Consider the following 288358-nt stretch of genomic DNA (forward strand, 5'->3'; position numbering starts at 1 on the left):
TTTTATTCCGATGCTTGCGTTTTTTAGTTTTTCTCTTTTTAGCCACTTTGCATGTCTGCTGTTTAAAACCTGAAGTGGCAACAGACACATTGAACTGATTGTCATACTGAAAAGTTTTGCATGGAAGGGAAAGATCAGCTGACTTATCAGCAGCTACACACTCAATCAGAGCAGGTGGCAAGCCAGGCAGTTTAAACCAGTGAGAGAATATCACTGCAAGCAACTGATACAGATTACCATTCCAGGAATTGATTTTTAACAAATCATATGCCCAGGTGAACAAATCGTCTTTTAAGAGCACATAGGCAAAAAGAAGAGCCGACGTGGACGGATCAGAAATCTGAAAGGTGGGATTCAGACAAAACCTCACACATTCAGAAAGAAATTCCGCCTTGGTTTCTGAATTTAGCCTTTTAAAGCTCTTAAAGACACAGGACCCAAACTCGACAAAATCGTACAAATCAGAAATTCCGTCTACACTGGGGTTTTGGGTTGGGCTGGTCATTCTGTAACGATTGTGGAACTTTCTCCGTGATCAGCGCACAACGCGTGCGCTGACGCGGCGGAAATCCTCCACAAACGTGTAATTGCAGGCACCCAGCAAAAGGTGCTACGCACCTGTAGAGGGAAATTCCTGTCGGCAGATGGCGCTAAGGAGTGCAGAGGAACCAATCCTCTGTACCTCCACAAATGCCAGACAGGAGTTGTACGAAGCGCAGAACGCAATCGCAAGAGAGGCGATTGCGAATGAGATTGAGCAAAGGGACAGGTTGTATGTGTGTGCGCCAATCCAGTCGCCACCCCGCGACCGCGCACACACAACAGCAGATATGAAATAGGAATAGCGTAGCAGACAAGACAGACACACGAAAACAGGGACAAGCGAGAGATAGGATCCACAGCACTAGCGAAAAGTGGCTAGCGCGATCCAGGTACAGAGTAGCAGAACAGAAGGATCCCTAGCGCTAGCGAAAAGTAGCTAGCGCGATTCCAGAAGACAGAACAGAAGGATCCCCAGCGCTAGCGAAAAGTAGCTAGCACGATCCCAGAAAACAGAACAGAAGGATCCCCAGCGCTAGCGAAAAGTAGCTAGCGCGATCCCAGGAGACAGAACAGAAGAGATAGCTGGTAGCAACCACTGCACCAGCTATACTCCAAGAACAGAGATCAGAACCATTTCCTGTCCACCACCGTTGGGACAGGACAATGGCAACAGGCAAGACAAGACAGAACAGGCAATACAGATAATACAACCTGACTGGGCTAGAAGGGGAGCCTAAAGCAACCCCCAGGAATTAACTATACTAGATAGCAATTGCTGACACTCCAGCAGTGTCCATCAGGAACAGACCATGGAAGGGAAATGACCAGCCAAGCATTGTGGTAAAGACATAGTACTTATAGTACACGCCTCCAATGAATGTGGCCAGGCAATTTGCATGACAACGTATGCAAATTCCTCTGCAAGCACAAGCTGCAAAACTGACAGAAGCTCTTCTTTCCAGAGTCCTGCAGCATGCAAACCTACACAATGGTCAAAGGGCTGCCTGCCTGCACAGGCAGCTGAGCAAATCATCACAGGTACACTTTAAAAGCAAAATACGACTATGGGATTTTTGGAAAGTCCTATAGAAGATTAGATTTATAGATATGAATATTTATTTTGTCAGTTTATTCTCACATCACCCAGAAAACAATGGCACACAACAGTAAGTGAGATGGATGACAGGATCTATTCCCTTGGGTACATCACTGGACCGAGGCTGTCCAAATGCGTAGTTCGCCTGCAGGCTAACAATGCATTCTTTTGTAATGCGGGGGGGGGGGGGAGGGGGCAACGGAGCAGGGCAAATGTGACATCATGTGGTGGCTGGGGTGAGCGGGAAGAATGAAACCATGTGCCGTAGTTCGGGCACATTGATCCACTTGGTAGATCTCTGACCGGTCAGGGGCTGCTGTATGCACGCTGGATGGTTATTGGTCACCTCAGCCAACTTTAATGTACCTTCAGGCAGGGAACACACTTGTCAAAGCAGAATACTTTGTCATTATGAAGTTGTGAGTGAGAAAACAAAAATCTGTCAGTTTTTTGTTTGTTTGATCATTTGATCGCACTGCAATCAAAACGCTGGTTGCTAGTGTGAAAACGGGCTCAAGTTTCACGTTTGCAATTTCGGCAAATTGCAATCACTCTGTGGGCTCAGCTGCATTGACTTTAATTAGCCTAGCGCTTTTGGAATCACCTGCATTCCAAGCACCTGCAATTCTAAAGCGCACTTAAAAGCGCAGTAGTGGGCCATAGCCCTTACTGCAAATGGCTAAAGATTGCATTTATTTTTCATGTATCATCTGCCGCCGTACTTATATTTCTGCACAGTCTTCAGCAGGGTATGACAATGGACCACAGTTTGCTCAGCTTAGTCCAGTTTCAGAGAGAGAGAGAGAGAGAGAGAGAAATATTTTGCATAAGAAATCATTAGTGGATCACCCACAGGCATTTGGAAATCCTCAGAGATACCTCAAAGAAGCATTACAGGCTGAAAATCCTACTGGAAAATCAAGAAAAGCCTTTACTACAGTGTACTGAGTTCTTACAAGGCTACAGAGCAACTGCAAGATGGTGAAAAATGTGCACTAAATGGCATGTTACAGAATATTATTTAGTATTCCTATTGCACAGACATCTTCCACAGCACTGTACAGAGTGTATATTGTCTTGCCACTGTGTTGATATACATCTTCAAAAAAATATCAGGACCCCTGAAATAATCGCTTGTAAAGGTGGCCACTAATGGTCCAATTTCTAGCAAAAAATAATTTAATTGATCGATCGGATTGGTTGTAAATAATCTCTGTTGATGGACACGATCGATTACAAACTACAGTATTACAAAAACAATCATCCGATTGGATTTTTGTTGAACCAAAATTTGGATTTTCCTATCGGTTGTAATAGATAGGAAGCAAATATTAGTTTGTTGATGGTGTGGCTAACGATTTCACTTCTGATCAGAATTATCTGATCGCTCGAACGAATTGGATTGTTAGTGGCTACCTTTAAGCTTGTCAAATGTCATCAAGGCGAAAGAAAGGTGTAAGCTGATCAAAAAAATGGTTAGCTCTCTCGCTTTGCAGCACTGGGTCCCCGGTTCGAATCCCAGCCAGGGCACTATCTGCAAGGAGTTTGTATGTTCTCCCCCTGTCTGCATGGGTTTCCTCCTGGTACTCTGGTTTCCTCCCACTTTCCAAAAACACACAGATAAGTTAAATGGCTTCCCCTAAATTGGCCGTACACTACACGATACACACATAGACATAAAACTATGGTAGGGATTAGATTGTGAGCTCTTCTGAGGGACAGTTAGTCACAAGACAGTATACTCTGTACAGCACTGCGTAAGATGTCGGCGCTATTTAAATACTAAATAGTAATGTCAGTTTAAATTTCTGATGATCATTTGGCGATAATAGAAGGCGTAAAAGTGCAGTAGCAGACTTTTGATTAAACAAGGAAGAACATAATACATTATTCAGGATACCCAATTTTACCTTTATTATCCTGGTTTAGGTATGAGAAGCATTTCTTATATCTACATATTGCTGTATATTAGTATGTAAACCCCCCATCCCCCAAGTCATGTTTAGCTGAGGCTACGATGCCATGCAGCCTTCTCCCTCAGAGCACTCTGGGTGATCATGTGATGATGTGTTCCTGTTCACTTCACAGAGCAAAAGTTGTCAGTTGCTTGTTAGCTACAGACAATATTAAACCCTGAATGGCTAGCTTAAATCGGGTTGTCATGACAATGCAGAAAGGATAATACATAAGATAAAAAATGAGCCAAAGTACATGCTCAATTAACCTTACACATATAAGGGTAAATGAATACGCTTAATATAACAACTTTTTTTTTACATCTTAACTGGAGTTCCTCTTAAAGTTTTTACTTCAAAACAACCCTTTAGAAACAAACCACAAAACAAAACAAATCCTTGCCCTCAGTATCATGAAGCTTTGTGTCGGCAACAGCACGTGTTACTCTGAAGAGGAAATAAATAAAGGAAAGAGTAAAATTGTCCATGGGGGAGGATACTGCCCTTTTAAAGAAAGCTAAAACTGGGACAACACTTCCTCTTTCAGCACAACAATGACCAGAAGCACATCGCCAAAAGTGTACAAAAAGGTGGCTTTCTATGTCATGTCTGACCTAAATCCAACTGACACTTTGTGGCATGACAAAAAGAAAAAACCCATAAAATGAGCAATTCAGATGGGAGAATGATCATGTAATAATAAATGTAGGTCTAAAATATTAACAGGCTCAGTTGTAAAACAACATCAGTAGAAAACTGTACCAAGTTTATTTCCGCCTGCAAGATAAGGCTGTAAGGTAAGTAATGACTGGTCACCTCAGAATATCATGAGAAAATAAATAGCCCTCAATATACACTTAGTGGGCCTGCTGGGGGCAAAGGAGGTCCCTCTAATATTGGACTGGGGCCTTTAGGCCCATAATGTACATTGTACAGCGCCACGGAATATGTTGGCGCTTTATAAATAAACAATAATAATAATAATAATAATAATCTGCTCAGTGTGGCAGTACACAGTTTAAATTAGACATACAAGACCAGGCTTTCTCAATCAGGGTTCCCTGGAACTCGAGGGTTCCTTGAGTGCTCTGCAGGGTTCCTTGGCATTTTACCCCATCGTGGGGGTTGGGGGAAGTATGAGATAGCGAGCATACTATAATAGGGGGTACTGTAAAAAGAAGAACTAAATTGGGGATCAGAATAATAATGAGCACATTAATAAAAAGCATTAGAATTTAAAAAAAAGGACACTGTAATAGGAGGTAGTGGCATAAACAGCCACATCAGCTTTTAACCACTTCACAGCTTCAGTACAGTATATCTACTCCCCTGCAGACTTCATTTAAATGCCCAGGGTAGTAAATATACGTACCCCCGCTGCCACCACTGCTGTACGCGCTCCCGCTTATTTGTGCGCTCGTTCACGTTGCCATCTTCCCACCAGGAGATCAATGAATGGGAAAGCAATTCCTAATCATTGATCTAAGTCCCTGTAGCAATGATCGGCGCCTTCCATGAGAAGCTGCACGATCATTCTAATAAATAAAAGTTTCCCCTCTTCAGTACACTTCCTGTAAGCATACATAGTTCGCTTACAGGACGCATAAAAAAAGGACTGAGGCCATCTTGTGGCCAAATAGTAAAATTACATCTAATAGCATTTTTTTTTAATTCAAAGACCTGTTTTTACATTGTAAATTGACCCCTTACCTCCCACACTCCTCAATAGTTACCAACATTTATTTTTTTTGTAAAAAAAATAAAATACATTTACAATTATAAAAAATACATAAATAGTTTTCTTAGGGACTGAACTTTTTTAATATGTATGTCAAGAGGGTATAATACTGTTACTTTATAAATTATGGGCTTTTTATTAGTGATGGACGCAAAACTGAAAAAAATGCATCTTTATTTCCTAATAAAATATTGGCGTCAGACATTGTGATAGGGACATCATTTAAATGGTGTAATAACCGGTACAAATGGGCAAATAAATTAAGTGGATTTTAATTACGGTAGCATGCATTATTTAAAAATTATAATGGCCGAAAACTGAAAAAAAAAGGATTTTTCTCCAATTTTTTTCTTATTTTCCCATTAAAAATATTTAGAATAAAATAGTTCTTGGCATAATGTACCACCCAAAGAAAGCCTAATTGGTGATCAAAAAAACAAGATATAGTTCATTTCATTGATAAGTAGAGAGAAAGTTATTGGCAAATTAATGGAAGGAGAGCTGAAAGGTGAAAATTGCTTGGATGCTGAAGGGGTAAAACACCTCAGTTGTGAAGTAGACCATGCCAGGGGTTCCTTGACATCCAAAAAATACATGCAGGGGTTCCTTGAGATCCAAAAATATTTGCAGGGTTCTTCCAGGGTAAAAAGGTTGAGAAAGGCTGTACAAGACCCAACAATGTTTCAAACTGCTTGTTTATGAAGCCTGCTGCATTGCATGGAGAGATGTCCTGTTCTTTCAGTTAAAGTCTGCTGATTTTTATGCTAAGATTACCTGCCTCATAACCAGTGGCATAGCTATAGGGCTGTTAGCTCTAGTGTGATATTTACTCTAATCCTGTGTTTGGACTTCGGTAAAAATCACAACCCACACAACTGCTCAGTGGAAAACAGGCACTGTGAATACAGTGTGGAAAGGCACGTGCGATCCAATTTTTAGATCAGAATGTGCCTACTCGAAAAGGGCTCTAAAGGAGGACAAGTGATCAAAAAACAAACAAAAAAAAAAACACTTTTTCAGTGTGATTGCCACTTTTACAGTATTACAACTTTACTGTTATTCAGTGCCTTCTTTATATCAAGACTCCCTAACACTGCTACTGCCTATAGAGTGCGCCCCTAGTGGCTGCAGCTCTCAGCTCTGGTGCTTTGAGTCCGCCAGGAGAAAAGCACAATATAAATGTTCTGTGTCTTGTCTTGTCTAATATCATCTGCCACATTTATACAGTGACAGTTCACAAGGACCTATACAGATTACCACTTTGACAATGCCAATTGCCATAGGAAAACATAGTAAACAGTGGTGCCTTTTTTTTGCAAACAAGCTTCCACAAGCCCCTCTTTTAGAAAGCATTAGTATGTGACTCTGTAATGCAAATCAGTGGATATCGCCTCTGATACTAGAAGAAACAGAAGTGGCAACATGCTATTCTACTCAAGTGCAATGGGGCTTGTCGTAGCCACACAGGGTGATTACAGTATGGGAATGTGATATTTTTGAAAGTCTGCTTACCAGAGACAAAAACAGGCTCCCATTTTGACATTATAAAAGTGGTGATGAAGAACATATTTTCCTGTTGTCTTTTTCATAAACAGGCCTCGATGGGGTCTTTCGGCTCCTCTAGTGATGTGTATTTAGACACAGACATTTTCATTCTTTATATTATTTGCATTTGTCAGCTAGAGGAAGAGTGACCCGGCTTGAGGATCAGCACAGAGGTTGCTGATTCTGTGCCCCAGATAAGGGGAGGGCCTTAAAGGCAATATAAAAACCATGAAACTGGATGCTGACTCTGAGTCTTATTGTGAAAGTGGAAATTAGGAGGCAACAGGAACATTTTTGTGGAGCAGAAACGTTCAGTTTCATTTATCCATCCCTAGACAGAACAAAATATACTTTCACCGTGTCTGTATATCTATAAAAAAAAATTCAAAGAGGCACCTTAGTGACATAAAGTACATTTTGGTAATGTTTTCAGGAAATCCACTTTTACTTTAATCACCCTGGTTTCAGCATCAAAAACACCCCCTATAGCTATGTATTACTGTATATTGGTATGTAGCCCCACCCTTCCAGTGATGTTTAGCCGGGCTCGGCACGCGTAGCCTAATCTGCTGGCACGCCACCGCTGCTTATGAACTGGCCGCAGCGTCTACTAGACGCCGCCGCGCCAGTTCATAGCCCGCAGCCCCGCAGTCTTCCGGGAGGCAGACCAGGGCTACGGCAAGATGGCTGCCGTCCTGAAGCCCTGTACTGGAGACTATTTGTGTCTCCAGTACAGGGCTTCGGCGGCAGCCATCTTCCCATAGCCCTGCACTCTGCCTGGCAGCGCGGGAGACTCAGCTGCAGAAGGTCCGGGGAAGATGCACGCCAGAGCCCAGCCGAGAGGGAAGACTTCTGTCAGGTGAGTACATTACTTTTTTTTTGCAGGTGAAATGTGGCCCACTGTGTTGTTTTCTGCTAAAATGTTTCCCACATTGTGTTTATTTACTATGAAATGCTGCCCACTGCGTATGTTTTCTGGTGAATTGTGGCCCACTGCGTATGTTTTCTGGTGAATTGTGGCCCACTGTGTATGTTTTCTGGTGAATTGTGGCCCACTGCGTTTATTTTCTGGTGAATTGTGGCCCACTGCGTTTATTTACAGTGAAATGCTGCCCACTGTGTATGTTTTCTGGTGAATTGTGGCCCACTGCGTATGTTTTCTGGTGAATTGTGGCCCACTGTGTATGTTTTCTGGTAAATTGTGGCCCACTGCGTTTATTTTCTGGTGAATTGTGGCCCACTGCGTTTATTTACAGTGAAATGCTGCCCACTGCGTATGTTTTCTGGTGAAATGCTGCCCGCTGCATTTGTTTTCTGGTGAAATGTGGCCTGCTGCGTTTGTTTTCTGGTGAAATGCTGCCCGCTGTGTTTGTTTTCTGGTGAAATGCTGCCCGCTGCGTTTGTTTTCTGGTGAAATGCTGCCCGCTGCGTTTGTTTTCTGGTGAAATGCTGCCCGCTGCGTTTGTTTTCTGGTGAAATGCTGCCCGCTGCGTTTGTTTTCTGGTGAAATGCTGCCCGCTGCGTTTGTTTTCTAGTGAAATGTGGCCCCCTGCGTTTGTTTTCTGGTGAAATGTGGCCCACTGCATTTATTTTCTCTTGAAATGTGGCCCACTGCGTCTATTTTCTGGTGAAATTTGGCCCACTGCATCTATTTTCAGGTGAAATGTGGCCCACTGCGTTTGTTTTCTGGTGAAATGTGGCCCACATTGCATGATTTTCTGCTGAAATGTTGCACACATTGCGTTTATTTTCTGGTGTCTGGGGTAACTGTTGCTGCATTTATTATTAAGGGCTCATTCACACTACAGAACGTATGCACGAATGCAATTTCATGCATGCGCTGCCAACGCACAGTGATCGCACGGAATGCACGTTGTGGTGCGCTAAACGTGGACTTCGGCAGCTGTACCCATCGGGGAAACATATGCGTTGTGCGTTAAAATGTTCCCAGATGCGTTACAATGTAACGCATGGGAACGCACACCTGTAGTGTGAATGGTAACATGGAAGTCTATTGACTTTCATGTTACCATATGAATCTTACATTATGTGCGTTGCGTCAAAACTGACAGCGCAGCACATAGTGTGAATGAGCCCTTAATGGTCATAGTTGGCTATATTTGCTGCTTTGGGGTTACGGATGGCAGGTATACTAATAAATAGCATCACACAGTTTCTGCACACCTATGATGCGAATCCTCGTTTCACCACATCATGGCGGAAACACTGCTTTCTTTTGCCTCGCTGTTACATCATTACGTTAGCTCCGCCCATACAATATCATGGCCACGCCCATTTTTCGGTGCGGCACGACCCCCCCCCTACATTGGCACTCGGAGATAGATAAGTCGATGTTAGGTCGCAGTTTGGGCACTCGGCCTCTGAAAGGTTAGCCATCACTGGCCTAGGCTGTTTAGATATGTGGAATTCTCCTCTAAGAGCATTCTGAGAAACCAGGGCCCATATGCAATTCACTCTTCACCTGAGTTTACTCCTTGGTGATCATTTTTCATCTTCTATTTAAAATAATTTTCCAACAGTTTTCAACTAAAAAAGTACCAAAAAGTAAATGAAAAAGTACTATCAAAACTATTTTGAGTATTTTCCTGCTTTCTGGTGGCTTAAAAGGCATTTTGTTGACAAATTTAAAAATATCACCTAGGAGAAAACTCAGGAGAAGAAGTTAATGCATATGGGCTGCAGTTTGCGATCCGCTTGAAAGGGTAATGTATTTCAATGGGCTGGTGCACACCAGAGCGGGAGGCGTTTTGCAGAAACGCATACTCCCGGGCTGCTGCAGATTTTGGATTGCGGATGCGTTTCTGCCTCAATGTTAAGTATAGGAAAAACGCAAACCGCTCTGAAAAACGGCACTTCAGAGCGGTTTGCCAGGCGTTTTTTGTTACAGTAGCTGTTCAGTAACAGCTTTACTGTAACAATACATGAAATCTACTATACCAAAACCGCTACACAAAACCGCAAAACGCTAGCTGAAACGCTGCAGAAAAATAAGAAAAAGCGTTTCAAAATCTGCTAGCATTTTGCGGATCTGCTAGCGGTTTTTGGTGTGCACTAGGCCTAAGGGCTGGTGCACACCGAGCGGCTTTTTCAGCGTTTCTGCAGCCGCTTGCGGCTGCGGATCCGCTTGGTCAATGTATCTCAATGGGGTGGTGCCCACCAGAGCAGGAGGCGTTTTGCAGAAACGAAAAATGCCTGGGTGAGGCATTTTTTGGATTTCGGATGCATTTCTGCCTCAATGTTAAGTATAGGAAAAACGCAAACCGCTCTGAAAAACGCCTGTTCAGAGCGGTTTTGCCGGCGTTTTTGTTACAGAAGCTGTTCAGTAACAGCTTTACTGTAACAATATATGAAATCTACTATACTGAAAACCGCAGCAGCAATCCGCAAAACGCTAGCAAAACGCCATAGAAAAATTTAAAAAAGCGTTTCAAAATCTGCTAGCATTTTGCGGATCTGCTAGCGGTTTTTGGTGTGCACCGGGCCTAAACAAACATTCCACAGTGATGCATCTACTAGCTGATACATTTCAGAATGTAAATCAGGAAAAATGGAGATTTTTTTTATTTGCCCTAAATGATGCTTTAAAATGAAGATGGCAGGCGTTGGATAGTAAGTTAATGTGTGGTCTGTTCTAAATCTAATACAGCATTACACCCAAGCAGCATGTCTGATGATTTAGAACTATTGAGCCATTTTCAACATTTATTGTTATTTGTGGCAGTGAAGTAGATTAAAATATGGAAAGATAATAAGTTCTGTTTTGTGCATGTTTAGTTTTAGGAGAAAGCATAAAGACTGTAATACAAGATAGAAGAATAGTGAGAGCTGAAGGTTTGTATACCAGCTGCACAGAAGTGATACTGAAATCCAAATCAGCTCACTACCTGTAACACAACACAGTTTAAGCTGGCCATACACTATGCAATTTGTTTGTAAATAAAATGTCTAAATGGACAAATTTTGTGATTTCCATTGGCACCCCGATCAATATTTCCATCGGCATCACGAGAACTGCTTGGAAAGTGGCCACTTATTAACAATAAGGTTTAATCCCCCTCCAGCTGCTAGCGGGGGTGCCGGAGGGAATGAGCTGCGCATGCCAGTCTTGACAGACTTCGGCTTGTACACCACCACTGGGGATGCTGCACCCATGGGTGTAACAATCACCCCTGCGACTCCTGCCATCACAGGGGGGTCTAGAGACTTTGGGGGTCCCTCCTCCTTCCTCTCCCCAACTGCAAGTGCAGCAAATTAGCATAAAATGCCTCCCTGTTCGCTCACGAAAACCATCTGCAGGAGCATGTGTAATTTTTTCCTGCTTCCAGATGCTGCTTCACAGCAGAACCCTCTCTGTTGCCATTCGCCGGCTCCCAATCACGTGACCCACATGGGGTTCGGGGATCATGGGGGCCCCATGCAATTATTTTTGCAGGGCGGACCTATAAAGTCTTGTTACGCCCCTGCACTGACCTAAGGAGGAAGCCAGCTGTTCAGGCTGGATGCTGGAAAAGTCTGATCAATTGTTAGAACAACAGATAGGAGAGTGTGTTACACACCAAAATGTTTGATGCACAGTTCATCTCCTAGGTGGTGGCACAGACAGCAATACAACTCTTACTGTACTGTTAATGCGGCAGTTATGCTATCAGTGCACTGCATTACAATGCGGCTGTTACGACCCACCGCACGTCTTCACTGTGAACCCAACATTTAAAGGGGCACTACAACGGAAAACTGTAAAATATGTGCAAACATATATAAATAAGAAGTTAATTTTTTCAGAGTAAAATGAGCCATAGATCACTTTTCTCCTATGTTGCTGTCACTTACAGTAGGTAGTAGAAATCTGACACAAGTGACAGGTTTTGGACTAGCCCATCTTTTGGACAGGTTTTTATTCTTTATATAGATATTCCATAAAAAGTAGTGATGTGCGAAAATGCAAAAATTCTTTTAGCCGAATTTTCGCCTAATTTCGTTTCGACAGGCGAATTTTTGATCGAATATTTTCATGTTAATTTTCGCCTAATGCCTATTATTTTCACGTTAAATTTGTAGTTCATCGCGTACGTATTTCCGCGTAGTCGTCGTACCGTATGCGTGCGGTAACTGCGTTTATACGCATGTATTAGCGGATTATTGCTGACATTTTTCAGCATAAGGGCATAAGCGTCTGCATACAGCGACGTTTCTTGCGGATTATTGTGGACATTATTCCGCGTAAGGGCATAAGCGTCCGCATACAGTGACGTTTCTTGCGGATTATTGCAAAAAAATTTCCGCATAAGGGCATAAGCGTTCGCATACAGCGAAGTTTCTTCGGATTATTGCGGACATTTTTCCGCATAAGGGCATAAGCGTCCGCATAAAGCGAAGTTTCTTGCGGATTATTGCGGATATTTTTCCGCATAAGGGCATAAGCGTCCACATACAGTGAAGTTTTTTCAATTTTCAATGCTGTTCGAAAACGCAAATATTTCTGAAGATTTCGAAAACTGGATTTTCGATGCGAAAATGACTTGGGCGAAAATTCGCAAGCAACACTACTAAAAAGGATTTAAACAATGATGCTGGCCAGCTTCCCTGCTCGCTGCACAGTTTTTTGGCAGTTGGACAGAGCAACTGCCATTCACTAAGTGCTTTTGAAAATAAATATATCCCTGAGAATCCCCTATAAAGAGATGGACTAGTCCAAAACCTGTCACTTCTGTCAGATTTCTACTACCTACTGTAAGTGACAGCAACATAGGAGAAAAGTAATGTATGGCTCATTTTACTCTGGAAAAAATGTACTTCTTATTTGTATATGTTTGCACATATTTTACATTTTAACAGTTTTTCGCTGTAGTGCCGCTTTAACTTTCCCTATGCTATCAAAAACAAAACAATGGAATTTGACTGGCTATACACTTTAACTTCACAGTATTTTAATGCACATATCCTATTTCCTCCCTGTGCTAAAATATGGACAATGGCATTGACAAGTTAAAAAAAAAATGTCACTTGCCTGGCTGTCATGCTGCTTTTTCAGCTTCAGTCACTGACCTACAACTGGTGTTCAGCAAGACCTGACCTACATACTTGATCTGGGTCACAAGGTAGCATTATTCCTAAAAGAGTCAGCAATGGCAGCCTCCATTTTTCCCAGTACAAGTTTTCTATATGTGTAATGGAGTGTAATTACGTGGCATGACCAATTGATACTCACAGTTAGGAAGTACAATAGTTTCCAGACTATATTGCCCAGCTTATGAGTCCTCTACACAGGAATACACACTTGTAGCTCAGGGAAGGCAGTATTAAGCCATTGTAAAATGGCCCATACACTGGCAGATGGGGCATCAGATTCTATCATTAGATAAATCACTCTCTAATGGAATCTGCAAATCTGCACACAGATTTGCAATAGATTTCAGAAGTAAATCTATTGGGAATCTGTGCAATCGCCTCCAACTGCCAGACCCCCCAGGTCTCTCCATCTATGTGTACCCTCCGAACCTATGGTGAGTGTTGTAGGCCTCCTTGTCTGCTGGTGCACCTCCTCCTCAGGTCGCAGGTCTTTCTCCATTTGCCAATGACGGTGCCTGTACCCCGTGACCACTGCAGGTTAGGTTAATGCGGTAATGCCAGGCATCGGAGAGGTTAGTGATAGGCATCAGAGTGGGGAGGTTAGTGTTGCACATCTGAGAGGGGAGCTTAGTGTCAGGCATCTGAAAAGTTAGTGATAGACTTCGGAGTGGGAAGGTTAGCGTTAAGCATCAGAGGTTAGTGTCAGGCATCGGAGAGGTTAGTGATGGGCATTGGAGTGGGGAGGTTAGTGCCAGGCATCGGAGAGGTTAGTGATGGGCATTGGAGTGGGGAGGTTAGTGTTAGGCATTAGAGAGGGGAGGTTAGTGTCAGGCATCGGAAAGGTTAGTGTTATGCATCGGCGTGGGGAGGTTTGTGTTGCGCATGAGAGGGGAGATTAGTGTCAGTCATCAGAGAGGTTAGTGATAGGCATTGGAGTAGGGAGGTTAATATTAGGCGTCAGAGAGGGGAGCTTAGTGTCAGGCATCGGAAAGGTTAGTGATAGACATCGGAGTGGGGAGGTTAGTGTTAAGCATCAGAGAGGAGAGGTTAGTGCCAGGCATCGGAGAGGTTACTGATAGGCATCGGAGTGGGGAGGTTAGTGTTAGGCATCAGAGAGGAGAGGTTAATGCCAGGCATCGGAGAGGTTAGTGATAGGCATCAGAGTGGGGAGGTTAGTGTTGCACATCTGAGAGGGGAGCTTAGTGTCAGGCATAGGAAAGGTTAGTAATAGACATCGGAGTGGGGAGGTTAGTGTTGCGAATCAGAGAGGGGAGGTTAGTGATAGGCATTGGAGTGGGGAGGTTAGTGTTAAGGTGGTCATACACTCGTTAGTTTAGCAGCAGATAGATCATCAGATCTCTTATCTATCTGATGTGTTTAGGAACATTTTTTACTAGGAACAGACTTCCAATAGATTTCAGTATGAAATCTATGGAAAATCGATCTGATGGAATTTTTTTGCCATCAGATTTCCATTAGGTCCAATGCAAAATGATAAGCAATCTCAACAGATCTTCCTAAATTTTCCAACATGTCAGATTGATTGAAATCAATCGAAATCGGCCGCAAATCGATCGATTGGTCAATTGATCGGCCGATAATCGGCTGAGTGTATGGGCCCCTTAAGGCATCAGAGAGTGGAGGTTAGTGTCAGGCATCGGAGAGGTTAGTGATAGGCATCGGAGTGGGGAGGTTAGTGTCAGGCATCGGAGAGGTTAGTGATAGGCATCGGAGTGGGGAGGTTAGTGTTCGGCATCTGAGACGGAAGGTTAGAGTTAGATATTGGAGAGGGGAGGTAAGAAGAGGAGAGGCTAGTGCTGTTCCAAGTAAGTTCTCTTCCTGTCACCGATAGCAGCCGCCGTCAATTCAGTTGTTAGCCAACTATCAACTGTTAGATTGACAGGCTAATATAAGTACTGAAAAGTAGTTACACATCAAATTTTAATCCATACATTGATCAAAACATAAGCAGGAAAACCTAATATTTCAATGCATTTTCCTTTGATTCAAAATGATCATATTAAATGTGTAATCCATTAAAAATGTTAACTGGTGTACGGCAAAGTCAAAATCTGATTTAAAAAAATTGAATGCAACTAGGAACAGATGGCTTTTTGCAGACTATACCCCTCAGTTCACATCGTAAAGAGCAGGCATGGGCAAACTTGGCCCTCCAGCTGTTAAGGAACTACAAATCCCACAATGCATTTACCTTTATGAGTCATTACTGTGGCTGTCAGACTCCTGCAATGCATTGTGGAACTTGTAGTTCCTCAACAGCTGGAGGGACAAGTTTGCCCATGCCTGGTATAGAGGCTAGAGCTGCTTACAAGGAGAGCAAACATAAGAGGGAAAACAGGGATACTTCACAGCGGGAGATTAGTACACGTTCTTCTTCAATGACCAGATAGCTGTATCACTATAAGGAACAGACAGGGTTGGAGCCAGTTGCCCCAGACGACCACTAAAAATACTAATACAACACTAGATGGCACTGGTAAGTTAAACTGCACTGTGAATAAGGCTTTGTTTAACCCTATGTATGCTGAAATCCATAGGAAAATAATCACTGTGTGCTAAAAATAATTATTTTGTATTCAACTTTCCACCCTGTGCATATATATATATATATATATATATATATACAGTGGTGTGAAAAACTATTTGCCCCCTTCCTGATTTCTTATTCTGTTGCATGTTTGTCACACTTAAATGTTTCTGCTCATCAAAAACCGTTAACTATTAGTCAAAGATAACATAATTGAACACAAAATGCAGTTTTAAATGATGGTTTTTATTATTTAGTGAGAAAAAAAAACTCAAAACCTACATGGCCCTGTGTGAAAAAGAAATTGCCCCCTGAACCTAATAACTGGTTGGGCCACCCTTAGCAGCAATAACTGCAATCAAGCGTTTGCGATAACTTGCAACGAGTCTTTTACAGCACTCTGGAGGAATTTTGGCCCACTCATCTTTGCAGAATTGTTGTAATTCAGCTTTATTTGAGGGTTTTCTAGCATGAACCGCCTTTTTAAGGTCATGCCACAACATCTCAATAGGATTCAGGTCAGGACTTTGACTAGGCCACTCCAAAGTCATTTTGTTTTTCTTCAGCCATTCAGAGGTGGATTTGCTGGTGTTTTTTGGGTCATTGTCCTGCTGCAGCACCCAAGATCGCTTCAGCTTGAGTTGACGAACAGATGGCCGGACATTCTCCTTCAGAATTTTTTGGTAGACAGTAAAATTCATGGTTCCATCTATCACAGCAAGCCTTCCAGGTCTTGAAGCAGCAAAACAACCCCAGACCATCACACTACCACCACCATATTTTACTGTTGGTATGATGTTCTTTTGCTGAAATGCTGTGTTACTTCTACGCCAGATGTAACGGGACACGCACCTTCCAAAAAGTTCAACTTTTGTCTCGTCGGTCCACAAGGTATTTTACCAAAAGTCTTGGCAATCATTGAGATTTTTTTTAGCAAAATTGAGACGAGCCTTAATGTTCTTTTTGCTTAAAAGTGGTTTGCGCCTTGGATATCTGCCATGCAGGGCATTTTTGCCCAGTCTCTTTCTTATGGTGGAGTCGTGAACACTGACCTTAATTGAGGCAAGTGAGGCCTGCAGTTCTTTAGATGTTGTCCTGGGGTCTTTTGTGGCCTCTCGGATGAGTTTTCGCTGCGCTCTTGGGGTAATTTTGGTCGGCCGGCCACTCCTGGGAAGGTTCATTATTGTTCCATGTTTTTGCAATTTGTGGATAATGGCTCTCACTGTGGTTTGCTGGAGTCCCAAAGCTTTAGAAATGGCTTTATAACCTCTACCAGACTGATAGATCTCAATTACAGTACTTTTGTTCTAATTTGTTCCTGAATTTCTTTGGATCTTGGCATGATGTCTAGCTTTTGAGGTGCTTTTGGTCTACTTCTCTGTGTCAGATAGTGATTTCTTGATTGAAACAGGTGTGGCAGTAATCAGGCCTGAGGGTGACTACAGAAATTGAACTTAGGTGTGATAAACCACAGTTAAGTTATTTTTTAACAAGGGGGCAATCACTTTTTCACACAGGGCCATGTAGATTTGGAGGTTTTTTTCTCACTAAATAATAAAAACCATCATTTAAAACTGCATTTTGTATTCAATTATGTTATCTTTGACTAATAGTTAACGGTTTTTGATGAGCAGAAACATTTAAGTGTGACAAACATGCAAAATAATAAGAAATCAGGAAGGGGGCAAATAGTTTTTCACACCACTGTATATATATATATATATATATATATATATATATATATATGTACAGTGCTGTACATACTGTAATTATTCATACCCCTGGCAAATTTTGACTTAAAGTTACTTTTATTCAACCAGCAAGTAATTTTTTTTATAGGAAATGACATACAGGATCTTCTAAAAAAATTAGCATATTGTGATAAAGTTCATTATTTTCTGTAATGTCCATATAAACGTTAGACTTTCATATATTTTAGATTCGTTACACACAACTGAGGTAGTTCAAGCATTTTATTTATTGTTTTAATATTGATGATTTTGCCATACTCTCATGAAAACCCAAAATTCCTATCTGAAAAAATTAGCATATTTCATCCAACCAATAAAAGAAAGTGTTTTTGAAACAAAAAAAGTCAACCTTCAAATCATTATGTTCAGTTATGCACTCAATACCTGGTCGGGAATTCTTTTGCAGAAATGACTGCTTCAATGCGGCGTGACATGGAGGCAATCAGCCTGTGGCACTGCTCAGGTGTTAAGGAGGCCCAGGATGCTTCGATAGCGGCCTTAAGCTCATCCAGAGTGTTGGGTCTTGCATCTCTCAACTTTTTCTTCACAATATCCCACAAATTCTCTATGGGGTTCAGGTCAGGAGAGTTGGCAGACCAATTGAGCACAGTAATACCATGGTCAGTAAACCATTTACCAGTGGTTTTGGCACTGTGAGCAGGTGCCAGGTCGTGCTGAAAAATGAAATCTTCATCTCCATAAAGCGGAGGGATAGTCAGGAATGCAATAGGTCATAACAGATATCAAACAATGCCTAGTCTTGGGTGTGAGGTCCGTGTTCTCAACACCCTGGAACTAGTCTTGAGTATAACACAATGGTAACACAGTATCCCTGGTCTTGGGTGTGAGACCCCTGGTCTCAACACCCTGGAACTAGTCTGAAGTATAATATGATGGTACACAGTATCCCTAGTCTTGGGTGTGAGGTCCGTGGTCTCAACACCCTGGAACTAGTCTGAAGTATAACACAATGACAACACAGTAGTAATCTGGCTCAGTGTGAATTCCCAGGTCCTCCTGGTTCTAACACACTGTGGGATCTGACTATGGTCTGAGTGCTTTCACGTAAGTGTTCGCAACGGCAGACAACCTGAGACTGACTAGCAATAACTATATATAGAGCGGCACTCCCCGGCGCCACCCACCGCTGATCAGCCAATGGCCACTTGCTCTGCGATCAGCTGACCAACCTGGTCAGCTGATCCCTCCTCGTTTGCCATAAAGGTTCTGCCTCTCAGCGCGCGCGCGCGCGTATTCCTCAATCTGTGTGCACTAACAGGCCCAGCCACATCAGACGCACACTGCTGCGTGCATGTTGTTATCTGCTAACCATTTCCTTCACCACTTTTGCTGTGTGTTTTGGGTCATTGTCATGCTGAAATGTCCACTGGTGCCCAAGGCCAAGTTTCTCTGTAGACTGCCTGATTTTGTCGTCGAGAATCCTCATGTATTGCTCTTTTTTCATGGTGCCGTTTACTGTGATTAGGTTCCCTGGTCCATTGGCTGAGAGATGCAAGACCCAACACTCTGGATGAGCTTAAGGCTGCTATTGAAGCATCCTGGGCCTCCACAACACCTGAGCTGTGCCACAGGCTGATTGCCTCCATGCCACGCCGCATTGAAGCAGTCATTTCTGCAAAAGGATTCCCGACCAAGTATTGAGTGCATAACTGAACATAATTATTTGAAGGTTGACTTTTTTGTTTTAAAAACACTTTTCTTTTATTGGTTGGATGAAATATGCTAATTTTTTTGAGAGAGCTGTATGCCAAAATCATCATTATTAAAACAATAAAAGGCTTGAACTACTTCAGTTGTCTGTAATCAATCCATTGGCTGAACCTCCCCAAAGCATTAGGTTCCCACCACCATATTTGACAGTGGGGATGGTGTTTTTTGGGTTGGAGGCTTCTCCTTTTTTACATCAAATGAAAGAAACATCATTGTGACCAAACAATTAAATTTTTGTTTCATCTGACCATAACATAGAAGACAAGACAAGACAAAGACAAATAACATTTATATTGCGCTTTTCTCCTTGCGGACTCAAAGCTCCAGAGCAGAGCAGCAGCCACTAGGGCGCGCTCTATTGGCAGTAGCAGTGTAAGGGAGACTTGCCAAAGGTCTCCTACTGAATTAGTGCTGGCTTACTGAACAGGCAGAGCCGAGATTCGAACCCTGGTCTCCCGTGTCAGAGGCAGAACCCTTAACCATTACACCATCAGCCAACAGAAGACCAGAAGACTTCTTCTTTGTCCAGATGAGCTTATGCAAAGGCTAAGCGAGATTTTGTGTGCTTTATCTAGAGAAGTGGCGTCCTCCTTGGTCTGCATAAGTGGAACCCAGCAGTGTGCAGTGTCTGTTGGATTGTCTGCCTTGAGACATTGGCTATCATTCATAAAGCATTTCCGCATGCGGAAATGCATAAAACAGCTGACTTTACCGAACACTCGGCAAAGTCAGCATTCATAAAGGCTCTTTCCGCATGAAAAAATTACACTACCGAGCAGAGTGATAAGTCACCGCCTTGTGCGGTGATTATCGGAACAAATGTAGCAAAATGTTAATTCATAAAGATCACCGCAAGCGGTGTGAGGTCGGAAAGTACCGCTCCCTCTGATGTGGTGATACCAATGTAAGTGAATGGAGACACACAGACCTCCCAGGCAGCTGCAGCAGAGCGGAACACGGAGAAATGTATCAACTCGGCAGCTTCCGTGTCTCCGCAACCCTTCCGCCTGCCTACCGCCTGCCTAGTTCGGGGAATCTCCGCACTGCTACCGCACATGGATACATTTTTATGAACGCCCACCCAGAAGTCTAAAATACCGTCAGCGGTGTTTTCCTGCATCGATTCCCCTTACCAACAGCTCCTTTATGAATGATAGCCATTGCCACCAGCAGAGTCCAAGGACATACATATTTTTTATTTACTTAACCTCCTTAGCGGTAACCCCGTGCTGGACACGGGGTAAGCTGCCGGAGGGTGCCGCTCAGGCCCTGCTGGGCCGATTTGCATAATTTTTTTTTTCAAACACGCAGCTAGCACTTTGCTAGCTGCGTGTTTGGTCCGATCGCCGCCGCCCGCCGCAGCTGCGCCGCTACCCGCCGCTAAACAGGGCCCCCCCCCCCCGCATACCTCTTGCGCAGCCTGGCCAATCGCCGCCAGGCTGCACTATGGGGTGGATCGGGACTCCGTGTGACGTCGATGACGTCGGTGACGTCACTCCGGTCGTCGCCATGGCGACGGGGAAATCCCTCAAGGAAATCCCGTTCAGAACGGGATTTCCTTATGGGCAAGCGGCGCCGGCGGCGATCGGAGGTGACGGGGGGACGCCGCAGGGAGGGGGGAAGCATGTAGCTAGCGCTAGGCTAGCTACATGCTTAAAAAAAAAGAGAAGGTTAAAAAAAAACCCTGGCGGCCGCGCAGCCGCAGCAATCATACCGCCAGGGGGGTTAAAGTAAACCTGAGTCAAAAGGACAGAAAACTTTTATACATACCTGGGGCTTCCTCCAGGCCCCTCTATGCAGATCCATCCCTTGCCACTGTCCTCTGCCTCCTGGATGGCACGCCCGGGGGGACTGGAGGCAGAGGATGGCGGTGAGGGAGCAATCTGCGTGGAGGGGGCTGGAGGAAGCCCCAGATATGTATAAAACTTTCTGTCCTTTCGTCTCTGGAATACTTTAAAGAGAACCGAGATTTATTTTTTCAATCTCCATAGGACACAAAGGCATGTTCTGTGCACAATGACATGCCTCTGTGTCCTTCTATTTTCACCTCCAGTACCCCTGGGCTCTGCTGTCCCCCTTTAAAAAATAGTGCCAGAAAATGCACGCAATAGCTCAGACCAACTCTTACCTATGTTTTAGAGGTTGTGGCATGCCCGGAACTATTGATCACATTTGGTGGTTCTGCCCCAAAGTTAAAAAATATTGGTCTCAAGTCACCTCCTTTCTCAGCACAGCACTTGAAAAACCTCTTTATCCAGACCCCTTGCTCCTACTCCTAGGAGATAGGCCCTCTGGCTGGAATTATCCTCAGCACAGACTCTCCCAACACATAGCCAAGGCAGCCAGACTCCATATTGCGAGACAGTGGAGACAACCAACACTGTCAATGGATCTTACCGATCACATTATCATTGACATCCTAATCTCTGAATGAACGCTAGCCATTATCAACGACACCACTGATGCCTTCACTAGAACCTGGCAGCCCTGGCTTTCATGCTCACACACGATAGGTCTCCGATCCTGTGCCCTTTCCTTCTGAAATAAAATCAACTAATGCTCTTGATGGCCAAATACATTAACCCGGACCTCAAATTATCATATATGACTGGTATAGCTAACCTAAAATATGTATATTTTACACTGCTGATTTTGCTGTAAGTGGACTGTATTCTCTCACCTTGTACTGTTATACTTATACTATGCCCTATGTTAAGGGCTTATGGAAAGCAAATCTGTATTCATTTGATTCTTTTCAATAAAATACTTTTGAAACTAAAAAATAGTGCCAGGCTAGCGACAATCTGCTTGTCGCTAGCTTTCTGTTTACCTGCCCGCATGTCAATCAGCATCGCTCCCCTGCCTCCTCTATTGCAGCACTCCCCTGCCTATGTCCCCTCGCTCCCCGCCTCCGTAAGCTTCCTCCAATCGTAAGCTAAGTCGCGACCCAGGAAGTGCTTCCTGGGTCGCGGCAATAGAAGGACACAGAGGCATGTCATTGTGCACAGAACATGCCTCTGTGTCCTATTAAGATTTCAAAACTACACCTCGGGTTCTCTTTAATTTTTACAGGAGTTATCAAGGGAAGATCAACCATTATCAATCGGGAGCAGTTTTGGCGTCTGCACCGTCTGGTCTATTACCAGGACCGATAGAGGAAGATCCAGGTTGCAGAGGAGGACAGTGAGGGACCAATTAGCCAGAAGGGCTCTGGAGTAAGCCCTAGGTATGAATTTTTATTATTGATATCTAAAGCGCCAATATATACATTGCTCTGTACAAAGTAAGAAATGAACATGGGGTACATAATAAAACAGACAATGGTGTACACCAATACATATAATTCAGGACAGCTCCATCTCTGGACGTGTTTAAATCCAGACTGAAAACGCACCTGTTCAGTTTGGCATTTGCAGAAATATAATCTTGCTCTGTTAACACTTCATCCTACTACCAACTACTGGATCTAAGAGAGCCTAAGCGCTTTGAGTCCTATGGGAGAAAAACTCTATAGAAAAGTTATTGTTATAATTCTTGAGGAGGACAACAGAAGGTCATGTAAAGAGATCTGAGATTGCGATTGGGATGGTATCTGGAAAATAGGTCTGTTTTTGCATAGGTTTTCACTACCCCTCCATGTATCCAGGGTCCGTGAAAATCCTGCAAATCCGGACCGTCTGTTCAGGTTTTCAGCCCGGATGCCTGGATTGCACACGGATCCGTTTAACGGATCCGTTAAAGAGACACCGAAGCAAAAAAAAAAAAATTATGATATAATGATTTGCATGTGTAGTACAGCTCAGAAATAAAACATTCGGAGCAGGGACATAAGTCTAATGTTGTTTCCAGTACAGGAAGAGTTAAGAAACTCCAGTTGTTATCTATGCAGAAAAGCCATTGAGCTCTACGACTTTCAAAGTCGCAGAGAGCTCTGAGTTCTGGTTGTTATCTGAGCTGTCAGGCTAGGATTTTCTTTTTCTCTGCCAGAGGACAGGTCAATAGTTCACAGACTGCTCTGTAAAAATCATTTAGAATGCTGAGTAGTGTGCAAACTGCACATATTAGAGAATGATGCAATGTTATAAAAAAGACTATATAACTGAAAATAAAAATATGAGAATATTTTCTTTGCTACTAATCTTCTAGTAATTATCCGTACTACACAACTAATTCATTATATCATAATTTTTTTTTCGCTTCAGTGTCTCTTTAAATTTAGTGAAGAGGGCTGCTATTTTTAACATTGGTATCCATGGCTCCGTTTTTGATCCAGGCCAAAGAACGGAGCCAAGGATACGTTTTTAAAACAAGTGTGAACCTACTCTGAGTTTGAATTGGATCCTCTGGTTAGTTGGTAGCCAATGAAGAGCTTAACAGAGAGGGGCAGCAGAGGAAGATCGAGAGGAAAGATGAATCAGACGAGCAGCTAAGTTCAGTACCAACTGGAGCGGTGCCAGTATGTTAGTAGGTAGTCCACAAAGCAGTATGTTACAATAGTCCTGACGGGATATTATAAGAGCATGTATTAACATTTTAGTTGTGTCTTGAGTGAGAAAAGGTCAGATATAAGATATGTTTAGCCGGTTAGGGAGTGAACTTGAGGAATAAAAGAGAGATAGGAGTCAAGTATTATCCCTAAGCACCGTGCTTTGGTAACTGAAGTTATGGGAGTGTTATTAACATTTATTGTTATTTCAGGCAGAGTGGACAGAGACGGTGGAAAAATTATTAGTCCTGTTTTACTCAGGACTAAGTTTTAAGAAGCAAGAGGATATGAAGGAGGATATAGCAGACAAGCAGTCAGGAACACGTGTGAGGAGGGAATTAAGGTCTGGTGCTGAGAGGTACAGTTGTGTATCATTAATGATTGATTGATTGATTGATTGAAATTGCCAACACCGTGCATGTAGATGGAAAAGAGGAGGGGTGAGAAGACATGTGATCTGAGTAAGAGACTATGAAGGACCTTCCAGAGAGGTAGGAAGATAACCAGGAGAAAGCGAGGCCCTTTTTTTCCTACAGATGAAAGTATCTGTAGGAGTAAGGTGTCGTCAACAGTATTAAATGCTGATGACAGGTCAATGTATAATTTTTTCTTTATCTTAGTTTCACTTTAAAGTGAATGTTAAGCTGTAAAAAAAACAAACAACATATACTCACCTATGGAGAGGGAAGGCTCTGGGTCCTATAGAGCTTTCCAGCTCCTCTCCTGGTCCCTGCATTCCAGCGCTGTCACCCCATAAGCAGTATCCGACTGATTGGTTGAATACTGCTCTCTGCCATGGAAGTCGTCGGGAGCCCTAGTACTCTTGAACACTGGCGGCTCCATACTGTGAATCTGCGCTCTCTCGCGATCAAGCATGCGCAGTACAGAGCCCCTGTCTTCAGGAGCTCCTGAAGACTTCTGAAGCCTCCCACAGCAGGGTATTCAAACTGCGGTAACATTGCTGGAACGCAGGTACCGAGAGAGGAGGGAAAGCTCTACAGGACCCAGAGTCTTCCTTCTACATAGAAGAGTGTCTGTTTTTGGTTTTTTATTTCAGCTTAAAGCGTTCCTGAACTCAGAACTTCCTCTCTGCTCTAAAACACATGTAAAAACGCCTGGGCGTGGAGAGAGTGGAGGCGTGGCCAGGCACCGGAAGTCGGGTGATGTGGGGTCTTCAAGACGGCTTGGTGGGACAAGGCTTCAAAGGTAACTATACCTTTCTTTTATAGGGAGGCTGCAAGATTTTTCATTTAGTTTGAAGATCTGCTTAACCATCCTGTGTTTACCAATTAGCTCTCTGCCATGCCAGTCAGCTGTTACAGCTGAGGGATCAAATTACAACTTGTGATCAGTCACAGATGAGGGGAAATTAGACAAGCTAAACTCTAAATACATAAAGGGTGCATTTCTCTACGTTTTCCTTCTGTCCTGTGAAAGAGTTCAGGTCCACTTTAACATTAGCTTTAAGTGACAAGACAATATATACCCTGCACAGCACTGCATAAAGGTGCGTACTCACGCTGGATTCCCGCAAATGACGGTCGCCACACCCGCCCGCAGGGCAGCTGTTCAACCCAGCCTTATCAGTCTGCCGACAGACTGTACACACAGGCAAACTGTCGGCAGAACGGCGGCCCCGGGGGCGGGTCTAATGACCCGTCGTTTGCGGGAATCCGGCGTGTGTACGCGCCTTAAGATGTCGGCACTATATAAATACTAAATAATAATAATAATCTGTACCTAGCATAATGCTGGGCATACATGGTTCCTTTTATATTATCAATTGAGCCGCTGATGGCTCGATTGATAATATTCAACCTGTCCGATCACCACGGCGGGTCGATACCGCGGTCGATCCCCGCGGGCGGACAATGGTAGAAACGAAAGGCAGATAAAGAAGTGCCCGCGGGGACGAGCGGGGATCGATCCGCGCTGGCATCGAGCCGCTGGCTCGATATCGGCGCATAATCTAACCATGTATGCCCAGCATTAGGCAGGCTTGATTATGTGGACGACATACATATTTTTATTTACTTCATCTTTACAGGAGCAGACATCAACATGTTCTAGCTTTTTAGTATATAGTTTGGTAGGGCTCTTTCATGTAATTAGTGAAGCGACGCGGCGCGTCTTCACACCCACGTGGCCGGGGGTCAGTCTAGCAGAGAAGAGAACTGCTACAGTACAGACAAGTGATAAGGGTTTGAGACGTCGAGCCCCGCCTCCTACCCCGCCCTCGCGACAGCCAAGCCAGTCCTGTGTGCGGTGGATGGCGCGTGCTCCCCGGCTTCTCCAGATAAGAGCGCTGTCACGGCGCGAGCGTGTCATTATGGAGAGCGGAGCGGTGTGTGGCTGACTGTATGTGTGGAATGTGATCTCCTTCTCACACACACACACTGCCGCCCCTGCCCGCTCTCCTCTATGTCACGAAAGTACTTCCCAATGTGTGACTGTGGAAAAGATTACAAGCTAACGAACAGCAGAAGCCATAGCATGGACTTAGGGGATATACAGCACTGGATACTGAAGCAGCCCAGCACGTAGCTTGACCATTATAAGATATATGGAAATGTGTATATTAATATGAAGATGGCTGGTTAGTAATTGTACCCCGGTACAGCTATCAGTGAACCAGTGTGGAACGTCGTGCTTGGAACGTTCTCTGCTATCACCCATGAATGATGTAGGTGTCTATATAGATTAATGTGTTTCTCTTTAGATTAATGTATTTAAGCACGGAGAAACTGATGCTTTACACTCGTGGCTGTTCATTGATGGATTTACATGTATTTAGCGTTGCTTGCAACCAGTACTTTCTCTAATAGTATAGGAGAAGCCCTGAATATTGATAGCACGTTTATGTCATCTGGCCAAACGTGAAATGTGGATTTTCTGTCATTTTCTCACCCACTAATATTCTATAAGGCACAATTCTCTGGCTTGTACAAATCCCAGTCAGTCAGTCTCTCATGTGAAAGCAGCAGGAGGAGGAGGAGACAGGAGAGGAGGGGCAAAGGCTTCATCTTATTTATTTATTTCTCTCTGTCTCGTTCCCTCTCTAAATGCTTAAGGTGAAGAGTGCAGAGCTAGCCGATCTCAACACATGGCGTAATCCTGCTCTGTCCCAGGAGGAGGAAGACCCTGAGAGCAAGACAGAGACTCCCAAGGAGGGAGAAGAGAGGACTCCTCTTTGCCAGCTCTGCCAAACAGGTGTGAACCCCCCTCCTTCTCATATCCAGACTGCTAGTCTCCCTCCTCACTCACTGAGTGATCCCCTGCACATCCCTGTGCTTTGCCAGTGGAAGCCACCTCAGGATCTGGGGAATCAGCTGAACCATATTATTTCCTCACTGACTTTACCTACAATGAGTCTTTCTGTAGCTTTTTCCAAACCCGCAGCATCCCTCCACGTGTGGCTCCAGCTTGTAGTAGGGGGGAACGCCTGAGGATTTGGAAGAAGGGGGCTGTGCATTAACTGACTAGGGCAACCAAGACCCAGTATTACTGAGATATCATCTGGAACCACCCTGGCTTCAAGAACTGTGGCGAAGAACTGAGAAGAGCAATGCTTTTCTTATTAAAGGCTGACTTGTAAATTGAAGTGGGGGACTTCTTACTCCCCTTCAAGCTCCACCCAGCAAATTTTGGGGTCGGAAGAACTGTTCCCCTTTGAATTTTAATAGGATTTTCTTATTTTGTTTCCCCCTTCATCTTTAGAACATCTGTTGCTGCAAAAGACTGAGAATAGACACCTCTTTGGACTGAATTCAAACACACCTCCCTTTCTTTTAAATGAACAGAGATCTCATTATAGATCGTATCTGGAATTTACATTTTTGGCAAAAAATGTGGCTTTAGATTTAACCCTGGGACAGCCAATGAAACATTATGCCTATCATAAATAGCATTGCTTTTGCTCAATAGCAGCTCATTATTGCAACCTGCTGATATCATTCTTCTCATTATATAGCCTATACAGATTTATCACTGCATCCAAATTGCAATCTTTGAACAGTTTATGTGAAGTATATCATCTTTATCTTGATGTCTGCTCACCCTGTCTGTCCTTTTCATTGACAGTTCCCTGTGATTCCTCAGAATTAGCTAACCTCTTGGCAGACTATACAGGTTTTGACTTTCAAGTTCTTTTCTGATACTTGAGCATTTATTGTCAGTTCTGGGGAGAATCTCTTTGCAATCATCCTTTGGCTGATCTGTTTTATGTTTTAAAATACCAGAAGATCGTTTTTATGCTCACAAAAGCAGCCATCTATATCATTCCAATTTCATCTCTGTTTGGGAATATTCCCAAAACGGTTAACATTGTCTTCTGACCAGTTGCATTTGCCGATTTGAAGACCATCTCGAAATAATATTCATGCTAATATCTGTCATTATTCAGGTATTCCGACAAAACTGTTCTAGTGGAAATTCATTCTAGCGGTTTTGTTTCTGATGTTGCTTCTTTGTACTTGACTCATTTTTACCCCTATTTCAAGCATCATTTTCTTCATTTTCCTTACCGGAATCCTGTTTGCAAATGTGGATGTAAGTCCATTTTTTTGTTTATCTAAGAAAAAAGAAAGGGAGCATTTTGTGAAGCAGTGATGGAGAAGTTGGAAGCTGAGTCAGATGTGGAGCCTCAGGGACGCCCCCGTTCCTGCACCTGGCCCCCACTCCCTGAGCCCTCTACGGATATGACTTTGCCTCCTCCTGGCCTGGATCCAGGACAGATGCGGAAAGCTAAGAGTTCACGCAGGAATGCCTGGGGTAACTTGTCCTATGCTGACCTCATCACCAAGGCTATAGAGAGTTCTCCCGAGCGACGGCTGACCTTATCCCAGATTTATGATTGGATGGTCCGATTTGTACCTTACTTCAAAGACAAGGGCGATAGTAACAGTTCTGCGGGGTGGAAGGTGAGAACCCTCTATTGGCATTATAAGTTGGTCAGTGACACCAGAAGATTGCTGTAACATGTAGCTCTGTAGTTCTGAACCAGTGTTCTAATGCTAAAGACGTCTTGGAGTAGATGAAAGGTTAATTGAATGATGTGACTCTCAGACAGGCAATGAAGGATGACTGACACATGCTTGCAAATAGTGCAAGCCTTTCTTTCAGCATGTGTGATAAGGGGAATCACTGGCACAGAGTAGGTGTGCGTGGTAAATCAATTTGCAGTTGGAGAGTAGATCGAGAATACACATTTTTATTCTTAATTCCATGAAAGAGCTTTATTTTTAAACTTAGTGTTTTGGGGTTGTAAGTGGAATGTAAAATGCTCCAAAATTAGCATTCCTTCTCAACAATTTCCCAGGCAGACAAAGTATTCGGCAGAGACAGGTAGATGTGAATTTGTGGATGCTTATTTTTGGGAAACGTACTATAGCCACAGTCTGGTGTTACTGAATGTAAAGATAAATGGTGTAAGCTTTTGCCTTGCACTCTTATTTGGAAAGTAAATGGGAAGTACAGTATTTGTGTTAATTGTCTACTGAGAGATGCATGCAACCTCCTCTGTATCAGGAGATGTGTCAAATAGCAAGTATTAAAAATGTGGTGTTCCCATCAGCGCATAATAGTTACTTTGGGGACTCTAACCAATTACACTGTACTGTGTACCTGTACATCCTTAGTAAGATTACCATTATTAAAAATTATTATTTATACCATTGCAATATATCATGCATTTTTGGAGAAAAGTGCAAAACGAGTGTCACAGTTGCCAAGAGAAACTAGTCAAGTCTCCTCTGAAAAGTCAGGCAAAGCTTATGACTGGTTGCTCTAGGCAACTGCTCCACTTTTGTCTCTGACTGTATGTTTCAATGTATTGCTTCTATTGAACTTTTCAATACTTTGCTCATGTATTAGAGAACCCATAGACATAAGATGGCTGCCATATGATAGATCCAACGTCGAATCAAGCAGATCACATTTTTAGTAACATAGTATTTGCAACAGACCAGCATCACCAAGAAAATGATTGGCTAAGTAGGTTTGTTTTGACCATTTTCAAACAAAATCTTTTTGTGTTGCAGTAAGTGACCAATCACGTGCCATACACATGAATATTTCTACTAAATTGAATCATAGTTTTGATATTCTTTGACACTGTTGCCTGTGTGTTGGGAGACAGACATCAGTGTTTTTGGGATAATAATCTTTTTGTATAAAATAGTTGTAGAATTGATAGTGTGACTGAGAAGTGGCTAGGAATGTAATGAGCGTAGTCTTGTGCCTGTGGGCAGAGTCTATAAACCATCCTTTTATTTTAGCTTTTCTCAAAACATTACTTTGGATTAGCCAGTTAAAGCAAGTTTAACTGGTATTGACATTTTATTCATTAGAAATTTGGAGCAGCGACACATTCAGTGTACCCAGTTGAAGTTTCTGTATTTGATACTTAAGGGTAAGGCACCTGTGGTCTACAGTGACTCCCAAACTAGTAAACCACAGACATGAGTCTGCCAGTTCCACTGAGAGTAATGTAGGGAGGGATATTGCACTTATCTACCATACAACCTTTATTCCTCCTGCAGGGAAATAGACTCACAAGAGAAAGCCCAATAATATCAGCAATACTTGGTTGAGGTACACAAATCTAGATACAGGCTTGACTCCTGTTCTGTACTATTTATACTTCCTACTGAGAATTCTCTCCACTGAGTCCACCAATACATTGGATACCATACAGACATGAATTAACAGGTTTGTGGACACTGAAGCTTATATTTCAAACAACAGGGTTTGAAAAGTGGGTCTGTTTCCATAGAAACCATTCATATGTGTCTGGCTCTCCTAATGTGAATTTGAAAATGACAGCCAGCATCTGATTGGATTGTGTTGGGACCTACCCTCCCCCCCCCCCCCCCCGACCCCCCACCCTTCCTCACTATTTAAATGATTGTCTTAGTAAAGTATCCTCTATAGATATAAATCATTTCTCATTCTATTCTGATAGAAGCTATAGATAAGTTATTTGCATCTTATTAAATTTGCCCCAATGCCATACATTATTCATAATTGGAGAAGTAATTCTTATATATTAATGGACAAAAGTTGACTTGAATTTCTGTTGCCTGCATTATTATAACTACATTTCAGTGCTGTTACAACATAGTACCCTACATTCCCCTACATTTCCAGTACCTAGCTGAGTGACAAGTTCAGAGAACTGATTGGGGCAGCTATACTCATAATTAAAGGTGGTCTCACCCATAGCAGTGATGTAAAACAGGTTCAGTGAGTTTGATAATTAACTTACAATTGATTTCATGGAATCAAACTGAAAAAAAAGGATAAGGCATAGCACAAAATGTAAGTTGTGCATTGCTTTATACAGTGTGCTAAATGGATAGCAACTGGACTCAGTAAAATATAATCTTTATTGCAAGCTCAGTTATAACAGTGAGTTAGGTTGCTACTCTTTGATCATTATTTGAACCAGAGTATTGTTCATTTTTCCTAAATTGCATGGTCACCTTAATGGCACCCATACAAGGTACAATAAAAACGTTCGATTTTCCCATTTTTTCAACCAAAACAAACGAATTGAATGAAGGTTGAAAATAATCTTTTTTTTTCAATCAAGAAAAACGAACGATTATCCCGTTTTTTTCTACAAAAATCCGATCAGACATGTTGGAAAAATCTTTATATTCGACCTAACGGAATAATCAAACTAAATTATCTAATCAAAAAAATGAAAAATTGTACCATGTATGGGCACCTTTAAGGTTACATCTAGGCTCCCAAAAAAAACAAAATCCACTTACCTGGGGTTTCTTCCAGCCTCTGGCAGCCACCCTGTGCCCTCGTCGCAGCACCGGTGGCTCCCGGTCTTCTCTGCTACAGAACCCGACCTCTGCAAGGTCGTGTTCCGGGTCGGCTTCTTGTACACTCCGCGGCGCGGGTCACGTGGTCCAGCCGAGGTCATCAGGATTGTACTGCGCAGGCGCAGTGGTTCTGCGCCTGTGCAGTACAATCCTGATGATGTCAGCCGGATCACGTGACCCGTGCCGTGGAGCGCAGAAGAAGCCGACCCGGATCCCGACCTGGAGAAGTTGACTTCTGCAGCGGAGAAGACCGGGAGCCACCGGAGCTGCGGTGTGGGCACAGGATGGCTGCCAGGGGCTGAAGCCCCAGGTAAGTGGATTTTGTTTTGTTTGGGAGCTTGGACCTTCCCTTTAAGACTAGTCATGGACAAAGCATGGATACCTATGCCTTCAGCTGTGCTTGAGTAGACTAGGTTACAATCTCAGTGCATGGCCACTGTACACAATTCTCTGCTGACCATTTATGGTAAAATGCATTTGATGGAAGAACCCTTCATCTAAACTAGTGTGCTTTCTCACATTGTGATATGGGGTGCCAGGAGCTGTCTACCCACTCCTCCGCTCTTATTTCTGTCTCTGAGTCATGCCTAGTATACATTCGATGGACAGGCCTTTTTTTCTTGGGAAAACACGGTCTTGCTACACTGTTTCTAGTTCAAATCACATTTCTGGTCATAGGTACAGTACCATGTACAGTACAAGACTAACCTGTTGCAGTTCCACACTGCCCTTGCTCATGCGAAGCAGGAATACTTTACCAAGCTCATCGGAGCACAAGCTTCCAACCCCCGGCGTCTTTTTGCCACTTTCAACTCTCTGCTTAAACACCCCCCCCCCCCCCCCCCACCCTTCATTTCCTCCCTCTCTGCCACAGATTTAGCCACCCACTTCACTAACAAAATTGTCTCCATCCATCAGGAAATATCCAATCTCCAATCTTCACCTCCCATCCCCTCCCAACCAGCTCCTCCTCCACCCTATCCTCCCCTCACATCCTTTACTCCTACTACCACCGAGGAAGTCAACCACCTACTGCAGACTTCCCCCCTTGACCCCATCCCGTCTGATTTACTCCAGCCTCACTTCACGGAATTGGCCCCAGTCCTCACTACCCTGTTCAACCTCTCCCTATCCACAGGCACCTTCCCCTCAGACTTTAAGCAGGCCATTGTACTACCCCTGCTCAAGAAACCCTCCCTTGACCCCTCGCTACCCTCCAACTACCGCCCTATCTCCCTCCTCCCCTTTGCCTCAAAACTCCTTGAGTGTCTGGTTCACAAACGCCTGACCCAGTACCTCAATGCCAACTCACTGCTAGACCCACTGCAATCTGGATTTCAACCTGCCCACTCAACCGAAACTGCTCTCAACAAAGGGGTCAATGATCTTGCCGTAGCTAAAGCTGAAGGTAAATACTCCATTCTCCTCCTCCTTGACCTTTCAGCAGCTTTTGACACAGTAGATCATCCCCTACTCCTCCAGTCCATGGGCATTCACGATCTCGCCCTGACCTGGCTTTCATCCTACCCCTCCAATCGCTCCTTCACAACCGCCTTCAATGAGTCCTTGTCCACCTCCAACCACCTCTCGGTGGGAGTCTCCCAAGGCTCAGTCCTTGGCCCCCTACAGTTCACCCTATACACATCCTCCATTGGCAAGGTTATCTCCTCCATGGGTTTTAACTATCATCTGTATGCAGATGACACCCAGATCTACCTCCACACCCCTGACATATCCACCACTACCATGGACAAGGTCTCCTCTTGTCTATCAGCCATCTCCTCCTGGATGTCTGCTAGGTTACTGAAACTAAATCTAGACAAAACGGAATTTATGATCTTCCCACCCCGTCCATCCATGAACCTCCCAGATGTGCATGTCACTGTTAACCACACTACCATTCGCCCTACCTCTCAAGCCCGTTGTCTGGGTGTCACCCTGGACTCCGCACTCTCCTTCACTCCCCACATCCAAAACCTCACAAAGTCCTGCAACTTCCACCTTCGTAACATCTGTAAGATTCGCCCTTTCCTGACCTCTGCCACCACCAAACTCCTCATCCATGCCCTCATAATTTCCCGCCTTGACTACTGCATTGCCCTTCTGTCTGGTCTCCCTATGACCCGAACAGCCCTACTGCAGTCCATCATGAATGCGGCAGCCAGAATTATCCACTGCTCCCATCGCTCCACCACTGCGAATCCCCTCCTTGAATCCCTCCACTGGCTTTCTATCCAGTCCAGAATCAGATTCAAGATACTGTGTCTGACCTACAAATCTGTCCACAAAACCTGTCCAACCTACATTTCCGATCTTACTCAGAGGTACACACCTAGCCGCTCACTCTGCTCTTCCAATGAACTTCGCCTAACCACCCCCCGCATCACCCAGTCCCATGCACGCCTCCAGGACTTCTCAAGAGCTGCTCCAACACTATGGAACTCCCTACCTCCACCCATTAGGGCAGCCCCCTCCTTTAACATCTTCAAGAAGGCCCTCAAAACTCACCTTTTCACTCTGGCCTACTACCCCTCACAAGTGCTCTAAACCCAAAGCTTAACTCTGGTCCCCTACCTTTCGTGTCCTTACCTCTCCCTCTAGATTGTAAGCCTTTGGGCAGGGTCCTCCTCCTTTTGCGTCCTACCTGATCATGCACCTCCATTACTGTGAACCCATGCTATGCATTTGAGTGAACCTAACTTGCCTTATCTCCATGCTCCCCTCCAGTGACTAAGCATTACCTTGTACTAATACTGTGCTGCGTGATCTGGTCTTTCTTGTATTCAGGTATTTTCATTTTGCTGTATGTCACCCCTAAAGATTGTCTGTAACCTAAACTAATGTCCAGCGCTGCGTAATATGTTGGCGCTTTATAAATACAATAAATAAATAAATAGGTATAACCATAGAATTAGTATAAAAACATATACATACAAACTCTAGATGTTTGATGGCCAAAATGATAGTGTTCATTGGGTGAAAAACTAGTGGATGTACAGTTGTCCCCTAATGTCACTGTTGATGACTGCTAAATGTTATTATTCTAGTAACTCATATTGAATACCCACACCTTCTTTTTCCTCCCTCCCTCCCCTCTCTAAAGAATGGAACAGGCTGATTAGCCAATTGCTGAGAACTGAAGCATGCACAGTGATCATTCCTATACTGTCATCCAAAATAGTCAAAAATTATTGTTTTCAGCAGAATACGTTTTTAGGCTGGGTTCTCTCTGGCAAAAAAAAACCCAAAAAACCTTCCACTTATCGGAATGGATCCACAGAAATGCGAATCCTATGCAAAGCAGTGGGATCCATTCACATCAGTCAGTTCCTAATGGATCTGCTCATTCTGTCCCAGTGAGTGGAATGCAAGATTATGCGGTTAGCAATATTTGCGGATAAGGATGGTGAAAAAAGTAGATGGCGACAGAATTAATGGTAGCTTTTGTGAATGAACAGTGTTCTCACTAGACTGGTCACCACATACATTTCACCTGTTTACTCACCTGTTTTCTGCCACGTTCAGTTCCACCGGCCCTGCTGACACTGCTGCTTGGGTCCACTGCATGGGCGAAGCAAAAATATACATATCGGAGCCCTGGCAGAAGCATTATGGGGCTCCCCATTGGATTGCAACAGATCAATGGAAATCCTCTCCCCAGGGAGGATTTTTATTATTTCACTGAGTGGTGGATCAGTGAGAATCTACCCTGGTGCAGGAAGAATTCCCATTGGTCTGTTGCAATCCAATGGCAAGCCCCATAAATCTTCTGCCAGTGATCCTCTCTGTATGCTGAGCAGTGGTAGTGGAACCAAATGTGACAGTGGCAGGTGAACTGGATGAATGGTAAGGTGAGTGGACCGAATGCACAATGGTACATATGTGAACAAGGCAGGATACCGCAGCCTATCCTGAGCAATACACTGCAGCACACCATTGTGCATCTGGTGCAATGTGAACTCAGCCTTAGACAATGGCCAAAGCTCATGCAACTCGCACACGTCATTTCAGAAATGTATGCAAAGGCACATGTAGGTTTAGGCATGGTCATTTAATGTGATAATATATACAAATGATAAAAGAAATTCTCCACCACAGCTCTAATTTATGGATATAAATGTTGAGACAGTGCTACATATCCCTGCATCAAGTGAATAATGCAAACATATCCAAAATGGGAATGGAAAAGGGGGAATAAAAAATAAACTATTGGTATATCTATTTATTGTATCTTACACACAATAATATATTACAATGACATACTGTATATCTGCATTCTCTATCTCTGAATGCTCCTTTTGATATTAATGGATGCGGTGATACACATCTATTTCTAGTGCTTATCGAAGCCAGTGACAGTCCCTCTTTATCTATTAGTGTTACCGTTGGCAGGCCAGTTGCTGGTTTGCCTTATAGGACCGCACAAGAATTTGGCTCTTGTTAGAGGCTCTGAGGGAAGAGTACAGTATTTAATGTGCTTGGAACTCCAGACATAGATTGTTGGCAGGGATGTGGGATCCAGGCGTATATATTCCTGTGCCTCTAGTCCAGACTGTATTGGTCAAAACACTGTTATCAAGGAAAACGGGTGCAGAGGAAATGCTTCAGCTTCTCTTCTTTTCTTTGTGCAAATAAATACAATAAAGAGGAGAAACAAGGAATCTGGTCACAAAAGGCTACAGCTTCAGCTCTTTCCTCTTCATCTTCTGTGAGCCTGCGATTATGTCCAGTTCTATTCATGAGCATTGCCATACCCCCCATTGCATTTTCAGGGAATGTTTTCTGATTCTGTTGCATACAATATGTAACAAATTATAGAGAAAGTAGTAGAGATATACTTCCATGCAGCTGCACCTATTGCAACAAATTATCTTAGTTTCCCATTCATGTAACTGTAGGCATGTTTCCGGAATCTCATCTGCTACTATTAGCCAAAGGATTGTGTGTTACATTGTAGCACGTGTAGCATACGGGGACGTTGGTGGCTGGAAAGGATACTCGTGGTAGATAGTAGTGCACTTAAGCTCTTCAGCATCACAGTGGCCATTTCGAGTGGATGGAATAGCATGGTTTGAAAATGAAAGCAACAAACTGCACAACTAAATAACAATTCATAAAATAAATAAGTAGAATAAATTGCTACATTTTTCATACTTTGAGAGAAGCTTTTTAAATGGCCTACTGGTAGTTTAGGTGTACTTGCTATGATACCCTGTTTATAAAGTGAGCCACTTTTGTTTCCTTTTTTTTGCAAAGCCAATTTCAATGTGTACCACTGTGAAACAATGACTTAGTGATGATAGTATATTAGCCAGCGGAGCTGTCACATGTTGGAAGATTCTCTCTGGCTTCATTTAAACGGAACCTAAAGCGAAAGGGAATATGTAGGCTGCCATGTTTATTTCCTTTTAAACAATACCAGCTACCTGGCAGCCCTACTGATCTCTTTGGCTGCAGTAGTGTCCGAATCACATCAGGAACAAGCACGCAGCTAATCTTGTCAGATTTTTATCAAAAACGTCTGATCTGCTGCATGCATGTTCAGGGTCTATGGCTAAAAGTATTACAGGCAGAGGATCAGCAGTGCAGTCAGGAAATTTGTATTGTTTAATATTGAAAAAGAAATGTCAGTCTCCATATCCCTCTCACTTCAGGTTCCCTTTAAACAGGTCTATTTTGTGCACATATGCAGTATCCTATGATGGACAAGTGCTTAGTGTGTCACATGATGCGTCCTAATATGCACATAGGGTGTCCATAGATTGTACATAGAGCTAAAAAAACCTACACTGCACAATGCTGAAGAAGCTATCAGCAGGTAAAATGTAAATTATTTTTATATATTACCCTTTAAATATGGTCAGATGTATACATGTTCAGATATTCAGCATTAACCAGTTCTCTTTAAAGAGTAAATTAACAAAATTATTTTGCCCCAAAGGACTAGTGCTGAAAGGTAAATGGCAGTCCCTGGGTAGGAACTGCTGTTTCCATTATTCACAGAGGGCTACCTCCTGATGCCATCTGTCTGGCCAGTGTGGTTGACTGTAAACAGAATATGTATACACAGTATTATTATTATTATTATTATTATTATAGCACTGACATCTTTTGAAGCACTTTATAGAAATTATAGTTATGCCACTGACTGTCCTCAGAGGAGCCCACAATGTAATGTCCACTATTGTCATAGTCTAATGTCTGTGCTCTAGTCTATAAGTGCAATTTGGGGGGAACTCATGAGTGTGTTTCAGGATGTGATAGAACAGTGGAGTGCATGGTGGAATTCCTACAAACTTGGAGAGAACATCTAAACTCTATGCAAATAACGTTCTCGCTTAGGTTTCTTTCCTGCACCACCACTCCTGCAAAAGAGTGTACAAGGAGACAAGACTTGTGCTGGCACAACATAGGCCTGGCATATAGTCCAGCAATAACATTAGGTTCTGAGGCCCAGCCACTGCAGCAATGATAGAGGAAGAACTTGGGCTGTGGGTATGCACATAACAGCACTCACCCAGTGTGTGCACAACAGCAGCCATACAAGCACTGAGTGTGTGCACACAACAGTAGCCACACAACCACTAGGTGTGTGCACACATCTGCAGTCACACAGCCACCAGATGTGTGCACAACAGCAGCCACACAAGCACAAGGTGTAGTGCACAACAACAGCAGCCACACAACCATCAGGTGTGTGGGCACAACAGCAACCACATAACCATTGAATGTGAGCACACAGCAATCACACAACCACCGAGGATGGGCAAACAACAGCAGCTGCACAAACGCCAGATGTGTGTGTACAACAGCAACCACCTTGTGTGAGCACACAACATCCACAAAAGCACAGGGTGTGTGCATAACACCAGCCGCACAAGCACCAGATGTGCATGCACAGCAGTAGCCACACAACACACAGGTGTGCGTACACAAAAGCAGCCACACAAGCACCAGGTGTGCGTGCACCACAGCAGCCACACAACACACAGTTGAGTGTTCGCAACAGCAGCTACACAAGCACCAGGTGTGTGCGCACAACAGCAGACACATATGTGTGTGCACACTACAGCATCCACACAAGCATTGGGGGTCTGCACACAACATCAGCTACACAATCACCAGGTGTGTGCACACAAGCAGCTCTTGCTATGGTATAGTGCAGAGCAGATCAATGTTGCAAACTCTTGCCACCTAAATTTAATAAATTCAGGCCAGTTTTGCATAGCTACTTGTGCCCATTATTGATTGCAACACAGCAATGGTAAAAATGGGCCTTACAATTGCAAGGTGTATGTATGGTAGTGAAGCTGGCTTCACTACCATACATAATTGGCACCATAGGATGTTGGCTTTGTCTGGTAGCCACCCTCCCCTCTTCAAATAAGACACTCCAGCTTCCAGCTATCCTTTCAAAACCTTGAAACTTTAAGTTTTTGAGCAGTACAAATGGCCCCTGACCATATGACTAGATCCAAACTCAATAATTAGACACAGGCACAGTAGGGATCACAGCAAAGCATATGGTTACGTGTGAAGGTTTAGATGTTACATTAACCAGCTATAAGGAGAGAGAAGGGCAAGTATCTGACACAGAAGTAATAGGTGTGTCAGTTGTGTACTGAGAGAGGAAGGTCTGTATTGCTTTAAATCTGTCAATCCTGTAGTGTAGTAATTTACCTTTTGACCAAAGGCTACTATTATTATTTGTTATTATTTAGTATTTATATATCACCAATATCTTCTGCAGCGCTCTACAGTATATTGTCTTGTCCTCTAACTGTCCATCAGAGGGGCTCACAATCTAATCCTACCATAGTCATATGTCTATCTATATATTGTAGTCTAAGGCCCATTTAGGGGGAAGCCAATTAAATTATCTGTTTGTTTTTGGGATGTGGGAGGAAACCAGAGTGTTCAAAGGAAACCCATGCAGACACGGGGTGAACGTACAAACTCCATGCAGATAGAGATTTGGCTGGGATTTAAATCGGGTCCCAGCACTGCACGGAGATAAAGCTAACCACTATGACACCTTGCTGCCCAGTTTGGTATCATCATATCACAAAGCAATTTTGTGTATTTTTGGCATACCTTGCTTCCAGGTGCACATGGTCCTACTAAATTGGAAATTTATAGGAAAAAGCAGGTGTGCAAACTATACTACCAACTTTTTGGCAACCACAGTGTTTGGGCTTTGGCAAAATGTATTGGCACTTTACTATCAAGGGCATTTCTAAGTAGCTACAGGGAATGTTGCTTGTACGCTAAGGGCCCGTTTCCACTAGTCCCAAATTGTGGCAGTTTTCTGACGAGATTTCTGATGCAGAAAAGCACTGCTTTTCCAAAAAATAGTATGCATGCAGGACAATGGCATGGCTATAGGATTTCGGATGCAAACTTCCATCACCACGGGTGCCGCGTCTGATTTGGAAACAGGTGCACGCCACTGGAAACCCGCCCTTAGCAGAATATGGCTGAGCCTGCAGTGGAAACATGTGCTGTAATGCAAATTACTATCAGTTGGACTGCAAAAGCGCAAACATTGTGGTTGCCAAGAAGTTAGTAGTTTGGTTTGCACTCCTGCATTTTTCTATAAATTTCCAGTTTTGTAGGACCATGTGCATCTGGAAGCTGGTGTTTTGGGGCTTTTATTATTCCAGCACATTTCTGAGTTATAATTTAAGAATGTTACTATGTACTTATTTACAGACGTTTATTTCATTCTTTCTTACAATGGATACATATGCAGTTGGCCATACTTTGACAGATATTGTTCAACACAGTAAATTATGCTATATTTAGACCATATGTGGTACGGGAGAAATCAGTTATGGAAACAGGTTTTCTCCAAACTTGCATTCATCATTGCTGAAAAAATAGACCTGTGTAGAAATAATCCAGCGCTTCCTATTACCGTGTGTTACGTAGACACATGGAGATCACATGGCATGTACTGAACACTGACATCAGTGCTGGGAGAAAAACAGGGGCACTGTAGTTTCAGAAGATCTGATGCCTCCATGTATGGCCATTGGTCAGCAGCAGGGCTTGTGTTCACAGGAAGTTAATTTTTTTTATCTGATCTACATTTCTGAAGCACTTTAGACAAATCTTAAATACAGAGTGCCTGGTAAGAAAGATACTAGGAAAACAGAAGAAAAATGAAACAGTTCTTTAGAGCAACCAGTCAGAATCCTTGTTTGTATAACAAACTAAAAATGAATGAGGATTGGCTCTTGGGTGCATGGAAAAGACAGACAATGCTTTATTGATAACAATCTCATATATTAGAAAAAATTGTACAAAAACAGAAGCTCATAAGACCCTAAAATCCCCCACTAAAAACCATAGTAACTCTCCCCACAAAATTTCCAACACCAAAAGGGGCTGCAGTCCCCAACATGTCAAAATCAAGGAATCCTGTATTCTGAGCAAAAAGGATGATTTGTAGGTGATATCACTGTTGAATGTATATATCTGTTATTATGGTGGCACACATATAGTGAAGTTCATAGCAGCCAGCAGAGAGCAATGAATGGCATATGGTGGCAGGTGATGTTATTGTAAAGGTGATCAGATGATGGAGTTCATAGCAGCCATGCAAGATTCCAATGAATAGCACGTGAGTGCAGGTGAATAAAGCTGATGGCTCTTCTAAGCATGAGAGCAGCAAGGATAGCAACATCCATAAGCATATGGTCAGGCAGGCTGGTAGCAAAACAAAGCAAACTGATGGTATGCACTACACATACATGGAAAGTCCCCCAATCGCAGGGCATAAGCTGTTTGTAGATAGATCACACATAAATAGGAGGGTCCATGAAGCAGGTGAAACAAGAAGTCCCCCAATCGCAGGGTATATGTACAATCTTAGTATAATGGACGTGGGTGCCATATAGTTACCAATCCTTTCATCAAGAGATCCAAACGACAATGCAGCTGCAGACTCCAAGATGTATGAGCCACGAGTGCCATATGTTACCGAACATGCATCATCCAATGTGGTCTGTACAGGTCTCCAAATGGTGTGGAAAAGGAGGAGCGCTGTCAGGAGAAGCCTGACATGTTTCGCCGCAACTAGCGGCTTTTTCAAAGGCGGACAGCGGTAGTGTGTATATGGATGCCATAATGGCGTCCATAAATACTGAGCGCGGCTGCGCAGCTCCGCCCGCCCGCCCCCCAGCCCCGTCATCACCGCACGCCCACCAAGCACCATGTGGGCGTTCGGGCGGCGAACATCCGGAGCGCATATGCGCTTCACCAACGGCCAGACCGGAAGCGCCCAGCGACGCCAACCAGAGGGCGTCAGAGGAGTGGCCGCCCATTGGGGAGGGAGGTACAAGGCAAGCCAGACCAGCGCAGCCGCATCCAGCATGGAGGCATGTGTGAAAAAACACACACAAAATACGTTAAACAATGAAAAGTAAAAACGAAAAATAATAATGACAAATATCCATAACCTTCCCTACATAGACGTAGACGGCAGAAAATAGGGAAGGACATTAAATCAAAAAATTATATAATCATAAATAGTGGACACATAGGTCCACAAATACGGAAATCCGCATCAATAGACAACGACATCCCAAAAGTTATAAGGTATGTCGTATCCGCGGACGCGGATATCCGTACTTCTCAGTAGACCAATCTGCATACACATAGGAGGTGGAGAGTGACCGGCTCATATGACACTATAGCAACTGTAGGGGTATAATAAAAAAAAACCCTCAGTATATAAATTGGCCAACACCAAAAAAGCTACAGCCAAAAGAGGACAAGAACAGAGAAAGTAAAACAGGAGAGGATCAGGGGGCCAGAGGTACAAAGGACCCCCGCAGATAGTAATTTAAAGTGTACAAGGGGATGAAGGGGGAGGAACAAACAAGAAAGGAGAGAGGGGGAAAAGGGAAGGAAGAAAGGAAGGAATCCTTGTTTGTAGGTGTTTGCTACCTAAGGTAAGCATAGAGGTATGTTCATGCTGGACACTCAGTATGCTGCCTATTCCACTTCTCTTTCCCCTGGTCTCTGTAATAACTATTTGAAAAATTTCCCTTTTGGCTGTAGTCAAATTTTCAGACCGGAAGAGGCAGGCTTTTCTCCTCTATTACCCTCCCATTCCTTCCTCTTCCCCACCCCATTCACTCCCCCTCTTCTGTTTGAAAATTTGACTTTAGCCAAAAGTCACATTTTGTAAGTAAAGATTACTGGTATTAGAGGGAATGAGAAGAGGAATGGATAATACACAGAGGTATGTGGATCCAGCATGAACATACCTCTGCGCTTACCCTAGGTAGCCTTGTTCGGGTCAGTTGTTTTTAAACTGCTGACATTGGATAATATATTTTGGACTATTGCTCCAGCTTTCTTTGCACCAGTCTTGATAAAACAGTCCCAAATTCTGAATATAGAAAGGACTCATATAGAGCAACCTAAACCCGTGTTGTAGTGCGTACGAGAGATATCGGCACAGGAAGACTTGGGCGCAGGATCCAGCCGGTATATGGCTGATCCTGCTGCTGCACAAGTCCCGGCCGTGTTAAATACTATTCCCCTCTCCAGGCCACCATGGATGGTGGGGAATGAAATAATTCAGCTTCCAGCAATTGCTGGAAGCCGAACTATTGTGTTTTTAAAGTAACTTCAGCTCCATCTTCTGATGGAGCTGAAGTTACTCCCTGTGTGCTGCTATAGCCGTAATTCCTATTACGGCCTATGGTGGCACCGGCTGTGCCCAACTCTCCTGCGCTGGATTCAGCGTGTTTTGTTGTAGTTGCATTTGACATACTTAGCTCGTGTTCAATTCTCCTAAACCCTGCATATTCTCCATTTGTTTGAAGTGCTTTTATGACTGCTCTCTAAACTGAATTCAGTTGCTGTGACCCAAATGCTATCGAAAGGCTATCTCAGCATCAAATATAATGCCTATTGCCTATGCCTAGTGCAGCTGAAAGGCTATTTAAACACCAATGACGATTTAAACACCAATGGCGATATGCACAATTCCTTTGTGTGTAGTATGAGCAGTGCTAGATGATTTTTGAGGGTGTATACATGTTAGCTACAGTCTAATAACCATGCAGATGGCCCTATATTGCGAGTTACAGGGATGAGTAAGTGAATGCAAATCCGGTCAATCAACTTATGAGGCACAGGAATCATGTGACCCCACCAAAAAAAAAAAAAGCATTTCGGTATCTATTGTAATTCTTTAGGTGCATTGAGTAATTGACCTTGTTCTAGAGAATGTATTTCATTAGCTGTGCAATATTATCATTACTTATCTATATAGCACTGACGTCGTCCACAGCAAAATACAGAGTATACAGTCTTGTCATTAACTGTCCCTACAAAAGGGTCACATTCAAATAACTAACAGAGGCACAGTATGAAGTCCCTGTCACAGTCTAAGGCTAATTTTGGGGGAAATTAGTTCACTTTTCAGTGTTGGGGGGGGGGGGGGGGGTTAAGAGGAAACTTGGCTGCATGGAGAAAACCCACATATGGTGTGCAAAACGGTTCCAGTGATGTGGCAGGTTGAATGTTGTTAGAGTTTTTTTTGTCTCGTTTAGCCACACTTGCTAGCAGTGCTGTTGTGCGAGCAGCTAGATGACTAGTTAGACCAAGGAATCATATGGGGCAAACTAAACCCCTGTTGTAGTTGCATTTGACCTACTTAACTTGTGTTCACTTTTCCTAAACCCTGCCTATTCTCCATATGTTTGAAGTGCTTTTATGACTGCTTTCTGAACTGAATTCAGTTAGTTGCTATGATCAAATGCTATCTAAAGGCTATATCAACAGCAAATGAAATGCCATTTGTCTATGCCTAGTGCATTTGAAAGGCTATATAAATACCAATGGCCGTATACATAGTTCCTTTGTGTGTAGTATGAGCAGTGCCAGATGATTTTTGTGGGTGTAACCATGTCAGGCACAGTCTAATAATCATGCAGATGGCCCTATATTGCAAGTTACAGGGATGAGTAAGTGAATGCAAAAACCAGTCAATCAACTTATGAAGCACTTATAAGATGACAGGAATCATGTGACCCCACCAAAAAAAAAAAAAAAAGAATTTCGGTATCTATTTTAATTCTTTAGGTGAATTGACTAATTGACCATTCATCTAGAGAATGTACAGTATTTAATGAGATGGGCAATATTATTATTATTTATTTATATAGCACTGACATCTTCCTCAGCAGTATATAGTCTTGTCACTAACTGTCTCTACGAGAGGCTCACAATCTAATAGCTACCATAGGCACAGTATAATGTTCCTGTCCTAGTCTTAAAGGGATACTTAAGTCAAATAAAAAAAAATGAGTTTTACTCACCTGGGGCTTCCCTCAGCCCCCTGCAGCTGTCCGGTGCCCTCGCAGCATCGCTCCTGTCCCCGCTAGCGGCTCCTTCCGGTTTCGGTGACAGCCGCCGACAGGCTGGGAACGCGAGTAATTTTTCACGTTCCCAGCCACAATAGCACCCTCTATACTGTAATTGCGGCCTTCTTGCCGCAATAACAGCATAGAGGGTGCTATTGTGGCTGGGAACGTGAAGAATTACTCGCGTTCCCAGCCTGTCAGCGACTGTCGCCGAAACCGGAAGCAGCTGCCGGCGGGGACGGGAGGATCGGAGCGATGCTGCGAGGGCACCAGACAGCTGCAGGGGGCTGAGGGAAGCCCCAGGTGAGTAAAACTCTTTTTTTTATTTGACTTAAGTATCCCGTTAAGCAGGCTAATTTGGGTGGAAATTAGTTATAGTTAACTTTTCTGTGTTGGGGGAGGGGGTATAGTGGAAACTGGATTGCCTGAAGAAAACCCACGTATGAAGAGCAAAACGGTCCCAGCGATGTGGCAAGCTGAGTGTTGTTAAGTTTTCTGTCTAGTTTAGTCACACTTGCTATCAGTGCTGGTGTGTGAGCAGCTAGATTACTAGTTTGACCAAGCGTTCTATCACTGGCTTCATAAGAGTGATGCAATTTCATTGTCTAGGTAGCACCAGCTGTTAGGGTATGTCATCCTGATATACTGTATGATTAATTCAATCAAAATGATTGGATTGTCTGTTGTACAAAAATGAATTTTCTTGCAGACCAATCGGAAAGGACCGATAAACAAACTTGTAAAGTCTGCAGATGTTGCAAAATCTATATGTGAAAGTCAAACGACTAATTAATGTAAGCTGGAATGTACGTGAACATAACTTTGAACAAAACAATGGTTAGAAGAGTTATTGTACATGTATGTATATGTGCTTCAGAACAATCAACCACCGACTGTGAAATTGATTGGCATGACCGATCAGTGTCATGTGATGTGACTGCTGCATATATCCTAAGTGTTCTTATACCAGATCAGTCTAGTGTTTTCTGAATGTGTTCTGTTGGGAATGTTAGTATTTGATTTTGTAGTAACTGCTTACGCAATCAGCATTGTTTGTAATTATCTTGCAGATCAATCCATAGTTTGTGAGGTTTATTTAGACCAATGGCTTAGTAATTCAGATGTCACATTTTGTGCAAGGGTTTTTCTTTCTTCCTGTTCCCTCGGTAGGGTGACTAAGTGCACCGGAGTTTGACACTCATAAGTAGATCAGTCTTGCAGGGATTTAATGCTGCTTAATATTTCTTAACCAGCTTTTCAGAGGCAGATCCTAGCCAGAGAGAATTAGTGACAGTAGCGCCTTTAAATGACAGATGGGTGTATAGAAATACCCATCATAATACGTAAAAAGCTGCAGTATTATTGGTATAGGAGAGGTAATACACGGTGTACAATATCCTAAAGAAGTCTTCTCTGTATATGTGATTAGACTTACCTGCCCAACGTGCAGACTGCTTTCTACACTATTGCACTGACACCGTATACCAGTGTTTAATGAAAAAACTGTTCTATGTAGGCTGGTAAATGACTTTACAAAAATGGTAAAAAACTTGCCTGCTTTGAGAAAAAAGTCTCATAACTGACTTAATTTCCCATCACAAAACAACATAAAATTCTTACAGCCGAATGCCCACAAGCACCCACTAGCAGCAAACTGTAAATTGCCTTCTATTTATTTATTGGCACTTAGACCTAGTCATGTTACCTTCACTATACTCTGACAACACATAACATAAGCTTGGCTGTGTGGCTGACTGACAGTAGAAATCCATTTGAAACAATTTCATTCCATTCTATGTTATTTAAAAAGAAAAGCTGTCAGCTTCCCCCGAAATTAATTTGGTTCATAATGATATAATAATTGGTGTCAGGGCCTGGCAAGAGAGGTGGCATGTGCCATTTAGAAAAGGCCAGCTGCGTAATTGAAATAAAATGGTGCACCCATGGAGAGATCCCAGAATCCTCTACAGCAAAAGGTTATTCATTGGAGGTTTAAAAAAATCAGAAGGAAGACCTTGACGTAGAGCAGAATACAAAAGTGCAGAAAGATCGTACATTTTCCCATTATTTTCTTATCACCTTTTAGATTTACTGTTTTAGTAATAGCCTTGATTCAAATCCAAATCTCGGCATGACAAAGAAAATGTTGGTTTATTTAAAGGAAACCTTAAGTCAGTGCAATATTAAAGGGCACCATTGCTGACGTCCTTTTGAAAAGTACTACCTACTTGGTTATTTGCCTTTCTATAGTAACTCATAAAGGTGAGTACACCTCTCACATTTTTGTAAATATTTTATTATATATAATTTTATGGGACAACACTGAAGATATGACACTTTGATACAATGTAAAGTAGTCATTGTACAACTTGTATAACAGTGTAGATTTTCTGTCCCATCAAAACAACTCAACACACAGCCATTAACCCCCCTGGCGGTAAGCCCGACCTGTGTTCGGGCTCCGCTTTGTGTGCTGAAAGCGGTGAGCCCGAACACAGGTCGGGCTGGCTAAATACATGCTGCGCAGTGTCTCTCTGGGTCCCGCGCGCTGATCGCACTGCACAGCGGGACCCAGGCTTCTCCCTCCCGGCCGCCGGAGTCCCCATTACCTGGCTGATCTTCCGGGGACCCGGCGGCCTATCAGTGGCATGGAGCGGCGTACATGTAGCGGCGGCGTGACGTTGTGCGGCGGCGTGGGATCATGGGGGAAGGAGGGAGGGAGTCAGGGAAAAAAAAAAAACAATAAATGACTGTGATTGGACACAGGGGGTAGGGAGGGAGAAGTAACACAGTCAAATATAATAAACAATGTGATTGGCCACAGGGGAGGGAGAGGAAAAAAAATAAAAATGACACAAATGATCTGATTGGCCACATGGGTAGGGAGGCAGAAATGAAAACAAAAAAAAAATGACAAGTGATCTGATTGGCCACAAGTAGCATTGAATTGAATACAAGTTAGTTTGTATTCAATTCAATGTTGCCATTTGCTCTCTGGAGACCGTGGCTGCTGGCTGTTTGATCTGTGAGTTGCTGATTGATTGATTACTGATTATTGGATACCCGTTACTGATTTTTGCCTGGATTTTTGACTATTCTCTTTGCCTTCTCCCTGCACTGATTTTGCCTGGACTTTGATTGATTTACTGTGTACCGATTTTTGCCTGGATTTTGACAACTCTCTGCCTGCCGTTTTCTGCCTGTAGTTTGCTATGGCGTCCGCTTCAAGAAGGCAGCTCGCTGCGGAATCGCTGGTGGAGTTGGAGGACAGCGATTTGCAGTCACTGGCGGACTCAAGCGACAGTGACGCACCTGGGGACCTCTCATCCGACCCAGGTAGCGACAGCGAGAGTGATTCCATCACCACGGATGTTAGCGATGTCCGGGTCTGGTGCCCCGTTGACCTTTCTCAGCCACCGCCCCCCCCGTTTTCCTTTTACTGGGGAGCCTGGCCTGAAGAAAGTGTGTGAGCACAACCCCCTGGCCTACCTGCAGCTCTTCTTTGATGAGGCCGTTATTGAGAAGATTGTGGAGGAGACTAATCGTTATGCCACCCAACAACTGGCTGCTCCACGACGCCCCTTCTCAAGAAGCAGGACCTGGGAGCCGGTCACCAAAGAAGATATTTGGCTATTTTTGGGACTTATCATTCTGCAGGGGGTGGTGGGGAAGCCCCTGCAGAAGTGGTATTGGACCACCAACAAAATGATAGCGACCCCGTTCTTTGGTACGGTGATGAGCGAGTACCGGTTTTCGCTCATCATGAAATTTCTCCATTTCGCCAATAACGACACCTTTGAGTAGTCCACTCACCCTGCTCCCAAACTGAAAAAAATCTGGGAAGTGTACGAGATGGTGGTGGAGAACTTCAGGACCACGTATGTTCCAGAGCGGGATATATCCGTGGATGAGAGCTTGATGGCTTACAAGGGGAGGCTGAGCTGGCTGCAATTTATAGCTTCTAAGCGGGCCCGCTTTGGAATCAAATCTTATATGTTGTGTGAGTCTTCAACCGGGTACATCTGGAATACAGTTTTGTACACCGGAAAGGGAACAAAGTTCAATCCCCGGTTCAGCGACTACGAAGTGCCGACAAGTTCCGTTTTATCACTTGCTGAGCCATTACTGGACAAGGGATATTGTGTCACCACTGACAATTTTTATTCTTCCCTGGAACTCTTTGAGATCCTCATAAAGCGTCGCACTGATGCCTACGGCACAGTTAGGCCGAACAGGCGGGAGATGCCTACATCTTTTGGGAAGCAGAAATTGAAACCAGGGGACATAGCTGCTTGGCAGAAAGGAAAGATGCTGGCTCTCCGCTGGCGGGATAAAAAAGACGTTTGTCTCCTTTCCACGGTCCACGACACCTCCACTGTTCCCACCAAAACGAGAGGAGGAAAGGAAATACAGAAGCCGCAGGTTGTGGTGGACTACAACCAAACAATGGGTGGAGTGGACAGAGCGGACCAAGCAGTGACATTTTATCCCGCAGTCCGCAAGCAGCAGAAGAAATACTATAAAAAGATATTCCGATATTCCTCTACAAGCAGCGCAGTGAAAGGCCAATTACTCACGCGGACTACATATGGAGGATGTGCGAGTGTATCTGTTTGCGGTACCAGACTGCCACAGATGCCAGAACTGGGCGACGTGCCTCCTATGTCGTTAACCCGGAGCGACTCACTGGCCGGCACTTGCCGGAGCACATACCTCCCACCGCCAAAAAAAACACACCAACCAGGACATGTGTGGTCTGCTGCTCGAAGACCGATGAGAGGGGCAAAAAAGTCAGGAAGGAGTCGCGCATCTACTGCCCTGACTGCAATGTTGGACTCTGTGCTGCTTCCTGCTTTAAAACTTATCATACACGGGAGGTGTACTAAGTATACATGTACATAATGTGTATAATTATCTTCTTGCTGCCTTATTTGTACAGTTTTCCTATTTTTTCAGTTTATTGATAAATTTTATTATTTCAGCAAATTTGTGTTCCAGTCTTTTATTTATATGCAGAATGTCTACCAGGCCTCTATTCTGATATATTTTGGTGAGTTAAGAATTAAGAATTGGAGGTCTAAAATTCTTGAAAAAAAAATGTACCGCTTTTGACTCCTAATTCCAGACAGAAATGAACCGCCAGGGAGGTTAATGTCTGAACTGCAGGCATCAAAAAGTGAGTACACCCATAAGTGAAGAAAGTCAAAATTCTGCCTAATTAGACATTTCTCCCTTCCTGGGGTCATGTTACTCATTAGTGTTACTGTTAGTGTTACTAGGTCTCAGGTGTAAATGGATAGCAGGTGTGTTACATTTGGTGGAATCGCTCTCACACTCTCTCATACTGGTCACTAGACGTTCAATATGGCACCTCAAGGAAGAGAACTCTCTGCGGATCTTAAAAAAAACAATTGCTGCTCTACATGAAGATGGTCTAGGCTAGAAAGAGATTGCTAACACCTTGAACTGAGCTGCAGCATGGTGGCCAAGATCATACAGCAGTTTAAATGGATAGGTTCCACTCAGGACAGACCATGGTCGACCAAAATAAAGTTGAGTGTATGTGCTCAGCATCATATCCAAAGGTTGTGCTTTGCAAATACAGTAGATGTATGAGTGCTGGCAGCATTGCTGCAGAGGTTGAAGGGATGGGGTGGGGGGTCGTGCTGCCAGTGCTCAAAATGTGTGCAACACACTGCATCAAATTGGTCTGCATTGCTGCTGTTCCAGAATGAAGTATCTTCCAAAGATGATACGCAGATAAGCCTGCAAATAGTTTTCTGAAGACAAGCAGTCTAAGGACATGAATTGCTGTAACCTAGTCCTGTGGTCTGATGAGTCCAAAATAAACTTTTTTGGTTCATATGGTGTCAAGCATGTATGGTGGCAACCAGATGAGAAGTACAGAGACAAGTGTCTTGCCTATAGTCAAGCATGATGGTGGGATTGTCATGGTTTCGGGCTGCATGAGTGCTGCCGGAACTGGGGAGTCTGCAGTTCATTGAAGGAACCATGAATGCCAACATACACTATGACATACTGAAGCAGAGCATGACTACCTTCTTTTGGGAAACAGGGCCCCAGGGGAGTATCCCAACATGTTAACGACCACCAACACACCTCCTAGACGGCCAATGCCTTGCTAAAGAAACTAAGGGTAATGGTGCTGTACTGGCCAAACATTTCTTCAGACCTAAAACCTATTGAGCTGTGGAGCCTCCTCAAATGGAAGGTGGAGGAGCACAAGGTCTCTAACATCCACCAGCTTCATCATGGAGGAGTGGAAGAGGATTCCAGTGGCAACCTGTAAAGCTCTAGTGAACTCCATGCCCAAGAGTGTTAAGGCAGTGCTTGAAAATTATTGTGGCCACGCAAAATATTGACACTTTGGTCATAATTTTGACATACTTTACTTAGGGATGTACTAAGTTTTGTTGCCAGTGGTTTGGTGGTGTGTTGAGTTATTTTAAAGAGACACTGTAGCGAGACTAAATCTCGCTTCAGCTCTCATATATAGCAGGGGCACGTGTACCCCTGCTAAAACGCCGCTATCCCGCGGCTAAACAGGGGTCCCTTCACCCCCAACCCACCCCCCGCAAAAGTTGGTCGCTAGGTTGGTCGTAGAATTTCCCTTCCTGGAGGCAGGGCTAACGGCTGCAGCCCTGCCTCCAGTCGCGTCTATCAGACGCGCATCGCCGCCTCTCCCCCGCCCCTCTCAGTGAAGGAAGACTGAGAGGGGCGGGGGAGAGGCGGAGATACGCGTCTGACAGACGCGCGTGGGGCAGGGCTGAGGCGGCTAGCCCTGCCCCAATGTGGAAGCGCTCCCCCGCATTACGGAGGGGATTTGGGGGGACAGGGACCCCCGTTAAGCCGCTGGATAGCGGCGGTTTAGCAGGGGCACAAGTGCCCCTGCTATATATGAGGTCTGAAGCGAGATCTATTCTCGCTTCAGACTCTCTTTAATAGGACAGAAAATGTACTGTTATTCAAGCTGTTCACTGACTACTTTACATTGGCCTCAATTCTGGTACACTTACCGACCGTTTTACCACATCAGTGGTATTTTAGAGCATGAAATAAAAGCAGTTTGCTATTCTGGTAGATTTTAGTCAATATTTACCTCATGTGGTAAATTAGGTCATAAAATGTGCAGTATTTTACCAAAATTTGGAATTCTCATGGAAATTAGGGGGCATGTTAGCACATAATTTACTGATTAGTTTAAGACCTGCCTGTACCTGGCGGTAAAGTCAATTTGTATGCATTTTGCAGTTTTTAGTGGAGATTCTATTCATTTCCTGTTCCTGTTTTAGTGGAGTTCCTATTAAGGCTGTGTAATAGAGAAGAATAGTAGAAAGAAAACTCCAAATATTTACTGGATTTTTTTTAAATAGGGGATGCCTATAAATAGGTGGGCAGGCTGCATTGCCTCCTGCTGTGCTTGCCTGTGGGCAGGGTACACTGCCTCCTGCTGTACTTGCTTGTGGGCAGGGTGCACTGCCTCCTGCTGTACTTGCCTGTGGGCAGGGTGCATTGCCTCCTGCTGTGCTTGCCTGTGGGCAGGGTACCCTGCCTCCTGCTGTACTTGCCTGTGGGCAGTGTGCATTGCCTCCTGCTGTGCTTGCCTGTGGGCAGGGTGCATTGCCTCCTGCTGTATTTGCCTGTGGGCAGGGTGCATTGCCTCCTGCTGTACTTGCCTGTGGGCAAGGTACATTGCCTCCTGCTGTACTTGCCAGTGGGCATGATGCATTGCCTCCTGCTGTGCTTGCCTGTGGGCAGGGTGCATTGCCTCCTGCTGTGCTCGCCTGTGGGCAGGGTACACTGCCTCCTGCTGTACTTGCCTGTGGACAGGGTGCACTCCCTCCTGCTGTACTTGCTTGTGGGCATGATGCATTGCCTCCTGCTGTGCTTGCCTGTGGGCAGGGTGCATTGCCTTCTGCTGTGCTTGCCTGTGGGCAGGGTGCAATGCCTCCTGCTATGCTTGCCTGTGGGCAGGGTGCATTGCCTCCTGCTGTGCTTGCCAGTGGGCAGGATGCACTGCCTCCTTCTAAACTTGCCTGTGGGCATGATGCATTGCCTCCTTCTGTACTTGGTTGTGGGCTGGATGTACTGTCTCCTGTTGCAGTGTGGCAGGTGCATTAAGACGATGTATTGCAAAACTCTCTCTCTTCAAATTGTTTTGCTTGTTTTTTATAAATAATATATAATGTAAATGTTATTGAAACGCTTTGCAGCTCCTGAGTCCTGACCGATATCAGTCTGATCACCAGAATTGGTTGTCACTGAAGTAAATGCTGTAGTAACTTTAAAGCTAATGTGATCTTTGTTAAAGAAAAAGAAACCAGATACTTACCTAAGGAGAGGGAAGACTCTGGATCCTATAGCGCCCTCCCTCTCCTCTCCTGGTGCTCTCGTTCAGGTGGCAGCTTCTCCATTTAAATCCCCTGCTGCGGACGATTTCGGAAGTCTTCAGGAGCCTAATCCTCCCGAAGACAGGCGGCTCCATACTGCAGTACGGAGTGGCCCGTCTTCGGGAGCACTCTGGCCTCTGAAGAGTTCCAAAGACTCCCTTCGGCATGGAGACAGCAGCATTTGACCAAATTGGTCGAAGGCTGCTACCAGGGAGCCGGTGCTACAACGCGGACTGGGAGAGGAGAGGTAAGGCTCTATAGGCCCCAGAGCCTTCCCTCTCCTTAGGTAAGTATCTGGCTTTTTTTTAAACGTCGGTTCCCTCTCACTTTACACAGCTTATATGTGCAGTGAACATCCACTTTTTATTCTCAGCACCTGATTGGATATTTGAAAGCAACACGGTGAAGCTTCATTGCACATGTTCTTCAGTAAAGCACCTGTACAGCTGCTTCATTCAGTTTATCTAATTAAACTCTGCCAGGTCAATATGCCAGCGTGTGGCCAGTATAACAATATTTCCGTTTTTGAATCATCACTTATACAGTAAAAACGTGCGGCTTGGGATATTGTGTCCTTAAGTTTCTCATCCATCTCATCAGTAATGCTTGATATGAAAATACTTCTCTGTCACTTCACAGCCAGTTTTCTGAAGCCCAGATTGACTGGCTGCAGCCAAGTGACCTCAAAATTACAGAGTGAAATTGCTCCACTCTAGAACTCAGCACACTGGTCAAGTCTTCTGAAAATTACTCTTATTGAGATGCACTATGTAACTAGAGACTGTGCTTTGCTGCAGTTTTCAAACCTTGGAGGGAAGGTTTTTTTTCATATTATAAATACAAATTCTGTCAAAACAGCAATTGCTATAGGATAATTCTTAAATGTGGTTCCTTGTTTAAGCTTGCCACACTGCTTACAATTTGATGGTGCAGTCTTTGTGCAATATTACTGGCGATCAATTCACCCTACATAGATGTAGTAATTTATTCTGCATAACGACTATCCTTATTTCTGGATGCTTACTACTGTATATATTTTGCTGTACATTGGTATGTGGCCCGCCCCCAGTGATGCTTAGCCTAGGCTGTTTAGCTATGCAGAATCAGATATTATTTCTACTGGCAATGGAGCATAGAGAACACGCCACAGTGATGCACCTTCCAGCAGTAAAGATGTCACCACCTGTGATAAATTTCAGTATGTAAATCAGAGTGAGGAAAGATTTAACAATGGGCTAACACTAACTAAATCATTTATTAAGTACTATTGTAAAAATTAAGCAATTTTATTCATGACATTATTTTCAGTACAGTTCCTCTTTAATAGTGATGGCCCGAACAGTTCGCCAGTGGACAGTTCCCGGTGAACTTGAGATGTTCAGCGTTCACATGTAATGTGAGTTTTTATTGTCAAAAATGTAAGTCAATGGCCACCGACTTTAGCAGTTAATAGCCCCCGTATGTGCTAGAAACACCAAATTTGCAGGGTAAGAAGAACAGTGGGAACAAGATGGAAATAATCGTTTTCAAAAAGACCTTGTAGTTTTGGAAAAAATCGATTTGATTTTAAGGTTATGATAGGAAAAAAGTCTATAAATGTGTATAAATGACAGATAATGTATCAACCTAACAATAAAATCAAAACAAAAAAAAATGTAAATTTTCATATATCAAAAGAAAGAGCAGAATTTCATGATGGTGGCAACCCTTTGGCCAGGAACCAGCCACAATATGGCTGTATAAGGCTCCCTGGCAACTTTACCTATTTTTTGGACCACTAAACAATTTTGGTTCTGAGTGTGGGAAATGCCCCCCAAAAATTATGTGCCCCCCCTCCCCCCACTTTAACCCTTTGTCCCCATGCAGGCCTGCTCACCCATAGTTCTAAACTCTCTGAACCTCGCCACAAAATTAAATGTCGTCCAGAAACCGAAAGTACCCGTAAAGCTGCTGTCGGTACCGATGGTTCTGTATGAACATTTTCTTCTCAAGGTCAGCTGCGAATAAATTTGCAAATGATGGGGCCACAGGGGACCCCATACTCGTCCCTTGCATTTGCACATAGTATTTGTACCCAAATTTGAAATAGTTCTGCTTAAAGGGAAGGTCCAAACAAAATAAAAAAGTGAGTTTCACTTACCTGGGGCTTTTACCAGCCCCATGCAGCCATCCTGTGCCCTCGTAGTCACTCACTGCTGCTCCAGTCCCCCGCTGGCAGTTTGCCGACCTCGGAGGTCGGCGGACCGCATTGCGTACATCTTTACGCATTTCCGCTAGTGCAGGAACATTAACACATACATTTTTACGCATTACTGGTTCAATGCGTAAAAATGTACGCATTGGACCAGTAATGCGTAAAAATGTATGTGTAACAAGTATAATTCAGGTACTTGAGGGATAGCCATAATCCAACAATGTAGAAAAAGGCACTCCACAGGCTTTACACTTGCGTTTGTAGTTTATTGAACTTGAGGTACTTGAGGCATGGCCAAAATCCAACAATGTAGAACAAGGCACTCCACAGGCTTTACACTTGCGTTTGTAGTTTATTGAACTTGAGGTACTTGAGGCATGGCCAAAATCCAACAATGTAGAAAAAGGCACTCCACAGGCTTCAAACTTGCGTTTGTAGTTTATTGAGCTTGACACACTACATGTTACGAGTCACCTGACCCTTCCTCAAGTGTACCACCCACCACAACTACATCCCATATATAGGACCACCTACAGGAAGTCCCACCCAAGTGCATTTACATACAGGAAATAAACATACATTTTCAACAGTATGGGATAGCCAGAACGCAGAGTCCTGGCCGTGTAGGGCTTCGCAACCTGAGCTATACCAGCCCACATGGTTCATGGTACGGGGGGCTCAGGATGAGAGGGGTGGCCAAGTTTCCTCCTCTCCCCCAGAGCCCCTGTTCAATCCATGGGCAAGGGGATCTTCCCCACCTTTCGTTGCCCCAAGGGGAGGTGGGGGCTGACGATACCCTCGGGGAGGGGGGTAATGATGGCATCTGGGAGTCCCCTTTAAGAAGGTTACCCCCAGAAGTACCCTTTACCCATTTCTATAAAGAGTTCCTGAGATATAAACACAACCATGAAAAAAAGTCCTTTAATGTTCTTAATTAACAATAAATACTTACCTTTAAAAAAAAGTTCCCACGCCAATATCCTCGGAAATGTCCCACGTCAATATCCTCTAGTTACCTCAATTGAACATCCTCCTGATCCCAATTGGTCTATTAATGAACCAATGGGGAGCCCTGGAGGGAAATTTAAAGATGCTTTGCCCTTAGCTATACTCATTTCTTCTAGGGACGAGGCTTGCATCTGGGGGTGCCCTTCTTAATGGGGATTCCCAGATGCCACCATGAACCGCCCAGGGCACAGCCCGACCTCCGATGCCCCAGGAGGAGGTGGGGGCTGGTGATGCCCTGAGGGGTTCATGGCTCCTCTGGGAGAGAGGGGGAGTCTTGGCCGCCCCTCTCCTCCAGAGCACCCCTATATTATAGCTCAGGGTGCGAAGACCCACATGGCCAGGGCTCCACATAATGGCTATCACAGCCTTTATGGGGGACAAGGGGGGTTAAAGAGGCTCGGGGGACCTCTCATCATTTTTTTTATTTCCTACACTCTGAACATATAAAAAATAGAAAAACATTTATATACATGTAAATGCATTATCTGTCATTTTACCGCATTTAAAGATAGGTATCAATTTTCTAAAAAAATACAAGGTCTTTTGGAAAAAAAAATCCTCGTTCCCACTGTCCTCCCTAACACACCCTGCAAATTTGGTGTTTCTAGCATGCATGGGGGCTTCGCTATTAACCGCAAAGTTAGCACCATTAAATCTTAAAAATAATCTACAAAAAGCGCTTGTGCAAAATACGTATTAATTGGTAACTATTTCGCAGTTGATCCTCCTCAGCATTGCCACTGTCTGGATTTTGGTACATTTTTTTTACACCTTTTTTAAAGAAATTGTGGCTGCAGAGATGCCCTGAGAGTTTTGAAGTTCGCCTGCCCATTTAACATTTGCGGTAAATTCATGTTCACAAATGCAAAATTTGATGTTCGGTCCATCACTACTCTTTAAATGTGTAACCAGCCAAACTACTTTGCTTATGTCAGGATATCATTTCTTACAGTTGTCAGTTTTCTATCTGAATTGTATCAGGTGTGCATTAAGCTGCCATTAATAGAGCTATACATTTTCAGGAGTATAAATGAGAATAGAGCATACCATTAACTTACTGATACACGCTACAACATTTCTGCAAAGGTAAAAGTTTTAGCATAGCCTAGCTGGCTCTGAGCCCTTACTGTTCGATGCACTGTAGCTTACTATCATTACCTATTTCATACCTTGGGATTAGAGCTGACATTGATCATAAAAAGTATGTGTGACAGTATCTATACATCACTGTTTAGCTGCAGCGCAGGTTACAGCATTTTATCAAAACTACAGACAAAAATTGTTTATCTTTTAAACGTTTAATGATTAAAATAGCAATCTTGCCCCCAAGTTTTCCAATGGTTTCCCTAATCAAATACAGTGTAGTGCTCAAACTCCTTATCACTGTTTTCCTATTAAGTGGGACACTTTTTATTTTATTTTTGTACAGCAGTTATGCCTCAAAATGATTCTCAGGGCCTGTGGTTTTTTTTCTTCCTTTTTTCTTTTAAACAGCGTCTCCAGTGATCTCAGTGTATCCCAGTGGGGATAAGTGAACCAGCAAACTTGTTCTGGGTTAATTAACAATTGTCTAGAGTTGCTATCCTATTTTGAACCGTATGAGATCATAGTGAGGGTTTGCGTGAATTAGGGCTTACAAGTGTATGCAGGCATCTACAGGAAGAGATGTTTTTTTTTGTTTGTTACATACACACAAGCCCCACGTGGTTTCCTTGTAAGGGTACGCGTACGACGTCACACACGCACCCCTTTACTAGGAAACCATTAGGTAACATTGACCCATAAACTGGATTTGGATGTAGAGATTTGAGTTGTCTGTCTTTATGGCATTGGGCTCTATTCACAAAACTTCTCTTAAATGACTTATTTATCACCTAATTAATAAAAATAACCTTTCAGCACATTTACAAGCAAAATAATCACTCAAAGTAAGTTGTTCCTTAATTTCAATATTACGTTTCTTACCTTAATTATATTATATTTTTGCTCTTTGGGAGCTCAAAAATATAACGTAGTTAAAGCGGAATATAACCCTGCATTTCAACTTTGCTCTAAAACATTATTTACAGCATATTATATGCAACCAGCATTTTTTTTTACTAGACCAGCATTGTAAGGGTTACACACAGAGCTTTAAAGTTCCGTGGAGAGAACTGCTTCCCGCAGCCGAAGTTTAGATAGATACATTTAAGTAAACAGAATGTAACAAGTGAGGAATGTTACACACTCTTTGGCTGTCCTCCAGCTCCTGCACAGTCAGAGAGAGTTAGTCACATTCCACACTTGTTACATTTTGTTTACTTAAATGTATCTATCTAAACTTCGGCTGCGGGGAGCAGTTCTCTCCACGGAACTTTAAAGCTTTTTGTGTAACCCTTCCAATGCTGGTCTAGTAAAAAAAAAAAATGCTGGGTGCATATAATATGCTGTAAATAATGTTTTAGAGCAAAGTTGAAATGCAGGGTTATATTCCGCTTTAAGGTGAAAACAGTGGAGCTTTGTGAATTACGCCCAAAGTGTGTGAAGCAGACTGATAGGTGAAATCATTTTTGCAGGCTGACCTAATATTTCTTATTCCCCAGTCTGTTTAAAGAGGAGTCGCGAAAATTTTAAAATTTAAAACACAAAAAAATAAGATGTACGTTTCTTGCTGAGTAAAATGAGCCATAAATTACTTCTCTCCTATGTTGTTGCCACTTACAGTAGGTAGTAGGATTCTGACATTACCGACAGGTTATGTGCTAGCCCAGTGATGGCTAACCTTGGCACTCCAGCTGTGGTGGAACTACAAGTTCCATGAGGCATTGCAATACTCTGACAGCTCTAAGCATAACTCAGGAAGGCAGAGGCATGATGGGATTTGTAGTTTTGTCACAGCTGGAGTGCCAAGGTTAGCCATCACTGTGCTAGCCCATCTCTCCAGAGGGGATTCTCAGCATGGCCTTTATTCTTTATAAAGAAACTCCCTGAAAAAGATTTCTACAAAGATGCTGGCCAGCTTCCCTGCTCACCATACACTTTTGTGGCAGTTGGACGGAGCAACTACCATTCACTAAGTGCATTTTAAAAATAAAGAAATCACTGTGAACCCCCCTCCTCCCATAAGGAGATGGGCTAGTCCAAAACCTGTTGGTACTGTCGGATTTCTACTACTTACTGTGAATGCCAGCAACATAGGAGAGAAGTAATTTATGGCTCATCTTACTCAGGAAGAAACATACTTCTTATCTGTATGTGTTTTAAATTTTAAGATTTTTGCGACAGTTCCTCTTTAATTATGAGGTTTATCTCTACTTTTATTGCAGAGAACCCAGCGAAGTAAGGAACACCCAGACACTTTCCCCGTATCCTTCTTCCCCACCCCCCTTGGGATAATATACAGGGCCTAAAGTATAGTGACCAGTGGCGCTGAAGGAGGTTAACATAAAGCGACCAGTGCAATTGATGCTGTAGCCAGCAAAACATGCGGGAAATGTGGCAGTAAATCATCAAGGCAATGCATTTTGCAGTTAAATAATGCAAGATGGTACGAAGGGGTCAGGACACAAGTAGATGCAGTAAAGAATTGATTAATAGAATATGTCTGATGCTATTACAGCAGTAGCCACCAATTAATATCAAGTGAATAAAACCGTTATTAGGGTAATAAATTAATATACAGTTAGGTTGGGGAAGCCTATTACAAGATACCAAGAAGGGAGACTGACTGGCCGATGACTGTGTCTTCTCCCTTCCTGCCAGTGCCGCCCACGTGTGTTGAGGCTGGGAAGTCTCGCTGGGGACTTGAATGGGCAGGACAGACTTTCTCTCCTCCCTGGAGAGGATATGGGGACGAGCAGGGCTAAGCTACCTCTATCTCATTGGCTGGAGAAAGGCATCAGCAGATAAGAGGGGTGCTGTCTGGAGCGTGGGACGGAGGAGGAAGCTTTTCTCGACAGTAACCGGGACATTAAGGACAAGCCTGGATATTTTTCCTGGGACAAGGGACCCTAATTCCGGGAATGTCTATTTTTTTCTTTTAAAATTAAGATATTTGGAAATATTCCGTTGCATGTAAGCAAGAAAGTACTCCTACAAAGTGTCATTTCAGCTTCGTGAGTGAATATGCAAATCACCTGCTTTTATTGCAACCTCGCTGGGACATGATCATTGCCACTCGTTGTTATGGCCTGCGGGCTTAAATGTACATAAGGGCAATGACTGTCAGGATGAGCATTTTGCCACAGCAGAATCAGTGATGCTCGGTACAAGTCATGGTTGTTAATTTTGTAGTAAGATCTAGTGACTGTGTAGTATCAGAACCATTGTTGGCTCCTTGTCTGTCTTCCCTCTTTCACATCTTACCAACTTTTTTCCTTCAGTCGGAGGAATCCTGATCCAATGCCTAGATCTAGTGGTGAAAGAACAGTACTGTACTCCTTCCTCAGTTTCAGGCAGTGTAATAAATCAGGTTATCACACTGCCAGCGACCACAGAAGGCATTCTGGTAGCTCTGTTCAGCTTCTGCATCTAAGGTAGAGGATTGGCAGTCAGGATTTGTACAAAGTGGCACTGATCCTGCTGCGGCAGGCTGTTCATTCTGTCAGTGGTTCGCCTTATGTAAAAATAAATCCAATGGGCACAGTAATAAGCAACAGTGAGGACGATGTTTTAAGATTACAACAAAACAAGTAAAAGAAGGATTCATTAAAAGGGAAACCAGTAGGGGAGAGAGCAGTATCATATTAGGCTTCAGAAATGATTTCCACTGTCGGCCTGCATCACACAGAATTCTGTGCAGACGGTCATCTCTTTGTAAATAATATATCTAAGAAACCTTCAGCCCATGCTAATTTGCTGATCAATTAAGAAACAAGAAAATTTAACTTGTGGCAAGTTTTTAAAAAGAGATACATATTCTGCTACTTCTATTAATTGTAGGACCTTTAATAAATGATGTCCCATGTTTGCAAAATCATTGCTACTCCCTACAAGTGATATGTCTCCAGTGATATGATGCAAATGTAGAGCTTGATCTATAGCACACTATGCACCAGTTAATGTATGGTGGAGGAGGATAATAGATGGGGTAGAATAGATGGGGTTCCTTCTCTCCTGTTGTACGTTAGTGTTGCTGTGTATTTGCTGACTGTGCCATCTACACACTAGTACTAAGGGTGTTTTACTACTTTGCCCTAGTTTGTCCATGGTCTCTATAACATATTTATTTGAACCACGGAAAATGGTGATGCTGAATACCATGGTAATAATTCAACTCATCATCCAAATGAAGGTACAAAGAGATAAATGATGGGCCATACACAGACACTGAACAGATACTACTGGGAGCTACCCTCCCAGTGCATGAGGCACAAACTAGAAAGGTCTCAGCCAGAGGAAGCAAAGTGTGTATGGGGAAATGTAGGCATGGATTCACATCACAAGAGCCTATAAGCACAGATGTCCTGACACCCTAGACTTCAACCCCCATGAACCTACAAACCCCCACCAAACCGACTGCACGCAAGTGTGCTGGCTGGCCCAGCTGTCACTTCTCCATTACTTCCCTTGCCCGTCATAGGTAGCTACAGGTGTGGTGTCCCTTAGTATTAGGTAGCCAGAGGTACCCTCAGTATTAAGTAGCTAGAGATGCCCCCAGCTGAAGGGAGAGCTCGTCAGTGGAATGCTGAGAGCGGGGTGAGTAACCTCTCATTTACACTCTCATAAGGACTCATAGGGATGGAGGGAGGGAGGCACTAGGGGAGGAGAGTGAGCTGCCTTGCCCTCATCAGGTGCCTGTAGGCGCGTGCCTACAGTGCCTTATAATAAATCTGGCCGTGGGGAAGTACCTAAGGTTGCTGCCCTGCCCCAATATTGTGTTATCTCACTAGGTGCTTATGAAGGAGCTTCCAAGCCCTGAACAGAAAAATAAAATTAGTTTTTTTCTGTGCCTACCTGTGCCAACCCTTCTGTGCCCACCATTATGGTTTCAAACTATAACTTATTACTGGAGACATACCAGTTAGAAGCTGGTATGTTAGCAATCATTTTGGTCCCATTTTTGTTAGGCTTCCTACTCAACAGTCTGCACAGTTCAGTACTGTGGACATTAGTGTTTGTACCTGAAAGCTAATCTCGCTGCTGAATGTGGCCTAATGTGAAGTCTTGTCTTGTGTGTCTTACCACCTAATACAACATCTTGTTCTATTGGGTGCTTCCGACCAACCATTGGTATGTTGTATATAGTGTTTGATCTACAGATAGGACTACAGATACACATTATTAAGTACTTAGTGTGGCAATGAGGGTGTGCTACCCTTTACTATTATTAGTTAGCATCAAGGCTCCAGTCTTACTTAGTACTTATGGCATAACTTTGTTCTGCTCCATATGAAAACTTGCCCTACTGCCTGAAGAGTTTGTCTGGAGCACACAGCTGACACTCTATCAGGTATGCACAGTGCCACCATGTTCTGGCAGCTGTTTATCTGCTTGGATGCCTGGAACTGCCATGTGTCATCCAGCTCCATCATTATTACTGTCAGCCTGACTGAAGGCACATATCGTTTGGATGGTATCTATTACATTATAGCTCCTGCTTCTACATCCAGAGATTCTATCCACTAATGGATGTAGGAAAACCATGTAGTTGGTTTTAGCCAAATAATATAAAACATACATTTATGGGCTTGTTTGTAAACTCTGGTTGGCTTTGAAAATTGCAAAATTATGCAATTAGTGTGCTTGATTTATACCATTAAGAGCTATTTTTTAAGTTAGTTAAAGAGGAGCTGTTAGGTATAAGGTCTCAGAGAAAATAAACACATATATCAGTAGCTAAAGATTGGCTGTACTTACATTACATATGCATTTCACTGTCCACGTTTGGATTTCACAGAATTCTTATATAGTATATGCAGAGAATGATGCTCCTGACAGCCCATGGCAGGTTCCATGTTTGTGAAGCCAAATGTGTCGTCATGTCCTGCCTGCTTCCCTATTCACAGAGGAGCTCGTACAGAATAACACAGTGTGCAGTGAATATTAATGAGCCATGTGGCTAGGAACAATAGCTGACTCCTGCAGTGTACTCTGCCCGGAGATTTATCTGTGCTGTGGCTGGACTGAGTTAGAAGCTGCTGAAACTTGATCCCGTCTTCTCCTTAGCAGCCGAGGGGAGGGCCCCAGAATGCTTTGCAGTATGGAATGCGGCTTGCGTCCTCCTTAGGAGCTTAGCTGTGCTGATAAGCACACATTAAATGTAAGAGAGATTTTTATCTTTAGTAATGTCTTTTTGGCTTCTGTCTAAACTGTTTAACACAGGAGAATAGAGGTTTAAATTAGCTTCTGCAGCCTGACAGTTACTCTTTAAGTGTCTTTTAACCAGTGACGTAGCAATAGGGGTTGCAGAGGTTGCGACCGCATCGGGGCCATTGGGCCAGAGGGGCCCGAGAGAATATATGTCAACCGCAGTATTAAGTTTCTATTGGTCCTGTGCTGGTAATACTCACTTCTATAGATGCTTTAAATAGAAGTAATCATTTACAAGCTGTTCCCCATTCTCTTCTTGCACTCCTGACACTGTGGTTGTCCTTGGCAGGTTTTGGTGCACCGTATCAATTGTTATGTATAGAGTGCTAGTGGGCCCCAATGTAAAACTTGCACTGTGGCCCATAGCCCCCTAGCTACACCACTGCTTTTAACAATGCTAAAATGTAAGTTATATTAGAGGAGATGAACTTACAATCTGTCATTTTGGCATTTACAGTATAATTAGTGTAATATTAAAGCAATAAGCACAAAAAGTAAAACATTTCTAAGTTGTTAGGCCCCGTTTACACTTAAAGAAAACCTGAACTAAAAATTAAAAGTCAAAATAAACATGCACAAGTCATACTTACCTGCCGTGTACTCTACTTATCAGTCTCTTTCTCCTCTCCTGCGTCCTGTTTGTCCACTGTGATCAATGAAATTCTCTGTCCTCCATTTTGAAAATGGCTATTACCCCATAACAGCTTCCTGGTCAGCACACAGTTAAACTGTAACATCACCCACCTGAGCCATAGGGAAACATGGACACATCAGTTCTTCTCTCAGCTATAACTGACAGCAACTGATATATTTCAGTTCTGACAAAATCTTGTCAGAACTGGAAGGGATCATTGTCAGAAGAAAATGGTGAGCTTCTGAGAGGAACTGATGGCAAGGTAACTATGTAATGTTCATTTGAAGTTACCTCATGTGTTTATTTTAAATAATTTTACTCAGTACAGGTTCCCTTTAATCAGTTGCTCTCAGTTATAACTGAAAGAAAACTGATTTGCAAAGTAATGCCCATGTTTTCCTATGACACCTTTCACACTTAAATGAAATATTTTTCACAATGCACTGCTATGGAAAAAAACGTGTACCAACGCACACTAACGCACACCAACTGATTAAGTGTAAACGGGGCCTAAAATGATAAAGGGAATGTGAAAGGTTTTACATTATGTGTTACCGAGTCGCTCTACAGAGTGCAGAAGCACATACAGTCTGAGTATAAGCAAAAGAAACTAAGGGCAAAGAACTTATCTATTACTGTATCATCTAGGCAGTAACACAGAAGGTAGAAACACATACACTCTGTTACAGTAGATGGATTGATACTGATATGGACACTGGAAGCTTTTTGAGATATAAGCCTGCCATACTGAAATTTGAAAGCACTTAAAAGTGCATCTATAGTATTCAAACTCAGGGTCCTTTTGCACTTAATCAGTTGGTATGCGTTAGTGTGCATTAGTATGCGTTGGTATGCAGTGCATTGTGAAAAAAGATTTCAGTTAAAACGCGTGTAGTGGAAACTCTGGCATTGGACAACATGGGCATTACTTTGAAAATCAGTTTTTTTTTTCAGTTATAACTGAGAGCAACTGATAGTGTAAAAGGGGCCTTGGTGGATCCGCTTAATCTCCCTTCACCACCACTACCACCAGGACTGCCCAACGCTCCTATAATGACATTACACTGGGGCTTCTGTTTGGGTCCTTGTCAGCTTCCTGCAGAGTCATCTGCTGTTGCACCTTAGTTTGAAGAATAGCTGTTACTGAACTCCTTGAACACTGACATAATTTAGCTGGGGAAATGTGGGGAAGAGCACAGTGAATACTGCTACTCCAGATGACTAGTAAAAACTAAACTCCAGTGAAAAGTCCTAGCAATGTTAGCAATGTCATGACTGAAGTATTATATGAAGCTATAAGATTTCAGGTCAACCTCTCTCACTGTGGAATAGTCCTGTTACTTAGCAAAGAAATGCAACTTTGAAAATTTTGCAATAAAGAGAAAAAAAAAGAAAATGCTTTGATAAGAGCATATGAATTATTACATAATACCATAACACTCCCACAGACACTATGGATTCTGCATTTGGTTGCTACTCCATCTAGATAAACCAATAATGCATCTTCTGTAGATATTCCCTTAATGTTCCCTTCATGTACATTATGCATGAAAAGAAACAGTAATATTTATTTAGAAAATCACTTGATGTATACTGTATATATCATATATTGTTGTTTATTACTGTAGATCTTTTTGTTGTATTCATAATACTATCCTTGTGCGAACAACACCAGTTTGTTGGGCTGCTGTGTTTGAGTTCATTATAAAAGAATATAATAAAGCCTGGGAAACAATCTATCCAGTAACATAATAAATATCCCATTACTATATAGTTGCTGTAATACAACAGCATGTACTAATGCACCTCTATGGCACTGGCTGATACTTTGCAACAGAAGGGCTATTCGTACCTCATGGGCTGCATGTTTGTCCTGGCTCAGTCACTTGCTTTATATTGAAGTAAAATCAGGATGAAAACCATGGAGTTTACACCTGTGAATACCAATCCACCATAACATTTCCCAAATGTATACTATTACAGGTTAAAATAAGGACTTCTTATGAGAGTGAAGCTTTTTTGGAATTCTTGTGTAGACTATTCAGTAGCGGGAGTTAAGGAGCTTGGTGAATTGAATTGTAATGAATACATAGCATGCCCATTTCTATTGGCATTTCCAAAAGGCCTCCAGTTAATGCATTGTTGCTCACTGCATGCCAATGTGTACACGAGCACAAAAGAATGTTGTGCATCTTTAAATCACAGCTAAAGTTCTTCCTACTCGTTCCCTTATGTCTCATCATGTTTAGTTTGGAGTATTAATTACTGATATTAGTCTTTTTATACCTTCCTTTCTGCTTTTACTCTGGGCCTGGTGTACCTGGCACATAGACAACACATGCTGCTATGTGACTGTCGCTTTGAAGGTCTCTGAAAATGGGAGCGTAATTTACCGGTGTAGTCTGGGGAGGTGAAGTCACATGCAGCACAGTTCATAGCTTTCAGCCACTTCTCCCTGGAGATGGCATGAATGAAAATGTCACATATACCTACAGCTAGCAAGGTTTTCGGAGCCCTCCCTCCCCCGTGCCAGGGCTAAACATCTGCAGTGTTTTTACTGAATATGCAGTGCTCTACATAACGATAATCAGTGCAAATTTTGCTGCAAATGGAATGTGTTTGGAATTAGGAAAATCAAATGTAGTTGCTGCCGCTGTAGATTGGCCCAATTCCAAACTGCATGCTGTTTGCAACAAAATTGCATCATTTCAGAAAACTGGCATCTCATTGATTATCACTACTTGAAAAAGTCATTTAAAAGATAATTGACCTATTTTAGGCTGTATATTATGTTTTTGTATTACGTTCCAGAGAAGCAGAGAATGTTATCATGAAGAAATGAAGCTACTTCTCCAGTACTATACATTACCTTGCTCCAGCTAAAATTCCAGCTTTGCCAAGACAGACTTGCTCCTCCCACCCATATCATGGCACTCCTCCAGTCTATATCATGCCTTCTCCTGCCCCTGACACACCTCCTTTCACACCTTCCACATCTTTTCAATATAGTACACACTACACAATGTTCCACTGCATGGTCAGTACATATATAGGGCTTGATTTGCAAAATTGTGCTAACTGATAGCACAGCCGCTTTTGTGCCAATATTTGCGTTTCGCGTGATCGCAAATTGCCACGCGAAACGATAATGTTCTCGTGCGCAAATGGGAATTTCCGCGCGAAACCGATAACGTTTGCGCGCAAAAACATTATCGTTTCACGCGAAAATTCACAATCGCGCGAAATGCCAAAATTCACGCGAAAACGGCCGTGCTATCAGTTAGCCCTCTTTTGTGAATCAAGCCCATAGTGTTAGTGTATTAAGCGGCACTGTATATAGGCTTATGTGTACAGTATTAGTGTATATAGAGCAAAAAAAGTAGTATTATAATTTGTGTTCTCTGTAATGCCAAAAGGTATGCGGTTCCTGGTTCCCACAGTGCACCCTACAAACAAACTAGAGACATGTATGGGGTATTCTGAGGAAGTAACCAATTTTGTGGTGAATTTTCATAATACTCCATGCCCTGTCTGAAAAACAACTGAAAGTGGACATATCTGACAACAAATGCTATTTTTATCATACAGTCTATCAAATTCCACAAAAAATCCATTCAGTGAAAACCCATGGTTGAATACCTTTTAATTTTCTGTCATTTTGGTGGGATTTTTTTTACTGTTATAGACTATTTTGGGGGAACCTATAGTGTACAGATAAAGATATTTACATATTTTTGGAAAAACATTTCAGAAAATACAGAATTTTTTTTTAGCATACTTTCTCTTAAAAATAAGAAATTCCAGCCTCAGTATAATTCAATTATACTAAAAAAGCCTTTTGTGTAGACTACAATTGACTGAGATATTTAATCTCAAACAAAGACATTGCAGAATTGTAAAAACTGGTCTGGTAGAAAGGGGTATGTTGGCACTGAAGTGGTTGATAATAAATTAAAAAAAATAGTGCAGATGCCTTTTGATAATGTTAAGACTAAAAGCCATTTGAACAAACGTGACAAGAATCCTCATACAATAGGAGCAGTTAATAAAAACGCAGCCAAAAATGGACGCAATTGTTATTTATCGTAATTTTGAAAGCAGTTACGCTATTTAATGGGCGGCTGCGATTAAATTGTTATTTATCATATTATTGTTAGCTGTTATGCTATTTAGTGGTCGGCTGCGATTAAATTGTTATTTATCGTATAATTGTTAGCGGGGATAGTGGGGTCTTAAAGTGCAACAGAGACGAGAATATTTACAAGTTTCATACATATCTGGGGCTTCCTCCAGCCCCAACCGCACTGATCACTCCCACGCTGCCGTCCTCAGGCTTCTCCCTCTTTGGTACCGGGTCCCGTACGTTCGACCAGTCGCGGCCAGTTGACGCATGTGCGCTCCTCCAGCTTGCTCCCGTGGCTGGGAGCCTTCAACATCTGCGTCCAATTAGGCATTAGGTTAACAAAAGCTTTGCATTTGTCTGCTTTCCAACCCCATTTCAACACTGGCATTTGACAAAACAAGATGTCTGCATAGTAGTTGTTTGACATTGTTTTATTGTATTATTGTATTATTAATTTTATTGATTTATTTTATTGTATTATTAATTTTATTGATTTTTTTTTAAATAATGCTATTTCCCTCCCCCCACCGAGATCCAATCACAATGATTGCCTCTCATAGGCATCAGCCTATGAGAGGGATCTGTTTCTGTGCCGCTCCAGGGGACAGTCAAGTGACAGGGTTGTCCCCGGTACAGCACTGCGCTAGATTGCGCATGCGCTCATGTGTTACCTGCTAATCTCTGCCCCCAGGACTTGATGCCAATCGGTCTCGGGGGAGCCACTCTGCGACCCCCAATTGACATGAGGCTGTTGCAGAGCAATTAAAGGACAATTGTAATGAGAAGAATGTGGATGCTGCCATATTTATTTGCTCTCAAATAATACCAGTTGCCTGGCATCCTGCTGGTATATTTAGCTGCAGTAGTGTCTGAATCACACCAGAAACAAGCATGCAGCTTATCCACTCAAATCTGATAATAATGTCAGAAACACCTGATCTGCATATGCTGGTTCAGGGTCTATGGCTAAAAGTATTAGAGGCAGAGGATCAGTAGTATAGCCAGGCAACTGGAATTGCTTCTAAGGAAATAAATATGGCAGCCTCCATATCCCTCTCATTTCAGTTGTCCTTTAAGTATTACGTTTTGTGTGACATAAACACATTCCTCCAGATTTATTTTAGCTGGGTCTTCCTTCACATGACTCTGACTAATTTCATTCTTCCTGTTTTTGGTATCTGTGAAACTTTCCCTGTTAAGAAGACAAACTGGCTCCTTTCCCATTCTCCTGTGATTACTTCACTCTTTTCTTTTATATTACTATGCCAGTGCTGTCATAGTAAGAGTAGAAAATGGGCTTAGTTTCACTGGCGCTGAATTTATTTAAAACAGATCCGGATTCTCTGGTTTCACCTGCTAAGTGAGATAGATATATGATATTATATAAGGTGGCATGGAATAGCCATCTAATGCACACCGTCTGAATTTGTTAAACCGTATACCCCTTTAAACAAAGGCCAGTGTTTGGCAAGCCTTCCCACAAAAATGTATTTCTTCAGACTTATCTAATCTCATCAACGTATTCCTCTTCTTCCAATCAACAACCAAGTACAATAGATAGATAGTCTATAGAAGTACAATAGACCCGGATATCTGGGAGTCCCAACCATCCATGTGGGTATGCATGGAGGCGTGCCACTCCAAGTTTGCAGAGCAGTGCACAGCAGGAAACTGCTACCAAAAGCTTCGGGCTCTGGTACTCTTCAATCCTGCAGCTGTCGGTTGCTCTGCTGCATCCTCGTACAGATCCTGATGTGTCACCTGACCCACATCGGGTCATGTGATGCAGTGGGAACTGTACAGAGCAGATGCAACAAAGCAACCGCCAGCTGAAAGGAAGTGAAGAGGACCAGCATCTGGAGCTTTTGTTAGTAGTTTCCTGCTGTGCAGTGCTCTGCATTTGATCTGTGGGGCATATTAGTGTTAAATTTATACCCAGGTTGCTTGACTTCTCAAGCAACTGGAAACAACACATATTGCATAAGGCAAGCCCCACGATAAATGAGACTCTACTGTATTTCTTTGCAGAAGACTGTTACTTCATAAGAATAAGATTTTTGTACCTGACTGCTTGCAAAATGACCATCCCTTTGCCAGTAATTTTGCAGGACACAAAACTTTAGATCTGGTAAAGGATTTTTCTGGTGACCCTAGCCTGAAACCCACTATGCCTGAAACAAAAGTCTGTAGGTTGCTTATACCCTTGCCCATTTCACAAAGACCCTGGAGCAAAATTGCTATGGATTTTCACAGTAGAATTGCCTGCATCTGATGTGTTTTCCTGTTCCTATTGTCATTGGACAGTCCAGTATAGCACATTTACTACTCATTATTTGCTGAATATAGGTTTCACTCTTCATTTCTGCCTGAAAGAATTTTTGTTTTCCTTGTACTGTAGATGTCTTGGTGGGCAAAAGTAAAATGCTGGATGAATCAATGGCCTAAGCTCAGGAAAATTATAAAGAAAAATTTCACCTGTGCAAGAGGGAATTAGAAAATAAAGCTTGGGGATGTGGTCTACTTGGCAACCACTATTCTTAAACTGCCATGACCTTCTAGGATACCTTGGCCAAGTTTTGTGGGGCCTTTTCTTGTAAGTGGGGTATGCATTCTCTAGCCTTGGAACTACCGGTATCTTCTTCCATGCTCCTAAAAAAAATGTATCCGGGTTCCATGCCTCTTTCTGTAAACCTGCAGTCTCCTATTTCTAGGATCTAGCCCAGCTCCTCCTTTTGTCATTAGTAGGGAGGAGAAGTTTGAAGTTGAGGAAATTCTGGACTGAAGAATTGAGTATTTAGTTGAATAGAAAGGTAGTGGTCCAGATGAGAACCCATGTTATCCTGCAGCAAAATTCATGCTCAGAGATTGATGAGATATTTTTATAACATGCACCTGGAAACCTGCTGAGATGGGCATGCGGAGGTATCTCTTTGGGGGGTTATGTTCAGAGAAGATGGTAAATGTAGCTGTTGGCACACTTAGATGTGCCTTCATAGGATTACATGCCTGGTCCACGATCTGTGTATGTGAATACTTTCTTACTCTCTTATACTGTAGTTTGGGAGCTGAGTCCATATTCTCAAAACCTGATTAAGGAAATACTCCTTAAAGCTAATCCTTTAAGACACTACTGCAATTTAATATTCGCATCCACAAAGGCTTACATGTCTCCACCTGCAAATCTATTTACAGACTGGTAATGTGAAAAATGTTCTTCACTCACAATCGTTAGTACTTCCTGCAACCATTATTTGAAAAGTGGCCATGATTTCTGGTCTCAGTGATTTTCATGGCAGTGGCATATGGCTAGTTCACCCCCATGCACATATATTTAATAAAGTGCAAATAGATGGCAGAAGTAGTGAACAGGGTGTCTGAAATAAGCATATTGCTTCCCTGCTTTTTCTATTTATCATATCATTGTATCAAGTGCCTATATCAGCTGCTACAGCAGTTTCCTACATTTCTGTGGAACGGGAAAGCAATAACAAACAGCTATGGACAATATGAGAATAAAAAGTAATGGTGAAAGGGTAAAATTACTACTCATGATGCTGAACTGGCATTGTTGTAATTGGTCCCTGAGTGTGATTGCTGACTACATGACAGACCTGCAAACTCAACTTGCTTGTGTCCAGAAAGTACATTAAACTTTGATTGTCTTGACCTTTATACCTTTTAAAGGTGGGAAATGCTTCTGAATGTAGTTTGTAATGAGATCCGTAGGCTGAGTAATACATTCTAGGTCCTTATATGCAGCATGTCATATACAGAAGTACATTCACAATCCATAGTATACTGTATGTACACCCTGAAGTGGTCTGTACAGATTTTCACATGCACTTGGGAAAATGTATGGAACAGTTCAAGGTGGTCTTGGAAAGGTTCCCCGAATGTTATTTTCGTTACTTCAATAAGCAATTAAAGTGAACCAAAGGTGAGAATAAACTGATGAGATATTCTATTGCTTTAGTTTATGTTTAAACGTTTAATCAATATTAATATTGTATTGCCTTTGCTCAATGGCAGTCTGTTAAAGGGATACTTAAGCCTAACAAAAAAAAACAAAACAGTTTTAATCACCTGGGCCCCCTGCAGCCGTCCCGTACCCTCGCAGTCACTCGCGAACGCTCCAGTCCCACGTTGCCAGCTAATTCCGTTTTCGTCCGACAGGCTTACTGTGCCTGCGCAGGCCTGGCTATGGGTCTCCTTCCTCGTGTTTCCGTCTGCAATAGCGTCCTGCGCAGAGGTGCAGGATGCTATTGCGTACGGGAATGCAAAGAAGACTATGCGTCACCAGTCCTGTCGGCGAAACAAAACTAGCTGGCGGCGTGGGACGGGAGGATCCGCGAGTGACTGCTAGGGCACGGGACGACTGCAGGGGGCTGGTAGAAGCTCCAGATGATTAAAACTGTTTTTTTTTGTTAGGGTTAAGTATCCCTTTAAGTGTCTCAGAGCTAAAATACATGAACCATTGGCATTTTTTATTTACCCCCTGCAGTCAGAAGCTCTTCTCTGCCAGGAAAGAGTTCTTGGTTGTAATTATCAGTGAGGGTTACACTATAATCTGACAAGTGTCCGACAAGAAAGAAACTGTCACTTGAATGCCTTAAGGTTAACTCTTTCAGACAGAAAATAGAAAAAAGAAGCACAGCCTCTAGTTATTAACATGTATGGCTCTGTGCATACACAAGTTTATGTCATCATGTCACCTCGGGAGCACTTAAATAAGTATAAACTAAACACAAGTCAGCCCTATATACAGAAAGTCCACATAAATATGAACTAAGTACCTCAGTAAAAGCATTGCTGCATTTAATTTCTAAACCTGTTTTCCAGCGCAGTACCTGCTCTCCACCCTGAACACACCCAATCAGCATGACCTACATTCATGTCAGTTCATATGGAAAAGTAGAGACCTTCCACAGATTGCACAACCTAGAAGAAAACCGTGGTCTCAAAAAAGGCTTAGCTGAATCACACCTGCCAACTATAACTGGAAACACGTTATCTTAACAAGGCAATACTTTATATACATGTGCACAAACGTGCTTAGCAAGCCAGCCAGCAAGAAGTGGGACAAGATAACTCAGGGCACAGAGATTTCTGCTAGCTGCAGATCCAACCCACCTTTAGGTTGTTTACATAATGAGCCCAGCAAACTTGAACTGACATAGTATAGAAATGCTGTGCTCAGAGCAGGTTAGCAGGAAGCTGTCACATGACTTATAGCATCCTGTATAATGCAAGTAAACCATTTGAGCTGGCTGATTTGAGCTACCTAATGGTGGGGATAAGCTGAAGGTGAAAATCTCTCAACCTAGAGTTACACTTTAATGGAAATATGAACTGTGAGGAATATGGCAGCTGCCATCTTTCATACACATTGTCAGACTGTCATACCAGTTGTCTGGCTGATCTTTTATTTCGATAGCTTCTGAATTACTCCTGCAGCAAGTATGCAGACAGTTTTCATAATTCCATCTACATGCCTCTCAGTTTAGTTTTAAAGCAGACCTGAACCCAGAAGTCCTCTCAGCTTTAACAGATAAGCAACAGCATAATAACCTTTAAACAAAAAAAGCATTTCTTTGTTGCAGCTGATACAAATCCTAAATAAATCTGCAGTGATTCTACTTACTGTTTCATGGAAGCAGACATATTGTTAACATCCTGTGCTTTCAAATGAGCTTATTTGCCATCTCTGCCATGGCCGTCATGTGACATGGGAGAGATCAAATTACAACTTGTGATTAGGCACAAATGAAGGGGAATTAAAGAGGCTAAACACTCTAAATACATACATTGTGCATTTCTCTATGTATTTCTTCCGTCCTGTGCAAGGTGTCAGGTCCACTTTAAGAGAACCACTTGAAAATTACTATCATTTATTGCAAGAAGCTACTCGTTCCAATCTCTGTCATCAACCAGCACTGGATCGGCAAGGTGGAGGTGGATGAAGGAAGTCTCGGGATTATCCAGAGACTCCCCTCTATTGAGGTAAGTACGCGTTTAGGGCACTTTTTTCTGACAGGTACACTTTAAACCCATAAAATTATTGTTTGAAAGTCTCTTTACACAGGTACAGAGTACTCCTGACATATATACAGTAGAATCAAGTTATAGTAAACTCTGATATAGTAAACCGGTGGATATAGTACACTCACTCCTCATGTAAGCAATCAGTTGCAGGCAGCTCCTTGATTACTGGTCAGATACATTAATTACTCCAGTGTTTTTTTACACTGCAACTGCGTTTTTTTAATATAAAATTGTGATTATACATAGTGAGGGTGAATTACAGCTTTAAAGACAAACTTGTTAATATGCCTGCATAGATTTTGCAGGTCTGTGCCTCTTTTTGCTGCCTCACATAACACGAATTTTAGAGAAAAAGGAAAGACCGAGAGCCCAATATAGTGTAGTAAGTACTGTAGTAGGTGGATAAATGAAAAGAGTACAATAGATATACTCACAAACCAGGGTTACCTCCAGGCAACCACTGTATAGGCAGTTGAGATTGTCCTGTCCCCACTCAGGATTAAAAAGTCACTCTCTGTAGATAGGAAAAAGGGGGGATCCCCCTCCACCAAGGGTGGATAATAATGCAATATAGAGAATACAGAGGCGCCAATAGGGTAAAATCACAACGATAAAAAGTTAAAAAATGCTTGGGAGGCAGTGGTGGGTTTACCTCCTATAAGCAGACACTGGAAACTGTCTATTTCAAGCAAAAATATTTTATTGGTACACTCCAAAGGGGCTGCAACGCGTTTCACAGGCATAAACCTGCTTCCTCAGGCAATACATTATCGGAGTACAGTACACAACAGTATAAGGTCCGGGTAACACCTGGGACCTCTGGAGTACACAACAGTATAAGGTCCGGGTAACACCTGGGGCCTCTGGAGTACACAACAGTATAAGGTCCGGGTAACACCTGGCGCCTCTGTGAGGCTCCAGTTGTTACTCGGACCTTATACTGTTGTGTACTCCAATAATTTATTGCCTGAGGAAGCAGGTTTATGCCTGTGAAACGTGTTGCAGCCCATTTGGAGTGTACCAATAAAATCTTTTTGCTTGAAATAGACAGTTTCCAGTGTCTGCTTATAGGAGGTAAGCCCACCACTGCCTCCCAAACATTTTTTAACTTTTTATCGTTGTGATTTTACCCTATTGGTGCCTCTATATTGCATAACATGAATTTTGTATGAATAAGGTGAATAGTCTGTTAAATACACCAGTGATGATCAGAAGTTAGGTCTCCTCACACAGGAGGATGAGTTGCACTTTTATCAAGCAATTCAGCCTCTAACTGCCAACTACTTAGGGCTCTTTCCCCGAGTGGCTCAGTGCTACTGCACAGGCGTGGTCATGCTCAGAGGGGAACACGGACACAAACTTCAAAAGGGACCTCAGCTGTGGTGGTGGTCTTGAGGAGGTAAGGGCCCTTTTACATTTAATGCATTCTGTTGCTTTGCCTTTTCGCGGATGCCAAAAGCTTTTTCACAGTGCACTGCTATGGAAAGTTAAACATGCATTAAAACGCAATGGAACGAATTAAAATGCATCAACTGTAATGTGGCCCTAAGTATCTCTTTTTTTTTCAATAGGTTCACCTCGGGTTTGCTTTAAAGGACTCACGAAGCGACGATGAAAATCTATTTTTACTCACCTAGGGCTACTTCCAGCCCCTAGCAGTCATTTCACTCCCTCGACGCAGCTCAGATCCTTCTCAGTGTCCTGCTGGCCGCTCATAATAAGTCAGTGGGTCAGCGCTTCTGTGCCTGTGTGGGGTCTCGTGCCCGCGTTTCCACGTCATCCGTGAGCATACTGCGCCTGCGCACTACTTCTGCGCAGGCACAGTACGTGCCAGATGACGTGGATGCGCGGGCGTGTGCAAGCTCTTTACAGGAAGCCAGCAGGACACTGAGGAGGACCAGAGCTGCCGGGAGGGACTGAAATGGCTGCTACTGGCTGGAAGAAGCCCCAGGTAAGTAAAAATAGATATTCATCGTTGCCTCGTGAGTCCTTTAAGAAATATTTTTTTTAAACTTGCATTTACCTTAACCACTTGAGGACCACAGTCTTTTCGCCCCTTAAGGACCAGAGCCTTTTTCTCCATTCAGACCACTGCAGCTTTCACGGTTTATTGCTCGGTCATACAACCTACCACCTAAATGAATTTTACCTCCTTTTCTTGTCACTAATACAGCTTTTCTTTTGCTGCTATTTGATTGCTGCTGCGAGTAATAGTTTATATTCATCAAAAAAGACATGAATTTTGGCAAAAAAATGACTTTTTTAACTTGCTGTGCTGACATTTTTCAAATAAAGTAAAATTTCCTATACATTTGAGCGCGAAAGTTATTCTGCTACATGTCTTTGATAAAAAAAAAACCATTCAGTGTATATTTATTGGATTGGGTAAAAGTTATAGTGTTTACAAACTATGGTGCCAAAAATGAATTTTCCCATTTTCAAGCATCTCTGACTTTTCTGCGCACCTGTCAGGTTTCATGAGGGGCTAAAATTCCAGGATAGTACAAATACCCCCCAAATGACCCCATTTTAGAAAGAAGACATCCCAAATTATTCAGTGAGAGGCATGGTGAGTTCATAGAAGATTTTATTTTTTGTCACAAGTTAGCGGAAAATGACACTTTCTGACAAAAAAAAGAAAAAAAAAAAGTTTCCATTTCTTCTAACTTGCGACAAAAAAAAATGAAATCTGCCACGGACTCACTATGCTCCTCTCTGAATACCTTGAAGTGTCTACTTTCCAAAATGGGGTCATTTGTGGGGTGTGTTCACTGTCCTGGCATTTTGGAGGGTGCCTAATTGTAAGCACCCCTGTAAAGCCTAAAGATGCTCATTGGACTTTTGGCCCCTTAGCGCAGTTAGGCTGCAAAAAAGTGCCACACATGTGGTATTGCCGTACTCAGGAGAAGTAGTATAATGTGTTTGGGGTGTATTTTTACACATACCCATGCTGGGTGGGAGAAATATCTCCGTAAATGACAATTGTTTTATTACTTATTATTACTTATTATTATTTATTTTTTACACACAATTGTCTATTTATAGAGATATTTCTCCCACTCAGCATGGGTATGTGGAAAAATACACCCCAAAACACATTATACTACTTCTCCTGAGTACGGCGATACCACATGTGTGGCACTTTTTTGCACCCTAACTGCGCTAAGGGGCCCAAAGTTCAATGAGTACCTTTAGGATTTCACAGGTCATTTTGAGAAATTTCGTTTCAAGACTACTCCTCACGCTTTAGGGCCCCTAAAATGCCAGGACAGTATAGGAACCCCACAAATTACCCCATTTTAGAAAGAAGACACCCCAAGGTATTCCGTTAGGAGGATGGTGAGTTCATAGAAGATTTTTTTTTTTTTTGTCACAAGTTAGCGGAAATTGATTTTAATTGTTTTTTTTCACAAAGTGTCATTTTCCGCTAACTTGTGACAAAAAATAAAATCTTCTATGAACTCACCATACTCCTAACGGAATACCTTGGGGTGTCTTCTTTCTAAAATGGGGTCATTTGTGGGGTTCCTATACTGCCCTGGCATTTTAGGGGCCCTAAACCATGAGGAGTAGTCTTGAAACCAAATGTCGCAAAATGACCTGTGAAATCCTAAAGGTACTCATTGGACTTTGGGCCTCTTAGCGCACTTAGGGTGCAAAAAAGTGCCACACATGTGGTACCGCCGTACTCAGGAGAAGTAGTATAATGTGTTTTGGGGTGTATTTTTCACATACCCATGCTGGGTGGGAGAAATATCTCTGTAAATGACAATTGTTTGATTTTTTTTACACACAATTGTCCTTTTACAGAGATATTTCTCCCACCCAGCATGGGTATGTGTAAAAATACACCCCAAAACACAATATACTACTTCTTCTGAGTACGGCGATACCACATGTGTGACACTTTTTTGCAACCTAGGTGCGCTAAGGGGCCTAATGTCCTATTCACAGGTCATTTTGAGGCATTTGGATTCTAGACTACTGCTCACGGTTTAGGGCCCCTAAAATACCAGGGCAGTATAGGAACCCCACAAGTGACCCCATTTTAGAAAGAAGACACCCCAAGGTATTCTGTTAGGAGTATGGTGAGTTCATAGAAGATTTTTTTTTTTGTCACAAGTTAGCGGAAAATGACACTTTGTGAAAAAAAAAAAAACAATACATATCAATTTCCGCTAACTTGTGACAAAAAATAAAATCTTCTATGAACTCATCATACACCTAACAGAATACCTTGGGGTGTCTTCTTTCTAAAATGGGGTCACTTGTGGGGTTCCTATACTGCCCTGGCATTTTAGGGGCCCTAAACCGTGAGGAGTAGTCTTGAACCCAAATGTCTCAAAATGACCTGTGAAATCCTAAAGGTACTCATTGGACTTTGGGCCCCTTAGCACAGTTAGGCTGCAAAAAAGTGTCACACATGTGGTATCACCGTACTCAGAAGAAGTAGTATAATGTGTTTTGTGGTGTATTTTTACATATAACCATGCTGGGTGGGAGAAATATCTCTGTAAATGACACATTTTTGATTTTTTTTTACACATAATTGTCCATTTACAGAGAGATTTCTCCCACCCAGCATGGGTATGTGTAAAAATACACCACAAAACACATTATACTACTTCTCCTGAGTATGGCGATACCACATGTGTGACACTTTTTTGCAGCCTAGGTGCGCTAAGGGGCCCAACGTCCTATTCACAGGTCATTTTGAGGCATTTGTTTTCTAGACTACTCCTCACGGTTTAGGGCCCCTAAAATGCCAGGGCAGTATAGGAACCCCACAAGTGACCCCATTTTAGAAAGAAGACACCCCAAGGTATTCCGTTAGGGGTATGGTGAGTTCATAGAAGATTTTATTTTTTGTCACAAGTTAGTGAAAAATGACACTTTGTGAAAAAAACAATAAAAATCCAATTTTCGCTAACTTTTGACAAAAAATAAAATCTTCTATGAACTCATCATACACCTAACAGAATACCTTGGGGTGTCTTCTTTCTAAAATGGGGTCACTTGTGGGGTTCCTATACTGCCCTGGCATTTTACGGGCCCAAAACTGTGAGTAGTCTGGAAACCAAATTTCTCAAAATGACTGATCAGGGGTATAAGCATCTGCAAATTTTGATGACAGGTGGTCTATGAGGGGGCAAATTTTGTGGAACCGGTCATAAGCAGGGTGGCCTCTTAGATGACAGGATGTTTTGGGCCTGATCTGATGGATAGGAGTGCTAGGGGGGTGACAGGAGGTGATGGGTGTCTCAGGGGGCGGTTAGAGGGGAAAATAGATGCAATCAATGCACTGGGGAGGTGATCGGAAGGGGGTCTGAGGGGGATCTGAGGGTTTGGCCGAGTGATCAGGAGCCCACACGGGGCAAATTAGGGCCTGATCTGATGGGTAGGTGTGCTAGGGGGTGACAGGAGGTGATTGATGGGTGTCTCAAGGTGTGATTAGAGAGGGGGAAATAGATGCAAGCAATGCACTAGCGAGGTGATCAGGGCTGGGGTCTGAGGACGTTCTGAGGTGTGGGCGGGTGATTGGGTGCCCGCAAGGGGCAGATTAGGGTCTAATCTGATGGGTAACCGTGACAGGTGGTGATAGGGGGTGATTGATGGGTAATTAGTGGGTGTTTAGAGGAGAGAAGAGATGTAAACACTGCACTTGGGAGGTGATCTGATGTCGGATCTGCGGGCGATCTATTGGTGTGGGTGGGTGATCAGATTGCCTGCAAGGGGCAAGTTAGGGGCTGATTGATGGGTGGCAGTGACAGGGGGTGATTGATGGGTGGCAGTGACAGGGGGTGATTGATAGGTGATTGACAGATGATCAGTGGGTTATTACAGGGAATAACAGATGTAAATATTGCACTGGCGAATTGATAAGGGGGGGTCTGAGGGCAATCTGAGTGTGTGGGCGGGTGATTGGGTGCCCGCAAGGGGCAGATTAGGGTCTAATCTGATGGGTAACAGTGACAGGTGGTGATAGGGGGTGATTGATGGGTAATTAGTGGGTGTTTAGAGGAGAGAAGAGATGTAAACACTGCACTTGGGAGGTGATCTGATGTCGGATCTGCGGGCGATCTATTGGTGTGGGTGGGTGATCAGATTGCCCGCAAGGGGCAGGTTAGGGGCTGATTGATGGGTAGCAGTGACAGGGGGTGATTGACGGGTGATTGACAGGTGATTGACAGGTGATCAGGGGGGATAGATGCATACAGTACACGGGGGGGGGGGGTCTGGGGAGAATCTGAGGGGTGGGGGGTGATCAGGAGGGGGCAGTGGGCAGGGGGGGGGGGGGGGATAAAAAAAAATAACGTTGACAGATAGTGACAGGGAGTGATTGATGGGTGATTAGGGGGGTGACTGGGTGCAAACAGTGGTCTGGGGGGTGGGCAGGGGGGGGTCTGAGGGGTGCTGTGGGCGACCAGGGGGCAGGGGGGGGAAATCAGTGTGCTTTGGTGCAGACTAGGGTGGCTGCAGCCTGCCCTGGTGGTCCCTCGGACACTGGGACCACCAGGGCAGGAGGCAGCCAGTATAATAGGCTTTGTATACATTACAAAGCCTATTATACTATGTACATGCGGCGATCCGGGTGCTAGTAACCCGCCGGCGCTTCCGAACGGCCGGCGGGTTACTACGAGCGGTGGGCGGAGCCAGTCCCCGGCGGCTGATCGCGTCACGAATGACGCGATCGCCGCATAGCCACTCCCGCAGCCGCCCCCGCCGATGGGCGTATTGCGGTCGTTTGGGCCCAGTCTTTGCCGCCGCCCATCGGCTGGGGGCGGTCGGCAAGTGGTTAATGTGTATACAGTCAGCCAGTCACTGCTGCTGGGAGGGACATGGAGTATGCTTCAATATCCTGCCCTTTCACTGCTGTTTTTCTTTAGCCATTTGTCTTTCTGTATGAAATAGATATTTTTATTCTAAAAAGATTCAGTCTCCACACATTTGCAGTATGTTTTAATACTTGCTCGATAATGTTTCCAAACCTTTTGTTAAAGTGTTTTAGCCTTGTATAATGCAAACTAATACACTGTTTCATACAAAAAAATGCTAAAATCACTTTGCACTGCAATAATGTTTTCCAGTTTTCAGTGGGAAAAGGTGTTAGGACTGGGCTCACACTATGCCAGAGCAGTATTGCATCCGTATTGATGAATGTGCTGATACATTGGTGGGAGTCTTCTGCTTCTCCAAACTAGAGTGGTGTCAGCCATCAAATTAATGTCAGTGCTCGAAAAATACATGTAGACGAACATTTCCAAAATGGACTACAGTGGATGAAAATGGAACTGACCCAGAGTAATGCATTGTAATCTTTCCATCCATGTTCTGACCGGTCTATCAGAATGCAGGGCAGCAAACAAAGGGCTTGATTCACTAAGACAAATAGCATGCCTTATCCGAGTTAACACGCCTTATCAGGGATAATACTCCTTATCAGAGATAACACGCCTTATCAAAGTTAACACGCCTTATAAGAGTAGCATAGCGAGAGCTACAAAATTATGCCTGCTAATTGGCAATGACGAGAGCTCCACTCATCCTGCTCTGAGCCCCTGCGGGTTCGTAGCACTGTCTATGATACTCTGATAAAGCGTGTTAACTTTGATAAGGCGTGTTATCTCTGATAAGGCGTGTTAACTCTGATAAAGCATGCTATTTGTCTTAGTGAATCAAGCTCATAGTGTGAAAAAGTCACCTTTGTTGTTTTGGTTTGGAATGATAAGATGCTTGGATATACTGATTACAGGGAACATACATATTATTACTATTGTACATTTATATAGCATGGACATTTTCACAGCATTGCTTTATGGAGAAGAGAAAACTAGTCATCTTCTGTGCATTATTTCAGCTTGAGCCATCTCTTTTCAGTAGCTATTTTTAAGGTCCGAAACATAGAGAAGTAGTCAAGGGATAGAGATTGGATTTTACAATTGCTGAAGTCAGTTTTATTCTGTTCAATTTAAAGTGTATCTCTACTTTCGCTAATAACACAAACAACCCCCATCAGATCAGCTGTATACAGTACAAACTTCTGGAACTCTGACATTTGTATAGCGCTTTTCTCCTTTTGAACTCTAAGCGCTTGAGAGCTGCAGCCCCTAAAAGCACAATCGGTAGGCCGCCCTGCAGTGTTAGGGAGTCTTACCCAAAGATGCTTTAACGAATAGGTACTGTCTTACTGAACAGGAGATTCAAACCCTGGTCTTATATGTCAGAGGCGGTGCCCTTAAAGAGACACTGAAGCGAAAAAAAAATGATGATATTATGATTTGTATGTGTAGTACAGCTAAGAAAAAAAACATTAAGATCAGATACATCAGTCTAATTGTTTCCAGTACAGGAAGAGTTGAGAAACTCCAGTTGTTATCTCTATGCAAAAAAGCTATTAAGCTCTCCGACTAACTTAGTCGTGGAGAGGGCTGTTATCTGACTTTTATTATCTCAACTGTAATTGAACTGTTTACTTTTCCTCTGCTAGAGGAGAGGTCATTACTTCACAGACTGCTCTGAAAGACTCATTTTGAATGCTGAGTGTTGTGTAATCTGCACATATTATAGAATAATGCAATGTTAGAAAAAACACTATATACCTGTGTGAGGCTTGGTGGTGTATTCTCCACAGTCAGCATGCAACGCATGAGCTGGCGTGGAGGAGGTACACACACTAGCACAAGGAAACAGGCTATCCCTAGTATAGTGGAGGGGAGGACTGACTCCAATAGGAGATTGTGGCGCACAGAGCCGGTGCAGATCTGACAGCCACAAACAATGCTTTCGTTATAACGTCTCAGCGAAAAGTAGCGCTGAGCGCATAAACCAGAACTGAGGAGATCAGGACAGGTAGACAGAATGAACGCTTGCTAGCTAGCGGCTACTTAGCGACAGCAAGCGTCCAAAACCAGACAGACTGGAATGAGGCAGCCAATGTGATGCGGCGATGGCGTGCCTCACAAAGACAGGACAGGATAGTCAGAAAATAGCAGGATTAAGATAGATGAACGTAACACAGATAAATATACAATAAGTATGTTTTCCTAGCGTATTACAATTACAGCTATCAATGAAACTATTTGTAACGTCTGACTAACATATGTATATATCGGCAATGAACCGATATATGACATAAGCAGGAACGCTGACTAGGAATGGAGTAACACAGGGAACAGGACTCAGAAGGATTCGCTATCTCTTCGCAGAGATGAACGCAATCCACAAACGGTAACGGAACAGGATTCAGAAGGATTCGTTATCTCTTCGCAGAGATGAACGCAATCCACAAACAGTAACAGAACCAGGAGCAGGGTAACTACCTCAGCACGGGTGGTCACGGTACGCGCAACCTACCAAAACGTGCTGGAAAGCTGACTAACTGCACACAGGATATAAACAGTTCGTGTACGTATACATCAGCGACACTAATGTATCAACGTAACACAAATACAAGGAAAATAATAAACGTGCTGGTATGCATATATATTGGCAATGAACCAATATATGATGCAAAGACCAGCAAAGTATCTTTATAACAAGAAACACGATCGGGGGCTAAAGCGACAGCAAGGCAGGCTTAAGCTGAAGCTATGAAAACCCAAGGAAACCCTGCAGGAAGCAGATCTTTATACTGAGGTCATCCAATGGGAGCAGACATGCAGATTCCCACACAGGTGAATGATAATCAGTCACAAGCTGACAGCAGGGAAAGACAGACAAAGCTATGCAGCTTGCATGGAAATAGATCAGAACTGCCTGAGCTGCAGCACTACTACTTCCAGTAATAGCTGCTGCAGCAGCGATCATTACAGTACCCCCGCCTTTAAAGCGGATTCCAGACGCTTTTCAAAACCGAAATTCCCAACAAAACAGTCTGACTGATAATTCATGATGACCGGGACAGCCCGGCAAGACCGAATTCCAGAATCAGTCCCCACAAGACTGGACCCATCAGAACCAGAACCTACAGAACCACGCCCATCAGTACCACAAGCCCCAGTGTGACACCCATCAGAACCATGATTTCCAGAAGAAAGCCCTCCGAAATTCCCTGAGCGATACCCACCGCCTTCCAGGAACCGTTCAGAAACGCCAAAGCCTTTGCAATGCCCACCGGTACTGTCTTTACCAACACAAAACCCACTGTTGAACCAGTCCAAGGCACCAGGACAGGTTTTCTCAGAGACCTCCCAGAACACCTTGAAGCTCCAAAGAGATCCCCATAGGTCAGAACGCCCCTTAGGCTCACATGGAGAACTATCAAGAACCCCTATGGAACCTAGGGCAATTCCCGAGTCAGGGCCACAAGGACAAACATCAATATCAGGGCTTTCAGGTACCAGAACCATCTCTGGGCATGCAGGCAGACTGGCAACATCAGAACGTGTTCCCACTAAGGAAGCATCAGAGCACGCTAACACCTTAGACACACTTGGGCATTCTGGCACACAAAGAACATCTGGGCACACCGGCACAAGAGAAACCTCTGGGCATGTCAAGGAACTGTGAGCCTCAGGGTCAGCCAAGACAGGACCAAAACCAGGACTGGCCAAAAAAAAATCATCATGACTAAACTTCGCAACCACTGGACTTTTACACGAGAATGCTGGATCAGACTTAGACGTCGCTGATTCCAGCAAAGTCAGTAACAAATCAGATTCAGGGGCACCAACAAAACAGGACAAATCTTCTGATGTATGCACTGAACCAGATAGGGACTCCACAACTACCTCTGGACTGGACAGAGACTCATTTAATACACTGGATTGGAGCTCATGAGGCGCTGCAGAACAAGTCAGTATTGCAGCAGCCCCCACTGGACTAGGCAAAACTGAGGAATTCCCTGGACAGGAAGGGGACTCTGGAACCTCTGCCACAGAGGCCAGAGAACTAGAATCTTTCAGGATACAGGGCTGGGTTTCAGGAACACTCATCAGACCGGACTGAAATTCTGAGATTTCTATTATTTTGACCAGAGAATCAGAATTATCCATGTTACAGGGCAAGACTTCTGAAACATTCAGAGGACAGGGCTGGAGTTCCTCGGCTGTTACAACACTGGAGAGGGACTCAACAACATTGGTTAAATCAGACTGTGTACAGGGCAAGGTATCTGACACACTTGCTGACGAGGACAATATTTCAATGGCTTCTGCTTTGCTGGGCAGAAATTCATCAAGTTTTATTAGAGCAGACTGTAATTCCAAAACAGCTGCTAGACAAGTGAATATTACTGCAACACCAACTGAGGTAAGCAGTGCTTCAGCCTCCTCTGCTAGAGGGTTTAAAGTATCCAAAATACTGGGTGAAGCATAAGACTCTGCGACCACAGCTTCACTGGACAGGATCACTGAACAGTCCATATTGCAGGGCAAAACCATGGAAGCACCTGCTGGACAGCATAATGATTCTGTGACCTGAGTTTCATTGGAGAGATCTACTGCACAATTCATGGTACAGGGCAAATTTATTGGAAAATTTTCTGAACAAGGTAATAATTCTGCGATTTCAGGTTCACATAGCAGATGCTCTGAGCTATTCACGAAACTAGAGCGAGGTGTAGAAACAGGAAGATCAAGACACAATGTTTGCGCATCTGAATCACCATTCATTTGTAAAATTGGAAAATTCAGATGCTGGGATTCTGAGGATTCTAGACAGGATTGCTGGGACTCGGAAACTGATGTAGTGCATCTATTGGCATCTGCTGGATCAGACAGGAGTTGAACTTTATTAACACAGGTAATTTCTGCAGAAGTGTTTGCAGAGACAGGCAAGATTTTTCTGGTGTCTGTTTCACTGAACAAAGAGTCATGAGTACTGGCTAGGCTGGACTCGGAAGTCAGCAGGACCTCTGGATTCTCTGCTGAGAAATTTGCGCAGGGCAAGGTTAAGAATGTATCAGTGGCTTCTGTTTTACTGGGAAGTAACACTGAGTTATTCATGGTACAGGGTGGAATTGCAGGAACTTCAATTTCACACAAAAAGAGCTCCGAATCACCTGCTGAATCAGCCAAAGGTGCTGAAGCAGGCGGGTCAGAACGCCAAATTTGCGAATTCGGAGTCACAAAAAAATCATCCAAAATCAGTTCCCACACATCAATCAATGGAGCCACAAAGTCATACTCACACACACCAGTTTTTATTAGGTTATAGGCAGACTTAATGCATGCATTCAATACCAATTCACTTTTTGCACTGTAAAATTGACAAAATGAACTTGAATCATTCTTCCATTCATTGACCAGAGCTTCCATCTCTCCTTTCTCAAATGGAGGATTCCAAGCATACTTAACAGGCAGATCATGGTTTGCAGATATGATTGTAGCAGGGACATATATTGGGTTAATTAGCAGGTGATTGGCAGATTCCTTATTCCTAAGAATCTTTAATACCTGTAGCAAGTGCTGAACTGTAGTGTATGCAAACTTTCCTTGCTTTACAAATAAGTTGATTTGTTCAATACTCTGTAATATCTCCTCATAATCATACTCAGATAATTTTTTTAAACAAAAATCTTTATTTTCCCTAGCCAGGGAGGAAAGTTCATTAGTAGTTTCATAAGTCCATTTAACTCCCCTGAAAGACAATTGCATTTCATTATCTGTTAATGGCAGAATCTCATTATAGGTCTCAGTCGCTAAGGATAACGACTCTGCAGATCGGACACGTTTCTTAGAACGTTTGCGTTTGGCCTTAGACCCTGCTGTTTTCCCTGCTGTTCTTGGTGATTTATTCAAGGCTGCAGGAAAATTATCAGTAACACTTTCTGCTTGCTGAACATTTTTGCAAGCAATTGAAGGAGTAGCTGATTGGCCTGCTGCCAGGAGTTCGTTAAGAGGAAAAGGCAATGGATCTATGCGCAACCAGTTATGGATCACAAACGCTAGAAATTCCAGCGGTCTATCTTTCAAATCGGAATGATTGAGAACATCAAATGCCCACTGGAATAATTCCCCTTTAAACAAAATATAACTTAGTTGGAGTGCCCAGGTTGAAACAGGAGTCGCTTGGAGATCAGGATTGGTCAGGAACCTGGCACATTCAGAGAAAAACTCATTTTCTGTTTCAGAGCTAAGTTCTTCAAATTTCTTAAAGGAACAGGAACCATAATTAACAGTGTCATACTTTCTGGGAATCCCCCCCACAATGGGGATTGGTAATGGGGTTTTCATAATGTGAGGCTTGGTGGTGTATTCTCCACAGTCAGCATGCAACGCATGAGCTGGCGTGGAGGAGGTACACACACTAGCACAAGGAAACAGGCTATCCCTAGTATAGTGGAGGGGAGGACTGACTCCAATAGGAGATTGTGGCGCACAGAGCCGGTGCAGATCTGACAGCCACAAACAATGCTTTCGTTATAACGTCTCAGCGCAAAGTAGCGCTGAGCGCATAAACCAGAACTGAGGAGATCAGGACAGGTAGACAGAATGAACGCTTGCTAGCTAGCGGCTACTTAGCGACAGCAAGCGTCCAAAACCAGACAGACTGGAATGAGGCAGCCAATGCGATGCGGCGATGGCGTGCCTCACAAAGACAGGACAGGATAGTCAGAAAATAGCAGGATTAAGATAGATGAACGTAACACAGATAAATATACAATAAGTATGTTTTCCTAGCGTATTACAATTACAGCTATCAATGAAACTATTTGTAACGTCTGACTAACATATGTATATATCGGCAATGAACCGATATATGACATAAGCAGGAACGCTGACTAGGAATGGAGTAACACAGGGAACAGGACTCAGAAGGATTCGCTATCTCTTCGCAGAGATGAACGCAATCCACAAACGGTAACGGAACAGGATTCAGAAGGATTCGTTATCTCTTCGCAGAGATGAACGCAATCCACAAACAGTAACAGAACCAGGAGCAGGGTAACTACCTCAGCACGGGTGGTCACGGTACGCGCAACCTACCAAAACGTGCTGGAAAGCTGACTAACTGCACACAGGATATAAACAGTTCGTGTACGTATACATCAGCGACACTAATGTATCAACGTAACACAAATACAAGGAAAATAATAAACGTGCTGGTATGCATATATATTGGCAATGAACCAATATATGATGCAAAGACCAGCAAAGTATCTTTATAACAAGAAACACGATCGGGGGCTAAAGCGACAGCAAGGCAGGCTTAAGCTGAAGCTATGAAAACCCAAGGAAACCCTGCAGGAAGCAGATCTTTATACTGAGGTCATCCAATGGGAGCAGACATGCAGATTCCCACACAGGTGAATGATAATCAGTCACAAGCTGACAGCAGGGAAAGACAGACAAAGCTATGCAGCTTGCATGGAAAGACATCAGAACTGCCTGAGCTGCAGCACTACTACTTCCAGTAATAGCTGCTGCAGCAGCGATCATTACAACCTGAAAATAAAAATGTGAGAATATTTTCTTTGCTGCTAATCTTCTAGTAATTATTCATAGTACACAACCAATTCATTATATCATATATTTTGTTTTCACTTCAGTGGCTCTTTAACCAGTACACTATCTAGCCACTGTACTAGTATACCTGCTCTGCTTTGGATCTGACGACGCAACCATTGGGATAAAGTTCAGGCAGGAAGTGACAAATGAAAATGATCAGTGTGTAGAGGAAACTAAGGCATCCCCAGTTTCCCCAGCAAGTTGTTATTCACATTCCCATAGACATACACATTCCCGCCCTGCGTAATGAATGGGTGTTGCACTAAGTTTAGAGACGGAGATGCTGAGAATTTTGCTTCCTTATTCAGTATGTAAAGACTGTTGTATAATGCCTGAGCTAGTGGCATAGAGAAATGAGATACAGGGCTGTGGTGTCGGTACAAAAAACATCTGACTCCCGACTCCTCAGTTTATCATTCCTCCTACTCCTAGACTTCGATTCCTAAGTGTATGATTCCGCTGTCTCTGACTCCTAGACTTCAACTCTTCTAATTTGCATATAACAATATTGTTGATTGAAAGTATGTAGCATAAAAGATATTTCATCACTGCAAAAGCTTAGGAATTGTAAAGCTATATTAAGATGGCATTTGCTTTTGGGAACAAAACAAAGCTCCTGGCCAGGAAGCTGACACTCTACCCTGTTGGCCTTCCCGATCTGTGATTGCCAACTTGAATTTCCTGGTACATCGTCTGTATAATAGGATTCACCAGAGTTCCATATCAGCCAGGTTTCAGTGTGTAGCCCCACCACCTTGCAGAAAAAGGCCTCTGCTTTTTCTCAAATACATATAAAAATGATATATGAATGCCAGTTTGCATAATAGCTCAGTTGAATGATGCAATAGTGACTAAGGAAGGTCAATGAGATGCAGGATTATGCAAATTTTGTATGAAAATGTTTGCAGCTTGAAATTGGACCAATTAACTCTTGCAAGGGTGGTCCATTTTCAAGCTGCATAAATTTGCAAAGCAGAATTATTTGCATGTCATTTCAGGCACAGTGATGCCCGACTCCGGCGACCCTGAAGAGGATGCAGGAGGGCATTTGGAAGCAGCGTAAGGGGCAGAAAGGAGAACGGGGGAAGTGGTGGGCATCAGGATATGCCTGCCGGCATGTATCTCGGTAATGCACACCAGCACTTATTGTGAGGCAAGATCGCATCCAAATCCCTCTAGCCCTGTCATGCACAGCTGTAGGGATTCACATTACGTGACCCATTTGTTTGCTGCATTTTTTCCCTACATGTGAATCGGGTGGCAGTAATAGGGAAAACTGGCTGGACTTGGTAAAGGGTACTGGGATAACTGTTGTTATTGGGGAATTGTCCACAATTGTTATTGGCTAGAAAGATGACCACACTTTTTATGGGTGGGGAAGGGACTGCACTAATCGTTAGCCAAACCATTGGGGAGGGGGTCGCTGTGCACACACTTCATTCTTGGCAGAGACCAAGAACTGACTAGCGTGTGTACAGGGCAATCATTTTATTGTTCTGAATGAGAAACAGTCCCGCTATGACCAAAAGAGATCCCTCTAGTGGCCAGAAGATCAGAATCTATTTTTCATAATTAGATCTGTCAATAGATCCCTTCCTAAATGACAGAAGACTCAAAAAGTGGTGAGTACCGCCACCTACCTAGAAGAAATAATAATAAGAAGGTACATGCAAATGTAAGTACATCTGTACTTTAATACATGGCACAGCCATGTTAATCAGTTTGCAAAGGTTTATTGGTCTTCACAGACAAAGCCAAGATTTATATAAATACAACAATGGGCACGAATTTCTCAGAGTGAAATCCCAGCCATTACATTGTGTTTGGATCTGTAGCCAAATTTAGAGTTTGAATTCTCAGTCGAGAATAAATGCAATCTGCAGATCTGGTTGTAGAAATGGGTACACAGACAGTTAAAGGGAACCTAAACTGAGAAGGATATGTATTTTTCCTTTTAAAATAATACTAGATGCCTGACTCTCCTGCTGATCCTGTGTCTCTAATACTTTTAACCACAGCCCCTCAACAAGCATGCAGATCAGGTGATCTGACTGAAGTCAGACTGGATTAGCTGCATGCTTGTTTCAGGCGGGTGAGTCAGCCACTACTGCAACCAGTGAATAGCACGAGACATGCTGTGCAGGATGTGCAACACAACACTCCAGTGTTAAACTAGCCTAAGTCATTTAAAAGAAGCTTAACAAACCTTTTTACCCAAATACACTGTTTTAATTAGAAAGCTCCCCGAAAGGTAAATTTGAAACAAATATTCATCCTGTGATGATGATTCGAAAGTCTCTATTACTGCTGCTGGGGAATCCCGTCTTTAGTAAATGTGCTCAGAATCTGAATGCTCTATACGTTTGGGCAGTGAGATATAGTACAGGGCACGTGAGGCCATTGTCCATTTCTCTTTGTTCGTGTCTGAAGGCACCTCTCTCGGTAGGGCAGTGAAATACGAAATCCCTGAGAAGTCTTCTGAGAGATTCTGTGTCCCAGTGGAGTGTGGCAACAAGAACGTTGGTCTCCCCAAGGGCATAGATGCTGTAACATTGCATCATTAACAGCAGGAGGGGTGTGCCCAAGGAAACAGGTCTCTGGGTAGCACCTTTCATTAACCCCCCACATTCTGCATCAATTAGAGCTTGTCATCTGTCGTGTAATGTCTTCATTGCTAGAGGTTTATTAAAGGTATCAATGACACCTATTCTCTACAACTGCATTGCCTTCTGGCTGTGTTATTAAAACCATAGAAAAGCTTTTCTTTACATTAGAAATTTTGTGTTTGTGTGATTGTAGATTGTAGATGTCCTAACTACTAGTCTGACTCTTAGTATGTCTCGCTAAAACAGCTTTGTTGTAAATGCAGGTCCTGGCGCAGTAAGGTGTTTACCTGTTAGCCAGAAAGCCCATAACAATCACTCTATAGTCAGATGAGGAAGATATGAAATTATCTTGCTATAAGGCACTGCAGTTCACACATTTATTTCACTTTGCACTTCAACTCTACATAAGTGCCTGTTTCCACTAAGTACGAATTCACAATGCGAATTTTCACATTGAAAATGAAACCAATGAATGACAATGGAGTCAGTTCCATTGAATGGGAATCTTCACATACAAGTGCAATGCAGAAAAAATATGCACAGCATGCTGCAGATTTCTGCACCACACTTCCGTTTCCCATGTAATGATTGTTAGACGCATATGAAAATTCACATTAAAAACCACAAAAACTTGCATACAGGAAAACGTTTTCGAAATGTACTATCCTAGTGGAAATAGACCCTAAGCCTTTACTATGTTTTAGCTCATTATGAAATAAGCACAAAAGCAAGAAAAGCAATGGCCCATATGCAATTAACTTCTTCCACATCTTTTTACAATTATTTTTCAGCACTTTGGAATTAAAAAGTAACAAAAAGTTTGTGAAAAAGTACTATCAAAATTATTCTGAGTACTTTATTGCTTTCTGGGGGTTTAAAAGGCATTCTATTGACAAGGTGTGAAAATATCACCTAGGAGAAAACTCAGGAGAAAAAAGGGAATTGCATATGGGTCACTGTTTCTAATGCTTTTGTTCTTCTGTATTCTTTTTGAACTGTCAGGATACTCTGGCATAGCTGGTTTGCTTGCCAGCACTCAGCTAAGACATAGCCAGTGACAATGCCCAGGGACTTAGTGGGTGGCAGTAGTGTTTTCTGCCTAGTGTGTATCATTTGGCTATTCTATAGCTAATGCACCAACGGCCTCTGGTTGTTGGACTCACCGTGGGGGTATGAAGCTGATGAAAGGTGAGTATTAGCTAGGGTTATCATTATGGTTAGCCAGTGTTTAGGCGGATTAGTGTTAGGGGACAGGGAATGGAAGGTTAAAATGAGATGGATTTTGCTTGGATTTTATCTTTAAAAAAAGCTTTTTTACTTTGCCTATTGAGAATTAGAGTGTGTACACACATCGAATTTTGATAAAAAGTTATAGACCGCCATGTAAAAGACAAAGGGTATAAGGTCATATCTGTAACCAGGGGCGTAGCAATAGGGGGTGCAGCGGTAGCGACCGCATCGGGGCCTTGTGCCAGAGGGGCCCCGAAGGGCCCTCTCTCAACTACAGAATTAGCACTCTATTGGTCCTGTGCTCATAATAATCACTTCTATAGATAGCTTTGAATAGTGGTGATCATTAACAAGCTGTTCCCCATCCCCTTCTTGCTCCTCTGACATTGTAGTTGCCATTGGCAGGTTTTGGTGCGCCGTATCAATTGTTATGTATAGAGTGCTTGAGGGGCCCCATTGTAAGACTTGTATCGGGGCCCACAGCTCCTTAGCTACGCCACTGTCTGTAACATCCCCTGTGATGGCGGCTGCGGGTACACAGGATGTCTCTGCAGCCGCCTTTGTTCCCTGTTCTGAGGCCTCATCCGTTCCGCCGACGTCTAGCACGCCGGGGACGGGACTGTCTGTTGCTCATAGGGTCGCTGTCTCGCGCGGAGACAGGACCTTTATGCTGGGAGAAGGCGCGTCAGCTGACCTGCCGGTCGGCTGACGTTAGGAGAGACGCACAGCGCCTGAATATGTCAGTGTTAGCGCTCAAACCTTAGACTAGTATCCGGTGTGCTTTGATCTGGGAGGAAACCAGGGATTTCACACAGGACTAGGATTATTGCTTTATTGTATTATTGATATTCTGTGTATGACTCTGGCTTATCTCTGCTTTCGCTCAACGTTTCTGTACTTTTGCCCATCTGATCTAGTTGCCGAACCTCTGCCTGAATCTTTACTATTCTCTTGCCTTCTGATTTTGTACTTTACCTGCCTCTCTGTTGCTGAACCTTGCCTGTCTGACCCTTCTACTCTCCAGTGAGCCCTTGTCACTGGAGAGGTGCTCTGATAGTACCCACCAGCTCCTCTGGTGAGGTCTAGTTAAACTATATGGTTAAAATTGCTGATAGCACTCACCAACCCCTCTGATGTGAGCTCTTTGCTACTCAGTTACTATTTCAGCTAGTACCCTCCAGCTCCTCTGGTGGGGCCTAGCACAGACTATTTACAGATAGTGCCCACCAGCTCCTCTGGTGAGGTTTTGTCAAACTAATCTGTCATTGTTGCTGATAGCTCTCACCAGCTCCTCTGGTGAGATCTACCCTTCTTTACTGTTGCACCAAACACTATTACCACTGTACCTCATCCTTCTATACTTGCATTATTGGTGATTCTGCAGATCACCACATATTTAGGTATAGAGTCTGCATTATTGGTGATTCTGCAGATCACACAATAATCAGACATCTGTGTTGCTACACCAATTGTGACAGAACAGCAGACCATAACAAATATGGAGGCACTGTGCAACCGGGTTGAACTTTTGACCACAACCCTTAACGATCTTATCAAGACGGTTAACGTGCAGCAGACTCAGATTGACCAGCTGATTGAGTCTGTTAACCGTCTAAAAGACCCTAATGCACAAGTGTCGTCCCCTCTTGCTATTGAGCCCAGGATGCCCCCTCCCGAAAAAATCTCGGGGCATCGGTCTGACTTCGGAAATTTTAAACACTGTTGTTTATCTTATTTTGAGCTAAGGGCAGTCTCTTCAGGTACAGAGAGTCAGAGAGTCACTCTGATTAAGACATTATTATCTGGCGATTCGCAGTCCTGGGCCTATAGTCTCCCTCAGGATCATGAAGCATTGGCCTCAGTTGAAGAATTTTTTAAAGCTATGGCCATTATATATGATGATCCAGATTTAGCTATAACGTCAGAGAGGAAACTGAAAACCCTCAGGCAGGGGCACAATCCTGTCGAAACTTACACTGCTGAGTTTAGGAGGTGGGCAGTGTCAGCCAGGTGGGGTCAGTACGCTTTGTTGGATTGCTTTTTATCGGGGTTATCTGATGCAGTAGCAGATTTGATGTTGGGACACCCTGAACCCAAATCATTAGATGAGGCCATATCATTGGCCATTAAAATTGATCGGCGAGTTCGCTACCAGAAGCAGGCTCGGGGTAAGATGCCAGGGAGATTTGCTTCTGGTACTTTTTCGCCTCCTGTCTCTTCCTCTCCTCCTCGGGATGAGCCAATGCAGATTGGACAGTCCAAGCTCACCGAGGTTGAGAAAAACAGGAGACGCAATGAAAGACTCTGTCTTTATTGTGCTGAGAAAGGACATATAGTATCCAATTGTTCCAAGAAAGCGGAAAACTTTATCGCCTAGGAGTAGCTGGAGGTACTACCCTAGGCGATCCAGTCTTACCTCTAAACAATAAACGCTTGCTACTCCCGTGTTCTATCACCTGGGAAGGTCAGGTTCATTCCACCCAGGCCTTCATAGACTCAGGTTCCGCTGTTAATGTTATGGCTTATGATTTTGCTCTCAAATTTGGTTTTCCGCTTATTTCTGTGGGACGGCAGGTACAGATCACCGCAATGGACGATTCCCCATTGCAGACGAAACAGTCCCTCGCCCAGACTCCTGTATTGTTATGTCAACTAGGAGTCTTGCATAAGGAACAGATACAGTTTCTGGTACTCAAAATGTCCACCTCCACTGTTATTCTGGGTATGCCATGGCTTAAGAAACACTCCCCTCAGATCGACTGGAGTTCCAGACAGTTATTAAGTTGGTCCTCCTACTGTAGTCATCATTGTTTGGAGTAAGTTACCATAGGCGCTACCGAGATCCAAGTGGAGGGGTCATCTGAGCAGCCCCCTGACCCCCTTGAAATAGAAACCTGGAAGGATTGGGCCTCTATGTTGAGCCCATTCCAGCAAGAGGTTCCAGAGGGGAAACCAGATGGGGTCCTGTTTGTGCCATTGCAGTTCAGATTCAAAATTCTCCATATGTTTCATACTCATAAAAATGCCGGTCACCCTGGTGTGGCCCGCATACTGGACTTGCTGGACAGATGTGTCTGGTGGCCCTTTATCGTGTCAGATTGTAAGGATTTTGTCAGTAGCTGCTCTGTGTGTGCTAGGAATAAGTCGTCTAGACGGGCTCCTGTGGGTACACTACAGTCACTTCCAGTGCCGGAGCAGCCATGGACTCACTTGTCCATGGACTTTGTGGGTGAACTGCCTAGGTCTGATAGGAAAACAGTCATATGGGTGGTAGTCGATAGGTTCAGCAAAATGGCCCATTTTATTCCCTTGGACGGACTCCCCACTGCACAGGAACTGGCGGAGCTTTTCATTCACCACATTTTTAGATTGCATGGGATTCCAGAAAATGTGGTGTCAGATAGGGAAGTCCAGTTCGTTTCCAGATTTTGGAAGGCCTTTTGTCATCATTTGGGTATGAATCTATCGTTTTCCTCTGGCTACCACCCACAGACAAACGGGCAGACCGAAAGGGTTAATCAGGCCCTAGAGCAATTTCTTAGGTGTTATGTGGCTGAGGCCCAGATGGATTGGGTCAAATTTCTGCCTTTCGCAGAGTTTGCCCACAATAATTTGAAGTGCACTTCCTCGGGATTCTCCCCTTTTCAGGTCGTAACAGGAAGATTGCCAAAGTTCTCTCCTCTGCCTGTGGTATCATCTCCTTTCCCGACTTTGGAAGAGTGGCAGGGAACATTCAGAAAGAGCTGGGGAATGGTCAAGAATAACCTAAAAAAGGCTTTTGCTACCCAGAAAAGACAGGCAGATAGGAAACGCTCTGTGGAGTGGGACTTTGCACAGGGTGAAAAGGGTTGGGTGTCTACCCGGCACTTGGCCTTAAAGCAACCTTCTGCTAAACTGGGTCCTAAATTTATAGGGCCATACTCTGTGTCCAAGAAAGTCAATAATGTTACCTATGTGGTTGCACTTCCACCCAGCATGAGAGGTGTTAAAACTTTCCATGTGTCCCTTTTGAAACCTGCTGTGCATGTGGATTCCTCGCCTCCCTCCCCCCCCTGTAGTGATTGATGGGGAAGAAGAATACGAGATAGAGCAGATCTTGGATTCTCGGGTGGTGTGTAACTCCATACAGTACCTGGCTCATTGGAGGGGGTATGGGCCAGAGGAGAGATCTTGGGTGCCGGTTTCTCGTATGCATGCAGAAGAACTCAGGGAAGAGTTTCATAGATTGCATCCTGACAGACCAGGTGGCTCGTGTCCGGAGTCCCCGCCTAGAGGGGGTACTGTAACATCCCCTGTGATGGCGGCTGCGGGTACACAGGATGTCTCTGCAGCCGCCTTTGTTCCCTGTTCTGAGGCCTCATCCGTTCCGCTGGCGTCTAGCACGCCAGGGACGGGACTGTCTGTTGCTCATAGGGTCGCTGTCTCGCGCGGGCACGCGCAGAGACAGGACCTTTATGCTGGGAGAAGGTGCGTCAGCTGACCTGCCGGTCGGCTGACGTCAGGAGAGACGCACAGCTCCCGGATTGGCTGCTTGGGCATGGGCGCGGCTGTGGGCTCACCTCGCTGCTTCAAAAGCTTTCTCCGCTCACTTGCAAACTGTCTGCTGTTGCGAATACGTCAGTGTTAGCGCTCAAACCTTAGACTAGTATCCGGAGTGCTTTGATCTGGGAGGAAACAAGGGATTTCACACAAGACTAGGATTATTGCTTTATTGTATTATTGATATTCTGTGTATGACTCTGGCTTATCTCTGACTCTGCTTTCGCTCAACGTTTCTGTACTTTTGCCCATCTGATCTAGTTGCCGAACCTCTGCCTGAATCTTTACTATTCTCTTGCCTTCTGATTTTGTACTTTACCTGCCTCTCTGTTGCTGAACCTTGCCTGTCTGCCCCTTCTACTCTCCAGTGAGCCCTTGTCACTGGAGAGGTGCTCTGATAGTACCCACCAGCTCCTCTGGTGAGGTCTAGTTAAACTATCTGGTTACTATTGCTGATAGCACTCGCCAGCCCCTCTGGTGTAAGCTCTTTGCTACTCAGTTACTATTTCAGTTAGTACCCTCCAGCTCCTCTGGTGGGGCCTAGCACAGACTATTTACAGATAGTGCCCACCAGCTCCTCTGGTGAGGTTTTGTCAAACTAATCTGTCATTGTCGCTGATAGCTCTCACCAGCTCCTCTGGTGAGATCTACCCTTCTTTACTGTTCCACCAAACACTATTACCACTGTACCTCAGCCTTCTATACTGCATTATTGGTGATACTGCAGATCACCACATAATCAGGTATAGAGTCTGCATTATTGGTGATTCTGCAGATCACACAATAATCAGACATCTGTGTTGCTACACCAATCGTGACAATATCCAAGCAGCAGCAGCAACAAATATTAAAATGTAACTATATGTGGACACACTGTGACCATGACTTTCAAAAAAAAATGCCAGACATATTAGTTTTGCTGACAGAGAGGTAATTAAAAAAACAACTTTTTGTCTGCTTCCATTTACTCCTATATGCACCATGCCAGTGCTATGAACTGCTCCAAAAAGCTTCACAAAGTGGCATGTGTGAACACAGCCTTATTTTTCAGTATTCTCCACCACCATAACCAAACCCCTTCCAGCTGGTGCAAAACACCAAAGCAGCAGGTTGAAAAGCCAAATATAAATCTAACGACTTTGTTAGCGGACAGGGCATGGAACAATCATTGTGGACTGGATCAAATGAATGCCTGGGCGTTGTAGTATCTACTTATCAGTTGCTACTTAGGCATCTGCAGACAACAGTTGATAGGCATTTACAGGGAATTGTCAAACTTCTTTCAATGAAGTTGGGGTTAATAGAATATGGAATACAAATTATTCATTGGAAGAGATGATTGCCTTCTACAAACAGCATGCAGCGGTAATGTCATTCACAAACTCCATGCAGCATGTGAAAGTTGGATCTAACCATGAGCACTCTCATTTTTTTTAAGTGGACAAGTAACCAATATGCTGTTAAACACCTTGAAAAAACATCCTGCAATCAATTGTGTGAAACAGCCCCAACACACTGTCTTCTGTCAGTTACTAGTTAAGATGATAATTACCAGTAAGGCAGTACCAGGCAAACAGACCAGACCCTACAGTGTTCATATATAATGTAACACACGCATAAAAATACCTTCCTTCCTCCTTGCATCCCTAAAATTCTAGTGCTGACTGTGTGACTAATGTTGAGTCATTGATACACTTGGGATTGCACTGCTGTTATCATTAATGACCAAAGTGAGAGAGCCTATCCAAAGGCGATTCAGTGAGAAATATGACAAAAAGTTATTTGCTATTTCCATCAAAGTTCAGAAATGTCTGTTCACTTCCTGTCACCATTATGTCAGTGATTGGAACAGGAATAAACAGAAAGTTCACTAATTATAGGGGAAAAATCTGGAAAATACCAACTGAACACTCTCCACTCATAGAAATAGATGTCAAGAGGTAGTTACTTCTGGAATACTTTTAGTTATTCTTGTAGATCACATTAAGGAATAGCCATTAGGAATCTTTATAGTCAATAATAGGCTACTATTTTATGTTAAAGCAAAACTCTAGGCAATGATGACGCTTCTGTTGCCGTAGCAACTCTTGGAACGCCTTATCTTCTCAGAATTTCTGCTTTCCCCTATGATGCCTCTGTAATGGCTCAGAAGATCACAGAGCATCGATTGCGACTTCTGCTGTATCTTTCCATTCTGGTCAACACATAAGTGAAACTAGTGGGTAGCCATCCTGCCAACCCAAGTTATTACCACTTTCCTTGTCTAAATGCAATGAGCTGTGGGAAAAGATACTTCTGTGACAAGCTTTGATATAAAGTGATCTCCTGAAGTGTCTAAATGACATATCAAATCATGTAACAGCTGCAGATCACGCTCAGAGATTGAGTCTAATACATGGTACACACATCCAATCTTGAGTGATCAATTTTACCACTTCCATGTAGTATGAGGTCCAACAAATTCTGAATACTGAAGATCTTATGCCCCATCTACACGATAGGATTCTTTGTGCAATTCGATTACAATTCTATTTACGATCCGATTATATCTGACATGTCCGATCGGGATTCGATTCAATTTGATTTCCCATTGTTTTGCAATGGCAAATCGAATTGAATCGAATCCCGATTGGACATGTCAGATTTAATTGGATCGTAAATAGAATCGTAATCGAATCGCACAAAGAATCCTATCGTGTAGATTGGGCTTTATACTACATGGAAGTGGTAAAATTAGCCAGTTTAGATTGGATGTGTGTATGCACCTTAAAGGGAAGGTTCAGGGAAACGTTTAAAAAAACAAAAATCCATATCCGCTTACCTGGGGCTTCCTCCAGCCCGTGGCAGGCAGGAGGTGCCCTCGCCGCCGCTCCAGAGGCTTCCGGTCGTCTTCGGTGGCCGACCCGACCTCGCCAGGCCAGTAGTTCTGCGCCTGTGCAGTACAGCCCGGCGGACGTCCAATGACGTCAGCGCGCCCGCGTGGGACGCAGAAGAGCCCGTCCTTGGAGCGCAGAAGAGCCCGATCTGGCAGCCGGCCTGGCCAGGTCGGGTCGGCCACCGAAGAGGACCGGAAGCCTCTGGAGCGGCGGCGAGGGCACCTCCTGCCTGCCACGGGCTGAAGGAAGCCCCAGGTAAGTGGATATGGATTTTTATTTTTTTAAACGTTTCCCTGAACCTTCCCTTTAACCTTAATGGCTCTGAAGCATTGCAGTCTTTGTCATTTTGTGGGATCCAGATTAATTTACATATATAATGCAATCAGGATAAAATAACATTGCAGATTCTTGAAAACTGCAGGAGGATTATGTCCTAGTTATCCACTGTAAACAATCAAAGGTCATTTCGGAGATTCTTACATGTCTCTGAGAAGAAACTATATTTTGTAAAATTCCTTTTATCCATCAATATACCATGGACGTCTTTTATATTGCTTCACAGATTGTTCTACATTTATACAGTGCTGGCGCATTGTTGCATTACTAAGTGGCCTTCAGCAGGGTTCCATGTAATGTTCTTACCTCAGAGTTAGGACAGTTTTTACCTGAACACTCAAGCATATGAGGAACATTTCAGATTCCATGCAGATAGTGTTCTGACTAGTGATGGTCTGTGTCTAGGAAAACTCGTGGAGAAGCATGTGATTTGTTTGACCAGCTGATAGATTTGCAAAGCTCTGATTTGCTGTGATCACATCCTGCTTTAGCACATGATCATGACTAGCAGAGACTAACATATCTATCACCTGACCAAACTGATCACATGCTTCTCCATGTGTTCTCCTAGACATAACCATCACTAATTCTGACAGTAACAAAAAACATTGAATCCTGCCTCCAAATGAGCTTGCCTTAAAGTCCAACATCCTGTATAATGGTACTCACATACAGGGGGTTTCAATTTTACCCAAGTATTAAAGGATACCGAAGTGGCATGATGAGATAGACATGTATATGTACAGTGCCTAGCACACACAAAACTATGCTGTGTTCTTTTTTCCCCTTTCTCTACCTGAAAGAGTTAAATATCAGGTATGTAAGTAGCTGACTCAGTCCTGACTCAGACAGGAAGTGACTACAGTGTGACCCTCACTGATGAGAAATTCCACCACTAAAACACTTTCCTAGCAGAAAATGGCTTTTGAGAGCAAGAAAGAGCTAAAAAGGGGAATTTCTTATCAGTGACGTTCACACTGTAGTCACTTCCTGCCTGAGTCAGGACTGAGTCAGCCACTTACATACCTGATATTTAACTCTTTCAGGCAGAGAAAGAAAAAAAAAGAACACAGCATAGTTATTTGTGTGCTAGGCACTGTACATACACATGTCTATCTCATCATGTCACATGTCACTTTGGGTATACATTAACTGGCACAAGTGTGAAATATCACTATATGCCAGATAAGCATTTTGTTTGCAGTACATTGTCTAAGGAAATACGAGTTAATGTAGGTAGATGTAACTGCAGGAGCTGCTATGTGTGTTAGGGTTTTATGTCACCTCCAGAGGTTATACATTGGCTTTATTAAGATAGAATGAGCTTTGTGGGAAAAGCTTTGGTTTACATACGGTATTGAGGTAGCAATATTGCCAAAAAACAATATGACCAGAACTAATGTTCATTCCCCTCATCACCCATGATAAGCCTTGTCCCATACAGTCTGGGTGAGTGAGGACAATACCACAGTGCAATATTCAATACAAATATTCACAAATAACTAACATAACTAATCACAGGCCAATGTCTTCCCTCAACCATTAGCTGCCCAGTCCTGGAATGGCGTGTAAGATAGTCGGGAGTCAGCTGAGTGGCCAGTACTCAGGCCAACAATGCTTACAGACATGGATCATTCGTATCATATCAGACAGCAGTTTGCAAGCAGCTCATAACAATAAATGTTCAGCTGATTGTTTGTACCTCTATAGATAACTGCTTGGCACTAAGGATGGTCAATGAGATGATTCCGAGCTCATGCAGGATAATGCAAATACTGTATGAAATGTATGCAGCTTAAAAATTGACCAATCAAATTCCCCCTCAGCAGTCAAGTTGCATGAATTTGCATTCAAAATGTTTATGATCCTGGATGATCTCCTAACAATTTGCATCTCATTGACCATCTCTACTTTGCATTTAGGTTTTGATGGGCACAGAATATGGAGGAAATTGGAACAGAGTATGGCTTTTGTGTAAGCAGGTGTAATCTTTGAATGTGCAATGTAATTATAGAGAAAGATGTTTCCATTACCTACAGTAGCTATTGAATAGGAATTCTTTGTTTCATTCACCCCTTCAGAATATTAAATGAGCCAAAATTATGTTTTTTGGCCACAACTACAGCAATTACTTTTACTTTTTGCTCAAAGTCCTCTTATCGAAAATTGGATTAACTAGTGCCCGTTTTCTCACATGCAAACTGGGGAATTTGTTGTATGTGCATTAGGGTCAGAATGGGTTATGGCTATGCTACCTAATAAAACCCCTGGGTTCTGCGTCCGTGTCAGTGGAGTGTGCAGTCGCAGGGCCGCGGCTGTGTGCAGAGTCGTGGTCATGTGCAAGGTCCGGGGCAAGCAGAATGGGGATGGTGGGGGTCTTGGGCCTGCTGTCTAGAGCCCATTATTTAACAGGCTAAATTACTATTTTTTATATGTAAAGTAAGATTTTGCAATTAACATTGATGGCTGTGCTATGAGCAGGTTAATGGACCATTAGTTTATGCGCAAAAACCAGTGTCAGTGTGACCCGATACAGCATCATTACTCTTCAACCGCACTGTCTATCTATTTTAAGTGGCTGAAGCAAATGCCCCTGCTTGAATTTATCATGTGAACGAGCAGTAAATCACCAGTCTCACTAGCAGAACATTAATGGTGTCTGCATCCGCAACAGAAAGCCCAAGTGCAGGAATCAGTGACTCCACTTGCCAGCTGTATTGGGATTCCACATTTTGGGTCTACATGTTTAGCAGGATTTGGCAATACAGATTAGTTATTGTGAATTGAGCCCTGTGAGACCATAGCACGTCAAGAAGCATTTAAACTTGTGGATATTTGTTTTTAATATTATGAGACCGTAAATGGGGGAAGAGAACATGTCAAGTGAGAAGGTAGAGGGTCATACACAATAATAAACTGACATAGGTATAATTGGTCCCTATGTGTGAATGCTGTAATGCACAGGCAGCGTTACACAGCTTGCTGTTTATTACTGAGCAGATACCATCCCTTGTATATCCTGCTTTCTCTGCCTCATCTTTGCATGATGGGCCACAGCAAACCAGTTCAGTCAACCTGGAACTGTTACCTGACAGTGCAGCTTACCATATGCTTGCAAGCTATGAAATCTTCAAGGAGGTTTTCAGATACTTTCAGAAACTAGGCAAGTTATTGTTCATAAACTGCTGTTTGTTATAAGTCACCAGTGTTCTCCAGAGCCATAGAGTGACTCAGTAAATTTCACAGATCCAGAAGGGGACCTTTGCTGTGCTGTAGGATTTAAAGTGGTGACGCACTCATGGCCCCAGTTCAGTTACAGAAAAATACTGCAGGAAGATCCTGGATAGGGGAGACTGCTTTTTTGCCATGTGAAAGGTTGACTCATATGCTCATATAGAGCCATATTAATCCATGCCATGCACTGATGCGGAACAGAAAGTCCGAAACCGCCTGTATGCATGTTGGATTGGTGTGGCTCTGTAAAATGTATAGACTTACTAGCACCAGCAGTTCTGGATGTGTGCCTGTCTTTTGGTTGCTAAAGTGATGATTTGCGTATTTGGGAGTGATGCGTCATGGGGAACCATAGTTACTCACTTAAAGCAAAGCCGAATTATTCAGATATCTTCTGTTTTAAGAAGGCACAAATATATTTACCTTCCTATTTTTAGTAACAGGGCTTTTTTTTTTCTCTTTTAGTCCCTTAAACACTCCTATTGGTTGAGCGATATACTGTATGCAGGAAATCAGAGTCCTCCTGACCTGCATGCTTGTTTCTATCTATAAAGTGGTGATTAAAGGGACTCAGAGCTCAGTATAAATAAAAAAATGATACATATCTTGGGCTTCCTCCAGCACCATCCACTCGGATCGCTCCCACGCTGGCGTCCTACGATGTCTGCAGCGATGGTCCCGGGTCCCCGCACTTCCGTCAATCGGCTCCAGTCTACGCAGAAGTGCGCTCTTTGCGTCTCTCTCCAGCAGCTGCTGGAGAAATACTTAGAGGGCGCACTGCCCTTACGTCAGACTAGCTCCGACTGACGGAAGTGCGGGGACCCGGTACCGGTGCTGCAGACATCGTGGGACGCCAGCGTGGGAGTGATCCGAGCGGATGGGGCTGGAGGAAGCCCCAGGTATGTATCATTTTTTTACTTATATTGAGCTTTGGTACACTTTAACGTAGACCTGAACTCTTGCACAGGACAGAAGGAAAGCATAGAGAAATGTAGAGAGTTTAGCCTCTCTAATCCCCCTCATTTGTGACTAATCACATGTTGCAATTTGATCTCTCAGCTGAGTTAGCTGGCTGCCACGGCAGACCAGCTAAATGGTAAACACAGGATGTTAATATGTCTGCTTCCATTAAAGCAGAAAGTAGACACACTGCAGATGTATTAGCTGTAACAAAGAAATGTTTTTCTGTAAAGGTTAGCATGTTGTTACTTATCTTTTAGAGCAGAGAGGAAGTTCTGAGTTCAGGTCCGCTTTTAGCTGAAAATTCAAAATCACAACAGCTGTACTTGTATATATTCTGCAGAAATAATGCCATCTTTATAAACAGAACCCTTTACACTTATTTTGAGAAGCAAGTTTGTCAGAAGAGTCTATTCTCTTCCTCAGGAATGAGTTAAACTGTGGATAACATATATTTGTTGCGTTTTCTGTCCCTGTAGTTTTTTTTCCAAGTGATGAATGTATCACTATTGCAGAGTCACCCTTGTTATGAGCTCCTGATACTGGCACTTTTTGGTACAGACAGTTCCTCTTTGCAATCCTCTCTCTCTCTTCTCTCTTCTTTAACATTGTGTCAGCCTTTTATTGCGTCTCCCATATTTATTATTGCCATCTTCTCACTGATTTGCTTTCTGTCTCATCTCACTTTGTCTGTGTGTTCCCTCCTTTCTGTCCCCATCTGACCCCGTACTTTCAATATGTAGTAAAACTGCAGGGATTTCATCCCCCTTCACAACCCTTGCATAAGGAAGTCAGGTCCTGTCCTCAAATGAACCCCATAAAACCCCCGCTCCCACATGCTTCCAAGTAACTACGTAACTGCCAACTAGATAAAGCAAACTATAGGAGCTGTAATATGGAATAATAGGAGGAGTTTACTGGGCAGCAGTGCTTGGTCTCCGTGCAGGAAGAGGGGAAGAACAGCAGTGCTGCATGGGAGACACTGTACAATTAAACACTAAGAATTATGTAAGCACAGAATGAGCTGAGGGTAGCTATACAGAGAACACAACACAAAGCTGTCATATGGATGGATATCTAAGAGGAAGTAAGATTACATTTCATAACCACTTTGTCACACAAAAGACTAAAGGGATTGCAGTCTACAGAAATAACTTCACCTTAAGGGGCCGTTCACATTACAAATGCGGACGGCCACGCATGCGGAACGCAACGCATGCGAACGCACGCCATCCGCGTTTGTATGCGTTGCGTGGCTGATCCCATCACTGAAAAGTGAATGGGACAGCCGCGCGTTTTTGCAAAATCTGCGTGCAGCATGCGTTCCCGGACTGCACAGGTCCGGAACGCATGCAGTGTGAACATCAGACACTGCACTCTGCACTGTCTGATGTCGTGCTTGTCGGCCTCCTGCACACGTTTCCAAAACCCGGCTGGAAACGCGTGCAGTCTGAACGGGCCTTATGATTTAGTATTTATATAGTGCTAACATCTTCCACAGTGCTTTAAAGAGAACCCAAGCCGAAGCTCAGGTTCAGAAACACATACGGGATTTTTTTCCCGTGATTACCTTTTGGTAGCTCTTCAAGTGGAGGATTAAGGCATGTTTGTCTTCTGGGGACTGAGATTTGCGCCACAGTCTCTCAAATTTTCGGCCTTGTCTTTTCAGCTCTTTTATAGCGTTATCAAACCACTGTGCATGATGGTGTGGAGTAAGATATTTGGTGCGCAGAGGAGCAATGGTCTCAAAGGTGGAGGACACACATTTGTTGTATTTAAACACCAGAGTATCAGGGTCCAAGCTGGAGTCAGTCAATTCATCAAAGCTAAGGTTATCTCGGATATGTTGAGGTGTTAGCCCTTTTAAGCGGCGATATTTTATTTGATTCTTGACCTGTTGTTTGACAGCTGGTATTGAGAGGGAGAAGTGGATAGTGTGATGGTCTGACCAGGCAACAGGATTAATTTCCACATTGGCTATTGACAGCCCAGTATGGAATATAAGGTCCAGAGTGTGACCTTTCCTGTGAGTAGCAGAGCTGATTGATTGGGGGAAGCCCAGTTCATGTAAGGCACGAGATAGCTCTATTCCAAATTTTGAAGAGGAGTCATCCACCCATTTAACAAACCAGCCCAACTGTTCCGCACAGTGGAAAAACTCTGCAACCCGGCATGTCAAAAACTTAATATCGAGTCTTCAAAGGACCTCTGTGACCAATTTGCCCATTTCTTCACAGACAAAGTCTCCGCTATAAGGTCCGCCATCCAACTTACAGCATCTGAGCCTAATATAGCGCCGAAGACCATTAGCAGAGACAATGTAACACCTTGGTCAAACTTCAAAGAAATTGATGAAGAAGTCACATCAAGCATCCTCCTTCACGTCCGCCTAACTACCTGTGACCTGGATCCTGGCCCAACACAGTTCATGTTGAACTGCCCCGACCTGTTCGTACCGGTATTCCTAAAAATTGTTAACTGTTCCTTAAAATCAGGGATATTTCCTGCTTTACTGAAGGAAGCAATCATTAGGCCTCTCCTCAAAAAACCCTCCCTGGACCCAGATGCAATGACCAGCTACAGACCTGTCTCTAACCTCCCCTTTCTGGGCAAGCTAATTGAAAAAGCTGTCTACCTCCAGCTAGAAGCCAAAATCCTACAAAACAACAGTTATGACCCATTCCAGTCTGGCTTCAGGAAACACCACAGCACTGAAACTTCCCTCATCCAAATATGCAACCACCTGCTCATGGCAAGAGACAGAGAGTGCTCGATCCTCATACTGCTAGACCTTTCTGCAGCCTTTGATACAGTTGACCATGACATCTTGATAAACAGGCTACAGGAATACTGCGGCATTGATGGCATAGTTCTTCAGTGGTTCCAATCCTTCTTGAGTGGCAGAACCCACAAAGTGTCTATGGGGCCCTTCCTGTCCACCCCTGTATCACTTAAGTATGGGGTGCCCCAGGGCTCAATCCTCTCTCCCCTGCTTTTCACGATTTACATGTTACCGCTGGGAAAACTAATCCAAAAACATGGCCTGACATACCACTGCTATGCAGATGACACCCAACTATATCTTTCCTTCAAGCCTGGTGTGACAGACCCAACTCTAACTATAAACGCCTGCTTACGTGAACTACAGAAATGGATGAATGACAACTGGCTGAAACTAAATACAGACAAAACTGAAGTCCTTCTGATTGGAGAGCGCTGCATAAGATGTTGGTGCTATATAAATACTGAATAATAATAATATATCAGCAGCAAATAAATAATTCCAGAACTGTGCAGAACGGCATAACATCAAATCATACTCTTTAAAAACAGCAAAGCCTCAAAACACCAGACCAGGTAGTATTGTTAAACGGATATAAATCCATTATTGAACCACAAATACATTAAAAACATTTAAAAATTTCACAGAACCAAGAGGGTGGGGCATCTATAATAAGGACTATGTAAGTATATACCGTAAAACGTGATAATAAACAGTGCAATCCTGGAGAAAAAAATGCTATGCATACTGATATGAGCAATAAAACACTGTGACAGATATTTAACTGAATATGTGTGTGTGACAATAATAAAGTGAACATAAGAGAACATATGTGGTTAGGGGTGTGGCGTGGGGAGGAGGGTGCCAATGCAAGAAAAAAATGATCGAGGCGCCAGCCGCGCCGAAGTGGGATGCGGGATGCCTGTCCTTACATTCTATCTCCCTCCTCCCTTGGAATCTGACCCCCTGTGTATCCCCCCTGCTTGCAGAGTGCGCAGCTAAGCGGAGCGGGCTTTCAGCTTACCGGTATACATAGACGTGTACCAGCATCTGGCTTCCTGTGACGTCACAGGAAGCAGATTGAAGCCGGACATCGGTACGCGTCCATGGATACCGGTAAGCTGACAGCCCGCTCCGCTTAGCTGTACACTCTGCAAGCAGGGGGGAGACACAGGGGGGCAGATTCCAAGGGAGGAGGGAGATAGAATGTAAGGACAGGCATCCCGCATCCCACTTCAGCGCGGCTGGCGCCTCGATCATTTTTTTCTTCCTCCCTGCCCACTGCCGCCCGGGACTTGGGGAGGTCATATCGGGTTAGCGGGAGAGTCCCCCCAAATCGGGACAATCCCGCAGGATTCGGGAGGGTTGGGGGCTATGGGTGCAGTGTCTGGGGACAGGCACAGGTTTAGACCCCAGCATAACTGCAGACATTCTGCAGCTCACAGCACCGTGCTGCTGCCTGCACTATGTGATGCCCTGACCCCTTTCTTTCCCTCATACAGCTGACTTTGGATGGAGCAGCAGCTTGTGTACAAAGCATGGAGCAGCAGCATGTGTACAAAGCATGGAGCAGCTCTGGGGAACTTAACAGAGTCATGTATGAGCACAGCCCTGAGCCCTGCTGTGTGAATGCTTCACTTTCCCCTTCATTAGCAATGTCAGCTGTCCTCATTATCTGTATCCAAACTGCTCCTGATCAATCCTGTTGTCGATCGGGAGCAGATCGAACATTTAGGAAATAAGTGTCAGATCCTGTCAGTTGGATGGGAAATTGCATTATGTGTACCCAGCATGTTGTCCTACCATATTATTACACTGTATTGTGCGTGGCTGAGGAAGACCTTTCAGGAATATCCCCCTTGAAAATCCTGGGTTTGCCCCTGCAGATTAATGCCAAGTACCCAAATAAAAAATTAGTCCGACAATGAAATGTAAACCACACAAAAGCTATGTATAAGATAAAGTGCACCAGTAAAAAAAAATGCTCATTGTGCTCCTTGTACAAAGACAAGTGTGTGTTTGCCTGCAGTCAAGCATGGTAGTGGGGGTGTCATAGTTTGGGGCTGCCTGCACTGGGGAGCTACAGTTATTTGAGGGAACCTTCGAAAACTAGGCCCCAGGGCAGTATTCCAACATGATAGCTTTCCCAAACACACATCTAAGACAACCACTGCCTTGCTAAAGAAACTGAAGGTCAAGGTGCTGGACTGGCCAAGCAGGTCTCCAGATCCAATCATTAATAAGCATCTGTGGGGCATCCTGAAATGGAAGGTGAAGGAGTGCAAGGTCTCTACTATCCACCAGCTTCATCATGAAGGAGTGGAAGGGGATTCCAGTAGCAACCTGTGAAACTTTAGTGAACTCCATGCCCAAGAGAGTTAAGAAAATGTTGCAAAATAATGGTGGGCACATAAAATATTGACACTTTGGACAGAATTTTCACACTCTTCACTTAGGGGTGCGCTCAATTTTGTTGCCAGCAGTTAGGACATTAATGGCTGTGTGGTGAGTTATTTTACACCCATATATAAGCTGTACACTGACTAGTGTACAGTGTATCAAAGTGGCATATGTTCATTGTTGTCCCATGGAAAAATGCAATCAAAAATATGTGTATCTTACTCTTGTAAGACACTGTACTGTAAGGGACAGAAACATAGGAATCATTAATTTATGGTTCATTTTAAACTGGGACAAATGTATAGTTTATATGTATGCATACATATTGTATGTATTTTAAACTTTGAACTTTTTTATGACAGTAGTCCTTTAAAGGCAGGGGCTCTGAGGAGATATAGCTAAACATAAGCTCTACCACTATGTACATAAGTAGGAACAGATCTGTGCCCAGAGTAGGACTTTAAAGAAATATGGGCGGGCTCTTGGGTGGGTTTTATACTGGCGATGTAGGAAATGACATGAAGAAGTTTAGAATAATTAAAGCAACAGGTAGTGCTGCTGTTACTCTCCTCCCCAGCTGTCTGTCCCTTCTGTCTGCCTTGAATCGATTCCCCTCTCTCCCTTGTGGCTCCAGAAACTTGAGGTCACATGAGGAGAGCAGACGCTCCCTGCACATATTTCTCTTTACTGCCGACATTATTTTTACGGCCACACCATAAAAGGATTGAGAGCTTGGGAATAGGGGATAATGTTGAAGGAACACACTGTTCTGTATAGTAACGATGAACATTGATGAACAGATAAAGCAGTATATTGCACAATGTTATCTATAGTAATTATGAACATACACTTTTGTAGTGCTGAGTGAGTATCTGTATTTTTTTAATATAAGCCCTCTGTGCTGCATAATGATGACAAGTATATTGCCTCACACCTCCCTCCCAGGGTTATTCTTTGTGGCTGAGTGTGTGGAAAGCTTAAACTTAGCTCCTGTTTTCTCTATACTTCAGTCATTGTTTATTACCAGCTTCAGACATTAAAAGGCTTTAGCATATCAGTAGCTAGTGTGCCTACTTGTACTTTGCCTCCTATAAAGGATGTGCCTGTGTCTCAGAGGGTCCTAGCCTGAGTCACTGCTCTCTGTACCTGCAGGCAGGGCTAGATTAACACTTTCTTATCTTCTTTTGAACTGCATCTAGACTTTCACTAGATTTATATTTAAGTTTTGGTTTAGTACCAGCAAGATCAGTCACAGATCAGCTCTGTCTCTCTGGAGGATTTCCAATGCTGCCCACCTGCCAAAAGCATTACAGAGGCGTCTCTCCTATTATTTTATATTAGAGAGAATGCAGCAGGAATGGTGAAACTCCCTCACTTGGCAAAGTCTGTAACAAGAAGCATGCTGCTCCTAAAGGTACATGGAAATCCAACACAAACTGATAGACTGAATCTTTAGAGTTCAGCTGAGGATACATAAAGTGTAATGTATATTAGGTCTATGTCACCTATTTACCTATGTTCCCTCCCACTTCGTGCAGAGTTGACATGTTACGAACTATATCATTTCCCTTGCGCATTCCTCTATGACAGATCTTTTCTGAAAAATCGAAAACACAATCAGGCTGTGAAAAATTTAAACAAATTCACAAAAATTGCATGGAACCACATGGAAAACGCATGCTAACATTTGGAAAAATCACAGTTGCATCACAGTGCATTTACGATCATGATTTTTAGTGAAAAAAAGCTCCTGGTGGGGCATGAAACCAAACCATCCTCTTTGCTGTTCTACCTGATCTGCCTAATGGGAGATTGACTACCTAAGGAGGAATCTGATTTAAACATACAGCTCCATTTAAAAAAAAATGCTACTATCAGGTCTTTTCTGGCTCTAATATTTATGTACACGTGTACAAAAATAAAAGCATAAGACCTCTATTTGGCAGGAGCCCCTCAGAATGCCATTGTTGTTCAGATCAGGTAGAACAGCACAGAGGATGGTTTGCTTTCATGACCCACCAGGAGCTTTTTTCCACTAAAAATCATGACCGTAAATGCACTGTGATGCAACTGTGATTTTTCCAAATGTTATCATGCATTTTTTTCCATGTGGTTCCATGCAGTTTTTGAGAATTTTTTTAATTTTTCACAGCCTGATTGTGTTTTTGATTTTTCAGATCATTCTAAAAAAATCTGAAAAATGCACTGTGTTTGAGGAAAAATCAAGAGAAACAATAGCAGTAAAAACGCAGCACAGCTATTTCTATTGTTCTGCTAGAGGCACAATTAGTTTACCACATGCATTCCAAAACTCAGATTGGAACTCATGAAAAGAAAAAGGCCCTTAGAGGTCTCTGCTTACTAAACATCACATCCCAGTCAGGAAGATGCAGCAGTGGGAGGAGCACAGACATTGCACGGCAGCTCAGTCAGGAAGATGTAGTGGTGGAGGAGCCCACACTTTGCATGGTAGGTCAGTCAGGAAGATGTAGTGGTGGGAGGAGCCCACACTTTGCATGGTAGGTCAGTCAGGAAGATGCAGTGGTGGGAGGAGCCCACACATTGCATGGCAGCTCAGTCAGGAAGATGTAGTGGTGGAGGAGCCCACACTTTGCATGGTAGGTCAGTCAGGAAGATGTAGTGGTGGGAGGAGCCCACACTTTGCATGGTAGGTCAGTGAGGAAGATGCAGTGGTGGGAGGAGCCCACACATTGCATGGTAGGTCAGTCAGGGGATGCAGTGGTGGGAGGAGCCCACACTTTGCATGGTAGGTCAGTCAGGAAGATGTAGTGGTGGGAGGAGCCCACACTTTGCATGGTAGGTCAGTCAGGAAGATGTAGTGGTGGAGGAGCCCACACTTTGCATGGTAGGTCAGTCAGGAAGATGTAGTGGTGGGAAGAGCCCACACTTTGCATGGTAGGTCAGTGAGGAAGATGCAGTGGTGGGAGGAGTCCACACAATGCATGGTAGGTCAGTCAGGGGATGCAGTGGTGGGAGGAGTCCACACATTGCACAGCAGCTCAGTCAGGAAGATGTAGTGGTGGAGGAGCCCACACTTTGCATAGTAGGGCAGTCAGGAAGATATAGTGGTGGGAGGAGCTTACACATTGCATGGTAGGTCAGTCAGAAAGATGTAGTGGTCGGAGGAGCCCACACTTTGCATGGTAGGTCAGTGAGGAAGATGCAGTGGTGGGAGGAGCCCACACATTGCATGGTAGGTCAGTCAGGGGATGCAGTGGTGGGAGGAGTCCACACATTGCATGGTAGGTCAGTCAGGAAGATGTAGTGGTGGGAGGAGCCCACACTTTACATGGTAGGTCAGTCAGGAAGATGCAGTGGTGGGAGGAGTCCACACAATGCATGGTAGGGCAGTCAGGAAGATGCAGTGGTGGGAGGAGCTTACACATTACATGGTAGGTCAGTCAGGAAGATGTAGTGGTGGGAGGAGCCCACACATTGCATGGTAGGTCAGTCAGGAAGATGCAGTGGTGGGAGGAGCCCACACATTGCATGGTAGGTCAGTCAGGAAGATGTAGTGGTGGGAGGAGCTTACACATTGCATGGTAGGTCAGTCAGGAAGATGTAGTGGTGGGAGGAGCCCACACATTGCATGGTAGGTCAGTCAGGAAGATGCAGTGGTGGGAGGAGCTTACACTTTGCATGGTAGGACAGTCAGGATGATGCAGTTGGGAGAGGAGCCCACACATTGCATGGTACGTCAGTCAGGAAGATGCAGTGGTGGGAGGAGCTTACACTTTGCATGGTAGGACAGTCAGGATGATGCAGTTGGGAGAGGAGCCCACACATTGCATGGTACGTCAGTCAGGAAGATGCAGTGGTGGGAGGAGCACAGACATTGGCAGCCATTGACTCCCAGTGATCAGGAAGGGCGCAGAGAAGACATTATACACAAAAGTATCTAATGTAGGAGATTAGTACACTAGATTTGCAGAAGCCTTTGCGGGTCCTGAAAATGAAAGAAATATGAATGGGTTATACTGAGTGATCTAAACAAGTCTGCCATTAGAAGCTGTAGAAGTGCTTTTATTCCGATGAAAGTCCTTTTTTTTTTTTTTTTGCAAGCCAGCATTCACCGTTTATTGCCTTGGGAATAGCCTTACCTAACTGATGACACTCTCTGAAGCAAGAAAGACCTCAGCATTGCTGCTCAGTTGTAACTTGTAGCAACGCAATTGAATGCAATCATTTTTTTCAATCATTCTGTGTCTTGATTGAACAATCTTTTTTAAAAATTCTAATTATTATTCAGCATAAATACACTGTTAAGGTTTTTACACACACTGTGAATTATAAGGCTGTAAGTAGGTAAACATGAGAAGCTATTGCTTATACTTGTGCATGAATCACATGGCTATGTCATTAGCCTATCCATATACAGTAATTCAAGTAAAGAGCAAGAGAGAAATGAATGGATTGTTTATGGAATCCTCGATGTGTCTGTAGCATGGCAGAGTTTGAGCTACCTGCCTCAGTGTACGCTTCCCTCCACATACCTCACATTCTGCTCAGGCCCACAGACTGGACACCTCAGCATGGTGGGGCAGTACGGAATTTAACAAATGAGTTAACATTTTCACTTCCAACTGAAGTTCTGCGCTGATGTTCTTTGTGCTATGTGTAATGACATTACATGATGAGCCCACTCACTAGATGGATGAATGGCCCTAGTTAGTATCTCTGAGTGTAGACTTAAAGAATATCCAAGTTGTAATCAAAGTGTATTTTTACATACCTGGGGCTTCTTCCAGCCCCTGTGGCCTTGTAGGTCCTTGCTGTCCTCCTGGTCCCTTTCCTTGGTTCACTGTGTGTGCCGGTAAAGTCCACAACTTAGCTAAGCCGTGCTCTACTGTGCATGTGCAAACCTGGCAGTGCGCCTTATTGATTGCGCTCCCATGGCAAGAAGCATGCATGCGCAGTTACAAGTCTTGATGATCTGCACATGTGCAGAAAGCTCACGGTTATGGGAGCACAATCAAGGAGGAGTCTGGAGTAAGTCAGTAGTTGCATGTGTGGCAGTACTATTTGGTGAGTATCCATCTACAAGTCCCAATCATTCCTTTATAGCTATTAAAGGAAAATACAGCAGGTCCAGCTCTCTGGATCTGGTTTTTATTGCCCCACAGACTGTCATTGTCATAGTGTAAAACCAGATTCCGAATGTGCTTTCACCCTTGCAATCTGAAAGCTAGATGATGCAGCTCAAGCAGCAGCAGCCACACCCACGGAGCGTGATGCCAAGTCCCTTAACTCATCTGTTTCTGATCGTTTGATTAAAATTACAAGACAGGTTTTTTTAGCTGCAGAAGTCCCATTTCAACAAAATTAAATAAAATCAGAGTACTCTAAATTACAAAAAAAATTAGATGTTATTTTTAGATTGGTGCCTGGAGATGGGGTCCAAAAAGTCACCACAAGGACATTTAATGATGGCTGGGCAGCCCCCCTTGTTAGTGGTTGGAGTGGGCAACAATCCTATGTCTATAGAAGCTTTTGCCATCCTCTAGACCAGCCCAGCTCTACCGGTTGACCACCAGCAAGAAAGATCCCAAGTTATATTCATTATATTATATTCTACAGCAGCAGTCCCCAGCCTGACTGTAGTAAACTGTATGATCCTTCAGTACTACCCATATGCCTTATTGGCTACACTGCCCTGGTTTTCCTTCTCCCAGTGTGAGAGCTGCTGTGCAGATGATTATACAAGACACATTCTAGTACACACACTTTATAAAATTACATACTTTAAATTAATCATTACTGTATATACCTGCATAAAATGCTGTCATTTATGTAAGCTTTAAATTATAGGTATTATAGTAAATAGCTGTTTTATTTATTCTTAATGGTTAATCAAGTGTCAGGAAGATAGCATTTATTTTAATAAGTTATGTTTAGTCCATCAGTCTGAGCCATAAGGAAGAAAAAATAAAATCTATTTATATTTTATATACTGAATAGATTTTTATCATTAGTGTTTTGCAGTCCATTCATTATACATGACATCACATATTCTACACACTGTCCTTTTTTAGGAACTTGAGGTGATGCACAATATCAGTATATATCACAGAGCAGCTCTTTCTCTGTCCCCACAAACACCCAGTCACGTTTCTATGGTAACACTCCTGTCGCCGGCCGTCATGGCAACCGTCTGGGGCTCCCGTAACCACGGAGACGTGTGTGCTCCCCCTCCCATACACACGCACTCTCTTAGAGGGAATTCCCTGCCTTTCCTTTTGATTTAAAGGAACAGTGAGTTATAGCCTTAACATCGTTAATTTGTTCCTCTCTTAACGCCCTACATGTGATATAAAATGTCCAAAATGTTGATTTGTACTGAGTGTTAAGTATTTTTTTAACCACTTCGTTTTAAGAATACTATGTACTGTATGTTTGCAAACACATTTACACCTCTACATAACTAAAATAAATGATTTCTAAATCTCTTTCAGAGCATCTATAATTTTTTGGGCTTGTCACATAAATATGTATTTTATATGTGCCTCTTTTCTCGTGTTGCTTTTTGCATGCTATCCTTCCTAGTCTTCCTAGTCTTTCCTTACTTATTAACCTATTCATTCCTTTCTGTCTCTGTCTGCAAAGCACAGTAAGCCATAGAAACCAACCAAATTGTGTGTTGATTACATCAGAAAAATATGTCTGCTTCTTTCTCCCTTAGCATACTGCATGTCTGAATGATATGGGTGTTATTGTGTTGTGTTGTCGGGGTGTACCTCCCAACTTTATGAGGTAAACAAAGGTGCCCTTAGAGGACATCTGTCACGGAAAATGTTTTTTTTTTGTTAGCATTGTACACCATTGCTTTATAAAATCTTTCAGTCAGATTTTCTATGTAAAAACTATGTACTATGGAAATTGGACCTCAGCTGATTAGACTACTTTTTATTTTTACATGTGAAAGTTTCAGAGCATTTACAAAGACGTGTAATGGAAACAGCATTTATGTATAAATTGTGATGAGTAGTTTTTAGTGCTGAGACTTTGGTAACTGGCATGACTAATACATAGAATGGACGAAGTGTTGAGGAAGTGTTTTGCTAGCGGTGGATGTGCACTGCTTGGTAAAGTGCGCCGAGTGGCAATGGGGTGCCTATGAGGTTCAGTTTGGAGGGGGGACTGTTGAAAGCAGATAGTGATAGTGCAAGTGACGTAAGTGTTCAGCAATTGATGGGTTAGGCATGTCGTACAAAGGTTAGTGTTAGGCTTTTTAGTAGGAAGGTTTGTGTGAGGCATATCGGGACGAAGCCTAGTGTTACAATGTTACTATGGGCATATGACTGTGATAGGGATTCAATTGTGAACCCCTCTGAGGAAAAGTAAAGCTGAATACTTACCTCATAAGGCAGGAAGATGGATCCCAGCGACGTTCCACGACGACAAGTGTATCCTGATCCAGCTTCCTGGCAACGGGTACATGCAATGTCACACGACAGGAGCGAACGAGAGTTAAGTGATCGCTGTACTTTGTGCGGGAGTCATTGTAGATCTTGAAGATCCAACCCGCCATGTCCTGTCGTCACCGCACGTTAACAAACGTTCACGTAATCACGCGCCTATACCCACGCTGCGAGATCGTGGAAACGATCGTTTGTCACTCAAAATATCGCCAGTCACTGGAAAGATAGCATAGTGGTTACGGGCCTTAAGTGACATCACTATGTACTCGGTAAATTGCTGCAAAGATGTTAGAACTACTGTATATAAATACTAAATAAAGTCGCCCCTTCTGCTAATGGCACAGACCTGTTTCCATAGGACTGAGTTTTTACATAACAGTATACAGTGCTAACAAAAAACATTTTTTTTTACTATAGATGTCCTTTAAAGGGGTTCTGTAGCGCATTATAAAAACAAAAAATGTCACTTACCTGGGGCTTCTACCGGCCCCCTGCAGATATCCTGTCCCGCGCCATCACTCAAGAATCCTCCGTTCCCCGCCGCGGGTCATATCCAATTATTCGTCTAACTAGACGAATGTCACTGCAGCTGCGCGGCCGTTGCCGCGTGCATCCTCGCTCCCACTTGCGCAGTACGAAGATTTCTTATACTGCGACTGCGCAGTAAGCTCCCGGAGATGCGAGCGGGAGCGAGAATGTGCGCAGCTATGGCCGCGCAGCCTCAGTGACATTCATCTAGTTAGATGAATAATTGGATGTGACCCGCGGTGGGGAACAGAGGATTCTTGAATGAAAGCACGGGACAGGTTATCTGCAGGGGGTGGGAGAAGCCCCAGGTAAGTGACAGTTTTTATTTTTATAATGCACTACAGAACCCCTTAAGACAAGCAAATATTTTTAAATTTCCCGCCACCACAGCCCTTGATATGAACTTATTAGCCAAACATGTACTTTCATTAGTCAGACCACACTATTCCACTCTTTCCATCATGGATATAATCCTGTATATTAACATTTGCAAAAAGCAAATACATCAAAATTACTGGTAAATAATTTTTTAGGGTTCCAAACATTTACACACCTTTGGAAATGAACCCTAAATAAGGCATACATGCAGAAGGAAAGTGTGTGTTTGTGATCGCGGCTCAGTGTCTGTGAATTCCCCCCTCCCCCATGAGCCTGCTGCTGTGTGCTACATCGTGTACTTCTCTCCCCTTCCAGCTCGTTTTCTATGCTGTAGCACATGGTTAAACGCTCTGCACTTTCACTGTCATGTGACAGAGTATCTCAAGCTGAGGACTCACAAGGGTGCTGAACTGCCACTGCTAAAATCACCAAGTATAATGACATAATCTTTATGTTATTTACTGAGGAGCTTTTCTGCTATACAATTACTTGTGTAATTGGTTGTACGCAGACTATAAACCTTTATATTTAGGAAGCATAACAAGCTTTTACCAACTTAACAAGTTTCATTACCCCAGGTGACACATAATGGCTTTATTTAAAGTAAACTTACAGTGAGAGGGCTATGGAGGCAGCAATGTTTATACTCTTTTAGAGGTATAAACAGGAAGATCATCAGATGTTCAGAGTGGTAGAAACAGGTATATCACAGTATTGTTAACCACTTGAGGACCTAGGGCTTTCTACCCCTTAAGGACCGGCCACTTTTTTTCCATTCAGACCACTGCAGCTTTCACGGTTTATTGCTCGCTCATACAACCTACCACCTAAATGAATTTTGGCTCCTTTTCTTGTCACTAATAAAGCTTTCTTTTAGTGCTATTTGATTGCTCCTGCGATTTTTACTTTTTATTATATTCAGCAAAAAAGACATGAATTTTGGCAAAAAAATGATTTTTTTAACTTTCTGTGCTGACAGTTTTCAAATAAAGTAAAATTTCTGTATACATGCAGCGCGAAAAATGTGGACAAACATGTTTTTGATAAAAAAAAACCCATTCAGTGTATATTTATTGGTTTGGGTAAAAGTTATAGCGTTTACAAACTATGGTGCAAAAAGTGAATTTTCCCATTTTCAAGCATCTCTGACTTTTCTGACCCTCTGTCATGTTTCATGAGGGGCTAGAATTCCAGGATAGTATAAATACCCCCCAAATGACCCCATTTTGGAAAGAAGACATCCCAAAGTATTCACTGAGAGGCATAGTGAGTTCATAGAAGATATTATTTTTTGTCACAAGTAAGCGGAAAATGACACTTTGTGAAAAAAAAAAAAAAGTTTCCATTTCTTCTAACTTGCGACAAAAAAAAATGAAATCTGCCACGGACTCACCATGCTCCTCTCTGAATACCTTGAAGTGTCTACTTTCCAAAATGCGGTCATTTGTGGGGTGTGTTTACTGTCCTGACATTTTGGGGGGTGCTAAATTGTTAGCACCCCTGTAAAGCCTGAAGGTGCTCATTGGACTTTGGACCCCTTAGCGCAGTTAGGGTGCAAAAAAGTGCCACACATGTGGTATTGCCGTACTCAGGAGAAGTAGTATAATGTGTTTTGGGGTGTATTTTTACACATACCCATGCTGGGTGGGAGAAATATCTCTGTAAATGACAATTTGTTAATTTTTTTTACACACAATTGTCCATTTACAGAGATCTTTCTCCCACTCAGCATGGGTATGTGTAAAAATACACCACAAAACACATTATACTACTTCTCCTGAGTACGGCGATACCACATGTGTGGCACTTTTTTGCACCCTAACTGCGCTAAAGGGCCCAAAGTCCAATGAGTACCTTTAGAATTTCACAGGTCATTTTGAGAAATTTCGTTTCAAGACTACTCCTCACGGTTTAGGGCCCCTAAAATGCCAGGGCAGTATAGGAACCCCACAAATGACCCCATTTTAGAAAGAAGACACCCCAAGGTATTCCGTTAGGAGTATAGTGAGTTCATAGAAGATTTTATTTTTTTGTCAAAAGTTAGCGGAAATTGATTTTAATTGTGTTTTTTCACAAAGTGTCATTTTCCGCTAACTTTTGACAAAAAATAAAATCTTCTATGAACTCACCATACTCCTAACGGAATACCTTGGGGTGTCTTCTTTCTAAAATGGGGTCATTTGTGGGGTTCCTATACTGCCCTGGCATTTTAGGGGCCCTAAACCGTGAGGAGTAGTCTTGAAACGAAATTTCTCAAAATGACCTGTGAAATTCTAAAGGTACTCATTGGACTTTGGGCCCTTTAGCGCAGTTAGGGTGCAAAAAAGTGCCACACATGTGGTATCGCCGTACTCAGGAGAAGTAGTACAATGTGTTTTGGGGTGTATTTTTACACATACCCATGCTGGGTGGGAGAAATACCTCTGTAAATGGACAATTGTGTGTAAAAAAAATCAAAAGATTGTCATTTACAGAGGTATTTCTCCCACCCAGCATGGGTATGTGTAAAAATACACCCCAAAACACATTATACTACTTCTCCCGAGTACGGCGATACCACATGTGTGGCACTTTTTTGCACCCTAACTGCACTAAGGGGCCCAAAGTGCAATGAGTACCTTTAGGATTTCACAGGTCATTTTTGTTTCAAGACTACTCCTCACGGTTTAGGGCCCCTAAAATGCCAGGGCAGTATAGGAACCCCACTAATGACCCCATTTTAGAAAGAAGACACCCCAAGGTATTCCGTTAGGAGTATGGTGAGTTCATAGAAGTTTTTATTTTTTTGTCACAAGTTAGCGGAAATTGATTTTAATAGTTTTTTTTCACAAAGTGTCATTTTCCGCTAACTTGTGACAAAAAATAAAATCTTCTATGAACTCACCATACTCCGTACGGAATACATTTGGGTGTCTTCTTTCTAGAATGGGGTCATTTGTGGGGTTCCTATACTGCCCTGGCATTTTAGGGGCCCTAAACCGTGAGGAGTAGTCTTGAAACCAAATGTCGCAAAATGACCTGTGAAATCCTAAAGGTACTCATTGGACTTTGGGCCCCTTAGCGTACTTAGGGTGTAAAAAAGTGTCACACATGTGGTACCGCCGTACTCAGGAGAAGTAGTATAATGCGTTTTGGGGTGTATTTTTACACATACCCATGCTAAGTGGGAGAAATATCTCTGTAAATGACAATTGTTTGATTTTTTTACACACAATTGTCCATTTACATAGAAATTTCTCCCATCCAGCATGGGTATGTGTAAAAATACACCCCAAAACACATTATACTACTTTTCCTGAGTACAGCGGTACCACATGTGTGACAATTTTTTGCAGCCTAGGTGCGCTAAGGGGCCCAACGTCCTATTCACAGGTCATTTTGAAGCATTTGTTTTCTAGACTACTCCTCGCGGTTTAGGGCCCCTTAAATGCCAGGGCAGTATAGGAACCCCACAAGTGACCCCATTTTAGAAAGAAGACACCCCAAGGTATTCCGTTAGGTGTATGGCGAGTTCATAGAAGATTTTATTTTTTGTCACAAGTTAGTGAAAAATGACACTTTGTGAAAAAAAACCAATAAAAATTAATTTCCGCTAACTTTTGACAAAAAATAAAATCTTCTATGAACTCGTCATACACCTAACAGAATACCTTGGGGTGTCTTTTTTTCTAAAATAGGGTCACTTGTGGGGTTCCTATACCGCCCTGGCATTTTACAGGCCCAAAACCGTGAGTAGTCTGGAAACCAAATGTCTCAAAATGACTGTTCAGGGGTATAAGCATCTGCAAATTTTGATGACAGGTGGTCTATGAGGGGGCGAATTTTGTGGAACCGGTCATAAGCAGGGTGGCCTTTTAGATGACAGGTTGTATTGGGCCTGATCTGATGGATAGGAGTGCTAGGGGGGTGACAGGAGGTGATTGATGGGTGTCTCAGGGGGTGGTTAGAGGGGAAAATAGATGCAATCAATGCACTGGGGAGGTGATCGGAAGGGGGTCTGAGGGGGATCTGAGGGATTGGCCGAGTGATCAGGAGCCCACACGGGGCAAATTGGGGCCTGATCTGATGGGTAGGTGTGCTAGGGGGTGACAGGAGGTGATTGATGGGTGTCTCAAGGTGTGATTAGAGGGGGGAATAGATGCAAGCAATGCACTGGCGAGGTGATCAGGGCTGGGGTCTGAGGGCATTCTGAGGGTGTGGGCGGGTGATTGAGTGCCCTAGGGGCAGATAGGGGTCTAATCTGATAGGTAGCAGTGACAGGGGGTGATTGATGGGTAATTAGTGGGTGTTTAGGGTAGAGAATAGATGGAAACACTGCGCTTGGGTGGTGATCTGATGTCGGATCTGCGGGCGATCTATTGGTGTGGGTGGGTGATCAGTTTGCCCGCAAGGGGCAGGTTAGGGGCTGATTGATGGGTGGCAGTGACAGCGGGTGATTGATGGGTGGAAGTGACAGGGGGTGATTGATGGGTGGCAGTGACAGGGGGTGATTGATGGGTGATTGATAGGTGATTGACAGGTAATCAGTGGGTTATTACAGGGGAGAACAGATGTAAATATTGCACTGGCGAATTGATAAGGGGGGGTCTGAGGGCAATCTGAGCGTGTAGGCGGGCGATTGGGTGCCCGCAAGGGGCAGATTAGGGTCTGATCTGATGGGTAACAGTGACAGGTGGTGATAGGGGGTGATTGATGGGTAATTAGTGGGTGTTTAGAGGAGAGAATAGATGTAAACGCTGCGCTTGGGTGGTGATCTGATGTCGGATCTGCGGGCGATCTATTGGTGTGGGTGGGTGATCAGATTGCCCGCAAGGGGCAGGTTAGGGGCTGATTGTTGGGTGGCAGTGACGGGGTGATTGATGGGTGATAGGTGATTGGCAGGTGATTGACAGGTGGTCAGTGGGTTATTACAGGGAAGGACAGATGTAATTAATGCACTGGCGAATTGATAAGGGGGGGGTCTGAGGGCAATCTGAGCGTGTGATTGGGTGCCCGCAAGGGGCAGATTAGGGTCTGATCTGATAGGTAACAGTGACAGGTGGTGATAGGGGGTGATTGATGGGTGATTGATGGGTAATTAGTGGGTGTTTAGAGAAGATAACAGATGTAAACAATACATTTGGGAGGTAATCTGACGGCGGGTTTGCGGGCGATCTAATGGTGTGGGTGGGTGATCAGATTGCCCGCAAGGGGCAGGTTAGGGGCTGATTGATGGGTGGCAGTGACAGGGGGTGATTGATGGGTGATAGGTGATTGGCAGGTGATTGACAGGTGATCAGTGGGTTATTACAGGGAAGAACAGATGTAATTAATGCACTGGTGAATTGATAAGGGGGGGTCAGAGGGCAATCTGAGCGTGTGGGCGGGTGATTGGGTGCCCGCAAGGGGCAGATTAGGGTCTGATCTGATAGGTAAAAGTGACAGGTGGTGATAGGGGGTGATTGATGGGTAATTAGTGTGTGTTTAGAGGAGAGAATAGATGTAAACAATGGATTTGGGAGGTGATCTGATGTCGGATCTGCGGGCGATCTATTGGTGTGGGGGGGTGATCAGATTGCCCGCAAGGGGCAGGTTAGGGGCTGGCTGATGGGTGGCAGTGACAGGGGGTGATTGACGGGTGATTGATGGGTGATTGACAGGTGATTGACAGGTGATTGACAGGTGATCAGGGGGATAGATGCATACAGTAAACAGGGGGGGTGGTCTGGGGGGGGGGGTCTGGGGAGAATCTGAGGGGTGGGGGGTGATCAGGAGGGGGCAGGGAGCAGGGTGGGGGATAAAAAAAAAAATAGCGTTGACAGATAGTGACAGGGAGTGATTGATGGGTGATTAGGGGGGTGATTGGGTGCAAACAGGGGTCTGGGGGGTGGGCAGGGGGGGGTCTGATGGGTGCTGTGGGCGATCTGGGGCAGGGGGGGGGGAAAAATCAGTGTGCTTGGTGCAGACTAGGGTGGCTGCAGCCTGCCCTGGTGGTCCCTCGGACACTGGGACCACCAGGGCAGGAGGCAGCCTGTATAATACACTTTGTAAACATTACAAAGTGTATTATACACTTTGTATGCGGCTATCGCGGGGTTAACATCCCGCCGGCGCTTCCGTATGGCCGGCGGGATGTTGCGGCGGGTGAGCGGCGCCAGGCGGAGGCGGAGGATCGCGTCACTGATGACGCGATCGCTCCGCCCATGCCCCTACAAGGACCGCCGCCAATTGTCAATACGGCGGTCCTTGCGGGGTGCACTTCCCGGCCGCCAATTGTACATACGGCGGTCGGGAAGTGGTTAAACTGGAAAAGCGGCTTTCTATCTGTTGAGTTCCTACTCTACATTTAATATTTTCATCAAAACAATTATACAGATCAGCATAACTGGGAACTTAAGCAGTTTGTCCCCACAATAACATATAGTCTGCACAAACCCTCATGCTACTTAAAATATAGGCAGCATAGCCCTTCATAAATTCAACGTGGCCTCCCACATAGCAGCATAGTACATTACATATGCAGTATGGCTCCCACATATATGCAGTATGGCTTCCACAATTCAGTGTATTTTTGTAAGGGAGCTCAGGATAGTGGGACGGGCAGACAAGCCTACTAACCTATCCTTGATCTGTTGCCTTGTCTCCTCTTTGGTCCTTCTTCTTTGTCTCGCCACAGCACTTCTCGTCCACTTGTCCAACCTCCGGGCAGCTTCTCCTCACTTGTCTACTTTGGCTGCAAATGTATAAATTGCATGATTCCCACAATATTTATGCCACATGGTCCCACCTGGCAGCAGGGTCCCCCACAATTCAGTAGTAGTGAGAAAGCTCTGGGTGGACAAGTTTGCTTACCTGGACTTGGTCTTTCTGCTTCTTTTCCATCTGCCTTTCTCTGGTCACACCGCACCACATGCGTCCTTTCTTCCATTATATTGGTAGCTGGTCCTCACTCCTCTTCTCCTCCACACAGTGACATGGCTGCTGATGCTGCTGACTGAAGTCTGCAACAAGGAACCATGGCTGTGGGTGGCATCAGTATGGCTTGAGCTGGAGTTGCAATTGATTACAGAGATGGATCGGTCCCAGCAAGTTTCTAACTTAACAGATCAGGGGCACTGACTCGATGGTTATGAGCTTGTTGCAAATTTATGACTGAAAATGCTGAAGACATATTTTAGGGGGAAAAACGAATGTTAGACATCATTGTCCACACTCCCGATGTCCTTTAAGAATAAATGCATGCATCACTTCTTATTAGTGGAAAGTGTCAACCTCACACAGAGCTATCTTAGGATAAGCACAGAGGTATGTTCATGTGGGATCCACATACCTCTGTGCAATGTATGTTCTTCTCCTTGTTCTACCCTGCCCCTTGAATCACTCCTTCAAAACTTTGACTGTTGGCTATAGTCAAATTATCAGACATGATGCCATGTTCCCTCCTATTACCCTTCCATTTATCCTCTTAAGAGAAGCAAATTGGGCAAGGAAGAGAAGTGAATGGGAGGGTGATAGAAGGGAACATTGCAACAAGCCTGCTTCTTCCTATTTGAAAAGGTGTGATTACACTAGCTGAGGAGAACAAGGAGAGGAACAGACAACGCAATGAGGTATGTGGATCCAGCATGTAGTGAAGTGGTAGGGCGAGCACACTTAGATGTAGAGGGAAAAATATTTATTGATATGTTATGACCTTATTACCACTTTGCACAAGTGGACATCAATAGACGGTCCACATCGAGGTCAGCACCATCAAAATGTAATTGCTCTTTAATTGGTAAAAGTTAATAATCAGGACACAGCCATCGTTCAGATGAACAACGGCTGTGTCATGATTTTTAACCTTTACCAATAAACGAGTTTTTACATTTTGTTGATGCTGACCTCACTGTGGACTCTGGATCCAGCATGAACTTACCTCTGTGCTTAGCTTAGGTAACGTTGCCTCAGGTCAGGTGTGCTTTAAGACCATAATCCAGACAGATTTCCAAATAACTCACTTGCAATACCCACGTTATCCAATGATAGTTATTTAGTTTTAGCATATACGACTTTGGTCCAATAGTGGTGACTCAGGAAATATAATATATATTAAATTATATACTCAGTAAAGAATGATTACAATTATTTTTTAAAAACATTGCTTATAAGCACCTCTATCTGCACAGCAGCATTTACAACAAATGCAAGGGGGCCAGTGTGAATCAGTCAGGATGTACCGCTTTGCACCCTGCTGTCAGTCTATTAGTGGTAATTTACACATTTAATAACAGTTGCGATCACTCCTCAGTAGTCTTTCACTCTATTCCAGTGTAGCCTTTATGAGAAAACGCCTTAAGAAAGAAATTATATTAACTATTATATAGTATAGCTGTATTTCTTATTCTATCACTCTTTTGTGACAAACCAACGACTGCCACTCAAACCAAGGTGTGCATATACATGGGTGTCCACCACCTGCGGGTTCCGGCACTCCTCCCGCCACCCCCCATTATGTTTTAAAGAAGCCGAAATAAAAGATTTTTTTTAGATGGTGCGAATTTTATGGAGTAATCAATAATTTGGAGTAATTTTTTTTCTTTTCAAAGCTCCAGCAAGTGAAGACAGATAGTGTCTTTACTTATAATTGGGCTTGGCCGGGGCTTGGACATTTAGGCCTTGATTCGCTAACCGACACCAAGCCGGTTAGTGTGCCTTGTCACTTAGTGGGCACAAACTACAGCGCTAACCTTATCTGAGGTTAGTGTGCCTTTCTGCAGTGTGCGATGTAGCTTTGGGCATCTTTTAGTGTGCACAAAGCTACTTAAGGGGCACTAAGTTCAGATAAGGCACACTAACTCAGAGAAGGCACACTAACCTCAGATAAGGCACACTAACCGACTTAGCGCCGGAAAACTCTTTTTTACTCTGGCGCTAACACTTAGCACCGGTTAGTGAATCAAGCCCTTAGTTTACTATACACAGAGTTTTAGTATATCAGAGGTTACTATAACAAGATTGTACAGTATACACATGCTATGTGGAAAAAAAGATCAATTCCTCTCTGATCTGAATCTCATTAGAGAAGGATCAAATCCCCCCATACGATGCACACAGATTTTCAATATATTTCACCATGAAATTTATTGAAAATCTGTCTAACTGCACCGTTGCACTGTTACTGATACAGCAACGATATGGGCTGTCAATCTACTCCACTCCCCCGCCACGTCTGATCGATTGAAATTTAATGCCTGATTGTATTGTCAATTGATTTTTGCTGCAAATCAATCAAAATTATGAACAATGTGGCTACTTGCACTACAGATAACTGCCAGATTTGATCAGCGTAATTGAATTTGCCGGTAAAAATTGATGCATGTATGGCCAGCTTTATATAGAGAAATCTAAGGTCAGATTGCTGCTTGTCCAGTTTTTCTGGGCTGTGGAGGACAAGGCTGGTTGGACAGAAATCTTTTGTCAGATAAAAAAAAGCTACTAGATTTCAGCTTCGAGTTTAGCTGTCAGCTTAGAGTTCATTAAAGGAAACCTGGACTGAGACAAATATGGAGGCTGCCCTTTTTATTTGCTTCCTAAGAAATGCCACTCGTCTGGCCAATTTTCAGAAGGCTGGCAGCCATGGATACAACATGCACACCAACCACTACGGATCAGGAAAATGCAGGAGGCTGACATGCCCCAGCGAAGGCTGCAGTGACGACTGGCAAATAGCCGGCAATGTAATATATTGTAATCATAATGTTTGTGAAGAAGAAATGCTTAACCTCAAATATATAACATATTATCTACATGTAGCTCTTCCCTATGGTTTTTGTTCTCATTATCTGTAAAATACCATTCTCAAAGCGTAGAATGGTTTGTTTGCTAAAGGCTCTTACACACATGGAGAAAAAAATTGTTAGAATAGAACGATGAACGAATCATCTTTCAGATATTGTTTGAAAATTCACAGCACAAACAATGGCTTAAAGGGAATCTGAAATGAAAATTAACTATTGAGATAATGATTTGTATGTCTAGTACAGCTAAGCAATAGAACAATAGTAGCACAGATATGAGTCTCATATTGTTTCCAGTACAGGAAGAGTTAAGAAACTTCAGTTGTTTCTCTGCAAAAGAGCTTCTCTGAGCTCTCCGACTAATTTAGTTAGAGAGCAGTGCTATTTTCTGAAGCACTTATCTCAACCGGTCTCTCACGGTTTCTTGTTTATTTATGGTTTTTCTGCCAGGAAGTTCTAAGGGTCATTAGCTTTGCCCTGTTTCATCATTTAAAATACAGAGTGTATTTTGTAAACTGCAATATTAGCGAATGATGCAATATTATAGAAAAAACAACTATATAATTGAAAATAAAAATATGAGTCTTTGCTACTAATGTTCTATTAATTATCTGTACTACACATACAATTCATTATATTGTACGTTTTTTTTTTCACTTCTGTGTCACTTTAAGGGAATGAGAAATGATGCTGATGCTCGAGCATTTTGAATGACTGACATAACAGATCACTTCAGCAGATAGTCGTTTATCCTCAGCAGTGTGTAAAGGGCTACGAATGATAAACGATGTGTCCATGAAGTCTATGACACCTTTCCCTACATCCTGCATCGTTTAACAGTCCTATTGGTTAACAGTCATTTGGCACTTTGGTTGCAGTCTCCTGCTGTCATTTACATCACACCTTAACATCTGAATCTGATCGTGAGACAGTCGTTCATAAGGTCATTTTACCCGATTTGTGTATACGCAGCTTTATACTGAAAACATTTTGCATAAATAAAGTGTGAAAAACTTAAAAGCCTGATACCAGTATCACTTACATGCTTGCGAGTGTTGAGCGCTAGCTTTAGTTAAAATGTCATGTGAATGTGTAACCACATGATCCATTTATTAAAAGAGTTTCAAATGTTAACTAACTTGCACAGGTAAGAGCAAAGTCATTTGTGAGAAGTAAAGGTCTTTTTTTTTTATCACGCAATGTTTGTTTTTCTTCTCTCGATTCAATTAGTCTTCTTTAGACTTAGGAGATGTTTTTCATTGTCAAAAATAAGAACAGCTGATTTTCACCAGCTCTACTTAGGTTAAAAGGTGTTTGTGGGTAACAAAATCTGGGGATAATCTGCGGGGGGGCTGATACCCCCTTTCTCATGAGAAATCTTATCCTTTTCTCGAACGGATTATCAGGGGGCTCTGTTTGGCTGATAATGTGGTAAAACCCCTCCCACAGTGTGATGTCAGGACCATGGTGCTGACATCACACTGTGGGAGCCTTGTTGCATTGTGGGAAATAACAGCTGTTTCCAACTTCCAAAAAGCTACTTGCACTGACATTAACTGCCAGCAGTAAAGATGTCACCATGTGATAAATGGTAGGATGTAAATCAGGGAGAGGAAAGATTTTACAATGGGCAAACTTTAACTAAATAACTTATACATAATTATTGTAAAAATTAAGCACTTTTGTTAATTACGTTATTTTCACTGGAGTTCCCTTTTAGCAAGTGCTGTACGCTACTTCTATGTGAAGGGCAAGGAGCTCAGTACCACCTTTGGTGCCCCTTACCTATTCCCACAAAGAAATGCATTTTAAAAAATTGACACCTTGAAAGTTTAATTTATTTTAAAAAGTGACATTTTACAACATAATAAAAAAAATGGATATGGCTTTAAATGTATGGCTCACAACTTTGGATTTCTGCTGCCTCTCAGTTAGTGCTTAGATGATCATGACAGCACTATCCTGGGGTACATCTCTCAATAGCAAATAATGCCATACTTTTACATAAAGTACTGTATATTAGAAGAGCATATCCCCACATCCTGGCCCTGAATACAAACCTGGAAACCCCTGGAGTGCACTGAGGAGAACGCACAACACCTTTCACCCAGCTAGTTTCCATGCTTCCTTTGTGGACTCCCAACATGCCCTATAGCACTTCCGTCTTATAAGCATCGTCGCTCCAAGCATCTCAGAACATTCTCACATTTTCTTGGAATGTGCTATATTGTAAAGAGATGCATGTCTATGCCCTAGATAATAAACCATTTTCTAGGTAATCTTAATGTTGGAAACGGCCAGAAAGAGATTATTATTCCTTATTAAACAGCAGTGAGCCACCAGTTGGGTTTTGTGAGCTTCGCTTGCAGCCTCCAGTAGCTAATGGTTAGTGAAACACAGGTATCCATGGAGTGGGTAAGCTCCATTAACATTCCCTTGCAATTACCACAGCTGCTGCAGAGCTACATTGACACTTTGTATGGTTTTCATTGAAATCAGCCTGCTGTGTTCATGGGTAACGTAGGTTGCTGCAAGTGAATGACTGACCGTATATGCAGTAGGTGCTCCCAACAGGCTTCTTGAATTCTACACACTGTTCTGAGAAGCACTAAACACAAGGGAATGCTGATGAGGCTTAGAAGGAGCTCTGTGGAATCTATATAAAATGTAGATAAAGTAGGGTAACTAATTTGCCATGTGCTTTGTTTTCCACAAGGTAAACAGAATTTAACTGGCATTGGTTATATTGTTTAACGCCAAGGTACATGAAAACGATCAATCAGGTGTAGTACAGCACCAAATGATAGTTCATGCAGTCTGATGGGAGTGTATTTCTTAACAACTTGCTGTCTGCAGATATGCTGGTTACACATGTTGAGATGCTATAAAGAAATCAGAACTAAGCAGAACTGGTCTGGATCAACTGAGATATGTGCGGGTTCAGGGCTGCATGTTTTTTTTTCTTTCTAGTTGAACTTGATGGACGGATGTGTTTTTTCAACCAAACTAACTATGTTACTATACTACTATAGTCTGTAATCTCAAACTAGCAATTGCAAATATTTTGCAAATGAATGAGATTGAAGTATCAAGCGAGCAAGCTAAAGTATTGAAATCACGTTGGATGGAAGAAATTCTTTTAAAATCAAACTATTGTTTTAGATCTGTTTTCTTTCATTTGGAATAGTTTTCTGATAGATTTCATATAAATGACATTACAATCTGTGTATAGTCAGTCAGTATTACGTGGAGCTCTCCTATACAAGGCAGGTTCAGTGCAAAGCAGGTTATCTTGGCGACTGCCCAGCACCAGATTTGGGTGACGGATTTGGACACTGCTATTAAAGGGATACTTAAGCCAATGGTAAAAAAACAGTTTTACTCACCGGGGGCTTCTACCAGCCCCCTGCAGCCGTCCTGTGCCCTAGCAGTCACTCCCGGATCCTCCTTTCCCCTGCCGCCAGCTAGTTTTGTTTTCACCGACAGGCTAACTGCACCTGCGCAGGCCTGGCCATGCGTCTCCTTCTTCTCGTTCCTGTCCGCAATAGCGTCCTGCGCAGGATGGGAAAGCAAAGGAGGCTACGCGTGGCCGGGCCTGTCGGCGAAACAAAACTAGCTGGTGGCGGGGGACAGGAGGATCCATGATTGACTGCGAAGGCACGGGACGGCTGCAAGGGGCTGGTAGAAGCACCAGGTGAGTAAAACTGATTTTTTTACCATTGGCCTAAGTATCCCTTTAAATCTCTGTAATTAGGATGCCAGCAATAGCCAGACCCTGAATTACATGCAGAGGGAGAGAAATTAGGTAAACATTAGGAGAATATATTTTTTAGATTGCCAGGGAGAGCCTGGCAGAACTTCTGGCTTCTCTCTGCACCCAAAACAAGCATGATGAAAACATACGTACAGGGTCCAGTATACTCACAGGTATAGAAACAATTGCCATGCTGCATCACATGATAGGATTATCCACTCACCTTGGACGCTACATGGATGGGAGGCTTTTTACATTAAGCCAGATTTGGTATTCAACAGTAGTCATATATGCTGAAACATATTCTGTGCCATTATCCTTACCTGCTCAGAAGGCAACAGTGGGGCATCATCCATTTCCGTAAATAACAGAGTGGAAATTTAAGAACAAGTTCCCCCAAAAACATGTGTTGGGTACCTATCAATGCTAGTACACAGAACTATTTCCTTTGTTCCGCAGTTTAGTATTTCCTGAATTATTTGTATGTTGGCAGTGTATTAGCTGTAATGCTCACCATTAGCCTGTTGATTTCAAGCTAAAGATGGATTACTTGTTCTACGATTTGCATTTGTATTTGTAGTCAATTCATGAAACATTCACAGGACTCTAACTACATTATGACATTAGCATATTTTATATTTTTAATTGCAATATGTAATTTTTATGTATGGTAATGCAAAAAAATCACAGGCCCCCTTTACTATGATCCAACCCCTACCCATGTCTGGCCAGTATAACACTATCCGGAGACCCCCACCCCCCCTACACACACACACACACAGAGAAGTATACACACTTCATGGACCCCCTCTCCCACTGGCAAGGTTCCCCTACATTGCAGAGAAGTGCAGCAAAGTATTATATCCACCTGTTCCAGCTCTGTGTTGGATCTCCTATGTTCTTCCCTGCAGCCGGACGCTTCATGCTGCATACATGCCTCTGGCTCCCAAGTCTTTCTGCACGTCACATGACATGCATCAGGAGTCAGAAGCATATTTGCAGTATAGAGCACGTGGCTGCAAGGAAGCATGTGAGGGGACCCAACACAGAGCTTGAGCAGGTAAAAATATAATGCTCATCTGCATTACTTTGCAAAAAGGGGAAGAACCCCCATAATCTCTGCCACCAAGCTCCATCTCTCGTGCATGGAAATTAAACTTACAAATATCTCCTCTTTTTAATGAGAACTCAAGGATAGCTTGAGAATTTAAGAAAAAGCTATACATTCCAAATGTTATTCCTATTAAGTGCCCAGTTGAACTATATGTCTCAGAGCTCTACTTTACAAAGACAAACTGGAACTTGCGCTGCGTAATATGTTGGCGCTTTATAAATACAATAAATGAATAAACTTTGTATAGTTTTTCCATCAGTCAATAGAAGAAAAGGAGGCGGCACAAGTTGCTGCTGGCAGACTTAGTGGGGGTCGGTGGCAAAGCTCGATGTGCCCCCAGACAATAGCACAAGTATGCAACAGAAAAGGTAGAAAGAGTCCGGGCACCAAGAAGCTGCAGAATCCACGTTTATTTCATCCCCACAAACCGACAGAAAAGGGTGCACAGGGCTGGTCTAATAGCCGTTTCACAAGCACAAAAACACTTGCTTCCTCAGAGACTGAGGAAGCAAGTGTTTTTGTGCTTGTGAAACGGCTGTTAGACCAGCCCTGTGCACCCTTTTCTGTCGGTTTGTGGGGATGAAATAAACGTGGATTCTGCAGCTTCTTGGTGCCCGGACTCTTTCTACCTTTTCTGTTGTATAGTTTTTCCAGTGGGGGACTTTTTATTTCCTTTAAGTACACTACGGTAGCTCTGGTCCTGCACAATTCAACAGAATACTATGTATCCATTCAAACCATTTATGTTAATAATGGTACAATTACCAAGGAACTGTGGCAATATTTATTATTCAAACCATTTATGCTAATTAAGGGACATTTTCCAGAGAAGCATTTATTGAAGAGCTTGCGTTTGGATTATCTTTTTGTCTTGGCGCATGGTTATTTGCTATATAGAAATAGGAGAGGATTATATACAATTCAACATCTTCAGTATCTGGGTTAGAGGTTATACCCACTAGATCTGTAGCAATGAATCCATTTTAAAACAATATGTGTGACATCAGCTTTTAATTTTAATTTTCCATAGTATGCTCCATGTAATATCTAAGCTTGCATAAAAGCACTTCATGAGCCATAAGACACAGAGTGGCATTGTCTGCTACACAATTATCTTACTAGTGAAAAATGTATTACCAATCCTTTCTTCAAATCCCCTGACAGCCTTACTGTATGAGTGATGTTGCACTCGCTAGAGCGTGGCAGACTCCAGTAGTGTTAAGGGGAAGAAACATTTGCTAATTTTGTTGTGTATGTATGTGTGTGTGTCTATGTCTAAGGTAGGGAATTAGGGGTTGCATTGTGAGGGACAGTTAGTGGCAAGACTATACACTCTGTAAAGCACTGTAGAAGGTGTTGGCGCTATAGCAATGCAAAATAATACTAATTAACCTATACTCATTTTCTTTATTTTTATTAGTTTTGTTGTTGTTGTTGTTGTTGTTTTAGATCCCAAACTGAAAGCAGAAAAAAATCCTGTAGTTCTGAATAGGTAGAATGGCAATGGTTACTTTTTATTTGTATGCTGCATTATTGATTTAGCTATTTAGGAGCCCCCTTATCAGCCACTTCCTGTATTAATGATTGCAGTCAGAACAACAGGATGGTACAGCAAACAGCAATGGAAGCCCCACCCACAGAGCCTGGTATGAAAACAAACCTCTCAGAATTTAGAAACTTAAAAAATGAAATCCCCAGTTCTATGGGTAGGAGCTGCATGACTCTGACACTAGTATATTTCATGGTTAGGGTCATGTCTTAGACTGCCAGGGGTGGCGTACTCTGACTGGTGGTGTCTGAGAATATGCTTACTCTGGTAAAGTTGACCAATGGGAGGTCATAGAATGGCCTGGAATAATAAAAAAAAAATATAAAAATATATGGACTGAAAATGTATGCTTTTTGACTAGTAACAGTAGTATGTGTTGACATACTGTATATTCACTCACTGAATAAAATAAATCGGCTTCAGTTTTTCTGAGCTCCAGTAATAATGTTGAGACGGAGCCTGTTTTGCTAATGCTGATGAGGCTGTATAGGTGCACATGCATCCACATCTGCTGGATTTCATAGGGTACTGTATTGTGGACACATCTGTCTGTCCATGAAACCAACAGATACCAAGAGCACATTTTGCTCCTTTCATAGCTTAGAGAATCCACCTGAAAATCTTTATGGTGATTTGTGGTGACACGGTGGCTTATGGGTAAAGCTTAGCTTGGCTTTCTGCTAGTGATCTGTGTGTGTGCCACCTGCCCTGACCTTGGTGATTATGCCAGCCTGCCTACCATCTTCTGTGACCCCTTACTACATTTTGATTATTTTCTTGATTCTCCTTATACTCATCAATTGCTGCCAGTGGGACAAACCTGGGGGGAGAGGTGGAACCCCTGTGTGGGCTGTTATGCATGGAAGCATCATAATAATTTTCTGAACTAAAACACTATAAACTATGCAATGCAATCCTTCTGTTTTAAATAGAAATATGTAGTGCATTATAATACACTTGCTTCTACAGTAAATGGTCTACAGCACTGATGTCTCTCATTTCATATTAGTCCTATTAGTTCCTTTCCTCCCTCCTGATCCTTTTTGCATCCTGCAACTCCTGGGCACAGAAAATGGCGTGCTCAGCCTGAGCATGCAAAGACAGCATGGGGTGAGGCTGTGACATTCAGTGACCCAAGCAGGCCAAACACGCAACAGCGTGCTTTAGCCGAGAGGAGGAGGCCAAGCGGGAGAGAGAAAATTCTCCTTCTGCTATGGAGAAATACTCGGCATTAAATGTTCATTAATGGCTGTTGGCGCCTCGTCATCAATATACAAGACTGCATGTACTGCATAATAATGATCCTACTGCCGCTAAACTTAAGCCTAGAACATTTGACGGCCTTGCGTGTCATTGTGTTAGATGTATGGGTCTGCAGGCTGACATCCCTGTAAGCAGACGTAAAGTCAGGCAAGGACACATGCACAGTGTTCAGATTCATCTCATGTACATCACACATGCATTTAAAGATCATATTTTACACATTTAGGGGATGGGCAGTATAATGGATAGACATAGCAAGGTTTGCTATTGTTTTTAATTCTTAATGGAATACTTAGAATTAACCTGGGAAGAATACAAGTGTTTGTTGCATCCTACTGCAGCCAATAATATTCTGTGATCTGTGCTGAGTGGACGATAGCACTTACTACTAATTCTGTAACAAGATAATCCCCCAAGTCTGAAATCTGCCTCTTCTTATCAATCAGAGATGGACAGAACTGTGGAATGCTAACAATCCACTACAACTTTCACTCTACATTAACCATCCATCCATTTATCCATGTTACATTACAAATTGAATGTTATGTCATTACTCTCGCTTGCCAGTGATTGTTTCACTGACACAACTAATACTTTTAATGAGCTTAAAAAAAGGGCCTGAACACATTTGTTGACACCCCTAGAAAAAAAAGTCATAATTGAAATTTAGAATTTTTTTTTAATTAGTTGTTTTCTTTAATTAGTGTCACACGTCTCCAGTTGTATGATTAGTCATTCAGCCTGTTTAAATGGAGGAAAGTTTAAAATGTTTCTGGGAAGGAGATGAAGATGAAGGAGATGAAACAAAGCTGGAGCTTTTGCAGGCAATATCAGCTTTATGTGCACACAAAAAAATGAAGCTTTCAAAGTAAAAACATACCTACTGTAAAACATGGAGGAGTACAGGGTATGTTTTGAAGCCACGTTTCTGTGTTTGGCATGGGGTGATGAAAATCTGTGCAGGAAACAATAACATTTTAGGATTTTAAACGCTTTCTGGAGCTAAATGTAATCCCTCTGTGAGCTCTGATTTGAACACTCTTGAACATCTGTAGGAAGAACTGAAAACGCTGTTCGCATCATCAACAGAACCCGGCATTAGAGGCTAAGTGAAGGAGAGGAGAGTTCTGTGAGGTGAGCCAAGCTGCCGTGGTTGAGCAGGGGAGCTAGTTATACACAGGGGCAGAGGAGAATACACGGGGCAAAGGACGATACATGGGGGAGTGGAAGACACAACCAGAAGCGCCGCAAACTGTAGCCCAACACTACAGTTTTGGGCATAGCGCTGCATACCGCTTTCAGCTTTTCAGCTTATTTTTCTTGCCCAACACAGTATCGGGCATACCGTTTTTAGCTTGTTTTTCTTGCCCGGCACAATGTTGGGCATACCACCCAGGAGGTTAATCTGATTAACTGGTTTGACCTTAGTCTGTTACTTGTCTGTTTGTCCTGTTCTTGGCATGATGCCCGCCTTGCCCAGAACTTTGGCCTATGACCCGACTGTCACAGGAGCCCTAGTGGTCGGAACGCGAAATGCCTTCCAAACGGTGCCAGCGCACAGATCGTGCGAACTCTGGTCGCAGTCAATGCGTAGGAACCGTTGGGAATTGGCTGCAGACAAACCAGAAGGGAGCCTGTGAGGTACGGTAATTACAACTTTACACACTATTTCAGGGTATAACTGCCACCAACTCTGTTTTCTGAGACAGAGGAACTCACTAACTGGTTATTTCTCGACCTGCAAATAAAAACGGTTTACACACTCTATTCTGTCTAGATATCAACAATAGTAGCGTCTCTTCAGAAGTCTGGTTCAGTTGAGCGGCTGAGAAGCAGGGTAGCGGAACAGTGAATGACTTTGATGAAGTCTTTTATTCACGGCAACATAAATAATTAATATATACAGACAATTATTAAAATCAACAATTATTAAAACAGTAATAGCCAGTATGAAATAAAAAAGGAGAAAATACTTAGGGTTTGTGGAAATATGTCCGTTCTGGGAAAACTTGTAGAGTTCCTTTTGTTCAGTTTCAGCAAAGTTTAAAATCCAAGCAAAATGTAAAATGTCCTTTGTTCAGTTCAGACAAGATGGCCGCCAACCACATGGCCCCCTGGCTGGCAGTGTGCTTTCGTGAAGTTGGAATTTGGAGGACTGAGGGCCCGCCTGCCAGCCATGTGCTTTTGATGAAGCTGGTTTGGGGGTGTGGCAATGCCGGCCCCCTCTGAGTTACCCACCAATGACCGTTCATTCCCTCTGAGAGATTTTAGGGCTAAACTTATAAAATGCCGTAACTCATGAACGATACACGTTATATTTAGGGGGATAACAGATTCATACTTGTTGGAAAATACAGATTAATATGACATCAGACATGGCTAGGGCAGCGGGTCAGGTTCATGAGAAGATTCATACCTGGGTTGTAGGGGCGCCGGGCCCCTCTCGACTGTTATCAAGAGATTCAGCATGACCCTATGGATCCAATGATACCGCTCTCATAACTACCCTACTTACTGTATTCTGTAAATAGGCAAAAAATGATATAATACATTCATTTCTTCCTGATAAGGCTGCAGCCAGGCTGTCTGGTGTCAAGCTGTGACTAGCTTCCTGGAATCTACCTGTATGAAAAGGACCTTTTGGTTCCTTTAATTAACATCTGAATGTGAAATCAGCTTGGACAAGCTTTGAGTTTACACCTCTGGCTAACAGGTCACAGGCACCAGGTTTCATGAAAAGAACTTTGCTGCTCTTATGAAGACAGCAGAGACCTTCCAGGCTGGACTGCCTGGTATCCACAGACATGAGATTCTGATTTGGCAGCGCAACGGCAATCGAGGCAGGAAACCGATCGCGGTTGCGTTTTTGTTTCTCACGGCTGTTCCGTGACACGGACCAATTATGATATCTACCTGCCTTGACTTTTGGCTTGTGACCTACACTACACATTTTTCTTACTTGGCTTACTTGGTGTTACCTTTACTCAATGCCTCCAGTAGGCCTATTTAGGGACCATGACCTGTTAGTCACCAACAGCAAAGTCCCTGACCCTTGATGGACCTCTGGTGAAGACCAGGTTACTACTTAGATTCTGCACCTTGAGGAATCAACACTGATGTCAGAGTCAGCAGAACTGCTAGATTATCACGTACATTATTATAACAGTTGCAAAATATTAGACCTAGAGTCATATCGTTTTATCCATGCAATTTTCATTACAAATGCTCACTCACCCATCTCCCCCAAACAATTCACACTCACCTACCTTACAACAGGAGGCAATATACAGTATATTGCAGTGAGTAGAACAGGGACAATGTGGGCACCTGGTACTCATAATAGTCACTGTGCCTGGTTGCTACATGCCTGATTCCAGACATTTATCCATTCCTGTTACCAAGCATTGACGTTATTATCTACTTCACGCTGAGCCTGATTTACTAAGGTCCAGAAGGCCAGAATGACAAGTTCAATGTGTCACCTTGAATCACTAAGCAATCATGTTCACCTGAGCACACTGTTGTGGCCCTCAGAGATCCTCCACTTCCAGCTGTGATCTAAATAATATATTCCCTGATTATTTTCATTTCCATGCCTTTCATGATTAAAAAATAAATAAATGTACTTTTTGTCATTTGATAGTCACCCCGTTTAAACTTTTTTTTTATATATAAGGCTAATCTTATTCAAATTATTAGTACTGAAGGAAATACCTGACTCTGCCCTGTGAAATGAACGGAAGCTGGTGTCTGATTCCACACCGCATAGGGATTGCTCTGCTTAATTTAAAGCATGGGCTCTTGTAATGCGGTGTGATCCTCGGCCAGCAGTCTTCTGATGCAGCATCATGTGTGCTTCACCCTTAGGACACCATGGGCTTGATTCACAAAAGAGTGCTAACTGTTAGCACGGCCGTTTTCGCGCGAATTTTTGCATTGCGCACGATCGCGAATTTTCGCGCTAAACGATAACGTTTTCGTGCACAAACATGAATTTTCCCGCGAAAACGATATCGATTTCGCGGTAAAATTCGTGTTTGCGCACGAAAACATTATCGTTTCGCGTGAAAATTCGCGATCGCGCGCAATGCGAAAATTCGCGCGAAAACGGCCGTGCTAACAGTTAGCACTCTTTTGTGAATCAAGCCCCATGTGTGCCTGCATGCACCGTGCTTCACACTTAGGACACCATGGGCTTGATTCACTAAAGCTTGCTAAGTGTTAGCACGCCAGTGAAAAGCCCCTTAGCACATGCAAAGTGCCTTTGCACGCGCTAATATGCGGGCACAAGTTTGCGCGTGCAAAGTTTAGCGATGCACGCAAAACGTTGCACCGTTGCACGTGAAACGTTGCACCGTCCACGTTCAAAATAGCCTGATAAGCGTACTTTTCATGTGGTCTGTGCAACGTCTTGCGCGTACCGGTGCGACGTTTCGCATGCACCAAATAGCGTGCGATCAGCAACAGCTCTGCCTGTGCATACTACTTAGCACCCTAGTTTGCACGTGAAAAGCTTTTAGGCGTGCTAACTGTGTTAGCACACTTTAGTGAATCATGCCCCATGTGTGCCTGCATGCACCATGCTTCACACTTAGGACTTACAATTTGTGTTATGGCACCTGTATAGCTTTGCAAAGCTGTATGTGAGCAGGAGTACTGGTATTTTAAATAAGTAAATACATTTGTGGCATAATTCATCTAGTGCATTACACCAATATACTATAAAATGATTAAAAAAATATTTTTTAGTAATTTCTTTATTTAATGAGGAGATTTAGCGAAAAAGGGAAAAAACTAAATCAATACGTTGCAAAGGGAGAATTTTAAAAATAGAAGGGAGATCAAGAAATGATTGATTTTTGCCATGTCATTTGTTCATATTGTTTGATCCACAATCAGCCTGTACGTAATAATCTTTACTACTTTAAGACAAGGAAAAAATAGCACCAACTGATATTATCTATAACCACACCCCTAAAAATGCGATAGGCTAAAAGGTTTTGTTTTTTATAGATATACAGTACATATGCACAGAGGGAGATGCGGCTGCTTGGCAGTTGGAAACAGCCGCCATTTCCCACAATGCAACAAGGTTCATAGACAGGAAACTGTCAGGACCTGCGTCCTGACATCACACTGTGGGAGGGGTTTCACCACAATATCAGCCATACAGACCCCCCTGACGATCTTTCAAGAAAAGGTTAATTGGGATGAAGTTCAATCCTTGGTTACAGTTCCTCTTTAACAATGTTTCCAGTATGTTACAAAGTGCAAAGCTGCCTCTTGGTCCTGGGATCTTCTCCTTCCACAGCACGTAAGCACCTTCTTCACTTGTCACTTTTTATTCCCTTCCAGGTAATAGGGTACTTGCTCATTATTCAGCTGTTTTGGCTTTTTCTCACTGCTAGGTACCAACAACACTTTTCCTTGTGCAGGACCAATTGGTCCCCTATTGTGGCTGTTTCACTTAATCTTCAATCCATATATATATACATTTATTATTCCTAAATTGTCATATCCAAATATATATATTTTTTTGGTGGCAATATTGTCCTTCTCACTGTATTAGTTATCATTTTTAGTAATGTGCTTAGGAGATCGCCTTATTATTATTATTATTGCTAACTACTATTTTTGATTATTGTATTGTCACCCAGTGCATCGCCTTTTGGTGTTTTTAAATATGTTTTTATTGTTGTTGGAATTTTTTGAATAAAGCTATTTTCATAAATGTACAATCTTTGGTAGTATTGGTGCTATTTATCTTGGGTACTGTTGTGTGTTTATGTAGCTGTATATTTACCCTTTAGCACAATCTACCTGTTAAGTGGGTTACCTTGGTTCCAATTCAGGAACAAGTATCTACACTTTGTTACTATAGATACTTCATTTTATATGGCGCTTGTCCATATCTCTGTCAGTCTACTGATAGATTTGTAAGGTTCTGATGTGCTGTGATGACTTCCTGGTGTAACATTTGATCAAACTAAACTGACCGCATCTCTATGATTTCTCCTAAAGCATTGCCATCCCTATCACAATACCATATTCGTTTTTCCTGTTTACAAGGACAGTTGCAGAATTCAGCATTGCCAATGTCTCTTACTACACATCAGTCTTGATTACAAGTTTTTCTGGAACCAAACACTATCAATATCCATTTAGTGAAATGCCTGACACCACCTGCAACCCTTGGGACTCTCCAGTCTCCAAAGTCTTTCAAATAAGACCCCCTACACACATACACACCTCTAGTGGCTGGCTGGAGTACTACAATGTAGAGAGTAGTCCTGTGCCTGACAAATACCTCCTCGGCAATGTCAGTATTTGCATGTATCATAGCATATGTTCAAGGGTTGTTAATTAGGTTTATCTTCTTTAAAGTACATTTATTTTCTTTTTAATTATGTTACTTTGTTTTACTTATATATGATTACTCAACTGAAGGATTATAATTAGGGTAATTTAATTCACAGATTTTCTTTTTTTTTTTTTAGCATGCCTTTTGTTTTGTTTGCACTGTTCTTTTTAAAAAGGGTCCACGCATGTTTCTTTAGAGAGGACACAGTATACATTGCTGCAATTTGCAAAGTTGCATAATGTGAAATATAATCATAATCAATTAAATAATTTTTTTTAAATTATGGTGTCTTCTGTACATATTAAAAATATATGATTGTGTTCTATGTCCATGCATGCGTTTAAAGATAGAAATAGTATCAGTGGCAAATAGGTGTGACTGCAGTCCATTAACTTTTTGGTGGTAGCGTGACTCTCCCCGGGTGGCTCATGTCCTCTGCTGGACAGCACGATATCCTGGCTGAGTTGCGCTTCATTGCACATGTAGGCGCAGAATGCCCCCAGCCACGGGAGCACAACGGACAGGCGTGCTGCCGTGCCACACGTGTGTAACAAAGCGTGACTCAGCCAGGCTATCGGGCTGTCCAGTGGGGGACAGGAGCCACCTGGGGAGATGGCAAGGGACCAAGAAGCCTCAGGTAAGTATAGAATTTGAGACTTCTTTCATCTCAGGTTCCCTTTAAAGAGGAACTTTAGTACACATATCTTTAAAAAATTAAAATTGTTTATTTTTACAATACTCATTTATAAATTATGTAGTCATTTTTTTTCCCAATGTAAAATCTTATCTCACCCCAATACACATTCTTAAAAAGCGATACCAGCATTTTTACTGCTGGCAGGGTGAATCGGTGTGGAATGATTCCCCTCCCCCCACCCCCCCTCCCCCACCCCATCTATGAAGTGAGCAGGATTATCACCTAATCTACCAGAGTGCTCTAGGGCAGAAGAACGCATGACATCCTAGCCTAGTTTGGCTACATACCATATATACAGCCATGTATAGATAAGGAGCAATTTTAATGCATAAACCAGGATAATTAAAGTCAAAATTAGTATCCAGAACAATTTATTTTTTTTACTGTATGTCATTACTAGGGATGGTCAATGAGATGCAAATACTTTTGAGTTGATGCCGTATTATGCAAATTTAGGGCTGGCGCACACTACAAGAGCTTTTTAAAAGCTAGAGATTTAAAAGCTCCTGTTAATGCAATGCTATGGGGAATTTTTACAAAATCACATCGCTCCAGTGAGAACACACCTATAGGATTACATTAACAAGAGCTTTGAAAATCACAAAGTGCTTACAAAAGCTCCTGTAGTGTGCACCAGCCCTTATGTAGCTTGAAAATGAACCAATCAATTTGCTGAGGTAAAATTCCCCCTAAATTGGCCCAACATTACATTACAATACATACACTACACGATACATACATAGACATATGACTATGGTAGGGATTCGATCGTGAGCCCCTCCGAGGGACAGTTAGTGACAAGGTTGTGTACTTTGTACAGCACTGCGTAATATGCCGGTGCTATATAAATACTTAAATCAATAGATGAAATAAATAATTATGGTTCCATGTTTATAATAGATTAAAGTGAAGCCATACGCAATATTGGAATATGATTTTATTACCTATTTTATCCTATTGCAGGCATGTCATCACCACTATGTATAATAGAGACCCGCACTGGTTCAGATAACAGGTTGAGAAGCTCGCAGTTGTGTGTAAATGGGTTCTTTATAGACAGACCGGATTTTTATCAACCTAAACAATCATCTGTGATTGAGTCAAGGAAAATGTAGCATGAGTAGGGCCTGGAACCCAGTACAAATCGCTATCGCTAATCGCAATTGCTAGAGTTTTGTATGAGCGTTTTGTAAGCGATTTCATGAGCGATTTTTGTAGTGCTTTTAAAAAGTGTCAGCTTTTTGCCAGCGATTTTGTAGCGATTAACGATTAGTGTTTTTATTTCTAATTGGTCCTTTCAATTATTTTTTTTACAGTGTGCAGTCATCTCAAAACGATAGCAAAATCGCACTGTGCCGGTTTTGATGAGCTATTACGCCAGCATTTATATACTTTACATTGCAGAAACACTAACCGATAACGCTAAACGCAAAAAATTCTGCATGTCCTGCATTTCGCAATTTGGTAATCGCAATCACTCCAGTGGAATTTGGCCCATCCATTAACATTAGCTTAGCGTGTAGGGAAATCGCTAGCGGTTTGAATCACTCCCTAAACGCTCAGAAAATCGCTCTAGTGGGTTTCAGCTCATAAGGTGTTCCCTGTTGTCATTAGTGAACTGTAACGTTAAAGACTATTAACAACTAATACTATTGTAATGGTACCTCCTTTCTCCTCTCTTCACAGAATGGATCAGGCTGCTGCTGATCAGCACGTCTATGCAGTGATTACCCCTAAGCCTAATATTAACAATTCTTTAAGGCTGCAGGCATTGAAAATGTGTATCTAGCTAAAGTGTGTGAAGGAGTTCAGAAATGACTGTTCTGGATAATCTGGGCAATCTAGTTATACCCAGTAACAAATTGGCTTGTTCCAGGCTACTGACCTTGTGGTGCTGAGAAAAATGTTTTGGCACAAGGTGACCCAGGTTCAAGCAAAGGTTTTTATGTGTATTAATAGATCATTATTTTACTTAAATTATGCAGGAAAACATTTACTTACTGCGCTCTCCCCGTCAGTCTGCAGCCATATCTCATGCTAGGCTGTAATTCTGTGAGGATATACAGTATGGCTTCAGCTGAGGAAGAGATCACTCTTCACATGTCCATGTGACTGCTATGATAGTGGGTAGTGTGAGCAGGCAGGTGGAGGTCTCTCAGGTGGAGAGGAATGTCTGAAGCAGAGATTTTTTTTTTTGGCGCAAAAAATGCATAATTAATTTCAAATTATGTTCTTATTAAATGCAAATAAAACCCGTGCTTCGGTTATATCTAAGTTGTAGTTGTATTGTATATTAAGCTGTTCCTGTCAATCTCTTTGGCAGGTTCATGGCAGCTTTTCTTATGTAGACCCAGGGCTGACTATCTGTGGAGAGGAGCAGCTCAGTATTTTCCTGCTGATAGAAGAGTGTTGGTCTCCACACAAGCAGCCAGTTTGTGGGACTGTCATTTCAAATTTCGTGTTAATTAAATTGTTTCTGGAACTTTCTTGGCTGTAAAGTAGTAACTTCACTTATTGACATATTAGTGCTTCCTTGGCCCCACTGTTACAGCCCCATGACACTCTAAGCAAATATGACAAGGGCTGTCAGATTCTTCTGGCTGTGCTCTCTTCCGCATATGAAAGTAGCCGTACTGCGCCTGCGTGAGTCCTGGCTGCGCTGTAACGTGTGCAAAGGCTAAAGCATACATGAGTGGCTTTGTGCTACTGTGCAGGTAAGTGCAGACAGAACTCACACAGGCACAGTGCAGCAATGCTCATACATGGTGGAGAGCTAGGCCACAAGAGCAAATCTTTCCCTTGTTAGATTTACTTAGAGTGTCAGGGGGCTGCATCCTTGGATTTGAGGACCATGTGAGGAAGCCTCAGGACTATCCAGAGGTTTCCCTCTACAAAGGTAATTTTCTAAGTTTTCTTCAAATTTTCACTTCAAGTACACCTTAATGTACTGCCCATACTGATCAATGGACATATTCACATATCTGCTTTATAACAGCTTCTGTCTTCCCAGTACACCATCTGTTGCACTTTTCTAGACGATGTGTGCACTCTGTGCAGGAACGCGCACATATTGAAGAAACGGCCACCCTTAATTTTGAATCACATTATAATAGACATTTTATGCGTTGTGATATGCACATGTTATAAAAAATACAGCTTATTTCCTTCAGATCCCAACCTGACAAGTGACATGAATGAGTTACTAAGATTTAAAAGTATATACATTTTTGTTCAATGATTTTATATTTATGATACAATTATTTATTATATGCACAGGGCAAAGAGAATAAAGTTCAACATTTAGATTTTTCACTGCAGAACCACTTTAATTCAGAGATACACTAAGCAAATGTTTTTTTTCACTAACGATAGCATGGCTATCCAAAAGCCATGAAATCGGGTGACTGGCTGTGTGCTTTATTTAGCAATTAAAAGAAAAAACAAAAAGTGGAAAAACGTGTGCGTTGAGTACATTTTAAATAGGGGTATGGCTGTCTGTAGACATCGCCTATGGAGCTACAAATTAACAACCCTGTGGTAAGCTTAAAGCAGGCCTCATAAAGTATAATATCTAGTAGATCCAAATATTAAGCTGATAGTTATTATAAGGACATGGTGGAGTAGATGTTAGATTCTGCCAGTGTCTCTAATGTCAATGGGAGCCAATGAAATGAGACCAGATTTTCTAATGTGTCCACATGATTGAAAAAACCCATCTGCAGTCCTATACTGCACCCACAGACATAAGAGCCCCTTTTATTGTCTGTCTAAAAATGACCAAATGGCCAGTGATCACTGTCTGTGTGTATGCACACTACATCTGAAATATAATCCACAGTACATCAAAAGAGGAGACAGAAACTAGACTAGTGAGAATAGGATAATTACAATGTGAGCAGACGAGGATGCCAATACTACCACCTAGTGGTTATTACACAATGTACGTAGTAACACACAAGCAATATTAACTAAAATGTTAGTAACCTGGAGATGAAATATCAACTTGTAAATGCGTTTTGTCGTAAGTTTTTGACATTAAATGCACTCAGAATTCTCTTTGGAGAACTGTAACACAACTAAATGCTGGGAAGTGGTGCAAAAAACAAAAGTGACTTTTAGAACAAGGATGCTGGAGTTTGGTTAATGGTTTATGTTAATTTGAGTCAGATTGCTATCTACTTACTCTTTACTTATTGCTGAGTGCCGATGTGGCAGCTGCTCAATATCAAATTTTATCCTTTTTTTGTGCGTAAAAAATGTCACCCACTCATAAACATTAACTATTTACTTCAGTCTCTTTTTTTAACTAACACTCTTCTTGCAGCATTTCTCATGTATATATGTGGTAAACTTTAATCATGTGAGCCTTATAAGCAAAATAAGAAGATACATCCAAATACCTCTGGACATTCCTGTGGTAACTCATTGAAATAAAAAAATGCTCATTTTATTATAGATAAGGATAAATGCACTTAAATACCCATATTGCCCAGATCAATAATCTTGTCGTAATGCATGCTGGGCTTTGACCCTGTGAAGAAATGTGACCCACTGCCCACTTGCCTATTGTTTACAAACACTTGCAACCTGTACACTGTGAATACTGTACACCAGGGCTGCTGTAGCTACACTTGTCTGGTATGGCTGCTGCCCATTGCCGCTCGCTGCTCAGCAAATCTCCATTTATTTATTTATTGTATTTATAAAGCGCCAACGTATTACGCAGCGCTGGACATTAGTTTAGGTTACAGACAATACTTAGGTGTGACATACAGCAATATGACAATACAGGAATACAAGAAAAACCAGATCACGCAGCACAGTATGAGTACAAGGTAATGCGTCGTCAGTCACTGGATGGAGAGATTAGGCAAGTTAGGTTCACTCAAATGCATAGCATGGGTGCACAATAATGGAGGTGCATGATCAAGTAGGACACAAAAGGAGGAGGACCCTGCCCAAAGGCTTACAGTTTAGAGGGAGTGGTAGGGACACGAAAGGTAGGGGACCAGAGTTCAACTGTGGGTTTAGAGCACTTGTGAGCGGTGGTAGGCCACAGTGAAAAGGTAAGTTTTGAGGGCCTTCTTGAAGATGTTGAAGAAGGGGGCTACCCTAATGGGTGGAGGTAGGGAGTTCCATGGTGTTGGAGCAGCTTATGAGAAGTCCTGGAGGCGTGCATGGGACTGGGTGATGCGGAGGCGGTCAGGCGAAGTTCATTGGAGGAGCGGAGTGCGCGGCTAGGTGTGTACCTCTGAGTAAGATCAGAAATGTAGGTTGGACAGGTTTTGTGGACGGATTTGTAGGTCAGACACAGTATCTTGAATGTCTGTGAATGCCTTCTGCAATCTGTAGATCACGTCTGATCATTGCTATTTTCGTGTCCACTCCAATTCCTGGTGCATTTACTTCAGTCACCGATTAATCTGGGTATTGGCTTAGGACGATAGTTAGAATAATTGTTTCACTCCTCCCTTTCGATCAGCTATCCTTAAATGACTCCGATCTCTTGTTTTATCCCCAATCTAACTTCAGTGTTAATTACTTTCTGGTGCCTAACTTTAACCCATCCCAACCCCACCCCCACCATTAACCTCTTCCTCATGCCTAACTCTAACCTGCCCCATGATGTCTCACTCTAACCTCCTATTCATAATTGATAATTCTATCCTCACCCTACCCTTTCCCCTAATGCGGACCCTCCTAAAATAGCACCTAACCAATAGTCTCATCACCTTCTGTCATCTTTGTTGCTAGGAGTTTAACTTGGGTGTCAACGTGTAGCTGTTGTGTAGTCAAGCACCAGTTATTGGCTCTAGCACATTAATTGGGAACTATCAACTAGCTATTATAAAGGTGAGTGGTTCTGCTAGACTCAGGAACATAGGCAATACAACAAACCTGGCTTGTAGTTCAGAAAATAGGGACTACCCTTCCAAATGACGGACAGTCCCGTATGTGTATAGTGACACAGCTTTAGAGCCGTGGGACCTAGTATCATAGTATAGCTACAGTATATATATATATATATATATATATATTGGGCCCCACCAGCAGAATTTTACATCAGTGTTACTCCCTTCCTCCAGAACCTGCAAAAGACTGGGAAACAGTGGGCCTTGAGGACAGGGTTGGGGAACACTGATTTAGAGCATGTGACATCATTTTCACAGAAAAAAAATTGGCAAAACGATTAATTCCTCTCTGAAAGGGATCAATTCCTACCACACACTGTACAAATACAATCCAGCAGGGAATCTATTGAAAGTCAAACTGCAGTATTGCACTGCTTGATTCAGTGCACCACTAAAGCCCACCAATCTACTGCCGCACCTGCCCTGTTTCTGATTAACCTAGATTTTCCGTCCTGTTCAATCTATAGTTTAGATCGATTTTTAGTTAAAATTGACAGAAAAACCCTTCCAAATTCAATAAACCAAATTTCAAATGGCTCCATCTGTCCTTCCGAACCTGACAGCAAAATGAAATACCAACAGCTAGATGTAGGAGATAAGTTTTAGTTACTTACTGAACGCCGACACACTTTTTTGTGAATTCAGTTTTCTACAGAAGTACTGCAAATTTATTGAAAATGTACAGAAAATAATACCACTGTCAGTAAAACCGATCAGTCTTTCTTAATTACAGTACTTTCAAATTGCCTTTTCTGCATCTAAAAAAATGTAGCGATTGGTCGGTAAGACGTTTGGTGACGCTTAGTGGATTGAAACCAGTGTTGCTGTTTTGGGTCTAGGAGCAGAGAGATCAAGCAGTCACATGTCTGAGGTAATTTATTCATATTGCCCGGAATTCTCTTTAACAGTAATGTGTTCAGCACAGATACAATAATGGCACAGAGCAAAGATAAAGCAGGAGTGCGACAGAACAGACTAGTTTCCACCTTCAGGGGACACAGTAGTGGACAACTGTGAGCGAGCAGCTCTTTTGCATATCACTTTAGCTGTGGTAAAATGTAAATTCACTGTGACATGAAGCTATTCCCTGCATACAGCAGCTTAGCATGTCTGAGCTATGTGAAAGCAGTTCACTTTAGACTCCTAACAGTCTCTGGAGAGAGGCAGGGAAGACAGAGTCAGAGAAATGGGGGATGGGCATCCAGCTGATAAGAAGGTAGCAGGTAATCATTTCACAAAAGAATGGTGGAAATTAGAAGCTATGGCTGCTATGTGAAGGGAACCTTGATAGTGGCATTTTTTGTGCTGTATCAATTCTTTAAAATGTATAACTTGAAACGAACATTTTTTTCTTCAAGTTTTCTTCTATTAATACTACCGTAATTATTATTATTATTATTCGGCATTTGTATAACATTGACATTTTCGGCGGCGCATTTGACAATACATAGTTATATGACCAACTTTCCCTCAGAGGAGCTGTCTATCTAATCCCTACCACAGTCATAGTCTAACGTACCTACTATATTATTATTGTGTATTTATACAGCAATGACATTTCCCACAGCACTTCACAAGAGTCCATTGTCATTTTTAATATGTTATTATTTTCTATACATGTTCCTTTCAGTAACTTTACCTCAGAGAAACTCACAAGCTAATCATTACCATAGTTACATGTTACTAATAGGGATCGCCGAACATCACGAGCGAACGTTCGTGAATATAGCGAAATTGCCGCAAAAATTTACAAACAGATCGTTCGTGGGGAGCCCTATTGACTTTAATGGCAGGCGAACTTCAAAAGCCTTAAGGGCATCTCTGCAGCCACAATTTATTTAAAAGAGGCATACAAAGTGTACAAAAACCCAGACATTGACATGGCAGAGGGGGACAAATGTGCAGATAAAAATACGCATTTAATACACTTTTTAACTTTTTTTTAAAGAGATGTCAATGACCTCTGACTTTAACAGTTACTAGCAAAGCCTCGAACATGCTAGAATCACCAACTTTGCAGGGTATGTTGGGGGAACAGTGGAAAAAGTTTTACAAAAAGACCTTGTAGTGTTTGAGAAAATCGTATTTTCAATTTCGAATATATTTCAAAGAAAAAATGGTCCGCATAATGATATTCGGCAGCAGAATTGAGAATGTCCATTACTCTGGGCTTGCTATACTTCGTATAGCAAGTCTAGGGTTGAGAATGGGATCAATGTGTATAGTGCTGTTTGTCGGTCATCGGGGCAGGGATCGAGGGGTGTGGTATTCTCCATGTTGTTCATTGGGTATGAGAGAATATGGCACTGGATGATTTCTAAGGATACTGTCTTGGAAGTAACTAAAGGTAAGTATTTATAGTTAATCAAGGTCATTAAAGAGAAACTTTACCCCAGGATTGAACTTCATTCCAATCAGTAGCTAATACCCCCTTTCCCATGAGAAATCTTTACCTTTTCTCAAATAGATTATCAGGGCGGTCTGTATGGCTGATATTGTGGTGAAACCCCTCCCACAGTGTGATGTCTGTGAACCTCATTGGCTGTCTGAGAACATCATTGCATTCTGGGAACTGCCAAGCAAGCAGTATCCCCCTCTGTGCACAGAACTCTCAGTAATCCGAACAAGTTGTCCAAATGTGAAACATCCAGTTATGTGCAGAGAAGTACTTTTTTTTTTCTTTTTCTATCTTTCTCATTGCATGACTGGATGTCTGAAGCTTCCAGTAATTATGCAATGTTCTGTTTTACCTGCTGGTGACATTATATGCCTGAGTTATATTGAAGTGCCACGATCCACAAGCATGTGACCCTCTGTAGACTGTGAGATTACTTGCAGCTCTCTGTTTCACCTGCAGGTGGTAAATAAGACCTCTTTCACACCATATGCTGAAAATCGGATTCATTTTCACTGACCAGGTGTTCCATAGCAGTGCAGTGTGAAAAACCTTCACTTTTGCAGTGTACAGTATAAAAAAAAAACATATGGTAACATGGACATTAACCGGTTCAGCACCGCAGTGCCGAAAATCTCATGCATCCGAGCAACGTTCACCTTCCATTCATTCGCCTATAACTTTATTGCTACTTATCACAATGAATTGATCTATATCTTGTTTTTTCCGCCACTAATTAGGATTTATTTGGGTAGTACATTTTGCTAAGAATTATTTTTTTCTAAATCTATTTTAACAGGAAGATTAAGAAAGAAATGAAAAAAATTAATCATTTCTCAGTTTTTGGCCATTATAATTTGAAATTAATATACGCTACCGCAATTAAAACTCATGTATTTTATTTGCCCATCTGTCCCGGTTATTACACCATTTAAACGATGTCCCTATCACAATTTATGGTGCCGATATTTCATTTAGAAATAAAGGTGCATTTTTTCAATTTGCGTCCATCACTATTTATAAGCTTATAATTTTAAATAATATAATAACATATTCTCTTGACATGCATATTTAAAAAGTTCAGACCCTTGGGTACCTATTTATGTTTTTTTTGTTTTTTTTTTAATTGTATTTTTTTTTTTAAATAAAAAAAGTGTATGTGGGTAATTTTTGGTGTGGGAGGGAAACTGCTAATTTTAAATGTAAAATAATATTATTTTTTTATTAAAAATGTATGTGGGTGCAGTTTACTATTTGGCCACAAGATGGCCACAGTGAAAAAAGTCCTGGATGCGAACGATCTCGCATCCAGGAACTAAAATGCTGGGGAGAAGTTTCCTGGGGGGCAGAAATACCGCGCTCTCTGGAGAGAAAGCGTCGGTATTTCTGCGGGGAAGTTAGATCGGTGAATTGGAATTATATTCCCATTCACTGATCTAGGGGGCTAGCGGCGGGCAGCGGGAGCGCGCGCGGGGGCGCGCCCGATCGCGCGCACCAGCCGGCGGCAGCAGCAGTGCCTATCTGGACGAGGAAGCTCGTCCAGATAGGCCGAACTGGTTAACTTGCACATTAGTTGTCCATTCAGTTATAACTGACAGAAACTGATGTGTAAAATGATCCTAGACTCCTTTTCCACTATATTAGTGACTGTCAGCTATAACTGAAAGGACAACTGATGTGCACAATTTACTGCTATGAAACAGCTGATCAGTTAAAATGCTTCAGTTCAGCGTATAGTGTAAAAGGCCTAATGGTTCTGTGGATTTGCATCTTTTCACCACTAGCAGGTCCTTTCTTCAGAATATGGACTCACTTGTATTTCACCTTTTCAGGTGTAGGTGGTATTTTGTTCTTGGATCAGTATGAACGTGCTTCCCTCCATGTCAAGTTGTTCCCCAGTGGTGTGGACTGCCTGCATTGTGCTCCCTCTTACCTGAATTTCTTGCCAAAATATTCAGTTGCTAGGCCCTCTGAGTCACTGAACTGTCAGCAAGCCTGATTCCTGTACCTGTTCTTGTCACCTAACTGCTGGTGCTTTGTTATCCTTGCTTCAGCTAGTATTTGGCCTTGCTCCTATCTGTTGATTTTGTACCATGTACTGCTGTATGGTTGTATATATTGTGTTTGTTAGTTTAGTTTGTGGTATTGTTGCAAACATAAATATATAGACCCATATATATATATATATATGGGGTCTGTAATAGACTCTCTTTCTGTAATTTGTGTTTTCTTATTCAGTTAATGGCTGTATATATTGTCTCTACTTGACCTGCCCAAGTTCTTGTTTTTGGGAGTTGTACTCTTATGTCCTAATTAGAAATATTCAATGACGTGCTAACAATTCCAGCTTCTTGTTTACAAATAGATTGCAAATTGTATGTAGTTTGGAAATAGGCCAATAAAAATCAGCAAAAAATACAGTTCATTTGATTGGCCGAGTCCCATGCTGTATACAATTGGCATTACATTTACAGGCAAGCTAGAACTTTGACCATCATTAGCCCTAATGTGTGTCTAGCATAGGGAGTTAAGTTATGGCTCTTCAAGAGACACAGGCAACAATACTAACCAGATAAATGTTTGGATTCTCACTTAAATGATAGTTTTGGCCAGAGTTTCACTTTAAAGGATATTTTATGTCATTGTCATTTTTCATTACGCTTCTCTGGGATTTTATGTTTGCTTTGATAAGCACTAACATTTTATTATACAAGACAGGAAAATGTTTTATCTTTTTGTTTTTAGTTACACCTGTTTTCTCTCTCTCTCTTTCCAGAATTCCATCAGACATAACCTCTCTCTACATACACGTTTTATCCGTGTTCAGAATGAGGGGACTGGCAAGAGTTCCTGGTGGATGCTAAATCCCGAAGGTGGAAAGACTGGAAAAACCCCACGAAGGAGAGCAGCTTCCATGGACAGTACTAATGGGAAGTTTCTGAGAATAAAGGGAAAAGCTGGGAAGAAGAAGCAACAAGTGCAAACCACAACTGAGCAGACAGAGGGTAGTCCTTCTTCTCAACAAGCAAAGTGGTCTGAAAGCCCAAATTCTCATACCAGTGATGATTTTGAAGTGTGGGCCGAGTATCACAATCGAGCCAATCCTGTTGCAGGAAGCATGAGTGGAAGACTTTCACCTATCTTAGGTAATGATGAACCAGATGATCTAGATGATGATGAAGTGGCACCCTCCTCTCCTCTCATGTACCCAAGCCCATCCAGTGCCCTGTCACCCAGTGCTCATTGTTCAGTTGAAATGCCAAGACTTGCAGAAATGAGTAGTTCTATTGGCCTGGGTGAGGGACTTTCAGACCATTTGATGGATGAGTTGCAGGATGGTTATAGCGTAAACTCTGCTACTTCCCTGCGCCAGCGGAGTCCTGGCTTCTCCTTCACCTCTAAGTGCCCACCTTTAAACAACACCTCTAATGCATTTTGTGGCACCATTTACAGTCAGCCAGCAATGGGCATGATGAGAAGGTTACCAATGCAAACAATCCAAGAAAACAAACAAGCTGCTTTCTCTCCTGGTAGTACCTACAGGAATTCTTCCCTCCAAGATCTTCTTGCGTCAATGTCCTATGGACACAAAGAAGGCATTGTGCAAAGTGATCAAGGTTTAGCTGCTGTGGTGGGGCCTCATCGTAATCATCGGCAAAACACAGGCATGCTAGGCAGTTGTGATTCTGGTCCAGTACCTTATGCTACCAGTTTAATCAAGAGCCACAGTTTGTACCACCCAGCCACTCTCAATCATCATTGCCCTGTTAGCAACAGTGCCTTAGATAGCTCAAGTGGACTGGTGACTTCAGAATCTTGTGGCTTGTCCTCTGTTCCTCATCACTCTTACTTCAGCAGTCAAAGTGGGCATGGAAGCCTGCTTGAAGGGCCATATCAAGGTGCATATCACCACCACCACCACCACCATCATCATCATCACCCTCAAGTTTGCAACCAAGACAGATTCCCAACAGACTTAGATCTGGACATGTTCAGTGGCACTTTAGAGTGTGATGTGGAATCCATCATTCTTAATGACTTCATGGACAATGATGAAATGGACTTTAACTTTGACTCTTCTCTACCCCCACAAGGTGGGTTCACCATGGCTGCTACTGCACAGCCAAATCAAAGTTGGGTACAAGGTTAAAATGGAACCAAGGCCCGGTTGTAATTTAGGATTACAGGTGTTTCTTCAAGGCAATCAGACAGATGTTTAACATTACTAAATATTTATTTGATATACAATGTTGCATTGAACATTTTTTTGTAATGGAAATTATGAAACGCCTAGGTTTTGAAAAAAATGTCTACTGTAGAATATGATTGTGTCCCCAGATATTCTGCATCATGGCTGTTAGTTGAAATCCCATTTTATTTAAATAGCAAAACTCATAAATTAACCTCCCATAAAATGTGGAAATAAATGATAAATTAATCTCCCATAAAATGTGGAAATGACTTTCTAAGAAACTCTTCAGAGTAGACTGTCACTAACCTATGCTATGTTTTCTATATGGAAAGACATAACGCCCATTCTCGTGTTACTCAGAGCATATTCATTACGGTGTATTTTTGCTTTTCATAACAAGAACATCAGAGATGAAATTTGAATGCAGTCACCTCTAATGCCCTTACCTTGCATAAAAGGTTAATATTATTTTAGCATTGCATTAACATAACATTAGCTTGCATAAGATATTTTGTAATGGATGGTAAGATTGTTCAAACATTTCTTAGACATAATCCACTGCATACAACTACCGTACATATTTCAGAATGCGTTCCACACAATCACATATGACATAAGTAGTTTGTTTCTTTTACGTTGTCATGATGGTCACATATATCACAGTCTGGATGAGCAATTGTTGGGCAACATGTGTTATGCAGTATGATGGTCTTCTTAAGGCATCTGTTTAGTTTTATTTAATCTCTTATGACCCAGGGCCGGCTTTAGGGGGGGGCGAGAGGGGGCAGAGCCCCCTCAAACAGACTCACTGCCCCCTCAAATCAGAGCCGCTCTCGCTATGCCGCTGGCTGCTTCCTGGTCCGTGGTGTGGAGCGCAGAGCGGTCATGTGATCAGTCACATGACCGCTTCTTCCTCGGACGGCTCTCCGAGACGAGTCTCTGCTGTGACGCAGGCAGTGGCGACCGTAAGAGCCACCCCGCATAGAGGAGGAGTCGACTCTCTCAGAGAAAGAGGAATTCTCCTCCTCTGAAAGAGTCGACTCCTCCTCTATGCAGGGCGGCTTCTTAAGGTCCCGCTCCCGCCACTGTGCCTGCGTCAGAGCTGAGACTCCTCTCAGAGAGAGTAGACGTGCTGACAGTTTTTCTACCCGGTCCCGCCATCTGCCACCCGCCTCACCAGACACTGTCTGTGTGCTGTGCCTGCCAGTGCCAGACCAGTTGCATTGGCAAATCAATAATTTTGTGTGTGCTGTGCCACAGTGCCAGTTCAGTTGCCAGTCCAATAGTCAGCCTGGCTGGCAAATCAATCAGATAATTGCCTCATTTAAGGCTGTCAGTCAATCAGTGTCACTGCCAGAGTGCACTGCAGCCTTGCTGGCAAATCAATCGCTCAGATTGCCTCATTTATTTTGTGTGCGTTCTTTGCCATCTGCCGCCGCCTCAGGCCCTCAGTGCACAGCACTGTATTTGTGCAAAAAAACCCACGCAATATATCAGTATATTAACATTTGAAGAAAATTATTTCTGTGTTACACCTGAGAACATTTTTTTGATAATCTGCAGTGCGCAGAACTGTATTTGTGGTAGAAAAAAACACGCAATATCAGCATATTAGCATTTGACGAAAAGTATTTCTGTGTTACACCTGAGAACATTTTTTTCAATAATCTGCAGTGCGCAGAGCTGTATTTGTGCTAAAAAGAGCAGAGCTCAAACTTCCCTGGCAGACCTTTAAAGGACTTCCGAGGCCAAAAAGAAGAAAATGACACTATACCTTTTTATTATCAGAATCCATGGAGGACGTCCAGCGCGTCCTCCGCACCGAAAAGGGCTGCAATGACGGCGGAACGGTGCGGAGGACGCGCTGGACGTCCTCTGTGGATTCAGATATTAAAAAGGTATAGTGTCATTTTCTTGTTTTTGGCCTCGGAAGTCCTTTAACACCACTGTAAGGTCATGACATGTTTATTTGGCCCCACCCATGACCACGCCCACAATCTGCTGCATGGCCACGCCCATTTTTTGGCGCGCCGCGCTACGCGCGGCGCAGGGTTTTTGTATGCCCCCTGCAAATTTCTGTCTGCCCCCTCATATGTGCCTGTCTAGAACCGGCCCTGTTATGACCTCATATTATACAGTTGTTGGTAAGATTACCCAATAATTTCTCAGTCAGGCAGTCATATGTGTAGCTAGTTACTAATTCTAATAGCAGTCTTGGAGATCATAACTTTTATACTGCAGAGTGATATTGTGTTTATACTACTGTTTATTTACATGTATGGTCTATAGTGGATATCCATATAACCCATAAAATGGTATCAGCATAAAGTGCCATCTTTGTTTGTGCACTGTTTTCTGGACAGGTTCTAAAGGGTGCCTTAGGCTCAGAGACAGATATCTAAAGATATCTAAGTAATTCATGGCTAAGTGTTGTTAAAGTGAAGTTGATCTCCAAAAAAGAAAATTGATCTCACAGTATGGGGCCTATTTATTAAAAAGAAACATGTTCTCCAGTTTTGAAAACATGATTACCACTTTAACATCTCTAGGGCCAGAGCCTTTTCCATTTTATTATTTTTTGTGTGATCACTGTGATTGGTTTACAGTGATCAGAGGGTCAGGAGCCAATCAAATTAGCTCCTGCCCTGCACATGGAATTCAGCTGTACTGGCAACAGAAGCAAGGTCGTGGTGGGGGGGCGCTGAGTCGCGCTATCGAAATCTACATCCTGGCAGAGAAAGAGGCTGCAATCAGGATGTAGATTTCAATTATATACATCCAGAACAGATTAATAAAACCATATTTACAATTGTGGGAATGGCTGCTGCTCTCTGACAATCAGGCTTCCCAAAACTATTATATTCTAGTACCATAATTACCTCAATGTGGTGATCAGAGGCCCCTTTCCCTTGAGTGGAATTCCTGTTTATCACTTGAGAAGTAGCGATACACCGTCTATGGACGTTCATTGTGATAGTGTACAGCTACTTTTTAAAATGCCAATCTGCCACAAAAGTATCAAACAGGGTGTTGACGCATTGCTTAGTAGCGTGTGTCAACACGGATTAGCGATAATCCATTATCAAAATATCGATCAACATGGGCCCGTACAAAGTAGTTTTCATCTAATTGTCATCTTAGAACTTTGTTGAATGGCACAAAATTCAATCAATAACATGCATGTACAGAAACCTCCTTCTTTCATGTACAGCTCCCTTGGGCAACAGCTTCCCTCTTCCGTGTGTCGCTCTCCATTTGCAGCCTCTCTTCTTACTTTGCAGTCTCCTCTTATATATACAGCAACCCTACTTCCATGTCCAGCCACACCCTTGGCACCAGCCACCCAAGACCCAGGCCTGATGGCCTTTCCAGAAACCTGGCCCTGTTTACATTTCATTGACCATCTATACTAGGTGGTTTAACCCTCAATATTTTCTAGACATATCAGATATGACTGCACTGAAGCTTTAAAATACAAATATATTAATGGATACCTGAAGGGAGAGCAGCCATAATTCTCTCTTATTTTAGAAATGCCTTTTTCCTAGTCTCTTACTACGGGTTCTTTTTTGAGGTCCTTTTGTAATCCAGCCAAGACAAAATCCCGTTTTGATAATACTTGTCAGTAAAATCTGGATGGAAGGGAGCAAAGCAGATATTATACAACAGAAAACAATAAGGCCTGTTTCTCATGAAATGCTATAGTTCTACTTGCCACTGAGCACCTTCCCCTCTGCATTTTAATGTAGCCGAACCGCAGCATTTGTAACCCCAAACTTGTAAGCTTTTGCCAAGCATTGTTGTTATCTGGTAGCAGGAAACCGCCTTGTGCCACATCTAAACGTTGCTGCGAGTAGATGTGCTTCCATGGGACGATGACTCTTTGCAACCTGTGCTGAGCACCAGCTAGCTCCTGGCTGGTACGTGGGAGCAGCTGACACATTATTGGGCACATTTAACCTGATCTCAACTCCTAACCATAATGCTTGACTGATACTCCTAGTCCTTAAAGGGATACTGTAGGGGGGTCGGGGGAAAATGAGCTGAACCTACCCGGGGCTTCTAATGGTCCCCCGCAGACATCCTGTGTTGGCGCAGCCACTCACCGATGCTCCGGCCCCGCCTCCAGTTCACTTCTGGAATTTCTGACTTTAAAGTCAGAAAACCACTGCGCCTGCACGCCTGTGTCCTCGCTCCCGCTGATGTCACCAGGAGTGTACTGCGCAGACACAGACCATACTGGGCCTGCGCTGTGCGCTCTTGATGACATCAGCGGGATCGAGGACACGGCAACGCAGGCGCAGTGGTTTTCAGACTTTAAAGTCTGAAATTCCAGAAGTGAACCGGAGGCGGGGCCGGAGCATCGCTGAGTGGCTGCGCCAACACAGGATGTCTGCGGGGGACCGTTAGAAGCCCCGGGTAAGTTCAACTCATTTTCCCCTGACCCCCCTACAGTATCCCTTTAAACTAAACCTTCAAGCCTAACCATTTTCACTAAAGCACTAACAATATCACTAAGGAAATTCTAGCACTAAAAATTGATAGCACTATTAGTTTTGTAAAAATGTATTGCCTAAACTTTACCTCGTAGGCTTCGAAAAGTGGGAACATTAATAAGAGAAAAGCACTTGTTTTTGCTAAGAGCACAAGTTGTTAAGATAGTTCACCCTCATTTACCTTAACAATAAAAAAAGGCATTTTGATTAACACAAAATTTTGCATTGCACTCCTGCCCAGGTCCAGTCATACACATCTAACAGGTACCAAGGGCCATACCAAGGGAGCTCAGGTAGGGGGTGGGTTACAGGATAGTGTGCTGTTTTTTTAACTGAGGTATATTGCAGAAAAGGATGCAAAGTTTCATTTCAAGGCACAATAACTAAACCCAACTCTGCCTCAACCTGTTTGAATTGTACCAAAACAATATGGTAGTAGCATCACACTTTAGTGCTCAAACATCACCTTTTTGTACAATTTTCTGCTTTAATGCACAGGAATTTTTTATTTTTACATATAATTTATAAATTAAAATGCATATCAATTCATTGTGAAGGTTACTATTATAATATGATGTTTATCAGTCTTGGGGCAATGTCACATAGCCAAGAGGGCCATGGACAGCAACAGCTTGCTACAATGTTTTCCACTAATTCCAAGGTGGCCTCCAAGTAGCTGACAATTCCCTACTGATGTACCAGTCACTGAGATTCAGTAGCATTCTCTGCAGGCCACACATGCTGCCTCCTAGCTTATATTATTATGAATGATCTGTAGCTACTGAGACTTGTATCTAACCTCGGTAATAACTCTGTAGTTAGTTACTAATCACTTATCGCAGAGACTTATAGCTCCTACAGGTCTTTGCTGCTAATTATCTCTGTGTCATTGACCTCAGGGCAGTTTCAAAGAGAGAGAATATACAAACAATCCAAAAGCTCTCTGACAAGCAGTCTTGTTGTTTTGCATATTTGAACTATAGCCAGTGGACTGTCACAGTGGTTGGAAGGGATATGCATTGAAAGAGCAAGAGTTGATCAATGAGATGCTGATTTTCCAATTTTTTTGCAAATTGCATGCAACTAGAAACTGAAATAATTAATATCAATAGCTGCGGACCAGAGATAAGCTTTGAAATGCACATTCCGAGTTTCGAATGAAATGGATGCTGCACACCTGCGGGCTGCATCGGGGGAAGGAGGGTCTAACTCACCCTTGTTTCCACCTCTTGTCATTGCATTCCACATCGCGTTCTATATCACTCTGATACTTCCTCCTTCAAAGCCGTAAGGAGGAAGCATCGGATTGATGTACAACAAAACAAGATTATCCCCCGTACCACGGTATGCAGGTGCAATGCTTCCGTTTCTTACCAAACCTGGAATGTGCACTCTGAAGCTCATTTCTACTGCTGACTTTGGTTGGCTCAGTGTCACATTGCATTTTATTTGAAACAAATTCACAACAAACTCTGAAAGTTAGCATAAGTATGGTTGGTTTGTTAATGGTTACCACTACTCACAACACATACAGAATTGATTATTACCACTACAGCACTAATAAAGAGCTTTAAATACTGGCACATCTAAGTTATGCAGGTGTTAGGGCTAGTTACACATTATCAGCATCTAAACTGCATCTAAGTAGCCACAAGACCTGTATACTTCATATCTGTCGGCAATTAAAGGGATGAGTTAGCATCACTGAGAAGGGCCCGTGAGGGCCCCACTGGTTCAGGGGCCCTGGTGCGGTTGCAACCTCTGCATGGCCCTATTACTAAGCTGCTGCTGAATGTGTGAAGGGAACATAACGAGTTCTTGTTGCTGGTCAGTGTTTATCTCCATTAGAGAATCACCAATTCCATGGCGTGATCCTATGTAGATCACTTGCTCCGCTGTTTCAGCTACAGAATGGGCAGATTTAGTACCTACCAATGCTATGGCTGTGTTGCTCCATAGACATCTATAAGGCTTACATAGACTTCTACAAAGCTTTAAACAATGATAATGATTTGTAGCCACTGTAAGTCTCTAGTGCTGTTTGTAGCTGCAACTGGCTGAGTTGCTACCACATGGCTCCTAGCGTTTATCCATATTATTCATTTATTTCTCATTAATCAGTTTTAGCCATTTTCATACATTTCTGCCATTTCAAGGTCTGTAATCTTATTTATTATAAAGGGCGATCACAAAGGATAAAAAAATACATGCATAAATATTTACTGTGAATCTGTAATTTTCAGTCAGGCTTGAAGTGGATGTGCTTGTATAGCTGCTGTTGAGTGGGTTCCGTTTAATATGTCATACTTAATAATCCGTATTCATATTATCATGCTTCCTTAATGGACCAATATCACGGTGGGCTGACACTCATGCAAAATAAAGCACAATGCATCAATGGTGAAATCCCATCCTATGGAAAGGAGTACCCTGATATACCACTTATGCTAAGGTAGAATCCCTGTGAAGTAGTCAGACTGTAGAAACTATTTTGACATGTTGAGCTCATTATTATAACAAAAACATTTAGTAGAGTGTTCATATGACACCAGCTAGATACTATTACAAACTGTGGTAGTTCCAGAGACTTGCTGCAAGGCAGTGGGGTAACCCTCTGGCATGAACAATCATCAGTCTTGAAGTCAAGAGGTGTTCATTACTATGCTACTGCCAACCACTTAGTCACTTACTGTACATATCAGTGCTCAGATAGGAACAAAAATGCATATAGTTCAGTAAGCCATTTTTTATAGGTACCTTTTGAATTAAAGAGTTGCTGTACTTGAAATGGGAGAGTTCAGTGATCAATGTTGTGTCATTAGTTGTATTCTGACCTTATAGACAGCCACCACCCTGCTCTCTGTGCGTATGCTGTTTCATGACATCCTTATGGTTTCTGTGTGTGTATTATGCTGTAAAAGGCTGCCATGGTTATTCCTCTCCATCCTTCCGTGTCCTCAATCTTCCATGTCAGGAGCAGAAGGACACATTAAAGTAAACCTGTAAGAGCAAGAGTCAGATACTTACCTCAGTAGAGGGAGAGGCTTCCCCTGTCCTCCTTCAGACCACCAATCCAGGGCTGGGAGCATCTGGAAGTTTGCTGCTGCATTCTGGTTCATAAATGAGTGTGGCCGCACTATGCAGGATGTCTGGTACCTATGCAGTAGCACGGAGTTGCTCAAGCTCGACGGAAAAAGCCAAGCCCAATCGTCTCCAGACACGAGACATCCCGTGCAGTGCGGCCATGCTCATTCATAGACGGGAGCACAACAACGCACACTCTTCAACTAGCCCTTGTCTAAAAGGTTTGGTGCTGGGTTGGTGGAGGCGAGGGGGACGGGGTAAACTCTGGATTAATCAGGGGCTTGCCTCTACTGAGATAAGCAGCCATTTAGGACAATTTTTCCCTTCAGGTACACTTAAAATAAGCTTAAAGCCAAGGAACCAAATTTACTAGGAATAAAGTGATACGAAAACAAGAAGAAACAACGACATTAAAAAAATAACTTTCCAACTTGTTCAATAGAAGGCTTTACTCTTCCCATTCCTATCTACTCTTCCCAGATGTTTATTCTGTCCCGGAACTCTCATCCTCTGATGGTTTTGGGTTCACTGCATAAATGTGATTGTTTACATGTTTAATGTTATTTTTTTTGTTTTGTTTTTTCTTTCTTATACAGAATTTAATATATACAGAATCGTGTACATATAGAATTATATATTCCGAATAATTTTTATTTTATTTGTATCATGTTTTGTATACACTCAGAACATTTTAAGATTGGTTTGTAAGGACTGTTATTTTATTTTTATTTTTTCTTGGGCCTCTTTAATAGTGTGGGGGGAGGTCTTACAACCACAGCAAGGTACATTTATTTATCATTCAGCATGGCTGAAAAGGTGAACTGAGAAAAGCTGCTTTTTGGGCTAATGCCTTCCACTCTGGAGGATATAGATAGTGGGCTCTAAGCATTGTGATTAACAGGGGAGGGGGGAACCTACAAGGCTAACTCCTAAAGTGCCTTATTGCACCTGGAAATGCCATGTAGTATCTCACAGTTACAATAATGTTTTCTTTAAGCAGACGCAGCTCCCTTTATGGCGATTATTCTGAATACTTAGAAATGAACAACAGCTGCTTTGTATAATGGTTATGAGTATCCGGATATTGGTTTTCAGTGCAGTCTAACGATGCTCAGTATCACTATACATTGCTTCACTTTGCCCATCTGGATCCCCCCTTGTCCTCCTCACTGCAGTGTAAAGCGATTGTAATGTTTTTTGAGTGTGTTGTTTAGTGTGTGAATCTTCAGATGTAACATAAACCTGTGTATACTGACTGTACAGAATATTTTCAGGAATAAAATTGTTTTAAATATTGTACGTCTTGGCTTGTGTTATTTGCGTGTAGCTTTCTGAAATACAGGCATGTGTTGTAGTACCTGTTGATCTCTTTCTGCACAGGTAGAGTGGGAGGCTGGTATCAGGCACTTTGAACCTTGATCCCATCGGAGAACTGAAGATTTCTGCTGGACTGGAACTGAAAATTACCCTTGACACATGAAGCTAATTAGCGCCATCTGAAAAAGGACCACACTTTAATTCAGCTGATCTCTGATATTCATTAATTAACATTCTCTCTGCTTTTGACTCTATATTACCCCAATCAGCCAAGTGCAGTATACATAAGCAGACGATGAGTGTGTATAGCCATTTCCTATATGCAGTACAGCTTAATAAAAATGAACCTGAAGTGAGATGAATGTGGTAGAGGCCAATGCTTTCTGTTATAGAATGTTGTCTGTCTGGCCTCTGCATCTGGTGTTGTCTGAATCACTACCTTAGAGAATATCACAGAGGTCAGGTGTTATTTCATTTTGACTAGGGATAAGTGAGCACAGTTTTGCATGAAATGATACTATACCTGCTCGTGTATGAGGAGGGAACTAATTTACTTGTATGACTGCCTCTTGCTACTGTGCTCCATCCTCACAATACTTCCTGCTCGATAGCGGAAGTTCCGGCTGTGAAGAAAGCCCTCTCCTCAAATATTAGGGGGTACGGTTTCACTACTCACAAAACTGTGCTCTCTCATTCTTAATACTAACTTAAAGTGAACCAGAGACGAAGCACCCTCGTGTATTTTACCATATATATCTGTGGGAACATTAGAGAAAACACCTATCCTGCTCTCTGTTTCATTCTTCTCTGTTCAGCCTGCCTCTAATCAGCCCTGATAAAATCCCCAACTGAGCATTCAGTCTGGCTTAGCTATAATGATTCCTGAGCACAGCCAGAAGGAGACAGGCTTGGGCTTGAAAAGACATCAGAGGAGACAGAGTCAGCTATAGTGATTCCTGAGCAAAGCCAGACTAAATTCTCTGTCTGGGATTTTATCAGGGCTGATAAGAAGCAAGCTGAACAGTGAAGAATGAAACAGAGAGCAGGGTAGGTGTTTTCTCTAATGTTCCCACTGATATATATGGTAAAATACATGAGGGTGCTTTGTCTCTGGTTTACTTTAAGTGGCTGCCTGTTTGTTGAAGCTTAGTGCTAAATATTGTCATGGCTGCCAGGCAAGTAACTTCTTTTAAAGTGTACCCAAGCTATTTATACTTACCTTAAGAGAGGTCAACCTTAGAATCCTATTGAAGCTTCCCTCGCTACTTCGTTGTCCCCCGTCACTGAGTGTGGCTGTGGCCCCCCGGAACATTAGGGACAAGGCATTGTCACTAATCACATTGGGGCCGAGCAGCTCCTTTTCCTGGATCATGGCCGCGCAATAGCTGACCGAGCCGACCTGCACATGAGCAGGAGCCAGAGCCACGGGCTCCGAGCTTCTGCACATGCGTGGGCGGGCTCGCGCGGCTACTGCTCGGCCATGATCCAGGAAGAGGAGCTGCTTAGCCCCGATGTAAAGATGGGCCACGCTCAGCAACAGGGGCTTACGACTGCTGAGGGAAGCCTGCATAGGATTCTGAGGCTTCCCTCCCTTCAGGGTAAGTATCTGATTTTGAACCCGAGCTTCGTCTCAGGTTCACTTTAAAGACTAATGATGGCATCTTCCATGTATCTCTCACATTAGGTTCACTTTAAGACTTTTGAAGTTGCATAAGTCTCACACTATGCCTTCCAGCAAAAGCCAATATGCTAGTCTTGGCCTGTAAAATCATGCAGGCTGAAGTGATTAACCAATCAAACCTTCAAGCAGCTGAACAATTTAACACCAGCTGTGTTAATTATCAGCAGCCTTTATGCCAAGATGTATTGAAATGTTTTGGGGCTAGCAAGTTCAGTGGTGTTTGTAGTAGGAGTCTAGGTGGCAGTATCGGTTACGAGTAGGCTAGGGCTAGGTTAGGCTTATTAGTTAGGAAACGTATCAGGTGATGATAGGTTTAAACATAAATGGGAAGATACAGTAAGTTTAGGTTATGCATGATGGAAAAGTCATGATTATAACGCAGGCAGGTTAAGACTATCAGGAACCTATCAGCAAGGAATGGATTTCATTTCAGGTTAGATATGCAGTGGAGAGAGATTAGTATTAGGCACAGGGCAGGTAGTAAACTTGGGTTTATGCTATAAAGGAGGATTAGGGATCTAGGGGAACCTCTGAAACCATGTAAAATGTTTCACTCCTTGCACCCAGTTATCAGGCTCCTACATTATATGTTCACCTTAGTAGACCTCCATTTTTGCTATAAGGCAGAAGTGCAAGGGTGGTGGGGTGTCCTAGAATGCAGACTACCAACACGTTCTCTAATTTGGTACTACTTCAGGTTTGCTTTAATAGGTCAAGGCAAAGGTACTGTAGTCTGACAAGTGAAAACATGAATTATGTAGTTATGGGTTAGTCAGAGTCCTTTAGTTTATAGAATAAACCCATATGCCCTGTTTACACAACAAATTTGTTCAAAACAAAATAAATTGTGTGCCAGTACCATGAATTACAAGTGCAGCATTACACACTAAATGTGCATTTTATTATAACATGGCCAGTGCAACTGAGAGCAGTTACACATTGATGCTTCAAAGAGAAACTCCGACCAAGAATTGAACTTTATCCCAATCAGTAGGTGATACCCCCTTTTACATGAGAAATCTATTCCTTTTCACAAACAGACCATCAGGGGGCGCTGTATGACTGATATTGTGGTGAAACCCCTCCCACAAGAAACTGAGGACCGTGGTACTCCTGGCAGTTTCCTGTGAACCTTGTTGCATTGTGGGAAATAGCTGTTTACTGCCAAAAAAACATGCAGCAGCTACATCACCTGCCAACAGTAAAAAATGTCACCAAGTGATAAATGTCAGAATGTAAATCAGGGATTTAAAAGATTAAAATGGGCAAACACTGACTAAATCATTTATACAAAATTATTGTAAAAATGAAGCACTTTTTTATTACATTATTTTCACTGGAGTTCCTTTTTAAGGGGTACAGTTTCAGAACACACATATGTGCCTTTTAAACATCTATACAAATGTAAGCAAATGCATTATTTTTTTCCTAGACTTAAAAGACTGGCCTTAACGTTTCTGCCAGCCCATATTGTGTTACTCTGTATGTTAAAGGAAAACTGAACTGAGAGCGATATGGAGGCTGCCATATTTATTTCCTTTTAAGAAATGCAAATTGTCTAGCAGACGTGCTCATCCTCTGCCTCTAATACATAGACTCTGAGCAAGCATGCAGGTCAGATGTTTGACTGCATTTGCCGCATGCTTGTTTCAGGTGAGGGATTTAGGCACTACTGATGCATGAAAGAACAGTAGGGCTGCCAGGCAACTGGTATTGGTTAAAAGAAAATAAATATGGCAGTCTCCATATCCCTCTCATTACAGTTGTCCATTAAAGGAGCATTTACAAAGGAAAACAGTGGATTTTTTTATATGTCCAGTTCAAACATGCAGTCATACGCAGAAAAGCTTCTATTTCTTACATTCAGTTTACTATCTTATTATAATTCCGTTTTTTGGTAGTTAGAATACAACATCTGACAAAATTTTGTTCATCAGTAAATGCATTCTCCATAATATACAGGAACTGTTAAAAGCTAAAGAAAGTCTACTGTGCACGCACAAAGAAAACGCAATGAAGTATTGAATAAGGCATTAAGTACAGTAGGAGCAACATTAGCCTTATTTTTTTCTTTCAATTGTTGATAAAAAGTTATCAGCATCTAAAGTATTAAATATCTTCTCTGGCCAGCTGGCTTAAGTTGCATACAATGCACAATTTTGTGTTGGTCACCAATATCAAACTTGATGCAGTATGTGATACTGCCAAGGACCCCAACGATGTACAGTCCCATTGCTTGGCCACCTTTATGGAGGAGGGAGGAAAAGCAGTGATACCGAGCATGAAGCAGGCAGGGTTAGGGTGGGAAACAATGGACTTGGCCACTTGGATCATTAAACGTCACCCTGGACACCTGCACTAACACTATCTACACTAACAACACTACACTAGGTTCTGCACATGCACTGGCTTATGCCTAGTACACACCATACAATTTTCAGTAAGTTTTTTCTTTAAGATTTTCTGTAATTAGATTATTTTTTGTAAAGTACTGGTAGAGACTGGCCATTATCTCTGGTGCATTGTCTTCTGGTTATCTCCTGCTGTAGGCAGATAGAAGGTTCGATAGATAATTTCCAACATGTTGAAATTATTTATCTGGCAGGTAAATCTTACAGATAATTGTATGGAGTGTACTAGACATAGATTGCAACTCATATTGTATGAAAACTGGTCACAAGTGACTAGCCTAAATCAAATACTACATCAGCTAAAGGGTGTTAATTACTTTCTTGAAGTGTTTGGATATGTGAATGTACCAAAAATGTATGCACTTAAAGGATACCAGAGCTCAAAAGAGAATTGCAGGGAGCAGGCATATACTATCACCTGTCCTGATGCCCTGTGCTCCTCCCATTCTCCTCTCTGCCCCCCTTATCTTACCTACAATCACCCCTGCCCCCCCCCCCCCCCCCCGAGATCCTCTTCTGGTAGTCAGGGTCAGACAGACTGTAATACTCTCTGGTATCCTTTAAGAAATCATATTATGGTTCACGGAATGGTATTAAATCAATTCAGTACAAACATTTTTTTAAAGATTCTTAATTGAAAAATAAAAACAGAATTGTCCCCAAAACCTTATCAGTGCCTTTACCCACCATGCACTTAGTGTTTCTAGGAAAGTGGAGCCCACTTGACTGACACAAGCCCTCTTGGCTTTTAACATAGGGGATAGCTCATGGTGCAAGCTAGTTATCTCCTTTATAAGGGAGTGACCAAATAGGCACCCCACTCCTCTCCTTCAACAAACCCTTTACCTGTTTACTTAATCCCCCATTGCATTACTACCTCCTATTTTGGGGGTACACAGAGGTGGGTAACTGCCTATTGTCCTTAACATTGGAACAAAGGCAAGAGAAGGGCAATTTGAAGGTATGTTCCCAGTGTTAAAAGTTATGTGGAAGCACCCTAAACTTAAATACCCAGCTTATAGACTCCTACAGCAAATGGCCTTGACCTCAAAAAGAGTTATTGCTGGAAATTGGCACGTGCCCCACCTCTCGCCAGAGGATGTATTTTCCCTACTCTCAGAAATCTTGTTAGCGGCTCATGTTACAGCAAAAGTCACCGACAATATGAAAGGTGTTCATAATACCTGGTCCCCCTGGATTACATGTGTAATGGATTGCGGAGACACCGCCACGCGGTCTGGCAGTGGGGCGGCTGTCTCCGCGTTCAGACTGGCGGTTTCCGCACAGCAGCATGTGTCTGGTTTGTCTGAGCCTAGTAGTGCACACAGATGGAGAGCTGCGCGCACTTGGAGGCAGGACCTTTATGCCAATAGGAGAGGGATCAGCTGATCAGGACGATCAGCTGATCCCAGCGCAGTGGGTGATTGGCTGAGTGGGGCTGGGCGGCACTGAGGAACGCTGCACTTTATATACTTCTTGCCTTTAAGTTGCTGGTTTTCTGCCGTTGCGAATACTAACGTGTGAGCACTCAGACCAGTCAGATCCCACAGTGTGATAGAACCAGGAGGACCTGGGAATTCTCACTTAGCCAGATTCCGTTTGTGTTATATGTTAGACCAGTTCCAGGGTGTTGTGACCAAGGACCTCACACCCAAGCTTAGGGATACTGTGTCATTTATGTGTTATACTTTAGACCAGTTCCAGGGTGTTGAGGCCAAGGACCTCACACCCAAGCTTAGGGATACTGTGTCATGGCTGTGTTATACTTTAGACCAGTTCCAGGGTGTTGTGACCAAGGACCTCACACCCAAGCTTAGGGATACTGTGTCATTGCTGTGTTATACTTTAGACCAGTTCCAGGGTGTTGTGACCAAGGACCACACACTCAAGTTTAGGAACACTGTACCATTACTGTGTTATACTCTAGACTAGTTCCAGGACTTTGTTATACTTATATGTTATGACCATTTTCTCTGTCGACGTTTCTCTTGCCTTCTGATTCGGTACCTCTGCATATCTGCCTACCTGTTGCCAGACCCTGCCTGTACCTGGTTACCGAATCAGTCTCTCTCTCTGTACCTAATCTGCTCATGTGTTGCCTACCTGGCCTGCCCGACCACTCCAGCTGTCACTCTCCCTGAGTGCTCAGTCTACCTGTACTAGCAGTAACACCATTCCACCAGGTGTCAGCTGCATCCAGGACTCCCGCTCCTCAGGGAGTCTGGCCTGTTAGCAGCCAGTGGTCTCTTCCTCTGGCTGCAGTACAGATTACCATCTGACCCCTGGTTACCAGGCCCTCGCTATCTAGGAGATAGTTTCTGCACTGCCCAGGGCCACCTGCCCCTCAGGTGGCTCTTGTCCGAGCCATTTATATCTCCCACTCCTTGGGAGATAGCCCTCAGTTCATCTAGTACTTTACTCATTTGGTGTCCAGAGGTTAGTCATACTTGTATTATTGGTGATTCTGCAGATCATCCATAATCAAGTATACATCTGTATTGTTGATGATTCTGCAGATCATCAACAATCAGATTCTCTCTGTGTGCTGACACCAATCGTTACAACATGGTTGGAGAGCTGTGGCCTATCCCACATTTTGTATAAATTTTGATTTTACTGTATCTGATTCCCACTATATGTTGTATCCATCACTAGGTAACTGAGTGTCATTGTTTTTTGTTCTTATTGTTCTGGAACGTTTCTTCATTTGGTTTCACCTATATTGTGCAATAAACACATAGGTATATTTCTGCAGTATTTCTTAATGGCCCCTGCGGGGATTCTATTGGGGTTTTGGCCTATTTACCTATTCAAAACCAATAAAACCCTTTTGAAACTAAAAGTTTTGTGGGTTGGTATTGGTTATAGGGCAGAACCCCATGCTCGCAGACGTCCCCTATCTGGTCACCCAGCATACTTGGTGGACGAAGGGTTTAATCATTCTCAGGAAGGAGGAAACGGCATTTTTATTACGTAAAATAACTAAAAAAAAGGGTTTCGTTATTGATATAATATTTTTGAGTTTGTTTGCGCTTTCAAGTATACTTCATAAATATTTTCCTTGCAAATAACATGTAGTATTTAAAAAGCAGCATACCCAGCTATTAGCTTGCAGTCTTTGCAGCCATCACCTGGGGGAATAGCAATAGCTGACAAAGGCTATGACCTCAATTCACTAAGCTTAACTCCTGTCTTTAATAACTCTTCTGAGCTGTTTTACAGTTATCACAATTACATCACCATGGTGATAACTGTAAAACAGCTCAGAAGAGTTATTAAAGACAGGAGTTAAGCTTAGTGAATTGAGGCCATACAGTGAGTTCTTTATGTGCCATCACAAGTACTTTGGACCACCATTTTTTTTTTTACCATGGCTCTATTAAATTAGTCTCTATGTGTTCTCAACCTCTTAAAAATGTAAAAAACATGAATTGAGTGGCTGAATCTATAAATATCATTTTTCTCTGTGTGTTCCTGCCCAGCCTCTTGAGCTCTTCACATGTCAGTTAGCAGCCTGATTGAGTGGACTACCATTTTTCTTTTTGCAACGTTTGAAATAATGGCACCTTTCTTAAACCAAGCGAAGACACACTGAATGATTATGGGCATTTCATCTCAAGGCATTTAATATACTTATGAAAATTCTGCAATATGCACAAAAGCTTTCTTGAAAAAGAGGGTGGTGAATAGACTGAAAAGACAGCAATTTAAAAATAAATACATCGAAAATTTATTTTTATGTCATCCATTTTATTGAAGTAAACATGAAACATCGTCATGCATATTTCATATTTGCTGCTGCCAATAGGCGGATCTCTAAACTACGTTGTTCAGAAAATTAGGTATTTGTTCACTAGAGGCTTTTACAATTCAAATAAGGTGAAGGAAGAAGTATACAGACGCTTATACGTGATAATGAGCAATGGATTAAATTGAGTTTCATTCGTATTTCATCAACATAATTAATGCAGCTGAGCGGGTGGGTGAGGGGGCGTGAAACTTACCCAGCAGCCTTCTTCTTTCATCCGTCCCACGGCACCTTCCTTGCTGCGTTCCGAGCTGCATCACGTGACTACAAACACTTCCTCCTTAAACCCGGAAGGAGGAAGTGTTTGTAGTCACGTGACTGCCGCTTGTAACACATAGTGGGAGGCACCGTGGGACGGATGAAAGAAGAAGGCTGCTGGGTAAGTTTCACGCCCCTTCACCCACCCGCTCAGCTGCATTAATTATCCGGATGAAATCCGTATGAAACTCATTCGGATTTCATCCAAATTTAATCCACTGCTCATCCCTGTTTATACGTGGACATAATCCACTTATTTCAAGCAACAATTATAGCCAATTGACATTCACTATGCTGGTGTTACCTGATTAACCACTTAAGGACCAGGGGATTTTCCTGATATCGGTGCTGCGTGGGTTCTCCAGCCCGCAGCACCGATCAGGATTTAGCCAGGGCGATCAGACTTCCCCCTTTTTTTCCCCACTAGGGGATGTCCTGCTGGGGGGGTCTGATCGTCGCCGGCTTGCTGCGCTTTGCGGGGGCTCTTCAAAGCCCCCCTCCGCAGCGTTTTCTGCGCTTCCTCCCTCTCCCTCAATACCTCCCCCTCTATGGGCAGCGCTGGACGGATATCCGTCCTGCGTATTGTAGGATAAGCTTCAGCCTATCATATGCCGGCGATCCCCGGCCAATCAGAGGCTGGGGATCGCCGATCTGCGCAGCAGCGCCGTATGACGTAAACAGCGGGGATTTCCTTGCCCGCGTGTTTACATTACGCGTGCAAGCCGTGAACTGGCATGGAAACCATGCTATACTACTAACGACTCGCCGACACCTTTCGGCGTTAGGCGGTCGTTAAGCGGTTCAATTGTCTGTATTGTCTTTAAAACATCTGGTTCAGCTGGATAGCGTACTGATAAGGCTGCTGCCTTTGATGAGAGTTGGAATCCTGGCACAAGCCAGTATGTGAAAGTAAGTAAATAGTCTTTGGGCAAGGCTCCCTAATGATCCTGTTTGCCCATGAAGCACACCTGCTGATCCTGTGTCTCTAATACTTTTAGCCACAGCCCCTCAACAAGCATGCAGATCAGGTGCTCTAACTGAAGTCAGACTGGATTAGCTGCATGCTTGTTTCAGGTGTGTGATTCAGCCACTACTGCAACCACAGAGATCAGCAGGACTGCCAAGCAACTAGCATTGTTTAAAAGGAAATATCCATATCCCTCTCAGTTAAGGTTCCCTTTAAAGGAGCCATTCAATTATAGTGTCAATGATTGTTTAGGCTGGGGAGACCTGGAAATATCCCCAAGGCGTGATTTGACCCTGGTGGTCTTAATATTTGGTGCATAGCATATGATTGGGTGTGATGGCTGTTAACTTCTCTCAAGTATACCCAGAGTGATTTCTTCTTTCGTTGGCATACAAAACAAAAAGAAAGAGCACCCATATAGGAGATTATAGTAAAGATCCAAACCTTACAGCCAGTGTATGAATACAATATAACTTTATTAATACCAAAAAAACAGATAAAATAATGAAAACCACAACAGCACATGGGGGGGTCTGGTACAGATAACCATAAATCACAATATAATATTCGTGCTGGGTACAAAAACAGATAATTTAGTTTCATCCATTTGGGCACTTATCATGGTGTCAGTTTTGTTTGAGTGTCTCATTTTTGGTTTACTTCTTCTCTTATTGGATATGAAAAGTGTGAATTGGAGTGACGCTGACTTTTTATCTGAACTTTATCTTCTCTATAGTGTACAAATCGTTTTACTCTCCAGCTGTAATGCGGGGGGGGGGGGGGGGAGGGGCATACTTTCTGACCACCCAGCACAACAAGGCTAAGAGCTGGATAATGGAAGAGGTCACACAGGCTGTCCAGAGCAACTGCAGCTCTGGGCTTCCGATATCGCTACAAATAAAACACATTGGCAGCGCAGTGCGATGTTGCGCGGCCTTAGTTCACACTGTGCTGCCTTAGCGATAGCAAGTATTCAGACAGGTACAAGACAAGACTATAGATTGGAGTGTAACTAGTAGCAACCGCAGCTCACAGTCACGTCCACAGAAGCAGAGCAAGCAGACTAACAACAGTCACCAGCAAGCATCCACCCAGGCAAGACTACAGGATAGAACGTAACTAATAGCAACTGCAGCCTATAGTTACGTTCCCAGAAACTAGAGTAGCAGGAATACTACCAGTCACCAATGTGGTGATGGCAGAATCCAACCTATCTGGATAATGGACTTCACTGATCCACCACGGATGCAGCGAACGTCCATCAAGCATGGAACTAGGCAATACACAATGATAAGAAAAATAACAAACGGCTTAACTAACGGATAAATATATATTAGCAAGTCTGCATATATATTTATTAAGAACTAGCTAAAGCACAAGTAATAAGGTTGCATAGAACTACAATAACAGAACTATACAGAGTAACAAAGTGCCCAGTAGATCAGCATAGTGACCAGTATGACGGGCGGGGTATAAAATGGGAGGGAGACTTTTATGCTGGCATCAGCCAATGGATACAGGTATGCAAATCTCCACACAGCTGAATGGTAATCACTCAATCCTGAGCTGGCTTGATTACCATTTGCTAGCTGGCTGTGAATGCAAAGGACTCCCATAAGAAATGCATGCAGTATTATTTAACAATATGCATGCAGGAAATCCAGGGCTATCTGGCCACAGCTCACCTGCAACAAGCAATTGGTGGAATGATGACAGCATCCTGATCTGCACAGAACTGCAGAGCGATTGCAAATGACATTGAGACCCATTGCAAATGCACAGCCGAATTCAGGCAAATAAGCCAGAACTGTACGTTTGCAGCTCCACTGCAACGGACAAAATATACTACAGGAGGGATCCTTACACCAGCACACTAAACTGCTTACAAGAAGATGCACCTTGGTGTACACAGTCCAGTGTGCTAAGTAGTACACAGACCTTAACATTGGAGGCACTAGGCAACCTCTGAGTAAGTGCCCGGCCCTGGCCCAAAGCAGGAAGGACAACTCTACAGGTGAAGACTTTGCAGGCTGCTTATTACTCAAGGAAAGGTAAAGGATACATTCTTTAGATGCCAAGACGCTAATTAGTACCCTAACGTTTTAAAGTTACTGCACAACTTTAACCAAGGAGCTAAAACAATAGATCTTCCACATAGGTATTTCTTTACAAAGAAGTACATTTATACTAGCAACATGACATCCTATAATAGTTTTTATTTTTTTGCAAACATTGAGTACCATTTTTGATAGGGTTCTTTAGTGCAGTTTCAGATGTTGTGTATGTGAATGGCTGTTTTCGCTTAGCACTTAAATGTGGTGCACAATGGATCCATTCCCTGCTGCAAAATCATTGATGCAGCCACACAAGGTACTAGGTGAGGTTCTTATGGAAGGAGAACAGGGCTTATGTCTCCTAACGTGACTACAAACACCGTAGGCTGTCTTGGATTGCTGCATTTTGAAAAGGACGGTTTTCACATTGAAAAACTTTTAAATTAGTGCCTCTTAAAAAAATGGAAGCAATAGTAAGTGTGACTGCAAAGCAACAATAGCTACCGCTCTGTAATGCTGCTTCTGTAAGGTTCTCTCTTCCTAAAACCTGGTGGGTTCTCACATTGATCTACGCTGTCCCACATGAATGAGGTTTTTACATGCCAACACGTCCAGCACATGTCCAGATGCTTTCTGTTGAAGTCAACAAGGCTGTACTTAAAGTGAACCAGAAGACAGAAAAACGTATGAGATAATGAATTGTATGTGTTCTACCAGGGATAAATAAAGCATTAGTAACATAGAAATGAGTCTCGTATTTTTATTTTCACTTTAATGGCTTCATTTTTGAGGTTGCGTAAGATTGTCACAGCTACTGCTTAGAATCAACACTCTGCCTTACTAAAGTGGGATAAAACTCTAACATAACATTCAATAAAAATGTGTTTTCCTACTTTTTATTACCCATACAGTTACCACATTTGCTTTTGGCACAAGTAATATTGTCTGTCTACAAATTTCAAGTTCCCTAAGTACAGTTTATCTGCTCTGAAAGCTGCCATTGCATTTTCTTGCATAGCTGCTATATTTATATATTAAAATCTATCTAGTGTTCACTTCTTAGCTCTCTGCTTCTACTGCAAATAGAGCTCATTTTCAGCACAGCTAGAAAAGTAGCAGACAAAGGAATGTACATAAAAGATAATTTTATCACATCTTTGGACACGGCCAGGAGCATTCCACTGAAGCAAGGAGCTTTCCGCTGAAACACAAAGTGCCAAGTTTAACTGCTTGAATGCTGTTATGCTACAATTTTTTGTAGTAGTAGATTTTATGCTGTAAATAATCTTTAAGAGCAAACAAGAAATTCTGAGTTTCATACCACTTTAAGCCTAAAAGAAGCAGAAGTAATGATACTTTGAACATTCCTGCACTAAACCCTTATTATCTGCCTTCTCCCTGACTGATAACAGACTTTTTGCTTCTATTTACATTTCAGGAAGCAGGACTAAATTCCATAAGCTGTTTGACAAACGCTTTTGCATAGATAACAACTTATGGTTTTTTTAAGTCTTGCTGAACTGGAAACAGAAAGGGACTTCAGACATTTCTTAGTAGGGCCAGTATTATATGTACCTAAGTTTAGCTCGTCTTGTCACATGAAACTGCAGGTATGCTTTAAAATGTAACTGTGTTTTTTCATCTTCCTATTTAGTAGTATTCAGCATGGCCCCTATGCTTGCTCAGTGAAAGCAAAATCTTTAGCAATGCAGCTAGTTTCCCTTATTCAAGTTGCTCACAAAGTGTTGGGGTATACTTCAGATTAACCCCATCTTCACATTTTCATAGCGAGTGGCACTACAATCATGAAAGCCCCTACCCCAGTGCAGAGGGCAGAGCTGTACTTACAGCAGGCTTCTGAGTTTTTCAGTTTAGTAGTTGGTATCTCAATTACCCTCTATTTGCTCCAATCAAATGGCACAATTTATCACTGGGTCCAGCAGCCAGCAGTCACATAATCTACTGTAATATACAGTATTAAAAGGCAGTTGTAATATGCACATTGTGAACACAATGCAGTGTGCGCATATTACAACTGCCGTGCACTGCACTATCAGTGAAGAAGGAGAATAGGAGGGGGCCCGCACACGCGCGTGTGGTGGGTGTTTGCACAGCAGGGGCCACAGTGGATGCAGCAGATTCTTAAAAATAATCGGAGGTTCACTGGTTAGAACAGAACGTGGGTGGAGTGTGGGGTGTTATGCTGAACAGTGATACAAAATTTGCAATATACAGTTGCAGTGGGGCTTAAGTTGCCTTTTTGCAGGTTTGGATTTCACCCAGAAGTTGCAGGTCTAAGATCCGCAGTAGGCCTCATATATTGGAATGATTAATGAAATTTAAATAGTTGATGCAGGATTATGCACATTTTGTATGCAAATGTATGCATCTGAAAATGGCCAATCTGTTCCCACTACGATATACTTCATGTGGTCCAAGTTTAAGCTGCAAAAATCTTCATACAAAATTTACATAATCTTGCATCAACTATTTGCATTTCATTGATCATTCCTATATACGATACCTACTTTTTTGTTTTGGTAATAAGCCAGTCAGTATTAATATTATTTTAAGCTTTTTTGTTTTTTATTAAACCACACAGTTGAAGGCCTGGCTGTTTTCTATAGACAGATATAGACATCTTGTTGGTATTTATTTGTCTTCCAACGAATCCATCTCCTATCTGCAATGATGGCTCTTTTACCTTTACCTTTTCTAAAGCTAGCCTGCATATCAGGCAATTCTCTTCCCATATTATTCTGGCGAAGCCTCCACTGCAAAATCTTCAACGAGACCTTGGGATTGTTCTATAATCATTATATTTGGCTCATCCATCTGAAACAACCAATACAACAAGGCTAGTGCAATCTTAAATATCATGTTTCGTTTTGTTAAATATCCATTGTTTTCAGACACAGTGGTTCCTTCTTCAGGACAAGCACATCGAACCTGGCACCCTTGCCAGAACACTCGCCAGCAAGCAATGATGTGAGTCCAGTGGCTGCAGCAGCCTTTAATTGCTTACCCTTCTTAAACAACAATACGATGACTGATCTTTTGTTATGTGTTGATGAGGTGTCTGCTGCCTCTTCTTTGGTAGTGTCTTCAGTTCTGCTTGCACTTCTTCCTCCATTATTTGTGGCTCTTGCTCATAACACCGTAAATTGAAATGATGGGCTAACTACCTGCTGGTCTACAATATATACAGTACATTGTATAATGGCTTGTTATATTCCTGTTGTTGCTTTTTGATCTATTCCTTGTCATTTAATGTTATTATCTGAGCATCTGTTAGTGTGCTAGTTTATGGATGGAATCTCATTCTTAGCTACCATATTTTTAGAAGACTGATCATATTTTCCATTATTACCATTTTCTTACGCCATACAGATTGTTGTGATATCTCTCTTTGCCTCATTTCGCAGATTGCTGAAATACTTTAGTTTAGTTCTGCAACCTTTTCTTTTTGGCATATGGCCTTGGCTTTCATTCACTTGTGAGCAATTTCCAAGGTTTCATTTGTCATGCATTTGGCCCATCTCCTTACATTCATCATCCATAACTTTTCTGAAGTCTTCCCATAACTCTGTTGGAGTTTTGTCTAGAGCTGAAAATATGTTCCTTGCAGTGTCCATAAATTCAGATATCATCATAATGGGGCAAATAGCGGTGACTTTAGTTTTAACTTAGATTTACACCATAGTAACTGATGGTGAGTTCCACAATCTGCACCAGATCTGGTTTTTATGGTTATTACTGCTTTTGCATTGTTGATTTCAACAGCTGTTTTCAATGTGATTTGTATACAATCTACCATGCAATATTCATTTATACAGTATAAGCACATGTCATGCTGCTGGGGAAAAAAAGTATTTGAAACAAACTGATTTTGTGAAATGTTTTGGAGACTTATGATCTACCACTTTTCAGTGGCAAGGACTTCTTCTCTATTACCTATGAATGCATTTTAGTCTCCTCATACAAGTATATCTAGCCTGCAGGTGTTAACAGTTTCTACCTGCACTGAAATCAGACCTTTAATACGGGCATAGTTTTTCATAATGGCTTCTACAAGGATCTTTTTGATTGTGAAAGTGACATCATTCTTTTATTTATTTTCAATCCGTGCACAGTAAACTGTGTGTCATCTGACTAAAAATGCCCATATGCAGTCCATCTCAGTTCCCTAATGCCCAGTAAAATCAGACATTTTATTTTTGACAATATTCATCTTTATTTGATTCATGCTTGTTATAGTCTAAGGTCCTATTTGCAGTCTCAGTTTATCATTTACTGTGAAAACTTTTTGAAATGTTCTCTGACATCCACAGCATGGCTCTTTGTTAACTTCATCCTGTTTAGGAAGAACTGAAGATTGCGCTGTGTAAAGTGATCAACAGCAAAGGACCCAGTCCATTACACTTCTGAGTTTTCTCAATCCCATGATGCAGTGTAACCAATGACAATGAGAGAGAGTCCCAGAGACTGGAATGTAGGAATGTTGAAGTGAAGCTAGATAGCCTGTTAGCAGATGATGAATGCATAATTTAAAGTCTGTAAGGTCGCAGTGACAAAGTGAAGAATGAATGCAGTGAGAGCGTTTAGTGAATTATATACGGTAATTTTTTTTTTGGTTTTGTTAACTATACAATTAAAAATGGCTGCAAACTTGCACTTCACAAGTTTGTAGCTGGAAAAGAAGTACATGCTCAAAATCAAATCATTTACATTTTGTTCATATACTGTATGCTACTTAAATCTGTGATAAATACTGTATTTTTTGACTATAAGACTCACTTTTTCTCACCCAAAAGTGGGGGCAAAAAAGTCACTTTGTCTTATAGTCCAAATGCAGGGAGTTCCTGACTTGTGAACACTTTCCAATACAAACCTCCAACCTGCCACAATGTCGAGGACTCCTTGTACTGTGCCCATGTAGAGGAGGACACGGGGGAACACAAAGGGGCATAGAGGAGGACACAAAGTGGCATAGAGAAGGACACAAAGGAGACAGAGGAGGACACAGGGGACACGAGATACAAGGGGGCATCAGGTACAAAGGGGGCATAATCCACAAGATGCCCCTTCACTGTGGATGCACTAGGTTTAGCATACATTTTTTCTTCCCCTGGTTTTTGTCCTCTAAACCTAGGTGCGTCTTATGGTCGGGAGCGTCTTATAGTCCGAAAAATATGGTATACCTTGTTATGCCACGTGACAGTGACTGATGCTGGAACTGCTTTATGACACACGGAAAAGGATTGTGTGCTGAATTAGCTCACGTCCTTTAAAGAGGAGCTGTTAGGTATAAGGTCTCAGAGAAAATAAACACATATATCAGTAGCTAAAGATTGGCTGTACTTACATTACATATGCATTTCACTGTCCACGTTTGGATTTCACAGAATTTGTATATAGTATATGCAGAGATAGATGCTCCTGACAGCTCATGGCAGGCTCCATGTTTTTCTGTCAAATGTGTCGTCATGTCCTGCCTGCTTCCTGATCACAGAAAAGCTCGTACTGAATAACACAGTGTGCAGTGAATATTAATGAGCCATGTGGCTAAGAACAATAGCTGACTCCTGCAGTGTACTCTGCCCGGAGATTTATCAGTGCTACGCGCTGGACTGATTACAAGCTGCTGTAACGTCTCATTAGCAGCCGAGGGGAGGGCCCCAGAATGCTTTGCAGTATAGTATGCGGCTTGCGTCCTCTTGGGTCTATAACAGCTTTGCTGATAAGCACACATCAAAGGTAAGAGAGATTTTTATCTTCACTAATGCCTTTTTGGCTTCCTTCTAAACTGTTTAAGACAGGAGAATAGAGGTTTAAATTAGCTTCTGCAGCCTGACAGTTACTCTTTAAAGCAGGAGGATCAGCCATACTATGCCAGGGGAAAAAACACATATATAAGTAGATTAATACTTGATCTACTTACAAAACAGATGTATTGTACTGTCCACATTTTGATTTCAGTGAATTTTATATAGTAAATGAATAGAATTCTGTTCCTGGCAAAGGCCATGTCTTTTTCCCATAGTGTGATGAGATAGACATGTGTATGTACAGTGCAGAGCACACAAATAACTAGGCTGTGTTTCTTTCTTTCTCTGCCCGCAACAGTTAAACATTAGGTATGCAAGGTATGCATGACAGTTTCTGTCCGGGTCAGGACAGGGTCGGCCTGGGTCAGACTATGGCGTAACCTTCACTGATAAGTAATTATAGCCATAAAACACTTTCCTGTCAGTAAATGGCTTCAGGAAGCAGGAAAGAGATAAAAAGGGTCAATAATTCAAAGATTTGAGCTCTGGCATACTTCAATGAAGGTTTCATTGAGCAGAGACAATGAAACAGTAAAAACTTAAAAACTAGATTTAACCTCCCTGGTGGTATGATTATTTCCAGATTTCCAAAAGCGGTGCAATTCTTTCACAAGCTTTCAGACCCTAAAAACTATACTGCTCGATAGATCTGCGGCAGCCCTACACATCCACACCTCCGATAGATGCAATTCGGGATTACCTCTTGGAGCTGCAGATCTCCAGCCCGAGTCTGACTCGGGGTTACCGCTAATGAGGTTAAATATAAAATAAAACTGTGGGATATGTAAAAAAAAGTCATTTTAGGAGAAGGAGGACAGATACAATTGCTTTTCTCATCACATCCTTTTCACCTCGGATCTCCTTTAAGTTTTTTTCTTTTCTCCTCCAATCTGCTGTGTCATCTCAGGCTGGCTTGCAAACATGTGTGAGCACAGGATCATGTTGCAGCCTCAGCCTGTCACACTGAAGTGTGCTCAGACCAATCAGTGAGAAGCAGGAATGTGGGAGGGGAGATGACAAGCTTTCTCCTCGGCAATGGCATAGAATAGAGGCTGGGTGACTACAAAAAAGATAACTACAGCAGAGACAGTTCTGAGTAGATTGGAGAGCTTGCACTGCAGGGTGAGATTCCTGGCAGCATTGCAAACACATTGCAGTGTTTAAATGGAATTTGATTTTGTGGCTTACAATCCCGCTTTAAAAAGCTCTTCAGCTCTCCCAGACTCCAAAAGTCAGGTAACCAATGACATTGGAAGAGGTTGTTAATTATGTATTTTAATATTATATTAATACTTTAGCAGTACAAGGCTTCAATACCAGAACTGGGTAGGAAAGCTTAGTACAGAAGACAATCCAAGCCAATAGCCACTGCAGAATACAACGGTATAAAACAGTGGTCCTCAAACTAAGGCCCGCAGGCCGAATGTGGCCCCCTGAGGCTTTTTCACTGGCCCCCAAACACAAAATGTATAACTTATAGATGCAGCTCACTGCACCTTTAAATATTGGCACCCCGCATATAGAATAGCAGTGTTGGAACCACCCATCCATATACTGTGGAAGCCAGCGAGCAGTAACTCGCTGGCTTCCTATCCAATTCTGCATCAGGTGACACTGTTGTCCAATTGGACAGCGGATTTTCACCTGGGTATGCTTCACTGTCTGGTGCACAAAGACGTTCTTCAGGCGCCACATAACTGAATGGCTGCTGCTGGGTGTTCTCTTCCAGGCATGATTGGGGGGAATCAATACCTAGATTCAATGTAATGTTTCGCAATATCATTTTATAAATGTTCTGGTCCCAACAGTCTGAAATATGTTGACTTGGCCCTTGACCGAAAAAGTTTGGGGACCCCTGGCTTAGACTATTACCACTTCATTATTACCACATAAAAGAGTGAATTAGTCGGGGCGTGGCCGGAAGCTGAACTGAGCGGACGCATGTAAGAGAGCTCCGTCCGTGATCATCACCAAATAGACTCCTGCAGACCGCTTGTGAGTGAGATTCTAGCCCCCTGCTGCTCATAACACTGACCGGAGATGTCTGGAGGAAGCTCTGCTGTAATTACACGGCAAACCGCCGCAGAAAAGCTGAGAGCATTTGCCCGCGTGGATCCCCAAGATGGCGCCCAGGCCGACCTGAAGCATGGGAACGCTCCTGACACAGAACAGGTTCTGAATCCTCCCCATACTACCGATAATCCTCTCCTTCCCAAACTCAAGAACAGGCAGACTGGGGGAAACAGGACCCGAGATCCCAACAAGGGGGGAAAGAAAACGCAAGAGCATATACTACCTGACTCGGAGCAGGCCACGCAGATACAAATAGAGCCTCAGGCCTTGCCCAAGATGGCGTCGGAGCGAGACCAGGAGACTGAGTCTGAAGCGGGAGACGCACAATCCGTTGACTTAGAAGAAGAACCCCCTGAACTAACTCTGAAACAGGTTGCCGACCAAGTAATGGGTGCTATCTATGCCCTAAAAACCGAGCTCTCGGGCCGCCTGGAGGAAGTCAAAGTGGACGTGAACCTTATCCGGCAAGACTTACAAAATATGCGCGCCAGAGTCACAGAAACCGAACGCAGAATCTCGGCTATAGAAGATACTCTACAGCCACTACCAGCTAAACATGACCTCCTTAACAAAAAAGTGGACTTTTGGCGACAGAAGGCGGACGACCTTGAAAACAGGTCCCGCCGCAACAACATAAGAGTGATAGGCCTACCCGAGAGAGTGGAAGGTAAGGACCCATCAACATTTGTAGAGGAATGGATATGTAAGGAATTCGGGAGAGAGAACTTCTCCAATGCTTTCGCCGTGGAAAGGGCACACAGGGTACCGGCAACAGCTCCTTTACCAGGAGCATTAGCACGTCCTTTCCTAGCCCGCTTACTGAACTGCAAAGACCGCGATAAAATCCTGCAGCTTGCCCGGCAAAAACAAGAGATCACAGTAGACAACACGAAAGTCAGCATTTTTCCAGATTTCTCTGTGGAACTGCAGAAAACCAGAGCATCCTTTATTGAAATTAAAAAGCGACTCCGGGCAAAGGGCATTATGTACTCCATGGCTTATCCTGCTCGTCTCAGAGTCATTGATAACGGAAAGGTCCAGTTCTTTTCTACGCCTAAAGACGCCACAGACTGGCTGGACATACGCAGATCTCCAGTCCGTAGATATTCGGCTGAATCTACCTAAGATGCAAAGGTACAACACTTACATCATATTCCGAGTTAGTGGTGGAGCGGCGGGGGATGCATCTTGCTTGCATATAATCCTTTTTCTTCATTATACGCATACAATGGTGATGTATTAAGTACTCAAACTTTGCTACGTTTTCCAATTGCCTGAATGAAAACTCATTATAGGCAATTCCCCCTGATCTTTTTCCTTGCAGGTACCTGCGATTGGAGACAGGACTGTTTAGTTTTATACCTCATGTTGAGGATATGTTATGCTGTTCTAGTTATTTCACCTGTGATCAAGCTGACCTGTGTCTCTGGTGCCGGAGGGCAACTCTTTTTCTTTGCTGCATACCAACTACCATCCAAAATGTATTATCCCTTAAACCATTTACAATATGTCTTGTTATGGGAGGCTATATTAAGCTTTTGTCGTGGAATGTGAGGGGGCTGGGTACTCCAATGAAGAGATCGCTAGTCTTAGCACAGATCAAGAAATATAGTCCGCATATAACAATATTACAGGAAACACATTTTGTGAAAGAAACCTCTAAACGTTTAGATAAATCTTGGGTACAGTGGTCTCGACACTCCTGTCACTCCTCACACTCTAGGGGAGTCTCTATATTGGTGCACCGTTCACTGAGATGGGAACCCCATAGAGTGTTAATAGATCAGGAGGGCCGATACATTTTTCTATATGTAACTATAAATGGGAAAGACTATGTCCTGCTATGTATATATAATCCCCCCGGATCTGGTGTGGCAATACTACACCAGGCAATCTCTTTTGCTTCGCAATACCCTGATACTCTGACCATGTGTGTGGGAGACCTCAATCTGATAGTAGACCCTATGCTGGATAAATTGCCGCCTAAAGATCTGGGACACTCAAGCACCACACTGGCACTATTTCTAGAGGCCGCCGGCTGGCTAGACCTCTGGAAATGGAAAAATCCCACTCTTAAAGCATATAGCTGCTGCGCAGCCCATAATAATTCTCTATCCAGGATTGACCATATATTAGGCCCTGACACTATAATCCCTTACATAACCACAGTAGAGTTTAAACCGAGAATTGTCTCTGATCACTCCCCAGTGTTCTTTGAATTTGGGGTAGCAGTAGCCCATAGGAGATCATCACATAGGATAAACCCCTTTTGGCTCACATTATTCGGTGGGTCAGACAGGATACCTGATCAGCTTGAAGTCTTTTTAGCTGCAAATGGGTTGACAGAGGATAGACTCATATTGTGGGAAACACTAAAGGCATACTTGAGAGGATGCCTTAAATCATCTATCTCCTACATTAAAAGAGATTCTCAGAGAATAGAAGACCAGATATCTCAACAGACAACCAGAAGTGAAGAGCTCTATATCAATCACCCTACGGAGGAAAATAAACTGAGCTGGCTCCAGGCTCATCGTCTACTTAGTCTCCACTTGGCTGAGAAAGCCAAACGGAAACTATTTTTCACAAAACAATTTTACTTTGAAATGGGCAACCAGTCCAGTAGTCTCCTAGCACACATGGTCAGACAGAATGAAGGGAGATCAAATATATTACATGTTTCCAGTCCGGATGGTACTAAACTAACAGATCCAAAACAGATAGAAGACAGATTTTATGACTACTACAGAGACTTATATAAGTCCTCCTTGACTGTTGCAGAGTCTGAGATTGATGGATATCTGGATGAAATTGACTTTCCCACTCTCTCGCAAATAGATATTGACCTACTAGCTGCCCCTCTTAAACTAGAAGAGTTAGAAATAGCTCTCTCAGAAGTCCCAAATCAGAAATCTCCAGGACCAGACGGCATTCCTGCTGAGGTTTACAAGAAATATGCCTCTGCACTACTACCAACATTAAAAGAAACATTGGTGAGCAGCTTGAAACAGGACAAGCTCCCTTCTTCTATGAATGAGGCCACTATAGTGTTAATCCTAAAACCAGGAAAAGACTCCTTGGACTGTGCATCATACAGGCCTATTTCACTACTAAATTCTGATTATAAGCTGCTCACCAAAGTATTAGCCAACCGGCTTAAAAAAGTTATACTCTCCATTATTAACGAGGACCAGACCGGCTTTATGCCTGGCAGATCCACGTCCATCAACCTCAGACGTGTACAGATTATCGCTCAATTGGGGAACGATAGCTCGAGTGAATGGGCCTTTGCTGCACTAGATGCGGCAAAGGCATTCGACTCCATCGAATGGCCATTTCTATTCGCCTGCCTGCGAAGATATGGGTTCCCAGACAGCTTTATAAATTGGGTACAGCTGATTTATAGGGCTCCCACAGCAAACCTTGCAATCAATGGTTCAGTATCACCCTCGTTTTCACTGGCCAGGGGGACGCGCCAGGGATGCCCTTTGTCCCCTATGCTGTTCGCCCTGGCCATTGAACCACTGGCACTTATCATACGAACCGACACTTGCTATAGAGGTATCAAAATAGGTATGTTGGAGGAACGTATTGGTCTGTATGCAGACGATATGATACTTTTTATGGACACTCCAGAGCTCTCTATGCCCAGAGCAATGTCAATTATTGGTAGGTTCGGGATTTACTCAGGCCTACGGATAAATTGGACGAAGTCAGTTGTAACATACTTCTCAAGGGACCCCCCTCTATCTCAAAATCTAAGCTGTCCTGCGATTATTGCAGATGAATTTAAATATCTAGGATTAATTATCACTAAAAAAAAGACAGATGTACTCCCTAGGAATCTGTACCCACTGTTGGACCTAGTAAAAACCAAATTTAGAGTCTGGTCAAAACTTCCCCTCTCAGTACCGGGACGAATTAATCTCATCAAAATGATACTTTTACCTAAAATATTATATATTATAGAGCACGTGGCAGTGACCATCCCCAAAAAGTTCTTCAAACAACTTAACTCACTTATGTCACCCTTTATCTGGGGCAACACTAGGCCCAAACTCAAATTAACCACACTTCAACGCCCAAAGTCTGAAGGGGGACTGGCACTTCCGGACTTCTTTATATATTATTTAGCAGGACAGCTCAGATATATTAAAACATGGTTTACTGACTCCACTATGCCCAAATCCGAGCAACACATCCAAACCGCCCTCGGTAATCTTTCAATGTTGGGTTTCCTCGAAGCAAAACCCTATCCCTTCATTGGCAAGATCCCAGCCCATACTCTAGCTCATAACATATGGATACAAACCAAACTGTTACTGGGTTTCACTAAAACATTGATTGAAATGCCACTCTGGAATAACCCTGCGCTTCCTGAGCTGCTTATGCTCCAGGAGCCCTCCTGGTGGATTAATCTTGGGATAGTTGCCCTGCACGACATTATCAGTTCCAATATTTTAGTCTCATTTGAGAACCTATGCCTTCGATTCAATGCTCCAAGAACTGGTTTCTATAGATACCTTCAACTCAGACATGCGCTTCAAGCCCAATTCGGCTCAGAAGCATGGCATATGTCCAAATACCCTTTAATAGGAATTTTTAAGACACAGGGCCCTTCTGGTTTAATTTCAGTACTTTATACCTTTATTCAAAGTAATCATATCTCCACACCTACCCCGAGTGGGCTGGATAAATGGATTAAGTACATCCCTTCATTAAATGAGCAGGACTGGGATGAAATATGGGAACTCCCTCGCCAAATCTCTGTAGCAGCTAATGACAGAATTATTCAATTATATCTTCTTCATCAAGTCTACTTATCACCAAAGAGATTAATTAAAATGGGCAGGACCAACACAGATTCATGTCCTAGATGCTCAACATATGCTGCTGATTTTTGGCATATGATTTGGCAATGCCCCAAATTGAGAGCATTTTGGAAGGATGTATTCATGATATTGGAGCTGGTTCTGGAGCGGAGCATTTCTCCCAATCCCAGTGTGGCACTGCTTGGTATACTGGACGAAGAGGAATGGTCTAAGGACCACAAACCTATAATCAGAAAGGCATGCTTCTTTGCCAGTAAAACAATAATACTCAATTGGCTTAATCCCTCCCTCCCCACGATAGAGCGTTGGAAATCCCTAATGAACCATAACCTCAATCTAGAAAATATTACCTATAAAAACAGGGGGACCCATGGTAAATTCTATAGAATCTGGAGCTTGTGGATGGATAGTCCTTTGACAGTATCCCACACCTAGACACAGACAAGGTAACATCAAGCTGGATGCTAGATGCTCTCTGGACCCGGGGACAAGAGTTATAGTAAACTGGAATACTTCAAATTTTCCGTTTTCTCTTCTCTCCTTTCAATCTACACATATCAGAAAACCTTGATACACGGGTGAATGAATGTTTGTTTGTTAACATGGTTGTTTACTTGATTAACAGTACATATGGGGTGGATGGCACTTTTTGCTAAACGCCCTGATGTGTCTTGATTATGTCATTAGAACTGGAGTCTCCATGGAATGTATAACCTGTAACTTGAAGCTTTACTATTATTGTCAGATTAATGTCTTTATACTGTATTACTATCACCTCGATGGATAATTTCTTGTATCCTGTATACAATATTCTTGTATGTGTTCAGTGACATTTATACAATAAAACGAGTTTAAAAAAAAAAAAAGAGTGAATTAGTGAATTGACACATGCTTTATTTTATGAATTTTGTCTGTAAGTTCTGAATTTCATCTGTATTTTAAGAATGTTTTTTATTTTAGCACAGTAGGTGGTAAAATGTGAACAAGCAGCTTAGTGAATTCACCTCAGTGATAAATCATATGCAAATTAGCAAATTCCTGCAGAAACGATAATATCACCACAGAAAATGCTTAGTGAATCGAGCCCATTATGTCTTATTTTCACTACATTTTAATTTCTCTGCATTTGGTGGTAGCTTCTCTTAATAAAATAACAACAACATAGACCTTAAGAATAACCCTATCATGATAAATTCTCTCAATTTTTAGAGATGGTATTACAACACATACAATGAATTATCTCACAAGCTTATTTTTAGCTCAGATTTGCTTTGAAGCGTTCTAACAATGAACCTGATTTCAACATTTAAATTAATTCCTGTTTTTTTTTTCCTCATAGAAATGAAAAGGAGCATTTGCATACTTACACACAATTCCACACAAGTGAATGTGCATCTTCATGGGTTGCACTGCTTTGCTGTAAACGTTATCACCATTTTTATTTACAAAATGCCAACTGGCAATTGCAAGTGATGCTGGTGAGCTCTGTTCTGAGCCTATACGAATGTGTGTGTTATGGGGGAAAATCTGGATGAGTTTTTTTTTTACAATTTATTTCAGGGCTTGCCAAGGATGCATATGAGCAGAGCTACTGTATATTGAATATTCACATTTTTTTTTCCAGTTTTCATACACAGGCTTCACATTCACAAATGGTCATTACAAGAAATAGTCTATTAATAGATTGTAAATATGTCAGAAATATGCAATATATCTGTATATATAACAAACTATTTTAATGATAATTAAATACAATTTCAAAATTAAATGATATAGGAAGAAAAAAACGTATGCTTCTTTTTCAACCTATAAATGAATTTTACAAAGGCTAAGTTGTAAAAAATAAAATAAAAAATTAGGTAAAAAGGCTTTCTGCTCGATGTAACAAATCCTTTATGCAGGAGGATTGGAACTTGGGGCCATTCAGAACACCAAAGAGTGCTTTCTGCACAGCAAACTTTGAACTATCTTCATGGCTGCAAAAAGCCATGAAAATTAATTTCCATCGCAACCTAAAAAAATTGCATGTGTCTCCCAAATTGAAACAGAAGGGTAATTTTAATATCAGTTAATTACAAAACAACTCATGTAACATTGATGTGAACTATAATAACAGTTTAGAAAACTGTGGTAAAATGTGGTTATGGTAAAATGTTTGAAAAAGCATCTATTCAAAGATGCAGTATGTTTCCAATACTGACTTTGCCTGCATCAATACATGCCAACAGAGTCATCATTCACCATCGCCACAATAGGCAGGTGCTTGGCACACTATCTACTGGAGGGAGTAACGGAGGACCATACTACATATTAATTCCTAACAATAAACGTACTATTAATGTGCTACACAAGCTTAGCATTGTTTTTATTTTTTATTGATTGTGACAAGAGTCTTGCGTACTTAGGACAATATTCAGTAAGAGACAGAGATAACAGAAATAGTATGTTGTTGACCATTATAGAGTAGATTGTTAAAGTAGTTTGAGATTGTTTGGTCTGTGAAGTGCTTTTCACCGGTACATGATTGTTGTCATTGTTTTATAAGCCTATTCTTATTTATCACCACTCTCATCCTGTTCTTATTTTACCTCACCTGTGGAGAGACAGAATAGTTATGTGGAAATGAAGCCCTTTGAGCCTGTTTTGTACTTTTTTCAAAGGCTACAGAGAAGAAGGGTCTGTGTAATTTCAACAGGAATATTTCCTCCAAGGACAGCTCTAAAAGATTATAGTGATATTGCTAAATTACAATTATCCAGATCTCTGCAAGCAACAGTACTTGTATGTGTGTAGGAGGCTGAAGGGCCTGAGCATATGACTGCATTGCTGATCAAATTTCAGCAACAAAAAGCGTTATGCAGCGACATCAGAAAGTGCACAAACAGCACTGTCTGATGGGCGCATTGATGCTCTGGACACGTATGCAGTTTGAAAAGTGACTAGTCGAATTCTATCTTGGTAGAATTTTATTGGTCCATTTGTAAGCAGCATAAATGTGCACAGGAAATGTGTATCATCCTGCATTAACCACTTGCCAACCGCCCACAGTCGATGGGCGGCGGCAAAGTGGACGCCGAAAGGACCGCAATACGCCCATCGGCGTTGCGTCCTTTCGGCATGCCAGGGGAGCGTGCTTCCCCGGCAACTGGCTCCGCCCACCCGCAAAGACAACCCGCCGGCCGTTCAGAAGCGCCGGCGGGTTGTTAACCCCACGATTGCCGCATACAAAGTGTATAATACACTTTGTAATGTATACAAAGTGTATTATACAGGCTGCCTCATGCCCTGGTGTTCCCAGTGTCCGAGGGACCACCAGGGCAGGCTGCAGCCACCCTAGTCTGCACTGAACACACTTATCCTCTCCCCCCCTTCCCTCTGATCGCCCACAGCACTCCTCAGACCCCCCCCTGCCCACCCCTCAGACCCCTGTTTACACCCAATCACTCCCCTAATCACCCATCAATCACTCCCTGTCACTATCTGTCAACGCTATTTTTTTTGTTTAGGTCCTAACTGCCCCCTGGGGGCTCCTGATCACCCCCCACCCCTCAGATTCTCCCCAGCCCCCCCCCCTGTGTACTGTATGCATCTATCCCCCCTGTAATAACCCACTGATCACCTGTCAATCACCCCCTGTCACCCCCTGTCACTGCCACCCATCAATCAGCCCCTAACCTGCCCCTTGCGGGCAATCTGATCACCCACCCACACCATCAGATCGCCCGCAGACCCGACGTCAGATCACCTCCCAAGTGCATTGTTTACATCTATTCTCTCCTCTAAACACCCACTAATTACCCATCAATCACCCATCATAGAACATTTTATTTTTTGTCAAAAGTTAGCGGAAATTGATTTTTATTGTTTTTTTTTCACAAGGTGTCAATTTCCGCTAACTTGTGACAAAGAAAAATCTTCTATGAACTCACCATACTCCTAACAGAATACCTTGTGGTGTTGTCTTTCTAAAATGGGGTCACTTGTGGGGTTCCTAAACTGCCCTGGCATTTTAGGGGCCCTAAACCGTGAGGCGTTGTCTTGAAACCAAATGTCTCAAAACGACCTGTGAAATCCTAAAGGTACTCATTGGACTTTGGGCCCCTTAGCGTGGTATCGCTGTACTCAGGAGAAGTAGTATAATGTGTTTTGGGGTGTATTTTTACACATACCCATGCTGGGTGGGAGAAATATCTCTGTAAATGGACAATTGTGTGTAAAAAAAATCAAAACATTGTAATTTACAGAGATATTTCTCCCACCCAGCATGGGTATGTGTAAAAATACACCCCAAAACACATTATACTACTTCTCCTGAGTACGGCAATACCACATGTGTGGCACTTTTTTGCAGCCTAACTGCGCTAAGGGGCCCAATGCCCAATGAGCACCTTTAGGCTTTACAGGGGTTCTTACAATTTAGCACCCCCCAAAATGCCAGGACAGTAAACACACCCCACAAATGACCCCATTTTGGAAAGTAGACACTTCAAGGTATTCAGAGAGGGGCATGGTGAATCCGTGGCAGATTTCATTTTTTTTTTGTCACAAGTTAGAAGAAATGGAAACTTTTTTTTTTTTTTTGTCTCAAAGTGTCATTTTCCGCTAACTTGTGACAGAAAATAAAATCTTCTACGAACTCACCATGCCTCTCAGTGAATACTTTGGGATGTCTTCTTTCCAAAATGGGGTCATTTGGGGGGTATGTATACTATCCTGGAATTTTAGCACCTCATGAAACATGACAGGTGCTCAGAAAAGTCGGAGATGCTTCAAAATGGGAAAATTTACCTTTTGCACCATAGTTTGTAAACGCTATAACTTTTACCCAAACCAATAAATATACACTGAATGTTTTTTTTTTTTAAAGACATGTAGCACAATAAATTTGGACAAAAATGTATACAGAAATTTTACTTTATTTGACAAATTTTATCACAGAGATTTAAAAAAATCATTTTTTTTGACAAAATTCATGTCTTTTTTGATGAATATAATAAAAACTAAAAATCGCAGCACTAATCAAATAGCACCAAAAGAAAGCTGTATTAGTAAAAAAGGAGGTAAAATTCATTTAGATAGTAGGTTGTATAACCAAGCAATAAACCGTTAAATCTGCAGTGGTCTTAATGGAAAAAAAGGCTCTGGTCCTTAAGGGGTAGAAAGACTGTGGTCCTCAAGTGGTTAACTTGTAATTATTTCCATCTCATTGACCAATCCTAGTGGATTTAGGAAATGCAGTTTATAAAAATGTTATTCCATTTTCTATGTACTGCAATAAGGAAGTAATACCACATGAATCCTTAAAGTAAAGAATGTAATACCACATGGAGTCTTAAATAACATATGAAATACCACATGTATTCTTAAAATAAGAAATCCATCTTTAAATAAAGCATGAGGTGAAAACCTTTGTGTTGTTATCTATGCAAAAGATTCTTTGAGCTAGTCGACCAACTTGGTGGAATTTTATGAAGAGCTTAAACAGCCAAGAAACTGTAAGAGACAGCTTGAGATAAGCTTTTACTGCAGGAAAGTTCAAAGGGCCATTGCTTCTGCTTTGTTTAAAGAGACTCTGTAACATGAAAAACATCCCCTGGGGGGTACTCACCTCGGGTGGGGGAAGCCTCGGGATCCTAATGAGGCTTCCCACGCCGTCCTCTGTCCCACGGGGGTCTCGCCGCAGCCCTCCGAACAGCCGGCGACTGTGCCGACTGTCAGTTCAATATTTACCTTTGCTGGCTCCAGCGGGGGCGCTGTGGCGACTTTCGGCACGGAAATAGACGGAAATACCCGATCTCCGTCGGGTCCGCTCTACTGCGCAGGCGCCGGAAACTTGCGCCTGCGCAGTAGAGCAGACCCGACGGCGATCGGGTATTTCCGCCTACTTCGGCGCCGACAGCCATCAGAGCGCCTGCGCAGGAGCCAGGAAGGTAAATATTGCATCACCGCTGTACGGAGGGCTACAGCGAGACCCCCGAGGGACGCAGGATGGCGTGGGAAGCCTCATTAGGATCCTGAGGCTTCCCCCACCCGAGGTGAGTACCCCCCAGGGGCCGTTTTGTCGTTACAGTTCCTCTTTAAAGCTTAAAATACAGAGTCTGGACTTTAAACTGCAACTGTGACAGTATGATGCAATGTTACAAATAAAGCTATATCACTCATGAGACTTTTTTATTTGCTACAAATGTATTTATTTATAGCATTTATAAAGCGCCAACATATTATGCCGAGCTGGACATTAGTTAAGGTTACAGACAATATTTAGGGGTGACATACAGCAATAAGACAATACAGAAATGCATGCAAAACCATAGAACTAATGCTCTATTTATTATTAGTACTGCACATCAAATTCATTGTCTCATTTTCGCTTTAGAATTGCTTTAAGTTTGGGATACATTTTTTGAGCTACATTTTATTACTGCAGGCAACATACTGAAAATGTATTTTGTTGATAAAATGATTAAACACAAGAGAGAGTTACATTGAATGGAGACTCACTTGTCCTCTTCAGTGATTTGCCAAGCTGGCTTCTGTTGTAGTTCCTGCTGTGAGCTTCACTGGACACCCTCTGCACAGCCTTCTTTCCTCCCATTCCTAACACAGAAAGCAAAGCCCAGCAAAATGCCCAGCAGAACATGTGCACATTAATCATGGGTAAAATGTCACCAAAAAGATTACTTCAGACAACATTTATCCAGCATAGGTATGGGGCTTTAGTCAGCACCAACTCTGACATACTCCCGAGTTACCAGAGTACCAGGTCAAGTTTACTTGCATTCATTCTGTTGTCTGCAGTGACATTCTCTCCTATTTCTGGGTTGGCACTTGGCAGAAGCACTACCCAAGATTGTGTTCAGTTTTATATGAATGAAAAGATTAATGTTCCACTGATAGAGCTGATTATAAAACATGTCAGAGTCTGTAGTGCTAAAGACAGAGACCATGTTGATTGACTGGAAGTTGACTGGAAGATCTGGTGAAGCAGATTTACTGTCATCACTGAGTGCCTTCAGACACTTAATAATTTGAAGAACCAGCTGCAATAAGAATTACAATTGGGAACACCCAACATGAAATGTTGTGACACAGTGAAAAACATTGTGTTCCATGCCAAATGGAAAAACATAGTTACATTTTTAATACAACAATTGGTACGATAGCTAGTGCTCACAGTAAGCAATATATTTATGCAGAAGACAAAAGAATCCAAGAGAATATAGTTAAATTCTTCTAATGCATGCATATTTTTTAAATGTTTCTATGCTTTGTCATAAGAATATTTTTGTTATTCCATGAATTACAAAATTATTTGTTAAATATGTTGTTTTGAAATAATGATATAAAATAAAAACAGACTTTAAACTTTTTTTTTCCCTTTTATAAAACTGATTAAAAATGAACATATTATGGACAAAGAAGTAGAAAAAAGGTTAAAGAATGGATGGGTTTAATGTATGGTAATGGTACAGTAATGTTTGGAACAGAAGAGTAATGCTGGGAATACACAATGAGATTTTTTCAGTAGATTTACTGCCCAATCAATTTTCCACTGTTTTTTCTTATCGATTTCCATTCACTTGTATGAGAAATCGATCAAAAAAATGATTGAAAATAAGATCAGACCTGTCGGAAATTATCTATTGAGCCATCTAGCTGCCAAAATATCTCATGGTGTATTCCCAGCATAAAGCCTTGTACACATGCTAGATAATCCTCTGGTAAGACAATTGTTTTTTATCTTCTCCTTTCCTTAGAACAACAGGAAGTGCTCCACTGTTTAGCAGTTTGTCTGTACAATGCTCGGTCCCAGAACTGTTGCCCTAACAGTCGATTACCACTTGTTAATTGAACATGTGTACTTACCTTGAACACAGAGGTGAAGAGGATAGATTATGAGAATTCCATAATTGCATAAAAACTGCACATAAGGGGCTTGATTCACTAAGACAAATAGCATGCCTTTTCAAAGTGACCACGCCTAATCAAAGTTAACAAGCCTTATCAGAGTAGCATCGCGAGCGCTACGAACTTATGCCTGCTAATTGGCAATGGCGAGAGCTCCACTCGTCCTTCCCTGAGCCCCTGCGGGTTGGTAGCGCTCGCTATGCTACTCTGATAAGGCGTGTTTACTTTGATAAGGTGTGTTAACTTTGATAAGGCATGCTATTTGTCTTAGTGAATCAAGCCCATAGTATTTATTAAATAGATCTATACTGGTATCATCTTGACTGGTTTAAAATAAAGTAATGCTCAGTGTAGTTTGCCTTCTTAAAACAGAAGGTATTTGATAATTCAGCCTTAGCGAGCGATAGTGGTCTCCCAAAATGCATCACTACTGAATATGCAAATTATATCTTTATGCCCCTGAAGTCAGGCTTACATCCAAAACCGCTGGTGTATAGCAAGCCTATAGCTTATAAATGTATGTACAGAGCCACATCAGCCAAACCTGTAGAAAGCCTGTTTCAGACTGTTGGTCCACCTCAGTGCATGGCAACAGAGAAAAGAAATCTGCATCAGTGTTTAAGAAAGGCTGATGATTGATGGAATGGTCTACAGATAAAAGAAACTAGCAGCTGTGATCGTACTGGCAAGTATAAACCGATTACAACAAACCAACAAAGCCCAGCCTATCATGGGAAAGACATGATACAAGAAGTACCTCATCTTGTCTTTGTGTGCACCCATTCTGAAAATTCGGCTTGCACGAAAATTGAAGACAAAGATACAGAAATAAAAGAAGTACATTAGGTCCCAGAGGAGGAGGTGTTCCATGTGTTTGTGTACTTTACATGTGTCAGGGGAATAGAGAAGTAGATTTATGATGATACATATTGTTCAGAACTCGTTGTCCTCAATTGATTAATACCACAGCTTCTCATTATTATTATCATCATCATCATCATATATTTACATAGCGCTTCCACCTTCAACAGTCCTTTACAGAGTCAAGTTGCTCAGAGGAGCTCACAATCTAGTCCCTACCATAGTCAAATTTTGACACCCCTAACCAGTTCTAAGGACAATTTGGAGGGACCAATCAACTTATCGGTATGTTTCTGGGATGTGGGAGGAAACCTGTGCGGACATTGGGAGAGTTTGCAAACACCACAGAGATAGTGTTGTTTGAGTCATAATAATTACTGAAAATATAGGAAACTTATAATCATGTCCTCTCTTTTATTGCAAACTTACTGATTTCCTAAACAAGGGTAACTGAAGCTTTGCAGGACTCAGTACTCTATAGGCTTAGATGACTTAAAGTGTACCACCAGAGATGATAAAAAATAAAAGTTTTATACATACCTGGGGCTTCCTCCAGTCCCATGCGCATGGATCGCTCCCACGCCGCCTTCCTTAGCCTTCTGTATCACCGGTACCAGGTCCCGTAACGTCACCAGTCTGCGCAAGAGAAGTGCGCTCTCTACGTATCTCTGCAGTGGCTGCTGGACAGTGCTTCTTCATTTAGTGGAATAAGCTATCAAGGCAGTTGCAAAGAAAACAGGACCAAAAACTGGAAGTTTTGCCCAGGGTAACCAATCAAATATCAGCTATTAAGTAAAACAAACAGTAAGACTGTTTATACTGGATAACTGGGTCAGTTTTGTTCCAGTTTTTGTTTCAACTATCATCAACAGAACATGGTACACTCAACATGAAATGTTGTGACGGTGAAAAACAAAATTGTGTTCCATGTCAGATCACAGAGAAGGAAGAGCAGCGGGCATTGTGGCTAATGGTTATTGTCATGGTAGTCAGGCAGGAGGAAACAGAGCCTCCAAACATGAGTACTTCAGAAACTTCTTCCCACCAGCACTCACTTCCTAATATGGAGTAACCCAGTATTCCTGATTTTACAGCAAGTAGCGACATATTGGTAGGTACAGAAAAAAATTAAGTCACATGATTCAAGGTTATCTAGTCTTTAAAAGTATGTTTCCAGCAAACATGCCAGGTATGGAGTAAAGTTAAGTTACAGTATGTGAGAGTGGGAAGTGATACACCTACGTCTGTTACATACCGTATATACTCGCATATAAGCCGACCCGCATATAAGCCAACCCCCCAACTTTTCCCTGAAAAACCAGGGGAAAATGATTGACCCCCATATAAGCCGGGGGTAGGAAATGCTGGATTGGTGCAGCCCCCCAGTGTGTCCCAGTATAGCTAGTATAGTGCCCAGTATGGGTAGGTAGTGCCTCAGTATAGCTAGTATAGTGCACAGTTTAGCTAGTATAGTGCCCAGTTTAGCTAGTATAGTGCCCAGTATAGCTAGTGTAGTGCCCAGTATAGCCAGTATAGTGCCCAGTATAGCCAGTATAGTGCCCAGTATAGGTAGGTAGTGTCCAGTATAGCTAGTCTAGTGCCCAGTATAGCTCGTAAAGTGCCCAGTTTAGCTAGTATAGTGCCCAGTATAGCCAGTATAGTGCCCAGTATAGCTAGTAAAGTGCCCAGTATAGGTAGGTAGTGTCCAGTATAGCTAGTAAAGTGCCCAATTTACCTAGTATAGTGCCCAGTTTAGCTAGTATAGTGCCCAGTTTAGCTAGTATAGTACCCCAGTATGGCTAGGCTAGTATAGTGCCCCAGTATGGCTAGTATAGTGCCACAGTATGGCTAGTAAAGTGCCCAGTTTAGCCAGTATAGTGCCCAGTATAGGTAGGTAGTGTCCAGTATAGCTAGTATAGTGCCCAGTATAGCTAGTATAGTGCCCAGTACAGCCAGTATAGTGCCCAGTATAGCTAGTAAAATGCTCAGTATAGCTAGTATAGTGCCCAGTATAGCTAGTATAGTGCCCAGTATAGGTAGGTAGTGCTCCAGTATAGTGCCCCCCCTCCCCGCGGCCACCGCTGCTATTACCTGCTTAATAAGGCAGCGGCTTCCTCTAATCTGCGTTCCCCTTCTCATGTTGCAGAGTGTATCACAGCAGCGCGCCCAGCACTGCTGCTGTGATGATGTGCGATCTGTATCGCCGTTACAAGGGGAACCGCTCTTTCCTGCCCCCTGCATCATCACAGCAGCAGCGCCGTGCGCGCTGCTGTGATACACTCTGCAACATGAGAAGGGGAACGTGGATTAGAGGAAGCGGCCGATGCCAAAGCAGGTAATAGCAGCGGCGGCCGCGGGGGGAGTGGGGCGCGGACCACCCGACCACTAGATCACCAGGAAAGACTCGCATACAAGCCGACCCCCCAACTTTTGACCCCCTTTTTGGGGGTCAAAAATTCGGCTTGTATGCGAGTATATACGGTATATGAGAGTAAAAGAACACCTGTCAGTGCCTGCTGATGCCCTAGTTGCATGAGTGACAGTGACAGGGGACCAGTCCTTTGCTACATAAATGGATAAGTGATACCACTTCTGTAATGACCATTTTTATACAAGTGTGGAGATTTGGAAAATGGAATTTGCTTGGAGGAAACTCATAGTTCCTTTCTATGAGGTAAAAGTAAGAATTAATAAATTCATGGTACAAGGGAAATTGTCCAGCATCCTTGCTGACCACTAGTAACATTTCAGCAAAATCCAGGGTCCTTGGGAAAGATATGTATATTACAACAACATAGTAATAATTGAGAGACAACCAACAATTATCAAAAGCCAAAGGGGAATCTCAAATTGACATTATCTATTCAGTACAAAAACGAAAAACAGTACTCGTATCCCCTTAGTTCAGTAAAACAAAAAAAAAACTTATTTTGATTGATATTTAACCTCCCTGGCGGTTAATTGTTTTTGTTTCATGTAAAGCTACCAGAGTGGTAGCTACATGAAACACCACTAGAGGGCGCATGTGTCCCTCTAGTGCGATCGTCGCCGGCATCAATAGCAAACAGGGGAACGCGTATATAACGCGCTCCCCTGTTTGGCTTCTCCTGTCGCCATGGCGACGATTGGAATGACGTCATGGACGTCAGCCGACGTCCTGACGTTAGACGCCTCCGATCCAGCCCATAGCGCTGCCCAGAACTCATTGGTCCGGGCAGCAAGGGCTCTGGCGGGGGGGGCCCTCTTGCGCCGCTGCGTGCAGGTGATCGCCGCAGAGCGGCGCCGATCAAGCTGTACGCGCGGCTAGCAAAGTGCTAGCTGCGCGTACAGCATTTTAAATGGAGAAAATCGCCCCACCAGGGGCTGAGATATCTTCCTGCGCGGCATAGCCCGAGCTCAGCTCGGGCTTACCGCCAGGAAGGTTAAAGTTAAAAATACAACATTATATATTACCTACATACTGTAAATTGCATACTAAAACCTCTCACAGACACAACCTCTTTCATACAATCGAATCCCCATTGGATGCATATTGCACTCCTTTTTGTATTATGGCCTCAAGCTCTGATTCAATTTTCATATAAATTCTGAGTAACTGTCCTCAATTTGAAGTGGAAAAATTACGTTATTAGTTCTCCCAACCGCAGCATGCAGATACTATGCAAATATTGAGACACACTTGTATTAATTAGAGTCTCAATCCTGAAATGATGTGCAAGCAACTTGTAATAGCAGTCCGTATTCTATCCACAGATAAGCTGAGCTAATGAATATTGATTGCACTTGCAGTCCAGAGCTTATGCACTTCGCCCCCCAGTGAGGTGAATAGAGGCCCAGACGCAGCTTCCTTCCTTATTTGTGTGCAGTCTTTTGCAATATACCTTCTGTCTCTCAAACCAGGGTGGAATCGGCCCCTTCACAGATCCTCTGTCACAAAATCATTGCTCTGCTGCACTTGTAAATCCTGCTATATGCAGTGGTTAAACATGGATGTGTAGTAGCAAACTTGGTAGATTTCACCCAACGGTCGATTGGTTTGCTATGTGCTATGGCTGTGGCTATGGCTATCCCTCCATGAGTTGTTGTGCTAGGTCTCTAGGTGAGATTAGGTGGGACACACAGCAGTGTGTCCGTGGAATACCAACTAGTTTTGCCGCTCTTTCGGCTTAATGTGCTCACCTATGACTCCGTGTACATGTGCCGCCATGCCCCTTCCCCCCAGGAGAGGAGGCACCACAGGGGGGTGGGGGAGGGTGGGGTCCAATTATGTCATTTTATAATATAAATATATATATACTGTAATTCCGCTGCATTGTATTTCCTGCTTCAACTTTCTATGTTTTGGAAATGTAAAAAGACATTTAAAATTAACAAAATGGAATAAATACATTTCAAGAAAATTAGTCTGAAAGTTATACAATACACATATTTAAATAGCCCGGAATTTCTATTGTGGTATCTATCTAAGTGGTGACATTTGTGGATTTTCTTCTGCTGTGTGCAGGAAATTGGAAGAAAGAATAACTTTACATAATTAAATGAAAACTGTATTGAGAGGGATAATGAAACTGTCATATTTATTTCCTTTTAAAGAGGAGCTGTCAGCCATACTATCTGAGAAAAAAACCCACATATATAAGTAGATAAATACAGTGGGGTGCAAAAGTTTGGCAACCTTGTTAATCGCCGTGATTTTCCTGTATAAATCGTTGGTTGTTATGATAAAAAATGTCAGTTAAATATATCATATAGGAGACACACACAGTAATATTTGAGAAGTGAAATGAAGTTTATTGGATTTACAGAAAATGTGCAATAATTGTTTAAATACAATTAGGCAGGTGCATAAATTTGTCATTTTATTGATTCCAAAACCTTTAGAACTAATTATTGGAACTCAAATTGGCTTGGTAAGCTCAGTGGCCCCTGACCTACATACACAGGTGAATCCAATTATGAGAAAGAGTATTTAAGGGGGTCAATTGTAAGTTTCCCTCCTCTTTTAATTTTCTCTGAAGTGTAGCAACATGGAGGTCTCAAAACAACTCTTAAATGACCTGAAAACAAAGATTGTTTCCATCATAGTTTAGGGGAAGGACACAGAAAGCTGTCTCAGAGATTTCAGCTGTCTGTTTTGCACAGTTAAGAACATATTGAGGAAATGGAAGACCACAGGCTCAGTTCAAGTTAAGGCTCGAAGAGGCAGACCAAGAAAAATCTTGGATAGACAGAAGTGAAGAATGGTGAGAACAGTCAGAGTCAACCCACAGACCAGCACCAAAGACCTACAACATCATTTTGCTGCAGATGGAGTCACTGTGCATCGTTCAACCATTCGGCGCACTTTACACAAGGAGAGGCTGTATGCGAGCGTGATGCAGAGGAAGCCCACAGCACAAACAGAGCCTTTTGTGGTATGCTAAAGCACATTTGGACAAGCCAGCTTCATTTTGGAATAAGGTGCTGTGGACTGATGAGTTATTTGGGCATAAAAAGGTTATGCATGGAGGAAAAAGGGCACTGCATTCCAAGAAAAACACCTGCTACCTACAGTAAAATGTGGTGGTTCCATCATGCTGTGGGACTGTGTGGCCAGTGCAGGGACTGGGAATCTTGTCAAAGTTGAGGGATGCATGGATACCACTCAGTATCAGCAGATTCTGGAGACTAATGTCCAGGAATCAGTGACAAAGCTGAAGCTGCACCGGGGCTGAAACTTTCAACAAGACAACTACCCTAAACACTGCTCAAAATCCACTAAGGCATTCATGCAGAGGAACAAGTACAATGTTCTGGAATGGCCATATCAGTCCTCAGACCTGAATATAATTGAAAATCTGTGGTGTGAGTTAAAGAGAGCTGTCCATGCTCGGAACCAATCAAACCTGAATGAACTAGAGATGTTTTTTAAATAGGAATGGTCCAAAATACCTTCAACCAGAATCCAGACTCTCATTGGACCCTACAGGAAGCATTTAAAGGCTGTAATTTCTGCAAAAGGAGGATCTACTAAATATTGATTTTATTTATTTTTCGTGGTGCCCAAATTTATGCACCTGCCTAATTTTGTTTAAACAATTATTGCACACTTTCTGTGAATCCACTAAACTTCATTTCACTTCTCAAATATCACTGTGTGTGTCTCCTATATGATATATTTAACTGACATTTTTTTATCGTAATATCCAACGATTTATACAGGAAAATCATGACGATTAACAAGGTTGCCCAAACTTTCACACCCCACTGTACTTGCTCTACTTACATAACATATGTATTGCCCTGTTCACATTTTGATTTAAGTGATTTTTCTACAGTAAAAAAAGAAAACATCCTTCTTAGGATTTTCCATTTTGTCTGTGTCTATCTTGAAGCCAATCCTGACATCATTTCCTCCCTTACTCTCCTCTGCCTTATTTGTGTATGCATTGTCCGCCTTCCTCCCAGGTTTCAGACACTCCCACCAGGTCTGCAGTAAAAAGTGCATTGAGAAATATTGGCCAATCAGAGAGGAACAGAACAGGAGAGGAGGGAAGAGGCTTCAGCCGATCAGTCTGAGGGGAAAGTAAAGAAGAAGAAAAAAGAAAACCCAGCATGCCCTGCAACTTCCTTTGTGCAGCAGATGTACCAAATAAAAGCCAGGGAAACTAGGGAGTGATGTTTTATGAAGAAGAAAAATAAGATTTTTAACTGCTGGATTGCCTGATTAGCATCCTTATTACTTGTTTACCAGATATAAATAAAGAATTGATTTTATGCCCGAAAGTTACTCTTTAAACAATACTAGTTGTTACCTGGCTATCCTGCTGATCCTCTACCTCTAACACGTTTACCTATAGACCCTGAACAATGCAGCAGATCAGGTATTGCTGACATTATTGTCAAATCTGACAAGATTAGGCGCATGCTTGTTTCTGGTGTGATTCAGACACTACTGCAGCAAAATAGACCAGCAGGGCTGCCGGGCAACAAGTATTGTTTAAAAGGAAATACATATGGCAGCCTCCATATTCCTCTCATTACAACTGTCCTTTTTTTTCATTTTACACATCTGCACAAAATATATTTTTAGAACCTCATGCATGAAAAAGTACTGAAAAGTAATTAAAGGGGCACTATGGTGAAAAATTGTAAAATTTAAAATATGTGCAAACATAGACAAATAAGAAGTACGTTTTTTTCCAGAGTAAAATGAGCCATAAATTACTTATCTCCTATGTTTCTGTCACTTACATTAGGTAGTAGAAATCTGACATTACTTACAGGTTTTGGACTAGTCCATCCCTTCATAGGGGATTCTCAGCAAGGCTTTTATTCTTTATAAAGATATTCCCTAAAAAGGATTTAAACAATGATGCTGTCCAGCTTCCCTGCTCGCTGCACAGTTTTTTGGCAGTTGGACAGAGCAACTGCCATTCACTAAGTGCTTTTGAAAATAAATAAATCCCTGAGGATCCCCTATGAAGAGATGGACTATTCCAAAACCTATCACTTCTGTCAGATTTCTACTACCTACTGTAAGTGACAGCGACATAGGAGAAAAGTAATTTATGGCTCATTTTACTCTAGAAAAAAACTTACTTCTTATTTTTATATGTTTGCACATATTTTAAATTTTTCGGCATAGTGCCCCTTAAGAAAATATCAGACTAGGGACGATTTATTTGAAGTACTTTTTTGTTTGCTACTGGATGAAAATACATTTTATGGATAAAGTTTGAAAACCTTTGTGAAAAAAATCAGGAGAAAAGGTGTAAGTATAAACGAAGTATAAAAATGTACCTGGAAAAAAAAACATTTGTGCCCATTGGGGTTACCTATCTGCTGCGTGCCTGGCAAGTTATGGAATGAGCCAAGTCGGACATGGTTTTAACTGTGATGAATGGCAGAATAGATTTTGGGGTCCATCTTAACATTTTTTTTATTTTGATTAGAAACAAAAAACAATAAAATATTATTTTCATGTACCATGTATGAAATCAAATATCTGTACAAAGAAAATAAATTGACTGAATTAAGAAACACAGCACAAATTATTGGCACAAGTTTTCTGTGTTTTAAATATGTAGAATGAAGAAATGGACCATTATCAAAAAATATCTTTACTTTATACCAGCAACAAAATGTCAGTGTCTAGTATGAAGGGGATACATTGCTGAGCACAACATAGGGTCTTCAGTGAGGAAACAGAGAAAAGGCAGGGGCGTAGCAATAGGGGTTGCAGAGGTAGCGACCGCATCGGGGCCCTTGGGCCAGAGGGGCCCCAAGGGCCCTCCCTCAAATGCAGTATTTAGCTCTCTATTGGTCCTGTTCTCATAATAATCACTTCTATACATACTTTGAATAGTGGTAATCATTAACAAGCTGCTCCCCATCCCCTTCTTGCACCTCTGGCACTGTAGTTGCCATTGGCAGGTTTTTGTGCGCCGTATCAATTGTTATGTATAGAGTGCTCGGGGGGGGGGCCCATTGTAAAACTTGCATCGGGGCCCACAACTCCTTAGCTACGCCACTGAGAAAAGGAAGAATGCTCCATAGTGTGACACAGCTTTTATTGAAATAAAACACACATTACAGATGCAGTAAGTTACTCTCACATCTGACCGACCTCCTCAGGAGGCAGCCTATCCAACCACTGTGGCCAGCAGTGGCAGTGGTCAGAGTGGTACAGGGCTTGAGGAGCAGCTGGTATTGTGTACACATTTGTAGTTTGCACCCACTGCTGGAGTAGCGTAAGATTTCACTTCACTCTTTATCTTCAGTAGCACTCTTTATTTTAAAATTATGAATAGATGACAAAATAAAATAATTCTTGGTAAAAAAAAAAAAAAAAATTCCACCCAAAGAAAGCCTCATTTGTCTTGTGGAGTTTTGGTGAGTTAAAAAAGGAACTGTGAGGCCCTGTTCTCAGTGGTCAATTGCGTTGAAGAATAGGTCTGCATGTCACCTCACTGCCCATGCAATTCTATAGGGCTGTTGACAGTACTGCATTGTAACTGATTGCCTTATTCTAACTCGCTGCATGCAGGCTTTGCATTGAAGTCTATGTCCAGTCTCCATTGCAGGTTACACTCATTATAACACATTATAACGCAATCGTTATGCAACTGACCACTGTAAATCCAGCCTAAGGGAAAAAAGTGCCCCTATGGGATACTTATCTCAGGAGGAGGAAGTCTCTGGTTCCTAATGTCTTCTTCATCCTTCCCTTGTTTTCTTCATCCTCGAGGATCCAGCGCTGGCAGTCCCTGAAAATCTACTGACAAGCTTGTCTGTAGGCAGCACAGTAGGGGCTTCTGCGCATGGCAATATTTACCTATCTGCGCTCCTTCCCCTTGGGTTCCTGTGGAAATAGCCAAGCCCAAGCAGGGCCACACTACTGAGCAGATGCAGGTGGCTTGTGCCAGTAGAGCAGACCCATTCAGGCTCAACTATCTTTGCCGGAGCCCGAGGGGAAACTTGTACTGCACCTGCACAAGAGCAAGGATAGGTTAATATTGCTGCACGCTGTTTGGGGCCTACCACCTCTGGATCCCTGAGGCTGAAGAGGACGGGAAAGCCTCATTAGGATCCAGTGGCTTTCCCCTCCAAGGTGAGTACCCCAGGGGCTCTTTTTTCCTTACAGAATCTCTTTAGCAAGAGTTAAATTGTGATGGTTAGATTACTGGGTCAGAGCAATTTCAAAATGGCAGGCTTTGCGTGGGGTTTCTGGTATGAAGTATTTAGTAACAAAAGTGGTCCAAGGAATTACAACCAATGAATTGGTGACGGAGTCATAGATACTTCAGGTTCCCTGATTTGTGTGAGACGTTAAGGCTAACTCGATTTGTCTAGTCCCATCACAGAACTCATGTTGACCTTGGTGAAAGCAACTACAATGGGCTCATGAACAGTGATGTAGCAATCAAGTATGCACAGGTTGTGATATTACCTTGGCCCCTGGAGCAAAGGACTCATCTAGGTGTAGGTATGTTCCGGACAGGGTGGTAATTTGGACACAGGGAGAAGCCGGGAGACCGCTCTCACTGCGCTAGGTAATCTAGGGGGATATAACAAATATATTTCCCTACTGATTACCTACTTTTATCTGGCTATTGCCAGGGTCTGGCCATGGGCGTCCGCAGAAAATTTTCCAGGGGGGGGGGGAGGCAAAAAGGGGGGGAAGAAGTGCTGAAGATTCCGGTGAAGTTATGCGCGCTGAAAAATACGATGAGTAAATTGTGCGCTGCGCCAAAAATTGGGTGTGGCCATGGACCAGATGTGGGTGTGGTCATGGGTGGAGACAAATTTACATGAACTTAGCAATGTGGGACATTATTATTAGGACAGTGGTGGCAAACCTTTTGGAGGGCGAGTGCCCAAACTGCAACCCAAAAGTCACTTATCTATCGCAAAGTGGCAACAGCAATTTAAACTAAATACAAACGTTTTAACTCATACATGAACATTATGGAAAATCCAAGTTGAAAATAAACTGTGAAGTTAAACAATTTCATCCATCCTACTCCTGAGAAATGTATTCATTTTTTTAGAACCTCCCAGTTTTATTTTCTGTTTTAAAAAGCTAAAAAAAAGTAGGTTTAATGCTATTGTCTCATATGATGATGATTCAGCTTTTCCCATAGTCTCGCAGTTAGCAATCATGTGACCCCCAACAAGACAAATTCAGCAATCATGAGGCCCCCATCAAGACAAATTCAGCAATCATGAGGCCCCCAGTTTAGCCCCCCAGGTTAGGAAGTGACAGGTGCCCCCCAGGTTAGGTAGTGACAGGGACCCGCAGGTTAGGAAGTGACAGGGACCCCCGGTTAGGTAGTGACAGGCGCCCCCCAGGTTAGGTAGTTGAACCAACGTTTATGCACCAATGGATTCGGTGTGCAGAGACCACCCCTGGAGTCACAGGGAAACTTCAGCAATCATCAAAGGTCCGCACCATCCAGTATTCAAGTTTCTATTTATAGCTCTTGGTAAAAAGACATGAGTAAAAACAGGTCTGCATAATGATAACGCACATGTCCGTTATCATCATGCAGACCTGTTTTTACTCATGTCTTTTTACCAAGAGCTATAATTAAAGAAACTTGAATACTGGACGGTACGGACCTTTGATGATTCCCCAGGTTAGGTAATGACCGGGACCCCAAATCCAGTTAGATAGTGACAGGGACCACCAGGTTAGGAAGTGACAGGCGCCCCCCAGGTTAGGAAGTGACAGGGACCCCAGGTTAGGAAGTGACAGGGACCCCCAGTTTAGGTAGTGACAGGGACCCCCAGTTAGGTAGTGACAGGGACCCCCAGGTTAGGAAGTGACAGGGACCCCAGGTTAGGTAGTGACAAGGACCCCCAGGTTAGGTAGTGACAGGTGCCCCCCAGGTTAGGAAGTGACAGGGACCCCCAGTTAGGTAGTGACAGGCGCCTCCCAGGTTAGGAAGTGACAGGTGCCCCCCAGGTCAGGTAGTGACAGGGACCCCCAGGTTAGGAAGTGACAGGGACCCTCAGTTAGGTAGTGACAGGCGCCCCCCAGGTTAGGTAGTGACAGGGACCCCAAGTCCAGTTAGGTAGTGACAGGGAACCCCAGGTTAGGAAGTGACAGGCACCCCCCAGGTTAGGAAGTGACAGGGACCCCCAGTTTAGGTAGTGACAGGGACCCCCAGGTTAGGAAGTGACATGCGCCCCCCAGGTTAGGAAGTGACAGGGACCCCCAGTTTAGGTAGTGACAGGGACCCCCAGTTTAGGTAGAGACCTCCAAGTTAGGAAGTGACAGGGACCCCCGTTTAGGTAGTGACAGGCGCCCCCCTCACCTTGCAGCGTCAGACCTCAGTATCAGCCGGCAACCCGACCAGTTAGAGCGGGCGCACGGACGCACCACGCTCTATATGCGGAAGTGATGTCACTTCCACATATCAGTGCGGTGTGCTAGGTCCTAGCGCCCGCACTATTGGTCGCCAGCTGATCGAGGTCTGAGTGACGCGGGGACGGGAGCAGCGGCTAGAGGGGGGGCAGCGGCAGCCCGGGGGGGGGGGCAGTGGGCGTCCAGGACAGGGCAGATGCCCCAATTTGCCCGACATGCGGTCGTGGGTCTGGCTATTGCCTGCAACCAAATTACAGTGATTTTTAACAAAATTCCACCTGTGCTGCTACTGCCGTAATTACCATTATGGTCTATGGTGGTGCCAAGCAGGCACCAAAATTACCTGACTTGTAATCTAGGGCCTTTCTTTACCCACTGTATTAGCTCTTCACTGATGCTGTAATGTTTTATCAAACAGTGCCCACCCCCGCCCCTTATCCCTTGTACTCAGGCTGTCCTTGAAAAGCAGGTTTTGTGCTTGGTATCACCCGATTGTTGTGCTAGTATACACAGTGGTGGAGCGGTCCCATGTAAAATGTGCATTGGAGCCCACTGCTTTGTAGCTTTGCTGTTGCACATGAGCATCAGAGTTGGACCATGGAAGACAGTGACCTAGTTTGATGAAACATGTTATGTTTAGCCTCCAAAATCCCAAGATCTCAATTAGATTGAACATCCATGAAATGTGCTCGAAAAATATGCCTGATCTATAGAGACCTAACCTTGCAACTTACAGCTCTAATGCTAACATCTTGGTGCACAGGGCATCTCCTGAGGGCTAGTGGAGTCCTTGCCTTTACAAGTCAGACCTATTTTATGGCACAATGGGATCTACACAGTACTAGGCAGGTGCTTTTAATGTTTTGACTGATCGATGATGCTTGTATACTTACAGTGCACAGGCTTTTAAAGGTACCCATATATGTGTTACTTTGTCAGATTTAAAACCTGATAAGCTGAAAACAGCCTGTATTGGTCTTTTCGGCCAACTATCTGCAGGTCTATAGATTTTTCATCATCACTGAATGCCTGATCTCCTGGAAAGGACTCTTTTTGTCCAAGCATCACATAATCATGACAGGCTTCTTGGAGTGAATGGAGAAACTCTACTCACATTTGCATCAGCACATTGCCTTCCAAAGCTTCTCCCTGAAAGGCACCCTTGGGCGCTGTCTTAGCACACACTGCTTTGTAATATGTAGAGGCTAGTCTGCAGATGGTAGGTTGGCTTTAGATGCTTGTCAGCCTACCATCTGGAGACCAAAATTTAAACTCAGTGGCTAGCTCTCATCTTTGCATAGAAACAGACTTCACTGTATATCAATCTCTGTCAAGTATTGTACTGTTTACCTAAACTTAGCTACAGTAATGTGAAATAGTTGACGACGGACAAAGTGCATGTTAAAATTGTGTGAATGCAGTCCCTGAAAGGAAAGCTTACGTAAAAAAAATAATGGCCATTTAATTACCTGGGGCCCCTTCCAGACCCCTGAAGTCTTCCTGGTCCCTTGCTGTCATCCCGCACTCCACCGTTCCTCCAGTGTCCCCCTCCAATGCTGGATGTACAACCCCGTGCTGCGTGCGTCCTCTTTTGCACTCCCGTGGCCGGGTGCAGTCTGTGCTTGCGCAGTAAGCGTAATAGCGGACCTCTGGTAAGAAAATGGGCATTTTTTTTTTACTTTACCTTCACTTTAAGATGAGTTTGGGGCAAACCAATAAGGCAGGTTCAAAAATCATTCCTGATGACTTCAGTTTGCCCAAGGAACCCCCTTCCACTTTCCATACAAAGTACAAGAGCTCTCAGGAAAATAGAGTGCTCCAGTTCACTGCTCTCTTGTACAAGCCCAGAGAGCAGACACATTGTGCCTACTCATTCCACGGCCCTTCTATGTCTGTAGCCTGCTTTAATATAGTTCCCAACCTGAATGTCACAGTTGCAGTTGCCGCCCATGTAAATATTTATTGAGAGACTTAATTGCTGTACTCAGGCATAAGAGAGCATCAACATGTGATATTAAATACACTGAAGTATGGCTTGATTTTTGATTTAAATGTAATGGATTAATTATATTTCAAAAATGACACCCAAATGCACACGTAAAAAAATATCAGTTTCACACATGCCTACACACAATGTGCAGCGTAAGACAGACATATTGTGCTTTCAGATCTCAAGCCTTTAAGTATTTTTTCTTTGTTTTATTAATTAAGTGAAAATAGCCCCCATCTGTGATCGGCTCGCAGGGTCTGATTCCCATTTAATCACACAGTGCCATCTGGTAGAGCGAAGATACATCTTCCACAGAAGACCATATGTTCTGTGGATTCATGATCCAGGAATGGAGGCAACGCGTTATCAGGGTTCACATGAGTGAGACAGTAATGATACAGGGAGGGAGGGAGGAAAAACGTTGCTTCCTCTAATCATTTCTTAAATTACTGCTATATACCCTTCTCTTGAAATGAAATATGCAGGTATCAAACTCAACATTAAGCACACATATACCAGCATCAACACTTATTGATGCTAATTGAATATGAAACTGAAATTTAAACTCCCAAAATGAAAATCTAGATCACTGCTGCACTGCTAATCACACTTTTAATAAAATGATAGCTACGTATGTATCATTGGCTTGGGATCAATTAGTGCAGCAATGATTCCTAAAGCCACATTATGCGGTTATATGCAGACCATGCAGCAGAACCTTCTTCCTACAAAGCACACGGGCATCTTAAATAAATCCATAACAGAAATTTTCTTATATTACATTGTTACCTTATTAATTTAAGGAAGGTTATTGAACATTTTTTCAGCCCTTGGGAAAAAGCAAGTGCCCCCTTGAACTTAATAAATGGCTTCAGCAGTTCAGGCAAAAATAATTGCAGCCAAATGCTTCATATCATTTGATGTCAGTATTTTGGATGATTGTTGAGGAAGTCAAACTCACTTTTCTTTGCAGAAATGTGGTAATTCATCTATATTGGTGGTTTTAATGTATGAACTGCTTGTGTGTGAGCCTTTTATAGCATCCCAAGTGGTTTCAAGTCAGGGCTTAAGGGCTCAAGTCTAGGCCATTTCCAAACAATCGTTTTGTTTCTTCTCAGTTATGAAATGTTGATTTCCTTCTGCGTTTGGAATCTAGGACTTACGAGGTAAGTCTTAATGTTCTTGTACAGTGCAGACTTCATGGTTCCTTCAATCATGACAAGTTTTCAAGGTTCTGCAGCAACCAAGCACTGCAAACAATGTAAAAACACCAATCTGGCAAATTACTGTACATCCTAATTGTCTATGGCAGATCAGGATAGATGTAATTAGCCCCACCAAGGAAATAAAGCTGCATTGAAACACAACAATCTGGTGCCTCACACCTTCGCAAACTTTACCATAAAACAAAAGAAGGGCATGGCACATACAAAGGCTGTTGCTGCAACAAGCTGTTATAGAGATGAAGAGGCAACACACAACCTGTTTGGGTGCAGAACCCTTTCTCAGGTGTAATACCTATAGTCAGAATAATTCACCTCCAGGAAGTGACATCATACAAGAATATTCACAACCACACGTATAAACAATAAATCCAAATGGGGAACTACATTAAATCTGTACCCTGGAACGTTAAGGAATCAGTACAAACACACAGGATCTCAATTTTTTTGTAAATATTCACACCTGAGACCTTGTAACACTAACAAGTAACATGACTCCGGGTGGAGAAATGTCTAACTAGACATTCTTTACTTAGGGGTTTACTCACTTTTGTTGCAAGCTATTTAGACATTAAAGTGAACCTCCGGACTAAAAATCTACTCAGCAGATCTGAAAAGGCTTGGTGTTTCTTTAACAGTTTCACAGCATCAGAACTTTGTTTTTCTTACCAAAGCATCATTTTTAGCTGCATTTTTAGCTAAGCTCCACCCATCAAAGAAAACTGCCCAGGCTTTTTTTCCTGGATGCTGTGCAAAGCTAGATGGGATTTCCTATGTTGTTATTCATGTTGCCTAGCAACTGGGAGGGGTGATCAGCACATAGGACAGTAGGAACTGTGTCTCATACTCCCTGTCACCTCCTTTCAACCAAAAAGATGGCTGCCCTCATGAAATCAAACCTTTGCCTGTTCTTTTAAAACAGGGTGGGTAAGAGATTATATTACCTATCTATTTTAATTAACATAACTAATGTAACTTAATGACAGTATGTTTGTTTAGGCTGGAGTTCCTCTTTAACAGCTGTGTGTTGAGTTATTTTGATGGGACAGCAGACTTTTGTGTCACCTCTTAAGCTCTATTACAGCTTGTTGCTGTAACAGCCTTTTGAGTGTCGTGTCCTTCTTTTGCTTTACGGTATAGTTTGTGTAGGAGTTGTGAACTTTGGTGGCTATTGGCACCAGATTTTTGTGTTTCCATACTGCAATTTGGAACAGCAAATTTACACTGTTATATCGACTGTACAATAACTACTTCATGTTATATCAAAGTGCCATATCTTCAGTGTTGTCACATGAAAAGGTTTAATAAAATGTTTACAAATAATTACAATATTTACATTCTGGGGTGCATAAAACAGAAAAGAACATCACAAGGCGCTCATATCAGCTGGATAGCGTACTGGTACATCTGTTGCCTTTGATGTGGGATTTGAGCCTTTTACCAGGGTTCGAACCCTGGCTCAAGCCAGTACAGTAAAACAGTCAGGAGTCTTTTGGCAAGGTGCTTTTATTTTTATTGGAAGAGGGTGGGGCATGACAGTTACTTCTTAATGACATCATGGAACAATTGTACACACACCAGATGCAATTTTAAAATGTGTGTGTACGCAGTTTTAAGTCTGTGTAGAGTGTATGTTTACGTCTTGCTACCGACTTAAGTCCGTAGAAGGGATCTACCAAACTTGTTCTGAATATTTGACTCCCATGACAATGGGCAACTAGTGAGCGGTATATGGAGATTGCCATATTTAATTTCCTATTAAGCAATGCCAGCAGCTCTGTTGATCTTTGTGGATGCAGTAGTGACTTAATTATACCGGAAACAAGCATGCAGCTAATCTTGTTAGATCTGGCAATAATGTCAGAAACACCTGATCTGCATATGCTTGTTTAGGGTCTATGGCGAAAAGTATTAGAGGCAGAGGATCAGCAGGCTAGCCATGCAACTGGTATTGCTTAAAAGGAAATAAATATGGCAGCCTCCACATCCTTCTTACAACAGTTGTCCTTTAAGGGCACAATACAGTATGGCTCAGTTACCACTTGTTACAAAAAGTACCTGCTGAGTACATTTTTGCAAGCTCCGATCAGCGCACAAAGTGTATCTTGATGTTAAAGATAGGATCTGCTTTTACTTAACAGACTATAGAGAGCTTTTTGCTGGTGTATCAGACAGAAAAGAAGTGGGGCCAGACAACAGCATATGTAGCAGAAGTGGTATTCAATTCCTGTATGAAAAGTGCAGTGAAGTCTAGAATACAAACTACCTTTTGATAAATCCTACCCATATTAATGTTAAATGTGAATGGGAAAGACGGTATTATTCAACAGCTAGCTGTTATTGATGTGGGCAATACCTTCCCTAACTTTATCCTCAGCCCTGTTAACCTTAGTTAGACAGGCCCATTGAGTGATCATCTTAGAATCAAGAAGGCTTGCTGTGTGTTTTTTGTGCATAGAGGAAATAACACACCAGCTTCTTTCGTTGTGCATCAAAACCTTTGTTAATAATGTTGTTAACATGACAATCTTCCATATGACTTACTTCAGGCCGATCGGAATTACCACAAGAAACATCAAAGGTTGTTGAAATACATGCCATTTGCATAGTTCCCTTTAGAAAAAAAAATCCTAGTAATGCATTCAATGCCTATAGTGGAGAAAATGAACCTAGAAGGATTGTATAGCTACTGAAAGGTTCCTACAAAATAAATAGGTGAGCAGTGATTAATGATGAATTTGGAAAAAACAATGCATACATTATAACCTAGGATAAAATGGAGCATAAATGGCTGCATACTTTGTCCTTTTGTGAAAGTGCATTAGGAGCTTATCGTTCCCCAGTCAACTCCAAACTATTTCTTGTCACAAAAAATGAATGGCTTTATTTGTGAATAAATGATGGCAATACCGTGGATCTTGAAGTGTTAACCTTTTTTTAAAATGAAAATCATGCTAGATTGCCTAGCTGTGAAACAGTTAAGAGTAGTTATCCTTTGCATTCCCACCTGCTACAAAGCAATTGATCTGTTCTTGTAATATTAATGTCTGGTTTTGTATAAAGAGGCTGAGTGGGAGATCTGGGCAAAGGAGGCAGAGAAGAAAGAGATAGATATAACGTACAACTGCATTAATTAGCAAGATGAAAGTGGCATTTCTGATTATGTGATACGTTTAGAGTGTGAGCATCTTATTGATCATGTGGGCTTATTTGGGGCATTGGTGGGATACTTGAAATTAAATATCTGTAGCATACACATCTTTAAAGCTCACATTCAGGCATAGTTTTTAATATGCAGTTAATATTATTTTAATTAATTATTCAAGAATTTTGTTTTGTAGAAAACGCTGCTGTTTGTAAGGCTTGACAGGTTATGCCCTCACTCAGTCTCTATGCTCCAATCTATTACCGTGGCTCTGAGCCCAGCCCATGTTTTCACCTATAGACAAGCTCCCGCGTAAACAGGACACTTTATTTGTCTCCTGACTACGGTTACCCCCAGGTCTTAACGGGCAAGGCATACAGACTGAAGTAAAGAGGAATAACCTGAATAGCTGGCCTGATAATAGCTGTTATCACACTATACGTAATCTTCTGTATAATATTGCTGTGAACCGATCTGTCATATTATGTCAACTTCTTTATGATATACACCTGTATGTACACTATGCTGTAATCTCCTTACTCCAAAAAAAAAGCAATTAAAATTTCAACTGTTAAAAAAAGAGAGGAATAACCTGTTAGAGCCCTAATGAGGCTAGTAACACAGTTCAATAGTTCACACAGGGTTATTACCTTGGTTCAGAAGGATGAGGCAATCCGCGTCGTTTGTTAGTAATGGCAGAGATAGCGAGTGCAAATTCTCCAGTATCAGTAGAGGAATCAAGCAATCCACAGGCCAGGTTCAGGCAATAGGTAAACCAGGTATAAAACAGTTCAGGCAAGTCTTCATGCAAAGTTATTCAACAGGTAATGGATGATCCAGGTTATGAGATAGTTCATGCAAGTCTACATGCAGTGTTATGCAACAGGTAATAGATGATGCAAGTTATGACAAAGTTCCTATTAGTCTGTATGCAAAGTTATTAAACAGGTAACAGATGCTCCAGGTAGTATGTGGTATAGTTTATATGAGACTGCATGCAAGTTGTTCAAATTACTGACAGGGATAGTAAGAGTATACTTATCGTCCAGTCCAAGTAGCATGCAAGAAGTATCCAGTAACAGACAATGGTCGATCCAGGCGGCAGACAAGAGTATCCAGTAAACATGCAATGGTCAGTCCAGGCGGCAGGCAAGAGTATCCAGTAACTAGCAGAGGTCAGTCCAGGTGGCAGGCAAGGGTATCCAGTAACTAGCAGAGGTCGGTCCAGGCGGCAGGCAAGAGTGTCGAATAACAGGCAAGGTCGGTCCAGGAAACAGACAAAGGATAGTCAAATACAAGCCAAGGTCAATATCCAGCGAATCTTTAAACAAGTGAGTGTGCACCCAACAACTAGCCAAAGCTATGCTTATCACAGGCAATGACAGGGCGCACTCTGCAGATTTAAATACAACTCATCATCCAATCAGTGGCCGGCCACATTCGGCACATCCAATCACACAGCAAGGCCCTGCTTAGGTGTCAGTTGTAAGGTCAGTTGACACCGCTCTGTCAGCTGACCTTGGTCAGCTGACTATTATTTACCTTTGCGGAGGGCGTACTGGGAAAGCACCCTCCGCCTATCAGAATGTGCGGCCTGTGAGCCAGTAACAGCGTCATCAGCGGGGAACAAGCGCCGAGACCCAGAAGCGGTGGATTCCGCCTAGGTCTCGGCGGAATCTTCAGCAGAGAAAGGCAGATTCCTTATACTGCAGAATAAAATGACTGCCTGCTCACTCCCCCTCCCAGTTATGCTGAAGCCACACCTCCATACAACCATGATAGGCTATCAGTCAGAAAAAAAACCGTCGCTGCAGCTAACAGGGGAAGTTTCATTTAGGTCTTAAGATTCATTGTGTCGAGGTGAGGTGCTCCATTACTTGTCAAATTTCCTTAAACATTCCCTATAGGGAATTATGGGGTTCACTATTAACTTCTATTGTTGTAAAAGTCAGGAAGTAGCTGCCATCCAGTGATGAATTATAGCCTTTCTGGGATTTCACTGAAAGCTTGTTTAAGTTATAAATATATATATATATAAAAGTTCATGTGGTTCTCCCTAATTCCTGAATTTACATTTTAATTAAACAGTGATATAGCTTGTATGTAACGTTTGCGGAATCATTTTCGTGGTCAGCGCACAAGATGCGCACGGACACAGCGAAAACCTTCCACAAGCGTATAATTGGGTGAACCCAGGCTAGGTGCAATGCACCAGCAGAGGGCAATTCCCACCGGCAGATGGCGCTGTGGAGTGCAGACGAGTACAATCGCTGCACGGCCACAGATGCCAGATGGGGATTGTACAGATCAAGACAATGTGGGGCTGAACAGCCCATAAAGAGAAAGAGCACAGGGACAGGACGAATGTGTGTTCACCAATCTAGTCGCGACCCTGCGACGGTGAACACACATCTGCAGAAACAAAAGTAGGAACGTGATCGCGAGAAAGGCGATCGCCAGAAGTGACACAAGACAGACTAGAACAGAACACAAGAGGAGCAAAGGCACAGCAAATAATACAATGAGAATGATAAAGAAAATAACAAACGCTAACTAAACCCGAACACCGCACTTATTCGCAACAGCGAACGCGTTTATAACGCGGTCTCCGCGTGTTAAGCACAACAGAGACAAGCACGTCTAACTAACCCCCGACAGACAAACACGAAACAAAGAATGTGAACGCTTGCTTAACGGTTACCTCACCGAGCCTACAGCAAGCGCCCATATCAGACAAGACAGACAAACGAGAAACAGGAACTAGGCAGAAAGGATCCACCGCTCTTCCGCCAGAGCAAGTGTGATCCAAGCAGGAACACAGATCAGAAAGATCCACAGCCGCTAACGCTAGCGGCTAGTGCGATCTAAACAAGACAGATCAGATGAGGTAGCCGGAAGCAACCGCAGCTCCAGCTTACACTCCAGAAACTAGATCAGAAGGATCCGTAGCCACTAACGCTAGAGGCTATTGCGATCCAGGCAAGACAGATTAGACGAGGTAGCTAGAAGCGACCCCAGCTCCAGCTTACACTCCAGAAACTAGATCAGAAGGATCCACAGCCACTACCGCTAGAGGCTACTGTGTTTCAGACAAGACTGATCAGAAGGGGCTACCAGTAACTACCGCAGTGCCGGTTAGCACCCCAGACAAACAGAACAATTTCCTGTCGACCACCGCTGGGACCGGACAATCACAACAGACAAACAAACAGATATTCAATCCTAACTGCACTAGGGAAACTGCCTAGTGCAGTCCAAAGAATTACGCTAAGGTAACTTTAACAAGAAGTAGAATGGCTGACACTCTAGGAGTGTTTACTACAAACCCTGAAGGAATGACCAGCAAAGCATTCTGGGAGCAGAAAGCTCTTATAGTGCCAGTCATCAAAGGAGGCCGGTAGGGGATTTGCATAACGAATGTATGCAAATTCCTTAGCAGCAGAACAGACCAGAAACTTGCAATGGAAAAACAGGTCTCTCTTCCAGAGACCTGCAGCCCACAGACTAGAGGAATGGTCAAACAGCTATCTGCCAGTGCAGCCAGCTGAGCGGATCCTCACATTGTATCATTAAAATGTAAGCCATTTTGTAATTGAATTTTATTGAAGATTATCTTTCCGTATGCAGCCAGATTTGATTTTCAAGTGATTCAAAATATCCTGAGATTAAATAATAAAAAAATGAGAATACAATACATACTATATACATTAGTCATATTTTCTAAAATATAGACACTTTATCACAGAATTTTTTAAAATGATAAAATCAAGGCATCAACAGAAGAATGAAGCCGATGTCACTATGCATGTTACGTGGTTTGCGTAACTCATATTATTCACACAATGCTTACACTGCTTGAATAACGCAATTTACACAAGCAACATACACATAACTAGTGTTACACAAACTACATTTTGATAGAAAGAAAAAAAGACAGGAAACAACGGGAGACCAATAAGGTGCAATATGTTGCTAGACCAGCTGTGGAGGACAGACATGTATGTGTGGTATACTCCATAAAAAGGGTTGCTAATTAGGCAACCACTTTTGTTGACATGTAGAGAAGTGCTGTCCCCACTGGGCCGTGAAATTCAGTGCTGGCTGCAGCTCCCAACGTAAAAAAGGAGCCTTGCGTATATATAACATAAAATTCACCCCCCACAGGGGTTAACTGCTAGAATGATAAAAGGATGGGGAGGTGCCCAAAAAGATCATAAACTATTTAAAAGTACCTACTTTCAATAAGATGCTGGACAAATAGGCCAGTGTTCAGAGCTCGTATACACTGCAGACCCAGCACTTTTCATTGACGTGAGGAAGTGGCTGCAAGCCGTGAAACGTGTTGTCATTGTGTAATTGTGAATGAAAGTCTGAACTATTCATCAAGCATCTTATTTAAGGCAAAACCCACACTTAACTTCTTTTTAAACAGTTTTTAATTATTTTATGATCTTTCTGGGCGCCTCCCCATTCTATTAACAAACTACATGTGTTACATAGTTTGCATTACACTTGGTAAAATTTATGTGTGCTATCTGCACACAAAACATTTATCTTTTTTTAGTACATACACCCCAAAATGTTTAATAAATCAAGCACTTACCAAAATGTTACAGTATCTCTATACAAGGATCACCCCTATAAAGAGAAGAATTACATCTTATATAAATGAAGGAAAATAATATTGCAATAAATATTGCATGGATGTCCAAATATGTTGACAAAGCTTGGTTGTAATAAGGTCTCTATATATCAATTCCTGCCACAGCTATAGGGAGACCATTTCAGTATTTAAAGGAAAACTGAGACCAAAGAGGTTTCTGGTTTTATACTTACCTGGGGCTTCCTCCAGCCACTCAAGGCCTACTCGGTCCCTTGCTGTCTTCCCGGGCCGCTTCTGTCTCTGGATGGCCTGATACTGTGAAGAAGAATTGACTTCTTGTAATCTCCCAGAACTACTATAATGAGATGTAAAAGTGCTCTCCCAGATTCTGAAAGAGTGCTGTCCCAGACATTTTCATTTTATTTGATTAATGTTTTTGAGCTTTATTCATTTGATGACTCTTTTAGCAATAATTGTATTTTTTTTTAAATGTTTTATTGAAATTTTTCATAAACAGTTTTAACATACATACCAGGCGCACCATACAGGGCCGGGCCGAGGCATAGGCTGGAGAGGCTCCAGCCTCAGGGCGCAGTGTAGGAGGGGGCGCACAATTCATTCAGCTGTCATTCCTAATTGTGTTTGATGCAGAAAGAAATAAGAAAAGGGGATACATAGCAGTGACTGCAAGCCAGATAACTAGATATTAAGGTGTTGGGAAGGTTGTGGGCCCTGTGGCACCTCTTAGTCTAATAGCAATCAGTGTGTGACGGCTGGGGTGGCAGGGATGGAGGGGCGCACTTTGGTGTCTCAGCCTTGGGTGCTGGAGTACCTTGTCCCGCCTCTGGCACCATATGCACAGCTCTTGGGTGGCACATCCGAGCATTTATCTTTAACAACCAGCTTGCTACTACACACAATATTACAATATTTATTTGCTACATAGCTTTATATATGGTAATCAATATACCCCATTTTTCCCCCTTTCCCTTCCTCCCTCCCTTATCCTCTCTTGGTCTCTTCATCTCACCTTTAAAATAGTGTACCACTATTTGCCTATCTCTATATACCGCTAAAAAATATATAGAAATACCGGGTAACTCTCACACCCACAAAGCTAGAAAATTTGCTAGTCAGAGGTATTTGATATCTGAAGTCTTCCCAGGGTACCCAAAAGATGATGCGTACAGTACCACATTAAGTATTTCAAGTTCTCCATTAAATTATCTATTTCCTGCTGTTGGAAGTTGTGTTGAATAAAATGTCTCCAGGTTTTGAAGAATGTATTAGTAGTTTTTCTAGCAGAAATAATTTGAGAAGCTCTTCTTTGAGGTTGGTAATCGTGGGGGGCTGTCAATAGATCCATTTATGAAAGATACGTTTCTTGGCTACTATTAATATGATGTGTCTTAGAGATTCAAAGGAGTTGTTCTAGGATTATTATCTGTGGGTTCAAAATGGTTGAATATGCATAGATCTCTTTGTTTAACAATGTCTTTGTTACATATTAGATTTGCATATCTACAAACTTTGTCCCAAAAGTGGTCCATAAAAGTGCAGCTCCATAAACAGTGTAGAAGGTCCGCTTCTGGTTCCTTGCACTTGGGACACCAAGGGTTATAATGTGGTGGAGGCTTTATGTACTTTATGTTATAGGCATATTTGGCTATATGCCTATAACATAATCCACGGGTAATCCACGGGCAAAGGGCAGCCCCAGGGTCATGGAACATATGAACTCTGTGCATGCAGGTGATGCTTCACAGCTTAGATTTTTTGGATTGGAGGTAGTGAAAAGGGATTCTAGGGGTGGTAATTGGGTCAAAAAGCTACAACGTAGGGAAAGTTATTGGATTTCTTTTTTTGAGGCGGTTGGTCCTTTGGGACTAAATTAACGTAATGATCTATCAGTGTTTCTGTGATCAGTAATGTTTTTCCTGCTTTTGTGTTGATTTTATTAATTTTGTATGAAATTTTTAATGTATAATGATTTTTTATGTCTCTCTTCTCTTTTCTGCCCCTTTATAGGTTGGATGCGAGGGGGAGGAGTTCGTCTGCAGCCCTACCTAACAGTGGAATCGTTCACCATGGTCAGGTAGTTTAATCCCCATTCCCACACATATATGGGTTTAGATGCACATTTGAAAAATAAAATCATCTTTATATACCTATAGTTGACAGCCTGTGTCCGCATTTAGTAAGGGTTGCTAGGGACGCTCTCTGCGTCTCTTTGATGTATGCACTCTTTCCCTAGTAACTGGGAGGGCGTGGTCTATTATCGTCCCTTGGTTAGAGTGGGGGTGGGACCTTCCTACGCAGATGTGATGGAATGTAATGCCCAATAGAGTGAGACGCTGCGAACGCATGCGCCTCAGTGACCAGGTTTACAGATGACTACTTCCGGTCCGCTCCTTCCGGTATTTGGTACGCAGATGGCGTCCCGGAAGTGTTACACGCGGCGATTGTGGATGCGCTGCATGTGGCGTCCTCCTCCCTTTGGCAACCTAACTGTGAGTATTTAAGGGGTGATATGAGGGGGGCTCATTGTCCTGATGAAGCGCTCCGTGCTGAGTGTGAAACAGCTGTAGACGTCTTTTTCATGCTTGCCACCCTCTTTCCTGACTGACCAGTGCCCCGGTCCTATGCATTGTTTTTTTAATGGATTTACAATAAAGGCCTTTTTTTACTGGATGTGCCCAGCCGCTTTGTGCTTTTACACTATTTTTTTCAAATGTGTGTTGTTAATCTTCTGATCATGTGTGACACTGTGACTCTTAGGACCTGAGCCCACTAACATGGTTGTGTCTGCTTTTCAGCAACACATTAAGGTGACAGAAGTGGACACACCTGTGTTAGCAGGCTCAGGCCCTCTATGTATGGGTAAATTAAGTGTTGCACATTAAAAATGTGTCTGCAGCATGTAAGCTAGGTTCACACACTTTTATGTTTTGCCCATTATTTAGCTACATCTAGTTTTTGGTTGTGTTACTCATCTAATTCTTTTGGGGTGCCCAGAGGTACTCTGGACCTTCTAAAATCCTAGCAACACCCAAATCAGCAGCACAATAAAATGAATAAAATGCTTTTCTCTTGTAGTATGATCCTCAACTGGTGTCAGTTTACCAAATGGTATCAGCTGACAGAAAATGGGATTTCTTGGTAGCTGGAAGAACATCCTTTGACAAAAAAAATTTAGGCAGGATGATGAGAAGATGGTGATTTGGAAGTAGAAATAGGCTATGCAACTATATGTTTATTTAGGCAAAGGCATTACTGATCAGCCCAACATCATTACTTTACTAGTCAGAATTATTATTAGAAGCTTTAGTGAGAGTAATATGGTGGCAACAGTAACAGCAGCAGCAGTAGCATCACCGCCAACTCCTAGAAAGCAGAATGTGTACAGTTAAATTTGTAAATATATGCATGTTACTGCTACAGCTAATCCCTGGGATCCACCAGTGGTGTAGAAGTTATCTGAGATCCAGCCCAGTTTTTTTTTATAAAAGTCAGGCACTTCACATATTTTTTTGTGTACGAACAGGTGCATCTCTTAGTTACCGCACCTCTGTGAGTTGTAAAGACCCATTATAATTTGCAGAATTGCGGACTTACACCTATATAGCATGTTCTGCAGGGTTTTGGTGCTGGATCATATTGACCGGGGTGGCCCTCCAATGAGCTACCTAGTGGATCTTCATATGATTGCTCACTTGGTGCCCTGGTCGTTAACAGTGTTACCTAGTTTCAAGTGCTGACCACAAACATTACAGATAGTAATAGTTTTTGTGAGACATCATGGTACAAAAGTATGTCCAGACAGCAAAGGTTGTGTGAATAGACCAGTATTAGGCTGCAGCTCCATATCTCTCAGAGGACAGCCTGATTTCTCTGTTAACTGATGGCTGATGCATGGTGAACTTGTTGGTTCTGGACACCATTCTCCCTCTCCCAGGATATTGTTATGAAGCAACTTCTTCTTTGTCTTCCTCATGCTAGTCCAAGCATTCATACCACGCTGGGTTAACCATCATGACCTTGTTTTTGGCAGGGCCTCTTTAATCACAGCAATGATGATAAACAATGAGCTTCGCCAGGAACATGGAATCTAAGTAACACCTGTCTTCACTAGAATCTCCCATAAGGGGCGATGAGCCACTACACCTACTCGCCAGTGGGCCATTTTGCTGCTAGTGACCAGCAGGTTATAGCCATAGCCTCCAGGGTAACCCCTGCCAGTGATGAGATGGTGTTATTTTTAGAACTATGCCTGAAGTTGCCAGTTTTGTATTTTCAGAATCAAAGATATCCCTTCAAGTAAACATTATCTTTTACAGCCCTAAATTCTGAAAAGCTGTTATTTTAAACGTGATGTATAAAAAGCACAATCTTTAATTGATTTGTAGTATAACCTGATCAAACAGGTTAGATGGACTAGTATGGCAGTACATAGTCCACTCTTTTGTGAACTAATAATCAGAAACACACTCATCCCATAATTTGTGTAGCTCTGATCCAGAAGAAACATTTTATTTACCGTTATTTATTTTGTTGTTTCCTTTGCAGCACAATTACTGTAATGTTTCAATAGATAGATAGATAGATAGATAGATAGATAGATAGATAGATAGATAGATAGATAGATAGATAGATAGATAGATATACTAAGGCATTGTTACAGTACCATAAAAAATGCAAACTCTCCAGATTAAAAGCTTACAAAACTGGGCCAATTTAGCAGCTATGTGATTTCTTTAAAACAGTGGCTAGGTTATATTCTACTTCAGTTGGCCCATTTACCCGTATGACAGTCAGTAGTGCTCACACTGCTATTGTTATAAAGCTTATTGTTATTAAAGAGGGGGGCAATGCATGTATGTATATACAGCCTTACGGTCTTTCTCACTGCTGCTGCTCATGGTATGTAGTAGAATGTGCTCCCTGGCAAGGTACACAAGAAACCAAAAAGACATCTAGGAACTATCCTAAGTGAAACTGGTGTGTGGGACAATTAGAAGGTTCTTTGTCATACATGTGTTGTGTTCAGGGCATTTCTGCAAACTACACATACAATATATCAGTTCGCTCTCTCTCTCTCCCCCCCCCCCCAAAAAAGAAAAAGAAAATAGCACCCTTTGGCAAGCAGATCCCAGGGACAGACAGCGAGCGGCAGTGCAGCTGGCGTGGACATCGACATACCTAAAAGTTCTTACCTCTTTTCAGGAACATTATGACTATGATTAAGGGCGAACTTTGAGCCCGATACGCGTTAGTCTTTCCTGTGGCTGTTTTTGTGTCATTTTACGTGGTCTGTCCAATAAAGTAAACCAGCTTTTACTGTCCTACTGAGTCTGCGGATCCTTCCTCATCTGATACCTAATCCAGGAACCTGCATTACTTGGCTGCACTACTGAAGAAATTCTGTCTTCATTCTTCTTTGCATATTGTGCGCTACCCATGCTAGAGGCTTGTCCTGACCTGACGATGTGGCTACTCCATATATCCATATCCATATGCCGACTGCATCACCATCCAAACCTCTAGTAAAAGCAGTGGCACACAACACGAAAGGAGGATGGAAGCTCTGTACCAGTGCAGCAAAGCGACGTGTTGCATGGATCAGGTATGTCCACTTCCAGGATAGCTGCACTTCCATTCACTGGTTGTCTCTGGGGTCTTCATGAATGCTTAGGGAGGAGGAGGAAGACAATCAGGGCACCATCAGCAGAGGTTCGGGGCATGATGTCATCACTTATTCCATGGTAGTGTTCTGCTTAAAAATACCACATTTGAGATCAGGGTTCAATTTCTGGCTGTTACCAGTACCTCTACAGTAAGCTACTCTCCCCAATGCTCCAGTATGGCCTTCTGAGCACACCCAGAGTACCTGCAGTTCCTAAGCATTTTGAGTCTGACAAGAGGGAAAAAAACCTGTATGTTAACATTTCATCTGCTTTCCAAAATAACATCAAGATTAATAGGTAGTCTACAAAATAGGAAATGTTAAGTCATCTACCATCAGCAACAGTACCAACACTTGAAAAATGTTCCAGTATTTAAAGGACAACTGTAGCGAGAGGTATGTGGAAGCTGCCATATTTAATTTCCTTTTAAGCAATACCAGTTGCCTGGCTATCCTACTGATTCTCTGCCTCTAACACTTTTAGCCATAGACCCTGAACTAGCCTGCAGTAGATCAGGTGTTTCTGACATAGTCAGATCTGACAAGATTAGCTGCAAGCTTGTTTCTGGTGTGATTCAAAATCTACTGCAGCCAAATAGACCAGCAAGGCTGCCAGGTTTAAAAGGAAATAAATATGCCAGCCTCCATATCTCTCTCGTTACAGTTGTCCTTTAAGGAGCATATGGGCTTAAGTTCCCTTGCTGTGTCTGAAATGCTTAAAGTGTACCTGAGATGGCAGATACAGCAGTATTTATAATAACCTGGGGCTTCCTCCAGCCCCATGTGGTCTGTGGGCTCCCTCACCGCCTTCCCAGTCCACTCCTTTCTCCCGTGGTCACCTCCACCATTTCATTAGCAGAGGTGAATTAGCAGAGGTGACCATGGGATATCGGAGCGGCTGGGGAGGCAGGCGAGGAAGCCCACAGTCCACATAGGGCTGGAGGAAGCCCCAGGTAAGAATAAATACTACAATACCTGATGTCTCAGGTTTCCTTTTAAGGGAACCCAAGGTGAGAGGGATATGGAGACTGCCATATTTATTTCCTTGTAAACACTACCAGGTGCCTAGCAGCCCTGTTGCTCTTCTGGCATAAGTAGAGTCTGAGTCAAAACCCTGGCACAAGCATAAGGATAATCCAGTAAAACATGAGTCATCTGAGTTAGAGTACCTGATCTGCTGCAAGCTTGTTCAGGGTCTATGGCTAAATGTATTAGAGGCACAAGATCAGGAGGACTGCCAGGCAACTGGCATTGTTTGAAAGGGGATGAGTATGGTAGCCTCCATATCCCTCTCACCTTGAGTTCCCTTCAAAGAGCACATATGGGGGAATTATATGTGCATTGACCAATATTAGTCAACAGATGGCATAGGTACATACTAATTGAAGTCAAAAGCAAGAGAACTAGAATTAGAGCCATAGCAGAGAACAAAGTGGATTGGCAGATGAGAGCTTTGGCATGAAAGAGAACTAATTGACAGATTAGAGTCTGAATTGAATTTGAAAGAAAGCAATAGACTTTGGTGTATGGCATGATGTGTGGTAGCTGAGTGGTGCAGTGAAACCCCCTACCCACCTGATGCCTATTGTGGGTATACCTGTATCATCAGAGTCTTCGTGACCATAAAAGGCATTGTACTTAATGTAGCAAATTATGTAAATGTAAGTAGCTCCAGAATACACTAAACACTATCGAGAGCTATAAGTAGTGGACACCATGGAGAAATTGTGTCCGTATAAAACGTAATTTGGGATGAATCCCAGTTCTAATTGGTATTGTAATAATGCTATAATAACAAGCAACATGTAAGCAAAATGTAATATAGGAATAAGGTTTAACTTAAAAACAAGATGATTATTGCTATATAAGTACAATGGCTATGACTCCCAAAAGTAGCATTGTTAAGAGCAAATTCTAGTGAATACTGCAAATACCAACCAATTAGATGGAATAGAGAGAGATCGACTTTAACCATTTACTGAGCTATAGTACTCTCTTTCCCTTCTCAAGGGGTTAACTAGTATTTGGCAGGGATAAATCATTAGCCCTAATAATTATTACGCACTCAGGTGAATGGTAATTTCTCTCACACAGTTTCCTGGCTGCTAACGAGCTTCTGACTCGTTAAAAGGCTTGCAATTAGTGAGTCAGCAGGGTGGACAAAATGGCTGAATTGTCAGTAACCCCTTAATGTTTATAGCGCAGAGCAGCAGAAGGATTGTTGGTTTTTCCTGGTATGCTAATAAGGGAATTCATACAGCAGTTGGTAACCATGGACTAGTTCCATCTCTTTTTAACATAAATCATTTTTTGATTTGATCACTTAAATGATGCTTGAACACAAATGTCATATCAATAGTCTATTAGCAACTGAAATGTTGTACAATAACCTATTTTATCTATGAAATAATTAAAAGAAAAAGAAAACGAGAATAATAAGCCTTTTACCTTTCTGAGGCATATTAGGTATACTGCACGAGAGATGCAGACGCAGTGGAACATAAAGCGGTGGGAAAGAGGAAATGGTGAGTGGTGGAAGGGAAGGAGGTGGAGCCTGCCAATTGGACACAAAATTATAAAGCCATAATTTTATTGTTCAGAAGAGCAGATTGGAAAGAACAATCTCCGTCTGGCTCCGGAAAATCCTTTCATTTGGCAACTGGATTCTCCATATAGCTATTTTTTCATTGCCAAAAAATAATTTCTCACTATTTTTATGAGAAGAAAAAAACTCTATTCCTTTCCAAGTGTTAAATTTAACTCTATAAGCGCAGAATGACTGAAACTACTAAGGTAGGGAAAAATAAATCATCTCTTATAGAGGACAATCTGCATGGATGTAAAGGTGGCAGCACTTGGGAGGAAATTCTTAAACCCTGGCCATGTCTTCCACTCTTACAGAATAAGTCCTGCACAGAGAGAAAGACCTGTGATATAGGATGGATGTATTCAAAGAAGTTGGGGGAATTTATAGCCCTTAAAGGATACCACAGTCGAAAAAAAAAGTTTGCAGCAGTGTGTGGGGGGTTAAAATTACATACCGTTAGCCAGTCCTGCCCCATCCGTCTGCCGCCGTTAGTCTCCTATAAGTCCCGGGGGCCCGGCGACTTGATTGACCCCCCACCCGGACATACTGCGCCCTGTGCGCACAGTATGTCCTCCCCTCTTCGCTTCTGGCCGGCGCATAGCGATCGGCTCAGAAGCACGTTCATTCCTCTGCCTCCTCTGCGCTGTGTGTGCGCTCCACTACACTTAGCGTCACATGCTAATCATGTGACGCTAAGTGTAACGGAGCGCACACGCAGCGCAGAGGAGGCAGAGGAATGAACGTGCTTCTGAGCCGATCGCTATGCGCCGGCCAGAAGCGAAGAGGGGAGGACATACTGTGCGCACAGGGTGCAGTATGTCCGGGTGAGGGGTCAATCAAGTCGCCGGGCACTGGGACTTATAGGAGACTAACGGCGGCAGACGGAGGGGGCAGGACTGGCTAACGGTATGTAATTTTATCCCCCCACACACTGCTGCAAACTTCTTTTTCGACTGTGGTATCCTTTAAGCTGGGATGCAATATTATTACTGTCACATGAATTTCTTTTCATCATCTGGAGTTTTTTTCCTAACTAATGATTCTGCTTAAATTTCAGCTGCTGTTGAAGACAAGGCATGCACCCACTATTGTAGCTTATTTTACTATTTTAGGGAATAGAAGGTGGGCTTTATTGACTGCTTTCCTCTGCTCAGCACCCTTGAGGTTGGCATTGTGGTTTCAGCTACCACATAGATTGCCAGCTACTGCATTTTTGCAACTCCATTGCAATCAGTCTATGGCATTTAGCAGTTGGTCATGAAATAAATCTTGCTGCCCTTATGCTTGCCAATGAACTGTGAGATTTGCTATAACTATCTGCTATTTCAACTATAGTTCTGATTTATGAGCAGATCTGCCAGCTGGACTAAAGTTAGGGCACACAATAAAAACTTGCTGAGAAATCTCTGTGCCTTGGCCTATTTCTTACAATCACAGGCATCTGTACTCTCCCTGTAAGTGGGTGCTACATAGCTCCAGCTCATGTTGAGGTGCTGCTAAGGTTTTTGTGACCCCAAGCGGTGAATTCCCTTATCATTTTTGCCCCCCCCATCCCGTCAGAGGCCCCTTTTCCTGTAATAATAGATAGCCAAAGGTGCCCCTTCTCCCCCCCAAAAAGGAAACAAGTAGCCCTCCAGTATAGGTAGGTATCCATAGGTGCACCCTACAGTATAGGTAGCAACCTCCAGTATAGCCTGTCAAGGTATCACTCACAGTGTAGGTAGCCACCCCCAGTATAGTTTCAGGCAGGTTGAACTGGGCACCACATGGTAACTGGTAATTTGGGTGTGGCCATAGACTGCAATGTTAATTGTGGCTATAGCGGCATCCAGGGCTTAATTTGGTCCCCTGCAGTACCCACAGCACAAATGATGTTAGGAAGTGTATAATTATGTTTACAAGGGGCAGGTAAGCATTACGCGTAGGGTTTACAGTAGGGACTAGATGACAAATAAACTAGGGTTAGAGTAAGTGTAGATACAGGTGTCTTAGTAGAATATTGGCAGTACTGTGGATATTCTGCTAGCAGCTGCACCCGTCACCCAAGTTACCCAATGCATTTTTCATACATATGCAGTATACTGTAGGTAACCAAGGTGTCCTGCCATTATAAATAGCCACCCCGGTATAGGAAGCTTAAAGAGGAACTCCAGTGAAAATAACATAATGAAAAAAGTGCTTAATTTTTACAATAATTATGTATAAATGATTTAGTCAGTCTTTGCCCATTGTAAAATCTTTCCTCTCCCTGATTTACATTCTGACATTTATCACATGGTGACATTTTTACTACTGCGAGGTAATGTCAGTGGAAGTAGCTGCTGCTTGCTTTTTTTGGCAGTTGGAAATAACTGTTATTTTCCACAATGCAACAAGGCTTCCACAGTGTGATGTCAGCACCTCAGTGCTGTGAGGCGTTGACATCACACTTTTGGAAGGGTTTCACTACAATATCAGCCATACAGAGCCCCCTGATGATCTGTTTAGGAAAAGGTAAAGATTTCTCATGGGAAAGGGGGTATCAGCTACTAATTGAGATGAAGTTCAATTCTTGGTTACGGTTTCTCTTTAAGGTGGCCCCCTCATATAGGGCATAGGTGTCAGTAGCTGTATGTAGCTTCCTGCTGCCTTCCCATCCCCAACACTCACAGACCTGCAGATCAACAGTGACCCGAAGAGTGGAGAGCAGTAACTGTGTGTCACATTTCAAATGCAGGAAATAAACAGTTTCTTTATTTTCACATTTGAAGTATACTCTGTGGTCAGTGCACAGCTCCCGCTTCTGTTCACATTGCCGTTGATATGAGGTCTGTGTGTGAGTGACAGGGAGGCCGCAGCAGCCATACAAGACACAGACCGGATAGCCCTGGCAGGATGGGAAGCCCCTGTTGTGACCCAGGCCCCAAGCATCTGCTTGGTTTGCCTGGGCCAAGCTGTACCCCTTCGTTGCTCAAATTTGCCTCAGTTTGGTTTGATGTTACTTTGGCCAAACTGGTAAAAAATATTTGGGGTTTGGTAGGTACAAAATCAGGAAAACCATTGAAAGCATAATCAAAATCTATTGATGGTTTGTTCTGGCCTCTGTAGAACAAATACAGCAGCCAAATGCACCGCAGTGCCATGGGATGTCTGAGGAACATGCTGTTAAGGGTGAGAAGGGCGTTGGGGGAGAAAATGAAACGTACTGCTATATCATAAAGAAAAAGTTTTTTTTTTTTTTTAGAAAACTTTTTATCATATACAGTATTTAAGCAATCTGCCATTCTATATTGGTCCACAGACTGCCTGACAGCCAATCAAGTTTAACCATTTCACCACTGAGGGGGTTTACCCCCTGACCACCAGAGCAATTTTCACCTTTCAGCGCTCCTTCCATTCATTCATCTATAACTTTATCATTACTTATCACAATTAAACGATCTATATCTTGTTTTTTCCACCACTAATTAGGCTTTCTTTAGGTGGGACATTATGCCAAGAATTATTTTATTCTAAATGTGTTTTAATGGGAAAATAGGAAAAATCTGGGAAAAAATTAATAATTTTTCAGTTTTCGGCCATTATAGTTTTTTTAATTAATGCATGCTACTGTAATTAAAACCCATGAAATGTATTTGCCCTTTTGTCCCGGTTATAAAACAGTTTAAATTATGTCCCTATCACAATGTTTGGCGCCAATATTTTATTTGGAAATAAAGGTGCATTTTTTTCAGTTTTGCATCAATCCCTAATTACAAGCCCATAGTTTATAAAGTAACAGTGTTGTACCCTCCTGACATAAATATTTAAAAAGTTCAGTCCCTAAGGTAACTATTTATGTATTATTTTTTTTTTGTTGTACATTTTTTTATTTTTTTTTTAATTACAAAAAAAAAAAAAATTGGGAGTGTGGGAGGTAATGAGTTAATTTTTTGTGTAAAAGTAATTTATTTGTATGTGAAAAATGTGTAGGGTGTAGTTTTACTATTTGGCCACAAGATGGCCACAGTAACTTTTTGTTTTAATGCGACCTCCAAGCGTCCTTCCGGAAGCTTGGAGGAAGTACTTGGAGGCTGGGTAAGATCACAATGATCGCGCTGCTCATCGGAGAGCAGCGGATCATTGCGGGGCTTAGATCAATGAACGGGAATGGATTTTCCCGTTCATTGATCTCCGGGCGAGCGGGCGGCGGCGTGTTTACTAGCGGCGGGCGGCGTGTTTACGAGCGGGAGCGCGGACAGCGGCAGGAACGCAGAAAGTACGGATTTCTCCGTCCCTGGGGGTTAAAGGATGGAAAAAGGGAAGGAGAAATTCGTACGGGCGGGGGGAAAGTGGTTAATAGTATACACCCGTGTCTGTAGTACCAAATTTAGCAGGAGTTGCATAAGTTCAGCAAAAAAGGTGGGAGGGTTAGGTCGCACATAATCTTAGACTATGTGACCAGCAGGGGGCGCCACGTGCAGGTAAACCTTTCAGTGCCCCCTCCCTAAACACTAACCTGCATCTGCATACTGGACGCTGCAAAACAAAAATGTAAAACCACAAACAATGGTGCACATGACAGAAGGGGGTCCTGGGATCTACCACCGCCCGGAACTCCCAAATCCACATGCGACACCAAGAGGGGGAGTGTAGGTGAGCCCTGGTACTCCCACCACCAGGGGATTCACCCACACTGCCTCTAAATGCTGAATGCAATACAAAAGAGAAGCAAATGCTCACTTCCAGCCAGCAATCTGCCATGTTATAGACAGCCTGTCAGCCAATCAAGTGTAATAGTATACACCTGTGTCTGTAGTACCAAATCTAGCAGGCATTGCATAAGTTCAGCAAAAAACAGGTTTGAGGGTTCAGTCACACATAATCGTAGACTGTGTGACCAACAGGGAGAACGAGGTTACCAACACTCCCTCAAAACTACAACATAATTTATACTTTAAAACCTGAAGGGTCACTAATTTAGGGGTTCACTAACTTAATTAACTATTAAAAAGACAGACACCAACATAGTGAAATAAAATTGGCTTTGGCAGTTTATTGAGGTTTAAATAATTTCTTAATAGATTAATAATAAACCAGTATAAAACCCACTTTCAACTCATTAATCTGAAACCAGCATAAATGGTTAAGTTAAATAGCTCAAGCCATAGCAGCTCACAATATCCAGCCACAAAGTGAATGAACATACCCACCATGTCCACTACATCAGAAACATCACCTCTAATAAAATAACACAGGGACTAGGGTGGGAGGAAGAAGGGTGGAGGTGCCCCAAAATATTTTTTTCATTACTCCTTCCACCCTTCTTCATTACCCACTAGACCTCCTTTGGAGGTGTCTTCCCACTAGTGTGGTGTCATCCACAGCTAGTAAGGACATCAGACGAGGGACCACCCGGTTTTGGCAGGACCTGGGGTATGGAGCTGGGACAGTGTTTTACTTGTACGCGATATATGGTGGCAGGGTTGTAACTAGAAATACCCGGGCCCCCCTGCAAAAATTTGGATGGGCCCGCTCAGGCCCGTTTTGGGGGGCAGGAGGGGTTGCAGTATGAGGGGAGAGCATTGGATATCGGCGGGGAGGGGGGACACTCCCCCCCTCCCTCACCTCGGGCTCTCCTCTCAGTGCTCCCCCTCCAGCATCAATCACAGTGGCAGCAGAGACGGGCAGTGACACATACCTCCATCCACCGCAGAGGTCCGATCTCCAAGTGCCTCATGCTACTTCCTGTTTAAACAGGAAGTAGGGTCAGACACTTAGAGATCGGAACCTCCCGCAGTGGATGGAGGTATGTGTCGCTGCACACCACTGCTGCCACTGTGATTGATGCTGGAGGGGGAGCGGGAGCTTGCAGCTAGTGTTGGGCGAACAGTGTTCGCCACTGTTCGGGTTCTGCAGAACATCACCCTGTTCGGGTGATGTTCGAGTTCGGCCGAACACCTGATGGTGCTCGGCCAAACTGTTCGGCCATATGGCCGAACTAAGAGCGCATGGCCGAACGTTCCCCGAACGTTCGGCTAGCGCTGTGATTGGCCGAACGGGTCACGTGGTTCGGACCCGAACGCGCTCTGATTGGCCGAACGGTCACGTGGTTCGGGTAAATAAATACCCGAACCACGTCATATCTCCGCCATTTCTCAGTGGGTTTAGCTTTGGGCAGGCAGGCAGGGTAGTTCGCTCTCCAGCCACGCTAGCCAGGGTCCCCCCCAGTCATTGTGTGTGTGTACTACTGTTCTGCTGGGAACAGTAGTACACCGCTCGCTCAGCCACACTATATATAGCATTGTTTACTGCCACTGTGTACCTCGCTCAGCAACACTATATATAGCATTGTTTACTGCCACTCTGTGTACACGGCTCAGCCAGACTATATAGCATTGTGTGTACTGCCACTGTGTACCTCGCTCAGCCAGACTATATAGCATTGTTTACTGCCACTCTGTGTACACCGCTCAGCCAGACTATATAGCATTGTGTGTACTGCCACTGTGTACCTCGCTCAGCCAGACTATATAGCATTGTTTACTGCCACTCTGTGTACACCGCTCAGCCAGACTATATAGCATTGTGTGTACTGCCACTCTGTGTACACCGCTCAGCCAGACTATATAGCATTGTGTGTACTGCCACTCTGTGTACACGGCTCAGCCAGACTATATAGCATTGTGTGTACTGCCACTCTGTGTACACCGCTCAGCCAGACTATATAGCATTGTTTATTGCCACTCTGTGTACACGGCTCAGCCAGACTATATAGCATTGTGTGTACTGCCACTCTGTGTACACCGCTCAGCCAGACTATATAGCATTGTGTGTACTGCCACTCTGTGTACACCGCTCAGCCAGACTATATAGCATTGTTTACTGCCACTCTGTGTACACGGCTCAGCCACACTATATAGCATTGTTTACTGCCACTCTGTGTACACCGCTCAGCCAGACTATATAGCATTGTGTGTACTGCCACTCTGTGTACACCGCTCAGCCAGACTATATAGCATTGTGTGTACTGCCACTCTGTGTACACCGCTCAGCCAGACTATATAGCATTGTGTGTACTGCCACTCTGTGTACACCGCTCAGCCAGACTATATAGCATTGTTTACTGCCACTCTTTGTACACGGCTCAGCCACATTATATAGCATCGTTTACTGCCACTCTGTGTACACCGCTCAGCCAGACTATATAGCATTGTGTGTACTGCCACTCTGTGTACACGGCTCAGCCACACTATATAGCATTGTGTGTACTGCCACTCTGTGTACACGGCTCAGCCACACTATATAGCATTGTGTGTACGGCCACTCTGTGTACACCGCTCAGCCAGACTAAATAGCATTGTGTGTACTGCCACTCTGTGTACACCGCTCAGCCAGACTATATAGCATTGTTTACTGCCACTCTGTGTCTGCTGGGAACAGTAGTACACCGCTCACCCGCCACTGTATAGCATTGTGCTCTGTGTCGCTGCTGGCAATAGTGGTACACCGCTCACCCACCACTGTATAGAATTTCTGTACTGCCACTGTACTGCTGCCAGTCAGCGTGTACTTTAAGGATAAGTGAAATGAGGAAGAAATCCGGTGAAAGAGGGAGGGGCAAGGGAAGAGGTGTTTCCCCTGACGGTTCACGTACAGGCCACAGGGGAGCACCCAAGAAAACCCACTCAATACCGCCCATGTTGTCCAGGACAACAACCCTCACAGATCCAAAAGAACAGGACCAGATAATTACTTGGATGACCTCTCAAGCGTCCAGCAGTGGGTTAAGCAGCACCAGCACATCACGCACGAGGTCCGAGTCCTCAGCCAGTTACAAGGAGCCAGTGGGCACAAAGCTGACACAACCGGCAGCGACACCACGCACACAACTGCCAGATAACCAGTCCGATGAATTACCTCAGGACACAATGGGGTATTCGTAGGAGCTATTCCCAGGCCAACAAACTTCCACCTTTGAAAGGTCAATGGAGGAACAGCCAGAAATGTTGTGCCCGGATTCACAACCATTAACTGTGGGAAATGCACCGGGCACTGAAATACAAGGCGAGTCCGAGGACTTTGAAACCCAAATCCCAGAGCAAGTTGGGCAGGAGGGGTTGCAATTGCAGGAGGTCGGCCGAGAAGCTCTGGAAGACGACGTTGGAGTGAGCTGCGCAGAGGTTGTTCTGGGGAGCTCTACTCCACGGCGGCAGCCCCCCACAATGACATATGACGAGTTTGAGGAGATGGAAGAGGAGGGTATGGACAATGTGGACATAGACCCAGATTTTGTTTGTGAACGAGAACATCGCCGTCGTAGCAGCAGCACAGATGAGTCTGTTGAAGAACCCACTGCTGCACGAGTTCGCCTTGTGCCACAAGGTAGGCGGCGCGCAATTTCAGGCACCACAAGCGTGGAAGTTCAAGTGAGAGGCAAAAGAGGAGCAAACAGAAATCGCCAGCAAGGCAGGTGCTCCAAAGTCTGGGCTTTCTTTGAAGACTGCACTGAGGATGTTACCATGGCGATTTGCAAGGTGTGCAGGGGAAAAAGTATTAACAACCTCTGAACTACCAGCATGAGCCGCCACATGCTATCCAAACATCCCACTCTGTGGGCAAACGCGGCAGGACAGGGTACCAGCAACACTGCCTCCCTTGGGTTCACCAGACTGACCACCAGACCCGCCTCAGCAGCAGCAGTAGCCCAGCCATTGCGTGGTTCACAACATTCACAAACATCAGACGACGCTGACACTGTCACTTTCCGGAGTAGTGCTCTTGAGGTCTCCCAGTGTTCATCAAACACAACAACCAACAGCCCTTCCGTGTGCAGCGCTACGGTTCAGTTGTCTGTGTCGGAGATGTTTGAGCGCAAGAGGAAATTGCCAGCAAATGACCCCCGGGCCGTGGCAGTAACAGCCAGCATAGCCAAGCTTCTGGCCTGCGAAATGCTGCCATATCGAGTGGTGGAGACAAACAGCTTCAAGGGCATGATGTCAGTGGCCATCCCACGTTACGTGGTTCCCAGCCGCTACCACTTTGCGCGCTCTGCAGTGCCTGAGTTGCATGAGCACGTGGTCAGCAAAATAACCCGAAGCTTGAAGAATGCCGTTGCCTGCAAGGTTCACCTCACCACTGACACCTGGACGAGTGCGTTCGGCCAGGGTCGATACATCTCCCTTACCACGCACTGGGTGAACCTTGTGGAGCCTGGCAGCGATTCCTCACCTGCTACGGCGCGGGTGTTGCCCACGCCGCAAACAGCTGCACCGCCGTCCCTCCCACTGGATAACAACAGCAGCACCTACCTCTCTGACTCCTTCTCCTCCAACGCATCTCAAAGCTGTACCTCATCCGGAAACGCTAACCCAGCACCAGCAGCAGTAGGATCGTGGAAGCAGTGCAGCACAGCTGTTGGCATGCGTCAGCAAGCGTTGCTGAAGCTGATCTGCCTTGGGGATAAGCAGCACACGGGAGGAAATTTGGAGGGAAATAAAGGAACAGACGGATTTGTGGCTGGCACCGCTGGACCTGAAACCGGGCATGGTTGTGTGTGATAATGGGAGTAATCTCATTCGCGCTTTAAGGTTGGCTAAGCTGACACACATCCCTTGCCTGGCGCACGTGATGAACCTAGTAGTTCAGCGGTTCCTGAGGACATACCCAGGTGTGGCCGATCTTCTGTTGAAGGTGCGTCGAGTGGCCAAACATTGTAGAAATTCCAGTACTGCTTCGGGGGCACTCGCCAAGATGCAGGAGCGCTTCAATCTCCCCCACCATCGCTTGCTGTGTGATGTCCCTACGCGCTGGAATTCTACGCTGCACATGCTAGCCCGCTTTTGTGAGCAGAAGAGTGCAGTGGTCCAGTACATGACGGCGCAGTACCGAGGCGCATCCGGACAGCTGCCAAGCTTCTGTGGATCCGATTGGGCCAACATGTTGGACCTCTGCCAAGTCCTCCAAAATTTTGAGCAATCCACGTTGCTTGTGAGCAGTGACAACTCTTCAGTCAGCATTACCATACCACTGCTGTGTTTACTGAAGAGGTCAATGTTGAAAATCAAGGAAACAGCTGTCATGATGCAACTGGGGGAATCTGAAGGAGAAAACGATCAGCGTGATGGTACCAACATCAGGCCATCCGCCTCAGGAAACGCTGGCCCCAGCAGCTATGACGAAGAAGAGGAGGAGGAACAGCTGGAGTTGGAACAGGAATTTCATGCCACCACTGACGAGGGCCAGAGCGGTGCACGTTGGACTTCCACAATTCAGCGCAAATGGTCAGCAGAAGCAGACCAGGAGGAAGGTGACGACTATGATGCATCACAACAACTATCACAACGCTCACAAGAGGATGATGAGGATTCTGGTAGGACTCTGGCACACATGGCTCAATTCATGCTAGACTGCATTGAACGCGACCCACGCATTGTGCGCATTCTGGACAACACCAATTACTGGGTTTATACCCTTCTGGATCCACGGTACAAACACAATGTTCCAAAACTGCTTGAAGAAAGAGTCAGACAGGTCAAAATGGAAGAATACCAGCAGGTCCTTGTGGAGACTTTAGAGAGGAGATTGACATCCTCCCCCTCCTCTAGCCAGTTGTACGCCGACAGACTGACTTCCGCAAACCCAGGACGACCAGGAGGGCAGCAAACAACGCAAGCCGCAGCTAGTGCCCAAAAGGGAATGGTATCGGCAGTGTCCTTGGAGTGGGAAAATTTTCTGACACCCATGCAGCAGCAGCCCACTGAACAGCAAGCGTGCAGATCCACCTCCAACACCGATCGCCTGGAGAAGATGGTCAAGGACTACATGTCAGATGGCGTAGCTGTGTCGAACAATCCATCTGCACCCTTCAACTATTGGGTATCGAAGCTAGACACCTGGCACGAACTGGCAATGTACGCAATAGAGGTGCTGGCTTGCCCGGCAGCCAGCGTTATGTCGGAACGCTGTTTCAGTGCTGCCAGAGGCATCGTCACAGATCGGCGTATCGGCCTCTCCACAGAAAATGCAGACCGTCTGACTCAAATTAAAATGAATCAATCCTGGATTGGAAACGACTACGCAACACTCCAGGACCCCAACCAAGTAACATGACCAATGAACATCTGGGATGGTTTAGCGTTTCCGGTCCCTGTTTATTGAACCTCTCATCTGTATTACATTTATGACTGCATGGCGGCAAAAAGCATTGCTGCTATATCCGCACGCTTTTTGTCCTCATGCAAGGCCTGGGTTGTTGTGTCTCAAAAAGCATGGCCTTCTCCTCCTGCGCCTGCTCCTGTTCCATCACGTGTGCTGCTGCTGGGTTAGCGTTGCCGGTCCCTGTTTATGGAACCTCTTATCTTTATTACATTTATGACTGCATGGCGGTACAAAGCATGCTAGCCGCACGCTTTTTGTCCTCATGCAAGGCCTGGGTTGTTGTGTCTCAAAGCGTGGCCTTCTCCTCCTGCGCCTCCTCCTATTCCATCACGTGTGCTGCTGCTGGGTTAGCGTTGCCGCGTGGTCCCTGTTTATTGAACCACTTATCTTTATTACATTTATGACTGCATGGCGGTACAAAGCATGCTATCCGCACGCTTCTTGTCCTCATGCAAGGCCTGGGTTGTTGTGTCTCAAAGCGTGGCCTTCTCCTCCTGCGCCTCCTCCTGTTCCATCACGTGTGCTGCTGCTGCTGCTGGGTTAGCGTTGCCGGTCCCTGTTTATGGAACCTCTTATCTTTATTACATTTATGACTGCATGGCGGTACAAAGCATGCTATCCGCACGCTTCTTGTCCTCATGCAAGGCCTGGGTTGTTGTGTCTCACAAAGCGTGGCCTTCTCCTCCTGCGCCTCCTCCTGTTCCATCACGTCTGCTGCTGCTGGGTTAGCGTTGCCGCGTGGTCCCTGTTTATTGAACCACTTATCTTTATTACATTTATGACTGCATGGCGGTACAAAGCATGCTATCCGCACGCTTCTTGTCCTCATGCAAGGCCTGGGTTGTTGTGTCTCAAAGCGTGGCCTTCTCCTCCTGCTCCTCCTCCTGTTCCATCACGTGTGCTGCTGCTGGTGCTGGGTTAGCGTTACCGGTCCCTTTTCCTGGAACCTCTTCTCTGTATTACATTTATGACTGCATGGCGAAAAAAAGCATGTTACCTGTGCAAAGAAACATGACATTTTCCACATTTAAAAGACAGTTTTTCCTTTGAAACTTTACAATCAATTTTCTCAAAAACTATAAGCTCTTTTTCAAATATTTTTTTTCCTCTTGTACCCACTCCCAAGGTGCACATACCCTGCTAATTTGGGGTATGTAGCATGTAAGGAAGCTTTACAAAGCACAAAAGTTCGGGTCCCCATTGACTTCCATTATGTTCGGAGTTCGGCGCGAACACCCGAACATCGCGGCGATGTTCGGCGAACGTTCGCGAACCCGAACATCTAGGTGTTCGCCTAACACTACTTGCAGCCCCTATTGTTATGCCCCTGTATGGTGGTTGCAGGTTTTACAACCCACCATTGTGAGTATAACTACTCTTGTAATACTGAGCTAATTTTATCCTACGATACTGCACCATTTGGGTCTCGTCTTTGTCACACAGGCTACCATGGTACCCTCACAGTGACCGTCCCTACTTCTAGGGTGGGAAGAAGCAAGCTCTATATTACTGTTAAGAATTGGCTAAGGAAAAACATTCACATTTACTGTGCAACCAATACCGGGGGGGATATTCCTAGGAACAAGTGTGCTCTTCACCTCAGCAACATCTCAGCACCTGAGGAGAATAAAGCTCACATTAAACCATATCAAGCTGCTAACAGTTAACTCCAATAACCTGTTCAAATTGAATAAATATTTTTTTGTTTTCTATATATCAGTAAAAAAGGGGTGTGAAGAGGGCCCAGAATTTACATAGGACCCCACAATATTTTGCTCTGGGGTCCAGACAGGATCTTTGCACACACAACTGGCCAAGCTCTGCTGTGACGTAACAGGGTAGGTACATTTGATTTCTCTTCCTCCTGATAAGCCAGGACCTCTGCATCCCTCTTGCACAGCATAATCAGAATGCTTGGCTTAGCAGGTAAAATGTACGGAGGCGTTTGGCTCATGTCTGCATAACTGAATCCTCATTGATCTATACTATAGCCAGCTTAATGGTTTTAAAGGCCCAATCTGTGTTGAGAAGCATGAATGCCAATCAATGCTTTCTGTCAAGTAACAAGTTGGAACATCTTTGTTTGCACAGGTGCACATTAGAATACAATAGAACAAAATAAGATGTTACTACTGACTTGAATATGCTACCACAGAACTTTCAGGGCCCGTTTCCACTATAGCGTTGCGGAATCGCCGACGAATCACCGCAGGAAAATCGCATGCGGGTGCGATTCCGCATGCGTTTTTTGCCGCGATTTCGCTTGCTATTTCGCATAGGTAAGGGTGATGCGATTTTAACCATGTCACTGCCTGTGTGAATTAACATGGTAGCAAAGGAGAGCCAACAGATATCCGGGCACCAGCCAGCAAAGTAATGCATAAACTCCTTTATTCCTTCCCCAAGATTTCTGACAGAAAATTGCAAGGCCTAACAGCCGTTTCACAGATAAATCTGCTTCTTCAGAGGTTCTTTTCTCTGGTGAATTAACATGGGTACCTATGCGAAATCGCATGCGAAATCGCGGCAAAAAACGCATGGGGAAAACGCATGCGATTTCCCTATTAAATACATTGTGTGCGATTCGCCTGCATTCCACACGCAGGCGAATTCTGAGGGCCCTACCCTGCAGATTTTTTCTGCACAGAAAAACGTGCAGGAAAACGCACGAGTGGAAACAGTCCCATCCACTTGCACTGGCTGTGCGAATTCGCATGCGGGCACCGCATGCAAATTCGTGATAGTGGAAACGGGCCCTAAAAGTACCTAAACGGAACATAACTCCCCCACCCCAGCAATTTAACTTACCCTGCAAGTCATCCACCCACCACTGCACATGCGCAGCAGACATTTTTATGTACTGACCGCTTCCTCCTACAGGACTGCAATCTAAAAGTGCGGGGACAGAAGCCATGCATACAGCTGGCCACTGTGGCTGACTGGAGGAAGCATGGTGAGGGCACAGCACAAGACGACTGCAGGGGGCTGGGAGAAGCCACAGGTAAGTGAATTTGCTGTTTCCCCCCCACTTTAGGATACAGGTTTAAAGCCTTGTATATTTGCTACAATCTTCAGTCAAGACTGTTGTTCAGCACCATCTTAGCTGAGACTCTAATGTGTATACAGATGTCCCCTATCATAATTTAGTGACCTGGCATGCCAGATTACCAAATGACAGCCAATGAAAAAAGATAAATAAGCACATTGTTGTTCCACTTATCCTGCCCCCTGAAGGTCACTTTCTCATGCGTTGCCTGACGTCTCTCTTCCCTTCGTCCCTGAACCGCGTCTTTATAGCATTCGAGCCACAAACTATTGCCCTAATAATAGATGCATGACCATTAAGGGCAACAGTTATTGTGCATGTGTACACACTTTAAATTCCACAGTGACAGATGATAGAATTAGGCCTTGTTGGACTATCAAAGGAGGGTTTTATGACTGGTTGTGTCTGAGATTTTTTCAATGCCATAATATTTTTCCATTTAGTAAATACCTCATCTGTCAGATTTTTGTATATCAGACTTGCATGCTTTCACTACATGACAAGACAAGACACAGAACATTTATATTGTACTTAAAGCGCTTCAGGGCTGCTGCCACTTAAGGTGCTTCACGGGTGACCAGGATCATTAGGGAGCCTTGCCCAAAGACTCCATACTGTTTTATGTTCTGGCTTGAGCTGGGATTCGAACACTGCACATTTCACCTTCCACCACTGGGACCACTTTGGCCTTTACTATCCACATCTTCTCTAGTCCCTTTCAAGCTCTGGTACTTTTCAAACTTCTCCTACTCCTTCTTCCTGATATTGCTGCCACTCAGCCTTGCTTCAAGACTGGTCATTCTGGTGTCCGCTGCAGCGGATTTAGGGCCACCATAGGCCATAATGTAACGGCACTCACTGTGTAATTTGGGCTCCTGGAACACAAAACAGGTAATTTTGGCGCACGAACTGCACTGCCCAGCGCCTGACCTGGGCGCCGTCATAGACATAATGTTATATGGCCGCACACAGGTAGTGCAGGGACCACCGGAACCCAAATTACTAAATAAATAAATAAACACTCCTTCAAGCCTATGAGCATTTCAGTGAATCCTTTTTACCCTTCTCTTTTCATAACTAGGGTTATACAGGTGGCAGCCATTACTTCTGAGCTTAGTAGGAGGTTTTAGATCATGGGTGTGTTTGTCATCAGCTACCCTCCCTCAGAGGGTCGTCGTCTATGTGAAATCTCGCACAAGCTGAGATCACCTCCCCTGTGGCATCATCAGTAGCAGCCGGTGTTTCGTTTTTGTTTTTTATCTCCTCCACCAGTCTGCCGGATTCTGTCCCGGCAATATGAAAGTAGGGGAGGGGTTCCTCCAATAAATGTAACATATTTTATATTTGTCATCATGCAGCTGAAAAAAGGCTGCTATTTATTATTATATGTTAGAAAATAGATTTTATTTCTGAAATCTTGTATTTTTTATATGGGTCCACTTTAATGCCGCCCGGAAATTGCGTGGCAGCAGGGTGAGCCATCATTCAGCTCACCGTGCGACAAAAAAGACCAGGCCATGTATGCCCGGCAACAACCAAACCCCAAATTATTATGAAATCACCGTAATTCAGGTGCTGGCAATAGCCGGACACCGAATTACACGGCCAAGGGAAGAATTAGGTAATCACTAGGAGAATATATTTGTTATATTCCCTGAGATTACCTAGTGCAGGGAGAGCCATGCCTCTCCCTGAGCCCAAATTAATACACAACCAATCAATGCGTACTCCCCTCCTTCTTCTATCAGCGCTGCTGTCTTCTGGTCCTTTTCTACTACCACCATGTCCACATATTTTGGCAGTATCTGTGTATTCACCTAAATATGTAATCTCATATGATCTTGGACCTATTATTTACCACTAGTAAAAAGGCCCGCCCGTTAAACGGGCGCAAGGTCACAGCTGCTACCCCCGCAATGCGCACACATACGCGTCTCGCTTGCTCGTTCCCCACCACTGTCTGCAGTATATGCACACAGAGAGCTGCTTGCTTGGCAGTTGGAAAAAGCTGTTATTTCCCACAATGCAATGAGAACTTCTGTGAACCACACACAGCAAACAGTCAGATCCGGCCCTGTGTCCTAACTGCCCTAGCTGCACACATGCTCAGTACAAAAATGCCAGGGACACACAACCATTCAGTTGATGACGCAGGGACACTTGCATTTTATTGTATAGGATGACCTTCTGTGGATTCTTCCATTTGGACATAGGAGGGTTTTGACTATACACAGATGCCAGCCATGTGGTTCCTGTGTACCTTACACCCTGGCACTACATGTTGCATTGTCTCCAAACCCTCTCTGCTCATCCCATTTCTTGGGTTCTGTAGATCCCTACTTCTATAGATCTAATGCTTAGTGCCTTTTTTGTGCTGCTATAATTAGTGCTGTCCAGCTCTTTTTCTTTCAAATAATTTTATTGAGGTTTTCAAAGAAAAAAAAACAGCTTATGGCAATACAAGGGAGTAACATGTCCCAATTAGCAGCGCATAGAGATTCTTGTACAACAATATATTATGCACACATCACACATAGCACAGGACACTGGAATCAAGATGGCTACCTGCTAAAAAAATACTGGGGAGGGATCATTCTCCCATTACAACCAGTCGGACTCGCCGACCCAGAGTGGCCGGCGTACCCTCTAGGGGGCCATGATCCTTTGTCTACTATAAATCCAACCTCAGATCCTCTTAAGGAGGACTTAAACACGAATAAGACAAACATGGAGAGAAAGAAAAGAAGAAACGGGGAGAGAGAGGGCTAGCAAAGGGAGGGAGAGGGGGGAGGGGGGATAGGGGTAGCCCGCCGCAGTACTAAAGGCAGTTGCCTTATTATGGTAGGTTCCCTATAAAAGGGTTAGCTATGACCGGTAATAGTAAGGTAAGCTTTCCAAGGGTCCAAAATTTTGTCAACCTTGTCCCTTCTGTCCAGCAGGATTCCCGCCAGCTTTTCTTGGATCATGAAATTAGAGACTCTGGTTTTCACTTCTTCAAAGGGGACAAGTTGTTTCTTCCATGCCCTAGCAATGGTTTGTTTGGCTGCTATAAATATAAAAAGGGCTAGAGTCCCTTGAGATTTCGTGAGGAGGTCGATGGGAAAATGGAGTAATGCTGACCATGGGTCCCTGTGGATTTGCTTATGGAAGACCGCTTGAAGCAGCCTGTAAACTTTGGACCAAAAGCGGGAGAGCATGGAACAAGACCAAAAGGTGTGGAAGAGATCTCCTAAAGATTGACAGCCTCTAAAGCATAGGTTATTGCCTCCCAGATGGGCCAGTCTTGAAGGGACCCAGTACCACCTCATCATGACTTTCAGGGAGGACTCAACTAGGCCCAGATTAATCGAAATATGGAATGTGTTCCTCCAAGCCTTGTCCCATTCCTCGTTTGGTCTCGTCCCCCGCAGGTCCAGTTCCCATTTTGTAATGTAAGAGTGTTTGAAGGATGGGCCCGGGTCCATGAGAAAAAGGTATAATCTACTAATCAGGCCCCCGCCCCCTGGGTTGCGCAGGCAAGCCGACTCAAATACTGAGAGTGGCAGGTCTGCATCTGGAGCATTCGCAAGTAGTGACTGAACCCAGTGCCTCAATTGGAGTTACCTGAAATATTCTGACCCGGGGATTTGGTATTTTTCTTGTAGATAGTTCCAGCTAACAACCTTAGCATCCTTAATTAAATGATGGACCAAAAGAAGCTGCTTTGATACCCACCATTTGAAAGAAACTGGGCTTTCCAAAGCTGGGGGGAATAGAGGATTATCGACAATGGGAAGTAAAGGGAGGGTAGGGGATAAAAGTTTTCTGGAGTACTTAAAAGAGTCCCAAACACGTAGACAATGTCTAAGGACTTTGCTCATAAGTGGCGGCCTCATCTTGGGGGGTAGCCAGATAGGGCATTGGACAGATTGTGGAGCTACTGCTACTATGTCAAAGAGGGACCATAGAGGCATTTCAGGACCTCTATACAAACTCACCAGAGGGGCTATCTGTGCCGCTTGATAATAGGCCTGCAAATTGGGGAACCCCAATCCTCCAGAGTGTTTGGGTACGTATAAGGTAGCCCTTGGTACTCTTGGCCTGGAAGTCCCCCATATAAATGTATTAATCCTGCATTGTAAAAGTCTCAGAAAATGGGGTGGTATCCAAACCGGGAGTAACCTGAATAAATACAGTATCTTGGGCAGCAATGTCATTTTTACAGAGTTGACCCGGCCGAGCCACGATAATTGCATGGAGGACCATTGAGTGATATATTGCGAAACCTGTCTGGCCAGAGTGTAGTAGTTTGCCTGGAATAGTGAGTCAAGGTTCGGGGTTAGGATTATTCCCAGGTATGGTAACCTACTAGTAGATGACTGAAATGGGACTTCTTTACCCAGCGAGTTCCACTCCCCCAATTCCAAGGTGATGTTCATTAAAAGGGATTTGTGTGGGTTGATGGTCAAACCCGATACCTGTGCAAACTCATCCATGATACCCAATAGGGCGGGGATAGAAGTCCTGGGACTGGTAAGAAAAAGCAATAAATCGTCGGCAAAGAGATTTAGTTTGTGCTGGGAACCTGCTAGCCCAAAGCCCTGCACCTCCTCTGAACTGCGTATTATCTGTGCCAGGGGCTCCATGGCCAAAATGAATAATATGGGCGAGAGGGGGCACCCCTGCCGAGTACCTCTATTTATCGTGAAGCCGGGCGATGAAAACCCTGCATAATAAACCTGGGCTGTGGGATTTGAATATAAGGCCTGGAGCCAGGACTGAAAGGGGGCACCAAAGCCCCAGCGCTGGAGCAAGAAGAACAGGTAATCCCAGGAGATGGTGTCAAAAGCTTTATATATGTCTATGCTTAAACAAACCCCAGGGATTTTCCTTTCTCTCAAGCTTTCAAACACCTGGGTTGCTCGGTACACCGCGTCAGACGCCTGTCGACCTGGGACAAAGCCAACCTGGTCCTTGTGTATTATTTGGGGGAGGAAGCAGTTAATACGGGCAGCTAGTATCTTACTCAAAAGCTTAATATCCACATTAAGCAATGAGATTGGACGGAAGTCTTTAATCTCAATGGGTTCAGACTCGGTTTTAGGGATCATGGCTATATTGGCTTGAAGGGAGCTAGCCCCTGGGAGATTACCCTTTTTGTAATCATTGAACATTCTAGTCAGGAGGGGGGCAAGTAGGGGAGAAAATTTTTTGTAGAATAGAGGGGAATACCCATCCGGGCCCGGTGATCTGGCGCTTCTAAGGGTTTTTATAGCCATCAGGACTTCTTCTAAAGAGACGTCTGCATTAAGATTTTCAATAACGGTGGTAGGAGGTTTAGGAAGATGGACTGAGGAAAAAAAGGACTCTAGCCGGGAGTTATCTATTTTGTCTGTTGATTTATAAAGGTTTTGGAGGAAATTCTGGAATAGATCGACTATTTTACAAGGATTGACCGTGGGGTGATCGTTGGGGCCTTTGACCCGTAAAGTAGGGGGCTTATATCTGCGTCTTTTTAATTTGTTAGCCAATAGAGTATGGGGCTTATTAGCCCATCTATAATATATGTTCTTTTGCCATCTGAGTTGCTTCTCAACCTCTTCGCTTAACAATGAATCTAATTTCAGTCTCAGTCCATCTCTGACTATCTTGTGGTTGGGGGTGGGGTTATCCTTCCAATCTTTTTCCGCCGCTTCTAGCTTGTTGGTTAAGTCTGAAATGTCTTGAGATTTACGCTTTTTAAGATAGGTGGCCAGGCTGATAATATTACCCCTGACAGAAACCTTCAAAGCTTCCCAGAGAGTTATTACGGAATCGACTGAGTCCGTGTTGAGGTCCAAATAGTCAGTGAGGAAGGAATGTATTTTCAAAGAAGTGTCAGGGTTAGTCAGGAGTGAGTCATTCAGCCTCCATCTGTAATCCCTTCCCCTGGGCACCATGGAGGAGAGCTGTATCTGCACAGGATCATGGTCTGACCATGTAACCGACTTTATTTTGGCCGAGGCAACATTCGAGAGATATGAGGCATGGACAAAAAAATGGTCGATTCTACAGAAGCTCCCATGGGGGTTTGAGTAAAAGGTGTAATCCAGAGTGACCGGATTTAATTCTCGCCAGACATCTAGTAGTTGTCTGTCTGCAAAAAGGCGAGCTACAATGTTAGATTGGGAGGACGAGAGTGGGAGGGGAGCTGCTGTAGAACCAGAGCTGTGTGCCTTGTCCATTCTCACATCCAGTACCGTATTTGTATCACCACATAATATTAGCATGCCCTCACTGTGCTTTTCTACAACCTGTAGAAGGTGAGACAAAAACCGCTCTTGAAACCTGTTTGGAGCGTAATAGGAGACAATAGTTAACTTGTTATCAAATAGCGTACCCTTTAAGAGCAGGTATCTCCCGGTAGGATCAGCAAGGGTGTGCTCACACTTAAAGGGAAGGCCACGTCTAAATGTAATAGTGACACCACGAACCTTCTCTGCAGCGCAAGCATGATAGGACAATGGGAAATGGTGATTCATATAGGAGGGACAACTTGTTCTGGAGAATCTAGTTTCTTGGAGGCATGCTATATCGGCATGGGAAGTTTTATAATAATGAAAAGCTTTACCCCTTTTTTGGGGAGAATTGAACCCTTGAACGTTATGTGAAATAATTTTTAAGGTTGGAGCTGTCATGATTGCGCTGGGGAGTAAGGCTGATGAGATAATACAACGGTTAGGCTGTGGCGGGTTTGGAGGAGGGGGCAGGGGGGAGACACACGGGGAGGGGAAAAGGTAGAAAGAGAAAGTAAGAAAAGAGTTAGCATGAAGAAGGAAAGCAAACAAACCGGCCTGCTCCACCTCGGAGAGTCAGAGGGGGAGGAGGCAAAAAGTTTTGACGTGTATCGGTCTCGGCGTGTGAACGCCGGGACCGGAGTCACGTTGCAGGCGAAAAGCATTACTCGCCTGCTAGGGGAGGGTGAACCCACCCCGACTGCATGGAGTGAATTTTAACATGAAATATAACTATATAGAACAAAAGTAACGACACCTATAATTGGTAACAACCACGGTCAGTAGCTAACACTATAACATATAAAGCATATGGACTGTTTAGCCCGGGCCTGATACTATTGTTGAGCCTGATTGGTCATGCCCGCAGATGCCCGGGTATATAATCGTCCGGCTCGTGGATTAGTTCAGCCTAGGAGGAAGCACATGTAGGACAGACTGTAAACTAAAGCCCCCTAAAACAAGGCCACAACAGTCCTGTATATAGTTAAACTGACACCTGGTTGATCATACACCCGGATGCCCGGGTATCTGATCGACCGACTTGTGGGTTAGTCCAACCTAAAGGGAGGGAGCTCAAGTAAAACGAACTACAAAAAGTAAGGCCTCAGAAAACACGGCCACATCAGACATAAATAAAAATGAACATAAACTCGAGCAGGGATTATAACATAATGGCACTTATCAGTAGCTTCATCGTCTCAAGACCCGAATGGCGGGATCCAACAATGACGTTGAGCCCGGAACAGCAAGAAGCAAATGTTTGCTGAGCAGGCCTTCAGCCTGGGTCAGAAGAAGCAGCCGGCGGGGGCCTATCCTTGTTGCGGAGCCTAGACTGGCATTGCGATTTGGCCTTTTCCCATAAAGGTGGCGAGTTGGGCGGCCCTGGGCTATGAGAGGGTGAAGGAGCAGGTAGAGACAACTTTAGTCGTTCCAGCTTTCTCTGCGCGTCTTCTGGGTTGGTAACTGCGTAGTCCCGGTTGTTATAGGAAAAGAGTAACTTAAAGGGGAAACCCCATCGATACTTTATACTGTGGGCCTGAAGAACCTTGATATAGGGCTTCATATCGCGGCGTCTTTGAATGGTAGCTGGTGCTATGTCAGCAAAGATCTGATAGGGATGCCCCTGAAAACACAGTTCTGCTTTGTCCCTGGCGGCTCGTAATATGGTCTCTTTGGTCTTGTAGAAGGTGAATTTCATGATTATGTCCCTAGGAGGGCCTTGTGGTTTGATGGGGCCCAAAGATCTATGAATTCTGTCAAATTCCAGACGGTCTATCGGTATGGCAGGGACCAGCTCCTGAAAGAGAGCCGTTACCGTGGAGGTGAGATCGTCTATGCTTTCAGGGAGGCCACGCACTCGCAAATTGCCTCTGCGGGCCCTATTCTCAAAATCCTCCATACGGAGCTGAACTGTCTCTAGATCTTTCTCGTGGTCGTCTAATACAATATCTGCATTATCCATTCGCCGCTCGAGTTCGTTGGTCCTAGCCCCCAGGTCTTTGATTTCTTTAGAGAGGCGAGCAGCCAGCTTACCAGTGGCCTCCTCTAGCTCTCTCTGCAGGATTACCTTGAAGCTGTCCAGGAGCGCTTGGTCTCGGGCTGAGAGATTTGCTGGGGTTTTGCACACAGGGTCTCGCTTCTGCTTCCGAGTTTGCGGAGCGCTGTGGATGGTGGACCGGCTCCCGCCGTCCGAGTCACTGTCTAGGCGGTCTGATTCTCCCCTTTGGCTCGTGCCCGGCGCCATCTTGGAACGGCGCGTGTGAGGTTGCTGAGAGGAGGTAGTGCTGGATTCCTCCGTTCGGCTGCCTTTTCTGCCACCCATCGGTTTCCTGATGGTTGCCGACCGGGATTCGTCGTGGGAAGGGAGTGTGAAGTGGCTTGGGTGTCGCTAAAGATGCTCCGATGCAGTCAGGGTGTGCGGAGCTCAGTTAGGATGCGTCCATCTTGAACGGCCGCTAGCCACGCCCTGTCCAGCTCTTTTTAATGACTGAATTTTCCACTGTCAGCTATATTAGCTATCTATCAATGGTACATCATATTAGGGATGGTCAGTGAGATGCAAACTATTTCGAATTGATGTGGGATTATGCAAATGTATGCAGCTTGACAATGCTGAAACAACTCAAATTATTTGAATCTCATTGACCATCCCTACATCACATGTAGGCTGTAGTCCCATTGCAAGGCCTCTGCTTGGTCCTCCTTCCATCTATGGCCAACCAACTTACTGTACTCATGGAAACTCTGGATTTAGACTAGGACAGTGGCTTTAACTCCACCTGGCCTCTGTCCTTTTCTACTGGAGTACAGTCTGTTGGTTATAGACTTTGTGGGGGAACAAATCATTGTGAGCAAATTCCAGCTCTTCACATCAACAAACTGCATATTGAGCACTCTTTAAACACTTTTAAGTAAGAAATGCAGTAAAGTCGGGAATATAGCATGGCTTGTCCTAGTTCAGTTAGATTCGTTTTATTCAGGGAATTTTGTTTGACTTAATTATTATGTTTATTATGTTTTGGCCTACATGTAATAGGCACCTATTTGGTATAACTGTTAGGTCACACACTACAATATCCTGAATTGTGTACAAAATACTGAACTGTGCGCAAGTGTGCCTGGCAGAATTGATGCTGTTCTAAAGGCAAAAATTTATCACACCAAATATTGATGTCATACAGGCCTCTTTCACATGGATGGCTGTACAGCAGACATGCCACATGGTTCAACTGCTGATCTGCTAGAGAATGAGCACTATCAAGTAGCTATGTATTGTAACCAAATGGTACCATTTGTAACCATGCCTTTGTCATTGGCTAACATGCAGTGCAGTTACTGGGCAGCAGGAAACCACTGCATGTTATGTCTAGCAGCAGACCGCTGTCTGCTGCTAGACAGCTGTCAGCTGCTAAGATGTACATACATGAAAGCTTGCCCGCCCATGGAGAACACTCACTGCTGCCTACAAGCAACCAGCATATCAGTGTAGTGCCTGAGTAGTGTAATGGTTAAGGGCTCCACCTTTGCCATGGGAGACCAGGGTTTGAGTCCTGGCTAAGGTCAGTACCCATTCAATAAGAGGTCCTTGGGCAAGACTTCCTATCACTGGAGGGTGGCCCCTTGAGCATGCCTCTAGTGGCTGCAGCTCTTGCAGAAAGGAGAAAAGCACTGTACAAATGTTAGGATTATTAATAGCAGCAGCTGAGAGGCAGTGGATGGACCACCTGTCAGAAGCCTAAATGACAAAGGTCTTAAGCAGGGATCACAATTGCAAAATTTGCATGCATTTTTCCACAACACGGAAATACATAGGAATGACAGCTGACTTAAATCAACAGGCTCAACCAATATTCATGCTTGTGTAATGCGCCCCCCGACCGCAGGGCCGCAATCGTTTCGCCCGGCAGATCAACTTGACCGAGCGGCACCCAACTTATTTGTGCACTTTGCTCCCCCGGCCGCTGCGTGACAACACGCCACTCCATTATCACTCCATTTTTCTGCACAACAAAAAAGCCTGTCATTAGCGATACAGCTGACTTTGCGACTGTACAGCCCAGCGATGTCACCTATGAGGATCAGGTCACGATCCCCAATGGGGCCATCAGTCAAAGGTGTGTATGCACCTTAAAGCATTTTTACATTTGTGATAAAAAAACCTTGTTGCTGCATATTGTTTCTGTGCATATTTTTTGTTTTTTTGTATTAAAATGTATTATTTACCAGCTGCAGACATGTGCATTTTAACATTTACAAAAGCGCATTGTGTATGTACAAAAATGCATGAGCAACAACACATTCACGAACAAGGTTTGCAGTAAAATGTATCCTCAGGCTATTTTTCCCCTGCTCATGCAGTTTGTTAGTTGTTAACTGATTTAACTGATATATGACATTTGTTAACTGCATTACTTTTGAAAGCATCCTCGTCTTATGTCTTCTCTTCTCTTGTGCCTTTAACTTTTACACAAATATATATATATATGCCTGTGTACATATATATATATATATATATATATATATATATATATATATATATATATATATTGAGTAGCATTTTATACTCTCCCCCTCCCCCCTTGTCTTTCTCCCACTCTCTGCATCTGCTCCCCTCCTGCCTTCTGTTCTCCTCTGCCAACTTCTGCCTATTTTTCTGCATTTTAAAGACATACATTTCAATTTATCCCACTTTTGGTGAATGATGAAAATGTAACTATTAAACTGCCAAACTGACCAGCTGACTGTAAAGAGAATCTATGTGTGCGGGCGTGTGTATGAGACTGATCTCTACACGGTTGCGCTATACATAGTTACATAGTAGATGCTCACCTGTGCAGAATATATATAAAAAGCAGTGGAGTACAAATTGGTACATTTAGCATTGGAAGATATAGCTAGATAAAAAGCCAGCATCATTATACAGGGATGTGTGGGAGTGCAGCATGCTATGGGTGAGTGCTCTCTCTCAGACACTGTTTATTGCAGACAGATGATGGTAGAGGAGGGAATAATTGATAGAGCTATGAAATATTAATGAATATCCAAGGGGACAGAATGGCTGCTACTCGGTAACAGAGCTGTTTGCGTTGCTTGTGTTGTGAGATATATATATATATATATATATATATATATATATATATATATGCCCAATTATGATCATCTACCTGTGCTTGATATAAATACGCAGCTTAAATCATTTAGCATGGGCGGATTCACATACGTGTCTGCCCTGCACAGCTGGTAGTCTGCGTGCTGCATGGTGACACACAGACTGTCTCTGTCACATGTCGTGCGAGGTTGGCAGGGACACGACGTGTATCACATGCCTTCATTTCTTCCAGTGTCACATCCACAGCCCGCAGCTCCCAGAAGCCAGGAGTCTGTGTCAGCCAAGCGTACAGCCTGAAACACAAGGGAAACCCACTATCACAGGCTGAAGCCACAGTACAATCACACCGCCGTGCCCTTATGCACAGCTCTGGGCGGCTAGCATGGGAGGGGTTATTCTGGCACACTGATTTAGTAAATTCTTTGCGTCTCTGTTAGTAAGTTTAGTCTAACAGGAGCTGATCATCTCCCTAGTGGAAGGTCATGCAAGGTCAGCCCCCCTCTCTGATTATGGCCTGTTCCCCTGGGTAACAGTGCAGGTGAGAGGTTAGTGGGTAATGTTAATCGCTGTCTCTGTGCACGGTTATTTCGCCTGGTCGGATACACATCTGATTCTACACGCGCAATTAGATCAGCGAGAGACTGGGGAAGACGGGGAGGAGAGGGACATGGGAACACGCAAAGAGGGGCTTGGGGAAGCCACAGACTAGCTGCACATATTATACAGCTCCTATATTTATTCTGTAAAATGATACGAATGGAATCAAATAGACACACAGTGCTTTCTAGCCAAGGTTAATTGGATAATAGCAGACAAATCCAAAAGTCATTTTACTTTCTGGTAATTTTATCTCTGTAAAGGAGAAGTATACAATGAAACTGCAGGATTTATTCTATCATTAGCCTGACTTTTTAGGCAAGGTTCAAATTTGCATGCCTTCTTGCATGCAAATTCGCTTTAAAACTTACAATCACATGTAATGCATTTTTTTTTCATGCGGAAGAAAACAGCAGTGCAGCATATTTTTTTCTTATTAACAGTCATTAGCTACTGTGGAAAAATGTGCAGAGGAACATGCAAAAAAATGAACATTGCAGACAAGTGTGAACTCCCCCTGAAGGTTTTTTGTCCACTTCTTTTTTATACAGTAAATTAATGTTGTTGGCATCAAATTAAAAACAAAGAAAAAGGTAGTGGACTGGAAAGCTAAGCTCGCGCTATGTTTTTGTGTAACCCCCTTGCTACAACACCGGCATAATGCAAAGCACACTCTGCACCTCATTTTTCTTAGCATTAAAGTACCCCTGACCCGGTTATCCCCTCCCCTTAAACTTTTAACATTGCCTTATTACTGGTGCTGCAACTAGCACACAGCACCAGCCTCCCCCTCCTGTGCCCCCTGTAAACCCCCTTCTGCTCAGTCATAGTCTCTGGCTATCCTTCATTACTACAAGCCCACACACAGCGCAGCTACCCTGCGCACTGCGTGCAATGAATCAGATACGGAACTAAACGGCAGGTGGAGGGGGCGGAGTTCTGGACGCACAACGGGGAGGAAGATCTGTCACTTTCTCCCGCTCATAATTATTGCTAGAACGGGGCCGCAGGGGGTGTTGGGGAGGGGATGATGGTGCTCTATGCCGTGACAAAGTCACAGCACCAGCAATAAAACAATTTTAGAAGTTTATACAACCAGGTTCAGGGGTACTTTAAAGAGAACCTGTACTGAGTAAAAGTATTTAAAATAAACACATGAGGTAACTTCAAATGAACATTACATAGTTACCTTGCCATCAGTTCCTCTCAGAAGCTCACCATTTTCTTCTTACAGTGATCCCTTCCAGTTCTGACAACATTTTGTCAGAACTGAAATATATCAGTTGCTGTCAGCTACAGCTGAGAGGAGAACTGATGTGTCCATGTTTCCCTATGGCTCAAGTGGGCGATGTTACAGTTTAACTGTGTGCTGACCAGAAAGCTGTTATGGTGTAATGACTATTTTCAAAATGGAGGACGGAGAATTCCATTGATCACAGTGGACAAACAGGACGCAGGAGAGGAAAAATAGATTGAGGAGTAGACTACACGGGAGGTAAGTATGACTTGTGTATGTTTATTTTGACTTTTAATTTTCAGTTCAGGTTTTCTTTAAAGGGACTCTGTAACAAAAATGTCATTGTGTTTTCTACCATCCTACAGGTTCCTAAACCTATTATAATGTTCTCTGGCTTACTGCAGCACTTTATACTATCACTATCTCTGTAATAAATCAGCTTATCTTTCCCCTGTCGGACTTGTCATCCTGTGTCTGGAAGGCTGCCAACTCTTCAGTGTGATCTGCTATGCATGCCCCCTCTATGCACACTCCCCTGTGTGTGTGTGTTATTTACATTAGCCAGCTTTTCTCTGCTCTCTTATCTTTTACAAGCTGGATAAATCCTCTGTTCACCTACTGATGAGTCACATACTGCAGAATTACAGACAACCGGGCAGAGCTGTCTGCAAGAGTAAACAAACAATCAGCTTGTAACTCTTCAGTGAGATGGAGGGGGAAAGAAACAGACAAATGATCTCTTGAGATTCAAAAGGAAGGCTGTATACAGCCTGCTTGTGTATGGATGTATTTTCTATGTGTGGACATACTGTACATCAACCTACTTCCTGTTTTGGTGGCCATTTTGTTTGTTTACAAACAAACTTTTTAAAACTGTTTTTGACTACTTTTAATGCGGCGGGGAGCGGCGAAATTGTGACAGAGGGTAATAGGAGATGTCCCCTAACGCACTAGTATGTTTACGTTTGTGTGATTTTAACAATACAGATTCTATTTAAGGCCTCTTTTACACTTACCGGTAATCAGTTGCTCTCAGTTATAACTGAAAGAAAACTGTTTTTCAACATAATGTCCATGTTTGCCTATGGCTCAATTCTGGCTGAAGGAGGAAGTGCGTGAGTCATGGAACGCATCCCATTGGATGTGTCCGAGCGTGTGATACTCATAGAAGCGCTGGACATCTGGGTAATTAACCCCCTCTCCCCCAGCCGCACACCTGAGGCAATTAAGCCTCATTAGAATCACAAATTCGGCTACTTATCTATTAGTGAGCCCATCACTAATTGCACGTTACCTAGAAATGTACTTTGGAAAGTGCGCAATGTGAACGCGGCCCATTGAAATGCAGAGATGTGAACATGCTCAATCCAGCGATATTAGGGGGGCAGCAGCATCTAGGCCAATTTTCCCAATGGGTCTTTCTGCCCAAGATATATATATATATATATATATATATATATATATATATATATATATATATATATATATATTTATAAAAAGTATTATGGGTAGAGCATTAGGATATTAAGGGGTTCTGACAATTATTTTTCTCTGGGGTTGTCATTTGGCTTTTGTGTCTCTCCTTTTGTGTGTGTTGCAGGTAGCTGGGCAAGTTGATGTTGGGCAAGGTGGATGGCTAACCTGCTTGGCATGGGCACCCAAAGACAATTGATTGGGAGAGATCCAAAGATCACAGAAATGTCATAGCTGGGGTATGATCGTGTGCCCGCAGCACTTTGTGGTGAATATGAGAGGCATCCCACCCTCCTCCCATCCACCTTATTGGAAACTTTAAACGGTACATTGCTTTACTTTCTATACTTTGAGCCAACAGGCCGAGCATAGTCGTATTGATATTATTTATCATTCAATATTTTTGATTACACTGTTTTGTAGGAATCAGTTGCCAGCAAGGAGATACATTTCCTGCTCTCAAGTGATTAAAATCACCATTCTAACCAAGCCCTAAATTTGGGCTTGTGAGTGGAGATGCATGTTCCTCTACTTCCACTGTTGTCTCATGGACAGGGACAGCACCAATGACAATGACCAGCTTTACTTTCTTTCTTTCTTTCTTTTTTTTTTAAACAAAACCCTTGCCTCACTGTCATGCTAGTCTTTTACCTACAAAAAAGTTTGAGTAATTTATCTGGAACAACATATAGCCTGGGATGTCAGCGAACACCTGATTTGCATACTATTTCTTGGTTAGGAACAGAAATGATTAATGACAATGGATCAACATAACAACCGGGCAAGTAGCATTTTCAGAAAGGAAGTCAGCAATTATTCCTTCCATCTTCCTCTCACTTTAGCTTTTCTTTATCGTGCATCTGTATACAGGCTGCATGCACAGGCTCCATTTCCACAGAAAGCACTTCCTATTATCAGTACACCAATGCCACTTTAGGAATTAATTGGCTTAAGCCGTGAAAAATTACAAGACGGAGTGGATGCCAATTTATACACTGAGTGGTCAAACGATGCAGCTTTTAACATGAAATATAGCATAGCAGAGAAAAATATTAATAAACATGTAAACTCTTTATTGCAGCCTTACTAATGAAAGTGAGCATGTCAGGGATAGAGTGGTGATTGATTAAGTGGCTAGCACTTTGTCTTGCAGAGGTACAGTGTCAGGTCCAAATCTGGCTAATAATTTGTATGCCCTCTATGTGTTTGTGAGGGTTTCTTCCCACCTCACAAACATACCGTATCTGGATTGCCTCATAAAGAGAAACTGTAACCAAGAATTGAACTTCATCCCAATCAGTAGCTGATACCCCCTTTCCCATGAGAAATCTTTTCCTTTTTCACAAACAGGTCATCAGGAGCTCTGTATGGCTGATATTGTGGTGAAACCCCTCCCACAGCAAACTGTGAGGAACATGGTCCTGGCAGTTTCCTATCTGTGAACCTCGTTGCATTGTGGGAAATAACTGATAAATGTCAGAATGTAAATCAGGGAGAGGAAAGCTTTTACAATGGGCAAACACTGACTAAATCATGTATACATAATTATTGTAAAAATCAAGCACTTTTTATATTACATTATTTCCTCTTTAAAGGACAACTGGCCTGAAAGGCATTTGGAGGCTGCCATATTTATTTCCTTTTAAACAATTCACATTGCCTGGCTGTTCTTCTGGATATCTGCCACTAATATGTTTAGTCATAGACCCTAAGGCTAGGGCCACACTAGCTCCGGGTGCGGGACGCATCCGCGGTCCGGGCTCCAATTTTCAAAAACCGGAATGCAAACGGATCCGTGCTGCCTTTTTTGCAGCACACGTTCTGGATCCGTTTGCGTGGTTTTTTTTTTTTGCTAGAGGGGGTAGTAGCCACAATGGGGGGCTGCGGGCAAAGCGGCGGCCAGGGGGGTCACACCCCCCCCCCCCTTGCTCACCTGGGTGCCCCCCGTCCCCGCTCCCCCTCCAGCTCGCACATAATGTAATAAATTGTTCGTAAGTTCGGCGAGCTGGGCTTTTATGCCCACACCACTCGCCGTCACTTCCTACAATGCCGCCCTCTGTATTTCAGTGGGCGGCATCGCAGGAAGTGACTCGAGCAGTGTGGGCGGAAGTGCCCGGCTCGCCAAACTTCCTTAGGTACGATTTATTACATTATGTGCGAGCTGGAGGCGGAGCGGGGACGGGGGGCACCCAGGTGAGCAGGGGGGGGGGTGTGACCCCCCTGGCCGCCGCTTTGCTTGCAGCCCCCCGTCCTGGCTGCTACCCCCTCCAGCATGGTGGCCCCATCCTTCACCAAGGGACACTGGAAACTGATCCGTTTCCAGTGTCCCAAAATGTCAGTGAAGAGGGAGGCCCGTTTCCCCATTGATTTTCACTACCCGTACATGTATACGGGTCCGTGAAAAATGCTGCAAGTCCGGACTCTGCGTTCCGGGTTTAAAAACGTATTCTGCGGATCGCACGCGGATACGTTTTTAACTTGAGTGTGTACTGTTCCTATTTTTAACATTGGTATCCGTGGCTCAGTTTTTCGGCCGGGACAAAAAACGTAGCTACGGATACGTTTTTAAAGCAAGTGTGAACTAGCCCTTAACAAGCATTCAGATCAGATGTTTGACTTAAAGCGGACCTGAACTAAGAAATTCCTCTCTGCTCTAAAAGATAGAACTTGCACAGTGGGAAACATGGCAGCGCTTTCAAACAAAACTTAGACCTGAGTGATTTATCTGCATTGATGTGCAGACCCCAACAACTGGACTACATCACACACCTAGCACTCACTACAGGCAAAAGGGGGTGTGAACTTATACCTGAATGATTTATCTGCATTGATGTGCAGAGCTCCACTGGACTGCATTACACACCTAGCACTCACTACAGGCAAAGGGGGGTGTTAGCTTCAGTGATAATAAGTGTACAGATTATTACCTAATAGACTTCCCCATGGCGGTGACGTACCCCCTCGGGGAAGACCTAACACTGATCTAGTGATAAAAACATGATATTCCTTGTGCTGCTAGTCATACAAATGGTATACACATTTCATAAAACAAAACAGACAGATAAGTGACAGCGCTCAAGAATGCATCTGAACTGCAAGCCTACAGAGGCAATGCAAAGCCCCTCCGGAACTAAATACATGCGTTGAATGCAAAACAGATGCAAATCGGGTGCTAATTCTAATCTAAAAATTTTGAAAGTCAATTGAAGCAGTGAATGCTGCTGGCCACTAGTATACTTACATTGAACTTGCAGGAAATATGGCAGCGCTTTCAAACAAAACTTATACCACTGAAGTTAACACCCCCCTTTGCCTGTAGTGAGTGCTAGGTGTGTAATGCAGTCCAGTGGGGCTCTGCACATCAATGCAGATAAATCATTCAGGTATAAGTTCACTCCCCCTTTTTGCCTGTAGTGAGTGCTAGGTGTGTGATGTAGTCCAGTTGTTGGGGTCCGCACATCAATGCAGATAAATCACTCAGGTATAAGTTTTGTTTGAAAGCGCTGCCATGTTTCCCACTGTACAAGTTCAATGTAAGTATACAGTGGGTTGCAAAAGTATTCGGCCCCCTTGAAGTTTTCCACATTTTGTCACATTACTGCCACAAACATGAATCCATTTTATTGGAATTCCACATGAAAGACCAATACAAAGTGGTGGACACGTGAGAAGTGGATCGAAAATCATACATCATTCCAAACATTTTTTTTACAAATAAATAACTGCAAAGTGGGGAGTGCGTAATTATTCGGCCCCCTGACTCAATACTTTGTAGAACCACCTTTTGCTGCAATTACAGCTGCCAGTCTTTTTAGGGTATGTCTCTACCAGCTTTGCACATCTAGAGACTGAAATCCTTGCCCATTCTTCTTTACAAAACAGCTCCAGCTCAGTCAGATTAGATGGACAGCGTTTGTGAACAGCAGTTTTCAGATCTTGCCACAGATTCTCGATTGGATTTAGATCTGGGCCATTCTAACACATAGATATGTTTTATTTTAAACCATTACATTGTTGCCCTGGCTTTATGTTTAGGGTCGTTGTCCTGCTGGAAGGTGAACCTCCGCCCCAGTCTCATGTCTTTTGCAGTCTTGAAGAGGTTTTCTTCCAAGTTTGCCCTGTATTTGGCTCCATTCATCTTCCCATCAACTCTGACCAGCTTCCCTGTCCCTGCTGAAGAGATGCACCCCCCGAGCATGATGCTGCCACCACCATATTTGACAGGGGGGATGTTGTGTTCAGAGTGACGTGCAGTGTTAGTTTTCTGCCTCACATAGCATTTTGCATTTTGGACAAAAAGTTCAATTTTGGTCTCATCTGACCAGAGCACCTTCTTCCACATGGTTGCTGTGTCCCCCACATGGCTTGTGGCAAACTGCAAACGGGACTTCTTTTGCTTTCTGTTAACAATGCCTTTCTTTTTGCCACTCTTCCATAAAGGCCAACTTTGTACAGTGCACGACTAATAGTTGTCCTATGGACAGAGTCTCCCACCTGAGCTGTAGATCTCTGCAGCTCGTCCAGAGTCACCATGGACCTCTTGACTGCATTTCTGATCAGCGCTCTCCTTGTTCGGCCTGTGAGTTTAGGTGGATGGCCTTGTCTTGGTAGGTTTACAGTTGTGCCATACTCCTTCCATTTCTGAATGATCGCTTGAACAGTGCTCCGTGGGATGTTCAAGGCTTTGGAAATCTTTTTGTAGCCTAAGCCTGCTTTAAATTTCTCAATAACTTTATCCCTGACCTGTCTGGTGTGTTCTTTGGACTTCACTGTGTTGTTGCTCCCAATATTCTCTTAGACAACCTCTGAGGCCGTCATAGAGCAGCTGTATTTGTACTGACATTAGATTACACACAGGTGCACTCTATTTAGTTATTAGCACTCATCAGACAATGTCTATAGGCAACTGACTGCACTCAGATCAAAGGGAACCGAATAATTATGCACACACCACTTTGCAGTTATTTATTTGTAAATAATGTTTGGAATCATGTATGATTTTCGTTCCACTTCTCACGTGTACACCACTTTGTGTTGGTCTTTCATGTGGAATTCCAATAAAATGGCTTCATGTTTGTGGCAGTAATATGACAAAATGTGGAAAACTTCAAGGATGCCGAATACTTTTGCAATCCACTGTACTAGTGGCCAGCTGCATTCACTGCTTCAAATTCACTTGCAACATTTTTAGATTAGAATTAGCACATGATTTGCATCTGTTTTGCATTCAAGGCATGTATTTAGTTCCGGAGGGGCTTTGCATTGCCTCTGTAGGCTTGCAGTTCGGATGCATCCTTGAGCGCTGTCACTTATCTGTCTGTTGTGCTCTAAAGGATACGCAACAGCATAATAACCTTTAAAGAAAAATAATTCTTTCTTACAACTCATACAAATCCTGTAATAAATCTGCATTGCATCTACTTCCTGCTATTATGGAAGCAGACATATTGTTAACATCCTGTGCTTAACAATTAGCTTCTCTGCCGTGGCAATCAGCTGACACAGCTGAGTGATCAAATTACAACTTGTGATTAGGCACATGTGAAGGGGAATTAGACAGGCTAAACTCTCTAACCACATACAGGGTGCATTTCTATGTTTTCCTTCTGTCCAGTGCAAGAGTTCAGGTCCACTATAAAGGACAACTGAATTGAGAGGGATATGGCGGCTGCCATGTTTGTTTTCTGGCTGTCCTGCTCATCCTTCCCCCTCTAGTATTTGTAGCCCAAGACCCTGAACAAGCATGCAGATCAGATGTTTCTGCCAAAATTTGCCAACATTTGCTACATACTTGTTTCAAGTGGTCAACAATGTTTCAACTGGTATTGTTTACAAGGAAATACATATAGCAGCTTCTATAGCCCTCTCACTTCAGTTGTCCTTTAAGTTTGACTGCAATTGTCACATGTAAGTTTCAGGTGTGTGATTCAGACACTACTAATGCATGATGAGCAGAACACTAGGCATCTGGTATTTTAGAAGGAAATAAATATGGCAGTCTCCCTATCCCCCTTAGGTAATTTGTCTTTTAATACAGGCCTTAGCCTATATCAGAGACATTAGACTATGACTATGGAAAGGGCAGACTTTGAACTCTTATGATGAACAACTAAAGAAAATGTCAGTGCTATGTAAATACATAATAATTACTGGAGAATGTAGAACTGTGCAACAAAGGTGGAGAAGGGTGTTCCTGCCACAGGCTGATCTTTTTACAGTCCCAGAATTCAATGGCAGCCTTGGATTGTGGCAAAGAACTGTCTATAGAACAAAGGCCAGAGATGAAAGTTTACATTTTGGTTGGGTCGGCCTTTTTAAAGGACTTACAAGGCCAAAAGCACTAAAAAAGTAAAGTACCTGCACGATGTTTAAATGCACGGAGGACGCCATCCGCGCCCTCCATGCAGTTCCGCCGGGTCCCCTAAGTGAAATCGCCCCCGTGCCGCTTGCAACCCCACAGGCTGGGTCGGGCTCTCCTGCCACTCCTAATATGGCCGCCGGAGCTGGCCGTGGCTTCGCAGTCCGCATTGCCGCGAGTGCGGCTGCGCAGCTCTAGGGCCTCCCCCCCGACCACGCTACAGTGCATGGTTCGGGGGGTTGGCCCTAGAGCTGCGCAGCCTCACTCGCAGCAATGCGGACTGTGCAGCCGCGGCCAGCTCCGGCAGCCATGTTAGGAGAGACAGGAAATCCCGACCCGGCCTGTGGAGTCGCGAGCGGCATGGGGGGCGATTCCACTAAGGGGACCCTGCAGAACTGCACGGAGGGCACGGATGGCGTCCTCCGTGCATTTAAACATCATGCAGGTACTTTACTTTTTTAGTGATTTTGGCCTCATAAGTCCTTTAAACATTTCTCTATCACAAATAAAGCAGGAGGTCTTTGTCCCCCTTTATTTGTATAATGCTTGCTCCAATCATTGTAATATCGTAGTTTACCCAGCATACACAATTTTCGTATGATTTTTGTAAATGTTGCCAAATTTTTTACCCCATAAAAAATATACACAATAAGAAAAAATGTCAGCAGCAGCCAAAGCAACAAAAATTCTGGGATGCATAAAACAGTAAACAACATCACAAGATGTTAGTATACTACTCCTTCTGTATAAATCACTTGTAGGCCACATCTGGAGTATGAGATACAGTTTTGGGCACCACACTTATAGGAAGAATCCTTGGCAAATGAGCCTTTTATCCCTAGGTCTGTACAAAGGACAAGAGGATAATATCTACAAATGGAGGAAAGGAGATTTTACCACCTGTTTAAAAGGGTAAGAGTAGTTAAAATGTGGAATATCTTATCACTTGTATTAGTTATGCTTGAATAGTGTACTGAACTTGCATTTAAAAAGGATGCTTTCTTAACTTTGAAGAGCATCCACACTTATGACATTCATTGCCACAAATTGCGGCTTTCAGAATAAGCACTTCTTACCAAGGTGGCACCTGCGCCCATTTTTTTTCCAGCTTTGCCCTGTCTGTACTAAATGCCCAATAAACTCCTGTCTGTAAGGTTCAGCTTTGTCCTTTACTGTGAGCTTTCACTCTCAGTCCTGGTAACTCCGAATCATCATAATAGAGCTAACATAATTTACCGTGGATCTGTGGTTTTAGCTTCCCCAAAAATGACTGTAGACTATGGTAGTAGCATTAGACTTTTTTTTTTTCGAGGAACACTTAGCAATGTGAATTGTTTGATGTGTCATATAAATGTACAGTATACAAAAAATAATACTATAAATAATAATTATATTAATCAAGCAGCAGACCAGAGAGATTTTTGGAAAGGGTGGCGCATTGCTTGATTGCCTCCCCATTCCATGTGCTCTCTCCATTAGTCTAGACAGGCAGCTGTCAGTACACTATTCTGAAAGTCTGCTTCAAATCTCCATATATTATTAGTATGTGTTGAATCTACTAATGCATCGTCTATGCATAGATAAGAATCAGGCATTGAGCTCTGGATTTTATATAGTGAACTTATTCTGTACAAGCTTTGCATATGTGAAGATTTGATGCAGGTAATACAGTGTACTCATTTTTTATGATATTTTTCATTTTCAATATGATCGTTTTTTTTTTCTTTTTTGCGTTTTTAGCTTTTTATGTTGGTTAAAGCTTGGTAAGTAATTAAAACCAGTTAAAGTGAATATTTATTACATGCCTCCGTTATATTGCAAATTAGAACATCATCAAGTATGACATCTGAAGATATAAGAAATCACTTTCACTGTAACGTGACAAAATAAAATTGTTTCTCTACATTATTATTACGCCCACAGATACTTTAGGTTGCAGCAAACATTTCTCTTGTTTTTACATTCTAGGCACCACAAGCTAGATTACACTTTGAATCATCCACATACCATTATACTGTATACACCCAAGCTATATACTCATTTTCTTATTTTTTTGTTACCTGAATCTCTAACAGGTTCCATGTGTCAGTGCCTCCCTTAGCTGTGATTAGCCTTCCTGTGTGATACGTCCTATCCTTTCCTCTAAGCACACTCTCTTTTTCATGTCTCTTCCTACTCATTTTCTTGCTATCATTTACTTCACTTCTTCCCATCCCTATCTCTTACCCTCCCTCCCACAGCTCTTTGAACATTAAAGACTCCTAGCCAAAGGGCTGAGGATCTAATAGAAATTCAAATGGAGTTTTTACTATCTGTTCTTATTCTGTATACATTTTATTGGCAAAGTGTGTGTTACTAGAAGTAGAGAGCCTGGGGGTAGTTTGGGTGTGCAAAAAAAGGTTATACTTGAAGAATGTGCGAGCAACTGAAATGTAAAACAGGATCATAAGAGTGTATGAAAGCAGACGGCATGTGTAAAAAGATAACGATCCTATGGAAGTCAGTGCGGTAAGAAAGAATTTGCGTGACAAGTAACATACAATGTGATGCAGTTGGCATGTAGCAATTAGGCATGAGAATTTCCACTTCACTGACATTTTTTACAAAAAAAAATAAAAAAAAATAATCATAAACACTGAAAATGATTACTATTTTGTGTTTTGGTAGCACTTCTAGAGTATACTGAGCAATTAATGCCACTAACAGTCTGTCAACGGAGTTCACAGTCTAAAGGTGACCACACACCATACAATTTTTAATATATCTTTTCAATTCAAAAATTGCAATCAATTTTTCTGACTGATTGTAACATTTAAAAAATCTGACCAATGTACCACATACATATGTTCAATTGTCACCCAATTATGCAAAAAAAATGATTGAAAACTCTGAGGAAATTGCTTGGAAGTATATATAAGGAAACTGACAATCTACCACACACCAATTTTCATAAAAATTGATCAGAAAAATCCAGCACTCCCGATAGACTAGATCGAATAAAAACGGGAAATCTGATTTCTTGCTTGAATAAAAAAAAAGCTTTTGACTTTTCGTAAAAAACAATCGTTTTATCGAATTGCTGTAAATTGGGTCATTTTATTGTATCGTGTGTGGCCAACTTAATTCCTATCTTAGTCTAAGACCAATTTGGGAGAAACAAAATAACCTGTTTTTGGGATGGAAAAAAACCCCAGCAGTGCCTGAAAAAAACCCACACAAATATGGGGAAAACACAAACTCCATGCAGATAGTGTCCTGATGAGAGCTAGCCATTTAGACACAGTGTGAAATGCTTTAAAGCCAAAAGAAAAGGCAACAGAGGGTCCTTGTTGGTCACTTTAATGATGTATTGAGCCTAACAATGTCAAAGGTTTAGGGAAGCTCCTATGCTGGATCTAGTATGCCAAAAAGGAGCATAATTAAAAAGAAGGAGGAAAAATATTTTTCATCAGAGCATCCAGAGTAATAGGCAAAAAAAAAATAAATGTTGTCTTCACTCTGACTGTCTCTATAGCCTCAACTATTCATTTGATGAAATTCTATGACAAAGGGTATCAGGCAGACAATGACAGAGCCAGTAGAAATCAGTCAGGTCTCCAGGATTAATTTCTTAATCATTCTGACAGTCTCATCCCTCTCTTTCTCTGCAAAATAGTCTTCACAAGTAGTTATATAGTGCTCTCTAGTCTGAAAATTGATATTTTAAGACTTTTCCTAAATACTAATGGCAACCTAACATCTTTCCAAGAACTAGAGAATAAATATAGCCTAACTTCCAGCCACTTTTATAACTAAGTTAAAAAATGTCTCTTTTCAATTATATAAATAAATGTATATAGCATGCATTTGATTTTAAAAATCCTAACGTAATCACAAACTGAGCATCTTTAGTCAACATCCTATACATGCTGGGAGCTAGCCCTGAATAATACAGACAAAGACAAATAACATTTCAGCTTTTCTCCTGGCCAACTCAAAGCGCCAAAGCTGCAGCCACTAGGCAGGCAGTAGCAGTGTTAGGGAGACTTGCCCAAGGTCTCCTACTGAATAGGTGCTGGCTTACTGAACAGGAAGAGCCAAGATTCAAACCCAGGTCTCATAGGCAGAGCCCTTAACCATTACACCATCCAGCCACTTACAGGGAGCTTATATAAGATTTAAAATATCATCTTAAAAAAAACAAGAATAGCACATTGCTTTTGTCCCTTAAGTTCAGGTTAAACAAATCTGACTTATTTTGGTCACGCCAGAGGAGAAAATGACGAGTTGCCACCTGGATCATAATCATGTTGTACCATAACAACCAATACACAACATTTTGGCCTTTTGTTTTAGCCAAACAGTGACCTTTATCAGGTGCACTTGACAAAGGCCGCTGCTTGGCCAAAACGTTAGGAATTAAAAAAGCTATAATTGCATAAATCCAGGTGGAGACCTGATCATTTTCTTCACTGGCACCCAGCTGGATCCAAGTGTGGACTGTTTAACTCCCCGGTTCCTGATCAGATAGCAATTTGAGCATTAAGACTGCTTCTCTGTTTCTTAGGTCTTATTTTGGTCATAACCACAAATTACATCTCTTTGGGCATTAGCTACAAATAATATATATATGTTGACTTTCCCATCCCTTCCTGAATCACATGTACATTACTTACACTTATCCACACTCCAACATTTGATTCTATTGGCCACAAAGAATAATGTCCTAATCCACATGACCCACATGACTGTGTCCTTTCCTCTAGTTTCTATCTTCCTTCCTAATATCCTCCTTCATGCAACTTTTTAAACTTACCACATGGTAATTAGAAGACAATATTTTGGTATCCTAGCTATACATGATGTGTGTTCAGCTCCGCTACAGTAGTTATCTTTTCTTCATATCCCTCCTCCAAAATTCCAACAATCCTTAGCATGGTGGCTCTAATCCCAGCTAGGGTACTATCTGCACAGAGTTTGTATGTTCTCTCTGTGTCTGCGTGGGTTTTCTCTTGCCTCCCCATCCCAAAAAGATATGGATAAGTTAATTGGCTTCAAAAAAAAAAAAACGAGTAGTAATACCACCTCTCAAAAACTTCTAGGTCTTTTTGGAAACTTCTTTTTTTTACTTATACCCAACATTCTCCTTTACATATGTAGCAATTTTGGTGTCACTACCATATATGGGGGCTTTTCTATTTACTGCCAAAGTTGACACGAAATTACGCAAAAATTAAGTGAAATTTTAGGTGAAATTATGAATCACTACGAAATCAATTGAATTTACAAATCGTTATTATGTATAAGCGTAAATGCGAAAATATACGCAAAATTTTGCGTAATCGTAAATTTGCTGATTTTGATCATCACTGGTTTTGACTGATCCGCTTGGCAGATCTGTGGACTAACTATCGTTCAAACGACAGTTTGGTCTGTTCATCTGTACAAACGACTTGTTGTTTGAAAGTGTATTAGTTTGACACTAAAAGACATTCAAACAACAAGTCGTTTGATCAGTCATTTGATCTGGTCCATTGTTCTGTCCAGTCCATTGACCATTCAAACGACATGTAAATTAGCTGTAATTAGCATTTCAAACATTTTGTCTGTGTGTACAAGGATTCTGAATGACTTTTTGTTTGAATGACAAGTCGTTCAAACGTCCGGGTTGAACGACAATCGGGTATAAAATCAGACATGTTTATGCACCTTAAGACTTTAATGTAGGAGAGATTTCTTGTGGGTGGAGACCAAGGCAGGGGATATGTCTCCAGAGTAATGTACACATGGCATGCACGGTTTCAAAAGGTTTAGTTTAAATATTGCTACATTAACATATTTAACTGACAATGTCTAGGGAAACAAGCAGGCATAGCAGCCACCTTAAAAAAAAAAACAATTTATAAAAAAAATTGTCTTAATATGAGGCCATGCCGAACAACAGGCATAGCATCCAGCCTAATTTCTGTAGAGCCTATTGGCATTATACTCATCTTGGAAGTATTTTAAATATGAGATTGCATTCAGGTGAAGGCCTTGGAAGAGATAATGCACATAGAGTGCAGGGCTTTATTACTTAGCTTTTCAGAGGAATTATTTTGCCATTTTGTAAAGAAGAATTTTTTTCAATGATGCGTATCTGACATGATACCAGTTTCTCAAGGATTTATAAAAATAAGTCATTTCCACTAGATGGAGGCCTTGGAAGAGGTATTTTAGGTTGTAGGCAAACTATCAGGCATGTAGCATGACAAAATCCGTATTCAACTTTTTTCATTTTTAAATAAGAAAATTAATTTAGATCTAGACCTCACGTGGCATTGCAGGCTGAAATCATCCTTGAAAGGACTTTAATTATGGAACCATTTCAGAAATGCCATCATCAAACCAACAAATGGTGATTCAGGTAATACTTTTAATAACGACTAACTGCACATGGTTTTTTGCAAGCTTTCGTAACGATACATTTCTTCTTCAGGCATTATACAAAAATGGATCAGAACCTTACAAAAGTGAATGTAACATCAGAGAATTATATATGATTTTGAAGGCTCGGGAAGGTATCACCTGAATCGAAATTTGTTTGTTCGATGTCTGCATTTCTGCTCCACGACTAATGCCTGTAATAAATAGTAGTAGTAGTAGTGCATAAATGTCTATTTTTCTTTCTTTTTCTTTGTTTCTCTCCTTCTTTCCTTCACTCTCTCTCTTTCTCCCCACCCCAGGTCACCTGCCATGTCTATCATCTACTCTTCTAGATTGGCAAACTAACCAAACTATGGGCGGAGTTGTGCGTCTGACGTCGCACGGAAGTAAGCGCACGGACCGGCCGGTCATCACAGAAGCGCACCGATCTACACCCTGCGACCGAGGAAGGAGGCGAAACGGTGGAGCGTGCATCTACCTAGGCGCACCCGGACACCAGCCGGAATCGAGACGGATGGGCACTGGCAGAGGCCTATTGTGTGATATGCGCAGAACGCACTTGGAGGCGTAAGTGACACTGAATTCATGCGCATAGGAGCAATTTTAAGCTGTATTACGCTATGTTGGTTTCTTTTATGTTTTTATCGAGTGAATCTTAAAAATTGGAATAAATAGCAAGTCCTTGAAAAGGCCTTTCTAAAAGGATCCAGGAGTGTGAAACTTGTTTGCCTACAACATACAGTGTAATTTCCACCTGGATACAGAGGTGGGCTGCATCTGGTGAGCAGTGTCATTTGTAGCACGACGGATTGGCACCAGCACAGGGTGACTTGTAGGACACGTGGTGGCACTAGCGGTTGAATTATATTGAGTTTTCTGAACTGTATTACCCTATGTGGAGATTCTTCCCTCTTTGCAGGATCCAGTGAAGCGACTTATAACTATACTGCCTATGATCCACCTGAAAACTGAGGTGGCCAGAATCTGGTGAGCATTTAGCGAGAGGGGACGAGGGACACGGAGTTGATTGATATTTGGGAGAGCACTTCACATGTGACACGTGGAATAAGTGAAGGGATGATCTACTCAGATTGAACGATATTGCCCTATGTAGAGATTTTTCTTTTTCAGGTCTGGAGAGCGCAGCAGTAACTTTGAAACTCCTAACCAAACTATGGGATTGTCAGTTGTTTCCTTCCCTCTCTCTCTTTTAATCAGGAAGTTGATAAAGCTGAATCATTTGACCAGATACAGCCATACCATCAGTTGAGTGGCAAAGAAAAAAAAAGTAATGTTTTCAGTCCATCTTCCATCTCAACACCCACTGACTACAGCCAGACATTGTAATGCAACAACCTGGATGTGAAGGACACATTGCAAGAAAGTCGACATTTTCAAGAAATGTTTTTAAAGTGAATGTTTACCTATTTAAAAACCAAAAAGTCAGATACTCACCTAAGGAGAGGGAAGGCTCGGTCCTAATGAGCCTTCCCTCTCCTCTCCCGGTGCCCGGTCCCGCGCAGGATCCCCCGTGGCAATATTCGACCAGTTCGGTCAAATACTGCCACATCCCCATGCCGAAGGGAGCTTTCAGAAGACGGGCCGCTCCATACTACGCATGCGCGAGCGCCCTCTATGACGCACTCGTGCGTGCGTAGTATGGAGCGGCCCGTCTTCGGAAGCCCGAGTGCTCCCGAAGACCTCCGAAGTCCCTGCGGCGGCGGATGCGAACGAGGGAGCCAGCGCAGCACCGAGGGCACCGGGAGAGGAGAGGGAAGGCTCATTAGGACCGAGCCTTCCCTCTCATTAGGTGAGTATCTGACTTTTTGGTTTTTAAATCAGTAACCACTGGCTTTAAGTTAATTTGGTATGGATGATCTGCTGAAGGCCTTTATTAATTAGAATTGGACTTCACATGGGAGGCCAGAGTAACTGAATGCTGGGTTGTGATATACCAGACTGCAAATAAAATGCTTTGTTTATTAATATTAATTTTTATAGCGTTATCCTCTTCTGTGGTGCTGTAGAAAGTAAAAAAAAAAATCATGAGTATATAAAAATACAAACATTGGTATATAATACATCAATGGTAGACAATATAATAAGTTATGGTAACAATTGTATAGTGATTGTCAAAAATGTACAGCAACAAGACACAAATAGTGGCATCCGGTTGTTGGTCATCTTGATACCATGTAAGCATGGTCTATCCTTTCCCCCAGTTCTTTTCAGTCTCCCCTCTCGTCCCGCTCCCCTATTTGGTTAGCCACAGTGGGTTCTTTCCCTTGCGGGTTCACAACCTGTCATTACTGTCAATGCCACAAAAAGGGATCCTCCATTGTTTCTTTTGCCACAGATACCAATCTTCCCATCAAGCAGTACATAAACTGTGATACTAAATATGTTATCTATGTTATTTCTTGTACTGCTTGTCATTTGCAATATGTAGGGTGTACTACTCGCAATTTGAGAGCCCGTATTGCTGAACATTATTTTGGCACAAACTGGAACACCTTTAAAAAATCGGCAGTTTCAAAACATTTTCAAAACGTACACAAAGGAAATCTTTCTTCTTTTGTTTTCCAGGGGGTTGAACGGGTGGTAAGTCCCAGGAGAGGTGGTGATACTCATAAATTGCTTTTAAGGCGTGAGGCATACTGGATCCACAAGATGGATACTCGCACCCCAAGGGGTCTTAATACCCGTTGGGATTTGAGTTTAGTCTATGATCATTAGTTTTGCCATTTTCCTCCTCTTTTCCACCTTCTCCTGGCGCTTAGGTGCTCTCTTCCCCCCCTTTTTGGTAAATAGATTCTCCTTTTTTGATATGGGCCATATAAGCTTCCTTTCTAGGGATGTTTTTAGACAGTTTATCTTTTTATACTATAAATTTCTTAATTGATATTACCTTTTTGCACATTCTCTATGTATTCATGTATATAGTATATTTGTATGTGTCTCCTTTAAGGCGAAGGCTGATTGAGGTATGGGGCGGAGTTTGTTCCCCCACCTGCCTACATAAAGCCTTTCCCTTCTAGGTTCATTTCTAACTATGACTAAGGGCAGATTGTAGGCCCGACACGCGTCAGTTGAATCTTCTGTTTTTATTGCCATGTCATGTGGAATTTCTTGAATAAAGTATCACAGCATTTTTCTACCAGCATTCGGTTTGCGGATCCTTCTTGCACATCCGGTAACAATTGTATAGTGATTGTCAAAAATGTACAGCAACAAGACACAAATAGTGGCATCCGGTTGTTGGTCATCTTGATACCATGTAAGCATTGTGCCACTGCCTCCTCCAGCCTCCTGCAAACGACACACACACACACACACACACACACACACACACACACACAAACACGCACACACACACACAAACACGCACACACACACACCACACACACACCACACACACAGTCCAGTTGTTGGGATCCGCACATCACTGCAGATACATCATTCAGGTATAAGTTCTCCCCCCTTTTTGCCTGTAGTAAATGCTAGGTGAGTGATGTAGTCCAGTTGTTGGGGTCCGCACATCAATGCACATAAATCATTCAGGTATAAGTTTTGTTTGAAAGCGCTGCCATGTTTCCCACTACGCAAGTTCAATGTAAGTATACTAGTGGCCAGCTGCATTCACTGCTTCACGTCCACTTTCAAAATTTTTAGATTAGAATTAGCACACAATTTGCATCTGTTTTGCATTCAAGGCATGTATTTAGTTCCGGAGGGGCTTTGCATTGCCTCTGTAGGCTTGCAGTTCGGATGCATCCTTGAGCGCTGTCACTTATCTGTCTGTTATGGTTCAGAATTAATGAATGCATTCATGGACTTTTTTATTATATAAAGCATTCCAAAACTTTAGGATAACGTGCAAACAGTGACCAATCACACCTCAGATTTTTCAAGGATTGATTTTGATTGGCTGCTGTGGGTTATTCTACTTTGTAGATTGTCCTTTGCTTACTGCACAAGCCTCAAGATGATTCTTTTCTGTTCATTTGTAGTGATTCTGGAACACAGCACAGCAGAGGGATGCTGCTTTCTAAAGCTTTATGTGCATGATCATAAGATGCTATGCATATCAGTCAGTACTGATGAAAAACAGAAAGGAAAAGAACATGTCCTAATCCCTCAGCTCCATAAATAAAGCAGCCTTCGTGTGCAACTCCATAGGGGACACTGATCCTGCAGAAGAATACAGCATGTGTTCTGTCCACGTACATGGAAAAAAGGTACCAGAGAGAGCCGCTAGTAGAATATTAGTAAAATGACCAATATTTTACTATCGGGCCATGGGTACGTAGCAGTTAAAAAATGGCACAGGAGGAGCACTGGTAAAAATGTTACGGTAATAGTAAAAGCCGCGATTAGTTGCAGTAAACAATAATTATGATACCTGCTAATATAGTGGGCACCCAGCTCCTGCTAATTATTGGGCACTATATTGTTCATTGCTACTAATCGTTGCCTTTTATGTTACCTCCTATGGTGGTGGTGGGTTGATTTAGTGAGGTTAACATTAGGCACAAGGAAGGGGGCGTTAAGGTTAGGCACAGAGTGATTAAATTTAGGCACAGGGGGGTGGTGAAGTTTAGGCACCGGGGAGTTGGTTAAGGTTAGGCACTGGGGGGGTTGTTTAAGGTTAGGCACCATGGAGGAGTGGTTAAGGTTAGGCACCGTGGGGATGGTTAGGTGTAGGCAAAACCTGGGGGTCTTAGGTTTACAGTAGACATAGGTAGAGGGAGAGTTCTGTGTGAGAGTAGGGTTAGGTTAGGTCGCAGTAAAATATCGGTAAAGATTACTGATATTTTACTATAAGAACTAAGTAGTAGAATATCAGTAATTTTACAGATATTCTACTAGCGGCAGTCTCCAGCGCTATTTCTAGCTTGCACCATTTTATAGACATGCCAATGGGTAATATAATAGTAGAATATCTGTAATTTTTACCGATGTTTTACCCTCACTAAACCTAACCCTATTCTCACTACAAACCACCCTCTATCAATGACTAACTCTAACTGACATCCCCCCCCCCCCCCCCCAATATCGCCAATATTTGTGCCGCCATGTCCTAAATTACCTGCAAAGAAGATGCAGACTGAGCACTGTCTCACCATTAGTTTATTGCTTCCATCCACAGCCATCAAAATGTGCTTCAAATGTACATCCGCATGTGCTGGTCAGTGAAGCGGCAGGTGGGATGAGGTTGGTGCAGGAGTGCCAGTCCTGTCACCCAACTCATCCCACCTGCCGTTCCACTGACCAGCACATGCGGATGTATGATTGAAGCACATTTTGATAGCTGTAAAGTTGATGGATGCAATAAACTAAGGATGAGACAGTGCCCAGTCTGCATCGTCTTTGCAAATAACTTTGTGTGTTTCTTCGCTCCCCACTACTGTGAGCACATATCATTAGAGCTCGACTTAAAGGAGAAGACCAGTGAGAAACAAATTTTATTGCCTTTGGTTGGAACAACCTGATTTTGATACCCCACGCCAGGTGCTAAGTTTTCTATGTACTGTGTATGGGGATGACCACATTTTACCCCCTGGGCACTCCTATTGCTGCAATCAGTCTGCACCATGCCCAGATTACCTGCTTTATTTTTGCTCAGCCTCTGGCAAATGAAATTCAGTGCATAGAGAATATACCCAGTTCATGCATGGCTATGTAAATGGGAACTGAGCACTGTGTTATATATAGTGCAATATAGATGTGCATAGAAAGAGCTGGCCAGCATCTGTATACTAGGGTGTGGATTTACTGAGCTATCACCTGAAAAGCGCTCTGTCCATGCATAATGAGGGGGGAGTATTAATGGCTTTTTGTAGAGGCCAGTTTGACGTCTGGACGCAGATTGACCTTTTCCCCGTGGAGAGACACACACAAGGAAGAGAAGGGTCAGCGTATAAAGAAAGACAAACCCCAAATGCCATTTTGTTTTTCCGTTAGACATGAGAGCAGCCATCCTGAACTTTTCAAACACAGAAAACCTGTCAGCAGAGTTAGGATTCAACCAAAGATGATATCTCCTTAACCCTTTCCACCCTCTCATGAATAGTAATGCTCTATTAGAGAAAAGTGATCTGGAGGCCTGCAATACACACAACACTTTTTGCTCCAAAACAAATATTCTTCATTGCTTCCAGATAGTACCAGCAATATGATATTAACTTGGAGAAAGTATGGTTGTTAGTAGTGGCAGAGGGCTGTCAGAAACCCTGATCTGCGTACTTGTGCCAGAATACTAATATAGAAAGTATTAGCGCCAAAGGACCAGCACTATAGACAGAAAACTAAGCGTTTTCTGGAGGAAGGTCAGCAACGGGAACTTTCTTGTGACCTAGTTCACACAGTTTATGCAGAGTTCAGCCACATGATTACCAAGCAGCTAAGAGCTTAACTGAATATATTTATACGGGTGTGAGTGGAATGGTGGCATAGGGGATACCACTCTTGCCTTGCAGTATTAGGTCCTCAGTTTACATCTTGGCCAGGACACTATCTGCATGGAGTTTGTATAGTCTCCCTGTGTTTGTGAGGGTTTCCTATGAGCAGTCCGGTTTCCTCCCACAGGAGGGTTATGTGGCTTTACAATTTGGTAGAGATACTACACTATGATTATGGTAGGCATTATTGTGAGAGGACTTAGCAACATGACTGTGTACTGTAAAGCAGTGAGAAAGATGTCAGCACTATGTAAATACACAGGGATAATAATAAGTTGTTATTATTGTAGTCATTAGTCAGCAGGAGCAGGCAGCAGCGCTAGTCTCTTTTTCAGATTGTGCATTTAGTGTCTGGTGGACCATTCATGGTGAGCAGGGCCTGGACTAGGGAGAGAAGCGGTTAGAGAAGGCCTCCATGATAGGGCTGGTGGCGACCGGGCAGGACAGGGTTAACTTCCCCAAAAACCCTCTCCCCAATTTTCCCGGGCTAGATGATGTGGGCAGGCAGGGCAAAGGGGGATATATAATGAGGGGAGGAGTCAGGAGCAGGGGTCAGCCGGAAAAAGGTTCTCGAGAAACACCCACCCACCCTAATTTTATGTGTTGGTCTGAATATGATGTGTGTGGTTTGTATGGTTGTCATTGCAGCCGGTGGGGCAGGCTCCGGAGGCAGGTTTTTTGGTTAAGAAGGAGGTCTTCGTCGTGGTGCAGACACCTAAAAGAACTAGGTCATTTTCGTGTTTTGGTAATGGAGGACAAACAGTTGTCCCCAAGACGGCGACCATGTCTGGGGGCCGGTCAAGGCTGTTTGTGAATTTGGTCTCATAGATATATAAACATCCAGAACCTTACCTCACGTTTTTCCATAATTTGTGGTTTACCAGTTTATGTTTACAAGTCTTCAAATAAAAAATTCCTGTTATTTGTTATTTAATAAAATGGCTGCTTTGGCCTAAATTTTCCAAAGAGACTGCCTCAGAGTGTTATTTTAGGTTTAAGACAATTAGTGTTTACGGTGGGGAGGTAGCTTAAGACATGCCCATTATAATGAACCGGCATGCTTACATGGGACTTTGTGTTCATGGCATAAATGCTGATGAGTTGTCCATTGTCAGCACATGTGGCATTAACAGTAAATGGTGCCCTGTAACCTTGCACTTTTATTGCTAGAATAGTAAAAACAGAGGAAACCATTAGAGTAATAACTGTGTTTGCTTGGATAGGTGTTTTAAATATTTTTGGAACTTGAAGTATGTGCCAAGAAAAAAAGACTGCACTTTGTTTTAAAGAACATCTACGGACAACAAGCAACATCAACAGCAAGCTGTCTTTTCTGCCTAAGCCCTAGGAGATGATACCACTGCCAAAATATGGAAGTCCAATACATCCTTCTGTGTTCTTTCTTGCTTCTGTGTTTAGTGTATTGTATAGTGGTAGGCATTTAGCTGTATTCTGAGACAGCCTATCACTTCTTATATCAACATCTGTGCTGTGCTATTTTTTACAGGCATTATTATATTTATTGTTACGTATTTAGCTCATTTAACAACCCTCAGTACTAACAGTTCCTACCACACCCTAGGGAGAAATAGGGATAGAGGCAATTGACCTACCAGTATGCTTTTGCATTATGGGGAGAAATCAGAGAACCAACGCATAGAAACTCCATGGTGATAGTGGCCTTGGAGCCCAGGGCAACAGCACTAGCCACTAAGCATTTGTTTTTGCTACCAGATGTGGCCATTTACGGTTGTATCAACCAACCATGTGTCTGTATAATCATTTACAACTTGTCTGTCATCTACAGCTAACCCTGCTCAGGAAAATAGCAATGTGATGCTTGTGATTTCTCTGGCTCATCGTTACCATCCCCGCAGCAGATAAGCTGCATGATTAGTCTACTTGATCATGCACATCTATATAGCAATCATTTCACAGACTGAAAGATGGTCATTGGATCAAGCTTTAAGGGGGTAGAGTTCAGTGCCTGTCAGATTTTCCCCCTCATTTCATGAGATGAAGACTCAGAAATAGTGCAGTACAGTGGCAGCAACCATTGGAATGTAGCAGATAAGAAACTGAAAGATGGTAATAGCAAAACTGACAGTTAGAGACACTCAGCAAAGCACAGGTGAGCTTTAATGCCTCAGTTGCACAGTTAAAATCTCCTGATACTGATGACTTTTCTTGTATCACATAGGTTATAATGAGAGTTGCTACACAGGAGATTCTCAGTTCCGTGACTGAGTGATTGCTCTTCTTTGATCACTCGGTGCCACAATCCCGACGTGTAGCAGAAAGTATTAGTAATTAACCCCCTCTCTTCTTCTCCATAGACATAAATGAAGGAAAGCTTGTTAAAAGCTCAACAATCGCATATTTAGGAGTGTTTTTGTCCCTTCTAGGAATACCTTTGGGAGAATAGTCTCATGAGACTGATCTACCAATACAACAATATTCTGCACTGACACAAAAGAACGATTCCTCTTTAAAATTTCTTTTTAGAAGATTAAGAACTCCTGTGTAGCCCTAGGCTGGGAATAACATTTTGTGTTTGACTGGCCGGTACCTTTAGCAACCCTGAAATGATCTTCACAAACGATGCATAATCATTAGGGGTTTATTTTGCCACTGCCAAATAAACTCCTAATTTTGTAGTAATGCTAAGAAAATTACAGAAATGCCAAATAAAAAATATCTACAGACAAGCAGAAATGAGTAATATTCTCTGGCACTTGCCTGTCTAAGTATGAAGTGAACAATGTGTTATGTAAGGCAGTGGGTTTAAAAATATCATGATGTTATTTTCTGCAAGTGCAAAAGTCAGATGTCACCCAAAATAGGTTTCCCAGCCTTGGTTAAATGATTATTAACTGCAAGGTGGGCAGACCTCCTGCAAATGCAAGAATAGCTATCACCAAGCAAAAGCAGCACATTGATATACGTTTTGTGTCCAATCCAAAGCCGATAATACAGCAAGCTGTAATTAATTGTGTCACCTATAAGCTGCCCAGTCTGGCAGAGGTGTATACGATTAAAATTAATACAAAATAAATTAATACAAAATAAATTAAAATAAATAAATTAGCTTGCCACAAATCCAATGCAAAGATTTAAGTGTACAATACTGTGAAAAAGTTTTAGGTACATGAGAAAAAATGCTACAGTGTAAGGATACTTTAAAAATAATGCAAAAAATAGTAGTATCTAGCAATTGCCACTAAAACATTATCAGGTTTCACTGGCAAACAGAATTTAGCCTGCATATGGTCCAGTGCATCATTAGACAGTTATACCAAACAGGTGCTAATGATCAAGAAGATAGCATGTAGGTTAAAATACAATTATTAAATCAAACACAAATTTTAGTGATGGCATAAATTGTTTGTAGGCAAACAGTTTGCGGCGAACAACAGTGAATGTTTGCAAAGTTCAAGTTATGTAATGTTCGCCATTGTTCATCGCGAACTGTTCGTCTATGAACAGTTCATGCCATCACCAAGTACAAATAGCATTACAAGAGGAATGAAATTGGCACAAGGAAAAGCTGTGAAGTACTAACAGGTATTGATAGTGTATGAATGTGGTATAGTGAATTTGAACAACCGAATACTTCCAACCGCTGCTGTTCAGCACCGGAACAAGCGGACAGAGTCGGAGGAGTTCATTGGCCAGTGTGTCACGTTACACTACCCCTGCCTCTGATACTTCCTTCTTCCGTTTTGGAAAGAGGAAGCATCAGAGTCATGGGAAGCGTAACGTGACATGCAGGGCAGTGAACTCCTCCTGACTCTGTAAGAACAAAAAAGTCTAGGAATGCAGTGGCAATCCAAGGAACCTTAGCACAGCAGATGAAGAATAATTATCTTGACTTCCCTCTGCTATAAGACGGTGTTCACTGACATCATTCATCAGCTCAGATCTTGCAGAAACCAGTGGAATCCTGGTTCACCCATCTTTAGTCCATGGACAGAACTGGGCTTCATGGAAGTCTTGTGACTAGAAGCTATGCCTCTAATGTGGAAACAAAGCCAAGTGATTCACCTCTTTACAAAAACAAAACAAAACACAAAGACACACCAAAACACAAAGACAGAATAAAACACAAAGACACACCAAAACACAAAGGCAGAACAAAACACAAAGACACGCCAAAAATGGCAGCAGGTACTCTTTGTCAGGAATATAGCAGCTAGTTATGAGGCTGATGATGTAAGGATAACAGGAACATATTTCTATCATTTTTCTAATCTGCTGTGTTATGTCAAAGGTGTAGATATGCCAGGCTAGATTCCTGGACAATTCATGTGATTGTGAGTGTGGGTCAATAGACCTACATTTGCATCTAAAGAGGACTTCAGTGAATAGAGCTGGGGTAATCAGACAATGGCCATGGTCTGCTCCTAACTGGGAGATGGGAAATCTCTGCAATTAGGGACTGTCTGCCTAGAATCTAATTAGGAGATGGCTATTCAGGCCAATACTGTCAACAATGTGTTTGTCACCTGTAACTTGGACTAAGGAAGTCTTTTCATGTATATACTAAAGTACACTTTTCACATGTGGATGTTAGATTCTGGAAATGGAATTGCTTTGAAATCTGTAAGTGTAAACAGGGTACTTGCTGTTCTCAGGATACAATCTTACCTGTGAAATCTGCAACCTTCCGTGAAAGAATGGATTAGAAGGATGGATACAATCGAATCTATGGAAGCCTTGATCATGCTTTCTCAAGACCACACAGAACGATATATGATGACATGGGCTGTATGGGTAGAATTCCAGTTCTCTGACGAATACAAAGCTATTATGAATGGGTGAAGACATCCTCCTCCATCCCTTCCCTGCATCATAACCATTATATATACACCTTATACTTCTTATATCTCTTCTCCTTTGTCTACTTCTCTCCCTCACCTTTTCCCCCTCTTCTTCTCTCCCTCCGTATGCCGGCACAGGAGACGGAATTGGTCCTATGATAAATATCTTTAATACTGAGGTATCTTAGACCACTGTTTAGTTATTGTTAGAATTACTTAGTCTGAACCTATGTATCTCAAGATATGATCTGTCTCTTTTGAGGCAACTGTAATACTACAAATGACTGAGGTCCATGTACATATATCCTAACCATTCACATGTAAACTGCTTTGGACTTCTCATGTCTGGATATGTTATCTCCGAGTAGACTGTATGTTCATTAAATAATGCAGAATTACTATATACTCACCTTGTACTGTTACCAATTCTGGTTTTCAATAAACTTTAATTGTGAAAAAAAAAAAATCTGCAACCTTCAAAAAGCTGAAACAGGAACCCTTTGAAGTTCGCATATCACAGGAAGATTATGACAAGCGTTCGGTGATGTCACAAACGGGGAAATGACATTAGTTCCTGGGGGCTGGGCATTAAATGCCCCAGGGGACACTTCAGACTATTTAAGCTGGTCCAGAACAGTCACAGGTATCTTTTACCGAGAGTAGCTCATCGCCAGAGATGATCCCGAGGAAATCGGTAAATCCACGTCTCTCCACGGTTGGACATTTGCGATGGTAAAAGTTCACTTTAGTTTATTCCATTTTTATTTTTGGCAACTTGTCTTGTGTGCATTTTTGTAACTTTTATTTTTGTAACTTTTATCTTTGTAACTTTTTACTTTGTTTTTGTAATCTTTTGTATATATTCTGTTCTGCATTGTTCCACTTTTTTCCCTGGAGTATTAAATTATTATTTAATAAGCTTGACTTCTGCTGTACTAAACTAACACTCATAGCCTAGAGGAGACTGCAGTGTAACTGTGTATAAGTCCATGCCTAATTGTATGCTTGAGCAACACTACCATATGAAATTGTAATTGCATTGTGTGTGGGGGCGTTTGTCATACGTTGGCCTAAAGCGCGCAGCTGACCCAACGTACGAAAACGCCAGTGCGAGTAGCTCGACAGCAGAGTAGCTAACAGTATCGTTCAGAACGACTGTTAGTGGTTTTGCTTCACTACAGTGTAAGATTGCAACTGTGTGTGTGTTTGGGTGCGTGGCGTTCCCGTATTCGGCCTAAGCGCAAAGCTGACCCGAATACAAAAACGCGGATTGCGCGCTGAGGACTCGACAGCAGAGTGGAAGTGTCTAGCGAACCGCTAGTGGTGGCAGTGAGAGGTGTTCTGAGGGGTCCCAGCCTTGTTTTAGCTTAAATAAGGCTGCTCCCCGCTTGATCTGGTCAAACCCGCAGTCGGGAACCGTATATGCAGGTGTGCCGCGGGCCGGTTCCTGACACTCTTGAGATCAAAGATGAAATATTTGGGTGTAACAAAAGTCCTGCATAGTGCTACAAGGATGATTGTGAAATATGGGGGATATTCTTTGGAGATTTGTGGGTCCAGTTTGGCACATGAAATTAGGGATTTTGTGAACTGCTGGTCTCTTAAATGCTGATGAGTACAGGCTGATACTTATCCATCGTGTAGTACCATCAGGGAGCATTTGCTCAAACCTAATTTAATTCTAAAGCAGTACAAAGACCCAAAACACAAGTCATAAAGATATACCTCCAGCAAAAAGAACAAAAAGTCCTGGGAGAAATGTTATGGTACTCAAAGGTCCCTGACATCAGGTGTTTCTGGGATTACTTGAAGAGACAGAAGCAACTGACACAATCAGAATCCATAGAGGAGGAGCTGTGTATAATTATCCTACATGTGTGGAATAAATACCAGCCTATTTCCTTAATAAACTATGTGCAATTGTAACTGGGAGAACTAATGTTGTTTTCACTGCTGAAAGAAAACAAAGTTTGGCCGATGCACTCGCACCCACCAGACAAATGGGAGCAGCAGGGAAATCAACTGCCACAGTCCAGTTACAAACGAAGAAATATCCCTCTGCACCAGATGACAAGGTGAAGTAGAAAATTCTTTATTCTTCAATCCAACATTAGAGCACACAGATAAAAGCTCGCATGTATCAGAGTGAATGGCTCCTTAATCATAGCTTCATTGTTTTCACTGCTAACTGAGCTCACAACAAATTTACCTGATTTCATTTTTTTTCTTTTGCTTTTGATAAATAGAAACTATTCACTATTTATTTTTGAACATATCCTATATTTACAACAACAACAAATAACATTTGTAAAGCGCTTTTCTCCCGTGGGACTCAAAGCGCATAAGCATGGCTCCGACCATCGAGGAGGTACAGAGTAAGAATTCTATAAGTTTGGAAATGCCAGGCTAAACAGGTGGCTTTTCAGTCTGGATTTGAATAGCTCCTGGGATGGTACTGTCTTTACTGGGTGTTTACAAAAGTGCCTAATACCTCTGTGCATTTTTCTTATGTATTTCACAAGTCTATTTAACTTACCTGATTATATGCTTACTGTATAACAACAGTTGTACACACACATTCACATACATGCAAATATTTGATTAAAACAAATGCCTGTTATTAGGTGGCTAGAGTTTGCAATTCTCATGTGAATGTTAGATCATATAAAAACAGCTATAAACAATAACACTAATTAGAGGTACAATTTAAGAAAATAGTCTCTAAATATTAGATGTGACTTCCCAACAATCCGGAACCAGACTAGTTTCAAATAAAGACAAGAGCCGTTCTAGACTAGAGATCAGGGTTATAAAGTTCTGTGACTATAGCTATAAGTGCCACTTCTTCCACACCCTTTTGAGGAGTGACTAACCCAGATGAAGATCCAAATTGCATGGGTGTTTTTAGGTCTGCAGGACAATTAAGGTCTACCCCTGCAACATCCAGTTTGTTCCAATAGTATTAGACAATATATCCTAAAGGTTCCAGGTGATTTACACCTCAAATGAACATAATAAGCTCCATATATTGTGTAAAAGCATTTAATAAATAAGAGGTAAAATCAGTCATGCCCTTACATAAGTATTCAATATGTTTGCACATATAGGATGGGCTCTTCCCAGTGTGCTGGCCCCAGCTAGTGCATCCACCCACCAAGTATGTCCACTATGTGGTAGCAAGCTGCTGCTGAGCTGTCCATACTCCTCTTTTGCTGTAACTTGATCTTCCAAATGTGGACATGCCCTACATGTTTGGTCATGAAATGCCTCATCAGGGGCATCAGGGATATCAGATCATAGTGAGGGTTGCTGACAGATCAGTGAATTAGTGGTTGGGTACTTAGTAGCAGTCATGTGCAAATCTGAAATTATGTAAAGCCCACAAAGGGCAGCATCTTGGGTGGCTGACATCCAAGGAGGCAGGTGAACATGGAAGAGGGGTTGCTGCATATGGTAGAGAAGGCTGCAAACAGAAAAAGGAGGCTGCAAATAGGGAGCAACATATGGAAGTGTTGCTGCTCCACAAGAAAGCTGTACATGAAAGTGAAGGGCTGCTGTACATAGATGATGTGCTTGGATGTGGAAGTGTAACATCTGTAGGAATGGCGGCTGGGGACACGCAGGACTGATGCCCGGAAGAAGCCGCTTGTTGCGGCGAATCGCGACGGCTTCCTGCACGCTTGCCCCTCTGCACAGCTCCTCTTCTGTAAGCTCTTTACCTAATGCACGTTTTCTGGTGTCCAGTGAGTCCTGTTTACACCTCGGCTTGGCACGACTCTCACGGCCCCCACACTGGGCTGCTATCACTCCAACCTGATTGGTCAGTATTTTTGGAGTAGTATTGTGTCTCCTCTTTCACTTTGTTCACCCTGACATTACAGGGTGCTTTATTGCACTTTCAGACTTATATTATTCACTCTTTCACCCCTGATTCTGTCTGCTACCGGTGTATATAGCTGTGTTACGATGGCATATTATGTGTTTACACATGTACGCATTAGCACTTACAGTGCATATTGAGGGCATTATTCACATTGTGCGATTGTTTTTAATTGGTTTTATTGTTGGTATGGTTTAATAAAGGCTGTTTTGTACCTTATAACCTTGTGGTGCGGTTTATGTAGGGCCATATTCTTCTCTTTATGTTAGTATCTGTACTTCCGACCTATCTGATCCCTGTTGATGAACTTCTGCCTGATTACCTACTATTCTCTTGCCTATCGCTCTGTACTGATATTACCTCTCTGTTGCCGAACCTTGCCTGTCTGACCACTCCTCTCACCAGTGGGCCCTTGCCACTGGTGTGGTGTTTATATATACCCACCAGCTCCTCTGGTGAGGTGACACTTGTTTCTGATAGTCCCTTGCCAGCTCCTCTGGTAACTATACAGTTACCGTGTCTGATAGTACTTTACCAGCTCCTCTGGTAAAGTCTTGTTACTTAATACTGTCTTATCACTTATAGTACCTTGCCAGCTCCACTGGTAAGGTGTTGCCAAACTATCTCGTTCTGTTGTAGCTAGGACCCACCAGATCCACTGGTGAGGGCTAGCGTTGATTCCAGTTAGTACCCACCAGTTACTCTGGTGAGGTTCAGAGTTAGTATACAGCTCCAGTGACTGATAGTACCTTGCCAGCTCCTCTGGTAAGGGCTAGCTAAACTACTCAGTCACTTGTGCTGTTAGTACCTTACCAGCTCCTCTGGTAAGGTTTAGCCAAACTGCTTTGACTCTCTCTTTTGTTTATACTTTACCAGCTCCTCTGGTAAAGGTCTATTGTTTATATTTGTGTTGTTAGACTCTCCAGCTCCACTGGAGAAGTCTATACTGTTGCACCAAACACCACACCTTACTCTCTGCTAGCCATACTTGTATTATTGGTGGTATTACAGATCACCACATAATCAGGTATAGCGTCTGTATTATTTGTGGTTGTGCAGAGCACAAATAATCAGACATCTGAGTTGCAGCACCCAATCGTTACAGGAAGCTGCACATGGATTGGGAGGGTGGCTGCTGCAAACTGAAGAGAGCCACAATAAAGTTAAGGGGCCCATACACTGGTCGATTTCAGCCATCGATCGATCAATCAGAAATCGATTCTATCAGATTCACCATTCGATCGATTTGCGGACGATTTTGATCAATTTCAATCGATTTGATCTATATGACAGGATAGAAAATCTAGGTCGATCTGCTACTGGCAGCAGATCGATGGTCCATAGAGGTGAATTGGATCTAATGGTCCAATAATGCATTTAGATCGATTTCCAATAGATTTCATTCTGAAATCTATTGGAAATCTGTTCCTAGTGTGTGGCACACATCAGATAGATTCCTGTCAGATTGGATTTGACAGGCAATTGCCAATAATCTATCTGATGGTCGAAACTGCTGCAAATATATAAGTGTATGGCTACCTTTAACCTAGAGGCAGAAAAAGTAAATCTGGCCCTGATCATGTGCATGTGTTCACAATGAGAACTTTGCCTTCAATTCATGCCATGATCTCTAAAGATATCCTCCCTGGAAACCCTTTGAACTGAATACTGTACAAATGTAAAGCTCCCCTATAGATATAGCACTATTATATGCTAACTAAATAGAGTGACAGGTGGAAATGTAATCACCTTTCCAGCATTGTCCTGCCATTATCCACTTTTTGTCTTCCCTGGTGTGGTCTGAGTAGTACTAACATTGGAGGTCAGGGTACCAATACTTGTCAGTGCTGTTACCAGCTTGTCATTTGTGCAGGGCATATGCTCTGAAAAGTTGCTCCTTGAATTGATTTTCAATTAAGCCCATGATGGTAGCCCCTCTTGGAGAAATGACTATGTGGCAAGAACTCTTTCGGGCGCTTACATGTAATGATATCAAGTCAGAATGGTGAAGCAAAAGGTTATTTTTTTTAGCCAGCCTACATTTTTAATATAAAAGCACACAGAATTTTCAAAGATGTAGGGATTTGAATATAACATTTCCACTGCTTTAGCAAGCACAGGGGCGCCTTTAGGCATAGGCAGCACAGGCTATTGCCTGGAATGCAGTGGCGTAGCTAAGGAGCTGTGGGCCCCCATGCAGGTTTTACAATGGGGCCCCCCAAGCACTTTATACATAACAATTGATACGGGGCACCAAAACCTGCCAATGGCAACTACAGTGTCAGAGGTGCAAGGAAGGGATGGCAAACAGTTTGTTAATGATTACTACTATTCAAAGTATCTATAGAAGTGATTATTATGAGCACAGGACCAATAGAGAGCTAATACTGTAGTTGAGGGAGGGCCCTCCGGGGCCCCTTTGGCCCAAGGGCCCCGATGCGGTCGCAACCTCTGCAACCCCTATTGCTACGCCCCTGCTGGAATGCCATTGGTCCTGGGGGCGCCATGTTGCTGGATTAAGCCCGCCCACTGAATGAAGCCCCACCCCTGACTAAGCCTCGTCCCATGGGTGTTCTATTACTTGCTACTGCTGCATCTGCTTAGCGTAAGTTGCAGGCAGCTGCCACTGTGTCCCTCTGTGCCTTGTGCATCCTTTTTTACCCCTTTGGGCATCCTTCTGTCCCTTTTGTGCCTCCTTCTGTCTCCTTGTGCCTCCTTCAGTTCCTTGTGCCATGTCTGACCCCCTGTTTGTCCTTCTGTCTCCCTTTATGCTTCCTGTCTCCCTTTGTGCCTCCTTCTGTCTCCATGTGCCTCCTTCAGTCCCCCTGTGCCACCTCTGCCTCCTTCGGTGCCCCTTCATGCCTCCTTCTGCCCCCCTCTGCCTCCTTATGTCCCTTTGTTCCTTTCTTTGTCCCCTTGTACTACCTCTGCCCCCCTGTTCCTCCTTCAGTCACACTCTGCCTCCTTCTGTCCTCACGTATCTCCTTTTGTCTCGCTTTTTGTGCCTCATTCTGTCTCCATGTGCCCCTTCAGTCCCCATGTGCCACCTCTGTACCCTGAACCTTCCTCTGTCCCCCTGTGCTTCCTTCTGTGCCCCTTTGTTCCTTCTTTTGTCTCCCTCTGTCCCCCTCTGCCTCCTTCTGTCTCCTTGTGCCTTCTTACATTCCCCTCTGCCTCCTTCTGTCCCCCTTTGTGCCTCCTTCTGCCCCCTTTTGTGCATCCTTCTGTTCCCTTGTGTTCCTCCTACTGTCTACATGTGCCTCCTTCTGCCCCCCTTTATGCTTTTTTCTCTCCCCATTGTGCCTCCTTCTGCCCTCTTTGTGCCTCCTTCAGTCCCCCTGTGCCTCCTTCTGTCCTCTTTTGTGCCTCCTTCTGTCTCTCATGCCTTCTTCTGTCCCTCTGTACCTCCCGCTGACCCTCTGTGTACCTCCTTCTGTCCTCCTGTGCCTCCTTCTGTCCTCCTTTGTGTCTCATTCTGTCCCCCTGTGTGCCTCCTTCTGTCCCCCTGTGTGCCTCCTTCTTTCCTCCTTTGTGACTTCTTCTGACCCTCGTTCCTCCTTCTGTCCCCCTGTGCCTCCCTATGTCCCCCTGTGTGCCTTCTTCAGTCCTTCTGTCCCCCTTTGTGCCTCATGAAAGTGGAGCCCAGCCTATGTGTATTTTTTGGTGAAAAGCTGCCCACATTACGTGTATTTTCTGGTGAAATGTTGCCTGAATTGTGTATTATCTGGTGAAATGCTGCTGCAATAAGTGTAATTTCTGGTGAAACACTGCCACATTACGA

General features: G+C 42.9%; 1 protein-coding gene across 1 annotated transcript; it reads left to right on the forward strand.

The window, feature by feature from the left end:
• The first annotated feature begins 26486 nt into the window (after positions 1-26486).
• FOXO6 (forkhead box O6) lies at positions 26487-156025 on the forward strand. The gene is made up of 2 exons (XM_068269290.1): positions 26487-28402; positions 153743-156025. The coding sequence occupies exons 1-2, from the start codon at positions 28091-28093 to the stop codon at positions 155114-155116; spliced, it is 1686 nt and encodes a 561-aa protein (XP_068125391.1). The 5' UTR covers positions 26487-28090; the 3' UTR covers positions 155117-156025.
• The last annotated feature ends 132333 nt before the right edge of the window (positions 156026-288358 follow it).

The sequence above is a fragment of the Hyperolius riggenbachi genome, chromosome 2, assembly GCF_040937935.1.
Source record: "Hyperolius riggenbachi isolate aHypRig1 chromosome 2, aHypRig1.pri, whole genome shotgun sequence".
NCBI classification, from domain to species: domain Eukaryota; kingdom Metazoa; phylum Chordata; class Amphibia; order Anura; family Hyperoliidae; genus Hyperolius; species Hyperolius riggenbachi.

Excerpts from the sequence above, each read along its gene's own strand:
- FOXO6 (XM_068269290.1), top strand. The coding sequence starts at position 28,091 with ATGGAGAAGTTGGAAGCTGAGTCAGATGTGGAGCCTCAGGGACGCCCC. Across the intron at positions 28,403-153,742 it reads ACAGTTCTGCGGGGTGGAAG|AATTCCATCAGACATAACCT; the intron begins GTGAGAACCCTC and ends CTCTCTTTCCAG.